At 45.9% G+C, this 288,358-nt stretch overlaps 2 protein-coding genes and 2 gene segments (V, D, J or C); 3 read left to right on the top strand and 1 right to left on the bottom strand.

The window, feature by feature from the left end:
* Window positions 1-60,827: 60,827 nt before the first annotated feature.
* LOC114663204 (immunoglobulin lambda variable 3-25-like) lies at window positions 60,828-62,308 on the top strand. The segment is given in 2 exon segments: window positions 60,828-60,997; window positions 61,752-62,308. Coding segments are annotated over 2 exon segments (393 nt in total).
* Window positions 62,309-67,990: 5,682 nt separating this feature from the next.
* Window positions 67,991-71,969, top strand: LOC114661592 (Ig lambda chain C region-like). The segment is given in 3 exon segments: window positions 67,991-68,244; window positions 70,897-70,955; window positions 71,562-71,969. Coding segments are annotated over 3 exon segments (450 nt in total).
* A 3,335-nt stretch (window positions 71,970-75,304) lies between these two features.
* dapk3 (death-associated protein kinase 3) lies at window positions 75,305-164,606 on the bottom strand. Its single transcript, XM_051935011.1, has 9 exons — window positions 164,504-164,606; window positions 144,829-144,961; window positions 100,976-101,336; window positions 98,873-99,002; window positions 98,333-98,381; window positions 93,780-93,806; window positions 89,212-89,364; window positions 79,530-79,575; window positions 75,305-76,748 (listed from the first exon to the last, which is right to left on the bottom strand). The coding sequence occupies exons 2-9, from the start codon at window positions 144,888-144,890 to the stop codon at window positions 76,218-76,220; spliced, it is 1,359 nt and encodes a 452-aa protein (XP_051790971.1). The 5' UTR covers window positions 144,891-144,961; window positions 164,504-164,606; the 3' UTR covers window positions 75,305-76,217.
* Window positions 164,607-172,485: 7,879 nt separating this feature from the next.
* On the top strand, window positions 172,486-251,154 carry wdr18 (WD repeat domain 18). Its single transcript, XM_028816656.2, has 10 exons — window positions 172,486-172,751; window positions 183,653-183,763; window positions 194,994-195,127; window positions 201,706-201,847; window positions 214,561-214,704; window positions 229,554-229,618; window positions 229,711-229,835; window positions 247,435-247,601; window positions 249,126-249,194; window positions 250,845-251,154. The coding sequence occupies exons 1-10, from the start codon at window positions 172,542-172,544 to the stop codon at window positions 250,971-250,973; spliced, it is 1,296 nt and encodes a 431-aa protein (XP_028672489.1). The 5' UTR covers window positions 172,486-172,541; the 3' UTR covers window positions 250,974-251,154.
* Window positions 251,155-288,358: the final 37,204 nt, after the last annotated feature.

The following is a 288,358-nucleotide window of genomic DNA, read 5'->3' as shown; positions in this document are numbered from 1 at the left end:
GCTATAGGAGGACAGTGTCTAGAGGACAAAAGGAGGCTCAGCTAAGTATTGATGTCATATCTCTGTTGGGGGGCCCACATTTATACACCTGTCTAATTTAGTTATGATGCATATTACATAGTTTATGTTAGTCCAATAAACTTCATGTCACTGCTGAAATCCTACTGTGTCCATAAGGCATGTCAGATATTAAAGGGAAGTTCAGCCAATGAGAAACAGAAATCCAAAGAATTCAGAGGGGGTGCCAAACTTCTTCATATGTCTGTAAATGCACACAGCAGCAGAAATACAAAGAAAACAAAGATACCGACTTGCAAGACAAATACTCCCATCAATCAATACACAGATAAATGAATAAATAATAAGTATATATTGTTCTCAAATAGCAAAATAAAAAGTATTCAGTTTGGGACATAGGAAGGAATTCCCTGAGAGTAGCGGGCAGAACGCGTCCCCACAGGCACGTCCTAGCACACCTTGGAGGAATGAGCCTGTAGCTAAATGTGCGCCAAGTCACATATTTAATATCCTTATTATTGAGTCCTATTGTAGACTCACAGGCCAGCCTTGTGCATGTCGATGGCACACTGTGGGGACACTGAACTGTCCTCTTGATCGTATGCTGCCAAGTTATGGCAACAGGGACTTCTACTCCCTACTATAAAATTTCATGACTTTGATTTGATCATATTACTATTTTTATATAATATGCAACATTTGCTTCTTAAGAGTATTTATTAAATATATGTTATATAGTAATTTATAAAACTAAATAAAATATTTGTTTGAAACTTAATGACATTCTACAACATGTAATTTCATTAAGAAAATTGCTTTACTTTCAATGTGATATAAAAAAGCAAAACAACTTCTTCTTCGTCTGTCAGCTTCTCCCGTTAGGGGTTGCCACAGCAGATCATCTTCTTCCATCTCTTCCTGTCCTCGTCATCTTGCTCTGTCACCTGCATGTCCCCTCTCACCACATCCGTAAACCTTCACTTAGGCCTCCCTCTTTCCTCTTGCCTGGCAGCTCTATCCTTACCACCCTTCTCCCAATATACCCAGCATCTCTCCTCTGCACATGTCCAAACCAACGCAATCTCACCTCTCTGACGCCGTCCAACCTGAGCTGACCCTCTAATGTCCTCATTTCTAATCCTGTCCATCCTCGTCACACGCAGTACAAACCTTCACACCTTTAACTCTGCCATCTCCATCTTTGTCTCCTGTGCCACCGTCTCCTGCCCATATAACACAGCTGGTCTCACTAGCGTCCTATAGACCTTCCCTGTCACTCTTGCTGATACCCGTCTGTCACCAGTCACTCCTGACACTCTTCTCCACCCACTCCACCCTCCCTGCACTCTCTTCTTCACTTCTCTTCCACAATCCCTATTACCCTGTATTGTTGATCCTAAGTATTTAAACTCTTCCACCTTCTCCAGCTCCACTCCCTGCATCCTCGCCATTCCACTGACCTCCCTATAAAAATCTAATTTTTTATTACTACTACAGTACATCCAGTATAATTTAATTTTGTCTTTCTCCCAAAACATCAGCTGTAACCTTAGAGAATGAGAGGGTGACGTTTAGAGGTTTAGCATGTAATAACTATGTGGGGAATGTGCTCCCTCTAGTGGTTAACACATGGAACTATAAATAACAAGATGGTTGGTTCATTCTGTTCTGCTGCCAGTCTAAACTGCTTCCTCTGCTGGTGTTCACATTTTAGAAACAAGGAACAAGCGAGCATGCCACCCACACCAGAATCAGGAATAACACAAATAATAATAATATTATTGTATAATAATTTCTTAGAGGGATGGAAAGTAAAATAAAGGTAATATGGTTTGTTACATTTTGGGGCTTCTACAAAAGCATAAGTGCCCAGTGGCAACTAAATAAGGGTAAAAATTCAACAGACCTCTGACAGATCTTTAATGGTAACAGGAGTGTCTCATTATGGTGCACAAACATTTACATCTCACTGTGAGGATTATTTTCTGATTTCTCCAGTGCATTCGTCCCTGTGGTAAATTCCGAGATATGCAGGTGGACGAGCCAATGGTGTCCTGTGCAGACCACAGTTTGTGAGGTTCAAGGAGTGTGTGAGCAACACAAGGGCACCACAAGAAACAGGCCTGTCACCTTATCGCTTCGCCCCGTACACTTCAGACTATAAAATCTTGTATAACAAGCAGGTCATCTCACTTGCAGAAATTCTCTTGATGATTCTGCACTAATGGGGTGTATCAACAGTAGGGATGAGACAAAGGAGAAGGGCCAGGTGGAGATCTTTTTAGAATTGTCTGTAACTTAATATCAGCAAAATGAAGAAACTGCTGCAACAAAGAGTCCCCTACGCCCAGTCAGTATTTAGGGAGTGGCTGTGGAGGTGGTCCATTGTTACAAGTACTTGGGGGTCCACATGAATGACATAATAAAACAGAGGAGCTGGAGAAGAAAGGGCAGAGGACTCTTTTTAGGAGACTACATTCCTTTTAATATGGGTGGTGACATCCTTTACATGTCTAATAACTCTGTGATGGCCAGTGTGATGTTCTTGGCTGGTCACACTGTTTCAAGAGAGGACCACCGATTCAACATGCTGATTAAGAAGGCAGGCTCAGTTATGGGATGCCTTCTGGATCTGCTGGAGGTAGCAGTGGAGGAGAAAATGAAGACATAACTGAGTGACATTAAAAACAATGCTACACATTCTCTGTGTGACACATGAGCATCACAAACTAAGTGATGGCTTATGTATGAGCCTCCTTTAATGCAGCACACCTAAACCATCACTGGTTATAAGTTCAATGTCGTTTAACAATAAAATGTGAAAACTAACAAAGACGTGAATACTTTTTATAGGCAGGGTATATAAACTGCTCAAAAAAAATGAAAGGCCCAGTTTGAAAACACATCAGATCTCAATGGGGAAAAAAATCCTGTTGGCTCTCTCTACTGCTATGGACTGATATGGTGATGTGTGAGGAACGAAAGGATGGAAATGAAAATGATCAACGACAGAGAGAGGGCTGAACTCAGACACCCCAAAAATCAAAAGGAACAAAATGATGTGGCAGGGAGGCAGGCATGCAAGTCCATTTGGCTGAAATTTCATTGCTGCAACTCCAAATTGCACTTAGTAGTTTGTTCCCCCTACAAACACGTGTTTATATGCATGCCTGGAAACGTAGGCGGGGGGGGGGGGGGGGGGGGGGGGGGGGTTTAATGTTCCTAATAAGACGGCAGATCTCCTCCCAGATCTGGACCAGGGCATCACTGAGCTCCTGGACAGTCAGAGGTGCAACCTGGCAGCGTCAGATGGACCGAAACATAATGTCCCAACGAGAGGTGTTCTGTTGGATTGAAGTCAGGCAAGTGAGCGTGGGGGCCAGTCAATAGTATCAATTCCTTCATCTTCTCGCCACATGAGACCGGGCATTGTCGTGCAACAGGAGGAACCAGCATAGGATCTGACAATGGGTGCAAGGATTTCATTCCGATACCTAATGGCAGTCCTGCGGTGCCGTTGTCTAGCCTGTAGAGGTCTGTCCCTCTGTTCCTCCATGGATATGCCTCCCCAGACCATCACTGACCCACCACCAGACCGGTCATGCTGAACGATGCGACAGGCAGCATAACGTTATCCACGGCTCCTCTAGACCCTTTCACGTGTGTCACATGTGCTCTCATCTGTGAAAAGCACAGGGTGCCAGTGGTGGACCTGCCAATTGTGGTATTCTATGGCAAATGCCAATCAAGCTCCACGGTGCCCACTAGAGGATGTCAGGCCCTCAGGCCACCCTCATGAAGTCTGTTTCTCATTGTTTGGTCAGAGACATTCACACCAGTGGCCTGCCTGCCTGCCTGCTGGAAGTCATTTTGTAGGCTCTGCCAGTGCTCATCCTGTTCCTCGTTGCCCAAAGGAGCAGAATACCGGTGGGTACTGCTGATGGGTTAAGGACCTTCCACGAGGGGCCCTGTCCAGCTCTCCTACAGGAACTGCCTGTCTGTCTCCTGGAATCTCCTCCATGACTTTGAGACTGTGCTGGGAGACACAGCAAACCTTCTGGCAATGCCATGTATTGATGGAGAAGATGGACTACCTGTGCCAGCTCTGTAGGGTCCAGGTATGGCCTGATGCTACCAGTAGTGACACTGACCACAGCCAAAATGCAAAACGAGTGACAAAACAGATGAGGAGGGAAAAATGTCAGTGGCCTCCTCCACCTGTTAAACCATTCATTCCTGTTTTGGGGGTCGTCTCAGTGTTGCCCCCCTAGTGCCCCAAAGCAGCTGAAACTGATGAACAAGCCCCTCTGCTACTTCACTGAGCAGATCAACAGCCCAGAAGTTCACTGACTTGATGCTCTACTCTCATTAGAAAGCGTTTCTTTCATTTTTTGAGCAGTGTAGTTTTAAATTTACAAACATTATGTGACGAAGACCCCTCATGCCTGTTCCTCCTTGATATTTTGCCTTTTTCAGGCTTTAGGTTGCTTCTTTGACTAAGTACATACATTGCACATGCCACTGCTATTCACATTACTTAAAGATTTGAAATGTGAGCTGAATTTCATTCTCCCAATAATATTAAAAATTCCATTATTTTCTAATTAAGTTTTGGGTTTTTTTGCCAGAAAGATGGCATTTATGTAAAATTAGGGTTCAGTGCAGGAGACAGAAGAGAGTCACGCAGACTTTTAACAAATACAAATGGTCATCTGAATTCAGCAGTTATTGTGTGTTTACCTTGAGGGCAAAGCATTTCAGGAAACCCTTCCTTGAAACACTGCGCTTTCTTCCTGAGGATGGCACGCAGACCTTCCTTGTGATTCAGCTCATCTCTGTTGTGCTGCTCTTGAAAAACTTTGAAACCGCCATCTGCAAAGGGAGAACACACAAGATGGACACTCAGCTCTGGTCAGGTTCATTGCTATTAAGCAGATTACGTCTTTTCAGTTGCTCCTCAATGAATACCAACATGGTGCCCTTCACAATCCTCCAGGCATTTTATGGATACTATGAGTATGGCATTAACTTTGAAGAAGAACAGTAGCTTGCTAGCACTTGGCTGTGTTGAGGAATTAGGGTTAGGGTTAGAACACACAGTATGTCAGGACCCTCTTCATTAACTCCACTCCTGCTGTGAACGCTGCTGTGTCATGTCTATATGATGCCACCCCTGGCTGGGGTTCACATTCATGTTTTAGCTCTCATTTTGCTCATTTTTGATGCTTTGATTTATGTTGTTGTTTATGTGCGTCAGTCTTCTATGGAAGAAGATGATCCGCTGTGGCAACCCCTAACGGGAGCAGCCGAAAGAAGAAGAAGACGTGCATCAGTCTTTAATTTTAGATTCGTCTGTGTATGTGAGCTGTCTTTAAGTTCCGTGTGTTTTGTGGGTGGTCCCCCAAGGGGCAGGCCCACCTGCCAGTCTTCGACAGGACTGCCCGCCACCCTTTAAATCCGGAGGCGGTTCATTTCAAATGTACCTGGGAGTGGCGAGTGTACTTTGTGTCTGTCTGTGGTTTTTGTGAATTAATAATGGATTTTCAACTGGTTTGCTCTTTTTTTTTTTTTTGGACCTTGTTCAGAATTTCACTTGGATTGCTTTTTGTTTTAGACAACTCCATTTTGCTTTTTGTGCTTTATGTAGCTTTATTCTCTTTACAAGTATTTTTGTGGAAATAAACCTTTTCATTTTTATAAAGATTCAGTCTTGCCCTTATATGTGCGGGTGGAGTGGTGGCTCTGAGGGTAAGGATCTGCACTGGCAATCGGAAGGTTGCCAGTTTGAATCCTGTAAATGCCAATAGGGACTCTGCTCTGTTGGGCCCTTGAGCAAGACCCTTAACCTGGGCATGACATTCCAATATCCTCCTCTAGTGTGCATGTTGTTAGAGCTTACTGGAAGTCTCCTACTCCACAGCAGTTCTTCCTCTTAAATTTTTTAGGCATGGCTACCAATCACTTCTTGTGGTTTTTTTTTTTGCTGTGGGATTTTCTTTTTGGGGCCGCACTTCCCGGGTCCTCCCTGCATGGAGTTTGCATGTTCTCACTGCGTCTGCGTGGGTTTCCTCCAGGCGCTCCGGTTTCCTCCCACAGTCCAAAGACATGCAGGTTAGGTGGATTGGTGATTCTAAATTGGCCCTAGTGTGTGCTTGGTGTGTGCGTGTGTCCTGCGGTGGGTTGGCACCCTGCCCGGGATTGGTTCCTGCCTTGTGCCCTGTGTTGGCTGGGATTGGCTCCAGCAGACCCCCGTGACCCTGTGTTCGGATTCAGCGGGTTGGAAAATGGATGGATGGGTCTTGCTCAAGGGCCCAGCAGAGTAGGATCTCTTTTGGCAGTGACGGGGATTCAAACCAGCAACCTTCTGGATACCAGCTCAGATCCTTAGCCTCACAGCCACCACTCCACTCTTTTTGTAGGCCACTTTGGAACACCTCACTCTTTTTGTTATTTTTTGGTGCAAGAGATTCATAATTATGGCAGTAGGAGAGAAAACGAGCCCAATTCAGGACTGAGTGGTCCAGAGCCATGAAGAGAGATTGAGATTAAGAACTGGAGTGTTATGAAGGGGACTATGCAGGGCATCCCAGCTGTTGTCTTCTTCAGCAAGAACATGGGCACATGGTTTGAATCTTAAGTGTAGGTTTCACAGAAATGTTAGTCTGTTTCATGCAGAGAACCACAGGCATATGGTAAGGTGGTGGACAACTGTGGGACTTTAGAGACCTGCAGATCTCGATTTGATGTTTTCTGGACAATCGAGGTGAAGAGGACTGGTGAGCTGCTTAGGCTGTTTGGCCTGATTGTGAAAGAATTGTCTAATGTCATCGAGATTTCATCAACATATCAAAAGTATGCTTTGTGTTAAATTTATTGGTTGTGGGTTATCAGAGAATGGTTTATTTTTTTATTATTTGTATGAACATTACCAGAACTGGAGATTCTAAATTGGCCCTAGTGTGTGTGTGTGTGTGTGTGTGTGTGTGTTTGTGTGTGTCCTGCGGTGGGTTGGCACCCTGCCCGGTATTGGTTCCTGCCTTGTGCCCTGTGTTGGCTGGGATTGGCTCCAGCAGACCCCCGTGACCCTGTGTTTGGATTCAGCGGGTTGGAAAATGGATGGATGGACATTACCAGAACAGAGTCCAGGTCGTTGATCTGGTTATAGTGATAAGTTGAATTATATTTCAAAAGAACATAAATAAGGAGGAATTCACTGTTAAATTACATTAGATGATGTGTGTATGTCTGCATGCTGTAATAATAATAATAATAATAATAATAATAATAACTAGGAGGCTCCGCCCCCCTGCTCACTTTGCTCCCCCACCCCCAGGTTTAGTTTACCGGATATCCAACTTAAAGAGATTTGTTATTTTCATGGGAATTATTACATATGCATTATTTTCACTTTTACTTTAAACCTTCAGTAAAAACAATATTTACAATTAACTTTTCTTCAAGATCACACTGAATTTTGATTCCGTGTTTGGATGTACATCATGACAACATAACGTATAACTGCCTGTGAGTGAGTATTGTTTCTTTCTCTCTAATAAATAAAACAAATTTTTCAAATGTCTGTCCCTGCTTTTTCTTCTTCACTTTGTCGTTGACGTGTCATCCAGAACGTATAAAATTATTGTCCTGATAAACTTTATAAGAGCTGAGAGCGCAGGAAGTGTGTCTGCCAGAGGCATTCACACGACTGAGAGTTTAGATGACGGCGGTGTTGTTTGACAATAGTTGTAAGTAGGCCGTGACTTGACAGAATCTCATGTTCAAAGTCTCCGTCTCATAGGGCTTCATACTGCAACAACGTTTTTGGAATCTTTTAATTCTCGCTGGCAACACGAATTAGACGATCTACAAGTTTCTGACTTAAAGTTTAAATCCGAACAATATTTTCGATCTCTTTTCGCTATTCCGTTATTTCACTGTTAGCACTAATGTGATCTTTACTATCATTTTTTTGAGACTTTCGAATTTTCGTACTTCCATTATATCTGTCACACACGTGCGATTAGGAGGCAGTCTAAAAGCCTAAAGGTGAGTGAAACATCGCGAGATGAAGGGTTGTCACGTGGTACTTACCGGAATCTCTTCTCTCCACAGAAAAACCGAAGAAAAATAATTTCCAACCTTTCTGAATTTCAAAATGGCCGCCATGACGTCACTTCCGACGCTTCCCCAATGACACCACTTCTGGTTTTCATCAAACGACGTTGTTTACGCTTCCTGTTACAACGTCACTTCCTGCCAACCATTTCCTGTTCCCACAATTCAATACTGTATATAAACGCCATTTTGTCAGATAAAGATTGTCAAATGTTACCGTTTTGGTTTGCTTTTGATCATTTATTTTGCTACTTTGTCCGCAGGACAATATACGGGGACAGTCCCCAACACTTTGTTTTGTGAACCTCTAATTCTTTAATTGAAGACTTTCCACACTCTAACCTGCTCAGCATGTGTATGGCACCAACATTTTTTAATTCTTTACAACGTTCTACTTTGTCATCTACTCTTTGTCCTTTATTTCCAGCCCAGGTTGTGGACTCGTTTCACAAGATATGTGTCTCTGAGAAAATCACATCTCGTCTCCTTCCAGAGGACTATTTCATTTATGTTAGGTAGAATGTCCAGAGGGGACTGGGTGGTCTTGTGGCCTGGAACCCCTGCAGATTTTGTTTTTTTCTCCAGCCGTCTGGAGTTTTTTTTTTGGTTTTTCTGTCCCCCCTGGCCATCGGACCTTACTCTTTTTCTATGTTAACTAATGTTGCCTTATTTTAATTTCTTATTTTGTCTTTTATTTTTCTTTTCTACATTATATAAAGCACTTTGAGCTACTTTTTTTGTATGAAAATGTGCTATAGAAATAAATGTTGTTGTTGTTCCAAGATTTGTTTTTATAATAGAGAGATAAATTTTATTTATTCGTAGGCACCTTTTTAAACACTCAAGGACACTGAACAATTGATAAAACACACATTAGAAGCAAAACTAAAAAAATACAGAAATTAAAATCAGACAGAGAATTGTAATCAAAGAGAAAAAGGCGTCTTAAACAGAAGAGTTTTAAGTTTAGATTTGAAGAGTGAGAGTGAATCGATATTTCTAAGCTCGGTTCATAGTGAGTTCCAGAACATTCAGTTGCTCTGCTCCCCGTGGTGGTAAGACGGGCGAAGGGGACAGTCAAGTGGATGGAGGAAGAGGATCTAAGGGTACAGGAGGGAATGGCAACACAGAGGATGTCAGACAGATATGGAGTGCGAGGTTGTGGAGAGCATTAAAAGTTAACAGGAGAATTTGAAATTGAACGCGGAACTGAACTGGAAACCAATGAAGCTGCTGCAAGACGCGAGTGAAATGGTGAGTAGAGGGGGTTCTAGTAATGATGAGGGTGGGCAGCTGAATTCTGGACCAGTTGAAGCTTATAAAGAGACTTGTGAGAAAGACCAAAGAAAAGGGAATTGCAATAATCGCGACGAGAAGTGAGAAGGCTATGAATGAGGATAGCAGTGGTGTGGGGCGAATACGATTAACGTTACACAAGTGGAAATACGCAGACTGGGAGATGTGGGACTGAAAAGATAAAGTACTGTCAGGGATGACACCTGTGGGTAAGGGGACATAGAGGATTTTAAATAACAAAGGACAAATCATCAGTTTTGGATAATGTTGACTTTGTACCAATGAGGAGAACCTCAGTGTTGTCACTTGTTATTTAATTTAAGAAAATTTAAAGAAAACCAGGATTTGATTTCTGCTATGCAATCAATAAGTGAGGAGGGTGGAAAGGAAACAGCAGGTTTGCTAGTGAGATAGAGCTGAGTGTCATCAGAGTAACAGTGGAAGTTAATGTTATATTTACGAAAGGGGAAGGAGGTAAATAACGAAAAGGAGAGTCCCAGGACAGAGCCCACCTGAAGTAACAGCGGTGGGTTGGGATGTGAAAGTCTTAAGCTGAATGAACTGAGTGCGGCTTGAGAGGTGGGATCTGATCCAGTCTAGTGGAGTGTGGGTAATGCCAATGGAAGATGATCTATTGAGAAGAGTCGTGTGACAAATAGTGTCAAATGCCACCCTCAGATCAAGGAGGATGAGAATAGGAATTAAACCAGAATCAGCTGCCATCAGGAGGTCGTTAGTCATTTTGATAAGTGCCGTTTCTGTACTGTGGAGGGGATGAACACCAGACTGGAACTGTTCATACAGATTACTTTGAGATAAATGAGAGTGAAGTTGAATGGATATCTCCTCCAGTGCACCTGGAAACAAGTGGATCATTTTACTGACGGGGCCGTGTGGTGACATTAAAGGGTGATGTAAAAGAGAAAATGGCAGTCATTATGGTGGCACTGGTTCGTTACGGCGCTAATTGAGAAAGGCATCAAGTTGTTGAATATAACTAAATAAACTGCAAGCTTACAGAAAAGTGACCTTAAAGAAATTCTGCTCGATTATTCACAAAAACAAAATCTTAATGAGTACCTTCTGTCACAGTGGGCTGCAGTGCAGCATGTTGGGCGCTTCTCCTGAGGTACGAGCGGAGGCTGTCCTGGTCTTTTGGAGTTTCCATTAATTTCTGATCCTGCTGACCATCTCTGGAAATCTCTGCACGGGATGACAGACGGACACACGGGCAGGTGAACATAAACCATATGATAAAGAGCCTTGGCTCCAGAGCTGTTTTTGAACTTTAGTCGCAAAGAAAGACGACTTCTAATAATCACCTTTGGGGCAGGACCATTCCTGCATTGTTGGTCAAGGCAAGGACAAAGATCATCGTACTGCACAGGTGACAATAAACTCAAATGTGAACTCAATAAAACACACCGAAGACTAAATGAGGATCCTTTTGCAGAATCGTCATGAACCATACGGTGTCTGCTACAGGCAGCTGAGGAGGCTCCTGCTTCACTGACTGATATGGGCTCAGTTCTCAGCAGTTTTAGAGACACTTTCAGATGATTAAAAATTAAACCTTTACACCAAAGCTGAACGACCAAGTTAAGGCCATAATAGTGTAACTTTGAACGTTTTCCTGACCAACCAAATACTGTATGTACTTAGAAATCCATAAATGAAGAGTATACATAGATGGAGATCACCAAAGCAGCAGGCATACTGCTCTTCATGGACTGCAGGTATTAAGGTTATAAAAATTATTTCTGTAAGGGGGCGGCACGGTGGTGCAGTGGTAGCGCTGCTGCCTCGCAGTAAGGAGACCTGGGTTTGCTTGGAGTTTGCATGTTCTCTCCGTGTCTGCGTGGGTTTCCTCCCACAGTCCAAAGACATGCAGGTTAGGTGCATTGGCGATCCTAAATTGTTCCTAATGTGTGCTTGGTGTGTGCCCTGCCCGGGGCTTGTCTCCTGCCTTGCGCCCTGTGTTGGCTGGGATTGGCTCCAGCAGACCCCCGTGACCCTGTGTTAGGATATAGCGGGTTGGATGATGACTGACTGACTGACTGATTTCTGTAATGTGTGCAGCTTAATAGATTATAATAATAACATTTTACAATAAAAACCTGACCAAAAACAAAAAATTAAATATTTGAAATCAACTCCATCTATTATGTTTATAATAATAAATCCAGTCAATTTTATTTATAGCACTCATTTAAAACAGCAGTTCACCAAAGTGTTTTACAATTCCGATAAATACCCCAATAAATATCTACATACAGTAAATAAATGAAACAAAATATATATCCCTCTGTTATATTAAAAAATCCTGTGACAAGACGAGACATTTTGGAAGATTTTTTCAAGTCCCGCGAGACGAGACTTTGGCCGTGAGATTTTATCAAGTCCCGCCCTCCTCTCAGCCATAGAAAACCACGCCCACAGTCCTCTCACCTCTCATTGGTGTGAATGTTTTTGTCAGACACACTCAGTTCCTGCTCTCTCAGCTCTTATACATTTTTACATTTTCCTCACTTTCATTTCCCAATAAAAGACGACGTATTCTGTCTAAATCTTATTGAAGAATTTCACCCTGAAGGGTTATCAACAGAAGAAATGAGTACACGGGCAATCCTAGCACAGAGAAACGATGAAGTCAAACAAATTAACACGACACTTGTCAATCAGTTACACGGCAAATTGGTAGTACTAGGGTGTTGTACCGTGTTAGCCATTATGAATGTAGAGAAAAGCCAAGCAAAATGACACCTTTTATTGGCTAACTAAAAAGATTACAATATACAAGCTTTCGAGACAACTCAGGCCCCTTCTTCAGGCGAGATGTAAACGGCAAATTGGTTAAATGCGCATCAGTAGACTATGATGGAACAGTTGGTAGTGATGGTGCAGAAGATGTAGACATCAACTTATAATATCATGAAGAATATTTACAACCGCTAACACTGTCTGGACTTCCACTGCACGAATTACTGTTGAAAGAAGGATGTGTCGTAATGTCATTGTGTAATTTATGTAATTAACAAATCACAGGGACAAACATTCAAAAAAGTCCGTTAATTTATTAGAGAGCAAGAAACGATATTCAATCACCAGCAGTTATACGCTGCATTGTCACGATGTAACTCTAAGCAAAGAATCAAAATTCAATGAGATATTGACGAAAAGTTAATTCCAAATATTGTTTTTACTGAAGGTTTACAGCAAAAGTTTAAAAAGTATTTGTGTGTTCATTTCAAAGCCGGGCGGCACGGTGGCGCAGTGGGTAGCGCTGCTGCCTCGCAGTTAGAAGACCTGGGGACCTGGGTTCGCTTCCCGGGTCCTCTCTGCGTGGAGTTTGCATGTTCTCCCCGTGTCTGCGTGGGTTTCCTCCCACAGTCCAAAGACATGCAGGTTAGGTGGATTGGCGATTCTAAATTGGCCCTGGTGTGTGTGCTTGGTGTGTGTGTGTGTGTTTGTGTATGTCCTGCGGTGGGTTGGCACCCTGCCCAGGATTGGTTCCCTGCCTTGTGCCCTGTGTTGGCTGGGATTGGCTCCAGCAGACCCCCGTGACCCTCTGTTCGGATTCAGCGGGTTGGACAATGGATGGATGGATGGATGGATTTCAAAGCCAAACAGAACAAAAATGTATAACACAACGAATACGTCAAACGCAACATGAAACATCAATTTCTTTCAATTTATTACGTTTGACTATATTTTTCTACGGTTAATTACTCGCTGTAATGTAAAGTAGTTAGATCTATTAGGCGCGCATGTAACAATTCCCATGAAAATAACAATCTGTTTAAATTGTATATCTCTGCTTCCCATATGTGAGTGGCAAAGACGCGAAGTGGCTAGCAGGTAGCGCCCACATGGAGGTTGGCGAGCAGGGGGCAGAGCTCCCTAGTTCTTCTAAAATAACATCACGTTGAGTTTTGAATGTCCCTCAAGTCCTCTTGTCTACCACACTACATAGTCACTTATTCCAGATGTTTATGGTTCTCTCTCTCTCTCTCTCTCTGTGTGGAGAAAAACTTCCTAATGTTTGTGTGAAATTTCCCCTTCATAAGTTTCCAACTGTGTCCCCATGTTCTTGATGAATTCATTTTAAAGTCACCGTCTCGATGCACTGTGCTAATGCCCTTCATCATTTTAAACACTTCACTCAGGTCTCCTCTTAATCTCCTTTTGCTTAAACTGTGAAGGCTCAGCTATTTAATTTTTTGTCATAACTCAACCCCTGTAGCTCTGGAATCTGCCTAGTCACTCTTCTCTGGACCTTTTCTAGTGCTGCTATGTCCTTTTTTTGTACTTGGGTGACCAATTGTGCACCCAGGACTCCAGATGAGGCCTCACCAGTGTGTTATAAAGCCTGAGCAGAACCTCCTGTGACTTGCACTCCACACATCAAGGCGCTATATAACCTGACATTCTGTGAGCCTTCTTAATGGCTTCTGAACACTGTCAGGAAGTTGATAGCTTAGAGTCCACTGTGACTTCTCAATCCTTCTCATGAGGTGGACTTTTGATTTTCTGACCACCCATTGTGTATTTAAACCTCATATATTTACTTCCTATGTGTAATTCTTTACATTTACTGACATTAAATTTCATTGTCCACAGATCTGCCCAAGCCTGTCTGCTGTCCAATTCCCTCTGTGTTGATTCAAAGGATTCAAGATTATTTGCCAATCCACCTATCTTGGTATCATCTGTAAACTTAACCAGCTTGTTACTTCTATTCCTGTCCAAATCATTTATGCATATTAAAAATAACAGCAATCCTAGCACTGCCCCCTGGTGGTCACCACTCCTAACTTCAACCAATTCTGATGAGGTTCCTCACACCATCACCCTCTGCTTCCTGTGTCTGAGCCAATTCTGCACCCACCTAAAAACATCACCCTGAACTGCCACTTCATTTAGTTTGATGCCCACCCTCTCATGTGGCACCTCATCAAATGCTTTCTGACAATCATGATAAATAATAGCAGATTCTTCACTTTGATCATAGCCTTTTGTTCCTAATAGAAATCCAGCATGTTAGTGAAACACGACCTCCCTCTTCTGACCCCACGCTGACTGTTCCTAATAACTCCTGTCCGTGCTATGTGTTGCTCAATCTTATCTTTAATAATTCCTTCAATTAATTTTCTTATGATGCACATCATGATGCAAGATCCAGGCCTTTAATGACCTCTTGGGCACGGCCATCAGCAGTGTGTCTGTTTGCGAAGAGAGCGTTGACCTCGTTGAGAGGTTTACTTACCTTGGCAGTGACATTCATGACTCTGGTGACTCTTCCTGTAAAATCAGTAGACGGATTGGAAGAGCATGGGGGGGGGTCATGAGGTTGCTGTAAAGGGTGTGTGGTGCTCCCAATATCTATGCAAAAGGACGAAGGTCCAAGTCTTTAGAGTCCTGGTGCGTCCTGTCTTGCTATATGGCTGCGAGACATGGACGCTATCCAGTAACCTGTGACGAAGACTGGACTCCTTTGCTACTGTGTCTCTCCGGAAAATCCTTGGGTACCGTTGGTTTGACTTTGTGTCGAATGAGTGGTTGCTCAAGGAGTCCCGAATGAGGCACATGACCTATATTGTGAGGGAGCGTCAGTTACGGCACTACAGCCATGTGGCGCGATTCCCCGAGGGTGATCCAGCTCGTAAGATCCTCATTGTTGGGGACCTGAGTGGCTGGACCAGACCAAGGGGTTACCCACGTAACACCTGGCTGCGGCAGATAGTGGGTCATTTCCAGAGGGTGGGACTGGACCGCGTGTCTGCCTGGGGGGTTGCAAACCAGGATCCCGAGTTTTTTTATCGTGTAGTGGGTGTGGCAACACGCTGTACCAGTGCATGCTCCCCAACATGACTTGACGCATGTTAATCTTACTGGCCTATAGTTGCTTGGATCTGTCCTGTCACCCCTTTTATATAACAGGAAATATTTCCCATTTTCCAAACCTTCTGAATTTCTCCAGTGCACAGTGACATCCTAAAATTATGCGTCATGGGTTTGTCTCTGTACTCGCCAGCCTCCTTAAGAACTCGATGATAAATATGATCTGGTCCTGGTGATTTGTTTGATTTCAGCCTATTTAATCAGAGCAGCACTTCTCTCTCTAAAATTTCCCAATCCCTCAGTACCTCCTTAGTAGTCCCTGTTACCGCCGGGAGGTTATCCACTTCCTCACAATTCAACGCGACTCATGTTAATAACTCATAACTCATGTTATTGCCACAGCGTTTGTGCTGTAAATTATTTACGTGAGCGCAAAGCAGATTGGTGAGTGAGGTGGAGTACGTATACAGTACACATGCATGAAAATGCTGTGCATGCGTGGCATAAATCAGGCATGTAATGCAATCGGGTAGTGACGGCCTCATTCACCAAGGCTGTTACAGCTCTGTGATGTCACACTGGCCTTGAAACACATCATCGGGTGATGATCTAAGCTGGCAAATGTCCGCAAACAAGTTCACTGGCAAAAACAGCAAATTTGCTGTAAAAAGAAAACACCACTAATGAGTCCTCAGTTGGGACTTAAGTCCGCACCCAATCCATCAGAAGGGGGTTTGCCCCATGACATCTGCATCTTTTCTAGACGACAAACTCAAGGCCATAAACTTTCACTTTGCTCAATTAAGGAGGTGATAGATGGTAAGATGTTAATTGTCTTCTGAGTTGAGAGTGGTCTGCATTTGAAAATCCTTTGAAAATGGTAAAGGTGTCGATAAGGTAAGAGTTGTAGGAAGAAGCAAGACTTCACCAGTTCTCATTATTTCCGATTCCACTGCTTTGACGTCTTCTCCAGATGGGGATGGACAGTCAGTTTCCACACTAAAACAAAACATGAACCGGTTGTCTCCAACAGGTTTAGAAAATCCAAAGCAAAAATATAGGACAGCTTCTACAGATGATCATCATCATCATCATCATCATCCTCGAAAGCAAACCAGGGAACTTCCACATGTTTTGCTGCTGCAGTCATCCTATAAGACTTGAGATTCATGAGACTTCTCAAAAAATAAAAAATAAAATCTCAGTGATTCCTTGCTACCTTCACTTCCGCAGCTGGCATCAACTTCTTACCTTCCTGTGAATCTGGCTCAGGGAATTCCGATTCTGAATATTCAGAGGCAGACTGTAAACTTTCACCTCCTATTAAGAGAGTGCTGCTTTCCTTCTGCCCTAACCACATGGAGCGATAATCTGGAAGGGATGCAGCACACAAACACCAATCAGATCGGCCCACTTGGTTGTGTCACCACTCTTGCCCCAGATTTAATATGTCAAGTTGTTAAGAGGACTGGAGGCTGGACATTGACAGAGGAGATGGCACCTAAAGCCTGACCTACAGACCCTGTGAGACTGGAGATGGGAGGGTGGAAGGTACATGAAGCCTCGAGTTCTGCCGGACCAGGAACTCGTTTGTGAGGGGCAAGAAGGAGCCGTCTGCTAGTGAGCTTTAACTCGCAAGATGAAGTGGCATTTGACAGGGAAATCTGCACTGTCCAGATAGTACTATTGGACCGCCATGCTGACCAAGGCCACCAGCCAGCTAAACCGCTAAAAGGAATTTTTTCCTTACCTAACAGTATACACATAGCGTCAAACGTTAGCAACAATAAAATGCTAAGTAATGAATTGTATAAAAAAACGAATGTTGTCCAGAAAATAGAAACTCCACAGTCCATGATGTCTCTTTTGGTCTTCCATTGTGAAGCTAGACGGAGTCGGAGCACATGTGCAGTCACATAGGTCAGGTCAGGTCAGGTTGGAGAGCATGAACCATTACAGCGTGTCGCAGAACCTACCACATGACGACACAGATCAGGATCCTGGGTGGCAACCCCACAGGCAGACATGCGGTCCAGTCCCACCCTCCGGAAATGACGCTCTATCAGCCTCAGGCAGGTGTTAAGTGGGCATCCCCTTGGCCTGGTTCAGCCACTGGGGTCCTCAACAATGACCCAGATCACCCTCGGGTAATCACACCACATGGCTGTAGTGCCGTAACTGACAGTCCCTCACAATGCAGGTCATTTACCTCATTGGGGACTCCATGAGTAACACAAAGTCAGACCAGCGGAGCCCAAGGATTCTCCAGGGACACACACATGGAGGAGTCCAGTCTTCGTCTCGGGTCACTGGATGGCGTCCATGTCTCACAAACAGGGAGCACCACGACTCTAAAGACTTGGACCTTCGTCCTTTTGTGCCACACTCCCCAGTCCAGAGACCTCATGACCCCCCATGCTCTCCTAATCTGTCTGACTTCATAGGAAGAGTCACCAGAGACATGAATGTCACTGCCGGGGTAAGTAAACCTCATCGCAGTCACACACATATGGAAAAAGTCACATAAGTAGTGTGGAGGACAGCAGGACTTCAGGGACCTTCAAAAGTTGTTCTTCGCAGGCACTGGTGGAGATTCACACACCGAAGGAGAACGCTGGTGTCGTCATTTATCTCTGCTGAACAACGGGGTAAACTCTATTGGTGGCTTGACAAAGACGTCAAGAGTCTGCAAAATGGTGAGCAGCTAAACGTGCTCAGGGCTTTTTTATTTTATTGAATTTCTAGCATTTTTTTTTTTTATTTTAGCCTTAAAAGCTGGAAATACAATAAAGAGGAGCACCCTCTGGGAATGGTGCCACATGGCCGTAGTGCCGTAACTGACGCTCCCTCACAATGCGGGTCATGCGCCTCATTCGGGACTCTGTGAACAACACAAAGTCACACCAGCAGGACCCGAGGAACCTCTGCAGAGACACACATGAAGGAGTCCAGTCTTCATCTCCTGTCACTGGATAGCGTCCATGTTTCACAAATAGGACTTACGCCACACACCCCTCAGTGACCTCATGACCCCCTATGGTCTCCCAATCCATCTACTGACATCATAGGAAGAGTCACCACAGACATGAATGTCACTGATGAGGTCGACACTCTCTCCACAGACAGACACACTGCTGATGGCCATGCGCAAGACCTCCTTAGATGCCTGGCTGTTGGTTTTTATCAGGACCCTCACCAGCCCAGACACTCAGACTCTTGAGAGCCCCGATCAAAGCCTCCATTGAAGATCACAGCATCGTCAGCAAAGTCAAGATCAGTGAATCTCTCTTCACCAACAGATGTCCCAAAGCCACCGGACCCCACGTACGTATCCAACACCCAGTCCATACAAACACTGAACAGAGTAGGAGCAGAACAGGCCACTGATGGACCCCAGAATCAACTGAGAAAACACAGAGGGTCTGCCTCCACTCTGCACAGCACTCACAGTACCAGTGGACAGGCCGGCCATGATATCCAGCAACCTCGAGGGGATCCCACAAAGTTTCAGAATGTCCCACAGGGCAGCTCGATCAACAAAGTCGAATGCTTTAGGAAAATCGACAAAGGCAGCAAAGAAATATCATTTATGTATCATTATGAAAAATGATTTATGAATATTTCTAGAATAGCCTGCTCTAGTTTTTGCACCCAGGACATGCGATGTGCTGCCTGGACGCTGTTTTGAGAATCAAGTCTGCTGGCATCATTGATGTGACGGCTTTTAAAGCAGCAGCAGGAGGCACTTGTGGTCCAAGTATTGACCTTCCGAGTGTTTCACTTTCAACAGAAAGCTTTGGTTGAACAGCAGTGCTTTCTGACTACGTGTTTGGCTTGCATTCTGGTTAAGACAAACGATGGAGCCGATTTCTCAGTTTTAACATCATAGCAGCTTTGTGTCTTTCTTCTAAATCATCGATAATTGCCCTGCCACTAATCCGTCTTGGCAGTTTGCCCCCTAAACCTGCACATGTTCACTACTCCGCTGTGTTTTGAGTGTTTGCCAGTCGCAGGCAGAGGTGGGTAGAGTAGCCAAAAATTGTACTCAAGTAAGAGTAGCGTTACTTCAAAATAATAATACTCAAGTAGAAGTAAAAAGTAGTCATCCAAAAAATTACTCAAGTAAGAATAAAAAAGTATTTGGTGAAAAGACTACTCAAGTACTGAGTAACTGTTTGATCATAATAAATTATTTATTTTTTAGATATGTTGCAATAAGACAGTGACAAATATAAAATAATGTGCAAATTCTGCTATTCCAAATAACAAAATAAAAAATGAGTAAAAGTAAATAACATCTTTACAAAATAAAGATGCATAAATAATAGAATGTTCCAAATCTCAGTTTTTCACAACAAAGCTTTTCAAGTCAATACCTACAGTAGGTAACATATATGTTTGAACAGTGCAAACTACTTACAGTGACAAGATATCCTGTACACTGACAGTACAATACTGCATATTCACTTGCCCTCATAATAGCAGAGCTGATAGAAAATAACATTAGCATAAGGCAGCTTCTGCGCGTCCAAGAAGTCTCACTTTACCTTGACTGTTTGTGTCTGTGCATGTTTGGTTAAAACGTGCTTGTTCTTCAATCAGTGAAGTGATGTTTAAGCTTCAGCAGGAGTTGGCTCTCAGGGTTCCTGCAGTGAAGCTGTGACCGTTTAGCAGTGATCAGAAGCCCTGTATGAGTAAAAAGTCTCTCGCAGGCTGCAGAATCAGGAAGTTTGTGTGTGGTCATGTGACTGCATGGCCACGTCTGATTAGTGAAACGGAGTCATGTGATTATTTTTGCTACGTCTGATTGGTGAAACGGAGTGACGTTGATTATTGTTGCTACGTCCAGTTTGGTGGAAACAGAGTCATGTGATTATTGTTGCCACGTCTGATTGGTGAAACGGAGTCATGTGATTATTGTTGCCACGTCTGATTGGTGAAACGGAGTCATGTGATTATTGTTGCTACGTCTGATTGGTGTAACTGTCATTCAGTAGCTCCACTGGCAATATTTCTCTCCGACTAAAATATAGCGTATATGAATATGTAAATGCAAAAAAGTAACGAGTCGAGTGTTGGCCAATGTAGCGGAATAAGAGTAGCGTTTCTTCTTCACAAATGTACTCAAGTAAAAGTAAAAATTATGGTGCAGTAAAACTACTCGCAGAAGTATATTTTTTTTAAAAAGTTACTCAAGTAAATGTAACGCGTTACTACCCACCTCTGGTCGCAGGTGGTGAGTGATGATGGAAGCAATCAGATCTCAAAGACTGCGCACGAGCCCCTAAGAGATGAATTCCTAAGTGAAGGGTCTGTGGCCTCGTCTCTCTCTGTATCTTTGCCTCACTGACATGTCCTCCCACCAGGTGGACTCCTTCGTCTCATATTCTCCCAGTTCCAGCCTCAGTGGGTTTGAGGAGAAAGGAGCCATTAGCCAGCATGTGGCTTTGTTCATTCTCTGCCTCATGATATTGGGGGGTTGATGGTGGAGAAAAAAGTACCCCTGGTCATTTACTGTACATCTGGGCATTGGTGGCTCAGCCAGTCTGCACACGTAACTCCCAGGTGGGCATACCTCTGCCTTTTAACATTCAGCAGCTCTTTTGCTCTCGGACAAGCACATTGTCTTCATCTGGAATGGATTCAGAACAGAGAGACATCAGGCAGGGGTCCGCTGACCTTTCATCTCAAGCCCTGTGGGCGGGTGGGTGGCTATTCATGTGAGTTAACAACTGGCTTGTTGCTGCATTTGAAATCACACCGGCCTTTATGTCTACTGTTAGTTTCACGTCTCCAGTCTTCTACTGCGGTCACTCTGTCAGCTGTTTGCACTGAAACGTCAAAAATGGGCTGCAGAGCTGATCCTTAGTGCTCCCTGCATGATGGAAGCCTACAGTGGAGCACATCAACATGCAGTCTCTCTTCTGTTCTTGTCGGTATTCCTACCTAAACCCGTCTGAATGGCCTCAAGACACCCAGATTGTAAGAGATTATAAGAGGCATCTGGAACCCCTGATACTTTTGGCTTAATGACGTCGAAGCTTGGAACAGAAACCGTGTGACTGTCTTCATATGGACACTGCTGATGTCACTCAGTAATACAACACCAGCCTACCCCAAGGAATCCAAGTCAAGTCAGGTTGGGGCACCTGCACTGGTACAGAGCATCCCCTCACCCACTATATGACGAAACAACTCGGGATCCTGGTTGGCAACCCCCCAGGCAGACACGTGGTCTAGTCCTACCCTCCAGAAATGACCCTCTATCTGCCTCAGTCAGGTGATATGTGGGTGACCCCTTGGCCTGGTCATTTGGGTCTCCAACAATGAGGATCTTACGAGCCGGATAACCCTTGGGGAAACGTGCCACATGGCCGTAGTGCCGTAACTGTCACTCCTTCACAAGGCAGGTCATGTGCTTCATTCAGGACTCTGTGACCAACCACTCATTTGACACAAAGTCAGACCAGCAGCACCCAAGGATTTTCTGGAGAGACACAATACTGAAGGAGTCCAGTCTTCATCTCAGGTCACTGGATAGCATCCATGCCTCACAACCATATAGCAAGACAGAAAGCACCAGGACTCTGAAGACTTGGAACTTCGTCCTTTTGTGTCACATACCCCTTTCCAGCGACCTCATGACCCCCCATGCTCTCCCAATCCGTCTACTGACTTCATAGGAAGAGTCACCAGAGTCACATGAATATCACCGCCGAGGTCAGTAAATTTCTCAATGATGAGGTCAACCCTCTCTCCGCAGACAGACACCGCGGCTGATGGTCGTGCCCAAGAGGTCATTAAAGGCCTGGCTCTTGGTTTTTATCAGGACCCTCACAAGCCCAGACCCTCAGACTCCTCACTCAGTCTCTCGAGCGCCTCGATCAGAGCCTCCATTGACTCCACAAAAATCACAGCAAAGTCGAGATCCGTGAATCTTTCTTCACCAACAGATGCCCCACAGCCGCTGGACCCCACGACCTTGCCCAACACCCAGTCCATACAAGCATTGAACAGAGCAGGAGCAGAAAACACCGCTGACGGACCCCAGAATCAACTGGGAAAAATGCAGAGGTCCTGCCTCCACTCTGCACAGCACTCACAGTACCAGTGTACAGGCCGGCCATGATATCCAGCAACCTCGGGGGGGATCCCACGAACCCTCAGGATGTCCCACAGGGCAGCTCGATCAACTGAGTCAAACGCTTTATGAAAATCGACAAAGGCTGCAAAGAAACTCGACCAATATTCATGTTTGTGCTCCATGAGAACCCTCAGTGCCAGGATGTGGTCGATGGTAGACTTCTTAGACTTGCTCACGTACTAGTGACCAGAACAGTCTGCTTTTACGCCTAAGAAGTCTACCATCGACCAAGGAATCCGCAGGATTTTAATTGTAAAAAGCAAAACCATACTAATAACGCCTGACTATTACAGAGCGGCCTCAGCACAACAAACCCTGCAACACCTCAGTGCACCTCTGCCATCTCCCTGCCACCTTCTGCTCTTCCTTCTACCCTAATCCATCTCACGCCACACTCACCTGACACAGTCAGTCAAACTTCACAGGCACGTTGGACCCTCTGCGGACAACTGATGGACGGTTTTACTCTCCGGGCTAACACACACACAGTAAATTGGGCACATTGAAATTCATTGCACTCCCACCACCCAATAGTCCCCAGGTGGGCTTCTAGAGACAAAGCCTACGCTTGCAGTCACCAAGCTCAAAATTGGGAGAAAATAAGGAGACCAGCGCCGGTCTATGGTGTCCCTACCTCTAGTGCAGGGGTCCCCAACTCCGCTCCTGGAGGACCACCGTGGCTGCAGGTTTTCATTCTGACCCTTTTCTGAATGAGTGTCCTGTTTTTGCTGCTAATTAACTTGTTTTGAATTCATTTGAATTGACCTGCTGTTTAAGACTCAGACCCCTTAAATGTTTCTTTTCCCTTAATTAGCAGCCAAACAAGAATGAGATACAAAATTAACTAAAACATGACCAACATTGTTGATCATAAAATATCTGAAAATAAAGAAAAGGTGAAGGTCTCAGGAATGCTGATCTGCTCGGGTCCACAAAACATTTGAACAGGGCTGCTCTTAGACAAGAGAAAATCCACAATTTCGGACATGTCTGCTATCGCACAAAGAGAGCAGCGACAAGACCATGGAATTAAAGAACGGGTCTAATGAACGACAAGAATCGACGCCTAATTAAGCGACTGCTTGGAGTGAAGTAACTTGGAGTTTGAGGCCCTGACTTAGTTGGTCTTCACTCACTTCACATGTCATTTCTGTTTGGGTGCCACTTAAGGAAAGAAATGAAGCCACTCAGAGGAACAGATCTTCAAAAAGAAGTCAATTAAAATGAACTAGCCAACCCGCGGCGTACCATACGCCGCATAATCAGGCCGCTTTTTTAATGATTTTTAAGCACAGGGAAAAAATTAACATTTGAAAAATCCGGAGGAGAGGGGAAGGACGCCCATTACGCCCCATCCGTCATGCTAGTCTGCTGATTTCTCGTTCAATAACCTGTGAGTAGTGATGGGCGGACTGAAGCCTCACGAAGCATCAACACGTTTGAAGCAATTGTGTCGGAAATCGTATCGAATCTTCTAAGCATTTGACACTCAGCTCTCTAGTGACACCTCCTGGCCATTTTCATTAATGTTACAGAAACTTATGATACACTTCAATGACGTCTGTTAAAAGTCGTATTGCTTTTATTTTTTCGTAGCTACAGACTGACAACGAAGAGAAGGATTCATCAGCAGCTTGTAGTGTGTGATGTCTAAAAAATATAAATATAACTAATGCCGACAGGCAGAATGCACTATACGATAGCAAGAGTTAAACAAAATAAGACGCCTCACCTCATGGATTCCCGGCTCTTTCAATTAGTATTTACTTTTGCACTGTATCGTTATAATCGCTCCTGTTATTAGTATTATAATTAACCCTGATCTTTTCTTGAGATCACATTTAATAGCCTTAAATGTTTTCTTTGGTCTGACTTAATTAAAACGGAGTAGACAGAAAATAAAGGTTTATCCCTGTACTTTGCCATGATTTAGGTAAGCACATTTGAGAAAGAAAATGTGAAATCCTTAAATCACAGATGTCATTATTCGATCAAGTATTAAAATCTGCAGTGCTTGGAAAGCTCGACACAGTGTCGAAACCTGAGTATCGAGCGGCCCATCACTACCTGTGAGTCACGTAGAGTTTTCATTGTTGTTTGCGATTCTGGCCGCTTTTCGCGTACTGAGTTGTTCCGGAGTCACAGTTGAGAAACAGTTTTTTAATGTCTTTTAAGCACAGGGGAAAAAATGAACATGTGGCCCGCTGCATTCTTTAACTGCCTTGTGGCGCTGTAGGAGTACGGCTGCTTTGCAGTAAGGAGACAGTGGAAGATTGTGGGTTCGCTTCCCGGTTCCTCCCTGTGTGGATAGCAAATTATCTGCGACAAACAAACTGTTTTACACGCTGCAAACCAATCAGCGCCGCTTTTTCAATGTTTTTTAAGCAGAGGGAAAAAAATGAACATTTGGAAAATCCGTAACGCTGCTTTCAGTAAGTACAATGCACATGCGTTTAATTTGTCAGCCACTTTTTGCCAGCTGTGTTTTCTGGTTTGGGCCGCTTTTGCAGTGTTACCTCTTGTGTATATTATATCTTGAAATCCTTCGAGTTGCTAATTAACTAACTAACACCCACCCACTAAGCTTGTGTGAAAAAAATGCACCCGTTCTTTCATCATTTTGTTGCAGCCTATCAAAGACTTGCTGATCATGTTTTGTGACAGTAGTGGAGTCAGGCACAGAGAAGGTCAGCTGCAGAGAGAGCGTCTCGACTGTTGCAGGGCCTGAAGCAGGTGAGACGCTAATGAAAAAGAGGCACAGGACTTATTGGTTTTTAAAGACTGCTTCCTTCATTGTGTTTTAACTTCAGTTTTAAAGGATTGCGCGGCTCTCTCTCGCGCGCTGCCTGTGTGTGATCCAAGGTTCCACTGAGGTTGACTAATGAAAAGTCAACGTGGCTCATAGCTGCAAGTGGACTGTGGCACAGACAAACAGAAATGATGACATGTTTTTCGAGGCATCGTGTCCGAGTTGGTGGGCGTGGCTGTGATTTTTTCGTCGTATCCAATGGTCTAAGAGTTGGTGGGTGTGGCTCCTTCCTGCGTGCGCCATTGGCGTCTTACTTGTCGGCGGTTTAGTGAATCCACGTCCCTTCCGGCGTGCTTTCCATGGTCAGCTACTTGTCTTCTGGCTCAGTGAATTATCCATATTACTAACTGAGAATGCTAAACCGGATGGACGCAGGGACATCCGGCCATGGGCCGTAGCCGCAAAAAGACGTACTGCGCAGGCGCACCAAGAAATGAGGCTCCGCGAGAGGCGGACGCGACCACAGAAAAAAGGAGTCAAACGCAGGCGCCGCACAAAACCCATTGCACACGAAACTAGCACACAAAAAAAAGAAGCCGCTCGCGCCCACCTGCAAGCCCCCCCCCCCCAATTGGCATTGTGTTGATGAAAAATAATATTCCCTTTGGAGTAAAGGTACTTTTATTAGGAGTAGATTTTAGACAGTGCTTACCAATTGCTCCACATACCGTGCGCTCAGCTATTATTCAGTCCACCTTAAAATACGCGACGACGTCATATAAACAACACGAGACCGAACTACAATACATATACAGGCGCGAGACCTGATTGGTGATAATACGAAGAAACGAACAGTCCACATAGTAACAATGAGTTCGATCCTACTTATTACTTATCCATATTCCTCACGATAAAGATCAAACAAGTCATCAATTCACGATCACAGATACAAAACTAGACGGCTCGAGTAACGGAACCACAAACACGAACCCGCATCAAACAAAAAAATTCACCTCGGCGCGCTTCTAAAACCGCGGAACAAAAAATGTTACGCGAACAATTAGCTTGGCTTTCTAAAGATACACTTGGTACAAAACATGCGATTTCCAGATCACGAATATAACAATTGGTTATTACAACTAGAACATTGTACCCTCACCAATACAGATGGACTTCACCCAGACATTATTACAATTCCTCAACCCAAAATCTGCGACGACTTACGGAGATATTTGGAACAGCGGTCTCATTAGACAAAATGCCCCTTTTAACACAACGCACTATATTATGTCCAAAAAAAAACAGGGTTTATCCAATGGCACACGTTTAGTCGTCAACACCATGACACACAATGTTATTCAAGCAACAGTTCTTACAGAATCACATGCTAACAATACTGTTCTCATTCCTAGAATTGACCTTACGAGTTCTGACCTAGAATTACCTTTTACATTGAAACGCAGACAGTTCCCCATTAAACCTGCATTTGCCATGACCATCAACAAATCACAAGGACAAGCCATGGACAAGGTTGGCATCTACCTCTCTGAACCCGTTTTTGGACATTTGTTGCCTTCTCACGTGTTCGACGTTCATCTGACGTTAAAGTTAAAGTTATAAATGACCATCTTTACTACTAATGTTGTGTACAAAGAAATATTCCACTAAACCATTACTCTGTGCCAAACACTGTATTTTTGGCTTTCTTTAGGCATCATCCACACCTGCACACTATTCTATATCTAATTCATACATCTCACTCTTTGTCATGCCCCAACGCCAGGGGTTGGCGAGCGAAGCGAGCAGGGGGCGGAGCCCCCTAGTATATATAGATTCTAAAGAAGTTCATTAGCAGTGAAAACAGTGTATTAATTAAGAAAAGGGGTTGAATGAAAGCCACTGGGGAGTTGGGGACCCCCTGCTCTAGTGGATTAAATGTCTGTGAATCGAGTAAGCAAGTAAAAATGTATTTATAGAGTACCCTTCACAGACAAAAGTCACAAAGTGCTGAATAATAAAACAAAATTAAAGGAAGTATCAAAAAGCAGAATAGAAAGCAAGGCTTCCCAAATGCCCTTCTGAACAGCTGACACTTAAAACAGTTCAGTGGATTCTGCTGATCTCAACCACAGTTGCCTTGGAGCAATGAACTGAAATGTGTGACCCCGGAGGAAGAAAAAAAACGTTATTAACTGTAATGATTATAAGTATTTGCGGTGGGTGGGTTGGCACCCTGCCCGGGGTTTGTTTCCTGCCTTGTGCCCTGTGTTGACTGGGATTGGCTCCAGCAGACCCCCGTGACCCTGTGTTTGGATTCAGCGGGTTGGAAAATGGATGGATGGATGGATACGGTAAAATCAAGGCCTGACTTATCCACAGGAGAACTTAAACGTGAGCATATACGCTATTTCAATACAAGTCATCAACATTTGCCTCACCTCTTCAAGCTGAGCAGCAAGTTTTCCGACTCTGCTCTCTAACTTACTCATATTTATTTTCCTGTATTTTTTCGTCAATGTAGTAAACATAGCACTTAAACGTGTCTCCAGGTCATTTATATCCTGAAGCTGTTTCTCATTTTTCTCGTTTAGGACCCTTATTTCTTTCTTTCTTTATTTCCATTTTGTCCTTTTTCTATGTCGCTTTTTATCATTTATGTCCCCCCACCCCCCGAGCGAGGCAATCATTAACACTTTAATTCTTGCTAGTTATATTTTATTTCCTTATAGGTCCTTCCTTTTCTTCAACTAGGGGGTTTTGCCCCCTTCTCACTTCACTCTCCGACTCCCTCCCCTTCCATCCTGCACTACATGCCAGTCACTTCATGTCTCTGCTGCTCACGTTGTGAAGAGGGGGGGGGGCGGGGGGAACGCACCCCAAGGAGACGCGGCCGCTCCTCCGAAAACCCCCTCTTAAATGGTGACACAATGGGAAACAAATGCAGTTTTGTTTTGTTCCCTCCTCTTTGCTCAATCATCTTGCTGCTGCTGCTGCCGCCGCCATGCTGTGTGATCTGCATTTCGCTTGGCGCACTTCTGTCATATCACCTATGTCCATATATTTGATCTCTTTTCGCTTTTACCTTGTCGTCAATGTCGCATTGAATTTTGATTCCGTGTCTGGAATTACTTCGTGACAATCTGCCCGTGAGTGAATGTCGTTTCTTTCTCTGTACACGAACTGTGTCTGACAATAGCATTCACACAAATGAGAAATGATTTCTCTCGCGGGATTTCACTTTCACCAAACCACAAGTCTTTTAATTCTCGCGGATACGCCTCTTCAATGGGAAGAAACACTACTATCTTTTTTTTCCCTGATGGCAACATGAATTAGACCAGCGGTTCTCAAACTGTGGGGCGTGCCCCCCTAGGGTAACAAAAATGCTGCCATATGTGGCATAATTTCGCTATTCGTAGGAAAATTTTAAACTTGTAGCAGTGTATCAGCAGCAAAAAATATAAGAATAAATTTTATTAGGGTTTCAAAAAAACATTAGGGGGGGCGTGATTAAAACTGTTATGAAAACTCGGGTCCCAAATACGTAAAGGTTGAGAAACGCTGGATTAGACGACTACAAGTCTCCGACTGAAAGTTTAAATCTGAACAATATATTCAATTTCTTTTCGCTGTTCCGTTATTTCACCAAGTAATAATTTCCAGTTGTTTGCGCTAATGCGATCTTTCCTATCCTTTTTTTGAGACTTTAGAATTTTCGTACTTCCTTCATCTCTAACCTGCTCTGCGCCAATGTTTTTGAATTCTTTATGACTTTCTACTCTTTGTCTTTTATTTCCGTGGTTAAATCTCTTGGCACAAAGTCTCGTCTTGTGAGACATGAAAGGGTCTCTCTGAGAAAGTCACGTCTCGTCTCCTTCCAAGATTTTTTAATAGAGAGATTACTATTCTGATATCTCGTTCATTTATCCATCCATCCATCCATCCTCTTCCGCTTATCCGAGGTCAGGTCGCAGGGGCAGCAGCTTGAGCAGAGATGCCCAGACTTCCCTCTCCCCGGCCACTTCTTCTAGCTCTTCTGGGACAATCCCGAGGCGTTCCCAGGCCAGTCGAGAGACATAGTCCCTCCAGCGTGTCCTGGGTCTTCCCCGGGGCCTCCTCCCGGTTAGACGTGCCCGGAACACCTCACCAGGGAGGCGTCCAGGAGGCATCCTGATCAGATGCCCGAGCCACCTCATCTGACTCCTCTCGATGCGGAGGAGCAGCGGCTCTACTCTGAGCCCCTCCCGGATGACTGAGCTTCTCACCCTGTCTTTAAGGGAGAGCCCAGACACCCTGTGGAGGAAACTCATTTCAGCTGCTTGTATTCGCGATCTCGTTCTTTCAGTCACTACCCATAGCTCATGACCATAGGTGAGGGTAGGAACATAGATCGACTGGTAAATTGAGATCTTTGCCTTATGGCTCAGCTCCTTTTTCACCACGACAGACCGATGCAGAGCCTGCATTACTGTGGACGCCGCACCGATCCGCCTGTCGATCTCACGCTCCATTCTTCCCTCACTCGTGAACAAGACCCCGAGATACTTGAACTCCTCCACTTGGGGCAGGATCTCGCTACCAACCCTGAGAGGGCACTCCACCCTTTTCCGGCTGAGGACCATGGTCTCGGATTTGGAGGTGCTGATTCTCATCCCAGCCGCTTCACACTCGGCTGCGAACTGATCCAGGGAGAGCTGAAGATCACAGCCTGATGAAGCAAACAGGACAACATCATCTGCAAAAAGCAGTGACCCAATCCTGAGCCCACCAAACCGGACCCTCTCAACGCCCTGGCTGCGCCTAGAAATTCTGTCCATAAAAGTTATGAACAGAATCGGTGACAAAGGGCAGCCCTGGCGGAGTCCAACTCTCACTGGAAACGGGTTCGACTTACTGCCGGCAATGCGGACCAGGCTCTGGCACCGATCGTACAGGGACTGAACAGCCCTTATCAGGGGGGCCGGTACCCCATACTCTCAGAGTACCCCCCACAGGATTCCCCGAGGGACACGGTCGAACGCCTTTTCCAAGTCCACAAAACACATGTAGACTGGTTGGGCGAACTCCCATGCAGTCCTGTTCATTTATTACGTGTACATTTTGACTACTCGTGGCTCATGGGTACATTTTGACTAATTGGTTACCAAAAATAAACGGCTATGGACAGTTTTTTGTTGTAAGCTTCAGTTATCACATTGAAATTTCTTCCATTGATTACGTGTACACTTTGGCTGCCACTAAGTAACCAGCTGACTTTTTGTTAAACTTTAAGCTTTAGTTATTTTATTGAGATGTCTTCCATCAATAACGCTCTACCAAAGTGACTCCACAAAGTGTGGTTTGCTTCACTTGTAGAGGCCAAATCGAGTGGGGGTGGGGGTGGGGGGGGGGGGGGGGTTAAATAAAAACAACAACTGAGACCCCTGACCTGTGCATTAAAACTCAAAGACTGATCAGACATGACACCTAAATGACGTACGGATGCATGAGAAGCATACATTGAGGACACCGCATGCAACCTAACAATCATTTTCATATCTAAATACACAACATATTGTATAAATATATATATAGAGACAGAGAGAGAGAGAGACCACCACCTCTAGAGACCCCCAATTCCACTGAGTTGCATTTTAAGGAGTGCCAACAACACACACACAGCAAGTCTCAAGTTACCTCTAGGCAGGTCCGGTTTGGGAAATGGAGACACAAAGCGTGACGCCTTTCTCCTAAGGTTGAAGCTGACTGTCTTTTTAGCTGGCAGGGGGTCCGTGTCATTGTCACCTCTAGCAAATGTAGCACCTGGATCTGGAAGGGAGGCAGAACACAGACATGGGTTAGATTGAGGTGGCGCGTGGGCTGGCATCGGTGTCATCAGTCAGTGTTTTAAGGCCTCTCATTGAGCTCTGAGCTTTTTCTGTTTGTACTGTGGAGGGTCAAACGCAATTATAGAAAACATCCGAGCAGCCACATGGGTAGAAGCAGGAATCGCTCCATCACACAGACACCAACTGGAAGGAGACAGCTGAGAACTCAGTGCAGCTTGGCATGCAATGAAAGGAAGAATTCTGGTGAAACGAAGTGAGTAGGATTGACGAGCTTGTTGGGTAGAATGGCTGGAGATCGTCACCATTGTCCTAATGTACTAATGTCAAGGGTCTCCCTATTAAGATTTGACAACAGCATTTGGACTCTCAGTAAAGCTGTGAATCTGCCACAGCCTTGCCTTCCATGTGACTTACGCATTGTTTGTTTGATTACAGACATCTCACCTCCTGGAAGGTCAGGTGTGGCGAATCTGGACGCCTTTCTCCTGAGGTAAGAGCGGATGCTTTCTTTTTCTTTCCGAGGCTCCTGTTTCTCCTCCTCCCATACAAAAACGTCCCCTTGATCTAAAAAAAGAGGCATTAACAATGTCATTTAGTCATAGGGTCACATCGTGAACGTTCGTTTGGCCAAGCCGACCGTCTCTTTATGTGGAATGAGTGCAGACTCACAGAGAGATGTTCAGATGGCGGTAACGAACGACTCTGCAAACATTTTATCATCCGAGTTTATTGACTTGCTTGTCTCCTCAGAACAGTAACAAAAAACACAAGGCATGTACAGTAATCCATCCATCCATCCATTATCCAACCCGCTACATCCTAACTACAGGGTCATGGGGGTCTGCTGGAGCCAATCCCAGTCAGCACAGAGCACAAGGCAGGAAACAAACCCCGGGCAGGGCACCAGCCCACCGCAGGCATGTACAGTAAAATAGACGTAATAAATACAGTTACATCCTCTGTGTGCTGTATGTGTGACTGTGTACAGAGGACTTACAGTAGAAAGCATTCAGACCTCTTCAATGACTGCACCTTTATTGTGCTGACCATCAGTCCACACTCAATAACCAAAGTGAGCACAGGTTTGCTTTATTAAAGACCTCAACTCAAGTCCTTCCTTCCTAGAAGTATTCAGACCCTTTGCTGTGTGGTGTTCACTTTCATTCTTCTGGAGATGTTTCTAGGAATTGACCAGAGTCCTCCAGGGGCAAACTGAACTGACTGGACATCACACATGGACCCATTTATAGAAGGTCCCACAATTCACACTGGACCAAAACCAAACCAAGGGACTCTCAGTAGACCTCCACACCAATCACATTGTGCCAAGGCATAGATCAGGGCAAGGGGATCAAAGCATTTCTAAAGATTTCAGAACTGCCAGGAGCACAGAGGCCTCAGTAACTTATGAAACGGAAGAAGTTTGGGACTGCTGTCTGGTCAGACTTGAGTAACCAGGCAAGAAAGGTGTCCACAAACTCGATGTATCACTCTAACAAACCTTCAGAAGTCCTCTGCTGAGATGGGGGAGCCTGTTGGAAGGAGAACCAAGTCAGCAGCACTTCAATCAGACGTTTATGGTACAGTGGCTAGACGGAAGCTATTCTTAAATAAGAATGATGTACAAGACTCTGAGAGAATGAGGAGAAAGATCCTCAGACACTCAGAACACCACAGACTCTATCTGACAGTCCATGCTGTGCTTATCACCTGCCTAATACCATCCCTACAATGAAGCGTTGTGGTGGTAGCATCATGCAATGTCAGTGGCAGATACATGGAAACTGAGCGTGATGGGTGAAGCCAAATACAGAGAGGTCTTCAAATTAAACCTCCTCGAGAGTGCAAGTCACCTCAGACTGAAGCATACAATCAGGCCAACGCTGGGGGGCTTCAGGACAAGACTTGAAATGCCCATATAACTCGAGTGGAGAAACCTGAAGATGGCAGTTCACAGATGCTTGCCGTACAGACAAACAGAGGTGGAGAGGATCTGCTGGAAAGAATGGAGTAAACGGCCCAAATCCAGGGGTGCCAAGCTCATAGACAATTTGCCAATAAGACCGACAAAGAAGCTTCTACAAAGTACAGAATTAAGAGTCTGAATACTTAGATGAATAAAGGAGTTCACTTTTTGATTCTTATTACATTTACAAACCTTTCTGAAGACATTCTCATTTTGTCATTTTGGGTTATTGAGTGTAGACCGTCTACAACACGATTAATTGAGCAGAAAGTTGAGGGGTCTGAATACTTTCTGAATCCTCTCTCTATAAATATAGTCATACATACCACACACACACACACATTATATTTAGCATGTTTTTATATTTCAATATTTGTTGTTATTGGCTGTTCAGTATCTTAGGATTTGTGGATAGAAATTTCCCCCAACAAATGGTCAGAGAGGAGGATTGAAGAAGCAGGAAAGATAATAATAATAATAATAATAATAATAATAATAATAATAATAATAATAATAATAATACTGCGGTGGGTTGGCACCCTGCCTGGGATTTGTTCCTGCCTTGTGCCCTGTGTTGGCTGGGATTGGCTCCAGCAGACCCCGGTGACCCTGTGTTCGGATTCAGTGGATTGGAAAATGGATGGATGGATGGATAATAATATTATTATTATTATTAATTTCTTACATCCTGTATTTTATTTATTTATTTATTTGTTTGTTTTTATTGAATTTATTAAGGGGCGGCACGGTGGCACAGTGGTAGCGCTGCTGCCTCGCAGTAAGGAGACCCATCTGGGTTTGCTTCTCGGGTGTGTACAGTTTGCGTGTTCTCCCCGTGTCTGCGTGGGTTTCCTTCCACAGTCCAAAGACATGCAGGTGAGGTGTATTGGTGGTCCTAAATGTGTGTGCTTGGTGTGTGAGTGTGCGTGTGCCAATGCAGTGGTCTGGCGCCCTGCCTGGAGGTTTGTTTCCTGCCTTGCGCCCCTGTGTTGACTGGGATTGGCTCCAGCAGACCCCCGTGATCCTGTAGTTAGGATATAGCAGGTTGGATAATGGATGGATAGATGGATGATAAGTATTTAACTCACAAATACCAAGGACTGTATTTTGTATTAATCATGCTGCAGAGAGCTATATGATTTTTACTTCTATATGACTTGTTCTTCATTTAGGTAGAGAAAAGCCAAGCAAAATGACCCCTTTTATTGGCTAACTAAAAAGATTACAATATGCAAGCTTTCGAGGCAACTCAGGCCCCTTCTTCAGGCAAGATGTAAATTTAGGTAGAAACGGAATTAAGCTTGTGCACAGAATATGAGACTGGGTTGCATTCTTTTATGAGAAAATGCTGACCTCTTGAGACTAACAGAACACCCTGTCCTAACACAGGGATATAGCAGGTTGGACAATGACTGACTGACTGACTGACTGAATTTATTTATTAAAAGCATATAACATTCAAGAGCCACCCATGAGAAAGAGAGGAAGGCCAACAATCCTGGCAAAACTCTTTAGAGTAGTAAAGAGAGAGGAGTCTCACCCCCCCCCCCCCCCCCCCCAATTTAAATTCTTATTTTAAAACGTCATTGATGAGGTCCTGCCAGGTTTTTAAAACATTATGCACAGAACCTCTAAGTGAGAATTTGATTTGTCTCCAATTTCACATAATAAATAACATCAGGACGGCACGGTGGCACAGTGGGTAGCGCTGCTGCCTCGCAGTTGGGAGACCTGGGTACTTGGGTTCATTTCCCGGGTCCTTCCTGCGTGGAGTTTGCATGTTCTCCCCGTGTCTGCGTGGGTTTCCTCCCACAATCCAAAGACATGCAGGTTAGGTGGATTGGCGATTCTAAATTGGCCCTAGTGTGTGCTTGGTGTGTGGGTGTGTTTGTGTGTGTCCTGCGGTGGGTTGGCACCCTGCCAGGGATTGGTTCCTGCCTTGTGCCCTGTGTTGGCTGGGATTGGCTCCAGCAGAACTCCGTGACCCTGTGTTTGGATTCAGTGGGTTGGAAAATGGATGGATGGATGGAAATAACATCAGTGACCCACAGACTTAACAGAGGTGAGTTAGGATTCTTCCAATTGAGCAAGACAAGCTTATGTGCCAATAGTGAAGTAAAGGCCAGGACAGTTTGTTTGCCCTGCTCCATTTTAAGCCCCTCTGGTAGCCCACCACACACAGCAGTTAGTGGGTTAGGAGGGACTGTGACCCCAAGGCTGTCTGATTGGCATTTAAACATTTCTGCTCAGAATGATGTTCATTTGTTTCCAAGCACTGCACAAAGAAGTCCTAATTATGTGTGAATTTAAAAAATAATAATAAAAATGCGAATTTCCCCTTGGGATTAATAAAGTATCTATCTATCTATCTATCTATCTATCTATCTATCTATCTATCTATCTATCTATCTATCTATCTATCTATCTATCTATCTATCTATTATATAGTGCCTTTCAGGTCTATCTATCTATCTATCTATCTATCTATCTATCTATCTATCTATCTATCTATCTATCTATCTATCTATCTATCTATCTATCTATCTATCTATCTATCTATCTATCTATCTATCTATCTATCTATCTATTTCACCAAGACAACAAGCTTCCTGCCCTTTCTACCTTCCAGAGATGCCACTCTTGTTCCACCTTAGCGCTTATTCCATTAAGGTGTATGCAGACTCCCCCACCTCACACATGTTGTCCTACAATCAGAGGTGCTCAGCGATGACAGGCTGGCATTTGCTCCTTACCTTTAGGCAGGTCTGACTTGTCAAGTCTGGATGTGTAGCTCCTCAGGTTATGGCCCACTTTTCTTTTCTCAGTCCCACTTTCCTTCCCCTGTCCTTCTTTGTCTTGACCTGTAAGGGGTGCAGGAGACACACAGTCAAGAGTTCAGTGTGGGCACACGCTGTGCCAGCCTCACTGGCGGATTGATTTTTTTTGAGACAAGCCCTCCTGCCTTGGACACACACAATGATGTCTTCTCTCATATTATCTTTAGTCGTTTATTCCTTTTCTGACCTTGTAAATGGTCAAAGGAGTTTAGGCCTTTCCTGGCCACCTTAGACATTGAAGAACCAGCCTTGGACAGGACATTACTCCATAAGAGGACAGACAAAGACACAGCCAATACACACCGTTACCGTATTTCTATAATTCTAAATTGTATTATTCTGTTTCTTAAAATGAGTTGGCGTCAGTTACCTTGATATAAATCTAATGTCCAAAGACCACCTCCTGCTACAGAGAAAGGTAAGGAAGATAAAGTGGGAGTCTTCACAAATATTTAATAAATTACTGGTATTGTGGCAGTGGAGTTTGTCACCAGATTGTTTAATGGAATCTTGGAAAGTTAGAGGGTGACTGAGGAGTGGAGAAGAAGTGGACTGGTGGGCCGATATTTAAGAATAAGGGGGATGTGTAGGACGGCAGTAACTACAGGGGATAAAACTGATGCGCCGCAGCATGAAGTTATGGGAGAGAGCAGTGGAAGCTCAGTTAAGAATTGAGGTGATAATTAGTGAGCAGCAGGAAGGTTTCATGTCAAGAAAGAGCACCACAGATGAGATGTTTGCTCTGAGGGTGTTGATGGAGAAGTTTAGAGAAGGCCAGAAGGAGTTGCATTGCATCTTTGTGGACCTGAAAAAACAAATGACAGGGTGACTGAGAGGAGCTGTGATATTGTAGGAGGAAGTCAGGAGTGGCAGAGAAGTACGTAAGAGTTGTACAGGATATGTACGAGGGAAGTGTGACCGTGGTGAGGTCTGCGGTGGGAGTGACGGAGGTGGGATGACATCAGGGATCGGCTCTGAGCCCTTTCTTATTTGCAATGGTGATGGACAGACAAGATTAGACAGGAGTCCCCATGGACTGTGAAGTTTGCTGGTGACATTGTGATCTGCAGGTTGAGGAGACCTTGGAGAGATGGAGATATGAGAGGAGAGGAATGAAGGTCAGTAGGACCACCAAGACAGAATACATGTGTGTGAATGAGAGGGAGGTCAGAGGAATGGTGAGGAGTAGAGCTGGCAAAGGTGGAGGAGTTTAAATACTTGGGATCAACAGTCCGAAGTAATGGGGAGTGTGGAAGAGAAGTGAAAAAGAGAGTGCAGGCAGGGTGGAGTGGGTGGAGAAGACTGACAAGAGTGATTTGTGACAGTCGGGTATCATCAAGAGTGAAAGGGAAGGTCTACAGGATGGTAGTGAGACCAGCTGTGTTATATGGGCTGGAGACGGTGGCACAGGAGACAGAGCTGGAGGTGGCAGAGTTAAAGATGCTAAGATTGGCATTGTGTGTGACGAGGATGGACAGAATTAGAAATGAGGACATTAGAGGGTCAGCTCAGGTTGGACAGTTGGTAGACAAAGTCAGAGATGGTGTTGGTTTGGACATGTGCAGATGAGAGATGAGGGGTATATTGGGAGAAGGGTACTAAGGATAGAGCTACCAGATAAGAGGAGAAGAGGAAGGCCTAAGAGAAGGTTTATGGATGTGGTGAGGGAGGACATGCAGGTGATGGGTGTGACAGAACAAGATGACGAGGACAGGAAGATATGGAAGAAGATGATCCACTGTGGCAACCCCTAACGGGAGCAGCCAAAAGAAGAAGAAGAAGAAGACTGGTGTTGTCTAAGGCCAAAATGATAATTAACTGCTTGATTGATGACTTGTTTTGTTTTCTCACATTCCTACACCATTTCCTACATTTATTTGGTGTCCCTGGGTGAACACAAAACAGAAATCCATCCATCCATATATCCATTTTCTAACCCGCTGAATCCGAACACAGGGTCACGGGGGTCTGCTGGAGCCAATCCCAGCCAACACAGGGCACAAGGCAGGAAACAATCCTGGGCAGGGTGCCAACCAACCGCAGGACACACAAAACAGAAATCCTTCATGCCATATGAAGAACATGCGCGTCATGTACTCTTCCACTTGAACTAGCAGAGGTAAGAGACAACCTCAAAATAGCTAGCGGTGGAGATACCATTATTAACTCCAGAGAGTGCAGACCCTCAAATCTGAGGAGTTGTGTTTGTTAACACGCCGCGTGCCTCGCCATACTCCCTCATACAGCTCACCTTCAGGCAGGTCTGGCTCGGCGAATCTCGACACTGCATGCTGGACGTTCTTCCTGAGGCAGGAGCGGATGCTTTCGTCCTTGTCCTCCTCCCACATGTACACATCGCCTTGATCTGGAGGGTAGAGTGTGCCATTAGAAACAGAGCAGAGCCGGCTGGCATAGGACTCACCTCACACTCGGGGTCTCTACTCACTAAAAACCTCTGAGAGGAGCACAGCTGAAATGACTCAAAGCAGCTAATGAGCCCCTCTGCAGTATTTGCTTTGTTGTCAGTGTGCCATACGGATGGCCAGCCTGCTGCAAACAAACCCACAGGTCTCCGTCACACATGGGGGCATCTTCAGTCATTTTAGTCACTTGTTCATTTTCTGACCCATACTTGTAATTCCAGAATAAGGTCACAGACGTTTGGGCCCATCCTGGCCGCATTAAGAATTCAGGAGCCCGCCTTGGGCAGGGCATCACTCCGTGACAGGAGACACACAGGCACAGCCAAATAGACACACCAGGTAATCTCCAGTACTGATCTGTGGCATACCAACAGATGAAGATGTCCTCTGCCTAACGCAGCCAGGACAATGGGCACCAGCTAGTCCTGAGACAACAGGCAGAGGGACTTAAACTTGGCGTGCAGACCCAGGGAGACATCTAGCTACACCTGGGATTACTACGGTGGGTGTGTTGCTGCTAATCATAACAGACCACCTTGTCAGGCCTTTGCGGTATTCTGTTGGAATGTCATTTGGTTGCACTGTGCCTGACGATGACAGCTAAAGCAATAAAAGCTTGCAGGTCCTGAGGTAACACACCATGGCCATGGTCATGGCAGAGCCAGCCCTAGACAATTTCTGTGATACCGAGGACCCCTGCAGCTAGGGGGTCCGGGGCAGAGCGCAGTGGGCCCCCTCCAGCTGTGGGCCCGAAGCGGTCGCTTTGTTCGCTTCACCCTAAGGTCGGCTCTGGTCATGGATGCCAGAACTCTTAACAGCTGAAGGTGGCCTCCTTATAAAAGGTATGAGACAAACAGGGAAAAAAACAGCAACTGGTTCAACTAGAAGTCAAGGAGAGGTCGCCCTCTAGTGGCAAGCCCAGAATTTCCAGTGTCTCTGCGGTGCAAACATTGGTGGTACAAAGAGCCCACCACAGCGCAGTCAAGTGCAGCTTTTCACCTGTAGGACTGCAGCCCATAAGGCAGAGGGGGGTGAGAACAGCGCCTCACACTGGGCACTTCAACAAATTCACACAGGACTCCACAAGGTTAACCAGCTGTCCCTCTCTACATTCGCATTGCACTCAAACACTTGAGAAAGAGGAAGTGGGGGGTGCATGTAAAGGCGCTATATATAATAACTCAAGTGACCTTTAGCATGAACGAGACTTGACATACTGGGACTGCTTGTAAACCCAACATTTGTGGTTCTTTATACGCATTCCCTGACATTCCTGCTCTTGATGTCATTTTTTTAATGGTACCTTTAATGACCAAGAAGTCACCAATGTTACAAATGCCCGTTACTTCTTGAAATGGCCGACTTGTAATTTATTGTTCACACAGGGACTGCAAAGCCCCATTTTCAGCCGCCATTACTCCAATGTCTTAATGGCAAACTCCGCTAACTCATCTCCGGTTAGTCAGGTGTTTAACTGCTCATTGGTTATTAGAGAAACCTGACGTTCTGTTCCCTCGAGCAGGTCAATGGTCTTTCCTTGGGCTGCACAGTACTGGCACTCCCAAAGATTATGTTCTGGGTCCTAAAATGGCCAGGATGAAGCTGCTTCCTCAAGAATCAGGTTGGTCAGGTGTTGGCTTGTATGGTTTAAGTAAGCAGCCACCTGAGGACACGGAAGGCGTCTGTTTGTCAGACTGATGTTCTCGTCCTCGTGACATTTCTTAAACAAAAGTATCAGTTTCTATCAAAAACATGAACATTTCGGAGGGATTCCAAACTTTTGAATGCCAGTGAATTGAGAAAGTATTGAGATTTGTTGTGTTGTACCTTTAATTTAAAATGGATATTTTGTCATTTTTGCCTGTCATGATGAGAAAGAAAGGTTTGCAAATTTACTAAAAATCCAAAATGAAATCTCATTCATTGAAGTATTCAGACCCCTGATTCAGAACTTTAAAGAAACCCCTTTGGCCACAATTCCTGCAGAGCCTTCATGGTCTCTACAAGCTTTGCACACTTGGATGTGAGCAGACGATCTCATCTTCCTCGGCAAATCCTGTCCAGATCTGTCAGACTGGATAGCAAGTGCCACCTTCTGGACTTTGGCTGGGCCACTCAAGGACAATCAGAGATTTGTCCCAAAGCCACTCCAGCGTTGTCTTTTCTGTATGCTTTGGGCCATTGAATGACTTGGGTGACACTCAGTCTGAGGTGCAGGTTTTCTTCAAGGTCCTCTCTGGATTTGGCCGCCCTCATCCTTCCCTCCTCCTTTCTGTCCCTAATGCTGCCACCTCCATGCTTCACTGTAGGGATGACGTTAGGCAGGTAGTGAGCCGGGTCTGGTTTTTGCCAGTTCTTTCCAAAAAGGTCATTTTTTGTCTCAAAAGATTAGATGTTGTCCTCAGAACTCCAGAGTGGTTTCCACTTTACCATCAATACCTGCCTGAAGGGGTGCTGCTCAGGTACAGCCACAGGATCTCTTATCTCAGCGGAGGACCTCTGACACTCTGTTAGAGTGAACTTTGGGTTGGTGGCCACCTCCTGGACCAAGACTCTTCTTTCTCTTTTCCTCAGTTTGGCTAGATGGCCTACTCTAAGGAAGAGTCCAGGTGGTTACAAATTTCTTCCATTTCACGATTCTCGAGGACATTGTGTTACTGAGAACGTTCAAGGCTTTACAAATGGCTTGATCCTGTTGTCCTGATTTCTGTCTCACCGCAATTTCATGAAGGTCTGAAGAGAGTTCCTTGGACTTCATGGCTTGGTTTTTGTCATGCAGTGTGAACTTTCTACACACAGGTACATGTGAGCCTTTCTAAATGATGTCCATTCAATTCAGTTTACCACAGAAGCACCATCTACTGCATGTTGCTACCACCACCTTGCTTCATGGTATTAGGCAGGTGATGAGCACTGTGAGGACTTTGTCAGATAGAGTGAGTGGACTTCTGGGCGTCTTTCTCCTCATGCTTTCAGAGTCCGTTACATACGTTTCACTCAAGGGTGGCTTCCGTCCAGCCATTCTCCCATAAACGTCTGATTGAAGTATTTCTGGGTTCAGCAGGTTCTCCCATCTGAGCAGAGGACTTTTGAGGGTTTGTTAGAGTGAGCATCAGGTTTGTGGACACCTCCCTGACTAAGGCCCTTCTTACCTGGTTACTCAATTTGGCCAGACAGCCATCTCTAGAAGATGTCTTGGTGGTTCCACGCCTCTTCCATTTCACAAGTATTGAGGTCTCTGTGCTCCTGGGAGCTCTCAAAGCTTCACAAATGGTTTGAACCCTTTGCCCTGATCTATTCCTTGGCACAATTTGATCCCCATCCATCTCAGCAGAGGACTTCTGAGGGTTTGTTAAGAGTGACCAACGAGTTTGTGGACACCTTCTTGACCAAAGCCTTTCTTGTCTGGTTTCTCAAGTTTGGCCAGACAGGCAGCTCGAGTCCCGGTGGTCCAAAATGTCCTCCATTTCTCAAGAATTGAGGCCTCTGTGCTCCTGGGAGCTCTCAAAGCTTCACAAATGGTTTGATCCCCTTGCTCTGATCTGTGCCTCACCACAGTATGATCTCTGTGGAGGTCTACCAAGAGATCCTTGAACTTCATGACTTGGCTTTTGACATGTAGTGTGAATTGTGGGACCTTCTAACCACAGGTGCTTTTCTCAATGTTGTCCTGTCCATTCAGTTCACCACAGAAGGACTCCAGTCAAGTTCTAAAATCATCTCAAGGGAGAAGTGAAGCACCTGAGCACCAGCTGGAGTGTCACAGCAGAGGGTCTGAACACTTTGATGAATGAGAGATGTCAGTGTGTGATTTTGAAGAAACGTGCAAACCTTTCTGCCAGCGGGTCTTCACTTTGTCATTAAGGGTCATTGAAAGTAGACTGACGGGCAAAACTAGCAAATTAAGTCGACAACAAGAGAAAGCGTGCAGAGAGTGAAGCGTCTCAGAACGTTCAACATCCACTGCGTGTTCTTCATCGACTGGGCCTGTGTGTCGTACATTACAATCACATTTTGTTTAAAAACACAAATCAACTGCCGCACAAGCAGAGTTTACTTCTCTTTCCATGATCCACCAAGCTTGGCTTCACAGTCTCTGGTCCGGCCACTTTGTGCTCCTCTTTGTTCTGAAAGAAATGCATGTAAAAAAAATGTCAATCAGCGGTCAGTCATTAGAGTTCACGAGCAGCACTCACTAAAGACTCGGGTCACTCAGTCCATCAAAGCACCTAAAGCATCAGGTGCCAGGCAGAAGCCAACCTGCTAGCCCACCGCAGGGACCACTCCTGCACCCTCAGAATGGCCACTTGGGCTAACCTGCACATCAATGAAGAGTACAGACGAGGGGGAGAACATGCAAGCGTCACATGAGCAATGCCGTTTGAACCCAGGATGCACCAGTGTGGTGGTCCTTTTACAAAACCCAGGAGCTTTTTCAATTTAAAAGCATGTTACAGCCAGTCAGGTCAAAACCAATCCTGGCCATCCACCTGAACTTTCAGAGTCCGTGTGTGCCGTCGTGTCAGCACACATCCCTGTGTTTGGTCAACTGGGGTATCTCCTTCAGTTCCATAAGTGATCCTCTCTCAAAATATAACTGCTAAGCCTTTATTTACTACATCAGATGTTTCCATACAACAAGTCGAGTGTCTGGTTCTACAGCCTGGAAGATTCCTGAAATTGATGTCATGCCTTTTAGAAGATTTAGATTCTATTGTCTGTTGTGTGTCTGTTTAAATGTCTGCCCGCTGGAAACAAAGGGGGAAGGAGAACACTGGAAAGTTGTGATCTATCTATCATATAGTGTCTTTCACTCCATCTATCTATCTATCTATCTATCTATCTATCTATCTATCTATCTATCTATCTATCTATCTATCTATCTATCTATCTATCTATCTATCTATCTATCTATTATATAGTGCCTTTCACTCTATCTATCTATCTATTATATAGTGCCTTTCTCTCTATCTATCTATCTATCTATCTATCTATCTATCTATCTATCTATCTATCTATCTATCTATCTATCTATCTATCTATTACTGTATATAGTGTCTTTCACTCTATCTATCTATCTATCTATCTATCTATCTATCTATCTATCTATCTATCTATCTATCTATCTATCTATTATATAGTGCCTTTCACTCTATCTATCTATCTATTATATAGTGCCTTTCTCTCTATCTATCTATCTATCTATCTATCTATCTATCTATCTATCTATTACTGTATATAGTGTCTTTCACTCTATCTATCTATCTATCTATCTATCTATCTATCTATCTATCTATCTATCTATCTATTACTGTATATAGTGTCTTTCACTCTATCTATCTATCTATCTATCTATCTATCTATCTATCTATCTATTACTGTATATAGTGTCTTTCACTCTATCTATCTATCTATCTATCTATCTATCTATCTATCTATCTATCTATCTATCTATCTATCATATAGTGTCTATCTATCTATCTATCTATCTATCTATCTATCTATCTATCTATCTATGTATTATATAGTGCCTTTCACTCTATCTATTATATAGTGCCTTTCACATCTATCTATCTATCTATCTATCTATCTATCTATCTATCTATCTATCTATCTATCTATCTATGTATTATATAGTGCCTTTCACTCTATCTATTATATAGTGCCTTTCACATCTATCTATCTATCTATCTATCTATCTATCTATCTATCTATCTATCTATCTATCTATCTATCTATCTATCTATGTATTATATAGTGCCTTTCACTCTATCTATTATATAGTGCCTTTCACATCTATCTATCTATCTATCTATCTATCTATCTATCTATCTATCTATCTATCTATCTATCTATCTATCTATCTATCTATGTATTATATAGTGCCTTTCACTCTATCTATTATATAGTGCCTTTCACATCCATCTATCTATCTATCTATCTATCTATCTATCTATCTATCTATCTATCTATCTATCTATCTATCTATCTAGTTTTCCTGTCCACCCATTAATTTCCATATAAGAAAACAGGGGGATGAGTGGCAGTCTGGACACTTCACTGTAAATTGAAGAAAGACGCCAATACAGAATTGAGATCTTTTTCTCGTTTGCTACTTGCCGACGCCGGACATTCAACTGCTTCACCATCGCTGTGCTAACCCCGGGGTTCAGGATCATCTCGACACGCCGAGGAGAGCACAGTGAGACTGGGGAAGGAGCAGAGCACCATCACATCATGTGATTTTCACCGTAGGACATCTCCAGCCGGACCAGGTTCACTCTCATTACTCATCTTCTGTTTACTCTTTTGGACTTTTGTGTGTGTGTCTTCTCTGTTTCGTGGCTCAGTGTAGGTTTTTGTCTTTGTGTATTTCTTATTCTATTCTGTGTGTTATTTCGGGGCAGCTTGGGTGGTGAGATATAAATACATTGTTTGGAGTTTGTTTCGTTTCTTTATTTTCAGTATTTATTCACTTTCTTATTTTACATGCTGTTTGACGTTGGGCTTATTTTTCATTGTTGATTTGAGGAAGTGTTTTTGGAAGAAGTACGGCTTGTCTACTTTAACGTTCCCACAGGTTGCCCGGAGGTCATGGGTCCTGGCGGTGTAGTTGCCAGTCAGCCGTTACACACTGAAAATCAATGCCCACATTTATCAGGGGTCTCTGAGTAGGACAGCAGTCCTCGTCGGCTCACAAATCTCAGAGTGACACAAATTTGGACCTACTTTAGTTGGACGAGTAACAGCATGGGATCAATGAGACAAAGTCAGAGAGGCGAGATGGCGTTGGTTTGGACCTGTGCAGAGGAGAGATGAGGAGTATAATGAGAGAAGGGTGCTAAGGATAGAGCTGCCAAGTAAGAGGAGAAGAGGAAGACCTAAGAGGATGTGGTGAGAGAGGACATGCAGGTGATGGGGGTGACAGATGACAAGGACAAGAGGATATGGAAGAAGATGATCCACTGTGGCAACTCCTAACGGGAGCAGCTGAAAGAAGAAGAAGGAAACGAATTAGGAGAACATGTGAGCTGTCCTGACTCTCCAGGAGCTGCCAGAAGATGGCGTACAGGCGGAGATAGGCAAGAAGATTCTGGGAAAGGTGGAATGTTATGGAGACGCAGGACAACAATGAACTCGTAAAAAGAGAATCAATCTGACAGAGAGATCAGAGAATAATATTAGTAACACATCTCGTACGTCACGCGATTGATCAATTAACGTGGAGAAGCCGTGTGTTGTCAGCCAAAAACGACAGCCTTGGTAACGTTACGTGTAAAATACAACTTGGCAATTGGCTTTGTCACAACCAACGGTTATCTCAAATTTTTCACCAAACTGGACTCCCTTACAACGCAGATTCACACATCTGCCCAGCACTCCACGGGAGGTCATGTTAAAGCCAGCTGCATTCGTGCAAATCGTCACGCAGATGAAGACCACTGACCTCGGTGTGGATAAACCCACACACTGTGAGCAAATCAGAAACACACTGGTGGTCAAACTGGATTATTCTTCAGGTTTCTCCAAAGGGGTGCAATTTCCTGCATTATTATATTTTCTTTCTCTTTCTTCTTCATCCTCTTCTTCTTCTACTACTACTTTAAATCATATTATTATCTTCATAGTGAAGCCGTAGCATTAGCATATGAAAACTACCAATCGTTGTCATTATTTTCAAGGCAACAATACACCTTCATGAGGGCCGTTTTGCAGCTCAGGCTGCCATAAAATCGAGATATCAAACCCCCTCTTCCTCGCTGGCATGGAGTGTAGGGTGTCAGGGGTGCCATAAAATGGTGACATCATTCCTTTTTCAAAGGTGGCCCTCCTACTCCGCACTGTGAATTTCTGAAGGACGTTTCATAAATGTTTATCATGTCCTACTTCAGGGCGGGACAAAGTCGTATCTTCAGAGTCATTCTGAGACGCTTGTTAACTATGGGGCCTGGTATGATGGGCAACGAAGCCTGAAATGAACCGCTCTCTTAGTTATTACCGTGACAAGACCTATAGACAATGTCATCAGTCAGTCGGTCATTATCCAACCCGTTATATCTTAACACAAGGTCATGGGGGGGTCTGCTGGAGCCAATCCCAGGCAGCACAGGGCGCAAGGCAGGAACAAATTCTGGGCAGTGCGCCAGCCCACCGCAGGGCACCCACACACCAAGCACACACTAGGGACAATTTAGGATCACCAATGCACTTAACCTCCATCCATCCATCCATTTTCCAACCCGCTGAATCCGAACACAGGGTCATGGGGGTCTGCTGGAGCCAATCCCAGCCAACACAGGGCACAAGGCAGGAAACAATCCTGGGCAGGGTGCCAACCCACCGCAGGACACACACAAACACACCCACACACCAAGCACACACTAGGGACAATTTAGGATCACCAATGCACCTAACCTGTGGGAGGAAACCCATGCAGACACGGGGAGAACATTCAAACTCCACGCACCCGGGAAGCGAACCCCAGTCTCTCATACTGCGAGGCAGCAGCACTACCCACTGCGCCACCATGCCGCCCCCTATAGAAAATGGTATTCTTAAAATCGGTTATTTCTATGTATTAGCAAAGTATTATAACTACATAAGGAAAGCAGACACTATGTCTCTCTATCTATAAGACGAGACGATTGACAAGAGATGTTCTCAAGTCCCGCCCTCCTCTCAGACCCCGCCCTCTCGCGGTCCTCTCACCTCTCATTGGTGTGAATGTTTTTGTCAGACGCACTCCGTTCCTGCTCTCTCAGCTCTTATACATTTTTATGTTTTCCTCACTTTAAGTTCCCAATAAAAGATTATTATTCTGTATAAATCTTATTGAAGAATTTTATCCTGAAGGGCCATCAACAGGAGAAATGAGCACACGGGCAATCCTAGCACCGAGAAACAATGAAGTCAAACGAATTAATGTGAAAATTGTCAATCAGTTACACAGCAAATCGTTTAAATGAGAGTCAGTAGACTCTGCTGAGAGAGTTGGTGGTGATGGTGAGGAAGATGAAAACATCAACTTAGAATATCATGAAGAAGATCGACAACCGCTAACACCGTCTGGTCCTCCACCGGCCGAATTACTGTAGAAAGAAGGACGACTCGTAATGTAATTGTGTAATTGATGGCTGAGTAATGGGCTATGCAAGAGGACAGGATTGGTTGGATTCAAAATTGGTGAAACAATTCAGACGTATAAAATTTGAACAGACGACAAGAAAGATAATGCAGTCCATCTAACATGAGAGAGACACCAAAGGAGATCTTGATATGCCAGTCGTATTAAAACGTTTACAGTTTCCCATCAGAACAGCTTTAGCAAAGACAATTAACAAATCACAGGGACAAAGATTTGAAAAAGTCGATTTACTTATTAGGGCGGCACGGTGGCACAGTGAGTAGCGCTGCTGCCTCGCAGTTGGGAGACCTGGGGACCTGGGTTCAATTCCCGGGCCCTCCCTGCGTGGAGTTTGCATGTTCTCCCCGTGTCTGCGTGGATTTCCTCCCACAGTCCAAAGACATGCAGGTCAGGTGGATTGGCGATTCTAAAGTGTGTGCTTGGTGTTTGTGTGTGCCCTGTGGTGGGTTGGCACCCTGCCCAGGATTGTTTCCTGCCTTGTGCCCTGTGTTGGCTGGGATTGGCTCCAGCAGACCCCCGTGACCCTGTGTTCGTTTTCAGCGGGTTGGAAAATGGATGGATGGAATGAAATTCACTCACCGGCAGTTATACGCGGCATTGTCACAATGAAAGTCCAAACACGGAATCAAAATTCAATGTGATATTGACGAAAAGTTCCATTTCAAATATTATTCTTACTGAGGTTTTACACTAAACGTGTAAGTTTAAAAAGTATTTGTGTGTTCATTTCAAAGCCAAACAGAACAAAAACGTATAACACAACGAATACCTCAAACACAATATGAAACATCATCCATCCATCCATTTTCTAACCAGCTGAATCCGAACACAGGGTCACGGGGGTCTGCTGGAGCCAATCCCAGCCAACACCGGGCACAAGGCAGGAACCAATACTGGTAGGGTGCCAACCCACCGCAGGACACACACAAACACACCCACACACCAAGCACACACATTTACATTTACATTTACATCATTTAGCAGACGCTCTTATCCAGAGCGACTTACAACAGTGTTTGTTATTTTTTTTTTTTTTCGCATACCCCCTTGGGGTCAGAGCGCAGGGTCAGCCATTGTACAGCGCCCCCTGGAGCAATTACAGGTTAAGGGCCTTGCTCAAGGGCCCAGCAGAGTAGGATCTCTTTTGGCAGTGATGGGGATTCGAACTGGCAACCTTCGGGATACCAGCGCAGATCCTTAGCCTCAGAGCCACCACTCCGCCCAATTTAGGATCGCTAATGGACCTCACCTGCATGTCTTTGGACTGTGGGAGGAAACCGGAGCGCCCGGAGGAAACCCACGCAGACACGGGGAGAACATGCAAACTCCACGCACCTGGGAAGCGAACCCAGGTCTCCAGGTCTCCCAACTGCGAGGCACCAGCGCTACCCACTGCGCCACCCTATGAAACATCATTTTCTTTCAATTTGTTACGTTTTACAATTTTTTACTACAGTTAACTACTCGCTGTAATGTCATCTAGTTAGGTCTATTATGCATATGTAACAATTCCCATGAAAAGATCAATCTGTTTAAATTGTACATCGCCTTCCTCACACACGAGTGGCAGAGCCGTGAAGTCGCCAGTGCGTGGCACTCTAAGAGCTGAATTTGGACCCTGGTCCAATGTGCACCTGGCCTGTGTCCGAGTCTCATATCCTTCTGAGCTTATGCTTAAAAGCTGATGCTGTTATTTTATTATTCCTATGATAAATGTATTTCTTGTTATTTTATTTGACCCCTTAAGAGAAACCTTTCTTCTATAATACTGTTTCCTGTTTTTATAATAATAATAATAATAATTCATTACATTTATATAGCGCTTTTCTCAGTACTCAAAGCGCTATCCACACAGGGAGGAACCGGGAAGTGAACCCACAATCTTCCACAGTCTCCTTACTGCAAAGCAGCAGCATTACCACTTTGTATATATAGGCCATTGTTCTTTTCTCTTCTTTGTGAAATCCACACATCTTCTAAAATAGGAATAGAAATAATACATTTAAAATGTTATGTGCATCCTAAACAAACAGGACTATCAATCAAGTTGTGGTCATCTAAGGTATCAACATCTGCCTTGTGCTGTTAGCAACTACGTGTAACCGTCCATCCATCCATTTTCCATCCATCCATCCATCCATTTTCCAACCCGCTGAATCCGAACACAGGGTCACGGGGGTCTGCTGGAGCCAATCCCAGCCAACACAGGGTGCAAGGCAGGAACCAATCCCGGGCAGGGCGCCAACCAACCGCAGACTACGTGTAACCAATCATGTTAAAGGATTTCTGAATTTGTAATGAACTCCTTTTAAAGAAGAGAGCGCACCTAATCAATGGACTGTATAAATAGAGCGCAGAGGACACTGATCTGATGCTTTTTGCCTCTTCGGAGATTGAGATAAAGAATAACGATTGACGATTTCTCCTGCATGGGTTTTATTGTTTACATCTGGACATTCCGGGGGGGGGGGGGGGGTGTAATTTTCTTCTACAGGTGCAGCATTGGGCTTGGCAAGCGAGGCGATCGGACGCAGAGCCCCCTTGTTTTATTAAGTACTGTACTAGACAAAGAGCCCGTCTCGACAACGTAAGATGAAACAGGCGCGAGTGGAATAGTAATAAGTCTAAGCACCACAAACCTGATATACAGTAGGTGTATTGAATCACAACGCGTAATCAGGCCTCTAGAGCTTTAATCGAAGTCGCCTTTCTCTTTGAATTTTCGCGGCCGTAAATCCGCCGCCTGCCACGATGTCGGTCTCGTAAGGTTTTTCGGGCAGCTGCGCAGAAGGCGACTGCGCATTCGGCTTCGGACAGACATGAGTGACAGAGTGAGTGAGGAGGCTGGCGAGTTATGTATTAAGATTAAGATGAAGGAGTTCGGAGTTCAGAAGCCCGTGCCTGGATATTTGTATTACCCCGTATAAGCCGCAGACCACCATCATCTCTCAAGTTGAAGAAGAGATGGACCCCCTTGATAAGGAGGGGAGTGTAAATAATGGGAAAGAAGTTTGCAGGTAGGGGCTGTCAGACAGATCTGAAGAGTCAGACACCCACCCGGCCGAGAGATCGCGGGACATTAATTAGTGGCGGGACTGGAGCAGTGACATATCGAGAAGTCAGACGAGGACGAGTGACGACTTGTGTGACACGAATTGTGATAAAGGCTTACTAAGAGTGGCTTTCAGTTGTTTGCTCCATCTTAAGTGAGCCCACATGAGCGCCACACCATAAAGCTCAGTTCTGCTATCTGTGCCCCTTCATCGTGAGGGTGCCATGCCAGCCAACTCCAACAGACCCTAAGTGACAGAGGCGTAGTTAGGGTTTTCAGCGCCCGGGGACAACTGAAGATTTTGCAACCCCCCCCTCCTGTTTGCCAAAATGCAATGGGGAACATCAATTCGGCGCCCCCTGGATGCTGCGCCCGGGGACAGATGTCCCCGCCTTGCCAAAGCTACGCCACTGCTAAGTGACTAACACAGAGGTCTGGTTAGATGATGATGACATGTGTGGAGTCTGAAGGTCTTTAGTGGAGTGACAGGTGTACTGACCATCGACAAAGCCCTTTGAGTTTGAGTCGCCCACCTTCTCGTAAAGCTCCTTTTCTTGAAACCCCTAACATTTACAGAGGGGCAGTGGAGCTCAAGAACTTTATCAGCAAAAGCATACAAAGCTGAGAAGCCGCTGGCCACTTTAGAGTTGCCTTTTAGCCTTCAATGGTCATCTGCGGTGGGAGACATTGACCCTCTCCAGACCAAAGCTCAAAGCTGAACCAGGGTCCCAGGAGCGGTGAGGTCAGAGTGGCTGTCCCTCATATTGAAGGTTTGTAGGGCCATCACTGTCATTCCCCTCATATCAGTTCATAAGTACAAAGCCATCAGAGGTCGGACATCCATCGTGTATCTTGCATGGTGCCGTTTGGGGGGCTTACAGCCCATAGTCACTTGGTATTTACAGTGAAGGTGCAGACTACGATAGGACACAGGAACTGGAGGGGGTCAGCCCCCCAAGTGTAGCGTATTGATCCACAGATTGAAGAATATCATCAGATCGATTATTGAGGACCCCCATATTGCTGTGGTCAGTGTACCCACAGGTCTCCATGTGACTGAAGTCAGGCCGCTCACTAGAGGATTCATTTCTGTTTCTACTTTTTAAAACACTCTGTGAAGTGAAGTGGCCAGCGCTGGGGCTCATTCTAGAAGACACCATCTAAAACGACTCTGAGGATAACGTGTGGCCAACAGGACTGCAGCTCTCGGCCGGGACCACTTAAACTCCCAAATGGGCTTGAGATGTCAGCAGTAAACCATAAGTAGGAGTAACGGGTCACCTCACGTGGCAGTGTCCCCAAAGGAGTTAGGGTCTGCAAAGCAGTGGAGGGCATGGAGAGCCCACCCAGCAGTTAACAGTAGAGGAGGTAACGTCATTCATAGCCGATTCATAGTATTATTATTATTATTATTAATCATGATATTCATATTTCATTTATTTAGCTCCTTTCCAATGCTCAAGGACTCACAGTGTAGTCCCAGGAGCTCAGGGTGTGTGGTGGCCTCGCTTAGGGCCAGGCTTTAGGTGACACCAGGGATGACATCAAAGAATAGATAAAGAGGCTATACTGGTTGAGGGTCACTTTGGTTTTGGGGTATCTTGGCCCTCTCTCCACTTGTCAGTTCATCAAGTCTCTGAAGTGAGGACTGCTTAGGGAGGTCTCCAAACTCTGAGATACCCAGAGGAGTGGGACGAGTAAAGACCACGTCACCTTAGATGACACTCACAGCAATTTCAGTCACAGTCTTCTGTTACACAAACTCAGTGAACTGGAGGCAGTTGGCAGTGCCCCACCTTGAAGCGCCTCATGTAACGTGGCATTCCCTGTGACTCGGACCAGTTAGCCCACACCTCAGCCCCTCAAGCAGGCCTTTAGTCTTAGCGGTGGGCTCTGTGAGGTCATTGAATGAATAAGAACCTCACAAACTGAAGAGATGCTGCAAGTTTGATGGACCACCACGGAATGGGAAAACGAAACAAAAGGCAGAGAACTCGCCGAGCCTGTTAACCCTTCGTACAGCACGAAAAGAGGCAAGTGCGCAGCTGGCAGCCCATAATTTGACATGCCCAGCAGTTTTCAGTGGTGACCACGGGACTGGAGCGTATAAGGCCATGTCACCATGTTAGATGACTACTCCAGTGGTTTTACAGTCATAGCCCTCACTTACGTAACCCTCAGTCATGTGATGTGACACATTCGTGTAAACTGGCAAGGCCTGACATCACTGTCAGTAGACATGTCTGACATACCCAATGTCCTGAAGTCACACCTTGTGACATTGGCTTGGTCAGAGAGCTGGTTAGTGGAGTACAGGACTGCTGCTGCTGCTGCTGGTTAGGGACATCTGCAGTTCTAGTGCTGATCTGAGGTAACTAATAGAATGAAGACAGCTGGAGGATCTGCTGTGGTTAGGGGACTGGAGGACAGGTGACACTTAGGAACATCCAAGACATTAGCACTAGTCTGAGATGAAACATCTACCAGATTAGGGCTGGGTGGACTGGCACCAGTAAAAGACCTCAGCAAGATGACAGGCTGGTCTAGAAGGACTACAGGAGGGGACAGCTTAGTGACAGTTGTGTTTTACAGAGATGTTGGGAGATGTTTGAAAGAGCAGGACTGGCTTGAGATAACCACAACTGCAGGACTCTCTGTTGATATCTGATGGGCTGGTTGGGGTGTCAAGGTGACGTTTGTCATCGTTTGGCCATGTGTGTGTGTGTGTGTGACAGAATAATGAACGACTAAGTAAAGCAGAAAGTGTCCAGTCAGAAGCACTCATTGAGCTCCAGCATGCGTTACCATTGTCATCATCATCATCATCGTCATCTTTAGTCTGCACTGCTAACGTGTGGCACCGAGGGAGCGTGATGAATTTGACGGAGCTCCTCTCCAGTTTGCCCGCACCTTCAGTCATGCTTTGCGAGTTATGAGCCGACCACCCCTCGTTTGTATAGCGCCTTACAATGGTGTAAAGGTTCATTGTGCAGGGTCACAGCTACAACTGAACCAGCATCCCTGTAACCGAGAGTTCATCTCCTTAAGCCACTGGGCCGCTGGTTTCAAAAATCCCAAACAGACCAAAGCCTCCCCCCCTCACCCTACCTGCTGGCCCCCATCCACGTCTCCCCCACTGACCGTGTCATCCCAGCTTACTTCTGAATCAGGGATTGGATTTTTGTCCTGACCTGATCCACTAAGGCCTGACCTGGAGGAACCCCAACCCGGTTTAATGCAAACAGCAGAAGCCATCAGGATGCCATCACATCAGCCTACCACACCTTCCATGCTGGACACTCTCCACACCCCTCGGCAGTGAGCGGGGTCTCCATCACTGAATGCCACGGCGTCAGATCTCCTCACTATGCCTGCCACAGCTCCACGACGCTCCGGTCTTGGCAGACGACACCCGTGTGTATTCATTTATACAGTCTGGGCCATACCATCCTCTAGGACTGTGCCATCTTCTAAGGTGGGGGGGCTCTTCATGTGGGATCGGGCATGTGAATGGCAGTGTGAACACAAGAAGAAGCAATGTGAGCTAAAATGATGCCAATAACTGCCATGTGCTATGGGCACAACCAGGGCACACCATACGCTCTCCCTGTGAAAAGGGCAGCAAAATGCAAACAAGAAGAAAAAAAGGAGCAGGAAGAAAATGCATGGAGATACCCGCAGGCAGGAGGCTTCTACATGAATTGTGTGAGTGTCACTGCAGTGGGCACTGCCCACAAGGTGCCATGCAGATGAGTGAGGAGACTTTCAACACCAGGGTGCAAGGTGGTAGAAGGTGAAAAGGCCGGTGACAAATAGAAAGGCGCAGCGATGCCATGAATGATTGATGAGTTGGGTTTTCAATTTCTGTTTAAACAAAACATTCAGAGATGGAGAGTCCTGGGCAGCCTGAGCCGAGCCGAGCAGCATCAGCAGAGACACGAGGGGGGCGCACCTGGGACTGGACCCCAGTCTGTCTAAGGACACTTTCACATGAAGCAGGCAGTCTGACTACACAAACACTTCTGTGTGGAACAGTGCCGTGAGAAAGTATTTGCCCCCTTCCTGCTTTCTGAGCGTTCATAACGTTTCATTGTTCCTGATCTCTGAAGAAATTTAGTTTAACACAGAAAGCACCCTGAGACACACCAGCGCACTGCTTTTAAAAAATAATTTGATTTATAGAATGGAAGAAAGCTCACCAACACTTATTTCACCCGTGTGAAAAAGTAATTGCCCCCTAAATTCAGCGTGGAACCTTAAGCAGCAACAACTTAAGTGAAATACTTCTAGTTAACAAAAGATCAGTGGAGAAATGTTGACCCACTTTTCTCTACAGAAGTGATGAATTCAGCCACATTGGTGGCTTTTGGACTATGGACTGCCCATTGAAGGACACACCACAATAATGCAATATTGTCCAAGTTAGGAGTTTGACTTGGCCACTCCGAACTCCACCATTCTGAGGTGGACTTCCTCTTGAGCTTCCGATCATTGTCCTGCCGCATAGCCCAACTGTGCCTGACCTGCAGATCACAGACCACATCTTCTCCTTCTGTACTTTCCCTCTGCTTCCCTCAGTTACAGCAAGTCACGCACGCCCTGAAGCAGCAAAGCATCCCCACGTCATCCCATGGCTGCCACCATGTTTGACTGTGGGCATGATGTTCTTATCGCAGAAAGCTGTGCAATGAGACCCACGTCTTCCAGAAAGTTCCACTTTTGACACATCGGTCCACAGAACACTATCTCAAACGGGGTAATCAAGGTGATTTTGGGGCCTTTCGGTTCTTCTTGTTTAGCAGTGGTCTTTTCCCTTGCAACTCTCCAGTGGAAGCCATTTTTGCTTAAAGTCTTTTTTAATGGTGGAATCCAGAAGGCTGATGTGAACTGAGCTGAGAGAGGCCTGCAGGTCCTTAGATGTTCATCTGGGTTCTTCTAAGTGAGTTTTCCATGCATTTAGAGCTGATAGCTCTCACGGTGGGTTGTTGGGGGTCTCAGGATTCTAGAGATTGCTTTGTAAGCCCTTCCTGACTGATGTATTTCACTAACTCTGTTTCTCAGGTCCTCTGGAGTTTCTTTTGATTGAGGCCCGGTGTGCAGCTTGTTGAGACCTTTTAGCCAACTTCACGTTACTGGAAAGGCTCATCTGAAGAGATGTTGTGATTCAATATGGTTGGCAGCCATCAAGTTTGAGTGTGTCTGCTCTCATTTAACCCTGCATTACTTAAGCTGGTTTACTGGTTGATTGGGTGACTAAGGGGGCAGTTACTTTTTCACATGGATGATATGGGTGTTGGTGAACTTTTCCCCTTTAATAAGTCAAATGACCATTTAAAAACTGTGTATTGTGGATATCTTTTATATTATTTTACCAAATTTGTTTGGAAATCAGAAATAATGAACTGTTACGAATAAGCAAAAATGAAGGAAGTCAGAATGGGGGCAAATACTTTTTCACAGCACAGTTTTTGGGACACATTCAGAGTGATGGAAAAATGGAAAGCATGTCAAGACAGTGCAGACAGTGAAATGAACTCGGGTCACCGGAGGACTGCGGCAGCAATGCTGTGCCAAGCAGGCACTGGAGGACCAATTCTGCATGTGCCTAGTCAGTCTGTTGGCACTGCCAGGCTGTTTGACAGAACAACATGAGAAGAGCAGATGCCAACAGACTCAAATCAATCAAAAAGAAAGCCGGCTGGAGTCTGTGGGGGCCGAACAGAGAGAGTGATGTTGGCTAAGCTGTAGGATACGATGAGTAGCGCCAGCCAGCCTGTAGAGGGCGCTCACCACAAGGGTCATTCAACCATGAAGCTGAAGAGGGCGCTGCAGCGGGGCCTTTTAACTAAGTGCCTTTAAACCTTACAGCATGACTGCTGTCTGGGCTGCTATGCTTCAAAACATTTTAACAGCCTGTGGACATAGTTTGAAATATTTTTATAAAAAGTATGCAGTGACTGCAGTGGGTTGGCACCCTGCCCGGGATTGGTTCCTGCCTTGTGCCCTGTGTTGGCTGGTATTGGCTCCAGCAGACCCCCGTGACCCTGTGTTTGGATTCAGTGGGTTGGAAAATGGGTGGATGGATGGTATGCAGTGAATAAAGAAAGGAAAATGGCGAGTGCAGTCAACAGGGGAGTTCTTCAAAGGGGCTGCACGACTCAAAGGAGTTTCCATTCTCCTGTCTTTGCCCGCCTCTGCTGCCACTGGAGGTTTCACTTCTGAGATGCCATGCATCAGAGGATCAACTGCCCCCTAGTGGTCTTCTCTTTCATAATGCACAGCTGTTCTTTGTCTTCTGTAGGGGTTTTCTGCAGGACTTTATAATGCCCTGGTGGTGCCCACCCCCTTGGCATCGTGACTTACCAAATCTCTTGAAAATAAAAAGACTGTTAGGGGGAGATTTTCTTTATGTTGGGTGGGGGGGGGGGGGAGCCTGTTTTCATTACTTGAGAACCACTCATCCATGGCATCACCGTTGTGGGTTCAGCTGGTGTTTGTTAAAAATGATACGGTACGTCAAACTTAAAAAAAGAAAGGAGATAAATTGAACACAAAATAAACCTGGATGGGAATGATGGGCCGCCGTGTGAAATAAAAACAGCTTTGTAAAATTCACCTAAAAAGAGGACATTTCCAGTGTGGACCACCAGGGGGCACACCAGCCACCCCAACCCCAACACAGACAGACATGGGACACAAGTGCAACACGTTTCCCATTGGTACAGCACAGCAAACACAGTCCTCCTCCTCCTCGTCCTTCTTCTTTGTCGTCTTCGTCTTCTTCGACTCCCGTCAAGCTTTGTCCTCCTCCACCCGACTCTGGCTCCCTGAATGGAGTGAGGCGACTCCTTTTTATGTTGGCCCTAGGAGTGTCACAGGTGGCTCATTAATCGAACCTGGAATCACTGCCAGGTGTGGTGAAAGCCCAAAGCTCCCCCTGGCAGCCCCCACGGAACCCAACAGGGCTGTGCCACACTCCGACTCCCAGCATGCCCTGTGGGAATCCATGGTGCTGCAGCCGCCCAGGAGGGCTGCCCTCTAGAGTCCCAGGGGAGGTAATGCCCATGCAGTTGACGTCCCAGCCAGGTAATGGCGGTGTCACACCAGGCACATGGTAACCGTAATCGTGACATTGTACAACACATTGAGAAAAGTTTTCAGAGCCCTCACTTTCTGCATTCTTTAGTGTGCTGGAGATTTCACTTTATTTGGATCAATTTGCCATTTTTGCCTCTCAGTCTACACTCGGTAACCCATCATGAAAAAAGTGAAAACGAGTTTACAGGAAGGTTTGCAAATTTATTAAAAATCAGAACTTGAAATTTCTCATTCATAGAAGTACTGAGACCCTTCATCCAGTAGTTTGTCGAAGCCCCTTTGGCAGCATTTGCAGCTTTGAGTCTTCTTGGGTGAGTCTCTACAAGCTTGACACCCCTCGAGTTGGCCAGTTCACCCCATCCTTCCTGGCAGATCCTCTCAAGCTCCGTTGGATTAAGTGGGAAACGTCTGCCATCTCCAGGTCTCCCCACACATCTTCTATGGGGTTCAAGTCTGGGCTTTGACCAGTGATGCCCAGGGCACATACAGCCCCCCCTAACCCTGACACAAGCAGGCAGGACAGCACACAAGGGGCACACAAAGAAGCACAATGCAGTCCCAATCGCCGCCATCGAGCCGTGGTCACTGGTGAATGACATTTATGGGGCACCCAGAAGGACTCCAGGTGCCCAATGAGCTTCTTCCAGCACCACTTTTGGGGGTGGCAGATGTGCTGTCAAACAGGGCCCTGTAAAAGTCCAGGCATCCCCAGCAGGGCTGAGCTTCCATTCTCATAACCCGTGGTCCCGCTACAAGCCAAGGGGGCTGCCCTCTGTCGGTCCCAGGGGAGAAACGGTCTTGCAAATGCTCTCTCCACCAGTCCTTGTATAATCAGGGCATCCCGGCCACTCGATGACACTCAGAGACCCGTGTTGAAGCCACCCCAGCATTGTCTTGGCTGTAGGGCCTCAGGTCATTGAACCGTCGCCCCAGTCTGTGGTGCTGTGCTCTCTGGTTTTTCTCCAAGGACCTCTCTGGGTTTGGCTGCCCTCATCCCGTCCTCCTGCATTCTGACCGGTGTGCCCATCCCTAATGCTGCCACCTCCATGTGTCACTGTCAGGAGGGTGTTAGGCGGTCGTGAGCCGTGCCAGTTCTTTCCAAACAGATCAGATGTTCTCCTCATTCTCTCCAATGTTTTTACTCCAGAGTGGTTTCCACTTTAGCATCAATGCCTGCTTGAAGGGGGGGCTGCTCAGGTACAGTTGTTGTCCTCTCATCTCACCAGAGGACCTCTGACGCTCCGTCAGAGTGAACATTGGCTTTGTGGTCACCTCCTGGAGTGACAGGTTTAGTAGGGACGTGCTGAGCGGAATGAATGTGAGGGCCATGAGGGGCCGCTGCCTGCTCTGGGACCTTCTATCTGGGGGCACACACATCCTGTCCTGGCAGCGGCGGCCCACTCCGAAAAGGAAGAGCTTGGCAGAAGCAGAGACAGAGACATGCCAAAGGGGATGAGGACGACCGATTAGAGACCATGAGGACCCCAGGGGCACTGCCAGCCCCTCCTGAAGCTCTTCGCAGTTAGAGGATCACAAACAAATGGAGGAGTTAGCTGAAACATAAAAAGTACAGAGAGGAGCGCAATCATCTGAGTCAGGCACAGTCCGCTTGTGTATGAGGAGTCACAGATGTGCCTTTGAAATGAGAAGAAAAAACAAACAGCATCTGAAATGGGCATGCGAGGTGGGCAGAGGGCATATCTGTGCTGGCACGGCGTGTTCACCCTATAAATATACGAAATACGTAAGTGGGGTGACCTCCAGTTGGCCAAGAAGACAAGTCTCGACTGACACCGTGATCTTAGTTTGGCTGCCATTGTGCTCATCCCGGGGCACAGGGTGGCGAGAGGCGATGATATTGTTGTGTCCAGCAGGGGGCAGCATGGGGGCCACTGGGCTAATTATTTGAATTTAATTAAAAAGCAGGCTGCTTACTTTAACAGGACCTCCCTCACCTGCTTTAGCAGAAAAGTTGAAATGACCATCACAGAAGTGGGCAGACATGTGGGTGATGCAGGACTGTGTAGGGCAGACTGGCATTACCCAGTGTTCTGTGCTTTGGCTAAAATGCAATCGAGACGTGTGGGCTCCATTCATTGGGGTCTCCGAATCGAGGGGGGCCGGTGGTGGTCTGTCCCTGTCCAGCTCCTACTTCATGTGTGGTACGGCCGGGTGGTTGAGAGGTCCCAGTGACCCTGTGCTGAAGAAGGTGGATCAGGACGGTGGCTGGTTTTATGTACTCCTGGTGCCAAACTAGTTGAGAGGTTTGAAACCCCCAGCCATGTCTTGATTTTCTAGAAGTTTCTGTTCCAACCGGCAGGAAATCATGGAGAATGCCCCTTGGTGTGAAGGAAACGTGGAAATCCTGCCAACCACTGCCACTTTTCTTGATTCTTCCGTGTTTGATTTCCATGGTGGCTTGTAGGTAGTCCACTGACCCCTGTGGTTCAACAGAGGGCTTCCAGAGCTTGGTAAGGGCGCTGGCACTCTCTGGACAGAAATGGCATCTCAATGCCTGCAGATGAGGGCAGATGTGGAGAAATGGAGGGTCCTCCAAGCCCCACTCACACCTTCACCCAACCTCTTGGGGTCTTTAATGAGGCAGCAGTGCCCAGTTCTGAGATGGAAAATGGGGGTCTGCTCAGCGTATTGAGGGGGTCCTGCTGTGCCAGGTTAAAGTCATGCCACTCTGCTTTTTACTGCATACAGGTCACCAGCTGCTCAGGTGTGCCCATCAGTGGACCACATTACATAATCAATTTGGAAAATGAACAAGCGTATCAGATGGCTTTACTTGTCATAAATATGAGACGAATCACACGCCATGGACCTCAAACTGCCAGGGTGAGTCTGCAGTGCTGCCACCCAGAGGAAGGAGACAACATAACAGTCAGCCCAGGAAGTGAAAACGGAAGACCGGATGCCACTCCACCAACACTGCAGTGGCGCCCCCTAGTGGACCTTTACAGGTCATTTCTCATAGAATACTGCCAATCAGGTGATCAGCTGAGTGGGCCAACCCTGGGCATAGATGTTGTTGTCCTTCTAGTGGTGGGTGGCACCAATTCTCCTCATGCAGAAAAATGAAGCATGTGATGATAAATGTTTATCTTTATTCATGTCCTACAATAATATTTCTACCTGTCATCCAGTATGGGCAACACGTTACTTAGAAAATAAAAATGAAAAAGTCACCTTTAATTTGGAGAGCGCAGGCTCAACCTGATAAAATAAAACTGGAGACACACAAAGAAAAGTAAAGATGGGGCGGAGCTGTCCTCCAGGGCCCACCTCTTCATTCGCATCTCATCACATATTCATGGCCTGCTGCTCACCTCCCTATTTGCATCTCATTGCATATTCATGAGCCACCCCACTGCTCTCCTCCTCTTCCTCATTGTTCTCATTTGTTCTCCTTTTTCAGCACCCGCGTTCGACAAGAAGGATGCCAAAGACGTTCTGGTGCCTCCTGCTCTCCCTGAACGGTGAGTAGCATTGCCAGTCTTCTTTGAATACCCGCGACGTGCAGAGTGAGGGGCTTGTGACCCAAAATCCTGCCTCACTTCACAGGCCAGGCTCATAGTACCATGCATGGCAAAATTGTGGGCAACCTTACACCTTGCCTGCCCACCCTGGGGTGTACTCACCATGCCTCTATTCTTGGGGGGGGGGGGTCACATTTAGTCATAGCCCGGCAAACCAGGGGCACGAAGGGTCTGTGGGGCAAACCAGAAGTACAGACAAGGTGACAGGCGAACTGGCAGTAGCAGGGTCAGGTTTTGTGGAGTGGCAGCAGAGACGGGCTGCTGTCCTGTGGCTTTTATGCTCCCTTTACTCATCCCTTCTTGCTGAATGTCCAAGAGAAGATTTCAGGTGGGCACTTCTGCCCAGAATAAGCCGAGGGTTCGTTGAGGGAGCTCTATGCCTAACGAGGCCTACAAGTCACAAGTGAGGTCTGGTCCTGTAAATGATACACTGTCCCAGCCTGCTGCCCTTCATGTGGGCACTGAAAGGACTGGCCATCTGCTCAGCTTGCACCTAATATGTCCTAAAAGAGAGGGATGCCAACCTGGCACTCTAATATTAGGACATGCCAGTCTGCTGCCTCCCTGCCTGTCAATTGAGTGCTTTACTGACTAATTTTGTGCTTGGCACCTTAACATCAAGGGATGGCAGCAAGTAGTGTGATGAAGCTGCCCAGCCTGTGCCCGCACACCTGACGCTGTTGTCCTTCTGCAGGTCTTTGTTGTGAGGTGTCCCTCCGCCAGCCTGCCAGCGTATCCGTCACCCAAGGTCAGACGGCCGAGCTGGACTGCATCATCGACTCGGACAATGGGCTGATCATCAGCTGGTACAAGCAGATCCCCGGAGAGGCGCCCCAGTTTATCCTGAGTGCCTACCCTGCCCGCTGCATGCCACACCAGTATGGCACAGGATTCTCCTCCCCGCGCTTCACCTTCAAAGCCAAAGGCCTGCGGAATCACCAGCTGCTCATCCGTGACGTGGAGGCCAGCGACTCGGCCATCTACTACTGTGCCAGGTCTGATGAGACAAAGGGCCCTGCAGTGACAGCGGGCAGCAGCAACATGTGAGGGCATGCACATCAAGTGCCACACGCTGTGCCAGTGCTCTGCTTCTTTGATGTACAGAAAGACAGTGAGATGTTTCTGCCTCCTTCATGTTTTACCAGTTTAGTGTAGTTGGTAGCAGTGCTTGCCCATCATCAGCCCTGTGCCTATTTGAGTCTTCTGTGAGCCCTGTGCCCGCTTGATTAAATAAAAGCCAACCTGCTTGAATGTAAATGACTCATTTGTGTTTGTCCCATTCTGATGACCGACATACTGGACGTAGTGAACTCATTGTTCTTCAGTAGGTGGGCACCTGATTTTCTATGCAAGGAGCTCAGTCTAAAAGGCGCTATACAGTAAAGGGCACCTGACCCATCAGATAACATCTGTAATTATGGTGGGTCTGGGGGGCACTGAAATGTCACAGGTGTTTAACTGGGCCTTTAAGTGTCACCAGTCACCCCGCCATGTCAGTCAGTGGAACAGCAAGTGTTTAGACTCATGGGGGCACAGTGTGCCACCTCCCCACAAAAGCGGAGAAGGTGACTGCTATGCCCAGCCCAATGGCCTCTTTCCTTCTGGAGCCCCCCATTCCATGGGAGCCTTCCTGACTGCCAGCTTACCACCATACAGCTGCTGCCTCGCCACCTTCTTTTTTGAGCCACTCTTTTTTTATATAGTGCCCTTCACAAAGCCCAGTAGAGCAAAGGTGGGGCATTGAGGAGAGCACAAGGTTTTAGCTGGCACTGCTCGTAGTCTGCCCCCTGGTGGTAGAGACAGCCATTGATGCACTGACCTCAATACCCAATGCAGCCATTGACCTGCCCCATGTGCCCACTGAACATTTACCCACATCCAGTTGTCTTCTTCTAGTGGGTGAATTGTTGGCACCCTGTTAACTCTTGAACTTGTGGCCTTTAACCAATGGTGGGGGCTTGGGGGTCAGGGGTCATCCTAAACAGCCAAGCAGAGCTGACCATGAAGAGGACCCCAAACTAACCCTCCAAAACTCTGTGACATCACGAGAGCAGTTCTGAGGCACCCAAAGTCCTCCAGCGGGCACTCATGACTCAATCAACCAAACATAACAAAACTATAAAATTCTGCAAATGAACCCCTTAGTGAGTAGCGGGCCAGTCGTCAATTAAGATCCCTCCTCACACATCGCTGAAGGCTGCTGCGGTGCCACCGCCCCTCACACTTGTACCTACACTGGCTGGGCAGTCATGTCTGACCTGGCACAAATAAAGCCTGGCTGAGCCCTCTGTGTTTACCAAGCTGAGATCCTGCCGACTACGCCAATCCTGTTTGTGCTCTGGGCTGAACCTCTGCTGTATGCCTTGGATGCCCATCCTGTCACCTCCTTCCTGAGTCGGCACCCTGCACATCCATCCTGACCACCGACGTCTGTTGTTTTAGTTACAGCTGATCAGGAGGTCATCGAAAAACGAGAAGAGCGTGTGAAGTGTCCCCCTACCCCACCCCCCAGGCTCAAGGACGGCTCCGAAAGTGACAATCACACCTTGAGAGGCCACAAGTTCTAGAAGGCGGGGCCCTCAGGACCATGATGTGTATTTAATTCCGATGATGTCTCCAAGGTGATGCCAACCTGTGCCTCAGAGGCACCGACATCCTCAGCAAGGGGGGCACCAACCCAGCAGAGGGTACCCCGGGCTGTCACAATGGTTTTGCTTTAGCGTGAGGTTCAAAGATAAACAATCAAAAGACAGGATGGCAAACTTCAGCTGAGCTGCCAGTCTTAGAGCCCAATGGTCAAGGTGCCCCTAAGTGCCCGTCATCAGGATTCCAGTGGCCATGCCGCCCGTAAAGAGGAAGCTCCTGGTCTGCCATTGGCTGAACTTTCTACACAGTGCTGGCCTTTGGCCATGCCAGTTGAAATATCAGTCATGGGATGGGAGGAACTGTGGATGGTCTGAGGACCCTCCTGGGAGCTGGTGGTCCGACATTATTGACAGAGCAGCAAATGGAGACACACACACATGACCCTCAGAACCCCCAGGATGTCTAATCCTCTGCATGGTGGTCCACCTTGTTTCAGCTGTGTGGCGCCCCCTGTCTGTCCCTTTAATGACAGCAGACTCACCCTGCACCCTAGGGGGTCTTCTTTTCTTTTGGTAGTCCACCAAGTTCTCCATCAGTGATGACCACTCTGTGTTCTCCAAGACATATGGTCATCCACTCTCTCCAGATGTTTATTTTGAACCACCCTAGCCTGGTACCCACTGAGTGGATGGTTATTGAGAGCAGGAGCCCATTGTGGACATCGGGCACCTGCACAACTGTCCTCACCACACATCTCTGGGAATCCTGCCATGAAGACAGGGAGAACAAGCAAACTCCATCATGCAGAAGGCACCTCAGGCAGGAGGAGAGCCAGGGTTCAAGCCAAAAGAGACAACGTGCCACCCCCCCAGACCCCCACAGATGATGTCCAGCGATGTCCCCATATCCAACAATGAAGGAAGGAATAGAATGAAGAAGCCAAATGTGGCTTTGCTGTGCCCAAAATGACAAGAAGTACCCGGGCAAGTGGGTACAACACATCACAGAAGATGGCTTTATAGCGCCTGCCCGTTACACCCAAATGTCAGGGGCCTTGTGGTCAGTCAGGAGGTCAGCAGGGAACAGAAGAGCAGAAGAGCGGCGAGTTCTGGCCACTGCCAAACATCACATGCCATCCATGCTGAGGGGAGGAATCCTCAAAAGATGACCAGGCTGGCAGAAGGCTGGCAGGGGATCAAGGATGAGACAAGAGGCCAGGGGCAAAAGAAACACTGGAAAGAGCTGCACCCACTGCTGACACCAGTTTGTGCCTTGGACGTCTCATGTCCAGGCCCCTGTGTGTGTCCTAAACACAGTAAGGTGGCACTGGGCACTTAGGACTTATGGGTTGACTGGGCAAGCTGGAGAGCCTTCATCCACCTGATGAACGCCTTCATGTTGGGTGTGCGGACCACTCAAGTGACCACCCAAAATCAGTGCATGGCCAGCTCCTGACGTCATTAGCAGCCACCTGATATAGCGCCTTGCATGGTGTCTGAAGATTCTGTGACAGGACATATGGCCCTCCACGCCTGCCACCTCCTCGAACTTCATCTGAACATCCGAGGCTGCAGGGGACAGCAGGCAGGGGAAAGGCGCCATATAACAAGTGGGGGTCCTCCCTGACTGCTTCTTATTTTTGCTGTTAGCTTGTATCTGAGTTGGACAGACAGATGTTAGCCCCCCCCCTTGTCCGGGTGCAGCTGTCCCGGCCGGTTAGACGGTTAGCCGGTCCTTCCTGTTTTGGCACTCGCATAGGAAACGCGTCGCGGGCCGCTGACTCCTAACGGCTGCTGGGGGGCTCCTCGTTTACTACGCCAGTTTGTGGTCTCGCCGAGTGAAGGCGGCATGGAGGGGGGTGGGATGGGGATGGGGGGGGCACCTCTTTCATGGACACCCAGCGTGGTGTGTTTATTTATGGAAGATGTTTGTTGTGCTGCCCACTCACCTTGTGTTGCCTTGTTCTGAGGAGTTTGTGAAAGGCACCATAAAAATACAAAGTGGTCACCTGGAGACTTTAGAATTATTGCTGGCTTTCCTGCTGTGGTCAGTGGCCGGTCAGGACAGAGCTGACCCTCCCGTTACTGTCCGGCCCCCTCTCACCGCACGTCAGGCTGGTGCTTTAATCTCTGATAGGGAGACCCCTTTGCTCTGAGCCGCACCCTGCTGGGGGCTCACCTTTACAATTGGGCCTTGAAATACCCCTGGGAACAAATCAAGTGCCAGCTGTCTATTATATGGTGCCTTTCACTGTGCTGTCTGTTATCAAGTGCCCTTCACATCTACTTATCTAACATATAGTGCCTTTCACATCCATCTATCCATCTATCTATCTATCTATCTATCATATAGTGCCTTTCACATCCATCAATCTATCTATCATATAGTGCCTTTCATTATATCTATCTATCTATCTATCATATAGTGCCTTTCATTATATCTATCTATCTATCATATAGTGCCTTTCATTCTATCTATCTATCTATCTATCATATAGTGCCTTTCATTATATCTATCTATCTATCATATAGTGCCTTTCATTCTATCTATCTATCTATCTATCTATCTATCTATCTATCTATCTATCATATAGTGCCTTTCATTCTATCTATCTATCTATCTATCTATCTATCATATAGTGCCTTTCATTCTATCTATCTATCTATCTATCTATCTATCTATCTATCATATAGTGCCTTTCATTCTATCTATCTATCTATCTATCTATCATATAGTGCCTTTCATTCTATCTATCTATCTATCTATCTATCTCTTATGTAGTGCCTTTCACATCCATCTATCTATCATATAGTGCATTTCATTCTATCTATCTATCTATCTATCTATCTATCTCTTATGTAGTGCCTTTCACAGCCATCATCTATCTATTATATAGTGCCTTTCATTATATCTATCTATCTATCTATCTATCTATCTATCTATCATATAGTGCCTTTCACATCCATCCATCTATCTATCATATAGTGCATTTCATTCTATCTATCTCTTATGTAGTGCCTTTCACATCCATCCATCCATCTATCTATCATATAGTGCCTTTCTATTATATGGTGCCTTTCACATCCCTTAATGATTCATACAGTGGCTTTCACTCAGTCTGCCTATTATATAGTGCCATTCACCTCTATCAATCCATCTCTGTAGTATATAGTGCCTTTCACACCTACCTATCACTTATATAGCGCCTTTCAAGCAGACGCTTTGTGAGCCGCCTCTGAAGAGGCAGGGGACGCTTGTACTGAACACGCGAGTGTGTCCCCAGATGCGTGGTGACACTTTGTGTCCTCGCGCTTGCGTCACCATAGAGTCTTCCTCGTACTCAGATGGAGAGAGGCGTTCCGTTATATAGCGCCGTGCACTGCTCCTTCCCTTCGCCCGTGTCCTCTTCAGTCACGCACGTGGCCGGAGCGGTGCGGCGTGCGAAGCGGAGGGTCCGTGTAGGGCGAGGCGCGAGGGGGTCTTCGGCCCATAGCGTTCAGGCAGAGTTCGCGACCCCCGGAGATTCAAAATGACTAAAATGCAGGGACGCACAGGGTCGCCCCCGTCAGACTAGCTGGCCGCTCAGCGAAGGTCACGTCTCGAAGAAATGGCCGGAATCCGCAGAGCTCCTTGGCGCAGCACTTACTGGGTTACAGCATTTCAAACCAAGCTGGGCTGATGTAGCGCCTCACACCCCAGCCCTGAATGATCGTGTCACCTTCCTAAGAGGTTAGGCCGCCGCTGTGATGCGCCAGGTGACCCTGAGGGGGTCACTTCAGCTGCCACTTTTGTCCGCGCCCTCCGTTTCCAAATCCTGCTCGGGGACGCGGGTGGCGTATGTATCGAGGGTTGCTGCTTATCCTTAAAGTTTCTGCTGTGAAATGAAGCGGGACTGATATAGCGCCTTACATCTTGACATATACCTTGCTGGAAAGATGCCCCCCTAAACACACACACACACCCCGCCCCAACCCCCCTGATGACTTCGGATTTCAAAGCACAAAGCGGCTGGCAGTTCGGTGTCCGCTTTGGCTGGCACTTCGCCCTTCAGTACAGAGAAGACAGCGAGTGACTGCCCTGGGGGTGAATGTAAAGGCGCTATATACATCAATAAAGGCAGCTGGCATCTCAATCTTCTTTAAAGTGCATTCCCGCTTGCCCATTAAGCACCTCGTCATTGTACAATTGATAAAAGCGAGACACGCGCAGGCCTCCAGGGGGAGCTGCTCCCGGCACTCGTCTCGATGACCCTCATCATTCACGTGGGCCGCACTGAGCCACAAAGTCGGAATGCCATCCTCGATAAAATGAAATCGCCCGTCCGCCCTTCCATCCTCTGATGGGGTCACCCGTGTCACTGCTGTGCTGCACTGCGCCCCCGTCTGGTGTTGTTGGTGTGTTGCTTTCTGTTCGTTTTCGGCCCGCGAGTGCAGGAACTCGGAGCTCATTGGCCAGAGTGTTGCTTCATTTGCATACTGGTCAGCAGCCCCTGCTATAACCGCCGCGGCCGGAGGCGCCTGCGTAGAGCGAAGACGACGTCTGCCCGCCATGAGGACGCCGCTGCTGCTCGCCTTCTACGGGGTACTCTGGGTCAGCTGTGTGTGAGTATTGACGGCCAGTGGCCGGCAGGGGGCAGCAGCGCGTCCTGTGCCCGGGAGGGGATTAGTGAGCGGGTGTTCGGACGTGACCGCCGGGCTTGACTCAAGTAGGGGCAGGGAGGCTGAAGTGGGAGTCACGTGGCTATATAGTGCCTTTCCTGTCGGCGCAGAACAGTGACGCAGGGGGACAAGAATCTGTGCCAGCCTCAGCCGCTGACTGTGCCAAAGCCAACTGAGATGCCCAGCTTTTCAATACATCCTGAATAGACAGCTGATAATATATAGCGCCTTTCTCGTTGGGCGCTCGTTAGAAATACAGAAAACAGTGAAGCCCACTTCCTCATACTGGCATACAGGGAGGAGAGGGCAACTAGGGTCTATGCCAAGGTGATTAGCTGGTGGTGACCAGGACTGATATATAGCACCTTTCCTAATGGGTGCACCTCAGAAACAGAGAAGAGTGATGCCAGCACACAGAGAGGAGAGGGCAGCAAGAGTCTATGCCAAGCAGACCAGCTGTCCCTATATATTCTGAATGGACAGCGCTGGATATATAGCGCCTTTCCTAATGGGTGCAGTTTAGATGAGCTTCACAACCCTTTGTTTATAACATGCCAGTATACAGGGGGGGGGGGGGATAAGGGTCTGTGCCAACTGATCAGCTGACTGTGCCAAAGCAAACTGAGGTGACCAGCTTTTCAATACATCCTGAATGGACAGCTGATAATATAACTTCTCAGTGGGCGCATGTTAGAAATACAGACAACAGTGAAGCCCACTTCCTGTACTGGCATACAGGGAGGAGAGGGCAACGAGGGTCTATGCCAAGGTGATTAGCTGGTGATGACAAGGAACTGATATGTAGCGCCTTTCCTAATGGGTGCACCTCAGAAACAGAGACGAGTGATGCCAGCACACAGAGAGAAGAGGGCAGCAAGAGTCTATGCCAACCAGATCAGCTGACTGTGCCAAAGCAAACTTTTGTGATTAACTCTTCTTTTGTACCAAAATGGACAGCAGCTCCTATATAGCGCCTTTCCTAATGGGTACAGGACAGAAATATGGAAAGCAGTGAAGCAGGTTTCAGGAAGGAGAGGGCAAGGAGAATCAATGCCAAGCTGAACAGCTGGCTATGCCAGTGCTAACTGTGGTGACCAGCAACTGACATATACTGTATATAGCGCCCTTCCTGACAGGTGGACCCGATAAACAGATAAGGGTGAAAGATATTTAAGATGCCACTGCACAGAGAGCAGAGGGCGACAGGCATCTGTGCCATGCTGATTAGCTGACGGTGCCAATGTTAAGTATGATGACCAGTTGTCCCCATGTACCCTAAATGGACAGTAAATTACATATAGCGCCTTTGTGAAGGGGTGCACTTTAAGAGTGCTTCACTGCCCTCGTTTAGCATGTGCCAACATTCAAGGAGAAGAAAGTGACAAGAGTTCATGCCAAGCCGATCAGCTGACTGTGCCAAATGCACTCGAGGTGACCGTCTGTCTTTATGTACCAAAGCGGCTCTTGCTGTTTATAGCGCCCTTCCTGCTTATAGACAGAGAAGAGCAAAGCACTTTCAGGATGCCAGGAGCCTATGCCAAGCAGATTAGCTGATGGCACCAATGCTGAGGTGCCCAGCTGTCCTTATGCACTTTGTATGGACAGCAGCTGTCATATGCCCCTCTGATGAGTAAAGCAGACCACCAATGGTGGCACCTGCCCTTGGCACATTTAGGTGCCCCCTGCTCTAATATAAACACAGTCCTCACCTTCACTGCAGCCCACCTGGGTTTGGCCCCATTTATAGCGCCTCTCACAACTTGTCCAGGTCGCACTGTGAAGTCATTTGTCATAGGGTGTGTCGTGAAAGGCACTATATAAATAAAATTCACAAATTGAGTGGCTTTGGAGTCAAACTGCAGCTCTCAGTGACGCATGGTGGCACACAAGTTTAAGGAGTTCTGTGGTGGGCACTCAGATATGCCAAGCTGAAGGCACAATTGAGAACAATGTCACAACAAGGTGGCCAGCATCCTAAGGCCACCGTACCACAGCAAATGCCTACAATGACTGCCATGAAGTCAGACCGTCAGGTGATTAAAGGCGCTATATAAAATAAGGAACTGAAGGGGCTCAGCAAAGCAACCAGAGATCTGATAGAAAAGCCGACGACAAATGAGTGACCAGATGGCAGTGCCAGGGAGAGTGGAGACGTTAGGATGAAGTGTGCTGTGTGCTCCGTGTCCTCCCTTTGAAAATCCACTTCATTTTATATAGCGCCTTCAAGGCACTCCACAGGGCGATTATCATCGCACAACAACGTCAAAGGTCAGCCAGGTGACTGGCACAAGAAGACTGGGCACAGCAGTTATTAGTGCCATATAGCGCCTTTGATAAGTCAGATTAACACACGCCACTCAGAACAGGCAGTGGTGCCGCCAACATTGTCACCTGCCAGTTGCCCAGCTGGCTCGGGTGGTCATCAACTTGCACTTCACACAGGCAATGCAAACCCGGTGTGGTTTTAGACCTCAGCCCACTTGTAGCGTCTCTCACAGTGAACTCTTTTCGGGTGGGCGCCCCCGTTCAGGGGTTGCAATGACACGCAGTGGCCAGCAGATGGCAGCTTCACCTCATTTTTTTTCTTTTATCCAGGTGTGTCCATCCTGACTCCGTAACCTTGTTTGGGACGGGCACGCAGCTCATGGTGGCAGGTAAGAAGGAGCGATGGGGAGGGGACACAGGTGACATCACCGCAGTGACATATTGTGAGCATGCCGACTTAAGGAGGTGCTCAATCCCCAGCCGGCCAGGCAGATTCTCAAATGAAGGTTTCGTATGCGGAGTGAAGTCCCTGCTCAAGGCGCTATATAAGCCCATCTATATAAGCCTATCATCATGGCAGTAATGGAAACTCGGCCGAACTTAAGGCCATATGCGCTGGTGCTTGAAGTTCATCACTTTGGCCAACAGAGGGCAGCGGTGGCACAGCTCAGCAGATGGCAGACATCAGTGGCACAGCCCTATGCCAGCACAGGTGTAGCACCTGCCTCAGGGGTTGTAAAGAGTGCACTGCCTGCTGGGTAATGAGCACTTCTGCAGGGTGCCACCTGAGATGCCCAGCGCACGACTGGGATGGCCTCTCTGCCACAAGGTTTGCCGAGTGGGAGTTACTCTTCAATGAACGATCAGCAATATAGCGCCTTTCCCACCATTAAACTTTCTCCAGGCAGATTGTGATCAGGCACCAGGAACAGGCGCCATATTCCTAAGAGCACACGCCAGCGCTCACTGCTGTCTCTCCGTCTTTCTCCTCGCAGGCCCTCAACAGCCTACCCTCCTGATTTTCCAGCCCTCGGCCGAGGAGATGACCACCCGCGGAACGGCCACCTTGCTGTGTGTGGTCAGCGACCTGTCAACACCTTTTGCCCCAGTGAGCTGGACGGCCGAGGGCTGCAGCCCGAGCCTCATGGGGAGAAGCAGCGCCCCCTTCAGACAGCCTGATGGCACCTTCGCCATGAGCAGCAGCCTCACCGTGCCGGCCGCCCACTGGAGGGAGGGCTGCGTCTTCGCTTGCACCGTCCAGCAGGGAGAGCGGAGGGTCCAAGTCCGCCTACGACGGTCCGAGTGCTGGGTGTCCGTCCAGAAAGAAAAGTGAGGTCTTCATATCCTACGACCACTCTGGGCAGCTGCCTTCGAAGGCGCTTTGACCGGCACTATAGCGCCTTGCACCTGCCAACCCCCTACTGGAAGTAGATGTCAACTGCACCCCATTCACGGAGGTCGCCATCCAAGGAGCGCACTTGTCTTTAGTCATTAAGTGTGTCTTCACCATGTGATCAAGTAAAGATTTGGAAACTTTTGTCTTTTGTTGTCACTAATACGCCATGTTCTCGCCCAAAGCCTTTTTATAACTTTAAATGGCAAATCTTTGATCGGGGGCCGCTGCTTTGTCTAAATCGCCAGAGGTTTAGTATTTTGCCTTTCTGTCACATAAATGCTGCACCTCGCTGCAGGTTTACATGACAGAATTCATCAGGGTCACCACGGTGGTCCAGACAGACGGTGGCTTACTATCCCCAGTCAATGTGTGACGACCACTTCACGTTGGGAGCACTGGCGCCATACTTGACGTGCGGCTCCGTCTCAGTTTGTTCCAATGCTGCAGTTCAGCTTCTCGTGCCATTGTGTGTTTAACATGAAGGCTCCGCCCCTTCATGAATATTGATGAGCTACAGCATCAAAACAAATATTTGTGATTTTTTTAATCCACTAGATGGCAGCACAGAGCTGTCAAGAGAGCTAATCAGGCGTAACACAGTGGGGCGTTGTTGTACCCGGTGGGCCATAATGGGGGCAGTGAGAAATTAAGCAAAAGGACCCCTCTGATTGGCTAACTGAACAGATCACAACATGCAGGCCTTCAAGGGCCCCCCCAAACTTCAAGTGTTGGCATAAATCAAGTTAGAAATTGTGGGCTTGTAAAGGCTGACATTCTGTGACCAACTGCCAAACACGACCCTTGTCACGTTTGGACCAGCGCTGGCAAAGGGGGGCATTGTGAAATAAAGCTTTCATGATTGGAGAGCCAAAAGAGGGTGGAAGAAGCAGAGCTGGGCTACCTTCAGATCTCACATCCTGGCAAATGGCAGAAATGGAACATTCCAGAAGACGTGTCTGAACAAGAAGGACAAAGGTGAACTTTATTTTAAATGATTATTTATAATAAAGGGACAGGAATGGCACACCGGGAAGTCACAACATGCGCTTGGCACAGGTGGGGTGAAGGAGGAAGAGTCACAGTGGGGCCCCAAAAGGACTGTGCCCACCTTAAGAGAAAAGCACATCTTGTAAGGGTCTGATCAGCTCCCATGGGCATTTTACCCTGAAGGAATGAATGAATGGGTGTGGGGGGGGGGGGGGGGGGGGGGGGGGCGCACCTGGAAGCCAAAACCCGATGATTTTGTCTTTCTCTGCACATGCACACAACGGACCCTGCGACATCAGCATACCTGGTGAGGACAACCGTAGTTGTGACGTGTGACGTCTCTGCTCCGCTTCAGTCCTTTCTATCAGTAGATTGGGTTTCTGAATTGCAGCCTTTGTACAAAACGACAACACAACGACAGCACTGACAGCTCAAGTAGTTAATGACAGCGCTGGTGACAGACGGCCATTGGCTTTACAAGTCTCCTCATTACTTCAGTGGAGGTCCCCAGTCTGATTGGACCTGGAAGACCCAACTTGTGTCGAGTCCAGTATGGCGGCCTCACCTGAACAAAGACGACCAAGAAACACAACAAGCAACTCCAAGAAAAACGAAACAAGTCAGGGGATGGAGAGGAGAAAACCTGCAAGTCACCGAACATCAAGACCGTGGCAGAGCTGGACGTCCACAAAAACTGAACACAACAAGAGACCCCCCCAAGAAAGCTGAAGGAGCGACAAGCTACAGTGGACAGCAATGGACACAATGGCCACGTCCAGTGGCTTCTCCAGTCAGAGGGCTCCTTGGCAGAAGAGACACAGGAGGCGCTCACGTCAGCTGGAGGAAGAAAACGCTTCTGTGGTCCATAAGACCAAACCCGGGGTCACACTGCACGCCAGCATCATGGAAGCATACTTAAGCTGGGTTGGGGGTTTGGGTCACTTCTCTGCAGCAGACCCCAGACAGCTTGCAAGGGCAGAATCAAGAAAAAGGAAGGAGAGCCTGCAAGAAGCCAACTACACAGGAATGGCTGTGAACGTCCCGGAGGAGCCGAGTCAGCGTCATCCACATCTCAGTCCCGTTGAGAGTCCAACCGTTGCGGTCACCTGACCGAGCAAAGGAGGCCAGTAATGGCAGAGCCGAGGTCTGTGCACTCACTTGTCTGATCCCACTTTGTGTTTTGTAGTTGTCATTATTTTAAATTTCCCCTTACGATTAATACACTTGATCTAATTTAGACTCTTTGCAGAGTTCAGTTTCCTCTTTGATGTTAACGGGTCTTCTGTTGCTCAGTGTCAAAAAACCAATGAAACTCGCTGGGATTGAGCATCCACCTTAAAAATGACAAGCGCCTGTGTGTCTGTCATTCCAACAGATGGCGCATCAAACATTTGTAGTAATAAAATGTCATGCATTTGTCATTCCAACTGATGGCACAAAGGTATGTGCATCCAGCGCCCCACAGCACTCTGATTGGTCAGTTTGGCTTTGGTTATGCGACTGAGTGAGGAAGCACAACAGACGCCTTGAAAATAACAGCAGAGTCTGAGAAGCAGGCTTTATGGGAGCAACGCTGAAAAGATGTCACCACGACAGAGTTAAAGGTACACGTAGGGCAAGAGGGGGCACGCAATTTAAAACCATTCTGGGATTATTTCATTAGTTAGGTACCAAGTGTGTGTGTTTGTGTGTCCATCCAGTTGCTCTGTGTCTGTCATCCCAAAAGATGGCCCATCAAACATTTTCAGCAATGGAATGACACATGCAACGCATTGCAACAGATGGCACATCACAAACATTTTCAGCAATACAATGCATTGCATGTGTCCTTCCAACAGGTGGCGCACCACAAACATTAACACCTCTTTACAAATCCTTTACACCAAATGGCATAAAACAAAGATTCACACTGTGTGCCGCGCTACAAACGTTAACGTGGAGGTCTTCCTGATTATTTAGATTGTAACCCGTCTCCGACGGGTGGCACAGAAGGTTGAATAACTAAAATGTGTGAAGACTTTCCAGACATGCTGAACAAAATGCTCGTTTGGCTATGGCAATGGCTGCCGCTCTGACAATCACGTTTCTGACACTGGCCATCAGGTGGCGCCGCTCAAACCAAATGCTGGATGTCTTGTCATCTGCACACTACGGCGCCAGTGTGATTTGGGCTAAAATCAATGAAGTGACCCTCAACTGGGCACCCAAGCCCATACATTCTGAGTCTGTCATTTATTTGCCACGCCATCTGCAGAAAAGCAGCCATTACAGTAACCTGGTAAAGGAAGAAAGCAACTCGCACGCCAACCTTTAAAGACAAGAATGAACCCAATGAGCCTAGTGGGAGTCCACAAGTTTTATAAAAAGCCGTCATTTAATGAATAAATAGTCCGTTCCTTTACGTAGGCATACATAACGCATAAAAAGACATTCAGAAGCAGAGGTCAAAGGTCAGGCAAGTAAAACTGTGCAGAACAACAACAATAAAGGAATGGCATGAGACAGACATATGCAAGACGACAAGAAGATACCAAACCACAATTATCTGCAGACAACGAAGCGTGCGGGCACAGCCAAGACTGGCGCCCACACGGCTCACAAAGAACGAATCGGCGCAGGTCACTGCTGGGAATGCAAACCTCTCTGGACACGCCAGCCCGCTGTGCCAACCAATGGGTCCAAAGTGGGAAGTGCACTTCGGTTTGGCGTCAAGGGCACTCAGGCCTATCTGACATTTTCTTTTTAAGGTGCAATATTCCTGGCAACGTGGCACTTCAAATGCTTTAGAGCGACTTATCTTGACCCCATCTGTGTGCAGGTGGTAGCCCTGGTTTCTTGTCACCTTAAGTCTGGTCCTTCAGCTACTTAACTCTGTCAACTTGTCAAACGCATCAGTGGCACCTACAGCTTAAACAGCCTGGTCTTTAACAGAGATGGCAGGACTGAAACACTGCAAACGGGCAGTGCAATACCAGACTGTGGGGGGCTTGGCGTCCGCCGAAGGATTTGCTCAAACAAGATGACTGCTGTGCATCTTTAGAAGATGAGCGCATGGAGGGAGCTACTGAATACTTTCAAAGCCCTCCGATGAAAAGGAAAAACAGCCACAGAAAATGATAAAAATGGTCAAACGAGGGCAACAGGATGTTACGGATCTGCACTTTGAAATAAACGGTTAGGCTGGCAGAGTGGGCACCAGAGACATGCCCAGAGTTTCTTACACATGCACTCTACTCTGCCTTAATTCACGGCCATAGGCACTTCACCTTCAGCGCAGGATGACATTCGGCGGCTTCTCCTGCTCGATGGTGCGCACGAGTTCTTCCACCCACTTCATCTCTGAGGCCACCTGCTCCGCCAGGGCCTCAAAGCGGTTCTCCAGGCGACCAAAGCGCCGCTTCAGAACATTCGCCGAATGCAGAGCTGAACGGATCTCCTCCTGGTTCTGCCGGCGCTGAGCCTCGGTACGCTGGAGCTCGAGGCGGATCTGGCTGAGGTCGCCCTCGATGCTCTCATTCTCCTCTTTGTACCAGCACTCCTTCTCCTCGTAGATGGACAGCAAGGCCGCAATGTCCTCCTGGCAGGAGCGCTTGTTGCGTTCCAGCTCGCACAGTCCCTCTTCGGCCGCCGTGATCTCCTCCATTACTTTGGAGAAACGCTCAAAGTTGACGTAGGTGTTGTTGGGTGGCATGCTGGAATGCGACTTGATGGTGTACTCCTTCAGCCGGGTGGTCTTCAGCCTGCGCCGCTCGGGCTTGTTGCCGCTGTCCTCCTGCCGGACATTCCGCCTCTTGATCACCTGCAAATGCACAGTAAGAGAGGAGCTCAGGGGAAGGAGAATGGATGGGAGATCACCAAATGTCCACAACGTGACCCCCTCACGGCGAGATACCGATTTTGTAAAGTAAATGACTGTTAACGGAGATATCAGCAAAAATGTACAATGCCTTAAAAGTGACAATAATAATTTAAATCGCAAAATGCAAACAAGCTAAAACGAACACGATGTACAGTTGTGTTCAAAATATTAGCAGTCCGCCATCACTAACAGAAAACCAACAGAGCCGACAGTCACGACATGCGTGCAAGTGAATCATTCAGAACAGCAGCAGTGTGGAGTTCAATTAGCGACGTCATTCATTCAGCGTCAATTACCGCCATCACTTAAGGAAGGACAGCAGCAAACGTCGTACACGCTGGTCACACACAGTGCATCTCTCTGAACATCGGAGTAAAACAGGTCGCTCCAGACATTGTTCAGAAGAGCAGCGTACTTGGATTAAAAACTTAATTGGAGAGAGGAACACAGAGAAAAGCTGCTCAGCTAAAATGATCACAAATGCTTTAAAATGGCAACCAAAACCTGAAAGACGTGGGAGAAAATGAAAAACTGCCATTGGAATGGCTAGAAGAAGAGCCAAAATGGCAAACAGTCTGCCAAGCATCAGCTCCAGGAAGATCAAAGGAGGTTTAAAGTTACCCGAGTTACAATCAGAAGACGCCTGTGTGAAGCCAAGTGAGCAGCAAGAGGCCCCCACAAAGCCCCATTGTTGAAACTAAGAGACGTGTGCTGAAGAGGTGACTAGTGGCCAAAGAACATGTCGACTTGGACTGATGAAATCAAGATTGCCCTTTTTGGCTCTAGGGGCCACAGATGACCCCCAAACACTGAATCCAAGCTGGAAGACAGTGAAGTACCATCATGACATGGGGACGGGCCTATTCATTGCATACCAGGGATCATAGATCAGTTTGAAGAGGTCATTGCTGCCTTATGCACTTGAAATGGGGGCTTCAACAAGACAAGGACGTCAAACACACCAGTAAACGAGCAAAAGACCAACAAGATTGATGTTCTGGGGTGGCCAGCCCAATCCCCGGCCCTTAATCCAATCACAAATGCTGTTTCTGAGGCAAAAACCAAGAAATGAGAAGAATTGTGGAATGGAGTTCAGTCATCCTGAGCTGGCATAAGAAGTCAGTCGACTCCATGCAACACAGACGGGCAGCAGGTCTCAGTAATAGCGGCTACACAACGAAATATTAGCTCAAAGGAAAGCAAAATAATGAAACATTTGTCAGTTTGTACAGTGAATGTTCGAGTTTGTAAAGAAGAATGCCGACACTGATATTTTTTGAACAGCCTAATATTCCCTTTTCTTCACTTTCTGTAAAAGACTAACACAAATTTGACAGTTTTCTTCAGGTTTTGATTTGGAGTAGAATGTCCCAATGTATTTGTGTGTATGGAAATAAAAAGCTAAGATAAGGATTGGGAGCTTGATTCACTTATTTATTTTAAACACACGGCTATTATTCTGAACACAACTCTATGTACAGTCCTGCCAACCTTATGATGAACATCCAGCACTTTCTAACGATGTCACGAGACCCCTTAGAGTCAGAAATGGTACAATGATGGCACAAAAGCCACCACTAACCTGCCGACTGATCCCGCAGGGGATGTGCGTTCTTTACTGAGGCTTTTTTTTTTTTTTGTTCTTTATTTCGCCTTATACAATTTCTTGTATTAGACATTTGGTAGTTTTCGCATACCCCTTGGGGTCAAAGCGCAGGGTCAGCCATTGTACAGCGCCCCTGGAGCAATTACAGGTTAAGGGTCTTGCTCAAGGGCCCAGCAGAGTAGGATCTCTTTTGGCAGTGATGGGGATTTGAACTGGCAACCTTCTGGATACCAGCGCAGATCCTTAGCCTCAGAGCCACCACACTTCGCTCCAAGTGTAACTTCCTGCTGCTGGCAGCTGCACCCCAGCAGACAGTCCAGCGGTGAGGCGCACTTAGGATGTTGGGGACAACAAGCATCAGGTTGAGCCTCACCTCAGGCTGGTGGACAGCTGTCTACAAGTAGCTGCTAAGCTGTTACAGAGCTTACTGCCATCGGAGGCACGTGCCACATCTGCTTAGGAATCACCAAGAGTCTCGGTACCCTTTCCCAGCAGCCATAGCAGCTAAAGCAGGACAACTGGAACGTGTGCTTGTGACACAGAGCTACAAGCAGCGGTTTCTACTGCTCAGATAAACAGACAGCTGTCAATCAAACCGCTTACTGTGTGGGCTGCCGGTCCTAAATCCATGGACATGCACACACAATGACAGGAGGTGGTGACCAAGCCCACCCTGTATGTCAGTGGTTCTCAACCTCTTTGGTATCACATGCCATTTTTTCCCCCTGTTTAAGTGAATCCCAAACCCACGTGCAGGGGGGAGTCCCATTTGATGACACTAGCATGATCGTCACTAGCGCAGAGTCTTAGTGAGTTGAGTGTCATTGTCACAGCGACCCGCTGCCATCCAGCACTGTTTAAAACGCTAACAACTCTCGACCCACCGAGCTGTAGAGAGCTACTCTTCACCATTAGTAACGGCCTCGACGTATTCAAAGGTCAAACAAGTGGACTTCAATTGTAAATAAAAAATGGAACTTGTTAGATGTAAATTAATTCAAATTGAGGTGGAAACAATTTTAGTTTGTTTGTATCTGTGGACATAGTGTAACCCCGAGACCAGCCTGTAGTTTAAGAGCACTGCAGAAAACATTACAGAACATTGCAGTACGTACCTTAATCCAGGGATGCTGCAGGCTGCCTTCAATTGTCATTCGCTTTCTGAAATTGAAGAAAGACATTTATTTTAAATAAAACTGACACAAGAAATAAGACTTTTTTGGTTCACTTCTTTTTGGCATCTTCACTGGCAGACTACTAGCCAGACAGAGAGCTACAGAGGAGGCCACCAAGGCTGAAGACTTTCAAACACGCGGTCAACTCCACACACATTATTACGTCGCCATACATTCCCTGTTATAATAATGAGTGAGGGTATCTGCTTTATCATTGGATTTATTTCAGCCTTTACTTGCTGTATCATATTTTTAGTGGGTCAAAGGTTTACACGCAAGATGACAGTCTGTTTAAATGGCCAGGGAGAAATGGATGCAACGATTTTTCAAAGCCTCCGATTGGCCAATTGTCTTAATGGAGTTCGAGAGTGGACCTGTGGGGCTTTTCAAGGGCCTAATACAGGCAGACACACTGCCAAAGTGTTTCCAGCGCCGCATTATATGCCTTTAATAGGCCTACCAGTGCTATGACCCAAACATTATGGTGCCCTGAAATGAGGGGCACATGTAGAAAAAGTGTTGTGTGCCCAAAGTGTATGCAAAATCCCCTTAAACCAAAGTCTGAAATGTGCACTTTAACCCTTATCAACACATCCTGGTGTAGTTTATACACCAATCACAGTTGTTTTTGTCCAACATCCTTTGACTTGAACCTACCAGCAACATCTGCCATCTCTGCTCAGCTTGATTCACTACCAGTCCAGTGTCACAATGGTGACCTTGTGCAGGGTTTCCCTGACCTCGGTCCTGGGGACCCCCTGGGGCTGCAGGTTTTTCTTCCAACCAGATTCCTAATATCAGTGACAACACTTGATAGCACTCATCTCATTTAATTAGCTGGGATTATTTTTCTACATTCAGAAAAGCACAGCAGCCTGATTTTTACATTTATAAGACATTTAGAAATATTTCTGCTTTCGCTATCGATTTAAATACTTAACTCGCTTTTGTTGATTTAATTCAATTTTGCCCGTTCTCTGTGCAGTTTTTTCCCCTTCGTTGTATCTTATTAATGACAATTAAAAATAAGCAGACCAGACACGCTGGCAAACAACACAAAATAATCAAAGGCTGCAAAGTACTTGAGCATCAGACCCGCTAATTAGTAAATTAGGGATTAATTAAACAATTAGAACACCTAGAAAAGTAGAATGAAAAAGAAAATAAATCAAGATGTAAATATTGTTAAAAAGAAAAAAAAAAAAAACCACATTATTCCCATATAACTGCTTGGTACATTTTATTTATTTATTTATTTATTTTTTTTTACCAAACTTCGTTTTCTAATTCCTTTACTGTTCCCAAAACACAGAACTTGGGAAATAACTGTGGTATAGCCGGGTCTGCAGCTTAAAAAAAAAAAAGGGCCGGGTTTTAAATCCGTATAGCCGTGTTGTTTTCCGTGGGCGTGATTGCACGACTGCAGGGAGTTAATGTGGTAGTTGGAGCGAGTCATACCTGCATGTGTGGGTGCGTTCGTTCTCAATTGCTTCATTGGCTTCCTACGGCATGTGATTAAGGTGCTGCGGCCACTGAGGCACGGGGCTATATATACGGGTCGACATCAGGAAAGGGAAAAAGATAGATGAATAGATGTATAGAGGAAGAAAAAGGAGGTTAAAGGATGTGAAAGAGCCGTCTTAGCAACTACCATCTGGCCGCCTGTAAGGAGGAGACAGCACGAGCTGGGGTCCCGCGAAAGACCGTTAGGTTGTGGCGCTCTAGGCGCTAGTTTGCCCCACTGAATGTTCTATTGGAGTGGGGTGAGCAAGGCAGGTGACCTCCTGAGGGATCTGAGGAGCGACTGCGTGAGCACGAAGGATAAAGGGAGGAGAACCGACCTTGGACAGTCTGGCAAGTGATGTCCTTAAAGGAAGCCAAGATGGAGGTCGTGGCTGTTGGGTCTACGCCGGCTGCAGGAGCAATGGGTGGGCTGGGGAGAAGGAAAGACGGAGGTGGGCTGTGATCATAATAAGTGATTGCATTTTAACCTCGGATTTTAATGATTTATTGAAACCAGATGCACTGCTCTTTTTGTTTGGACACTGATTATTGTTTTAATAAAAGCACTTTGGCACTTTTTGGAAATATCCCCTGGCTTCATTTGAGAAGTGTCCTCATTTGTCAGCTCATCTCGGTGATATTACCGACAGTGTTGGGTTCAGGGCTCCTGTAAAGAAGATGGGAGCGTGGAGTGGACCTGCAACATCACAACACCACATCACTTCATTAGCCCAGGAGTCCAAATTAAAAACAGAAGCTGGTGGGAACAAAAACCTGCAGCCACAGTGTGCCCCCCAGGACCGAGTTTGGGAAACACTGAGCTAGTGTGCCCCCTTCCAGTTTTAGGAGTGGCTGCTCAGTCACAAGATATATATGGTGCATTTGGTACACCAATGCAGGAACTTCTGGATGTACGACAACAATGAGATGTTCTTCTTGCAATGACTTTGTCTGCAAAGAACATTTAAGAAATGAAGTGAAATGTGACACACTTTGATCCACTGCAGGATTTGCACTTGTGACTGGTGACAAACTTGATCTGATTCTCCAGCGCTCATTCATTTCCAGAAAGTCCTCGAAGATTCAGTAATATGGTATTACATTAAAAACCATGAACAATTATTACAATATCTGATATTACAACTTCACAGTGTGCATATAAATAGCCATTTTAACACTGGTGCATAAAGTCCACCACACGAGTACTTGTGAGAGGAGAAATGGTGCGAGTAGTTCACGTTCATCTTGTTTGATTTGTAACTTTAAAACTGTGGAGCAGAAGAGGAAATCAAGAAAAATATGTCTTTGTCCCAAACAGTATGGAGGGCACCGTATAAGGACCATCAGTTTGGTCTTCACTCTCTCCTCCACTATTACATGCAGCGGGTTCAAGAGGGTGTCTCACCACCACCACTATCATCATCATCATCATCTTTTTAATCACCTTGTAGATTTGGTGGGCCTCTCTTAAGGTGAATTTATAGAATACAATAAAATTTATTTTTGTGTAGCCCAAAATCACACAAGTAGTGTCGCAGTGAGCTTTAACAGGCCCTGCCTCTTGACAGCCCCAAGCCTCGACTCTCTAAGACGACAAGGAAAAACTCCCCCCAAAAAAAACCTTGCAAGGGAAAAATAGAATAAATCTTGGGAAAGGAAATTCAAAGAGACCCCTTTGCAGTTAGGCTGGGCGTGCAGTGGGTGTCAATACAACACAAGTCATCCTCAGTACAATATAATAAACAGTGCAATAGAAATATTACAAGTACAGAACAGAAGGCTGAACTTATCAGCCCAGCACACCACCCTGGCCATCACAACATTATAGGGCATGTGAAGGAGGTCACCGTCCCCTTTCTTCCCTAGTTCCAGTGTGTTACTAGATCGGCCCAGCCTGCCATTGATGTGGACGTCCAAGTCGCTGTGTCAGAGCACCACCTCCATATGCTGAGTAATAACCGGGCAGAGAGGAGATCCTGATTAATGCACAAAGTAATTGAGCAGAGTGAACTCCGACCTGCACTAATGAACACATGACAGGAATATGGCTGGCGCACGGGGAGAGGGTAAAAAAAAAAAAGGCAGCAGGTCTCAATTAAAACCAAAAGCAATTATGAGGCAAGAAAAACAAATAGCCAAGACTACGACAAATGCAATACAAAACACCCCCAAATTCAAGACATGTCTGAAAAGGGAGAAAACGCCTCGAGACGGAGTTGAGCGCAACAATCCTATCAATTTATCTTATTAAATAGAAGAAGCCACCAAACAGAACAGGAAAAAAAAACCTGAGGAGTTGCTCTCTTATTCATTATTAAGCCCGAGACACACACTGTCGCTCAGAATCTCAATTTAACTCGGTGAAGCCTGCAGATGACAGAGCCACTTACAAGCAGACACAAGAAGTGACTGAGCAGCAGAAAGGCCAGTAATGCCGACTGATTGATAGTGCAGATGCCTGGATAATGGAGTCTTTGGTCGCAACTCAAGCAGATGAGTTTATCAGAGCTGACCGGCTTAATGGGCCTGCCGGTGCGATTTTAAACGCTACAGAAAGTGCTGGCTGGATAACAGAATGTCTGCTGCTAGGGGTTGGGAGTCTGACTTGACAGAGAGTACCTTCCTCAGTTATCTGTGGTCAAACAAGCCTTAAATGAATGTGAATTCATCCTTAGTGCCATATTGACTTGCTGTAAGACTTTGAACTCTGCCACTTTGGAGCTGGCATGCCATACTGTGGGTCAGCTAGTTAGCCTACACTCCCCCCTAGGAGCACAGTGAAGATTCAGGGAAGCCTCCTCAAACACTGGACACACTGCTGTCATCAAGTCATTCTGAATTTCTCCGTGGGATTAATAAAGTTTATCTAATCTAAGTAAAACACTAAGCTTCCTCCCAGTTGGCTCCTCCATCATTGCTGATTATTCCACATTTATAAGTCAAATTATCAGCAAATGTGACAACATAATGGAATAAACTCTGACAGCAGCAGCGGACCGAGCACACAGCCCTGGAGTGCCCTGGTGTTAAGATGGCTTACCAGTCATGAAGTCCAGAATTCAGTTATACTGGCTGTTTAGGCCAAGGGCCCACAGTTCCTGATTAGCCTCTGGGGCATCAATGGTCAGCATTCTTACATGATGCTTCTTTTATCAAGATGTGTTAAGGGTGTAGAGGTGGCTGTCAAAATTGCAGTTCCCACAGATCTGTTTGTGGGTTGTAAGAGTTGAATTTGAACCCTTGTCCAATGTGCTCCTGGCATGTGTCTGAGTCTCATATCCTTCTGAGCTTATGCTTCAAAGCTGACGCTGTTATTTTTATTCACTGATAAAATGTTTCCTGTTTTGAACCAAGCTGGATCATAAAATTATATTTTATTTATTATCTGTCTATATGTATATATATCTCTATATCTACCCTGTAAATATATTATATTACAGTGGTGTGAAAAACTATTTGCCCCCTTCCTGATTTCTTATTCTTTTGCATGTTTGTCACACAAAATGTTTCTGATCATCAAACACATTTAACCATTAGTCAAATATAACACAAGTAAACACAAAATGCAGTTTGTAAATGGTGGTTTTTATTATTTAGGGAGAAAAAAAAATCCAAACCTACATGGCCCTGTGTGAAAAAGTAATTGCCCCCTGAACCTAATAACTGGTTGGGCCACCCTTAGCAGCAATAACTGCAATCAAGCGTTTGCGATAACTTGCAATGAGTCTTTTACAGCGCTCTGGAGGAATTTTGGCCCACTCATCTTTGCAAAATTGTTGTAATTCAGCTTTATTTGAGGGTTTTCTAGCATGAACCGCCTTTTTAAGGTCATGCCATAGCATCTCAATTGGATTCAGGTCAGGACTTTGACTAGGCCACTCCAAAGTCTTCATTTTGTTTTTCTTCAGCCATTCAGAGGTGGATTTGCTGGTGTGTTTTGGGTCATTGTCCTGTTGCAGCACCCAAGATCGCTTCAGCTTGAGTTGACGAACAGATGGCCGGACATTCTCCTTCAGGATTTTTTGGTAGACAGTAGAATTCATGGTTCCATCTATCACAGCAAGCCTTCCAGGTCCTGAAGCAGCAAAACAACCCCAGACCATCACACTACCACCACCATATTTTAATGTTGGTATGATGTTCTTTTTCTGAAATGCTGTGTTCCTTTTACGCCAGATGTAACGGGACATTTGCCTTCCAAAAAGTTCAACTTTTGTCTCATCAGTCCACAAGGTATTTTCCCAAAAGTCTTGGCAATCATTGAGAGGTTTCTTAAGCAAAAAGAACATTAGGGCTCGTCTCAATTTTGCTAACAGTGGTTTGCGTCTTGGAAATCTGCCATGCAGGCCGTTTTTGCCCAGTCTCTTTCTTATGGTGGAGTCGTGAACACTGACCTTAATTGAGGCAAGTGAGGCCTGCAGTTCTTTAGACGTTGTCCTGGGGTCTTTTGTGACCTCTCGGATGAGTCGTCTCTGCGCTCTTGGGGTAATTTTGGTCGGCCGGCCACTCCTGGGAAGGTTCACCACTGTTCCATGTTTTTACCATTTGTGGATAATGGCTCTCACTGTGGTTCGCTGGAGTCCCAAAGCTTTAGAAATGGCTTTATAACCTTTACCAGACTGATAGATCTCAATTACTTCTGTTCTCATTTGTTCCTGAATTTCTTTGGATCTTGGCATGATGTCTAGCTTTTGAGGTGCTTTTGGTCTACTTCTCTGTGTCAGGCAGCTCCTATTTAAGTGATTTCTTGATTGAAACAGGTGTGGCAGTAATCAGGCCTGGGGGTGGCTACGGAAATTGAACTCAGGTGTGATACACCACAGTTAGGTTATTTTTTAACAAGGGGGCAATTACTTTTTCACACAGGGCCATGTAGGTTTGGATTTTTTTTCTCCCTAAATAATAAAAACCATCATTTAAAAACTGCATTTTGTGTTTACTTGTGTTATATTTGACTAATGGTTAAATGTGTTTGATGATCAGAAACATTTTGTGTGACAAACATGCAAAAGAATAAGAAATCAGGAAGGGGGCAAATAGTTTTTCACACCACTGTATGTATGTATATATATATATAGCATTCGTAGTCTGTGTCACAATCTGATTGTATGGGTGGTTACCTACCAGGTAACGCTTATATATATATATAAGCCATTGTTCTTTTTCCTTCTTCTTAAAGTTCACACAGCTCATAATTTTTTCAACCATAAATCATCTTCTCAAACCTCCTTTACCTGCCCATTCTGAGACCACTGATGACAGATGCAACATGTATATCAACTTTTTTAAACAAAAAGTTGATAATATCCGTTTACACCTCTCTACCAAGGATATTTTGCCCTTCCCAACTGTTGACTCATTGTCTGAGACCGTCCATCCTCTTTGCTCTTTCTCTGTTGCCACACGGGAAGAGGTGGAGGATGTCATCAGGAAAATGAAACCGTCTACTAGTTCCCTGGACCCTTTCCCCTCACCCTTGCTGAGGGCCAACATTTCTGCCATCTCTCCACTTATCACCAGGATAATAAATCAGTCCCTCCTGGCTGGCCATATTCCTTCTGCACTAAAAACTGCTGTCATCAGACCTCTACTGAAAAAATCCACCTTGGATCCTGAAGTTCTCTCCAATTATAGGCCCATCTCCAATCTTCCATTTCTCTCCAAAGTTCTGGAAAAAATAGTTGCAGCACAACTTCACGATCATCTCAAACTGAACAATCTGTTTGAAAAGTTTCAGTCTGGTTTTCGCCCTGGCCATAGCACCGAAACAGCCCTGGTCAGGGTCACCAATGATCTTCTGATGACGGCAGATACTGGTTCACCTTCACTACTTATCCTCATTGACCTGACAGCTGCTTTTGACACAATAGACCATAGCATCCTTCTTCACCGCCTGCAATACACTATTGGACTCTCAGGAATTGTTCTAAATTGGTTTACATCATACCTGACTGGCAGAACTGAGCATGTCGCCCTTGGCAGCGCAAAGTCCCACACCCACAACGTCACCTGTGGTGTTCCACAGGGCTCTGTGCTGGGCCCTATCCTTTTTACTATCTACATGCTCCCCCTTGGAACTGTCATTGGCAGACATGGTTTATCGTTCCATTGCTATGCCGATGACACTCAGCTTTACCTCAGGACTACTCCCACCTCCTCTACTGCTCCTCTGCCAACATCTACATTGTCTACCTGCCTGGAGGAGATAGAGACATGGATGAGGCTCAATTTTCTTCAGTTGAACAGATCCAAAACAGAAGCCATCTTAGTTGGTACATCACATCATCTTCGCTCTTCTACCATCACCAGTATTACTTTCTCTGGCCAAAATATTCCTCTTTCCACATCTGTTACTAATTTGGGTGTTAGAATGGACTCCCAACTTACTTTTGACACCCACATCAAATATCTCTAAGTCATCTTTTTTCCACCTCAAGAACATCGCCAAACTCCGCCCATTACTCACCCTGGCAGATGCACAGAAACTCGTCCATGCCTTTGTCTCTTCCAGGCTGGATTACTGTAATGCACTCCTCATTGGGATTCCTGGCAAGAGTATCCAGAGACTCCAGTATATTCAGAACAGCGCTGCCAGGATCCTGATGAGGGTGCGAAAGTATGATCACATCACCCCAATCCTGAAAACCCTTCACTGGCTCCCTGTTTCATTCAGAATAGAGTACAAGGTCTCCCTTCTTACCCATCAGTGCATTTATGGACATGCCCCTCTTTATCTACAGGAACTCCTTACCCCTCATAACTCCTTACGTTCCCTCCGCTCTGTACACACTAACACTCTTCAAGTCCCCAGAACTAAGCTCAGCAGCATGGGTGACAGGGCGTTCTCATCGGTGGCGCCGAGGCTGTGGAATGCCCTCCCTGATTACCTGAGAGCCCCACAGTCGACTGAGGCCTTTAAGCGAAACCTAAAAACTCATCTTTTTAGAAAGTCATTTTGTTAAAGTATTTTATAGACTTCTCTCCTTTTTTTTATTTTTTATTATTCTATTTTTACTCTGTAGCACTTTGGGATTGCTAAAATATAAAGTGCAATATAAATAAAATTTATTATTATTATTATTATAATAAAAATGTAAAATATACATTTCCAAAAAGTCACGTACATCATAAACAAACAGGACTACCAATCAAATTGTGGTCATCTGAGGTATCAAAATCTGCCCTGTCCTGTTAGCAACTAGGTGTAACCAATCATGTTAAAAGTTTTCTGAATTTGTAATGAATTACTTTTAAAGAATAGTCACCTAATCAATGAACTGTTTAAATATTTCACAGAGGACACTTTTTCCTTTGCAAAATCACTGATATGATGCTTTTTGCCTCTTCGAAGATTTAGATAAAGAATAACGATTGACACTTTCTCCTGCCTGTGTTTTATTGCTTAAATCAGGGCATTCCAGTGGGGGGGTCTGTATTCATACATTTTCTTTCACAGGGGCAGGCACACCAATGCAACATCCACAGTGGATCATCTTACATCTCTTTCTGTCATCATCTTGTTTCTGTCACACCCGTCACCTGCATGTCCTCTCTCAGCACATCCATAAACCTTCGCTGAGGCCTTCCTCTTTTCCTCTTCCCTGGCAGCTCTATCTTTAGCATCCTTCTCTCATTATACTCATCTATCCTCTGCACAGGTCCAAACCAACGCAATCTCGCCTCTCTGACTGTCTCCCAACCGTCCCACCCGAGCTGACCCTCTAATGTCCTCATTTCTAATCCTGTCCATCCTCGTCACACCCAATGCAAATCTTATCATGTTCAACTCTGCTACCTTCAATGTGTCTAATTAGCCAGACTTGACATGTCCCGGGACATGTGGCTGGACTGTACGTTTTGGAGTACAAGACCAGCACACTCCAACTAGCACCATATATCTAATACATAAAACAAAGGTTTAGGCCTAAAACATTATTATTATAGAGTATGTATGGACACAATGAGACCAACAGTCAAATCACAGAAGAGACCCCAAAGTGTCAGGATTCCATTGTCTCAGCTGCCAGGAGTTGGACAGAGGCTACAATGCAGTGTGACAATTTGACAAGGCTTCATTTCACTTCTTTACAAATAAGGTTTCTATGTGCCAAGCACTTACTTAGGGTCTTTGACCAACAACCTGCGGATGAAGTCTTTGGCCAGCTCACTCGTGTTGCTGAAGTACTCTTCGTCAAAATCGTAGTTCACAGCCGAGATGTTCGTCAGAGTCTCCTGCTTGGTCTCACCAAGGAAGGGTGAAGCACCACTGAGGCTAAAAAGAAAAAAAAGTTCATTAATTTATATCCACCGGCCAAGCAGGCAAAATTCTTTACATCCATAAATCTCTTGTTCTGAACAGGACCCCTTTCATTCCAAAAAACAGATTGCTTTGTGAACAGCTGGGAAAATGTTTTCTAATTTACATCACAACCACAATTCATCTTTTGTGTTTTTGGGGATGACATGAATTCCTTGATTAAATGGCTTCAAAAACTGAAAACACCACAAATAAGCAAAAGTCCACAAAATAAATGAAAAAATAAAAAAAACAAAACACCCTGCCTCTCGATAAAGGCTCATACAACCCGGCCTTGAATATAAATGAAGCGATTAGGCTGTACTGGCAATAGTGGCATTAAAAGAAGAAAGCAGCACTTGCCTCAGGTTGTCGTACAGGAGCGAGCAGACACACTATGGCCAGATTTGGGTTAGCTTCACCTATTAAGTACACCTGCCTTAACCTCGTTCTTTTTAAAAGATACGCAAATAGAGTTTACGGCAACTGCTGCGGTTTGTTCACTGCTTCAAATACCATTACACTTGGTACGAGGAGGCACTTACTTTCTCGCACTTTTTTAAAAACATATCGTTAATCATTGGTTTGTAACAAACTAAAAGAAAATATGCACTTTTTCTCCCTCGATAGACTGGCACCCTAAGGGATCGAGTTATACATCACTAGCCGTCCCCGGAGGTTCCGCCCATGTAGTAGTGAAACAGGACAAAGATTAAAAAGCAACAAACAAAAAGGTAACACTAGCTAAGCAGAGGCAAGGTACACTCCAAAACGTGGCCAGAGATAGGGCGAATCGAACGGAGGCTGGCGCGTGAGTGAGGAGGGTCCTCCTGCCCAGTTCCCCACTCCTGACGTCCCTCCCCTCGGCCCGTAGCCTCTGTCTCTCATCGCACCATGTATCATAGTTCACTTGCAGAAGCGAAGTCGCAAAATCAACCGGAATGTTCACGCAAATTATAAGAAAAAAAAAAAACCTGGATCTGTTAAATAGTTCTCTTGCAAAAAGCAGAGATTATAAATGGCTCAAAAAAAAATTAAAGGAACACTTTGAAAACACAACATCAGATCTCAATGGGGAAAAAAAATCCTACTGGCTACCTCTACTGATCTGGACTGATATGGCGATGTGTGAGGAACGAAAGGATTGAAATGAAAAGGATCAACCGACAGGGGGCTGAATTCCAAGACACCTCAAAAATCAAATGGAACAAAATGATGGGAGCAGGCAGGCTCATCCATTTTGACGAAATTTCATTACAGCAACTCCAAATCATACTCAGTAGTTTGTATTAGTGCCTGGCAACGTCCTAATGAGACGATGGATGGTGTCCTGGGGGATCTCCTTCCAGATCTGGACCAGGGCATCACTGAGCTCCTGAGCAGGCGGAGACGTCGGATGGAACTGAAAAATAATGCCCCACCCAGAAGTGTTCTACTGGATTGAGGTCAGGTGAGTGAGCATGGGGGGGCGGGGGGTGGTTGTTAGTTGGGCAGTTACTGGTATCAGTTCCTTCATCCTCTTGCCACGTAGGGCCGGAGGAACCAGCATAGGGTCTGACAATGGGTGCAAGGATTTCATCCTGATACCTAATGGCAGTCCTGTGGTGCCATTGTCCAGCCTGTAGAGGTCTGTGTGTCCGTCCATGGATATGCCTTCCCAGACCATCACTGACCCACCACCAAACCGGTCATGCTGAACGATATTACAGGCAGCATAACGTTTTCCACGGCTTCTCCAGACCCTTTCACGTCCGTCACATGCGCTCAGGTTAAACCTGCTCTCATATCTGAAAAGCACAGGACCTGCCAAATCTGGTATTCTATGGGAAATGCCAATTGAGCTCCACGGTGCCCACTAGAGGACGTCAGGCCCTCAGGCCACCCTCATGAAGTCTGTTTCTGATTGTTTGGTCAGAGACATTCACACCAGTGGCCTGCCTGCTGGAAGTCATTTTGTAGGCTCTGACAGTGCTCATCTTGTTCCTCTTTGCCCAAAGGAGCAGATACTGGCGAGTCCTGCTAATGGGTTAAGGACCTTCTACAAGAGGCCCTGTCCAGGTCTCCTAAAGTAGCTGCCTGTGTCTCCTGGAATCTCCTCCATGCCCTTGAGACTGTGCTGGGAGACACAGCAAACCTTCTAGAAATGACACGTGGTATTGATGTGCCTGCCATCCTGGAGAAGTTGGGACTACCTGTGCCACCAAACTCTGCAGGGTCCAGGTATCACCTCATGCAGCCAGTAGTGACTCTGACCGGAGCTAAATGCAAAATGAGTGACAAAACAGATGGGGAGGGAAAAATGTCAGTGGCCTCTCTCCACCTGTTAAACCATTCATTCCTGTTTTGGGGGTCGTCGCATTGTTGCCCCTCTAGTGCCCCAAAGCAACTGAAACTGATTAACAACCCCTTCTGCTATTTAACTGACCAGATCAATAGCCCAGAGATGCTATACTCTGATTTAAAAGTGTTCAATTTATTTGAGCAGTAATATTATATTTTATATGACAGAACTGGTGAGGATCTGCAAGGAGGAATGGCAGAGGATCCCCAAATCCAGGTGTGAAAATCTTGTTGCATCTTTCCCAAGAAGACTCATGGCTGTATTAGCTCAAAAGGGTGCTTCTACTAAATACTGAGCAAAGGGTCTGAATACTTAGGACCATGTGATATTTCAGTTTTTCTTTTTTTAATAAATCTGCAACAATTTCAAAAATTCTTTTTTTTGTCTGTCAATATGGGGTGCTGTGTGTACATTAATGAGGGAAAAAATTAATTTAAATGATTTTAACAAATGGCTGCAATATGACAAAGAGTGAAAAATTGAAGGGGGTCTGAATACTTTCCGTACCCACTGTATATACACACACACAGTATATGCAGACAGCCCTTGCGATTCGCAGGGGTTAAGGGTGCTGGACCCCCACAAATATGTCCAGCAACACTATCACATGATGGTACTGTATTTAGATTACAGGAAAACACCAAACTCCAGGTTGTTCTGCATGCCCAGGCCTACCTGTATATTGAAACATTACTCTCCACTTTCCCCACTGAAGTAGCTGCTGCAATGGCTTCATGGACTTCCTGCTCTCTTTTCTTGATATACAAGTAAGCCCGCGATTTGCTAGCGAATCGGAAATCCAAGAATGGCAATCAGTTTCTGTTCTGTCCAATATTTGGATGGATGACATATCATGGAGGGTGGGTGCGTCTGGGGAAATGTCATTTAATTAAATAAGCATATCTGTACTAAAGCGGTTTCGTTTTGTGGAGACGTGATTCCGTTGCCTTTGCTGACACCGACTGCTGGCAGAGTGGAGCACAGCAAGTTAAGTTTACAGGTTGTGGTGTTCGTGTGCCAGCCACTGAGTCAGGGAAGCCCGTGGGTTTGAGTCTGTGACTGTTATGTGATCTATATTACTGGCACAGTGGATTAGCGTTTGACTCTGGGGCGTGCGCCACCTCGGTGGGAAGCCGCTGCGTGATGAAATATCATGGAGGGTATATGCGGTGGTGTGGGCGGTCACGTCCGGGCGGCTGTACAACCTGGCGTGCATGCTTCACCTCAGGTTTAGTTCACAGGTCGTAGGCATGGTAAAGTTTCCATTTAATTCAATAACCCTATTTGAACTAAAGCGGTTTCTTTGTGTGGGCGCCTTCGTTCATTGTTTGTATCCATGACTGTACAGGTTGTTTTGTTTGGGCGTCACCTACTGACTCTGGGAAGCTGCTGCGTTTGACTCTGGGGCAGGCGCCATGGCGCAGTACGTTGTATTATTTGGGCGCCACCTACCGACTCCGGGAAGCCGCTGCGTTTGACTCTGGGGCAGGCGCCGCCGCGTTTTGGGAAGCCACTGCGTTTGACTCTGGGGCGGGCGCCAAGGCCGCAGTGCACATGCGCCTCAGTGTGTCCGCCACGCATAAATTAACTGTGGTTTCGTAATATAGATCTTACTGGTGAACAACTGCAGGAGCCGAGTTCACTGAATGAAACTTATCCAAAAATACAACCTGTTCTTATAGGATCATCACTTTCGTTGGTCTCCTGTGAGCACTTTCAGAAGCACTATGTTTTGAACACATGATTATATTTTAAGTTGATTTCAATAAATAACAAGCAAAAGGATATGGGAAATGCCTTGTGCCGTAAACACGAATTGCCTTAACATTGTCGGCGATAAATTGGCATGTGACTAATTAGATGTGAACTCATAAATATTAAATAAAAAGCTATGATTCTAAGTAGCATGTGGAATCTGAATGCTGCTTTAGTCACCTGAACAAAGACACTGAACTACAATGAACTTTAATTAAAAGCTCGGCTATGCTACTTCCAACTTAACAGGGTACATGGAACAAACAGCTCACACATAAACATACGGAGTACTTACAGAATATAAGTAATGACGCCAATGCTCCTGGGAAAAAGAAAAAGAACAAAGTAAGAAATTTTACAGCCAGACTTCTTCCACTGGCTCTTGCTTAAAGCATCAAAGCCAGAGATCTGCTTAACAAACTAAAATAAATTCATGCACAGCAGAAGGTTTTTTTTTTTTGTCTTTTTATAAAAAGCTATTATTATTATGATGCAGTGCTTGACTTTCCTCCACTTGCAAATCTTTTTGGCATACAATGCTTTGTTACTTGCTATTCAACATAACTATTTCTGTAGTATATGTGATTATCCTCACAAACTCACTTTGGTACGAGGGTGTTGTACCATGTCAGCCATTATGGATGTAGTGAGAAGTTAAGCAAAATGACCCCTTTAATTGGTTAACTAAAAAGATTACAATATTCAAGCTTTCGAAGCAACTCGGGCCCCTTCTTGCACCGCTTTCTGAAGAAGGGGCCCGAGTTGCTTGCCTATTGTAGTCTTTCTAGTTAGCTAATAGAAGGTGCCATTTTGCTTAACTTCTCACTACAAGGTTAGGTTAGGTTTCTTTATTTAGTCATGTTTACACAGGAAAACATGAAATTTGCCTTCTCAGTTGCATCTAATAACAAGTAACAGACAGAATGAAATAAAACATACAAATAGAAATAAGAAAGGTTAAGGTAAGGCAGTTAGATAAAACATATCTATACCAAAAAAAAAAAAAGGTAACAGGATATATATCAAAACCTTAAACATTATCTCCGATATTTCTTATTGAAAAGTCGTATGGCACTAGGAAGAAAGGAGTTTCTGGAGCGATTTGTGTGGGTTTTCAAAGCAACTATCCTTCCTGATTTACTGAAGTTTAGTTCTACATGTAATGGATGTCTGTCATCAGTTGAGATGATTTCCAGTTTCTTTAGCATTGCCCTCTGACACACACTAGTCAAATCATCTACATCAGCCCCAATAACTTTAGCTGCATACTTCGTAATCTGCTGGAGCTTTTTTGAGTTTTGGTTTGTCAGACTATTAAACCAGGCAATGAAACTGAAAGTGATCATGGACTGGATCATACTACGATAGAAGGACAACATGAGGTCCTTGTCTACTTTAAATAGTTTGAGTTTATGGAGGAGAAATAAGCGCTGGTTGCACTTAGAAAATAATTTTTTTGTATTTGTATTCCAGTTAAGATTGTTATCTAAGTAAGTTCCTAAGTATTTATATTCATTCACTATTTCTACCTCCTCTCCCAGAACTACAATAGGTGAACATACAGATTTCTGTCTCTTAAAATCAAATATCATTTCTTTGGTCTTTGTTACATTCAGACAGAGTTTTTATTGCACCAGATTACCATACAGTCCACTTGATTTAGATAGTGGCTTTCATCCTCCCCAGATATGCATCCTATGATCATGGTGTCATCGGCATACTTAATAATGGAGCAGTGGTCATTGTTCTGTCTCAGGTCACTTGTGTACAGAGTAAACAGTAATGGTGATAAGACACACCCTTGTGGACTTCCTGTGTTTGAATGAAGAGCTTTTGAAAAAGTGTCCTCAACTTTAACTGTCTGTGAACGATTTAAAAGAAAGTTCTGAATCCATAGTGTGATAAATGGGTTTACATTCATACTGTTTAATTTCCCAATCAGTATATGAGGCTGTATAGTATTGAACGCTGAAGAAAAATCCAAAAATAGTTCTCTGACATATGAACCAGGCTGATCAAGAAAGGTATAGATTTGATGTAAGATAACAAGCAGAGCATCTTCCACACTTCTGTTTGCACAATAAGCAAATTGTTGTCTTGAAAAGACTTTGTCTCTGTCATTAAAATGTTTTTCACCAAGTGTTCAAAGCATTTCATTGGAATAGATGTAAGTGCCACTGGTCTGTAATCATTTAAACAGCTTGGCCTAGAAACCTTAGATACAGGGGTGATGATTGATTGTTTCCACAGATTTGGTACAATACCACAGGTCAGAGACCAGTTAAAAAGCAAATGAAAAACTGGGGAGAGCTGCTTAGAGCAAGACTTTAAGAGCCGGCCTGATATGCCGTCTGGTCCCACTGCACTGTTTGTTTTGGCCTTCCGCAAGCCTTTTTCCACTTCAGTTAAACTGAACCCAATCACAGCAGAATACCTGGTGTTTTTATAAAGCATCTCCTTTATTTCTGTATTTTGGGTGCTGAAATCACTTTTTTCAAATCTGGCATAAAAGTTATTCAGTTCATCAGCTAAAAGCTTGTGGTCTTTGTCAGCTGGAAAATCCACATTCATTTTAGGGCCCAGTCCTGTAATTGTTTTTAGTCCCTTCCAGACCTGCTTTGGATTGTTATCATTGAACCACCTCTTGATTTTTTCCCCATACATCTTTTTATTTTGTTTAATTAACTTGTTAATCCTTTGCTGTAAAATTCGCTTATCTTCTAACTTATTTTCTTGATGTGCATGTTGCTTTTGCAATAGTAATGCTTTAACCTCTTTAGTGATCCATGGCTTACTGTTTGGGTACACCTTGACAGATTTTTTCTTAATGATCATAGACTCACAGAATTGAATATATTCACTGACAGTATAGGTGGCCTCATTCAGTGACTGTGAGGATGTCAGCAGATCCCAATTTGTACTGGAGAAGCATTCCTGCAGTTCCTCTACACTTTCCTTGCACCAGTTTTGTGTTGTTCGTATGGCTGGTTTTTCTTGTTTCAGTTTCTGTTTGTACTTCGGGAGAAGATGAACAACGACGTGGTCAGATGCACCCAGGGCTGCTCTGTGATGCGATATGTAGGCATTAGGGACATTTCCATAGCACTTGTCCAGAGTTTTGTCCCCTCTAGTGTTAATATTCACATATTGATGATAATTTGGTAATACCGACTCCAGACTGCATAAATTAAAATCACCCATCACAAGCTTAAAAGAACCAGGTGATTCGGTTTCTAGTTTATGAGCAGTTTCAAGAATTGATTCAGCTGCAGCTCCCACATCAGCATGCGGCGGAATGTAAACGACTGTCACAAATAACTGATTAAACTCCCGTGGTAGATAGTATGGGCGAAGTCCGACGGTGAGTAATTCAATATTTGGCATGCAGATGCGCTCTTTTTCAGTGATATTCCTGCACCACCTTTTGTTAATGTAAAGGCAGACCCCACCACCCGTCTGCTTACCAGAAGCTGGATTTCTGTCTTGCCGTACGCAAACAAATCCATCTACTTCGACTGCTGTATCCGAGTCTGTATTCTTAAACCAGGTCTCCGTAAAGCACATCAGACAGCTTTCACGGTACTCGTGGAGGTATCGCGCAGATGCTCTCAGCTCGTCCAGTTTATTTCGCAAGGACTGTGCGTTGCTCATGATGATGGTTGGCAAAGGTGTTTTAAAACTTCTCCGTCTCAGACGTACACGTAGTCCACCTCTTTTTCCTCGCTTTCTGGGTTTCAAAGATTTTAATTCGTCCGGTATAGTACACGAGGAGTAACCGGTAGCTGGTCTCATAGATAGCAACGCGTCCCGGCTGTAAATGAACAGCGCCGGCCACACACCTGGGATTTCCTGCGCAGGTAGTGCGTTAGTGTCCCGTTGGATTCCAAAGGCGATAACGATCAAAAATAAGAAACTTTCGCAAATGTTAAGCATTTAATAGAAATAACTACTTGCAGACTAGTAAAAAGAAAAAGAAAATAAAAAGAAAACAATTTTACACGATTTTAGAACAAAAAAACAGGTACAAAACACGGAGAGATGCACTGAGAGGTCTGCTACAGAGCAGCGACCGGAAAGCAAGGTGGACAGCCCCCCGGCTTTTCTATCAGTTCATTAAAGTCACTTTGGTTAAAAGAATGCAGTTTTTTTTGTTGCTGTGACAGATGATAATGAGGTGAGTCAAGTAAAACTACACAAGTGTCAGTTAAATAAACCTCAAAGCAAATGTTTGTGTACCCCCAGCCATTCTCTTGTGGAACCTTCCGGTCCCTCTGATCTGCAGTGGTGCTCATAGCAGACAACGAATGACTGAAGGAGGAGGGAATGAAGAAAGCACAGCCAAAGGAACAAAGGCTGCAATCTGTGAACTTCTATACTGCTGTAAGGTGCAGGTGGAATCCTCTTTGTGAGGAATTAAGCAGAGCAAGTGCACCATTGTAATAATAACAATTTTTTGCATTAATATAGCGCTTTTCTCACTACTCAAAGCGCTCAGCAATTGCAGGTTAAGGGCCTTCCTTGCTCAAGGGCCCAACAGAGCAGAGTCCCTACTGGCATTTAGGGGATTGTACCTCCGAGTGGACCTGAAGGCACTCACTGCCATGAAGGGTACAGGAACACATCTGTAGCGGTTAACAGTGTGCACATGCCACCAGTCTGTTGGGTAACCTGAGCTTAACAAAGAACACAGGGCAGCCAACAAGAGCCATTTGTGAAGCTGCTCTGCTTACTAAAAATAGGATGAAAGTCTGAATCTTATTAAATCTGCCTTGTGTGCCCAAAGCTTTAATGCACTGGAAAACAAACAGGAGCTTATAACGAATTTATGATATCAGCTTCATCTCTTACCACATGTCTGCCTCCAAGCCCAGTGGCTCATAATTCACAATTTCAGGAGCTGTAATAAAAATGGGAACACTTTGATTAGAGCAGAAATCCTGCTAATATATAACAGTAACAGACCTAAATCAGTCGCAAGATGCCCTGGTTAAAGACATTTCAGATTTTCCCTGTACAACGTGCAGCTCAGTACTTTTAGAACAAATTCTACTTGACATTCTCAGCACATAAACTTGTTGGCTTCTTCATCAATCTGCCAGTAATCGGCTTTAAAATTATTCAGCGAAAAGTCACTAGAAACAGAATTTTCAAATATTTTGAGTCATGGGGGCAGTGAGGGTTACCTTATTGATTTGTTTTACAAATTAGCAGCCACAGCTCAAGGCACATTTTAAATATTCGCCCTGAGAGGGATGGGGGAAGCTGTGAAAGGAGCATTTGCACACAATGGAGGCCGAACACATCTGCCAGATCAACACGTCTGATTGAAATACATTTGATAAGAAGAATCTTGGAGAAAAAAAAAAAAAAAAACATTCCAATGCTAACCAACAAATTCTGGAGTTCCAAAAATGTTCTTGAATTCATTGTTATCCAAGATCTGATGAGCAATTCCAAAGTCGATCAGCTTGATTCTAGGATTGGGGACGTTTTTATCCAGTAACATGATGTTTTCAGGCTGGAGTGAAATATGGAGAAAGGAGTCAGGGTGATGAATAAAATCATACCATAATATGCATTTCAAAATTCTACTCAACTCTTCATCATTACAATAAGACTTGATCTAAGGTTCTGAGTTCAAACTTTATTTCATTAAGTGGATGCTCTAAAACTGTGGTGTCCAACTCTGATCCTGGAGGGCCACAGTGGCTGCTGGTTTTCTTTCCTACCACTTTCTTCATCAGGGACCAATTTCTGCTGTTAACTGAGTTATAGTCCCTTTATTTTAATTGCTGTGTTTTTAACACTAGAATTACCAAAGCCTATGAAAAAAAACTCAAACCCAGCTCACCTTAAATCCCTTTGCATCTCTCCGTCAGCATCTTTTGTCTTTTAAATGTGTCGATCAGCACAAGCAGCCTGCTATCACATCCCCCCACTGCTGCACAGTTTTTTCAGCTCAAGTCTGTTTACCTGCGTGTCAGTTGCTTAGAGTTGTAGAGTAAATACTAGATCGTTATTTGGAACATATGCATTTCACGTGTGTTCCGTGTCTACAACAATCTATGTAAACACATCGTTAAAACAAACGTTTTTCATGTTTTAGCAATAATTGACAAAATGTAGACATGAAGCGTAAAATGTGTGAAGCCTGAAGTCCAAATATCAAATAAACACTTGCACAAAAGGTACAAGTATAACAAAACAAGTGTGCTTTTATTCAAGAAAATAACTGTAGAAAAAGAACCTGCGTTAGGGTGCGACATTGACACGTCTTTAATACGACCACATTGGGGGCACAGTAGTAAGAACTGATGACTGATAATCTAAAGGTCACAAGTTCGACTCCGATTTGAGAAGTGCGACGTGTATTCTTTATCTGATGTTGAACCCTCATCATCATCTCAGTTCAATTCTGTTATAGCGCGTCTTTATGTGAAAACAGCAGTGTCACATCAGGGGGAGCATGAACATGACAGAGAACTGAATAAAAAAAAAAAAAAAACTAACCTTTACAAGTACCATACATTTGCAGCAGCTGTTACAGACTCGAATCAAATGTATGTTTTTATTCTAAAATAGTAAGAATAAGAGCAGCGTTCTGCTCAAAACGGAGTCGAACCTGTGACCATTACCAGTCAGCAGTTCTTACCGTTACGCCACCAAAGCGGTCGTATTAAAGACGTGTCAATGTCGCACCCTAACGCGGGTTCTTTTTCTGCAGTTATATTCTTGAATAAAAGTGCACTTGTCTTGTTATACCTATACCTTTTGTGAAAGTGTTTGATATTTTGACTTCAGGCTTTAAACATTATACACTTCAAGACTACATTTTGCCAATTATCACTAAAACATGAAAAACATTTCTGTTTTAACGATGTGTTTACATAGATTGTTGTCGACACGGAACACACATGAAATGCATGTATTCCAAATAACGATATAGTATTTATAAAAGGTGTCATTTTGCTTGACTTCTCACTCTATACAACTCCAAGTAACTGACACGCAGGTAAACAGACTTGAGCTGAGAAAACTTTGTGCGGCGGTGGGAGGATGGGATAGCAGGTGGCTTGCTGCTTATCAACATATTTACAAGACAAAAGACGCTGACGGAGAGGTGCGAAGATATTTAAGGTGGGCCGGGTTTACATGTTTTTTTGTAGGCTTTGGTAATTCTAGTGTTAAAGACCTCTGAATTGATTTTTTTTTTCCTTAAATAGCAAGTCAATTACAAAGAAGTTAAAAGAAGTTAATTAGCAGCAGAAACTGGTCACTAATTAAGAAAATGGCTACAATGAAAGCCGACAGCCAGAGTGGCCCTCCAGAATCAGAGATGGACAGCCCTATGCTAAGAAGTGCTGAAAGGCCGACAAGTGCACCAAATGTGAGAATGGAACCTTCTGTGTTTCTTGCATCAGCGCTTCTCACACTCCTGTCCTTCTACGCACTCTCTTAGGAGACATCCTGCCCACTGTGTCAACAACTCACCTTGAGATCAAAGTGAGCAATCTTTTTAGAATGCAGATAGTGGACACCATCGAGGATCTGTTTGAGGAACTGCGTGGCCTCCTCCTCCGTGAGGGACTCCTTTTCAGCCAGGAAGTCAAACAGCTCTCCGCCAGACACCAGCTCCAGTATGAGGATGACGTCAGTCTTGTTCTCAAAGATGTCATGCAGAGTGATGATGTTGGGGTGCTGAATCTCACGCAAGATGTTCACCTCCCGCTCGATTTCTTCCCGGCTCACACCCCGCCGGCTTGAAGAGAGGCGCCTCTTTTTGATAAACTTTGCCGCATATTCAACCCCGGTGCTTTTCTCCCGACACTTCCGCACAATGGCAAACTGGCCGCTGTAAACGTGATTGAAAAATAAAGAAAATGGGGTTATTAGTGCAAAGTTTTACTCATCAGGCAGATAACATAGCATACATTTTAAGGGGCTTCCAGTAAAACAACAACTGCTGTTATGACTCAGGTACCAAAGATGGCTTCTCATTATTAGCTCTCTTCCGCAGGTCAGGAAGATTTCTGCGACTCCGTCATTGAGATACAAACCTATACAAAATGTTTTGCACTGAACTGCTACCCATGATGCCGAACAAGGTGTATAAAATCCACTATGCATTCCCACACCCTTTAAGTTAAGCTGTTGCCATATTACACGACTTGAGGTAGAAGGAGATGTCAAACTTGATGACTGCAGTTGCTGATCTCATCACCCGAGGATGTCAAAATACACGAGTAGGAATCACACAGGATGACACGCAACATGACCCCAAGTCCAGTTTCACAGTTCCAAAGTATTGCCAATATTTCTGACAACCAATGACATGCTGCCTACTGATGCTCTATGGAGCGATACTGGGTATACTGGGAGGACAACGCTAGGAATGGAGCTGCCAGGCAAAAGGAAAAGACGGCCTAAGAGGAGGTTTATGGATGTGGTGGAGTGACGGAGAAAGACGCAGAGGACAGGAAGATAATAATAATAATTCATTACATTTATATAGCGCTTTTCTCAGTACTCAAAGCGCTATCCACACAGGGAGGAACCGGGAAGCGAACCCGCAATCTTCCACAGTCTCCTTACTGCAAAGCAGCAGCACTACCACTGCGCCACCTGTGAGATATGGAGACAGATGACCACTGTGGCAACCAAAAAGCTGCCAAAAGACCAAGAAGATGAATTAGAATAAATAAATCGGGAAGCCTTATTCTGATCTACTATAAAATGCTACTGTAAGTCTGTGCAACACTTAAAACTTGTTAAATTCAACATAAACATACCCAAAATTAGCAGCTTTACAGGACGGTTCTATACATATTAACAAAAAAGACCACTCATTACAGTCAGCAAGACTTTGGAGCACACAAACCCAAAGCCCATCTGGGAAATAAATTACAGTCCGATGGCTGCCAGGCTGTGACACTAAGGGGTACAACTGGCGGCTGTGAATCCATCAACCTGTGTTTGATGCCTGCTGCTGGGGCACACAGAGAGGGGCATCACCTTGAGGAAATTACCCCCTCGTTGACAAAGAACAACAACTTCTATGTCGTGTGTTGCCTTTCTGCGACCAACTTGTACAAGAAAACCTTTGTTTATAACACTTAGCCTATTAAGCTTTTCAGTTACATTGCCTTTTGTAGGATGAGATCATGCAGACCCCCAAGGTAGCCCTTGAAGGTAAAGCATCGTGCATCTTTTCATGTAACCTAAGATAGGATGATGTTTATCTTAGATTAACAAGTCATCACCTATAAGTTAAAGATGCTTTTGTATATTTAAAGTCTGAACAAAGAATTGTTAGCACAACTACGATTACAATGCAAGAGTAACTTTTTGTCTGCCCTTTTAATCACTTTGTTGATTGGGTGGGTCTCTCCTAAAGGGATGTTATCAGCCCAGCACACCACACTGGCCATCACGGAGTTGTAGAACACTCATTAACAGAGCAAGGTCTCCTAATGTAAAACAGACTGCTCTACTCTTTATTCTCTAGTTCCTGTGTGTTCCAAGACCAGTCCGGCATGTCACTGATGTGGACCCCCAAGCACTCGTAGCAGTGCACCACCTCTACAATCCACTCCTTGAATTGTGACTGGGCGTTGAGGCTCTTTGGTGCAGCAAACATCAAGAACCAGTTTTTTGCTGATGTTAAGTTGAAGACAATTCCCTAAGTTCTCCCCCTCTTCAGCTTCACCCCCTCTTGTCAATGCACCCCCATAAGTGCAGAATCACCCAAGAATTTCGGCAAGTGACCTGACCTGCTGTTATATTTCTAGCTGGAGGTGTACAGTGTGAATGAGGAGTAAAGCAGATGGGCCTGTTCCTTGTGGTGCTCCAGTGTTGCTCACACCATCAGACGACTGTGGTCTGCCTGACTGGCAGAGAGTCCATCATGAGGACACCACAGGCTCACCCACCTGCATAGCTCCGAGCTTACTGCTTAACATGGATGGCTGAATGGCACTGAAAGCACTGGAGAAATCATAAGAGAATCCTCACAGAGCAGCCAGCTTTGTCCAGATAAGAATATCTTTCTTGTGGAACAGATCAATACAGTGATCCCTCCTTGATTCAGGTTCCAGAACCCCCTGCGAAAGGTGAAAATCCACGAAGTAAAAACTATTTGTTTATATGGTTATTTTTTAGATATTTTAAGCCCTTATAAACTCTCCCACACTCTTATAAACATTTCCCGCACAGTTATACAGCATAAACCCTTTATATTTTCTTAGATATTATTAGGTAGGATTTGTTGAAATTATGAATGTAAACGCACTGTTTATATACTTGAGGAGTTTTATTTAATACGTAACACAGTTTAAAACAAAACAGTAATACATATTTTAACAAATTTTATATTTACTGTATATACAGTAATGCACTCTTTTACTTACCCAGTTATATTAGATACATTATGATTATTCGTTTAGTATTAGTATCATTTCTAAAATACGAACACTGCAGTCATGCGCCATTTGCATTCTGGTAATGTTTACATTCTCCGCTGATTTCGGCTGGCAACACCGCCAATTGTTGCCAGTTGTAAAATGGTACAGTTCATTCAGAACATAATTTATTACTGGTATTATAAAGAAAAATTTTGTTTATTGATTAGGTAATATAAAAATAAATAAAAAATCTACAACATGTAAATATAAAGAAAACCTAAATGTTAAAAGATATCGAGCGTCTTCAATATCACATATGTTACAGCCATTATGATAGACAGGCCACCAGCAATAAATACGTACAATGTAAGAAAAATTGTATAAAATGTGTGTACAGTTACACTAAACGTATGTACATGTACCAAGTACGTAAAAAATTAGTTATGGGTACTCGGCAGCAGTGAAACACGTTGATGCTGAATGAGCGAGACAAGATGCTGGCTAACGCAAAGTGGAATCGAATGCTGTTCTCCGATTGGGTAGCTTCTCTGCCATCCGCCAATAGCGTCCCTTGTATGAAATCAACTGGGCAAACCAACTGAGGAAGCATGTACCAGAAATAAAAAGACCCATTGTCCGCAGAAATCCGCGAACCAGCGAAAAATCTGCGCTATATATTTAGATATGTGCCTCACAGTAAGGAGACCCGGGTTCGCTTCCCGGGTCCTCCCTGCGTGGAGTTTGCATGTTCTCCCCGTGTCTGCGTGGGTTTCCTCCGGGCACTCCGGTTTCCTCCCACAGTCCAAAGACATGCAGGTTAGGTGGATTGGCGATTCTAAATTGGCCCTAGTGTGTGCTTGGTGTGTGGGTGTGTTTGTGTGTGTCCTGCGGTGGGTTGGCACCCTGCCCGGGATTGGTTCCCTGCGTTGTGCCCTGTGTTGGCTGGGATTGGCTCCAGCAGACCCCCGCGACCCTGTGTTCGGATTCAGCGGGATGGAAAATGGATGGATGGATATTTAGATATGCTTACATATAAAATTCGCGATAGAGTGAAGCCGCGAAAGTCGAAGCACGATATAGCAAGGGATTACTATTTGCATTCTCCACTCCAATCCAGATGGTCTACCACTAGAAGACTCCTACAGACCAGGACCAGCCTTCTCAGAAGGTCTTCATGATTTGGTACTTGAAGGCCACTGGTCTGGAGTCATTAGGTGAAGAGGCGCCTGCTTTACAATGCAGGATGTTTACCACAGCAGCAGCAACAGCAACAGTTTCTGCAGCCAGAGGGACAAATTGAACAGGTGACAGAAGACACCACAATGTTGGTCAATACAGGCCTGAAGAACAAGAGGACAAACTCCATCTCATCACACGGCTGTTCCTGTGTGTATCCTTCTCAGCTGTCTCCTCACTTCCGTTATGGACAGTCCTTACTGATGGCCAGAGGTGGAGCCATTAATGGCAATTCCAATCGATGTGGTAGGAGTTGCTGATGTAGTAGGGAAGGTGGCAGTAGGAGGGGAGAAAAAAAATGGTTTAGGGCATTACCATCACCATCCTCTTCGAATTGCTCGAGTCCAGTAATGATGCCCGGTCCATTCCAGACATTCTTCATGTTATCCTGAGTGAATCAGTTTTTGATTTTAGATTTATAAACTTCCTTCCTTTCATTCTTTCTCTTCAGCTCTCACTGGGTGCCCTTTAGAACCTTTTTGTCACTGGTTTTGAATGCCAAGTGTATGCCATAAATGCACAAATTGGCTTTCAAATACCACAAGTCTGCTACGGTTAATTCAAGATTTGCACACTTTTGAGTCAATCATTGGATTTTTAATGTACACAGAGAAGCAGCAGTGGGGACTGAAGAGACAACTTTATGGTTTCCAGTCTTTTAGCGACTAAGAGAGGACGCTGCCTGTATAACTCATTGACTACAATTAAGTAAATATATATGTGGACATCATCGTCCGGGATTTACCTGGCACAGAGCTGGGGTTTGATTCACCCGATGCGGACAGTGGATTCAGAAAATGAACAAACATCACTTTACAGTGCATTTCATGAGTCCAACTGTAAAGCACCAGTCTATCTGCCAAGTCTGCTGCCATTCCATACTCATCGGGAATGCCCATCCCAACTGGTCATTTAAACTGCCAGTAGTGCAAACGCACACAATGAAAACTGGGGAAAGGATTATAAAGAGAACGCTTAGGGAAGCAGAGAGTGGGGTTTTCGTGTCAGGGACATTAACAAGTGACACAGGAATTGAAACAGCAGGAAGAGAAGCATCCAGAAAAACAAAGGTCTGCATATGGTGGCCATTGATTTGAAGAAGAGTGACTTGAGACAGTCTGGTGGTGCACGAGAGAGAAAGGAGGAACAGAGAAGTGTGTGAGGAGTGTCCAGGAAATGTATGAGGGACTAAAGACTCGGGTTAAAAGCGGTGTTGGGGTAACAGACGAGATCCCAGTCTGCCCTGGGGGTCTTCTTGAATTCTTTAACTATTTGATCTCATTAGGGATGCGCTGAGTCATGGGAAATAAGACTAATTTCCCCGGTGAAGGCTGATGACACGGTGTTGTGTAGCACCAGAAAAGAGGAAGTGGTGAGGAAGTTAGAAGGCCAAGGATTAAAGATAAAGAAGAAGCAGCCAGAAAATTTGAGGTTTAGTGAGGATCAGGATTCAGAAAGCTGGCCTGCAGGGAGAGGGACTGAAAAGAGTGGAAACATTTAAATAGCTAGGAGCAGAGGTGCCCGTAAATGGAAAGAAAATCAGATGCAGAGATCACCCACAGAGTACAGTGTGGATGGAAGAATTGGAAGAATGGATCAGGAGTATTGTGAGATCAAAGAAATAAGGCAAAGGCCAAAAGGTAAGGTTTAAGTAATGCCAATAAATGCTGAAAGGAGCAGAGACACGTCCAGTAAAAGCAAGAGAAGAAGTTGGATGTGGAAGAAAGGAGAATGTGGAGATTACACAAAAATAAAAAAAGAACAGAAGAAGAAATGAGACAATCAGAGGTACAACAAAAGTGGAAGAGACATCTAAGAAAGTACAGGAAAGTAGGCTGAAGTGGTATGGACATGTGATGAGGAGAGACAGACAATGTGGGCAAAAGTGTGAAGGGAATGGAAATACAGAAGAAGAGGAAGCAAAGGAGGCCAAAGACCACCTGAAGGAAAAGGGCGGAGGAGGAGCTGACCAAGCTGTAGGGAGAAGGCTGGTCAAGCACATTGACCCCCATTACAAGTGGGAAGAGGAGAAGAAGAGCAGAAACAGGACATCACATCGGTCTGAAAAAGCTGTGCTCTACATAAAAAGCTCTTTTGGGAGATGCATATGGTGATATGCAAGACAAAAAAAACAATTTTGTTCATTTTAATTTTAGGCAGTGCAAGAAAAATGTGATTAGTGCATAAAGCGAGGCTTTATTACAAAAGTAATACTAAAATCCCCAGAGGCCTGAAGACAGAAAGAAAATAGCAAGCGTTTGCAATTTGCTCACCGACAAGAAGCTCCAGATGGTCTGCAAGAAGCCAATTTAAAAATAAAATGATGGCATCTGGAGGGAACGTAACGACACTTTACACAAAGTTCAAGCAAAAGGCAACAGGTTTGTATAAAAACCTTAAAACCGGTCTGTTCATGTGCTGTCCGACAGGCAGGTCAAAAGCAGAGTCTCCTCCATGAGAGATGAAGACTTTAGCTGCAGGGAAGAACTCGTGCTGTTAAAATATCCTTTTTGGGTGGAGTATTCCTTTATTACACATAGTCGTCGTCCCCCACGGCTTCATCCTCGTATTAGTGAAACAGGACAGCGAGGTGGACCCCGCCCGGCTCCCTATACCGGACGTTACTCATCCCCTCGGCCCGCAGCCTCTCTCTCGGATTAGCGAAAATATATCACTCCTGCAAACGAACTAGGACTCTTAACACAATGAGAGAAGTCACAAAATCAACCGGAATGTTCAAGCAAATTATTGAAAATAATATACACAGTACTGTGCAAAAGTTTTAGGTAGGTGTGAAAAAATGCTGTAAACAAAGAATGCTTTCCAAAATGGAAGTGTTAATCAATTATTTTCATCAATCAACAAAATGCAGTGAATGAACAAAAGAGAACTCAGAATCAGAATCAGAATCAGCTTTATTGGCCAAGTATATGTACACATACAAGGAATTGGACTCCGGTTTTACCTAGTATTGTCCCTGATGCTGTGAGATTGACTTAAGTGTTCATGAGAGTGATGGCCTGAGGAAAGAAACTGTTCACATGTCTGGTAGTTTTGGCGTACAGTGCTCTGTAGCGCCTACCAGAGGGAAGAAGTTGAAAAAGGTTGTAACCAGGGTGTGATGGGTCTGCAATGATGTTTTCTGCCCGTTTCCTGACTCGAGATCTGTATAAGTCTTGAATGGAGGGCAGATCAACACCAATGATTTTTTCTGCAATCCTGACTGTCCGTTGAAGTCTGTTCCTGTCCTGTTTTGTGGCTGAGCCAAACCAGACTGTGATAGATGAACAGAGAACAGACTGGATTACTGCAGAGTAAAATTGGATGAGCAGCTCCTGAGGCAGGTTGAACTTTCTGAGCTGGCGCAGGAAGTACAACCTCTGCTGGGCCTTTTTAACAATTGTGTTTATGTTTAGTTCCCACTTTAGGTCCTGGGAAATTGTGGATCCCAGAAACCTAAAGTTTTCCACAGCGGACACAATGCTGTTGAGTAGTGTGAGAGGGGGCAGCACTGGGGGGCTCCTCCTGAAGTCCACTGTCAACTCCACAGTTTTAAGCTTGTTCAGCTCCAGGTTGTTTTGACCGCACCAGAGGGCCAGCTGTTCGACCTCTCGTCTGTATACAGACTCATCACTGTCCTTGATGAGGCCAATGACTGTCATATCATCTGCGAACTTCAGGATTTTAACAGACGGGTCTCTTGAGGTGCAGTCATTTGTGTAGAGGGAGAAGAGCAGAGGAGAGAGGACACATCCCTGGGGGGCGCCAGTGCTGACTGTTCGTGTGCTGGATGTGATTTTTCCCAGTCTCACTTGCTGCTTCCTATCTGTCAGGAAGTTTTTGATCCACTGGGAGATGGGAGCTGGTACAGTGAGCCAAGTGAGTTTGGTGTGGAGGACTTCTGGAATGATAGTGTTGAACGCCGAGCTGAAGTCCACAAACAGGATCCTAGCATATGTCCCTGGAGAGTCGAGATGTTGCAGGATGTAGTGCAGTCCCATGTTGATTGCATCATCCACTGACCTGTTTGCTCGGTAAGCAAACTGTAGGGGGTCAAGCAGGGGGTCTGTAATGTCCTTCAGGTAGGTCAACACCAGTCTTTCAAAGGATTTCATGACCACAGACGTCAGGGCGACTGGCCTGTAGTCATTTAACCCTGCAATGGAGGTTTTCTTTGGAACCGGGATAATTGTGGAACGTTTAAGGCAGGAGGGAACTTCACATAGCTCCAGGGATCTGTTGAAGATCTGTGTAAATATGGGGGCCAGCTGATCAGCACAGACTTTAAGACAGGAGGGTGACACACCATCTGGACCTGGTGCCTTCCTGATCTTCTGTCTCCTGAAGAGCTGACTCACGTCCCCTTCACAGATCCTGAGTGCAGGTATGGTGTCAGTGGGGAGGGGCAGGGGCTTGGTAGTGAGTGCTGGGACTGTATTTAGATTGGCGTGGGTGAGAGGTGTGAAAGAGGGATTATCAAACCTGCAGTAGAACAAATTCAGCTCGTTGGCTAGTTGATGGTTCTCTTCAGTATGGGGGGATGGTTTCCTGTAGTTGGTGATGTCTTTCAAACCTCTCCACACTGATGCAGGGTCGTTGGCTGTAAACCTATTTTCCAGCTTTTCAGTGTAGCACCTCTTTGCTACTCTGATCTCCTTTGTCAATGTGTTTCTGGCTTGATTATACAGGATTCTGTCCCCACTTCTGTAGGCCTTCTCCTTAGCCTTACGAAGCTGCCTGAGTTTTGTAGTAAACCAGGGTTTGTTGTTGTTGTATGTGCGAAAAGTTTTCATGGGCACACACATATCCTCACAAAAACTGACGTAGGATGTCACAGTGTCAGTAAGCTCATCCAGGTCTGTCGCTGCAGACTCAAAAACACTCCAATCAGTACAGTCAAAGCAGGCTTGTAGTTCCAGCTTTGCCTCGTTGGTCCATCTCTTCACCGTTTTCACCACAGGCTTTGCAGATCTTAAGTTCTGCCTGTAAGTCGGGAGAAGATGAACCAAACAGTGGTCAGAGAGTCCCAGGGCAGCACGAGGGACAGAGCGATAAGCATCCTTTAATGTAGTGTAGCAGTGGTCCAGTGTGTTTTTGTCCCTGGTAGGACACTTAATATGCTGACTGAATTTTGGCAGTTCTTGCCTGAGGTTTGCTCTGTTAAAATCACCAAGAACAATGAGCAGGGAGTCCGGGTGTTTGTGCTCCATGTTAGTTATCTGGTCAGCCAGGTGTTGTAATGCTTCACTAACACAGGCCTGAGGTGGGATGTAAACACCAACCAGAATAAACGAGGAAAACTCCCGCGGTGAATAGAACGGTTTACAGTCAATGAAAAAAGACTCTAAGTGAGGGCTGCATGTTTTGATTAGTACTGTGACATCTGTACACCAACCTTCGTTTATGTAGAAACAGATTCCGCCTCCTTTCGTTTTCCCCGAGAGCTCCATGACGCGGTCCGCACGGAGAAGTTGGAAGCTCGGCAGGTATAATGCGCTATCGGGGATGTGCTCACCAAGCCAGGTTTCAGTGAAGCACAGGACAGCAGATCTGGAAAAGTCCGTGTTTATTCTGTTTAACAGAAGCAGTTCGTCCATCTTGTTGGCCAAAGAGCGGACGTTCGCCAGGTGAATTGAAGGGAGCGCAGTTCGAAATCCCCGGTGGCGCAGTTTAACAAGCGCTCCGGCTCGCTTCCCTCGTCGGCGTCTCCTTCTAATTCCGTAAAGGGCAGCTGCTCCTCCGACTAAAAGTTCTGTAAAGTATTCCGTCTGAGTGAAAGACGGTGAAAAAATTTCACCAGCGAATTGACCGATGTGTAAGAGTTCCTCTCTGCTGTATGTGATCAGAGGTGGACAGCTTATCACGGAACAAACAAACAAAAACAGAGAAAGCACCAAGGAACGAGGCACCGAGGCTGCCATCTGCGGCGCCATGATGTTGTTTCTAAATCAAATCAATATTTGGTGTGACCCTTTGCCTTCAAAACAGCATCAGTTCTTCTAGGTACACTTGCACACAGTTTTTGAAGGAACTCGGCTGGTAGGTCGTTCCAAACATCTTCGAGAACTAACCCCAGATCTTCTGTGGATGTCGGCTTCCTCACATCCTTCTGTCTCTTCATGTAATCCCAGACACACTCGATGTTGAGATCAGGGCTCTGTGGGGGCCATACCATCACTTCCAGGACTTCTTGTTCTTCTTTACGCTGAAGATAGTTCTTAATGACTTTGGCTGTATGTTTGGGGTCGTTGTCCTGCTGCAGAATAAATTTGGGGCCAATCATACACCTTCCCTATTGGTATTGCATGATGGATAAGTATCTGCCTGTATTTCTCAGCATTGAGAACACCATTAATCCTGACCAAATTTCCAACTCCATTTACAGAAATGCAGCCCCAAACATTCAAGGAACCTCCACCATGCTTCACTGTTGCCTGCAGACACTCATTATTGTACCGCTCTCCAGCCCTTCGACGAACAAGCTGCCTTCTGCTATAGCCAAATATTCAAATTTTGATTCATCAGTCCAGAGCAGCTGCTGCCATTTTTCTGCATCCCAGTTCCTATGTTTTCGTGCATACTTGAGTCGCTTGGCCTTGTTTCCACGTTGGAGGTATGGCTTTTTGGCTGCAACTCTTCCATGAAGACCACTTCTGGCCAGACTTCTCCGGACAGTAGATGGGTGTACCTGGGTCCCACTGGTTTCCGCCAGTTCTGAGCTGATGGCACTGCTGGACATCTTCCGATTTCGAAGGGTAATAAGCTTGATGTGTCTTTCATCTGCTGCACTAAGTTTCCTTGGCTGACCACTGCCTCTACGATCCTCAACGTTGCCTGTTTCTTTGTGCTTCTTCAAAAGAGCTTGAACAGCACATCTTGAAACCCCAGTCTGCTTTGAAATCTGTGTCTGGGAGAGACCTTGCTGATGCAGTAGAACTACCTGGTGTCTTGTTGCTGTGCTCAATCTTGCCATGACATGAAACTGTCTTCACAACCTCACCTTGGTAGCAGAGTTTGGCTGTTCCTCACCCAGTTTGAAGCTGTTTCTGTTTCAACCTACGTGTGACATTGATGATCATTAGCACCTGTTTGGTAGAATTGGTTGATCAAACACCTGACTAGAATCCTACAAAATTCCTGACTTTGTGCAAGTGGACCTGTAAGAATTGATGCTGGTTTGAAGGCAAAAGTTAGGAACACCAAATATTGATTTGATTTAGATCTTTATTTTGTTCACTCACTTTGCATTTTGTAAATTGATAACAATTACCGTATTTTTCGTACCATAAGACGCACTTTTTTTTCCTCAAAAGTGGGGGGAAAATGAGGGTGCGTCTAATAGTCTGAATGCTGTCCAGTAAGGCTGTTGTAAATGGATACAGTGGACGCTTGACTTATGAACTCAATTCGTTCGCGAGGGCTGGTTGTAAGTCAAGTTGGTTGTAAGTCAAGACTATTTTTCCCTTAAGAAATAATGGAAATACCCATAATGTGTTCCGAACCTCCCACAGCAACACTTACTTAACCTTTTCATAGTAAAAAAGGGTTGTATAATGTGCATAATTTACCAAAACACCAATAATTTTTCTAATGTACTAACCAAAACGTTATAAAGAAGTGCCTAGCCTACCAGAAACAACAATTTCATACTGTACTCACCATTTAATTTGACATGTTTGGGCTGCAGGAAGGGAGGAGGAGGAGAATGAAATGGAAGGTGGTTATTGTTTGGAAGGAGCCTCCTTATACAAATCTTTTCTTTGTAAAATTGTCAAGATGGTGGATTGCGACATGCTGTACATATTAGCGAGATCGGTCACACGAACACCACTCTCATATTTCCGCACAATGTCCTTCGTTTCAATTGTGATCGCTTTCTTTACCTTCATTACCTTCTCTTCCTTTCTTAGCAAATAGCGAAATAAATGATATAAATCACTGCACTGACCGAAATTATGACGGACGCTTACGAACGCTCTCGGCTGTTTGTTTACAATCGCGCAAGCGGATACACGTGACCGCATGTCAGGCCAGTCGTATATCAAGGGTCGACTGTATTTGTTTGCCCATGGTGTCCTATGCGCTGTCGCCCGCTGCTGCGTTTGCTTACTATCGCTTACGGTACTTACAATTTACAGTTCAGGTGCTGGAGGTGATGTGAGCCCTCCCCGCCCCTCATAGCTACAGCTGCTCAATCAGCAATGCCATACGGACGGACGCCGAGGGAACGCCCGCCCAAGGGAACGCCTGCCCACCACTCTTGGACACACCAAACCAATCGGGTGCTGGAAGTGATGTCAGACCTCCCCGCCCCTCGTAGCCAGAGTTGCTCAATCAGCGATGGCGTACGGACAGGCGCCGAGGCAATGCCCGCCCACCGCTCTCAGACACGCCACACACCCTGCATCAAATGATGTGAAAGGAGGCGGGATAGCATCCACCAACAGTAGGAGTCGGATGACTCGATGGCGATGACGGCGCGAAGTGGGGAGGGGGAAGGACTTAATGTACCGGTACCTGAGAAAATAAAAGATTATTAAAACCATGACAGCCTGTGACAGTCGTCTCCCTTTCTCCCTCTGCCTGCTTCTTACTGTGCTGGTACTAATGTGCTGCTCCATGTCCAGCTTGTTGCAGCTGTGTCCGTGAGAGCACTGCATTTCCCGCCTCCTGGAGTCTCAATGGTCAGTCAGTCATTCAAATGACATGATCAGCACAGCTCACGCCTCCCCTGTGTGTGTGTGTGTGACACTGATTGACTGACTGACAGGATCAGATCATCAAGGACAGGTCCAGACAGGAGGATTCAACTCCATCACCAGAGTTGTTCTAGGTACCGTACTTCTACAACAAAATGTGTTTAAACAAAAAACAAATGTACAGTGGTATATTAAAAAAAAAATACAAATAAAAAAAGCCCTGCCTAGGTGCTTTTTTAAAGGGCACTAACCAGCAGCACTTACAAAACAAAATAAAGGCATGATCAGCATCTATGCACTGCATAGTTACTACTTTTTCTACTCACCCATCCGTGGAGCCGCTGTTCGCCCTGTCACCTGCTCCATTTGGCGGAGCACGGGTTCGTCCAGTTGGCTTCTTGATTGGCCGGCCGGGACTATGTGATGCCGCTCAGTGCCCTGACAGACAGGGTATCCTTCAATAAGGGCGCGCACAAAAAGGCGAGCTTCAAAAGGGCAACCTCAATTGAGCACGGCATTTTAATTTTCTTGCTTTCGCCTTTTTATACGTTCAGTCATTGCCTTTATCTAATAAATTTTCTGTAATAATTTTGTTGCGTTTGCCTTTATTCGCTGCGCCCAATTGAGGTTGCCCTTTTGAAGCTCGCCTTTATTTACGCGCGCCTTTATTCGCCGTGCCCAATTGAGGTTGCTCTTTTGAAGCTCGACTTTTTGTGCGCGCCCTTATTGAATAGAACCCCCTGACAAGCAGGCAAGGAGCCCGTCATGGCAGAAGAGACACACATAGTCTCTCCTGCCATGCAAAGCCCTGCCTGTCGGGCTGGTTGGTGCCCTTTAATAGTAATACGGCTTAGTGATGCATGGATTAAGACTTACAGTAACCCATGTGCATCGCCAAGCGGTATGAGTCAAATTATTGATGTGTACGGTAATATGTATCATAACAACTGACAGTTCTTTCATTACTGTATTTTCCTCAGAAAAACACCAATTCTCTAACGGTACAAAATGTCAAAAACGAGAAGATTAACATATAAAATTCCGTTTAAACTGGAGGTAGTAAAATATGCAAAAGAACATGGAAATAGAGCAGCGGAGAGACATTTTGGGTGACCTCCAACTGAAAAAATGATGAGAGTGGAGGAAACAGGAGGATCAGCTGCAAAAACTTGATAAAACTACTGGTAAGCACACTTTTCGTGGGCATGTTGCAAAATGGCCACAGTTAGAAATTGACATGAAAGAATGGATCACACGTCACCGGAATATGGGCTTCTCAGTTTCTACAAAAATGATCATCTATGAAGCCAAACGCATTGCTGCAGAGAAAGGCATTAAGGATTTTACTGGCTCACCATCATGGTGCTACAGATTTATGAAGAGAAGCGGTCTTGCTATGCGCACCAAAACAAGAATTGCACAAAAAATGCCACAAGAATATGAACCGAAGATTCTGTCTTTTCATAAATTTGTAATTAATGCTAGGAAAAAAAATGATTTTCCAATGGACCAGATTGGGAATATGGATGAAGTCCCGCTAACCTTTGATGTGCCATCTAATAAGACGGTTGACCTCAAAGGTGCCAAAACAATAACTGTGAAAACCTCAGGACATGAGAAAACACATTACACTGCTGTGTTGTCCTGATGTGCTGACGGCACCAAATTGCCACCGATGCTAATTTTCAAAAGGAAAACTTTTCCAAAAGATGTTATTCCACGAGGAGTTGTTGTGCATGTTCATGAAAAAGGATGGATGGATGAAAATGGAATGAAAGTATGGATTGAAAAAGTGTGGTCCAAACGTCCTGGAGGGCTTCTGAAAAAATCTGCTTTATTAGTGCTTGACCAGTTCAGAGCACATATTAGCGAAACAACAAAAAACAGATTTAAAGAGGTGAAGACTCATCTAGCTGTAATTCCTGGGGGTCTTACCAGCCAGTTGCAACCTCTCAACGTTTCAATCAACAAACCATTTAAAGTCTTTATGAGAGAAGAGTGGAACAAATGGATGGCTGCTGGGAATCATGATCTGACTCCTACTGGATGAATGAAGAGGCCCACTATCACTCAAGTTTGTGAATGGGTTAAAACATCGTGGCAGTCAGTGAAGGAGGATATCATTGCACGATCATTCAAAAAATGTGGCATTAGCAATGTCTTAGATGGAACTGAAGATAATATCATATATGAAGATAGTGAAGAAAGTGATATAAGTGATTGTGAGCAACTGAGTTTTATAAATTCTGACACTAGCGATGATGAGTTTTTGGGGTTTCCAGAAAACTAGAAAAGTGCTTGAGCCTCTTAAGTCTTTTCTCATTTGTTAATGGAAGTGATGATGGTTCTTAACACCACTGTTGAGTTTACGCTGTTAAATATTACCATATTTTGTTATATTCTAATAAATATTTTAGTATATCGGTACTATTTGGTTCAGAATATTTTTTTCTTGTTTTCCTGCTCTAAAAACTGGGCGCGTCTTATGGTCAGGTGCGTCTTATGGTCCGAAAAATACGGTATATTTCTGAAAGCATTCTTTGTTTACAGCATTTTTTCACACCTGTCTAAAACTTTTGCACAGTTTTGTATATATAAAAAAATATACTTTTTAAAAACCACACTTAAGTTAAAAAGTATACTAAAAAGTAAAAAATAAGTCTCGCATACGTGGACGCTTTTCATCAATCAAAATCTTAACAAAAGCGCCCACACTTATTTTACGAGTGATGTATGAGACTTTTTTTTTTTTTTTTTTTTTTTTTTTTTTTTAAAAAGTACACTTAACTTAATAAGCGTGTGGTTTTTAAAAAGTGTTATATATATATATTTATTATTTTCAACTTTTTTGTCTTGGGTTTGTTTTTTTGTAATCAATATTTTAACACTTCCTTTAATATTTCTATCTATTGGTGAAATCTATTCTTCATATGAAAATTTCATTTAATTAATATTAATCAATTTAGTGAAACTGATTATTGAGTCATGTATTGTCATTGGAAGTGAGTAAGTGTGCAAAATTTCAAGTCATTTGAACAATAAGAAGTGGGTTAAATATCGATGACAAGACAACAGGTGAAGTTAAAAGAAGCACGATAATAAAAAAAGATCTAAATCCGTTAATTAGTTCTGTCATTTGCTAACTAAGCGGAGTGAAGGTTACACCCTGAGGCTGACACGCAAGTGAAGAGTGGCACCGCCACCGCCACGCAGCCCGATGAGTTTCTCTCGGATTCGCGCTAATAAATTTTGAAAACTTCAACTCCCAGCAGTCCCTGCAGTGGCTCTGATTGGTCGTCTGCTGAGGGTGCAGAGGCTGCTGGGGACAAGGAGGCCGTCGTGACATTTAAAAGGAGGCCAGTTCTAAAGAGGAGTTTGTTGTTGTTTCATGTCACATGTCATGTATCTGTGGATTCTTGTTCAGTCCTGGATTGTCTCCAGTTTTGGTATATGGACTGTCTGGGGTCTTCCTGGTGCGGGAGGACTGGATTAGGATTGGTTGTTGACCTGTGAAAAGAGGAAAGAGCGCTCCTGATCCCATCACACGTCTGGAAGGTCTGTTCTTTACATTCACATACAGCGAGCTGATCTCTGGACTTCACTGTGTGTGCTTTGCTATTATGGAATTTGTGTTTATTGTATAATTTGCCGTAAAGGGAACTGGGGTGGGATTGTTGTAGTTTGGGTAGCTTATTATTGTTTATTACATTCTTCAATTTCTGTTTTATTGCCGTTTGCTTTTTGTATGAGAGTCGGGCCAAGGCCGGGTGCGTTCCTGGGATCCACACCGAAAAATTAAATAAATCAGCGTCATCAGGCGGTATGGATCTTAGCTGGGTTTTAAACTGCTGCAGAGTGATTTCCTGCATTATCACTCAAGTGACATTCTTGTTCATTTTGAATATGTACAGTACATTTCTACGTTATCTAGTAACTAAATTCTTATCTCTCCCTGCTGGACTGCTCTACACATCGTGCCTTCTCTACTGAGCCTCTCACTCCATAAAGCAGTGCCCTTTGCAGACTCCAATCCTCTTTTTTTTTTTCTGTAATTTAATTTCCTTAAAAACACTCCTTCTCTAGCCTAACTGCCTCCATTTCTGATCTCTCTCAGCGCCATTCCCATCTTGTTGGCCGCTCTAACCCAGCATCCTTCGCTCAGCTTTACATGTCTCCTTTACTGTTTGGCTCTGTGGTTTAATTTCACTCTGTGATCTATGAAAGCAGCTGACGGATGCCTTGAGAGACTGTGGCGTTAAGCCTACCCTCACTGTGTGTGCCCGGGACTTCACTGACCACCAAAGGGCTTACAGAGATATGCTAATCACAGCCAAGGGCAGAGTAACTGAGAGGCCATGATAGATTTTCCACCCTCCTCTGTGATTTGAGAGTTATTTCAGTTTGCATGCTGTTCAATTAAATTCTTTAACTTTTAAACAAAAATGTCATTAATGCAAGTTGTCCATCCCGCTTGTTTTATTTCTCCTCACTCACCTTCCCTGTCCGTCAAGTTCCTTTACCAGACTTGGCTTAATTTTTAATTATCGGCCATCCAAGTCCTGTTCTATCAAATGTACAGCAGATCCCATCCCCAGCACACTCATCAAATCCCACCTTCATCGAATGGTCCCAGCTGTCATACACATTGATAATCCCACCGCCAGACACTGGATCTGTGACAGCTGACTTGAACGTGGCTTCTGCATCCCCAAACTTAGACTGAAGAGAGAACGGAGAGAGCAGTTAGCATCAAGAATGGACTCGAACGCTCTCGAGTGTCAGTAGTCACTAATGACTTGACTAATAACCTGACCACATGAAGACATTTCAGCCCGTCTTTGGGGTGCACAACAGCTGAGAAACTGACCGTCTCAGAGGCACCAACGATTTACTTAGGCCAGCAGACTGTGAATGTCGTCAGACTTCAGGACGGCAGCACCACACTGTTCTACTGTGCAGAATGGACGCCACTGCGGATATCTCGGACACGACTCTAACAGTTTGTGTCGGTCATTGTGACAGCAGGTCCAGCCTAACAAGGAGATCCTCAGGGTCCGAGGCTCAGTCCTCTGCTTGTCTGTATCTACCTGCTCTCACTTGTCCATAATGTTAGCAGCGATGGGTTGGGTTAGAATTTTTACACAGGTGACAGATTTACTGCCGTATCAAAAAATGGATGTTAAAGGATCTTGCCTGGAAGAAATTAAAAGCTGGACTATGCACAACTCTTTACAATTAAACAGCAAAACAGAATTATTTCTAGTTGCTACTAAAGCTCAATATAAGGAAATAAACTCCATTTCCCTTCTTGTAGGTGACGACGCCTGGCAAACCTCCATCTTGTGCAACGGAATAGTGTAAAACAGGGGGTCCCCAAACTCGGCCTGGGACCTCCTGTGGCTGCGGGTTTTTGTTCCAACCACCTTCTGTTTTTAATTGGACTCCTGGGCTGATTAACCCTTTAACCGCCAACTCCCTAAATATTCCCACGCCAGGCGAAATCTGAACAATTTTCGTTTTTTTACTTTTTTTACATTTATTCAAGCAGTATTGACCACTAAATGTTGTGCAAGTTCTAGAAATGGGCAAACACATACAACTGGAGTACCAGTTATCCATCCAAATGGTGTACCCATTGTCCAATAGTGGTAGGGCAAGGTACACAACAATTTTCTCTGAAAGACCAAAGTCCTTACATTCATCTGGCAACACTGCTGAAATACTACTCTTAGGATCCTCTTTGCCAGTGTATACACGAAATCTATAAATGTAACCTGAATTCTCAGCTAAGCAAAACATCTTGATACCAAACCGTGCCCTTTTCAATGGTAGATACTGTCGAAACTGTAAGCGGCCCTTCCACAACAATAAACTTTCATCAACTGCAACTGACGGTCCTGGCATGTAGGGCAACTGAAATGTTTCAAATAAATGGTCAATTAAAGGACGTAGCTTGAACAAGCGGTCGCGGTTTGGATCTTTCTTATCTGGCTCATTTCTGTTGTCATTCAAATGAAAGAATTTCAGCAGCAAAGAGAATCGGTTACGTTTCATGATAGCTGCAAAAATAGGTGTTGCATACATAGGATCTGTAGACCAGTACATCTCAATATCTGGTTTTCTGATTATTCCCATCAACATCAAAATCCCAATGAATTTTTTCATTTCGTTTTCATCAGTGTCTACCCAAGCACGAACACGGGAATGTGGAGGTAAATTGGAATTTTTCTCAATAAACTGTGCTGCATACAGATTTGTCTGATGAACAAAATGTCTGATCAAATCAGGTGACACAAACAGCTCCTAAAACTGCTCAGCAGTGTAATTGTTTACATCAACAGTAAAGCCACACGTTGCCTCAAACGGATGCAGAAAAGGTAGTTCACCTCGGGCAGCAGTCCAGTTGAGATGCTGGGGATACACCCACTCATCGGCGTCATCCGATGCGCCGTCATTCACAGTATCATGCAGCGCACGTTGCTGCTCATCATTGTCGCTAAAATCTTCTTCAGAACTGCTACAATCATGATCAGAATTGTCCAAAATCGCCTGCAAAGCCTCACTTGAAGTCAGTTTACGTTTCGCCATATTCACAGCTGTCACTTCCGAATCACATCACATAACCGGCCAAAACAACCACAGAGTTGTCGAAATACAATGTAGTAATAATACCCACGCCAAACCGTCAGTTATACTATACGACAGGCATTCATATAATAATAGGCAAATGTGCCGGATAATTCCGGCAGTATGGCGTTAGCAATAAAACGATGCCGGATATATCCGGCAGAGGGCGATTAAGGGGTTAAGTGAACTGTTATTTCAAGCAATTATATGGGAATAATGTATTTTCTTTTCTAACAATATTTTCATCTTGATGCTCATTCTTCTTTCCCCTAATTGTTTAATTAATCCATTATTTACTAATTAGTGGGTCTGATGCTAAAGTAGTTGCAGCCTCCTCTCATGATTCAGTGTTGTTTGCCTGGCTGGGTGTCTGCTCGGCTCATTTTTTTAAATTGTCATTATTAAGAAACAATGAAGGGAGCGAACTGCACAGAGAGGGCAAAATAGAATGAAAGCAACAAGAGTGAGTTAAGCATTTAAATCTCTAGCAAAAATGGAAAGGTTTCTAAATGTCTTATAAATGTAAAAATCAGACTGCTGGGCTTTCTTAATATAGAAGAGAGAAAAAAAAAAAAAACACCAGCTAATTAACTGAGATGAGGGTATCAGCTGGCACCGATGATGAATCTGCTTGAAACAAAAACCTGAAGCCACAGTGGACCCCCAGGACTGATTACACTGGCCAACAAGCATTTTACTACTGGGAGTCTTTCACCTTTACCTTGGTGACTCCAAACCTGAAAACCGTTTTCTTCCAGCAGCACATCCCGTTTTTTAGTTATGATGTTCCAGGTCCTGGACAACTACGGTGACTGGACAGTAAAGACAGATAACCATTTTAATAAATACCAGTAATTCCACTTGGGATGCCATTGAGATAAGAATTTGCCACACGTTACTAACAGCTGTGAGTTGTTTACCTTGTCATTATTAATTTTATTTAAAAATTATAAATTTTTTAATTAGCAGAAAAAAATATTTGTTACTGATTACCAGGTCTTATACGTTTCTAAAGCATAATGACACAATTCAGACATGACGGTGCAGTAGGTCAAGGTTTTACTGTGAAACATTTGAGGACATTTTGTTTGTTAGATTCACCGTTACTTTGAAAGTTTTGTCAAGGCGATGGACAGAAATGCCGGTGCTTTTCAGCATTTAAGAAATAAGTTTGGTCTCGAGAAAAGTGAAGCCAAAATGAAGGAAGGTGTTTTTGTTGTTCTAGAAATCCGTTTACCGATGCTTGATGAGGAGTTCAAAAGGAAACTGAAGTCCACTGCATCAGCAGCATGGGAAGCATTCGTGCGGGTTTGTCCAGAATTTGTTTGGCAGTCAAAGAGCAGAGAATAACGCTGAGCTTGTGGAGAACCTGCTGAAAGAGGACTGGCTTATGGGAGCCCGAATGTCACTGAAGATGCATTTTTGACATTCTCATCTCGACTTTTTTCCTCACCAAATGTGGACGATGTCAGCGATGAGAATAGGGAAAGATTTCATCAAGATATAAAGGGGATGGAAAACTGATACAGTGGAACCTTTGGTCACGACCGTAATTCATTCCAAAACTCTGGTCGCAACCCATTTTGGTCACGACCCAAACTAATTGCCCCCATAAGATTGCATGTAAATACAATTAATCCATTACAGGCTATACAAACTGTATGTAAATATATATATTTTTTTTAAAGATTTTTAAGCACAAAAATAATTATACCATAGAATACACCATAATTATACCATAGAATAGTAAACTAAATGAACAACAGAGAAAACTAACATTGCAAGAGATCACGCTACAGCCTTACGAACTGATCGCTGTAAACACTTTAATGAGTTTTAAGCACAGGGAAAAAAATGAACATTTGAAAAATCCTTAATTTATACAAAAACTAACCATAAACAACCAAGAAATCTAACCTTGCATGAGGTTAATAATTTCTCTCTTTAACACTAGAATTACCAGAGCCTACGAAAAAACTCGTAGATCCGGCCCACCTTAAATCTCTTCTTAAAAGCGTTCTCACCTCTCCGCCAGCATCTTTTGTCATCTAAATGTACTGATAAAGACAAGCTGCCAGCAGCCGGCTATTTCATCCCCCCAACGACTTAGAACGTAAACGAGCTTTTCCCAGCTCATGCCTTGATTGATTATCTGGGAGTGAAGTGGAGTTTTAGAGAAGAAATAATAGATTGTTATTTGGAACACACGCATTTCATATGTGTTGCATTTCTACAGTAATCTGTGTAAACACATTGTTAAAACAGAAACGTTTTACAATATTCTAGTAGCAAATGACAAAATGTAGGCATAAACTATATAATGTATGAAGCCTGAAGTCCAAATATCAAAGAAACACTTTCACAAAAGGTACAAAAAAAAAAAAAGCCACCACCAAAAAAAGCCGCCTTAGTGTGCGACTTTGACACAAATTAGCTATCATTGCTTCCGTGGCGCAACAGTATCAGTCGCTGACTGGGAATCCGAAGGTCATGAGTTCGATCCTGCACAACTCCATTTTGAGAAGTGTTCTTATTTTCACTATTTTAGAATAAAAAGATACATTTGATTTCAGTCTGTAACAGCCGGTGTAATTTATATTTGTAAAGGTTAGCTTTATTTTTTTTTTTTTTTTTAAATTCACTTTTCATTGTCTCAGTCGCGTTCAGGATCCTTCCCTACCGCCCCCCAACTGACACTGCTGTTTTCACATAAAGACGCGCTATAGTTCTGCAGTGTATCACGATACATACAACCGCGTGTTTTTTTCCCCCAATATTGCCAGTCCCCACATGTTGCTGTATGCTGTTTCTTTTGTACTCCAGAACATGCAGAGGAAAGCATAGTAAAGAGCAGTAACTTCAGCGCTATATGCAATCATCAGACACTCCCCATCTGACACTGCTGTTTTCACATAAAGACGCGCTAAAGCTCTGCAGTGTACTTGTGACTGCATTGTCGTACCAATGCTTGCGAACTGAAGTGTCTGCATGCACTTTTTTGTGGCATTATACGTGTATTTTTTGAGCATGCCCATGTAGCTCAAACACAGGAACATATGTTGATGTAAAAGTATAACAAAACAAGTGCACATTTATTCAAGACTATAACCGAAGAAAACAGAAAGCAAGTTACAGTAGGCGGTTGATATGACAGCTTGCGTGGTGGAATGCTAAGAACTGCTGATTTCCATTCTGTGCTATATAACTGTTAACATTTGAATCTGATGATTGCATATAGCGCTGTCTTATTCAGTGTGCGCAAGAACATGCAGGTGGCCAGTTGCTGAGTGCTACAACGCACATTTTAAAAAAAGAAAGACAAATATATGTGACGTTTTGAAGAAATCATTTTATGACGCGAATAGTACCAATCAGAAAACATCGAAGTAATGCAATATTATTTGAAAACGAACAGCGTCAGATCAGGTGTGAAGTTATACTGGCGCTGTTTGAGTCAGATCAGAAGCTGAATAAGCTGAAAAAGCTCCTGTTCTGACTTCTAAGTAAAAAAGCATGAATTAATCAACAGAAATAACCGCGATTGACATTTTAAAGATAACAATTTACAGTGCATACCAATTTATAAATTCAATGTCCGTTTGAGGAAAAAAAAAAAAAAAAAACACTTTCTTCAAAGCTGAGAATCGAACTCACGTCTCTGTAGCATGGCAGGGCAGCTGTGCTCCAAGTCAGCAAACCGTAGCGTTAAGCCACGGAAGCTGTTGTATCATCCTTGAACCTTTTGTGAAAATGTTTATTTGATGTTTGGACTTCAGGCTTCACAGATTCTACAGTATAGTTTATGCCTACATCTTGTAACATTTATTAATAAAATATGAAAAAGTTTCTGTTTTAGCAATGTGTTTACACAGATTGCTGTAGAAATGGAACACGCATGAAATGCATGTATTCCAAATAGCGATCTATTATTTCCATTCTAAAACTCCAGCAGTTCAGTCACTCCCAGATAATCAAACAAGGCATGAGCTGGGAAAACTTAGTGAACGTTCTGCGACGGTGGGGGATGGAATAGCCGGCTGCTCGCTGCTCCTCTTAATCGGCACATTTAGAAGACAAAAGAGAGGTGAGAACGGTTTTAAGGTGGGCCGGATCTACGAGTTTTTTCGTAGACTCTGGTAATTCTAGTGTTAATTCGATTTCAAATTTCTTCGAACCTTTCTTCTCACCCCACTCTTCACTTGCTTAGAGGCCGTGGTTAATTGCAAAATGCACATGAAATAGAGCACCGAGTTCACAGCGAATGCACGCACATCTGACCGAGAACGATGTACGTGTGGAAATCATCGGCGCGTGCAAACCGGAAGGGAAACTGGCTGGCTGCCAGTGGTTTTGTTCGCCACCCGAGTGTGTGGTCGTGAACAGATGCAAAAGTTTGGCAAACTTTTTTGATCGTAACCCGATCTGTACGTGTTCTGAAATGTTTGTTTATTGTTGAAAATTCACTCCGAGCATGATGGGTGACTACTGTTGGTTCTTGCAAAGAGAGACGCAGTACAAGCGCAAAAGCGAGTGCCTCCAAAATTTTTGGGCACGCTGACCTCACTTTTAAATTGAGGTAAATTGACATAAATATACTTTAAAGTGTCTCTGGTATCGTCTTCTGGTTTGTTTTCAGAATAAACACATCAAAACAATTTTGGTGAGTCCAAACTCCAGATATTGTGTTGATATATGTGAATTTCCCCTTGGGATTAATAAGGCGGAGTGGTGGCTCTGAGGCTAGGGATCTGCACTGACAATCGGAAGGTTGCCGGTTCGAATCCCATAAATGCCAAAGGAGACTCTGCTCTGTTGGGCCCTTCAGCAAGGCCCTTAAACTGCAATTGCTGAGCGCTTCGAGTAGTGAGAAAAGCACTATATAAATGCAAAGAATTATTATTATTATTATAAAGGATCTATTGATATTCAAAAGTATCAAAACGTCAATGATGTGTATTTCAAAAACCTGACATATATGAAATCAGTGTAAAAAGCTTAATAAAGAGCTGCTCTAAAGTTCCCAGTAGCAAACAAAAGATATTTTTTTTTTTGACCAGTGTTATTTAAGAACCCCGGGTGTAGATTGGCCGTCAGACCAAACGTCACTCTTCAAATGTAATTCAGATTTATTTAAAAAGGGTCTTATTCAACGGCTAAGGCAAACACTCGATTGTAAAGGTGCTGATTCTGGCATCGGGTTACTCCAGATGTGCTACACAAAGCCACTCTATTTTGCACTTCACTTCCACAACCAGCCACTTCATAATTGTTATGTTTATTAAACATTCAGCCGGACCCCTTGACAATGCACTTGTGTAACCCGATCTCGCGCCCAATCCCCACAAGTGATATTATTGCAATTTTTTCTAAATGCTTTTCTGGTGCCCTGAAAGTCTCATTTTGCATCCGATTCTGTCCCATTCACTCTTAAACCCGAGACCCCCAGCTGCTGGTCAATGTACAGACTTTCTCATCAAAGCAAATGGAAAACTCCTAGTTCTGATTTTGCTTTTATTACAACAATTTAAAATCTCTGCTTTAAAGACCCAACACACCGTGTCCTACCATTGGTCTCCGTCTTACGCGGCTGCTGGTTTGACACACAAGGCCTAAAGCAATGAGGTGTCATTAAAAATATTCAGGCCACTGGTATTTAAAACACAGTACTGCTACATCTGTAAATGAGGGAAACACAAGAAGTAGGCACCCGGTGCAGACCCTGACTTGACAGGATAATCCTGTAAGCCACACAGCAGCCGCTTTTCCAGGCGAGTCCACAGGCGCTGACAGGCCTTTTATTCCGAATGCCACGGTATTAACTGTACCCCGACACCTCCAAAATAATAAAACAGGTCGGCCTTTGAACCGACTGCCTCTTACCTCCTCTTTAATGTCTCTCTTTATTCTACCGTGTCACGGTATGAAACTGACCTGTGTTCCTTGTGAAGACATAAAACAGGAGCTTAAACCCTTATGAGGCCCACATTCTGCTGCAACACTCTTATTAATACGCTAGCGGTGTAACCCTGTGTTCTAAAAAGCCCGGGGTCCAAGAAAAAAAAAAAAAAAAATTGAAATGTAGAGATGTCAGGTAATTGAAAGGAACGACTGGGCGTCTCTCTCTCTCCTCGGAGGATTTGTTTTGCCGATGTGCTCGCCTCACTTGTGTATTAGCGGCCAAGCGACTTTGTTTCTTCGGAGGCGGAGCTCTTACCCTGACTCCACCTCTCACTTTGACGGACGGACAGACAGAACCACGCCTAGACCTTTATATACAAGATACCAGCAAACCCGCGATTCTCGAAAGAATCGCAAATCCAAGAATGGCAATCACTTTCTGTTCCCTTCGATATTTGGAGGGAAGAAAAATCATGGAGGGTGGGTGTGTCCTGGGAAAGTTTTCATTTAATTAAACAAACATATTTGTACTAAAGCGGTTTCTTTTCTGGTGGTTCTGGGTTTCAGAAGCGCGTGTAGACGCCTTTGTTCATTGTTTTTAGCGGTCTCATTTTTGTTTTTCTATGGTTGTGTCGTTAGCCGACGGCGGCGGACCTGGGCTTGGAGGGGTACATTACTAAATGAAGGTGGTATATGCGGTGGTGCGGGCGGCGGTGGTAGTGTGTATGGCTTGCTTGTGGCCTCTGGCATACGTGCATATATACAACCTGGCGTGCACGCTTTTCCTCAAGTTTAGTTTACAAGTCGTGTTGTGCTGTTTGGGCGCCACCTACTGACTCTGGGAAGGCACGGGGTTTGACTCTGGGGCGCTTTCGGTGCTTCTTCATTGCATATTATATATATATATATATATATATATATACAAACATCACTAAACGAAGGTTGTATATGCGGTGGTGTTCACGTTCGGGCGGCGGTTGTATTGTGATGTGAAGTTTAGTTTACAGGTCGTGTTGTGTTGTTTGGGCGCCACCTACTGACTCTGGGAAGCTGCTGGGTTTGACCCTAGGGCGCAGTGCGCATGCACTTCGGTGCATCTGGCATCCGTGCATATATACAACCTTCGTTTAGTAATAGATATATTTTTTACTTTCCCCCTACTCACAGTGCCTCTGCAAATCACAAAGTGCTTGCAGTGTGTAATCTTCATTATCTAAATCCTACAGTCCATCCTCTTCACTGCCGAAGAAATGACACCACCAGGCTGCACCTTATGTGGACGTTAGCTGTGACAACACCACCAAAAACTGACAAGAATTTACAACCATCAAGTACAAATCCTCTGAAAAGGTCTCAGAGTTAAATTTTTTGTTTTAGTTTTCAATTGCGGCTGTTACTGTATGGACTAAAGGCCAGATGTCCATGTGAACATCATCAAATTCTTTCACGTGAAGCCTGAAAACCATGAAGACTGATTGAGATTATCTATGTTAGGTAGAATGCCCCTGGTGGTGGGGGTTTGTTGGGTGGTCTCGTGGCCTCGGAACCCCTGCACATTTTTCATTGTTCCTCCAGCCCTCTGGAGGTTTGGTTTGGTTTGTTTTTTCTGTCCTCCTGACCATTAGACCTTATTTTGTTCTTTGTTTAGTTTTGCCCAATCTCTGTTTTTCATAAACTTTTGTCTTTCTTAATCCAATCACAGCAACGATGATTTATAGGATGAAGTCTGGCATTTCCTATTCTGTGCTTATCATCATCAAGGACTTTGTTAAATGGTGCGACTCAAACCACCTACACCTGAACACCAGCAAAACCAAAGGAGTTGGTGGTGGATTTTAGGAGGCCCAGACCCCTCATGGACCCCGTGATCATCAGAGGCGACTGTGTGCAGAGGGTGCAGATCTATAAATACCTGGGAGTGCAGCTGGATGATAAATTGGACTGGACTACCAATACAAGAGAGGGCAGAGCCGACTATACTTCCTTAGAAGGCTGCCGTCCTTCAACATCTGCAAGAAGATGCTGCAGATGTTCTATCAGACGGTTGTGGTGAGCGCCCTCTTCTGCGCGGTGGTGTGCTGGGGAGGCAGCATAAAGAAGAGGGACGTCTCACGCCTGGACAAACTGGTGAGGAAGGCAGGTTCTATTGTAGGCATGGAGCTGGACAGGTTGACATCCGTGGCGGAGCGACGGGCGCTGAGCAGACTCCTGTTAATCATAGAGAATCCACTGCATCCACTGAACAGGATCATCTCCAGACAGAGGAGCAGCTTCAGTGACAGACTGCTGTCACCGTCCTGCTCCACTCACAGACTGAGGAGATCGTTCCTCCCCCACACTATGCGAGACTTCAATTCCATCTGGGGGGTAAACGTTATTATACAAAGTTATTGTCTGTTTTTACCTGCATTTTTATTACTCTTTAATATTGTTTTTTGTATCAGTAAGCTGCTGCTGGGGTATGTGAATATCCCCTAGGGATTAATAAAGTATCTATCTATCTTGAGTGCCTTATAAAGAGCCACATTGCTAACGGTGCCATATATAAAGTAGGACTGCCTGCACCAGTAGTCACTTAATAGCAAAAAGCTTCATGTTAAAAACACAAACACAAAATGGCACAACTGTCATTGACCCCACTAACTTCGAGAGAGGCCCACCGATTCAACACACCAATGAAGGCGGCAGGACTGGTTATGGAGCAGCCTCTGGACCATCAGAATGCGGTGGAGGAAGAGAGAAGACAAGACAAAAAGTGAGTGGCATTGTAGCGGGGCCACATAGTGTTTAAATGTCAGTTCTGAGTGCGTCTCGTTTCATTGTCCCGTTTACTGTTTATGTGCATCAGTTAATGCCGTCCCCGATGATGGAAGGAGACCACAGCCGCCAACCTGGAAAACACCGGTTTACAATCAATTAATCCCAGCCGTTAGAGGACTATATAAGCCAGCAGGAGGAGAAGGAAGAGAGAAGGAGATTTTTTATTCACGACCACGAACCAACGGTACCAGTTATTGTCCACATCGCGCTTGCCAATCTAGTTTGTTTTTCCATCTGCCGGATTTATTTCAAGGACCTCACCACGAAAGACCCCGGGGTAGGACTTAATCATCCACCATACACACGAGGATTCACAGTGAGGCTGTTCCATTTTTTCCGGGGAGATTCAAACAACTCAATATCACTAATTCAGTCATCCGCTTTCAGGACAGTTTCATTATTACCGGACTCACGTTCTCATTCATTTTCAGTTTATCATTCATTGTTGTTTTCGTGTTGTGTGTTTATTTGTTACAGGGACAAGGGAGGGTTTTTGTTGTATATATTTATATATATTTGGTGGTGTCTTATTGCTGGGGTGGAGGGATATTTATATTTGTTTCTATTTTGATATTTCATTTAATACATATAATCTGTTTAATTTTACATCCTGTTTGTGTGTGTTTATATTTTTCACCGTCGATTGTGGGGAAAAATTCAATTGGTAAGAAGTACGGCTTGATAGTTAGATTATCTCTCAGTAAATTATCCAGGCCACTGGTCTTGGAGGTGTAGCTGCCGGCTGGGTAAAAGGGGTCGGCCGTTACAGCATTATGAATGATGCTGAGCATACTCACTGGGACACATGTGGAGGAAGTGAAATCTCGTCGTTACTAGATAGGAAACTTTGTGCGTCTTCATTATCTCTTCATGAAGAGGGAGCGTTCACCATAGCAGTCTGTTACAGAGTCGTCAGGGGGGGGGGGTCCAAGTCAAAGGCGGAGGTCTATTTTATAAACGGAATTTACATAACAGTGCTGATTAACGCATACATTCACTTGGACTGCTTGGTTGGTTAGGGTGGGAATAAAAGTCTTTTCTGCCAACTCCTGTTGCCATCTCTGTATGTGACAACTGTCCACATTTACTGCCCATCACCGATTAGTACACAGGTGTCGAACTCCAGGCCTGGAGGGCCGCAGTGGCTGCAGGTTTTCATTCTAATCATCTTCTTCGTTAGTGACTAGTTTTTTGCTGCTAATTAACTTCTTTTGCCTTAATTTTAATTAACTTGACTCCGCCCCTTTGTTGTTTTTTTCCTTAATTAGCAGCAAAACAATAATGAGACAAAACGAGCCGCCCACACCACCAGCTATCCACAATATCTGAAAATAAAGGTGAAGGTCTCAGTAAGACTGATCTCTCAGATCACCCAAACATCTTGATGGTGTTCTTAGAAAAAAACAGAAAATCAACAGTTTTGGAAATGTCTGCTGTGGCAGAATGAGAGCAGCAACAAGCCATGGAATTAAAGAATGAGTTTAATTAACAGCAAGAATCAGCTTCTCATTAAGAAACTGGATGGAGTGAAATTGGTTGGAGTTTGAAGACCCAGTTTAGCTGGTCATCTGGTGGCTCGTTTCACGCCTCATTTCTGTTTGGCTGTCATTTAATGAAGAAATGAATCAAGTCAGAGCACTGAATCCTTAAAAACAGGGCTATTAAAACAAAGGGCAAACGAGTTAATTAGCAGTGAAAACTGGTCACTGATTAGGAGAAAGGGTTAGAATGAAAACCTGTAGCCCAGAGTTCGACACCCCTGTCTTTGTACTTTCTGTTTTGGACATCAAACTTCATTCCAGTACATTATTTTTACTTTAACCATTTTAGTAGTTCTCTTCATGACAATTGTAAAACTAATGCTTACATATTTCATTGTGCTCTGCAAACGAATTTTAACTCTGAATTATTGTTTCACACACACACAGCAGCAGCAGCGTTGAGGTCTTTTATCCAACAAATCTTCAGGATGTCTAGACACACCACATGGGCTCCTTTACACCTGCCTTTATAATGTCTGACTAGAACATTCCCTGCTCTTTCCATCTTTAGACAAGTCAGACATTTTTTTCCTTTTAAGCAATTCTATTGTGTATTTATTATTTATTGATTTCTTGAGCTTCTGTCGGTCTAGTCGCCCTCATATTTCATACTGCTTGTCATCTCAAGTCCAGCAGTGCGTTGCGTTCAGGTCAGCTCAGCTTTAGACGGTCCCGAGTTTTAATGTTTCATCACACTCTGCCTGCATGACTCAAATTTCCTTTTCATTTCTGGTAATTTAGATTTCTTAATCCTTCATGGAAAGAACAAGCACAAAATAGAAAGCAACCTTTAGCAATAACAATGGATACTATGTGGTACTGAAGTTAGAATTTGAATTCCAATTCTTTAAAAATGTATTGAGAAAAAAAAAAAAGCTTAACCATATTTAAATATCCCGGACTCCGAGGTGCCAACTTGTCTTCTTTCTGCAGGCCTCAGGAGGGCCCTTTCATTTGGGACCTGGTGATCACGGCAAGGAGCAAACCAAACTAAATATCTGAGACGACGACAGACGTTCTAACACTACATCTGTGCCCGATTAGTGACAAATGTAAAGGTCGGCTTACTTGCTCCACCTGTGATATTTGCATTTATGTTTATTTAAATTCTACAACAGACAAAATAGAAATGTCACATGATGCTTGTAATATTGTTAACTATAGATGCTGTTTAAGTGAAGAGGAGATCTTGAGAGGTCCATATATATATAAAAAAGTGGGGTGTACAGAATATCACATGATTATATAAACATTACTTTAACATGTTTGTACAGTATCTCACAAAAGTGCGTACACCCTTCACATTTTTGTAAATATTTGATTATATCTTTTCATGGGACAACACTGAAGATATGACACTTTGACACAATGTCAAGTAGTCAGCTTGTATCACAGTGTGAATTTGCTGTCCCCTCAAAGTAACTAAAACACAGCCATTAATGTCTAAACCGCTGGCAACAAAAGTGAGTACACCCCTCAGTCAAAAATGTCCAAATTGTGCCCAATTAGCCCTTTTCCCTCCCCGGTGTCATGGGACTCAATGTTACAAGGTCTCACGTGTGTTAAATTTGGTGTTCTCGCTCTCACACGCTCTCCTACTGGTCACTGGAAGTTCAACATGGCACCTCATGGCAAAGAACTCTGGGGATCTGAAAACAAGAATTGTTTCTCTACATAAAGATGGCGTAGGCTATAAGAAGATTGGCAACACCCTGAAACTGAGCTGCAGCACGCTGGTCAAGACCATACAGCGGTTTAACACTCGGAACAGGCCTCGCCATGGTCGACCAAAGAAGTTGAGTGCCTGTGCTCAGCGTCGTATCCAGAGGTTGTCTTTTGAAAATATAGACATATGAGTGCTGCCAGTGGTCAGCCTGTCAGTGCTCAGACCATATGCCCACCGCACACTGCATCAAATTGGTCTGCATGGCTGCCGTCCCAGAAGGAAGCTTCTTCTAAAGATGATGCACAGTTTGCTGAAGACAAGCAGACCAAGGACATGGATTACTGGAACCACGTCCTGTGGTTTGATGAGACCAAGATCAACTTATTTGGTTCAGATGGTGTCAAACATGTGTGGTGGCAACCAGGTGAGGAGTACAAAGACAAGTGTTTCTTGCCTACAGTCAAGCATGATGGTGGGAGTGTCATGGTTTGGGGCTGCATGAGTGCTGCTGGCGCTGGGGAGCTACAGTTTATTGAGGGAACCATGAATGCCAACATGTACCGAAGCAGAGCATGATCCCCCTCCCTTCAGAAACTGAACATGATAACGACACCAAACACACCTCCAAGACCTGCCTTGCTAAAGAAATGGAGGGTAAAGGTGCTGGGCTGGCCAAGCATGTCTCCAGACCTAAACCCTATTGAGCATCTGTGGGGAAGGTGGAGGAGCACAAGGTCTCTAACATCCACCAGCTCTGTGATGTTGTCATGGAGGAGTGGAAGAGGATTCCAGTGGCAACCTGTGAGAAGCTCGTGTGAACTCCATGCCCAAGAGAGTTAAGGCAGTGCTGGAAAATAATAGTGGGCACACAAAAGTTTGACACTTTGGGCACAATTTGGACATTTTTCACTTAGGGGTGTACTCACTTTTGTTGTCAGCGGTTTAGACATTAATGGATGTGTGGGGAGTTATTTTGAGTGGACAGCAAATTTACACCGTTACAAGGACTACTTTACATTGGATCAAAGTGTCATATCTTCAGTGTTGTCCATGAAAAGATATAAAATATTTACAAAAATGTGAGGGGTGTACTCACTTTTGCGAGATACCGTATACTAAAGTTGTGCAGAACAAGCACATCCATCTTATAAACTCCAATGTGTGGAAGTGTCTGTCTGGAAGAGAGAGGCAGAGTCAGGGTTAGGGCTCCGCCTCCGAGGAAACAGAAAACTCGCTTAGCCGCCACCACCACAAGCGGGGTGAGCACATCAGGAAAACGAAACCGCAGAAGACAGACAAAAAAATCTCTTAGCCACTAACATCAGCAACACGGGGTCCCTTTTCCTCCCACCGTTAATACACAAGCGAGGAGAGCGCGTCAGCAAAATGAATCGTCCTTGGACAGACACGCCCAGAGTCGTTCCTTTCAATTACCCGACATCTCTACATTTTCAATTTTTTTTTTCCTGATGTCAATAGTTTCTAGGACCTCAGGCTTTTACACAGCTAGTTCTAATATACGAAAGACTGTTGTTGCTGTATTGTACAGTACGTGTATAAAGAAACTACACCCAGTGACAGTTCTTCACCGTCAACAATTTGGCTCAGGCTTGAAAGAAGCACAAGTGAACAAGAATCACACAGCAGACTGGCGGTGCTTCAAACAACTACCTGAAAAAGGAAGAGACGCACACTGCAGCGCTCATCCATTTGTATGACTCACTACAGACATCAGTCCAAAAATGGTCAATTTCCTATCACTATTTAGGAAGACAGAGGACCCCTAAACAGCAAAACCTCAAAACATTCAATCAATCCTGAACATGCAGAGCACATGAAAACTGCACACCTGTCACAAAATGGAAAGGAGTTCCAAAAGACGCAAGGAAGTACAGCCACTTAGTTTGGCACTCATTTGTAAGACGATGGTCCTCAGTAACCCAACACTGAAGTCCTCCTGGGTCTCTTTCCATTGAGCCCACAGTCACTCAAAAAGCAGCAAATGGTGCAATCAGACCCCAATGGACCTTGAACCCCAGAGTTCAGCTTGTCTCTTTGGAAGTTGTCCTTTGTCTGCCACTCTGGGGTCAATTCCAGGGAGGTTGCCTACAGTCCCAGGACCTTCAGCTTCTTCATAATACTTGCAGCTGTCATCACAGGCACATCAAAAGCTGCTTGGAGGTGGTGGTCTTCTAGCCTTTGCCTTTCACGTGCCTGTTTATTCATTTTCTTTCCGATCTTCTCAGATGACTCTTTGCTTTGCCTTCTATGGTCCCTGTTCAGCGTGGGACACACGATGACATCACACAGTAGAGTGAGGATATTTGTCCATTTGAATTGGTTAACCCCTTAACCGCCCTCTGCCGGATATATCCGGCACCGTTGTTTTATTGCTAACGCCATACTGCCGGAATTATCCGGCACATTTGCCTGTGGTTATATGAATGCCTGGCAAGTAGTATAACTGACGGTTTGGCGTGGGTATTATTACTACGTTGTATTTCGACAAGTCTGTGGTTGTTTTGGCCGGTCATGTGACGTGATTCGCATGTAACAGCTGTGAATATGGCGAAATGTAAACTGACTTCAAGTGAGGCTTTGCAGGCGATTTTGGACAGTTCTGATCATGATTGTAGCAGTTCTGAAGAAGATTTTAGCTACAGTGATGAGCAGCAACGTGCGCTGCATGATACTGTGAATGAAGACGCATCGGATGACGGCGCTGAGTGGGTGTATCCCCAGCATCTCAGCTGGGCTGCTGCCCGTGGTGAACTACCTTTTCTGCATTCGTTTGAGGGAACGTGTGGCTTTATTGTTGATGTAAACAATTACACTGCTGAGCAGTTTTATGAGCTGTTTGTGTCAGACATTTTGTTCATCAGACAAATCTGTATGCAGCACAGTTTATTGAGAAAAATCCCAATTTACCTCCACATTCCCGTGTTTGTGCTTGGTTTGACACTGATGAAAACGAAATGAAAAAATTCATTGGGATTTTGATGTTGATGGGAATAATCAGAAAACCAGATATTGAGATGTACTGGTCTACAGATCCTATGTATGCAACACCTATTTTTGCAGCTGTCATGACACGTAACCGATTCTCTTTGCTGCTGAAATTCTTTCATTTGAATGACAACAGAAACGAGCCAGATAAGAAAGATCCAAACCGCGACCACTTGTTCAAGCTACGTCCTTTGATTGATCATTTATTTGAAGCATTTCAGTTGCCCTACATGCCAGGACCGTCAGTTGCAGTTGATGAAAGTTTATTGTCGTGGAAGGGCCGCTTACAGTTTCGACAGTATCTACCATTGAAAAGGGCACGGTTTGGTATCAAGATGTTTTGCTTAGCTGAGAATTCAGGTTACATTTATAGATTTCGTGTATACACTGGCAACTTGCACAACATTTAGTGGTCAATACTGCTTGAATAAATGTAAAAAATGTAAAAAAAATGTAAAAAAGTAAAAAAACGAAAATTGTTCAGATTTCGCCTGGCGTGGGGAATATTTAGGGAGTTGGCGGTTAAAGGGTTAAATGACTGAATGCACGATCGGAGACGTGTGTGATACAAAGTAAAAGCAAATAGCAAGTTGGGGGGGAGTATTATATAATGATTTAGGGTCTTTTCTAGGGGTCCCAACATTTGAGTCCGGGTCATTTTAGAACATATTTGTATTTCCAGATGGGCTTAAAGTGGAGGAAGACAAACTGTCATGGGCTTTATTACACTACTGGCACGTCGACTTGTCTCGCTCAACTGCAAGAATCCTAACTCGGCTCTTAAGTCAGTGGGTCACAGATGTTCTATTTTATCTGAAATTGGGAAAAACAAAAATCAAATTCTCACTTAGAGGCAAAACTTTTTCAAAACCTGGCAGGATCTGATCAATGACATCATAGAATAAGCCTTTAAAATTGAGGAAGCGGGTTATATTTCCTTTTTTTATTCTATTTATTAATTTTTCCTACTATTAAAGTTTTACTCTGTTGGCCTGGCACTCTCCCTCATGGGTGGTGGTTGATTTGTTTCAAATCTAGTTTTGTAAAATTTGACTTACTTCTATGGAATGTTATTTGATTTTAATAAATTCAATAAACTGTTACAAAAAAAAAAAAAACACGCATTTGTAGAATGCGCAAAACGTCCTCTCTTTTCGCTGACATACTGATGGCATGCAAGGGCAGAGGGGACAACTGCTTTTCATGAGGCCTGCAGCACTTTTCTCCCCCAATAAGCTGTAAGGGGACTAACAAATCTGTCCACATCTGGATACACTGCTTAGAATTTCTTTAAAGAGCCAAATCCCCAGACACACACACACGGTCACTGATGGTGCTCCCAGAATGAAGGTAAAAGGACGCAGCTGTTCTGCGATTATTGCCAAGTGCACTTTAAATAAACCATTTAAATAACTTGTGGCCGGGCTATGCTAGACATGCAGTATTAACTCGACTCTCGCTAAGCCTTCATCTTCATAATGGCTCTTCCTACTGCACCACATCCAGACACAAAGCGGGACTACAAGACAGGAGCATTTCAGGGGAAGCCCTAAGAGTCCGCAGCCACCACAGTCCTTTATGTTGGTGTACAACACTCTTAGACACCAACACAAACATCAATCCATGGGGTCAGCCGGTGATCGGTTTAATTGGCTCAGACACAGGAAGCAGGGGGTGATGGTGCAAGTGAGGAACCTTCTCAGAATTGGCCGATGTTAAGAGTGATGACCAGCAGGGGTCAGTGTTGTGGCTGCTGCTATTTTTAAATATCTATAAATGACTAGCCACTGTAGTGGGCTGGCGCCCTGCCCGGGGATGTGTTCCTGCCTTGCACCCTGTGTTGGCTGGGACTGGCTCCAGCAGACCCCTGTGTTGGATACAGCGGGTCGGATAATGACTGACTAGCCATCCCCTGCGGCTTCGCCCTCGTATTAGTGGGCCGGCTCTCTACTCCTGACGTCACTCTTCCCCCTCTCCATGGCCCGCAGCCTCTGTCTCAGATTGTTGTGAATGTATCGCTCCTGCAAGTGAACTATGATTCTTAGTGCAATTAGAGAAGTCGCAACATCAACTGGAATGTTCAAGCAAATTCTAGAAAAAAAAAAAAAAGATCTAAATCCGTTAAGTAGTTTTCTCGTGAAATGCGGACAGACATACAAACGGGTGTAAAAAACTAAAATTTCGCACTTGGACCACAACATTTTAAAAACCGTCTCTTAGCGAGCACCTATGAGCCAAGGGTAACCTACATTCCAAATTTCAAGTCCCAAGTCCACATGATTAGGAAGAGTTTCTGATGAGTGAGTCAGTGGGATTTGGCTTTTATATATAAATGATTTAGATAGGAATAGAAGTAACAAGCTGGTTAAGTTTGCAGATATTACCAAAATAGGTGGATTAGCAGATCATTTGGAATCGGTTACATCATCACAGAAGGACTTGGGCACATCTGTGACAGATGAAATTTCATGTCAGTAAATGTAAAGAATGACACATAGGAAGTAAAAATGTGAGGTTTGAATACACAATGGGGGGTCTGAAAATCGAGAGTCCAGAAGGATTTAGGAGTCATAGTGGACTCTAAGCTATCAACTGCCAGACAGTATTCAGAAGCCAGTAAGAAGGCTCACAGCAATGTCAGGTTATATAGTGCCTTGATGTGTGGAGTACAAGTCACAGGAGGTTCTGCTCAAGCTTTATAACACACTGGTGAGGCCTCATCTGGAGTCCTGGGTGAAGTTTTAGTCTCCATAAAGACATAGCAGCACTACAGATGGTCCAGAGAAGAGCGACTGGGCTGATTACAGGGCTACAGGGGATGAGATATGAGGAAAGATTAAAGGAGCTGAGCCTTTACAGGAGATGAAGAGGAGACCTGACTGAAGTGTTTAAAATGATAAAGGGCATCAGTCCAGTGGATCGAGACGGGGACTTTAAAATGAGTTCATCGAGAACACACAAACATTAGGAAGTTTTTCTTCACACAAAGAACAATAGACACTTGGAATAAGCGACCAAGTAGTGTGGTGGACAGTAAGACTTTAGGGACTTTCAAAACTCAACTTGATGTTTTTTTTTTTTTGGAAGAAATAAGTGGAGAAGACTGGCGAGCTTTGATGGGCTGAATGGCCTGCTCTCGTCCAGAGTGTTCTCATGCACAGGGTGTGCAGTCTGCATAGCCAACTACAAGACTCTTAAAGCTTAAGGTGATTTTGGATGCCTTCTCGATCATCAGTGCTACGAGACACACCATCAGCAGGGATTTTGCATGTCATCGGATTATATAAAATTTCAATAAATGTTAGGATTCCATCAAAAGTTGTCAACCTTTCTACAAACTACTTCAAAAAGTAAATATCAAACCCATTCATACTTTCTGAACCAAACTTGTAAGCTGCAGAGTCCTGAAAGGCTTAAAGTAAATAATTCTTTAAAGGGTGATCTCCTGTAGAATGAGCCAGAATGCAGTTATTGTGCAGCCTGATCCTTTCGAAATCATTTCTTGTGATTCGCTGCCAAGTGCATTCCATGGAGGCAGACGAAACACATAGTCAAAGAATGAGGTCACCCTTTGCAAGCAGCTGGCTGCCAGGATGGTTTTCCATATAAAGGTACTAATCTGGCCTTTTGTTTGCAAAAGCAGTGACTCAACTTACGGACGCAGTGGAGCCAAAACGCAGCTTTAAGAAAACCACTTCAGTCATCACTGGAGTGAAGTAATTCAACCCGTCACTGAAAGAGATTTTAGATTTACAGCCTTTGACAAAACCTACAATTTCCACCTGGACATTTGCTGGTGACTACGTATTTAATTGCCCAAAGACTACAGCTCAGTTGGGAATTAGCAGAACAGATGCTTATGGGTAAAACAAAGACGTCATGGAAACTGCTCAGGGCATTCACTAAAACAATCTCAGTGTATGCTTTTAATACGTGAAACCCGATATGGCGTGTAATGCTCTGAAAACCATTAGCGCACTGTGGTCATTCCTGAGCCCTCTTCAGTCCTTGCAGATCCGAACACGCAGAGCTTCATTAGTTCTGCTCTTTCAAAAGACGTGGAGAGTTCTTAAATTCATTCCACTGCTCTGGGAAAAAATACGCAGGAATGGAAATGGGACAATGCATCATCAGATTTTAGCAGCTGGGGTTCCACCTCATGCTGCCAGGCAAGAGGAGAAGAGGAAGGCCTAAGAGAAGGTTTATGGATGTGGCGAGAGAAGACATGCAGGTGATGGGTGTGACGGAGCAAGTTGACGAGGACAGGGAGAGATAATAATACTACATTTATATAGCGACTTTCCCATGCTCAAGGCACTTCACAGAGTTTAAGAACGAACAGCAGGGTATACAGTATATAGCATTGTACTGGGACAAGATGATCAGCTGTGGTGACCCCTAACAGGAGCAGCCGAAAGACGACGACAACTACCACCATATATACTCGCGTTTAAGTTCTCCCGCCGATAAGTCGGGGCTTGATTCTAATTTCTGGTCTTTATATATAATAATACTGTGGCTGTCCGTTTGCCTGTCCAGGATTTCAAATCACCTGTAGCTCTCAAACGGTTTGACCTACTGACCTGAAATTTGGTACACATGTACTACGTGACGTCTACTGTCCGCTTTTGGGGTGATGACTGACCTCCAAGGTTGTTTCTCTTTTTATTTCATTTTGGAAGAGAGGTGAAAAAGTGCAGGCAGGGTGGAATGGGTGGAGAAGAGTCAGGAGTGATTTGTGACAGACGGGGATCAGCAAGAGTGAAAGGGAAGGTCTACACGACGGTAGTGAGACCAGCTGTGTTATATGGGCTGGAGACGGTGGCACAGGAGACAGAGCTGGAGGTGGCAGAGTTAAAGATGTGAAGATTTGCACTGGGTGTGACAAGGATGGACAGGAATAGAAATGAGGACATTAGAGGGTCAGCTCAGGTGGGACGGTTGGGAGACAAAGTCAGAAAGGCGAGACTGCGTTGGTTTGGAGAGATACTGGGTATATTGGGAGAAGGGTGCTAAGGATAGAGCTGCCAAGGAAGAGGAAAAGAGGAAGACCTAAGAGGAGGTTTATGGATGTGGTGAGAGGGGACATGCAGGTGATGGGTGTAACAGAACAAGATGACGAGGACAGAAAGTTATGGAAGAAGATGATCAGCTGTGGCGACCCCTAACAGGAGCAGCTGAAAGAAGAAGTATTGTAGAGTCAACTCTCAGCAGCGGCATCCCTACCACCTTCACCGTTCTCAGCCCTACCTCTTCATATCTTAAGTCTTCAATCTGCCTCAAGAATGATTTAAGTGCCAGCTTAAGTGAAAAATTAAAGAAAATGTACAAAGTAATTGCAACACAAACACTGACTTCATCAGTTTTAACGCAAAAAGATGCCGACGAAAGAAGAGAAGAAGCGGGCCGCTAGGGTGAAGTAAAGAAGAAGTGCTCAGGAAGCAACAAGCGCATCAACCTCTGAGCAAACGAATGGTAAATGTACAGAGAAACAGAGGATGAGAACTAGGAATGTCAAGTCAAGTGGATTCACTGCACGTTATCGTTACAGCAGTGCACCGTTACTGGTATTTTATAATGTCGGTCGTACAAGTTGAACACAGAAAACTCACACTATTGGTCCAAGAGATTATGATATGCTAACGCCTACCTGACAGAGTAACCATGGAGCACACGGCCGTTCTCTTCTATGTATTGGGCCTACGTGACCACACGGTATTTAATACCCAAACTATTATGAAGCGACGTTTGCACTGATTTGTGTATCGCACATCCTCATTCACCTTTATCGTAAGAGCATCCCTCATCTATGATGGAGCGTTCGATCAGAAAAAAATATGAAGCTGGTTTTAAATTAAAAGTCGAAGTGGTGAAAGAATTTGTTAACTGTGCGGCTGCAACAAAATTCAATGCGTCTGAGAAAACTGGTGTGAGACTGGAGGAGATATGATTTTCCATTGCCGGCCATCTTCCTATCATCGACACCTTTACCTACAACCATTCTAAAAATTGAAGTGTCGTATTTTTGAACAGGCGTATAAATCGGGGTCTGATTTTACAACCGACTTTTATACACGAGTATATACGGTACTTCTAAACAGGCAGCCACCCTCTCTCAAAAGGCACACGAGGCATCAGGGACAATGAAGTAGCAAACAAGAGTGGCAATGCCAATCGCGACTTCCTTGGAATTGAGCAGCTGTTTAAAACACTTGTGCAAATCTCACTTTATTTCAGTTGCTACTGAGCGTCTGCTGTAGTTTTCTTTTGTTCTTCCTGCCATCTCTGTGACGGCAACCGAGTGTCAGTGGATCGACTTCAATGTGTGATGTGAAACGATCGAAGTGCAAGGACATGAAAACCAGGGCTGTGGAGTCTGCAGATAAATCCTTCGACTCCTTAAGTTTCCAGTACTTCCAACTCCTCTGTATTTAATATGCTAATGTGTTTACCATGTTAACTAAAGGAAAGCAACATATATGTCATCATTTAACCACAGAATTACTGGGCAGTACGCCAACTCTCTACCGTATTGGCCAGTTTAAACCCCATAGCACACACTGCCACCTACATCATTACACTCAAATGAACTTGTTAAAAATATTATATCTGAAATCAAATGAAAACCCATAATTCAGATTACAGTATGTGAACGTCAGGTTGTATAAATCGCTCAGCTGAACTTCACACTAGTAGTAACACAACTACGCACTGGGCTTTATTCTTACATCACAGAAGGACTTCATTAGGACTATTGTTTGTGAAATGGGACATTTGAACTTGCTGTATTTTCTTTCATTACAATATAAATTCATTAGGAGGAGTCGGAGTCGGTACATTTTTGCCGACTCCAGGTACCCAAAATTGTCTCTGACTCCACAGCCCAGGTGAAAACATTGGACTTGAAAGAATTTCTTGTTACTACAGTGTGTGGTGTAGCAGGTCCACAGCTCATGTCAAAAGGCCACTTTTTAAATAAATCATCGCTGCACTTGCGGCTTAGCGAGGGGGTGTGGTGATGTGTGGCCGAACGCCTCTCGAGGAATTCGTGGTGCGGGCGATTCTCACTTAAGTGCACAGGTGAGGAGTCGTCCGCACCCGTAAGTGTTCCCGGGAGCTGTCCGATTGCCACAGGTGAATCACGTCCCCTCATCATAAATAGAAGCGCGAGGCGGCTAGTGAGGGGAGAGAAAGTCAAAGAAAGACGGAGGTTGCAGAGTGAAAGAAAGCAGGAAGCAGTGTGGAGAAAGAGACAGCACAGCCTCTCAGGCAGCTGGACAGTGAGCCCTAGCGGGGTGTTTGCCCAACACCTTGGGCAGTTGGTAGTGATCGCTCCCGCTGAACAGTTTGTGAGGAGCAGGAGTGACCAGCGAGAAGGATGAGTCGCCGTGGAAGACAGCGGGAGTCGGGAGGCTTGGGAGATGGACTCCCCAGCGTGAGAGTCCTGGCTGTTGGGGAACCTAAGTTTCAGTCTGGAGAGTGCAGAACCGAAGCCAGAGATCGGGAAGCCTCCAGATCAGGAGAAGGAGAAGAGAAAGAGAAGGTCACCTGCTGGTAGGGCGACACTCCTGTTGTGGGGCCCTGATGGGAGAAGCAGGGGAACCGCCAAGTAAAAGACGATACTGGGCTTTGTGTTTTTTAAAGGGATTGCTTCCAGCCATTGTTTTCACTTCTTTTTAAAAGGATTTATTTATTGTTTTAACCTCCACTTCACAACTGTTTTATTGGGATTATTTATCTATTGAAGAAACTGATGCCCTGCACCCTATTTATTTGGACATTATTGTTTTTAATAAAAGCACATTGGCACTTTTTTACACCATCTCCTTGCTCCATTTGTTGTGCCTCACTGCCAAGCTCATCGGTGACATTACCGACGGTGTTGGGTTCAAGGGCTCCCAAAAGCAAGAAGGGAGCATGGCGCAGAACCCGCATCGTCACACAGTGTAGGACACAACAGGACAAGCAGGAGTAACAACATTGACTGCCATACTCGTAACCCGTGGTACGCCGTCTGCAATCGGATGTTACATACACCTTACTTCCCTCGAAATGAGTCCACTGAGCTTACCTGCCATGTGTGTGTAAAAAAAAAAAAAAAAAAAAAAAAAAAAAAAAAAAAAAATACAAAAGTCAGAAAAGCAAACACCGATTAAGAGAATCTGTTCACAGCAGACCCAGTCGCCACACCAAACAGATTTCAGTTCAACCGAGGAGCACTCCAAGGGGCTTCTAAGTGGGCCCACCCGGGCAGTTGCCTTCATGGACGTTTCTAAACCACACCACAGACGGTAAGCAGCTGCCAAAATGAAGCCACCGTTTGTCAGAAACATAGAAAAAGACACACAGGGGTTAAGAAACAAAGCCTCCCAACTGTCAGCGTGCCACACAGTGAGACGTAAAAGGCAATGAGCTTGCAGTTGGCATCCATTACAAGTGTACATTACCCAATCACAGAGACAAAAGGCTCACCTACCTGTGAGGTACAAGTGTGTTTAACCCTTGCTGGTGGGTCTCACTTCAACCACTAATAAGGAAGAGTCCTGCATTTACTCCCCCCCACCACCATGTAAAACAATCCGTGGAAGAACATTATTCTCCTTAACTGCACATCTACTGGGAGGACAACAGATGCTTAAGAGGATGCTATAAAAAGTTCAGGCATCAGCCTGCGTTGGAAAGGAGACGTGACAGAGGCAAAGTGACATGCGGTATGTTGGCCTCGAAGGAGAAAAGAAAGCAAATGATATGAGAAGGAGTAAAGAAATCTACCAGCCTACCAGTCCCTACGTTCAAAGTCTCAATAATGAAAGAAGAAAACGAAAATCAAAAAACGGACCCCAGCACTTTTATGAATGGCTCTGCCAGAAGTAACATTTAAATAACTGCCCAGAAATTGCATACCAATTAATAAGTAACATAACCTACTTACTGTGTTGGGTTGGCGCCCTGCCCAGGATTGGTTTCTGCCTTGTGCCCTGTGTTGGCTCCAGCAGACACCCTGTGACCCTGTGTTCAGATTCAGCGGGTTGGAAAATGGATGGATGGATGGGTAACCTACTTACTCCAGTTCAGGGAGCCAATCCTGGCAGCACTGTGATATTAGGACCCAGGCAGCCATCTGAATCGGCTGTCTTAACATGAGAGACGTTCAAAAAGTTTCCGCATTTTATTTTTATTTAAACTATACTATTAAGAGTTTCAAATTTCCTACATGGTCACCTTCCTTTTGCGATGCCATTTTCCCAGTGACATGACACTCTCAGACATGGCCAACTACTGCTCTCCTCCCGCCTTCACCATTTTTCCAATGAAAAAGATAAGAGTGTGAAACTTTTTGAATGTCCCTTGTACATCAAACACACACAGACAAAAACCAGCAAAGCCAAATTATGAGGAACTGTGACCCCCTGAAAGAAACAAAATGTGAAATCCGAGGTCCGAGTCTCACCTTCCAAGCTCTTCTCCCATCTCATAGTAATCTTCCACATTTTCTTGTCTGAATCCCGCCATCGTTCAGCTCACTCCACAGACCACGACTGCGAGCCTGACTCCACACTCGCTGCTCGCTTGCTCTCCCTGCTCTGTAAGAAATTATGCAACAGGCGTCACACACTATACTTAGCCTCTGATAGCCGCGCTCGAGGAGACGGAGCTTCTTCCAATCCTGGATCACTTCCCAGCAGAAACACAGAATGCAATTAAAATGAGGGGCCGGCTTGCCAAGAAAACAAAGCCGAGGCTTGGGGGTGATAAACTCCCACCCCGTGTGCTGTACGTACGCCGTGTTCACGTCGGAGAACAGACAGTGGAATGCTGTGGTGTGTAAACTTGTCACCTACAGTGGGTACGGAAAGTATTCAGACCCCCTTCAATTTTTCACTCTGTCATATTGCAGCCATTTGCTAAAATCATTTAAATTAATTTTTTTCCTCCTTAATGTACACACAGCACCCCATATTGACAGACAAAAAAAGAATTTTTGAAATTGTTGCAGATTAAAAAAGAAAAACTGAAATATCACATGGTCCTAAGTATTCAGACCCTTTGCTCAGTATTTAGTAGAAGCACCCTTTTGAGCTAATACAGCCATGAGTCTTCTTGGGAAAGATGCAACAAGTTTTTCACACCTGGATTTGGGGATCCTCTGCCATTCCTCCTTGCAGATCCTCTCCAGTTCTGTCAGGTTGGATGGTAAACGTTGGTGGACAGACATTTTTAGGTCTCTCCAGAGATGCTCAATTGGGTTTAAGTCAGGGCTCTGGCTGGGCCATTCAAGAACAGTCACAGAGTTGTTGTGAAGCCACTCCTTCGTTATTTTAGCTGTGTGCTTAGGGTCATTGTCTTGTTGGAAGGTAAACCTTCGGCCCAGTCTGAGGTCCTTAGCACTCTGGAGAAGGTTTATGTCCAGGATATCCCTGTACTTGGCTGCATTCATCTTTCCCTCGATTGCAACCAGTCGTCCTGTCCCTGCAGCTGAAAAACACCCCCCCAGCATGATGCTGCCACCACCATGCTTCACTGTGGGGACTGTATTGGACAAGTGATGAGCAGTGCCTGGTTGTCTCCACACATACCTCAGTGCAAGACACATGACAGCCCGCGTGGAGTTTGCTAAAAGACACCTGAAGGACTATGAGATGGTGAGAAATAAGATTATTAATCCCCAAGGGGAAATTCCCCATACTCCAGCAGCAGCATACGAATAAAAAAAAAAAACAATATTAAATTAAAGATTGATAATAATGCAGGTATACAGACAGACAATAACTTTGTATAATGTTAACGTTTACCCCCCCCGGTGGAATTGAAGAGTCGCATAGTGTGGGGGAGGAACGATCTCCTCAGTCTGTCTGTGGAGCAGGATGGTGACAGCAGTCTGTCGCTGAAGCTGCTCCTCTGTCTGGAGATGATCCTGTTCTGTCAATCATGGAGAATCCACTGCATCCACTGGAGTCTGCTCAGTGCCCGTCGCTCTGCCACGGATGTCAAACTGCCCAGCTCCATGCCTACAATAGAGCCTGCCTTCCTCACCAGTTTGTCCAGGCGTGAGGCGTCCCTCTTCTTTATGCTACCTCCCCAGCACACCACCGCGTAGAAGAGGGCGCTCGCCACAACCGTCTGATAGAACATCTGCAATATCTTATTGCAGATGTTGAAGGATGCCAGCCTTCTAAGGAAGTATAGTCGGCTCTGTCCTCTCTTGTATTGGCAGTCCAGTCTAATTTATCATCCAGCTGCACTCCCAGATATTTATAGGTCTGCACAATCACCTCTGATGATCACGGGGTCCATGAGGGGCCTAGTCTTCCTAAAATCCACCACCAGCACCTTGGTTTTGCTGGTGTTCAGGTGTAGGTGGTTTGAGTCGCACCATTTAACAAAGTCCTTGATGAGGTTCCTATACTCCTCCTCCTGCCCACTCCTGATGCAACCCACGATAGTGTCGTCAGTGAACATTTGCACGTGGCATGACTCAGAGTTGTATTGGAAGTCTGATGTATGATGGCTGAACAGGACCGGAGAAAGTACAGTCCCCTGCGGCGCTCCTGTGTTGCTGACCACAATGTCAGACGTGCAGTTCCCGAGATGCACATACTGAGGTCTGTTTATTAGATAGTTCACAATCCATGTATGAATCTACTCCCATCTCTTTCAGCTTGTCCCTAAGGATGGTGTTGAAGGTGCTAGAGAAGTCCAGAAACATAATTCTTACAGCACCACTGCCTCTGTCCAAGTGGGAGAGGGATCAGCGTAGCATGTAGATGATGGCATCCTCCGCTCCCACCTTCTCTTGGTATGTGAACTGCAGAGGGTTGAGGGCATGGCGGACCTGTGGTCTCAGGTGGTGAAGCAGCAGCTGCTCCATGGTCTTCATCACGTGATGTCAGAGCAACAGGCCTGAAGTCATTCAGCTCACCAGGACGTGATATCTCTGGGACTGGGGTGATGCAAGATGTTTTCCAAAGTCTGCGGACTCTCCCCTGTTCCAGGCTCAGGTTGAAGATGCGCTGTAGAGGACTCCCCAGCTCCAATGTACAGGCCTTCAGCAGTCGTGGCGATACTCCATCTGGTTCCGCTGCTTTGCTGGCACGAAGTCTCCTCAGCTCTTTGCTCACCTGCGCTGCTGTAATTGTGGGTGGGGATGTCTCTCCTATGCTGGCACCAGTAGAAGGATGGATGGAGGGTGCAGTCTTCCGAGGCGAGAATGGGTCAAGGTGGTCAAACCTGTTAAAGAAGTTGTTCATCTGGTTTGCGCTCTCCACGTCTCTCGATGGTGGCACCCCACTTTGCAGTAATCTAGACGAGAGATGTTATAAAAGCAGGTGTCACTGTTTCTAGGGTGCGTTTAGACAAAACAGGCTTGATTTGTGACAGCCGCCTCAACTGGAAAAAGCGAGAGTTTACCACTGCGTCCACACAGCTTTTAAAGTGGAATCCACTTTCACAACTAAATTTGTGATCCTGGATTTCTCAACTTAAGTCACAGTGGAAAGGTCGATGCAGGGGGTCCCGCTGGTGCCACTGGGTCTAAATATAAATAGCACGACTTCGGTCTTGTTCTCATTAAAATGTAATGCCATCCAACTCCTTATGTCAATAAGGCCATCAAGCAGGGGCTGGTCAGAACATGGAGCAGGGCGCTTCACAGGGAAATAAACCTGACAGTCATCTGCATAAAGATTAAAGGAAATATGGCGTTTCTGGAAAATAGCGCCGAGTGGCAGCAGGAGAACAGAAGAGGTCCCAGGATGGAGCCCTGTGGTACCCCTCAGGGGAGGGCAACAGAGGTGGAAGTAAAATCATCAGTGCGGACACAAAAATCTCTATTTGAGAGATAAGACCTAAAGCCGTGATGCCCACCCACTGCTCTAGCCTGGAGATCAGGATCTCATCTTTAGTTGTTGCCGTTGTAACACAAGGATACTTAACAAGGTGCAAGCATCAAAAGCAATGGAGAACAAGAGAAAAATCGGGAGTGGACTCCCCTCGACTTTCTTGTATACTCAGATAAGGGGATGGATATCTGAGGAGTAAACTGCCAGCCAAGGATTAGATTTGATATTATGTACATTAAAGAACCATCAACGACAAATCAATAATATATTGAACATCAGAAAAGTAAAATGAGATAGAAATCTTCAATCAGTACCTAATCCTTATATATAATTTGATAGTATGGTGTTTGCGTCAATACCTCGACTCAATACAAGTTACAACCATGCAATGGGACTCTGCCTCTGTAGTTAGAACATAACGTGGCAAATGTGGACGCAGTATTGCATGATTGGCTAAGAATGTTCGAATGCTGCAGTGACGCCGCTGGACAGCCAAGTATATTAAGTCGGTGTTGGTTCAACTGAGTGTGGTACAGAAAGTCGAGCTGCAGATGAGGATCTGAGTGAGCGAGAGGAGTGTCAGTCTGGAGGAGATCAGTGAGGTTGTGCAGAGCTTTAAATGTTAAGAGCGGTATTTAGTATTGTAATCGGTAGTTAACAGGGAGCCAGTGAAGATGAGAGAGAATCGGTGTAATATGTTCAGTGGATTTAGAACAGCAGGTTATTATCCTGGCAGCAGAATTTTGAAGAAGTTGTAAGCGATGGATAAGTTTTTGTGTGATGCCAGATACAATAGCATTACAGTAATCTATACGTGAGGTGACTCGGGTATTAATCAATAATTCAGTACTGTGTTGCGTAAGAACAGGACAAAGTCTAGAAATGTTTCAGAGATGGAAGAAGGCAGTCCACGAAATGTTACTTATATGGGAGGAATCATTTAATAATAATAATAATTAGTAATAGTATTATTTAATAATTGCCTTTATTGGTGTATAAATGGATATACATAATTACATTTAAACGATTCGCCAAAATCTGTTGTACGTAAACGATACTGTTTTAAACGTTATTGTTTTCTCATCAGAAAACCCAGTTTTCATGTCTACGTGTATTAGTTTAAATGGCACTTTTACCACTCGCAATAGGGCGGATGCGCTGACGTATCGTGTCGACTGGCAACACAGTGAATGTGGCATCTATCTATATATGTCTATGATTTGTTCACTTTCCAACGTAGTGTAAATAAAGTAAATTCATCTCACTGTGGTGCATATTCCGTACGCAATACCATGTAACATTAGAATTCTCCTGCTTTACACAAATATACCCATGCCACCGAAAAAAAAGACCTACAATTCCACGGTCCACTTCAGATGCCAGAGAAAAGTTTATTTCAAGGGCATCTCAAATGCCACAGCAGACACAATCCAAAATGGACAAACTTACAACAAAATGTGAATCAGAAAAACCGTTTGTTCTATTTCTATGTTCTGTTTCTTTCATTTGGGAAATTCACCAGTTATAGATTCCCGGGCAACGCCGGGTACTCCTGCTAGTACTTGTAAGTAAAATTTGGTTGACTAAAGTGGAAGCGTCCTCAAGTTACTGCGTTTGCAAACAGACAATTCCAAAAATGGTATTTTCAGACTCAGGGAGGTCTAAAAGCATCGCCATCCAGCAAAATCTCAAAATGGAAATTTTGGAGGACTCCAATACTTGGTATACGAGAAAGTCAGGGAGGTGAAAAATGTCGAGACCTTAATGCCATTGAGAACTTGTGGTCAAGAGGTGGGTGGACAAACAAAAACCCACCAAATCGGATTATGCAAGAATGGGCAGCTGCCATTAGTCTGGATTGGGCCCAGAAGTTGATTGGCAAGACAGCCTGCCAGGGCGAATGGCAGAGGCCTTGAAAAAGAAAGAAGGGACAACGCTGCAAATATGGACTCTTTGCGTAAAACTTCATGTCATTGTCACTAAAAGCCTTTGAAACCTTCTAAACTGCTCGTCATTCTACTTCAGTGAACCAGAGAAACATCTGACACAAAGATCTCCAAACACTAAAGCAGCAGAATGTGAAAACCAACACTTTGGTCCTCCTCAGAACTTTGGGCCACGACTGTCGATGTTTGTGCTTCTGTGCGTTGGCGTGAATCTGTAGGCCGGCGAGTTTGTTTCTGTTGGTCCCGCTATGCTGTATGTGCCTTTTCATTTTAATCGAGAGGCTTACGTTGAAGTGAAGAATGAAGCAGGTGTGCAATGGTGGTGTCATAATGCAGTTTCAGTCAGTCACAAAGTGTCCACCGAATAAACAGCCAAACACCACAGTCGATAATTGGTCACACCGAAGAATTGAGGACTTGAGCCTGAGAGCAAAACTCTGCCAGGATCTCAGACTCCTCGCTATTGTTGTGAAGGGATAGAATAGTCGTGGCAACCGTTGTTTATATCGAGCACAGACGGACACAAGCGACATAATATAAGGATATGCCAGATTGTGGCCATCTTTAAAAGGTATTTTTCAAGTCAAAGTTATTTCTTCATAAACTTGCTATACTTTCATTTTCCTTGTGAAATTGTACTCTAAAGTTAAGTGGTTTCTATAAAATTACCAATAAAAGTGTCTTGGTGCTTTACAATGGAGAGCAGGGGGCACGGAGGTAAAGTTATAAAGCTTACCCAGTGTGCCCATTATTCAAGCCAAGTCGAGTAGTGATCTGGGTGGACAAACAACAACCCACCAATTGTGACCAACTCCAAGCATTGATTATGCAAGAATGGGCGGCGGCCATCAGTCAGGATTGGGCCCAGAAGTTAATTGGCAATCTGCCAGGGCGAATGGCAGAGGTCGTGAAAAAAAGAAAAGGGCCAACCCTGCAAATATGAACTCTGTGCATAAACTTCATGTCATTGTCACTAAAAGCCTTTGAAACTTCTGAACTGCTCGTAATTCTACTTCAGTGCACCAGAGAAACATCTGACACAAAGATCTCAAAACACTGAAGCAGCAGATTGTGAAAACCAACACTTGGGTCAGTCTCAAAACTTTTGGCTCTGAGGCTAAGGATCTGCGCTGGTATCCAGAAGGTTGCCGGTTCGAATCCCCGTCACTGCCAAAAGAGATCCTACTCTGCTAGGCCCATGGGCAAGACCCTTAACCTGTAATTGCTCCAAGGGCGCTGTATAATGGCTGACCCTGCGCTCTGACCCCAAGGGGTGTGCGAAAACTAACAAATTCCTAATACAGAAATTGTATAAGGTGAAATAAAGAACAAAAAAAAAAAAAAAAAAAAACTACGAATCCAACAGTCTGCTCAAACTGATTGGCCTGACAGAATCTCCGCCCCCCCATAAGACCAAGCTAGCGGTTATTTAGAGTGGAATTTCTTAGACACTGCATTTCTTTAATGTGACATCCTTTACATGTCCCAGAACTCCGACAGCCAGTGTGGTGTGCTGGACTGGCCACATCACTTCAAGAGAGGACCACCAATTCAACAAGTGTACTAAAACGGCAGGTTCAGTTATGGGAAGCCTCCTGGACCTGCTGGAGGTGCTTGTGGAGGAGTAAATGAAGACAGAACCGAGGACCCATTGTGAAAAATGCTACATGTCCCCTTCTCACACTTAAGGCCTTTGAGCCAATGAAATATTAAACAGACTGCTACAGAACCTCGGCTCCTTCATACCGACACCGAAACACCGTATGGCCCACTGTGGCTGCTTTCTCATCTTTAGCCAAGCCACAAGGTCTTTTTTTTTTTGTAATTCTGGTGCCAGAATCAGCAAGTTGATCGAGAAGGCAGACTCAGTTACAAAATACACACTTGACGCTTACCGTTATATAAAAAGGTGACCGGGCAGATCCAAGCAGCTGTAGGCCAGTAAGATTAATGAGCATCACAGGGGAATCAATGAAAGGAATGATTAAGGAGTTGAGTGAACAACACCCGGCAAGGACAGGAGTTATTAGGAACAGTCAGCGTGGGCTCAGAAGAGGGAGGTCGTGTTTGACTTACAGGCTGGAATTCTATGAGGAGGCAACAAAAGGATACGACCAGAATGGAGCAGATGAGATTATTTATCTGGACTTTCAGAAAGTATTTGAGAAGGTGCCAAACCTGAGAACATCAGAACACTCTGGACGAAAACTGGCCATTCAGCCCAACAAAGCTCGCCAGTCCTATCCACTTATTTCTTCCAAAAAAACATCAAGTCGAGTTTTGAAAGTCCCTAAAGTCTTACTGTCCACCACACTACTTGGTCGCTTATTCCAACTGTCTTATCGTTCTGTGTGTAAAGAAAGACTTCCTAATGTTTGTGCGACATTTCCTCTTAACAAGTCTCCAATTGTGCTCCCATGTTCTTGATGAACTCATTTTAAAGTCACCGTCTCGATCCACTGGACTGATTCCCTTCATCACTTTAAACACTTCACACAGGTCTCCTCTTCATCACTGTGAAGGCTCAGCTCTTTTAGTCTTCATAACTTATCCCCTGTAGCCCTGAATCAGTGGAGTTGCTCATCTCTGGACCTTCTCTAGTGCTGCTATGTCTTTATGGAGACCCAAACTGCACAAAGGACTCCAGATGAGGCCTCACCAGTGTGTTACAAAGCTTGAGCAGAACCTCCTGTGACTTGTGCTCCACACGTCAAGGCGCTATATAACCTGACATTCTGTTAGCCTTCTTAATGGCTTCTCAACACTGTCTGAACATTGACAGGACCCGGGGTCTGACACACGGCAGAGCAAACACACAGACATGGCTTCACTTATCACTACACCAGGTACAGTATTCAAATCAAACAATGAGTTTATTAATCTTTAGGAGTAAAGCCAACTGTAAAAAAAAAAAAAAAAAAAAATCAAACTCCAGGAAAAGATGGCCTACTCTAAATATATGCAGGCATTGAAGACAGCCATGAAAAAGGCCCACCAATAGTGTAGTGTGCTTACCGAGAACACCACTAGTGCACTGAATCTGATGACATGGACATCACAACTGGACAATAAGAGTGCAGGCAGACGAGCAAACACAGGAAATTCATTTTCTTGTAAAAGGGGCGAGTGCGGCCCACACATCTAACATCAAACAGGGAGAAACGCAGTCAGAGAGATCAGGGTTCGACAACTCCGAGCCACACCACGGCATCAGCCCGATCCAACTGGATACAGTGATGAGGAGTTGGCCTCTTCCATTTTACGTGGGAGGCAGGGAGAGGGCATAACCACCATGCCAAACACAGGCGACCTCACATACAAAGGCGAGCCTCGCAAATGGCCACACAAGCTAAACAAAGCATTTACAGAGGACATCTTCTCAACTTTCAGAAAACTAACAACATACCGACAGCAAGCTGGTCCTGCTGCCCAAAGCGCCGACAAGCTGAGCCACTGAACAGACTACTGTGTGTTGTCATACCTGAGACAAGGGCCCTCGACCGACCGCCTTCATGAGAGTCCACCATTCAGCAACGTTCGCCTCGCTTCTAAAATGGGACACACTGAGGTGCGGCTCTCAACGCATGACAAAAATATTAATGAAAAGGTCGCATTTCACAGATGCATGGCAGTTGCAGGGCGGCACGGTGGCGCAGTGGGTAGCGCTGCTGCCTTGCAGTTGGTAGACCTGGGTTCGATTCCCAGGTCCTCCCTGCGTGGAGTTTGCATGTTCTCCCCGTGTCTGCGTGGGTTTCCTCCGAGCGCTCCGGTTTCCACCCACAGTCCACAGACATGCAGGTTAGGTGGATTGGCCCGTGGGTGTGCTTGGTGTATGTGCGTGTCCTGCAGTGGGTTGGCACCCTGCCCGGGATTGGTTCCTGCCTTGTGCCCTGTGTTGACTGGGATTGGCTCCAGCAGACCCCCGTGACCCTGTGTTCGGATTCAGAGGGTTGGAAAATGGATGGCAGTTGCAACCCAGTAGTCCGAAGTGCCACAAAGAGAATTGTACCTACTGAGCCAAATCAACCGGCACATCCGAGACTTAAAATGGCTCTCTTCTGGAACATCCATATTACTAACCGAGAATGCTAAACCGGATGATGGACGCAGGCACATCCGGCCATGGGCCGTAGCTGCAAAAAGACGTACTGCGCAGGCGCAAAAAGAGTCCGCGAGAGTCGGCTGAGGAGCCGAGAGAGGCGGATCAGGGTCCGCGAGAGGCACAGGCGCAAAAAGAGTCCGCGAGAGTCGGAGAAAGGCGGACAAAAGAGGGCGACAAAGGCGGATGAGGGGGCGCGAGAGGCGTACAAGACCACAGAAAAAAGGAGTGAGCACATACAAAAAGGAGTCACAGAAATGAGGCGCAACAAGCACCGAAAAAAGGAAAAGGCACATAAAGAAGTAGTCAAACGCGGGCAAAGCACGAAACACATTGCACACGAAACTAAACACAGCAAAAAAAAAAGAACAGACGAGCGCACAACAGCAAGGCACGACCACACACCCCCCCCCCCCCCCCCCCAACCTACAGGCACGGGACGGGACGGGACACACACCAAGAGGGGGATTCAAGAAGCCCACGGAAGACAAAAAAAAAGAACACAAAACCACCCCACAGACCCTACAAGCAAGGGACGGGACACACACAAAGAGGGGGATTCAAACAAGACACAGGAACACAAAAAGAAAGAAGACGCTCGCGCAACAACAATCCCCCCCCCACACATCCATAAGAAGTGACACCCAAAGCCACATATTCTAAAGTGAACGTCGACACCTTCACACTAGGCAGCATAGGTGGATGTCCTTTCAATAAAGCACTATTAACCGTTCAACTGCAGAAAAGGATACATATTAACAGTGAGTGCGATCCTCCTTATTACTTATCCATATTTCACATGCTGAGAAAGAAACAAGTCATGAATACACGGTCACGGGTACAAAACGATTCGGAAAGGATAACGGGAACAAACACACGTACACGAAAGAAACAAGAAAATAGACGACGGCGCATAAAACGCGCTTCTGAAACACCGGGAGAAAAAATGTCTCGGATCAAAAAACGCAAAGCACAAGTGACACCGTTACAGAGACGTACCCAAATGGACAGACACAATGAACGTAGACGCATTCAGCGCGCGTGTCAAAGTGCTGCATCGAAAGAAGCACGATTTCAAACCGAAAGAGCTCGTGTATCAGACATACAAAAAAGGGAGCGAAGAGACAGAATAAATGAACGGAGACGTGTACAACGCGCAAATGAACTGACAGAAAAAAAAAAGCAAGACGCGAAAAGCACAAAGCTCAAATGACCGACATACAAAAACGGACAAGGCTCGATACAAACAATGCACGGCGTAGACTGAAACGGATTTTGCGCAAAGCGGAGGCGAATAAAAAAAAAAGAAAAAAAATAGCGCGTCACAAATAATGGACATGCAACAAAAAGGCAATCAAACGCAAAAAGCAAAACATGCCCGTCGCGGACATCAACGCCACACACCTGTTAAACGCTTACGCCAAATGGCTGAAAACGCCTTCAATAAGGAATCCACTATTCAGGAAAATTCATTGGGATTAATGAATGTCATTTGCAATCATTGTCATTCAGTTCACTTCCCTGAACAAACAACTGGCAATACAAGTAATACATTTACACGTTGTTGTCAAAAGGGTCAAATTAGACTGCCTCCTTTACATTCATATCCTGAATATCTACAGAAGCTTCTAACTAACGATGTGCCTGAAAGTAAAAACTTTATGAACTGCATTAAATCCTACAATAGTTCATTTGCTTTTACATCTACCGGAGTACATATCAGGCCACCAAAAGGCAATGGACCATACTGCTTTCGCATATGTGGACAAATATTGCATCGCATTGGAACAGTGCACCCTGAAATCTCATTACAATGAGGCACTATTAACCGTTCAACCGCAGAAAAGGCTCCATATTAACAGTGAGTGCGATCCTCCTTATTACTTATCCATATTTCTCACACTCAAGAACAAACAAGTCATGAATTCACGATCACGGGTACAAAACGATACCGCTCGGATAACGGGACCAAACACAATTCACACTATGCAGCATAGGTGGATCTCCTTACAATAAGGCACTATTAACCGTTCAACTGCAGAAAAGGCTCCATATTAACAGTGAGTGCAATACTCCTTATTACTTATCCATATTTCTAGAAGAAAAAATGTCTCGGCTCCAAAAACGCAAAGCTCAACTAAAGCTTATAACTAACGATGTACCTAAAAGTAAAAACTTTATGAACTGCATTAGATCCTACAATAGTTCATTTGCTTTTGCATCTACCGGAGTAAATATCAGGCCACCAAAAGGCAATGGCCCATACTGCTTTCGCATATGTGCACAAATACTGCATCGCATTGGAACAGTGAACCCTGAAACAAATCAACAACGCAAATATGCACAAATCTACATCCTAGATCCACATGACGCAATCTATCAATCAAAGTGCTGCATCGCAACAGGCACGGATTCAAAACGAAACACCTCCCGTCTCAGACATACGTTAACGGCAAGGAAGGCTACAACGGGCTTCTTACACAGCACAGGCAAATCGATTACAGCTCCAAAACAACACGTCCCAAATACTACACATGCAACAACGCGCCTCTCAAACGGCACAAGCAAAACATACACCAGGAAAATTCATTCGGATTAATGAATGTCATTTGCAATCATTGTCATTCAGTTCACTTCCCTGAAGAAACAACTGGCAATACAAGTAATACATTTACACGTTGTTGTCAAAAGGGTCAAATTAGACTGCCTCCTTTACATTCATATCCTGAATATCTACAGAACCTTCTAACTAGCGATGTACCTGAAAGTGAAATCTTTATCAACTGCATTAGATCCTACAAATCGGTATCCACTATGAACATTAACAGTAGCACTGCACGTGACATCCGTCTTGCAAAAATGTTAATTATTGATGAATGTACAATGGCATCCAGTCACTTACTCAACACCATTCATAAACTTCTACAAACGTTTATGAATAATAATATTCGATTTGGAGGAAAGGTACTTTTATGAGGAGGAGATTTTAGACAGTGCTTAGCTATTCTTCCACATGCCATGCGCTCAGCTATTGTTCTGTGCACCTTAAAATATGCAGACAATTGGCATTGCTTTCAAAAGATACAGTTAGTAAAAAAGATACGATGTCCAGAACCAGATCATAACAATTGCTTATTACAACTGGGAGATGGTACACTCACCAATACAGATGGACTTCACCCACATATTATTACAATTCCTCAAGCCTTTATCTGCAATGACTTAGTTACAGAGAGATTTGGAACAGCAATCTCATTAGACCAAATGCCCCTTTTAACACAACGCACTATATTATGTCCAAAAAATATTCATGTGGAAAACATAAATACCCAAGTCATTCCATTACTTCCTGGAGAGACACAACTCTTTCTAAGCTCTGACAAACTTGACTCTAATCACAACAATAAACATCTTCATTGACCTTACAAGTTCTGAGCTGGAATTACCTTTTACACTTAAACGGCGTGTACAAAGAAATTTTCAAATAAACCTTTACACTGTGCCACACACTTTATTGTTTGCTTTCTATTTGCATCATCTACACCGTCACACTATTCTATATCTCATTCATACATCACGCTCTTTGTCATTCCCAACACCAGGGGTTGGCGAGCGAAGCGAGCAGGGGGCGGAGCCCCCTAGTTACAAAGAAACATCAGGTAGGGGTCTCCCCTCGACTTTCACGTATACTCAGATATGCAGATGGATATTTGAGGAGTAAACCACAGATGATTTTTATATTATGGACATTAAAGAACCATCAACAACAAATCTTCATATATAAATACGCCACCGTGGCTGTCCAAGTGTCAGTCCAGGATTTTAAATCGCCTGTAGCTCACAAACTGTTTCAACTGTTGACCTGAAATTTGGTACACGTATACTACGTGACGTCTACTATCAGCTTTTGGGTTTGGGGTGATGATTGACCTCCAAGGTTATCCATCCATCCATTTTCCAACCCGCTGAATCTGAACACAGGGTCACGGGGGTCTGCCGGAGCCAATCCCAGCCAACACAGGGCACAAGGCAGGAACCAATCCTGAGCAGGGTGCCAACCCACCGCAGGACACACACAAACACACCCACACACCAAGCACACACTAGGGCCAATTTAGAATTGCCAATCCACCTAACCAGCATGTCTTTGGACTGTGGGAGGAAACCGGAGCGCCCGGAGGAAACCCACGCAGACACGGGGAGAACATGCAAACTCCACGCAGGGAGGACCCGGGAAGTGAACCCGGGTCCCCAGGTCTCCCAACTGCGAGGCAGCAGCGCTACCCACTGTGCCACCGTGCCGCCCCCTCCAAGGTTATTCCTCTTTTAATTTTATTTTATTGTAGGATCAATTCTCGACAGTGGCCAGCACATACAGGCGCCGTTCTCATCCCTACCACCTTCGTCGTCACTTCCCCTACCTCTTCATATCTTAAATCATTCTTGAGGCAGATTGAAGACTTAAGTGCCAGTTTAAGTGAAACTTTAAAAACATCCTAAGTAATTGCAACACAAACACTGAACAAATCAGTTTTAACGTGAAGAGATGCCAACAAAAGAAGAGAAGAAGCGGGCTGCTAGGGTGGAGAGAAGACGAGCAAAGCGCATCAACCTCTGAGCAAACGAATGATAAACGTACAGAGAAAGGAGGAAAACTAGGAACGATCAAGTCAAGTGGATTCACTGCATGTTCTCGTTATAGCAGTGCGCCGTTACTGGTCAAATACAGTTAGGTCCATAAATATTTGGACAGACACAACTTTTTTCTCATTTTGGTTCTGTACATTACCACAATGAATTTGAAATAAAACAACTCCGATGCAGTTGAGGTGCAGACTTTCAGCTTTAATTCAGTGGGGTGAACAAAACGATTGCATAAAAATGTGAGGGAACTAAAGCATTTTTTGAACACAATCCCTTCATTTCAGGGGCTCAAAAGTAATTGGACAAATTAAATAACAGGAAATAAAATGTTCATTTCTAATACTTGGTTGAAAACCCTTTGCTGGCAATGACAGCCTGAAGTCTTGGTTTGCTTTTTTTAAGATTTGTTCCCGTGATTTGGTTCATTTCTTTCCTTAAATGGCACACAAACAGAAATGAAACGTGAAGTGAGGGAGCCAACAGAAGACCAGCTAAGTCTGGGCCACATACTCCAACCAGTTTCACTCCAACCAGCTCCTTAATGAGGTGCAGATTCTTGTTGTTAATTAAACTCGTTCTTTAATTCTGTGGCTTGTTGCTGCTCTCGTGGTCCATTAGCAGACATTTCTGAAATTGCTGATTTTCTCTTTTCTAAGAGTGCCAACAAAACTAGTAAAAAGTGCAATGGATGTTCTTGCAGCGCCTATCCTAAACATTATCAATAGTTCATTATTGCATGGCACAGTACCTGATACACTAAAAGTGTCAGTCATTAAACCATTACTTAAAAAGTCAGACCTTGACCCACATATACTAAATAATTATAGGCCTATTTCAAATTTACCGTTTCTCTCTAAAATACTAGAAAAAGTAGTCGCCAGTCAGCTTCAGACACACCTTACGCATTACAATTTATTTGAGAAATTCCAGTCTGGTTTTCGCACTGGTCATAGTACAGAAACGGCACTAACACGGGTTGTAAATGACATTCTGATATCCTCTGATGAAGGAAACTCAACTGTAATTATGTTGTTGGACTTAAGTGCAGCATTTGACACCATCGACCATTCTGTTTTACTGCACAGGCTAGAAAATGATGTTGGGCTTACAGGCACCGTGCTCGCTTGGTTTAGTTCTTACTTATCAAATTGATTCCAATATGTACAGAAATGTGCTGACAGTACTCCATCATTATACACAGAAGTTCAATTTGGTGTCCCGCAGGGCTCAGTACTGGGACTTTTACTGTTTTCACTTTACATGCTTCCACTGGGATCTATCATTAGGAAACATAATGTTAATTTTCACTCGTATGCAGATGACACCCAGTTATACCTTTCATTTAAATCAAATGAAGTTTCTCCAATGTTGTCTTTAATTAGTTGTGTTAGTGAATTAAAGGAGTGGATGAATAAGAACTACTTGTCTTTAAATACAGATAAAACAGAGATGTTAATTGTTGGAGGGAATGACGCTGATCACAATAATATTTTGTCATCATTTAACTCAATGGGAATCCCAGTCAATTTTACTGAATCAGCCCGCAATCTCGGAGTTATCTTTGACTCTAGCATGTCATTTAAAGCGCATATTACAAAGTTGTCCAAAACATGTTTCTTCCATCTTAAAAATGTTAGGAAATTAAGGCGCTTTTTAAATAAACAGGATTCTGAGAAACTAATTCATGCATTTATCTCTAGTAGGATTGACTACTGCAATGCGGTGTTCACTGGATGTTCAAACTGTTCTTTATACAGCCTCCAGTTAATCCAAAATGCGGCTGCGAGAAGTATTACAAGAACAAGAAAATACGAACACATAACTCCAGTTCTTAAATCCTTACACTGGCTCCCGGTTAAGTTTAGGGCAGATTTCAAAATCCTTCTTTTAACATATAAAGCATTAAATGGTCGAGATCCAGCTTACTTGTCTGAACTTATCATGACTTACAAACCTGAGCGCACATTAAGATCTCAAGATGCCAGTCCGCTTATGATTCCAAGGATTAATAAAATAACAGTGGGGGGTCGAGCTTTTAGTTACAGGGCCCCTAAACTGTGGAATGGTCTGCCTGCTACTATAAGAGATGCCCCTTCGGTCTCAGCTTTTAAATCCCGGCTGAAGACTCACTACTTCAGTTTAGCATATCCTGACTAGAGCTGCTGATTAACTGTACAGACTGCATCTCTGTTGTTAGTCATTAGCACTTAAACATAAGTAACATGACAGTGATAATTGTATACTAACCCTCACTTATTCTGTTTTTCTTCTCGGTACTCAAATGTGGCACTTGGTGCCACGGCCCACCTGCCAAGTTATTTTGCCTGCCTAAGGAAAAGTCATCCCTGATGGAGGATCGCAGGAATCGTGGGGTCCTTTCATCGGATTGGCTGGCCCAGCACTGACTCAGCTGTGGAATGGCCAAATGGGGGAGGCAGCTTGAAGGATGAGGTCTCCAGGACTCTAAACAAATACAAATCTTATTATGGGATATATCATCTACTGTTAAATTCTGCTCTGTACTTCTAAAATTTATATTTTTTATTTCTTACTATATTGAGAAATTGTTCTGTGTACTGTACTGTATTGTATTGTATTGACCCCCTTCTTTTGACACCCACTGCACGCCCAATCTACCTGGAAAGGGGTCTCTCTCTGAACTGCCTTTCCCAAGGTTTCTTCCATTTTTCCCTACTAGGTTTTTTTGGGAGTTTTTCCTCGTCTCCTTAGAGAGTCAAGGCTGGGGGGCTGTCAAGAGGCAGGGCCTGTTAAAGCCCATTGCGGCACTTCCTGTGTGATTTTGGGCTATACAAAAATAAACTGCATTGTATTGTAAGAGCACTGGGGTCCTGAGCAGATCAACATTCCTGAGACCTTCACCTTTCTTTATGTTCAGATATTGTATGATGGACACCAGTTGTTTTGGCTCATTTTGTATCTCATTATTGTTTGGCTGCTAATTAAGGAAAAAAACAATTAAGGGATCCGAGTCTTCAAGAGCAGGTCAAAGAAAATGAATTCAAAAGAAGTTAATTAGCAGCAAAAACATTAAGAAAAGGGTTAGAATGAAAACCTGCAGCCACGGTGGTCCTCCAGGACCAGAGTTGGGGACCCCTGAAGGGAACCCACACAGGGACAGGAGAACATGTAAACTCCACACAGGGTGCCAGTCTTTTGATAAACAAAACGCAGTGACTATCGCAATTGGATTTTGACAGCAAGCCGCATACAGACATGTTACAGAGTAACGGGTAATGCTTATCTGTGTGGCACACCATAGGGCTACTGGGACTCGCCCAGCTTTCATTCACATACTGGACTATGTGGTTGAATTATAGACAGATGCATAAATGATTGTGTGCAGCGCAGCAACAGTTGGCACTGTAAGCATTTCTGACCATCATCACTGCAGAGACCAAAATGTCAAATTACGGACGACTGATTTCATTTTGGTACTAAATTAGTTCTGCCCTTAATGAGCTGGCTATGTTTAGAACGATCACGCTCTTCAATAAACCTGCAATCTTCGTTTTTTACTTTCTGGTTCCACTGTGGTGACTTTTTGCACCACCTGATCAAAGTCCTGTGCAGCCCCCTGGGATATCCGAATGTTGGAATGAAAGCAGATACCCCAACCTGCCACAAGACAAAGCCTAAAAACCAGAGAATGACTACACACCACTTACGTTCGGTAGAACGCCCCGTTGAGGTTGGTGGTCTGTTGGCCTGAAACCCCTCAGCTTCACTGCAGGGCCTTTTCTTTGTTCTCTGTCCACACTGGCCAACTGACCTCATCATCGCACCGTCATTTAAAGATTTAAAAATCCAATTCTGTTTTTAAGGATTCTATTTCTCTTCATTGCATCTGTAACTTTTGTTAAGTGTGCATTATCTATCTATCTAAATGGTATTTTTGTATAGATAGATAGATAGATAGATTAATCCCAAGGGGAAATTCACATACTCCAGCAGCAGCATACTGATACAAAAAACAAATTTATGAATTACTCTAATTTTAATTTGCTTTTCTTTCCATGTAACTACTTTGACATGAAGCATTTTGAGCTTCATCATTTGTATGAAAATGTGCTAATGAAATAAAAGTTGTTGTAAAATGTTTAAAGTGTGCACCACTTGTTGGAAGTTTACAGGGCACTTGAGAAGAGAAGGGGACAAGTCCAGGGCACAATGGAGGGCTTATACAGGGTGGGCCTTCAAAAAAAAAAAAGAGTACATGAAAATGGTGAAACGGGCACAGAGCTGTATGGAGATCACTTTCAGCATCTTCTGTAAATGCGAGTACCAAATTTGATCATTTTCTTTTTCTCTTCACCAAGTAATGCAGTCGTCTCTGTGGAAGTGGACCACCCTGTACCCCTCTGCTAGCCTGGGAGTGTTTGGGTATTCCACAATGACGACTGGAGAAAGTCACCGTTTTGTGGGTGGGGTTGGTCTGTTCAGACCAGCTTGGCATTTGAGGACTCTTCAGAATGTCAAGCAGTGACTTAAGGCCGTGCCAGCCATATTACACGATTATCCCAGAGATTCTTTTTTTTTTTTTTTGTCGTGGACTACATTTCCATCACTTTATTGAATAAGAGACACTCGTTGCACACTCCCATGGCCATCGCTCATGTAGTCTGGCATACCCGGTGACTCCAGTGTCTTGAGTCGTTGGTTCAGATCGTGTTTGCGTGGGATGGAGGGCGACCAATGGACACCCACCCGAGTAACCATTAAGCAAATAAGGACGTGCTTAGGTCATTAAGGGATGGGGGGGCACTACAGAAGTTTCCATTGCCAGACTTACCATGGAAAACTCCAAAAGGTAAAAATAAAGTAGAACAAAAATGAAAGCTGCTTTCAATCCTACTGTAAGTTGTTTCATTTCAAAAAATAATTTTATTTTCCAATTTGTTATTGTTTGCATTTTGAATTAGACAGATATGGGGGGGCAACAATACCTTTTAAATGCTTGGGCCTCTAAAGGTGTTAACCTGGCCCAGCCTGGGCGGTAACAACACATACACGTATAGATGTCATACTGGGCTCCAATGGGCCCGGAGATACCACTGTGGCGTGCGCCCTACGCCAAATACGACCGGGATAAGCTCCGGCCCTCCATGACCCTTAATTAGATTAGCTGGACTGACAATGTTACCTTTTCACTTTTTTAAACTGCTAATTGCATTTCACTTAAAATCTCTGCGCATCTGCAAATAGGAAGTCAACACGTAAACCGGGAAGACATTCCCATTGTTTTAAGGTTAAATGGTAGCAGCGACGCCGGGCTAAATCCTCGACTTCGGCTCCTGTCAAAGGCAACCGCCGGCAGACTCGTAACCGAACTTCCAACTCGAACGGACCGAAGTCAGAATGTCCTCCCATCACATCACAACCAGGAATTTTTTTTAAGGAGACCGAGCTGTCTGCAAAAGCACCGCGTCACCATTCTGGGAACCCAAACTTCCTAAACACAAGCCAGACGTCGCTGAACACTTAAAAAAGGCCACGTCAGGTGTTATAAATATTTTTTCGAGACAAACTTAACTAAAGAAAACAAAATAAACGGAGACGTCTGCTCATAAAGATTCTTACCGGTACGCTGAGCCGCTCCTCGGTGACGTTCCTCTCTAAACCCAAACTCAGTCTCAATAGCGCCCGGGATACTTTCTGGATCAACGTCACTTCCTCTCACTGCACCAATAGCTCCCACCCCGGAAGTGATGTTCTCCATTTTTCTACTTTTTGATTGGACACTGAAGTTGCTTTGGCGGAATCTTGAACGCTGGCTATTCACTCTCGTGTCAAACGTACAAATTGCATCAATTAAGGAGAAAGCAAAGGTGTTAATTAAAGATCTGTCCATGGACTTTGGCAGACGCCGTGAGGTACACGAATAAAGGGAAGACATTTACATGGGATCTAGAAAATCGTTAAAGCGCTTTGGATGGGAGACGAGGCAGAAGTTGACTACTTTTTCTTCAGCCACTTACTGGGGTTTTCCGTTCCACGTTAAAAGCTGCCTTATTGCGCGGATTTAGAGGGCGAGGCCACAGGGTCGTCTTCCCAGCATCATAGCCCCCCGGGCAAAGTAGTGCGCTGGGGCCCCAGTTCTGATAGCAAAACCGAAACATGCATAGCCATCTGAAACATCGTGAGCCCCAACGCTCCTGGGCCCTCCCCAGCCAGTGCCCATATATTAAGACAGCCCTGAGCGAGGGGGGTCCGGGTGGGAGGAGGTCATGAAAACCCGAATCAGAACTGGACATACTGGTCTAACTGCAACGTTATTTAAAATGGGCAAGCAGGTATCAGGGAAATCCAGATTTCCAGAGACAGTATTGACATGGATTATTGGAATGTAACTCTTAGGAAAAGGAGAGAAAGCAGACTATGAGCAATAAACAGGCAACAATGGATACTTTGGTAGGATTTGGTCAAGGATCCCATAAAGATATTGAAGATCTTGACGCTTATTTGGCTATTTAACACTATTTAATTTAGAACAGTTGGGTGGTAATTGTGTAGGATGTGCATGGTGGGTATTGGGCTCATCTCCTGACTGCTCTTCACACTCCAGTTCACTAGGTGGCAGTGTAGCCATTAAAAAAAAAAGAACAAGAAGAGCCCCCGTGTCACTCACCCCACCTATGCACAGCAGAAAATAAACCAACTGAAAAGCTTTACTGAAGCTTCATGTAAAGAAATAATCGAACTTAATACCAGATAAGAATGATGACATGAACAACAAAGGTCACTTGTGTTATTTTTTTATCCCTAGCAGGTCCTGCTCTGGCTACATTGCCATTTCCATGTATTTTCTCGACCTACAAAAGACGTCAGCATGACTGAGTAATCCATCAGTCTCGGGGACTGCTTGGGAACAAGTGTTACGGTACAAGGTGTCACACATGTCCATCAGAGGATCTCCTTCTGGACTCATCTAAGGTTGGCAATACCCCGCCAGGGCAAGAGGGGGTGTCGTCACTAACGGGATCGTCTCTTCTGTTCGCCCACAGCAGTGAGAACATGCCCATTGAGGTCAACTGACCCCGCCCCTTCTGGTCAGACACCAATAAGAACCCGATGTCCCCAAATGGTGGCGTCTCAGTTGGACTCGGACTTACAAGAGAACGGAGCTCCGTGTTTCAGACTGTGAGGGATGGCCAGGATTATTACCCGGCTGGGATGCCTCCTTAATGGAAGGACAAGGGAAGATGACTTTGTGAAGCTGCTGTTTGACAAAAGTGCCTCAGATTCCCACAGGACAATATGGGACTTTTGGGTATTTTGTCGGGTCAGCCCGGTTGGGTTCTGCCTGTGCCAGCAGGAGGTGCCGCAGAGTCCTATTTTGTCAGGCAACTGCCACACCTGGGGTGACGTCCGGATCTCACTAATGAGCCACCTGAAGTGCTTCCAGCTGCAGCATAAAATGAGCCACCCGCCTTCATTCCAAGGCCGGAGTCAGGAGGAAGAGGGTCGAAGCTTACCAGTGGAGGAGTGAAAGTGGAAGGACAAGAGAGAAGAACAGAAAAGGCGTTGTGTGATAATATATTGTACTTCTTGTACTGTGCTATGGTGGGTACGAGGGGTAAGTGTGTCCCCCCGTGTAAATAAACCGTGCGTGTGGCTGCACAGGAGACTTGTGTCTGGTGTGTTTGGGGAGCTGTGCGCCCCCCGGTGGCCACAAGACTCAACGATAGCTTTTGAAGTAGAGGAGGCTACCATTCTGTTAATCTATTACTTGTGCTTTGTTCCCCCCTGCGTTCGTTTTGTGTGATGTGCCAAAAGGATTAAAAGGGACGGCCTGCCTGGCACCCCAGCACTTCTATGGACTGACTCTGCAATTCCTCCACCCGCCCACAAAGGGTTCAAAATTCACAACCACACGAACTCAGAAAAAAATGCCAGCGACTTCCACTTCCTTAGTCACAAGAACCTAAATGAGCCCTCACCAATTAGACAGAAATTCAACGAACAAGAGAGACTGCAAAGACTTTAAGCACATTAAGGAGGTCAAAGTGTTCAGCGGAGGTGGGCAGCTTATTCCACCAGCCAGGATCTATAATAATAATAATCATCATCATCATCATTCTTTTACATTTATATGGCACTTTACATAAGGAGGGTGGAGCCACTTCAAGCACCACCAATGTGCAGCAGCCACCTGGATGATGTGATGGCAGCCATTTTGTGCAGGTACACTCACCACACATTAGCTATTGGGTGGTGAGAGAGATAGCCAGTCAGGGACAGGGGATGATTAGGGGGCCAGAATGACTAGACCACAGGGGGCAATTTAGTCAGGACATCGGGATACACCCTGCTCTTTACGAAGGATGCCCAGGGATCTTTTATGACCACAAGGAGTCAGAAACTTGCTTTTACGTCTCATCTAAAGGATGGCACCACATTTACAGCACAGTGTCCCCGTCACCGCACTGGGGTATTGGGATCCACACAAAGACCACTGGGTAAGTGCCCCCTGCTGGCCTCTTCCAGGAGCTACACATGAAAAGAGTGCATTAAGATTTGACAACACACAGAGGTATTGTCACGAGACACTGTTTATCAGCAGACCTATATGGGCAAGAAGGTCCCAAGGACCGCACCAGTGTCTCCATGTGCACTGTAACACTAGATGGCGCTATACCAGAGCTTAACCCGACACACAGACACTGACAACACGTTTTTAAAACACCAAGAAGCTGTTTAATTTCTTTACTTCAAGTAAATAGTGTGCATGTGTGTGTGTGTGTGCCCTGTGGTGGGCTGGCGCCCTGCCCGAGTTTGCTTCCTGCCTTGTGCCCTGTGTTGGCTGGGATTGGCTCCAGCAGACCCCTGTGACCCTGTAGTTAGGATATAGCGGGTTGGATAATGGATGGATGGAATATTTAAATCTCCAAATCTCTCCTCCACACCTCCCAGCAAGCCAACTCCGGCTCGCTTGCTGGGTCTCCACCAGTCCTTTATATTCCTTGACCCGGAAGTGCTTCTGTTCTTCCACTCACGTGACTTGCTAGCACTTCCGGGTCAGATGGAGATTTGGATTTTCTTCAGCCTGGAAGTACTTTGGGACTCCCGTCTTCGTGACCTGGGAGTACTTCTGGGCTATAAATATGGCACGAGTCCTTCTGTTCCTTTACAGCGCCCCCTAGCGGCACCCACGTTACCCAACAGGGCTGCGCAACCGAACTCCAAGTTCCAGGATGCCTTACGGGAATCCAGGGTACCACCAGATCCCAGGGAAGCTGTCATTTAGCATTTTGGGGGTGGCAGTGACCTGGAACAGCTGCCTTCTCCCATCCTTTCATCACAGGGACATCCCGGGCTGGGATGAGCTGCCGGCCGTCCACCACAACACGTACACTCGGTGCTCACCCATTGATTACTCTGCAGGTGAGCATCCAGGATTTGAACTTATCGTGTGCTGCTACAGGGAGCCAAAGTCGTGATCATGACACGTGCCCACCTTGGCGGGTTGAACACTAGATGTGCCTCTGCAGTTTGAATCAGTTATCTGCAGTGGCCTGGTGACACCTGTCAGCAAAGAGTCATGACATCTAGCTGTGACAAGACCAAAGCCCGGAGCGGAAGGTGTGCTGCAAACTCTGTCAGATACTGATGGTCCGATCTTGTGGATGTTGTATACCGTCAGTCAGACAGCCACATGGCAGAGCTTTCATTGCACTGTACTGGACATTATTGGGGTTCAATTAAGATTGCTTTCCAGATGGGGGGGATCAGGATATGCTGAGAACTTTGATTAAGGATCAATATGCTTTATTATTAGTTTGAGTGCTTTTAGCTATGAAAAGCCTTAGGCCCGGAGCAACTTTAAAAAGACCCCATTTACTTTGTCAGAGAGGCTGCTTGTCCTTCTCACTTGCTTTGTTTGGAGTTTCTGTGAGCCGAGGTCATCATCTTCACTGAGGAAGCAAGCAGGCAGATTTTGTTTTAAGAATGCAGGTGTAGGACCTTTACCTGTGTGAGTGAGGAGGCCAGCGCATAAGATATATAGGCACTCTATAGGGGCTCTTCAATACCTTATAGTATGATATTCATGAGCATATTCATATTCATTTGGTGTTCACTGGATCTTCAAACTGTTCATTATAAAGCCTCCGGTTAATCCCAAATGCGGCTGCAAGAATTATTACAAGAACAAGAAAATACGAACACATAACTCCAGTTCTTAAATCCTTACACTGACTCCCGGTTAAGTTTAGGGCAGATTTCAAAATCCTCCTTTTAACATATAAAGCATTAAATGGCCGAGGTCCGGCTTACTTGTCTGAACTTCTCATGACTTACAAACCTGAGCGCACATTAAGATCTCAAGATGCTGGTCTGCTTAGGATTCCAAGGATTAATAAAATAACAGTGGGAGGTCGAGCTTTTAGTTACAGGGCCCATAAACTGTGGAATGGTCTGTCTGCTACTATAAGAGATGCCCCTTCGGTCTCAGCTTTTAAATCCCGGCTGAAGACTCACTACTTCAGTTTAGCACACCCTGACTAGAGCTGCTGATTAACTGTACAGACTGCATCTCTGTTGTTAGTCATTAGCACTAAAACAGAAGTCACATGATAGTTAGAATTTGTTACTAACCCTCACCAATTCTGTTTCTCTTCTCGGTACTCAAATGTGGCACTTGGTGCCATGGCCCACCTGCCAAGTTGTTTTGCCTGCCTAAGGTAAAGTCATCCCAGATGGAGGATCGCAGGAATCGTGGGAAAGAGGGATCCTTTCATCGGATTGGCTGGCCCAACACTGTTTCAGCCGTGGAATGACCAAATGGGGGAGGCAGTTTGATGGATGAGGTCTCCAGGACTCTAAACAAATCCAAATCTTATTATATGATATCATCTACTGTTAAATTTTGATCCGTAATTCTAAAATTTTTATTTTTATACTGTATTGAGGATTTGTTCTGGTCTGTGTATTGTATTGTATTGTATTGTATATGAGTTAGTTTGAGCACTATAGGGGCTTAAGAGTTGATTGTCGAAAGTTAGGGGGCTTTTTCCTGAACATGTGCCCATGACGTAAGCAGTAGCTTGGCCCCCGTCAGACCACCGTGCAGCTGCATGCCATGACGTAACAGTGCTGGGCTCTTACATTAATGTGCACAAGTATATTTCATTCAGCCAGCATTTAAGTTTATATGCCTTGCTATTGGTTTTAGAACTATAGATTATTAAAAGGAGTTGCTTGACATCTTTTAAGTGGCATAGTGAGGCACTGTTAATTACGGGCCATTGCTTTTTTTAATAATGTGGCCTGTTTGCTTGCTTTTCACCTGCCTTGTTTTTTTAAGGACATTGTGTTTTTGATAAGTTTCAGTCGGGTTTCAGAACAAATCACAGTACAGAAACTGCACTCGTTAAAGTAGTAAATGACTTGCGGGTAAATGTAGACAGAGGCCGTCTATCTGTACTCATCCTCTTAGATCTGAGGGCCACATTTGACACCATTGATCACAATATTCTTAGAAAGCGCTGTAGTCAGTGTGTGGGCCTCTCTGGCAGCGTCTTAAATTGGTTTGAATCCTACCTGGCAGGTAGAAAATTCTTTGTTAGTTGTGGTAATGACAACTCAAAGACACATGATATTCTACTGTGCATCTGGGAAATATTCCCAGCGCTTCATCACTTTTTCACATTTTGTTATGTTACAGCCTTATTCCAAAATGGATTAAATTCATTTTTTTCCTCAGAATTCTACACACAACACCCCATAATGACAACGTGAAAAAAGTTTACTTGAGGTTTTTGCAAATTTATTAAAAATAAAAAAATTGAGAAATCCCATGTCCATAAGTATTCACAGCCTTTGCCATGAAGCTCAGAATTGAGCTCCGGTGCCTCCTGTTTCCCCTGATCATCCTTGAGATGTTTCTGCAGCTTCATTGAAGTCCACCTGTGGTAAATTCAGTTGACTGGACCTGATTTGGAAAGGCACACACCTGTCTATAGAAGGTCCCACAGTTGACAGTTCATGGCAGAGCACAAACCAAGCATGAAGTCAAAGGAGTTGTCTGTAGACCTCTGAGACAGGATTGTCTCGAGGCACAAATCTGGGGAAGGTTACAGAAACAGTTCTGCTGCTTTGAAGGTCCCAATGAGCACAGTGGCCTCCATCATCCATAAGTGGAAGAAGTTCAAAACCACCAGGACTCTTCCTAGAGCTGGCCGGCCATCTAAACTGAGCGATCAGGGGAGAAGGGCCTCAGTCAGGGAGGTGACCAAGAACCCGATGGTCACTCTGTCAGAGCTCCAGAGGTCCTCTGTGGAGAGAGGAGAACCTTCCAGAAGGACAACCATCTCTGCAGCAATCCACCAATCAGGCCTGTATGGTAGAGTGGACAGACGGAAGCCACTCCTTAGTAAAAGGCACATGGCAGCCCGCCTGGAGTTTGCCAAAAGGCACCTGAAGGACTCTCAGACCATGAGAAAGAAAATTCTATGGTCTGATGAGACAAAGATTGAACTCTTTGGTGTGAATGCCAGGCGTCACGTTTGGAGGAAACCAGGCACCATCCCTACAGTGAAGCATGGTGGTAGCAGCATCATGCTGTGGGGATGTTTTTCAGCAGCAGGGACTGGGAGACTAGTCAGGATAAAGGGAAAGATGACTGCAGCAATGTACAGAGACATCCTGGATGAAAACCTGCTCCAGAGCGCTCTTGACCTCAGACTGGGGCGACGGTTCATCTTTCAGCAGGACAACGACCCTAAGCACACAGCCAAGATATCAAAGGAGTGGCTTCAGGACAACTCTGTGAATGTCCTTGAGTGGCCCAGCCAGAGCCCAAACTTGAATCCGATTGACCATATCTGGAGAGATCTTAAAATGGCTGTGCACCGACGCTTCCCATCCAACCTGTTGGAGCTTGAGAGGTGCTGCAAAGAGGAATGGGCGAAACTGGCCAAGGATAGGTGTGCCAAGCTTGTGGCATCATATTCAACAAGACTTGAGGCTGGAATTGCTGCCAAAGGTGCATCGACAAAGTATTGAGCAAAGGCCGTGAATACTTATGGACATGGGATTTCTCAGTTTTTTATTTTTAATAAATTTGCAGATTCGCAGTTAGGAGACCTGGGTTCGCTTCCCGGGTCCTCCCTGCGTGGAGTTTGCATGTTCTCCTCATGTTTGCGTGGGTTTCCTCCAGATACTCCGGTTTCCTCCCATAGTCCAAAGACATGCAGGTTAGGTGCATTGGCGATCCTAAATTGTCCCTAGTGTGTGCTTGGTGTGTGTGTGCGCGTACCCTGCAGTCGGCTGGCACCCTGCCCGGGGTTTGTTTCCTGCCTTGCGCCCGGTGTTGGCTGGGATTGGCTCCAGCAGACCCCCGTGACCCTGTGTTCGGATTCAGCGGGTTAGAAAATGGATGGATGGTTCAGCAGCCAGGTCTCCATACGTGCCTGGGAGTTTACAAGTGGATTTGGACCTCACCAACATGGCGGCCGCATAGACGTATCGCGGTCAATTCGGCTTCCGAGTATGGAAGTTAATAGTGCGCGCGTTCCTTTAGACCTGCAGCTGCGCAAACGCTCAGCCCGCCCTCCCGCCCAATACTATCCGTCGCCCCTAGCGGCGGCACGCGATTCCGGCGGCGGATTCAACAAACATGTCAGCGCCCATGGAGGTGGTCGTGTGCACGGATTCGGCCAGCCAGCAGTTGAATTGCGCCGTGTACGACCTGCACTCGGGGACCAACTTGCTGTCCTACCGCGGGGGCAGCACGTCGGCTCACTGCCTGGCCATCCTCAACGGGGAGTACCTGCTGGGAGCCCAGCTGGGCAAGAACTTCATCAACGTGTGGGAGATTCAGAGGAAGGTAAGAGGGAAAGAGCCGCCGCCAACGAGCACAAAGGGACCCCCAGCCGGCGGAGAAAGCAGGCTGAAGAGGGGAATGCGGCCGGGGAGCATGCGGAACGAGAAGATAAAATAAAATGTAGGCTTCTTAGAGTAAACGGAGCTGACAGCCGTGCGGAGAGGGGCTGGCATCATGGAGGACGCGGTGGTCTTCACCGAGGCTTTAATGAATATAGCGCTTGACATGTTGTGCTCGTGTTAAAAAAAATAGAAACAGTGAGCATCCGGGGACCTGAGAACGTTTTCCCAATCCCTGTGTGATATAGCGCCTTTCAAAGCGAGCACCTGCGGTCCGGCGTGTCTCTCCTCAGTGGCGAACTGGCACAAGGTAATCGATGGGCAGCTGCTGATGGCTTTCTGTTTATGGAAATGCGTTTCTACTTCGTGTCCAGTGTTTTGTTCTTTAATAACAAATCTGACTTTATGTGTACGAATTGACTTTGACAGTGAGCACCTGAGGTCCACTGTGTCATTGTGTGTCAGTCAGTCTGTGAGATATAGCGCCTTTCACAGAGAGGAGTAGCCACATATGCTACTGTATGGAAGACAGTTGGTGATATAGCACCTGAGACCCAGCGTGTCTTTTTGTAAGTCAGTCTGTGATATTGCGAAGAATTTGAGGTCCAGTGGATCTTTTCGTAAATCATTCAACTTGATATAGCGCCTTTCACCTTGAGACCGTAAGCCCAGTGTGTGTCTTTGTGTAAATCGGTCCATGTGATGCAGTGATTTGTGCAGAAGGGCAGCCACAGATGGTACTGTGTGCAAAACAGTTGTGAAGAATTTGAGGTCCACTTTGTGTGTAAATCAGTCTGTGATATCGTGTCTTTCATAGTGAAGAATTTGAGGTCTAGCGTATCTTTCTGTAAATCAATTCATTCAACTTGATATAGTGCCTTTCACCTTGAGCCCGTAAGCCCAGAGTGTGTCTTTGTAAATCATTCCACGTGATATAGCGCCTTTCACAGTGAGCACCTAAGGAGACGCGTGTCTTTGTGTTTAAATCAGTCTGTGATATTTCATAGTGAAGAATTTGTGGTTCAGTGTGTCTTTTTGTAAATCATTCAACTTGATATAGCGCCTTTCACAGTTAGCACCTGAGATCTAGCGTGTTACTGTGTAAATCAGTCTGCGTGATATAGCGCCTTTCACCTTGAGCCTGTAAGCCCAGTGTGTGTGTTTTTGTGTAAATCGGTCCTTGTGATGCTGTGATTTGCGCAGAAGGGCAGCCACAGATGGTACTGTGTGCAGAACGGTTGGTCATATAGCGCCTTTAACAGGGAGCCCCCAGAGATGTGTGGCTTTCTGTTTGTAAACTGGTCAGTCACTTTGTGATGTAGCGCCTTTCACAGTAAGCATGTGATTTGGCTCCTTGTTCACAGATGTGTGCCTGGCTGTCATTTTGCCGTATTGCACCTTTCGCAGGGTCCTCTGAGGTCCAGTTGGTATCAAATGGTGTCCAAATGTAGCATCTTCTCTTTCATGGTGCGCACCTGAGGGCCATTGTGTCCTTGTGTAAAGCAGTCTGTCATATAGTGCCTTTCATGGTGAGCATCTGAGGTGCAAGTCTATCTACATCCACACACGGAAGCCGGATCGACCAGGCCGCCATATTGGAGAGGTCCAGAGTCACTCGTAAACTCCCAGTTGTGCGTGGAGACCTGGCTGCTGACTTCTTAGGTTAAGGTTAAGGGCGGAGTGGTGGCTCTGAGGCTAAGGATCTGCACTGGCAATCGGAAGGTTGCCGGTTCTAATCCCGTAAATGCCAATAGGGACTCTGCTCTGTTGGGCCCTTAACCTGCAATTGCTGAGCGCTTTGAGTAGTGAGAAAAGCGCTATATAAATGCAAAGAATTATTAAGGTGTTGTAACGTTATTACTTCTCAACTGATTTTTGTTTTGTTATAATACGTAATAATAATAACTTATAAACCTGAACATAAGCTACTTGTTATCTTGTTTTAATATTTTAACACAGAAAAATAACCAAAAATACTTAAAATGTAAAGAAAGAAATTCACCAAAAGGAACTGGATAGCAGGGATGGAGTGGAGCCACGGCAAACTGAAGCGGGGGTTTTCCGAGCTGCGGCCGCTTCCCCGAAATATCAACGGTTTATAGAACTAAAATATCGTTAAACGTGAAGTCCGTTCAGATATCCCTCGACGAAGGGCCCACATACCAATACACAAACGTCACTCAGACGCACCGCGGTCAGAATGTACTCCGGCGCCGCTGCTGCCATTTTGATATTCGAATATCAGAAATGTTTTCTGCCCACCAGTGCTCGCCAGTCCACTCCACTTAATCCTTCTGAAATAACAACGTCACATTGAGTTCTGAGGGTCCCTAAAGTCCTCCTGGTCACTTACTCTGTGTGAAGAAAACTTCCAAATGTTTCTGTGAAATTATCCCTCTACAAGTTTCCAGCCGTGTCCCAGCGTTCTTAATGCTGAATTTATTTTGAAGTAACTGCTGGGATCCGCTGCACCTTCAGAATTGCAAACCCTTCAGCCGTGTTGGCTTGAACTGAGGAGGTTCGACTCCTTCTGTGTCTCCTCGGCACTCGGACCTCTCAGTCCAGACTTTCTGCATGTCCACCACCACGTTTTCTTTTATAAATCCCGATGTTTGTGGGTGTGCAAATTTCAAGGCCCGGGTGAGGACTTGCCGGGATGTTACGTCACGTCACGTCACATCAGGCTGTATGCTAACATCCCGCTAGCTTTGTTGAGGGCTGCTGTCCACTGTCTTGGTGTCGCTGGTCACCAGTCCACTCTGACTCCCTGCCAGGGCTACTTTCACATGTCGGACCTCCCGCTCTGTGTTCAAATCCCCTTGGGATTAATAAAGTATCTATCTATCTATCTATCTATCTATCTATCTATCTATCTATCTATCTATCTATCTATCTATCTATCTATCTATCTATCTATCTATCTATCTATCTATCTAAATCACACGTTTTCACTTCCTACGTGTCTTTCTTTATATCCCACCCTTTCTCTCTCTCTCTCTCTCTCTCTCTCTCTCTCTCTTCCCCCCCCCCAACCCCAAGTGCAAGACATGATGCAGACGCTGGTGGTCTTGGTTTCCCACCTGCCTCTTTCCCTTCATCTCATTGCCACTCCTGTTGTCCGTGAAGCACCGCCCAGCATTTCCACTGATGGTGCTTTCCTGTCGTCCTCTTGCTCTCCGTCCATTGATTTTTACCCAGCAACCCTCAGGGATTAACAAAGTACATCAAAATCAACAAAAAAAAAAAAAAAAAAATCGGTGACCCTTTCAGTGCCTTCAGCTCAGGTGACATCTCGCTCCCCGATTGTCTTCTCACTGTGTGTTCCCTGCAGTGCTCCTCCATGTGTTGCTTCATCTGTTCGCCTTCTCCTCACATCCCACCGTCCATTGCCCTGCTCCCAGTCCACGTTTCACAGCAGACGTACAGACGGACCAATCGGAACCCCCCTGAATGGTCGTCTTTGGTTTTAATGTGGTGTGTCAGTTCAAACGTTTGTGTTTTAACTTCATAAAAATCGTTTTTTTTGTCATCGCTAACCCTTCTGCTGACTCCCTGGTCACTTCTGCGTGACACACAAAGTGACCCACTTGCTTGGCACTTTCAGAGTTTACTGTTAACTGGCATACTTTGTCTTTTGCTTTCAATTCAGTGTTCGTCGAGTCCAGTTTCTCCTGTTCATCCTCGACTCCCACGTTTTAACATTTCCCTGAAGTTCTTCACTTTCTGCAGTAAACACGGTGTCCTCTCGTCGGTAACGCTGACACTTCGCTCATTGCTTTCATTTCTTCAGCACCTCTTTGAATCATTTCGCTGCCGAAGGATGAGGGATTCACAGACGCTTTGTCGAGAGTCGTTCACATAAACATGCGGCCTGGCTGGGGTTCACATTCCTCTTTTGTGTCTCTTTTGATTCTTTATGTCGCTCGTGTGCATCGTTCTTTGCTTTTGGTTTTAAGTATGTGAGGTGCCTGTGTTATCTTCCATGTGTTTTGTGGGCGGTCCTCCCACCAGCTATTCACTACCAGGAACTGCCCCCCCTATAAATCTGGAGGGTACCCGCAGTCCCCAGTGGTTCATTGTGAATGCGCTTCAGAGTTGGTGACTGTTCTTGTGTTTATTGTGAATTCGCGGACATTTTGATTTCCTGTTTGGTTTTTGCCCTCTCTTTTGGAGTCTGTACAGTACTGGGACTTGTTTGATTGGGACCACCTTTATGTTTCAGGAAATTCCATTTTGCCTTTTAATTTAACAGTAGATGATATCCCATAATATGATTTGGATTTGTTTAGAGTCCAGGGGCCTCATGCATAATGGCGTGCGTAGAATTCTCACTATAACATGACGTAAGCACAAAAGCCAAAATGTGCTTGCAGGAATCTGTGCGTTCGCCAACTTCCGCGTTCTTCCGCTACATAAATCCCACTCGGCATGGAAATTAACACACGTGCACGCGCCTGCTGTCCCGCCCCAACTCTTCCCAGAATTACGCCTCTTTGAATATGCAAATCAATATAAATAGTAGGGATGCACCGATACCGAAACGGGTATCTGGTATCGGCCTCGATACCACATTTTCTAAAGTACTCGTACTCGTTAAAAGTCCCCCGATACTGGGGACCGATACCACGGTCTGAGAAATGTCTATGTTTGAGCGGCGTTTTAGGGGTTAATCACAGGCGCCGAGTGCCCGCCCCCAGGCCCCGGCTGCAGCTCAGAGCGGGGAGAAGGCGAGGCGAGACATGTCAGCCATGTGGAACTGTTTCAAAGTGAATGAAGACGACAAAACAAAGGCGGACTGCAAATTGTGCTCAGCGGAATTGTCCAGAGGAGGCTCAAAAGGTAGCGCATTTAACACAAGTAATTTAATCAAGCACCTAAAATCCCAACACGACAACGAGTACAAAGAGTTTACCCACGCTTCTAAACCAACACATCCCACGCTGCAGCAAACTCTTGCAAGACGAGAGAAAATGTCCAGAGACAATCCACGTGCTGTGAAAATAACACAGGCAATTATCGAGTACATTGCATTGAGTGACCAGCCACTCTCGGAGGTAGAAAATGTGGGATTCCTGCGTCTCCTCCATGTTCTGGAGCCCAGATATGATGTCCCAAGCCGCCGCTACATGACTGACACGGAGCTGCCTAAACTACACGACTCCGTGAAAAAACATATCCACAGCCTACTGCAAGCCTCCTCTGCGTTTAGTTTCACCACGGATATTTGGACAAGCAGTGTTAGCCCCGTGTCGCTAATTAGCCTAACCTCCCAGTGGATAGACGAGAGTTTCTTGTTTTTTTTGTTAAATTATATGACTAAAGCTGTTACCTGTAAATTTAAATCATGTTTTTATTAAGTACTCGGTATCGGCAAGTACTCGGTATCGGCGAGTACTGAAATGCAAGTACTCGTACTCGTTTTCCAAAAAAGTGGTATCGGTGCATCCCTAATAAATAGCCCTTAAGCCCAGAACTCTGTGAAAAGGCAATGGCAAAAGTACGAGGAAAAATAGAAGAATTTCAGCGAATACCAAATGGAGGCAAAGAAAAACGTACTATTTGTTGGTTTAAAAAGTTATATAAGCAACAAAAGGAAGTTGATCGAGTGACATAGCGTGTCGGAGAAACTCGAAAGCTCAAGTTCACAAAGTCGCACAGTGCTCGAAATAAAAAAGAAGTTGTCACATATCAAAGTCGGCATGAAAAGGCGACTCGTAGCCCACCGTCTGAGTGTCATATGAAAGCTTATTAGGGTACAGTGGGAAAAAAAAGGCACACTGTGTGAAAAAAGCACGAAATGTCAACTTTAATCTCGAAATTTCCACTTTAATCACGTAGTTTATTTTGTCATTAAAGTAGAATATCATAAACTTCATCTTAAAATTGTTTAATTTACTAATTTCTCAATCCTATCATAACTAAAGTAGCACGTTAAATGCTTTGTTGTGTATTTGATCTTCTATGTGCTCTTCCTCCGACAGGACACAGAATCCATTACATTCGTAATATTACAGCTCTCTGAATAATTAAAATACTGCGATGTATACGTGATATAATTTTCATGATGATATGAGTTAAAGCATGTTATTAAACGTGGGAACACGGTGGCGCAGTGCTTGTTCATATCTCACGCAAGATGCTTGCTGCGCCATGCACGACCTTCAATGAAATGCTTTATTACAGAAGTACTGTCTTTTTCAAACGTACTAACTCCTAATTCCAGATTTTACTTTTCTTTCTCCAAATACCCAATCGCCACACAATCAGCTCTGTAATAGACGTTAAGCCATCTGTAAGCTTAGAACTCTGATTCTTCAAAACGTTTAAGGAACATTGAAATATCTTCGTAATGTTTAATTATTCTATCCATCTATCCTTCCAGTGTCGCGCCAGTCACAGCATGAATACAGCGCAAGGCAGGAACAATCAGTGAACAAAGCTCAAGCTCGCTAGCGCTGCGGCACCGTGTAGTAAAAGTTTTATCTGTATAATATAATCAACATATTTTGCATTTCATCTTAAAAATATCATCATCATCATCTGTAAATACATGCTTTATAAAGTGGCTCAGGTTGTGTAATATTGTAACTATCATAAGTACAATTACCTCACGGTAACTTGCAAGTACAAACAGTTCTACAAGGAGCACTTGATGGACTGATTGAGTGCGTTTAGAGTTCTTGGGATGAAACTGTTTGTGAACCGTGAGGTCCGTACAGGAAAGGCTGTGAAGCGTTTGTCATATGGGAGCAGTTCAAATAGACAGCATGGCTGAGGCAGCGAGTGCTTGATGCTGTACAGTAATCCCTCGCTATATCGTGCTTCGCCTTTCGCGGCTTCACTCCATCGCAGATTTTATATGTAAGCATATTTAAATATATATCGCAGATTTTTTGCTGGTTTGCGGATTTCTGCGGACAATGGGTCTTTTAATTTCTGGTACATGCTTCCTCAGTTGGTTTGCCCAGTTGATTTCATACAAGGGACGCTATTGGCAGATGGCTGAGAAGCTACCCAGCTTACTTTTCTCTCTCTCTCTCTCTTGCGCTGACTTTCTCTGATCCTGATGTAGGGGGATTGAGCAGGGGGGCTGTTCGCACACCTAGACGATACGGACGCTCGTCTAAAAATGCTGAAAGATTATCTTCACGTTGCTACCTTCTGTGCAGCTGCTTCCTGAAGCGACATGCTGCACGGTGCTTCGCATACTTAAAAGCTCAAAGGGCACGTATTGATTTTTGACTGTTTTTCTCTGTCTCTCTCTCTCTCACCCTGCTCCTGACGGAGGGGGTGTGAGCCGCCGCCTTCAACAGCTTTGTGCCGTGGTGCTTCGCATACTTAAAAGCCAAACAGCCCTATTGATTTGTTTGGTCTCCTCTGTCTTTATGACAGTCTCTGCTCCTGATGCACACTCCTTTGAAGAGGAAGATATGTTTGCATTCTTTTAATTGTGAGACAGAACTGTCATCTCTGTCTTGTCATGGAGCACAGTTTAAACTTTTGAAAAAGAGACAAATGTTTGTTTGCAGTGTTTGAATAACGTTCCTGTCTCTCTACAACCTCCTGTGTTTCTGCGCAAATCTGTGACCCAAGCATGACAATAGAAAAATAACCATATAAACATATGGTTTCTACTTCACGGATTTCCTTATTTCGCGGGTGGCTCTGGAACGCAACCCCCGCGATGGAGGAGGGATACTGCATACTGATTAATTCTCTTTCCAATTGCTGTAGATCTGTGATTCCCCACTCAGATACAGTGATATAAATACTCCGAGTGGTGCAGTGAGAGTAATATGGAAAAAGATGATCTGCTGTGGCAACACCTAACGGGAGCAACTGAAAGAAGAAGAAGAAGAAGAATGTACAGTGAGAGTAACAACGCTAAAGCAGTTATGGTACAGTAGAGTCTCGCTTATCCAACATTCTGTATTATCCAACGTACGACCGCAAAAAAAAAAAAACGCATCAATCGGCAACAAGGACTGCAAGTTGCAAGCGTGAGTGTAGACTATTTTTTGTTGCTAAATTTATTTTTTCAGTTAAATTTTTCTGTTGTTTTGTTGTAAAACATGATTACAGTGGATTATGTGGCCAGCACTCTGTGGCGTGTGTGTGCGTATGTCTCTCTTTCTCTCATGCGTGTGTGTGTGTATCTCTCTCTCTCACCTGTGTATATGCGTGTGTGTGTCTCTCTCGCGTGTATGTGCGTGTGTCTCTGTCACGCGCGTGTATATGCGTGCGTGTGTCTCTCTCTTGCGCGTGTATGTGCGTGTGGGTGTGTGCGTGTCTCTCTCTCTCTCTCTCGCGCACTCGCGTGTGTGTGTGTGTGCGCGTGCATGTGTCTCTCTCACGCTCTCTCTCTGTCTGCACAGGGAGAGACTGAACATGTGCGGAAATCATCGGCACACACAAACCGAAAGGGAAACTGGCTTGTTTGTATACCGAGTGTGTGGTTGTGAATAGAACTTTTTGGTCATAACCCGATTTGTACGTGTTCAGAGACATTCGTGAACCAAGGTTCCACTGTATTAGGTTCGCAATGTGTAAAATTATAACATAGTTTAATGCTTAATAGGCTTTTTCTTAACACCTCCCATTATCCGACATTTTCGCTTATCCGATGTTCTGCCGGCCCGTTTATGTCGGATAAGCGAGACTCTACTGTATTTAGAATAGTTTGACCATTCTGTGGACCATTATACTGTAACAGGTTAATTACAATCAAATTCATTAAATTTATGAACGATATGCGGTTAATTTCAGTGTATTTGATAAAGCCGCCGTCGTGGATGTGGATCTAAGAAAGGGTAACCACACAGGAACAGTAGCACTGCTTTGACGCTGGGTGCCGCCAGTCTGCAAAACCGAGCGGAGAACTTGCATACATCAGGGTATGAGGTACCGTGGAAAAGTGCGTGGCTTTACGCCAAGTGTAGGTTTTATACATCGCGATTTGAACATGGAAACGTTTTTACGCATCATTTCTGTGTGTACGCACCGTTTATACATGAGGCCCCTGGAGACCTCGGCCATCAAGCTGCCCTCCCCCATTTGGCCATTCCACAGCTGAGACAGCGCTGGGCCAGCCAATCCAATGAAAGGACCCCTCTTTCCCACGATTCCTGCGATCCTCCATCAGGGTTGACTTTACCTTAGGTAGGCAAAACAACTTGGCATGTGCCCAGCCCCCCCTTACCCCCCCCCCCCCCCCCCAACATCAATGATCTCAATCAGTCCTCATGATTTTCAAACGTCACATAGAAGAATTAGATGATGATGATGGTCATGTGGACCTCTGGCCTTCAATCCATCAATGTAAGGACAGCATGGCACCCTGATCAGGTGGTGGGAATGCAGATCGGCACCACAGGAACCAGAAAAGGAACAGCAGAGAAATTAGGTAGGGGTGAGTACGGAGTGTGGAGATATGATAAAAATGATAATTCAGTGCAATGCATTACTGTTTACTGTGCAGATAAGTTACCTGAAACAGAACGCTGACCACTGCTCCACTATCGGCTATGCTGGTGACACTGTGCTGGGCTCAGGGAGGACCATTTAATGAACCCGTGGACTGTGTGGATTTATTCTGTTTTTTTATTGTTGGATAACTCCTTGAATTTGAATTTTGCAGAAGGGCCCTGCACTGTTTTGTACTTTGGTTGTTTTGAATAAAAGCACAAAGCCCCTGGTACCACCTCTTGCTGGCTCTGTTTGTGTGTGTGTGTTATCAGCTGTTCCTGGGTTTAACCTGCCAGCATCTGTGGAGTCAACGTAGACCATCATGCTGGTGCAATAAGAAATGTTTTACTGTGAATGTCAGGTTAAAAAATAAATGAGATTTGACGTCAAGTCCGTGTGTGTCTGAGGTCCGCGGTGAAGAAACTGGAAATCATCAAATCTGAGCCTTGACGCAATGCTGTCCTTAAGCTCTGCAGACAGTTCTGCCGTCCTCGTGGCTCGGCCATTGTCACCTAGTGGTCCTTCTATAGGAGGGTGGGTGCTTTTCATTCATTGGTCCAATCCATTGAATTGACCACCGGTGGACTCCAAACATCTCCATGATGATCAATAGAATGTGAGTCAAAGTTAAAGCTCAGGACGCTGGCATTCATTTCAGTTTTATTTTTAATAAAAATGGGCAAAAAAAATCCTAATATCCTGTTTTTGTTTTGTCATTTTGAGGTTTTGAATGTTGCCTGATGTGGGGGGAAATAAAAAAGAATTGAAATGATTTTAGAATGAGGCTGCAAGTTAGAAAAATGTGAAAAGTGAGTGGGCCTGAAGGCACCGTGGAGTCCTAAAGTTTGTGCACAGTGCGAGTGTCTGGAGCTCAGACCGTACGTCATCCATCCTGCACGATTTGTCCGTCTTATGTTCCAAACTGCACCTCCAGATCACAAGACTATGATGAAAAGAAACCAGTTGTTATCCAAGGCCCCCCACTCCGTGGCACACTGGGGGCTCTGTAAATATTCCCCCAAGTCGCTTGGCTTGATTATCAGTCTTTCAATTTAACATCCATCAACATTTATCTCTCATGGTATTCTCTTGATGGCCTCAACATTCTCCTTTTTTTTTTTTTTAACGGAACATCCTGGTGGTCTCCATGATACTCGTATCTTGGCCGCTGGATCTCCTCCTCTTGGCTGTTCTCTTCACACCAGGGTTTAAATCTTTCCAGACGTTGCCCCAAATTATGAGGTGTCCTCCATTAAGAGAATGCATAGTACTGAACAAATGACAGCGCAGATAATAAAACAGGAATTCTATCACGGAAGTACATTCAGGGATATCCCGTCCCTCTTCCTTGTCGCTCACCTCTCTGCTTTCTCTTTGTAGGATCAGCTGCAGCAGAAGATCATCTGCCCTGGAGTGGTCACCTGCTTGACTGCGTCCCCCAATGGCTTGTATCTGCTGGCCGGCATCGTGGAGAGCATCTACGTGTGGGAGGTGAGGCCAGCAGCTTGTTTTGATAATGAGGGGGTCCTTACACTGCCTTGATAAAGTGTTCAGCCTGATCAGGGTTTCTCAACCACTGGCTCGTGACCCACTTTTGGTAGCCTCCCCACCACCATTCTGCAGATTGTTCTCGATTCACTATGGGGCCAATTCACTGCCAACCCTCCTGGCTCTGACATGCGGGGGGTGGGGTTCCTTGGTGGGTTGAGAAGGCAATTATAAGGGGAAACGGTGGGTCACAACACCAAACATGGCAGAGAAACTCTGACGTAAATGATTGTCACAAGCAGGGATTTTGATCCATTTGACTGGAAAGTTTTATTTGTAAATCGAATCTTCTTTTTCAAATGATTACCCCCTCCAATCCCCGAGTTATCTTGTTTCATCCTGAGATGTGGCTGTGGACAGAAAGTTTGAGAACTGGCCAGAGATTTGTGGTGGGTTTACCGGACCCCGAGTGTCTGATGTCCGTAGTCCAGTGATACTGTCACTTTGTGTGTGCTAATTGACAACCGACATGGTGCTACTGATGGCATCTCTGACTGCTTTGCCCTCTGGTGTCTAAACTCTATAACTGATGACACACCTGGTCAGCGGCCACACCGCCCCCTAGTGTCTGAACACTGTTATATGGTTTATAAGGGCCTGATTTGTGTTGAAATTCTCACTTGCAAGTGCCAATCAACATGGAGCACATCCCCACTCACGGCACCATCATTAGTGAGTAGAGCTACCTGACCTTAAAATGTTGGCTTTCCTTACCTGAAAACTCTCAGAGCGCCGTTTATCATTAGGAAGTGTACTGTGAAGTCAAATGTAATTTGAATGGTCAAAATAAAGAAAACTTATCACCTAAAGCACATGACCAAAAGCTTGTGGACAACCTGACCATCACATCTTGTTGGACAAACCCAAAATGGGCATTAATATGGAGTCGCCCTCTGTACCCACCCTTTGGACTGTGACCATTTAGTCCAAAGAGCATTTGGAAGATCAGGTGCTGACGGTGGCCGAGAGGCCCTGGATCCCAATCGGTGTTCCAGTACATCCTGTTGTACAAATCAACATCTTCATTAAATAAAGAAATGTATCGTCTAACAGGACAAGTCTGGTGAAACCTCTTGAGTCCCAAGTCAGGCAGGAGGAGAGCTCGTCCGTCTGCCTCATTTATTCTCTTGCAGGCCCACGGTGAAGAGGGTGCGTCCATCACAGCAGTCTGCCACAGAATGAGCTGAGAATAAAAGCAGAAGCTCCCTGCGTACTGATAACGGAGTTTACATACCAGTGCTGATTAAAGCACACATGGCATGTTCTGATTGGTTAAAAGACATGAGGTGTTTAGCATAGAACACAGCCTGCCTAAATAAAACTCCTTCTCCATGATGTCCTCGTTCTTCTGTATCTCTCAGTTTAGACATTAGCCTTGAAATCTCTGTGTAGGTGACAACGGTGTGGTTTGCAAAGACTGTCGGTCCGGAGTTTAGGGCTTTTTCTTAACCAGAGTGAGGATGCTTCTTTCTTCAACGGTGGAGGTCTTCCTTAGCCTGCCAGCCCCTTTGTGATTACTGAGCCCGCCAGTGTGTTCTTTCTTCTTCATGATATTCCAGACAGTTGATTTTAGGTCATCTTAAGGTTTCACCGACGTCTCCAATGGTTTGATTCTTGTGTTTCATTCAGCCTCATGATAGCTTCTTTGACTTTCACTGGCACAGCTCTTGCCCTCATGTTGAACAATGGCAGCTACAGACTGCGAAGGGTAGAGGCCCGCCGAGGGGTCTTATGAAGTCTTGCGAGGAATCAAACACGTGTTATGTCAATTGTCCTAAACCTTATGGTGCCCTGAAATGGAGGGCCACGTAGAAAAAGTGTTGTGTGACCAAAATGAAAGCCTGAAATGTGCACTTTATTCGTGATGTCTGAAGTGTTTGATGTGTCATTTTAAACTGTGGTGCAGAGGGGGAAGTCAAAGACAAATAGGCCTTTGTCTCCAGTATTATAGAGGGCAGTCTATATTGTTATGGAGAAATCTTCAGAAAGGCAGTCAGAATTTTAGACTCTATTGCACAGCATTGGAAACAATTGCAGAGCACAGAAAGCCTGTCTCAGTTCATGAAGTGAGCCCGGTGGGTTGGGTGCAGTTCATTTTTATTTCAGCTCTTATCACAGAATATCCCAATTTCGTACATGTTGTCTTCACAATAATGACCTCGTTCTGTACCAGTTTTCATAACAATTCCCTCGTCTTTCCCCTCATAGTAATCAATCTTTTCATTGCAATCATTTGGACTTGAAGGTCACGCTTGTCTCTTGGCCCGGAGATGACCATCATCTGATCCTGTTACATTCCTCACATTCCCAATCTTGAGCTAATAAAAATTGGAGGCCTTTTAATTGATCAGCCCTCTTCATTAAATTCGATCCCAGAAGACCCACATATGAAAAACTGAACTGTCCAATGAATACTTGCTTGTTGCACCAGTATCCAGTAAGACTAAAATCAGAGGCAGCTGTACTGGTAGGCGCAGCACGCAGCTTCACTGATAAGAGCTAAGCTGCTGGAGCTGGAAGCAGATAATCAGCTCTTAAACAGTCTTAACTAACACAATGCAGCTTGCTTTTAACTTGATCATCTAGAATATCCATAAGCCTTAATAGATAAAATGCTAAAATGTTTTTATGTATAAAGCGTTTATGCGCTAACATGCAAGTTTACTTTGTTTCCTTTAAGTTTGGGGGCATTGAAGGTTTTTCCAAAACCTTGTTTAGATTTTGGCAGGTCAAAAGGCCCAGCAGAGTCTCCATGTCCCAAAATAAAAACTTGTTCCCTCAAAAACACTGCGTCCTTGCTCCTTAAACCACCGGAAGCGGCTATAGTTGGTTCCCAGTGCAATTTACGAGCACGCCGGAGCTGTCAGTACATTCGTTGAGCAGCCCGCTCAGGACCACTGCTGCTGCCCTAGACTGGTCTGCCAGCGTTGGCCTCTGTGTGCTCGTGTGCAACCAGTTCAAGCAATGGCTCAGTGATTACTGAATTTCATCAATGGCGTCACTTGCACCTTGTACATATTGTTCCAGTAGTTTCTTTTATATTTTTTACAGTTCACTGGCAGTGTGTAAAATGATCCATGTTGCAGTAATTGTGATGCTCTATGCATGGAAAAATGTGTTCCATTAAAATTTCACTTTTTCTTGGTGAATTATCACGTTTACTTAAAAAGTGCAGCAAAAAAGTATTTGGCTTCCGGGGGTGCATTAAAACCCCCCCCCCCCCCACCCCCCCCAAGTATGTGGCAGTTTAAGGGTTAATAAACAAGGCAAGTAAAAAGGAAGCAGGCCACACTAAAAATAAAAGCAGCGACATAAATAATAGTGCCTGTCCAAGCCACTTAAGAAAGATGTCGAGCAACTCCTTTTAATAGTCAAGAGTTCTAACACCAATAACAAGGCATATTGATCCTTGATCTAAACTTCAACAGTGTCAAGGAAAAATTGCCCACGACCGGGGTGATTGAACAGTGGCCAGACTCATCCTTCAGCTATGAGAGACAGAATGGCATTTGAACCTTAGACTTGAGGCGGTGCTATGGGTACAATACGAGTGCTATTTTCAAAACCCAAATAAATTTAATGCAGTAAATACATAAATATCAGTGGGATTCAATATGGCTGCACAAACAGCATGTCAAGTTGACTAAACGTCACTTGTCACCCAAGAACAGTAGTTAAAGCAATAATTTCACCTTTCTTAAGCATAAAATCACATTGTTGAAGTTAGCAAGTAGGTGGCACTGCTAGTACAAAACCACGAGATGCCACACACGTGAGTACAAACAAGCAGGCAAAAGACAGTGCTGTGAAAAAGTATTTGCCCCCTTCCTGTTATCATCCTAAACTCACACGCTGCCAATGGGAAGTTGTCACATTTTCATGTTGTGTGACATTTCATTTGACTTTTTTGACAGAGTACATCAACAGAACTAGACTCACTGATAAAAAAGTAAAAACGGATCTCTGCAAATTGCTTTAAATTAATGACAAACATAAAACTGAACCCATAAATCTTCAGGTCAGTATGTAGTAGATAGCAGCCTTGACAGATATGTGTCTGTGTGCTCTCAGGTCTCTGTCCATCAGCTCTGCCATTTCTCCCCATTCAGAACCGCTTGAGCCTCTGTCGCATCAGTGTAGACCCTTTGGCAAGCGCAGCCATGCAATTGTTCAGTCTGGACAAGAACTGGCCATTCAGCCCACCCAAAAAGCTTGCCGGTCCCATCCACTTAATTCTTCTAAAGTACCATCAAGTTGAGTTTTGAAAGTCCCTAAAGTCCAACTGTCCACCACACTACTTGGTCACGTATTCCAAGTGTCTATCATTCTTTGTGTAAAGAAAAACTTCCTAATGTTTGTGTGAAGTTTCCCCTTAACACGTTTCCAACTGTGTCCCCGTGTTCTTGATGAACTCATTTTAAAGTCACCGTCTCGATCCACTGGACTAATTCACTTCATTATGTTAAACACTTCATTCAGGTCTCCTCTTCATCACTGTGAAAGCTCAGCTCTTTTCATCTTTCCTCCTAACTCATCCCCTGTTTTCCTGAATCAGCCCTGTTGCTCTCCTCTGGACCTTCTCCAGTGCTGTTATGTCTTTATGGAGTCTTAACTGTACACAGAACCAGTGTGGCCTCACCAATGTGTTATAAAGCTTGAGCAGAACCTCCTGTGACTTGTACTCCACACGTCAAGGCGCTATATAACCTGACATTCTGTGAACCTTCTTAATGGCTTCTGAACACTGTCTGTCTGTCTGGCAGTTGATAATGATTAGTCCACTATGACTGTTAAAACCTTGTGTATTCATACCTCACATTTTTGCTTCCTATCTGTAATTCGTTACATTTACTGACATTAAACTTCATTGTCCACAAATCTGCCCAAGCTTGCCTGCTGTCCAAGTCCCTCTGTGATGATTGAGCAGATTCGAGATGATCTGCCAGTCCTCCTTTCTCGATATCATCTGCAGACTTCACCAGTGTGTTATTTATATTCCTATCCAAATCTCTCTCTCTATGTAATCCAACGTCTGTCTGTCAGCTTTTCACAAGAGAACTTCTTAACGGATTTAGATCGGGTTTTTTTCTAGAATTTTCTTGATCATTCTGGTTGATTTTGCAACTTCTCTCATTGTGCTAAGTATCAGAGTTCACTTGCAGGAGTGACATATTCGCACTACTCCAAGACAGAGGCTGTGGGCCAAGGGGAGGGGGATGCGTGACATCAGGAGTGGGGAGTCGCTCTACCTGTAGCCACATGTTGGAGCGCACCTTGTGTCCACTTAGCTAGCGATACCTGTTTGTTTATTGATGTTTAAAGTTTGTCCTGTTTCACTACTACGCGGGGCGGAGCTGTGGGGGACAGCCAGTCATTTATAAATATTAACAGTCACTGAAGCCCCAGCACTGGTCACCACACTTAACTTTACCAGATTCAGACGTTAAGAGACCTGAGACCTGGACTCTCACTCAGCCACTCCCGTGTCTCTTTGTCTTTATGCACGTCCTCGTCGTCTTCTCCCAAGGCGCAGGTTTCTTGCAGACTCCCCCAGGTTCTCCTCCAGGATTTCCTTGTGTTTTGCTGCCTTTGTTTTCCCCTCATCTGTCCTTCCTGGGGCCTGCTGCAGAGACGCAGGCTGATGCCGTGCAGTGTGACGTGATGTTTTGTCTGGTGACCAGGAAGCTCGGTTTTAGTTTCATCAGACTGTAGACCCTTCTTTCACACGCTGCATGCCTTTTGCCGAGATGTCCCACACGTTTTATCTCTTTATTTTTTTATTTATTTATTTATTTTTTCTTAAGTAAAGCAAGTCGTGATTTCTCTTTCCATTTATTTGCTTAGCAGACACTTTTATTCAAAGGGTGTCAACATAATCGAGTAATGTCAATCCAGGGACAGTTCTGAGCAGGTGTTGCAGGACAAGGGGACAGGTGACAGATTTCACGACCACACTGAGTGTCCCCTCCAGCTTCCCTTTCTCTGATATTTCATTTTGTCTGTCAGTCTCAGGCATTCATTGTAGAAAAGACCAGGAAGTCGGGAGGGCAAACACGCCCAAGGCCAATGGGTAGCCTGGTATAGAGCAAGTTGGTGTCACTGGTGCCACGTCCATTATGTTAATGGCTGCATGTGACGCCTCTGTTCGTTTATCAGGGCCGTGTATGGAGGAGCCATTAGCCAGAATTACAGCTCCCCCCTGATTAGTCACTGTCATCGGCTGGGAGTCCTGTGGTCTCATTTCTCATCACTTCTATAGTGGGATATAAATGGCAGTAATGAAAACCTTAATTGGTTTGGAAGACAGTTGGATTTTCCTGCTTTATTAAATTTAAACCCTGCTGGATTTATAAGTAATAGATGGGACCGCCCAATCCAGAAGTGGTTTATTTAACAACTCGCTGTGTTAAAATTCCTAAGACAGTGGGCCTCTCTTGGAGTGCCGTCGGTTAATCGGGTCTCTCAGGAGTGCAGTGGAACTAACGGAGTGCTTTTAGTCGTTTTTGTTTTTAGTTCTGGGCTGTGATGTTACTGTCGGACAGTGTGGCATTGTGGTCATGACTCTCAGGTTGTGGGCTCAAATCCCACTACTGACACCACCATGTGGCCATGAGCAGCAGCTCCTTTAACCTGCCTGTGCTCCAATTTGAAAAGCAAAAGAACCGATTGTATCTCAAATATTGGAAGACAAAAGGCCTTGGAGAAAGTCGTCAGTCAAATAATAATAAAAATCATAATCATATTCTGAGCTCTCTGGAGCTGCTCAAGCAATTTTCCATTTCCTGCATCAGATCCATTCCTGTTTTTCCTAGTGACGGATTTGGCTTTTGCTGGTCGTTGCAAGGTTCCATTCTACAGGGCTGTGTGTTCTTATGAACTGAAGCAGTCCTGTGGAATTGGAGTTTATTTAGCTGTTTATGTCGTCCACTCAAGTACAGGATTTCTTTTTGTGTGTTCCGTCAGTTGTATGAGGTCCCCCTTTAAAGTCCACAGATGACATCAACGGCATTTATTTATATATATATATATATATATATATATATATATATAAACAGTAGAGTCTCGCTTATTCGACATTTCGTATTATCCGACGTCCCACCACAAAAAAAAAAAAAAATAAATCAATCGGCAACAAGAACTGCAAGTTGCGAGCGTGAGTGTAGTCTATGTTTTGTTGCTAAGTTCATTTTTTCAGTTCATTTTTTCTGTTGTTTTGTTGTAAAACATGATTATTAGGTTCGTAATGTGTAAAATTATAACTTAGTTTGACATTTAATAAGCTTTTTCTTAATACCTCCCATTATCCAACATTTTCGATTATCCGACGTTCTGCCAGCCCGTTTATAATAATAATAATAATAATTCTTTGCATTTATATTGCGCTTTTCTCACTACTCAAAGCGCTCAGCAATTGCAGGTTAAGGGCCTTGCTTAAGGGCCCAACAGAGCAGAGTCCCTTTTGGCATTTATGGGATTCGAACCAGCAACCTTCCAATTGCCAGTGCAGATCCCTAGCCTCAGAGCCACCACTCCGCCTTATTTCGGATAAGCACGACTCTACTGTATGTGTATGTATATGTGTATATATATATATATATATATATATATAAAATTATTATTTTTTTTTAAATTTTATGATACTTTATTAATCCCGAAGGGAATTACTTGGTTTTTCGCATACCCCTTGGGGTCAGCCATTGTACAGCCAGCGCCCCTGAAGCAATTGAAGGTTAAGGGCTTTGCTCAAGGGCCCAGCAGAGTAGCATCTCTTTTGGCAGTGACAGGGATTCAAACCGGCAACCTTCGGGATACCAGCTAACTTTAGGGCGGAGTGGTGGCTCTGAGGTAGGGATCTGCACTGGCAATCGGAAGGTTGCTGGTTCAAGTCCCATAAACACCCTAAGTGACTCTACTCTGTTGGGCCCCTGAGCAAGGCCCTTAACCTGCAATTGCTCCATCCTGGGTATGACGTTAATCTGCACCCAGCCCTGCATGTGGCCCTCCAACCTGCAGGGAAAAACCTGGGGGCTGGTGGCAGAATTGGCACGCTAGCCACCATAACAAACCTCTCACTGTTCCATTCCATCTGAACTGGTGTGGTGCTGAGGTGTCACCTATTGCATGGCTGCACTCAGGGCCTAACCTGGGGATCCTAAATTGATTTGTCATGTGGTGGGTGCAGCAATGTGCTGTATCAGCGTGTGCTACTAACCTCTAACTTGCATGTGCTGTGGTGTCAGTGTGCGTTATGTAAATGAAGGACAGGCCACGTGAGCAGCACCAGTAACCAATAGGGTGGATGGATGACTGAAGATGGGGCGGTGTCCTGGACACAAAAAGACAGACACCATCACGGAAAGATGGTGAAGCTCAAGGAAGATAGCTATCAGCACTGTTACGTGTGTCCACATCCATTCAGCTCCATCGTCCTCCAGCCCCCAAGCCAGTGCACTCTTTGATTGTCTGTCTGTCCTGCCGAGTTTAGCGCCACACGTTCAGATCAGCAACATAAAGTGAGTGATTTCTGAAACACTGACTGGGATTAACTTCACACTGCGATCACCTGAACATCTGCCTCTGGACAGCAAAAGTGTGTGTGAAACAAACTCATGCGCAGGCTACAAAATGTTAAAGAGTAACCCAGTTAAGGGTTTACATGGCCTCATAATTAGTATCCCATCGTTATTACGAGGGACGTTCAAAAAGGTTCCACACTTTTTTTTGTTAAGTCTATTTCTAAAGAATTTCAAAAACAGTTTCTGTATAGTCACCTTCCTTTGCGATGCAGTTTTCCCAGTCACGTGACACTCTCAGACACGACCGATTATTCCTCCTCTCTCCCGCCTTCACCATTTCCAAGAAAATATAAATGTGCGGAAATGTTTGGAACGTCCCTCGTATTATATTTATTATTAGGTGCTTTGAGGCCTAGCGACTTGATCAATTGAAGATCTTAGGTCGGTTTGTGTCTCGTCTGGTGAGATCCTCCAGCGTGACCCCCGTGGTTGTCATCAGTGTGTCCCACCGTCCGATTGCAGGCTGCTTCCTTCGATCTTCCCAAACATGAACTCCGTCCCCAGTGATCTCTCTCTTCTGACGGTGTGACCAAAATACATCTGTTGTGACTTCATCATTTGACCTCAGAGTGGCACAGCCTCATTTTGATCTCATCCAAAATGTATTTCTTAATTTCTTAGTCCTCGCGGTGGTCCACAGCACGCACTGTATCCTCCCAGACGAGTCACTCTTGTTTGTCTCTTTAATGTTCAGCTCTCACGTCCGTAATTAATCCCTCAGAAACTGAGCACGTTGGACGAGCCTGAGCTTCGTCTCGAGTGCCATTCCCTCGGTGTGGTGGATTTCTCCACTGCTAGTTCCTTCCATGCTAACAGAAGACCCCAGGAGATTACAAGTCTTCACAGTCTGTGGCCTTCCAGCTCAAGTCTTCGTCATTTTCTGTCCTCATGGTCTTCGTCGTGTTTGCGTTCCTTTCTAATCCCACGTGAAGACTTCCAGCTTTGACGTCTCTCAGTAGACCTTGTAAGAGCTGCGCTCACACCAAGTGTTGGAGCCAAGTCCACACTCGTTCACCGTCCTGACCCCTTTGTTCCTTACCCGCCCTCCACTTAAGCCCCCCTCGTCAACCGTGAAAGCAAACTGTCAACAAAGTTGGCCATCGTTTAAGGGTTCAGTATGGTAGAAAAAAAACGAATGAATATGTTGGAAAAAGAGCGAAGTGTCACAGAGAAATCCCCGTATTCCTGAACCCGTTGCAGGCCAGGTGTACCCAGTGTTAGAGAAACCCGACACGGCCCTGGCCACCCTCGCCCTCTTGTCTTAACCTGAACACGTGTAGAACATTCATATTTACAAAAAAGTCCACTGAATTCACGGAAACCGCGGAGATGAGAGGTGGATGAAAGTGGCCGAGTCCCAAATAACGAAGACGATAGAAATCCTGAATTCAAATGGTGTGATTTCAAAGTATGAGTCGCCAATGCCTTGTGATCGATTAGCCCTGGGCAGAGGATGATGATGATGATGATGATGATGATGGTGTCCTAAGTGGCGCACTGCCACGTGTAACGGGATACGCGGTGATGATCTTGGATGCCTTTGATGAAGGAGCAGCAGGGCGTGACGTGCCGGTCATCTTAGGCTTCCTTTTCTTCTTCTTCCTCCTCCTCCTTCCTTTTTTGAAATGCGTGGTTGGTCTTTGCTAAAAAGCGATGCGCCTGATGTTTTACGGTGCCTGCTGCTGCCCAGCATGTCATCTTTGCTGCTGCCGCTGAGTGTCGTGTCTTCTGCACCGCGCGGGTCGTTAGTGTTTCGGACGCCAACTTTGAGTCCGACGCTCTCCTCTTCCTAATTTGCTTTTGTGAAGGCGGATTCGCCGTAAAGGTTGAGCAGGTGAGGTGGTGAGGCGCGTCCTGTCCTGACTTCATGTTTTACTGGAAACCAATCCATGATGCCATATTCGGCCCTCAGTGTGGCTTCTTGATTTTCATAGCGGTAGAGTTGTGTGTTTTTGGGTGTTGCCATTAGCGCTCGAGTCTCGTGATCCACGCAGTCGAAAGCTTTGCTGTAGTCGATTAAACCTTCTCAATATCCGTCTCTTATTCCGCAGTCTGTAAATCGGGACCCTCTGAGGCCAGTAACCCGATTTCTTTAACTGGATTAAGTGTTTACATGGCATTTTAGAAATCGGGTGTCTGTGAATAACCGGGTGAGTGAAAATCGGATGAAGTGTTTACATGGTGTGTCAGGTGTCTGTGAAGCGCGGGCAGAGTGGCAAAGTGCTTACGGCTTTGGACTTCACGCCCTGCTACTGACACTGAGCAAGTCACATCACCCGCCTGTGCTCCAGTTGTACCCGAGATGTGGCAAGTGGCCACAATGTCCAGCAAGGCTTCGTTGACGAGCGTTTCTAGTGCCAGGTCAGCCTTCTTTGAGGGCACAGTGTGACCTGCCACCCGCTTAGCCGCCGTAAGTATTTCTGTAGACATTGTGGGCACACAAGGGGCTCGTCCACGAAAATGAAGCCACAAGAGGGCAGGGCAGGGCAGGGCAGGGCAGAGGAGCCATTAGGACAGTGAAGTCTGCCCCCCATTGGCCTGCACGGTTTGCCTTTCCTCATCCTTGTGTTGTGATGCCACTCTCTTGTGTTTTTCAGGTTTCAAGTGGTAAGTTGTTGGCGCTGCTGAGCCGACATTATCAGGATGTCACCTGCATCCGCTTCACCGATGACAGCAGCCACTTCATCTCTGGAGGCAAAGACAATCTGGCGCTGGTGTGGAGCCTCAACAGGTATGGCATGGTAGCGAGTGGGCTGGTGGGCGGGCATTGCACATATTCACAGGGAGCTGCTTTTAGACCACCTTCCATTTACATTTCTTTATTTGGCTGACGCCTTACGACATTTCAGATGCAGTTGCTTCCGTTTCTTCTGGTTTCCTCAGACAGGCGGGTGAAGCGCCTCACTCGGGGTCTCACTAGCGGGATTTGAACCCTCAACCTCAGGAATTGAAGTCCGGAGCCTTAACCACTGCGCCACTCTGCCTCCATTCTTGACACTTTGATATTAGGCCGGTCATCCTACAAGTTTGTGAAAGGTGCTATATAACGAAGGTCTGAGGAAGACAACGCAAGCGCGGACCACGGGACTGCACCCCTCGGTGAAGAGGCTGCCCTGGGGGCGCTTTTATTGTGTCAGACCTCCGTGCCAAGCTGTACGCTAAGCACATTTTGGGAGCTGAAGATTAATTTGCTGACATTTACAGCCGTGCAGAACAAATCCTGGCAGATTAAGGGATGTCTTCCGAGGAGAGGTGGAGGCCGCCGAATATCGTGCCCGCTGGATTTATGTTTGCTGGGGCAGCGTTGCGTGAAATTTCACACAATGGCAAACGTTCGTCGCTGACACGGGTACTGCTGAAGCAAAACAAAAAGAAGAACATTGGCGTTCCATCAAAGCTTATCGGGCTGCAGGCTGAATAAGATGGCAGCGTACCAGTGAGGGGGAAGCTCCTTGTGAATTCGGAATCCATTACTCAAGAGGGTGGTTGTGCTGCCATTACGCCAATTAATTATCTGAAGGGCAAATTAGTCGTTGACAGGAGCGTGACGGGCACCTCTTGACGGCCTGGCGGTGGCTGTCATCTATTTTGCTGACCACGTGGGCAGACTGCTTGCCTTGGTGCCCGCTGTCCTTTGGTATCTTATGTCCGACACGTCGAGATTTGATAAATCCCTGGGGGGCACTGCCCTCATCGGCACCAGTTGGCAGGCTTCTCCCGGTCTTTAACGTTTGTGCCCCCTTTAAGACGGGCTGGCATTTGGCAAGTGAAAACGTATGTGTCACATCGGCCCCTAAGAATGCCACATGAATTACTGATGGCTTGGATTCTTTAAAGTATGAGATTAGGGACGCCCACCCGGACCAGGGGTTGGCAGCGTAAGCCAGAGAACGTCAGGCTGCCAGCCGTAGATAAACAGGCGGTTTGATACCGTATTTTGTGTGTGTGTGCGTCTGATCTCATCTTCAGGTTTGTGTGTGAAGAGGATTCAGTTTTGGTTTGATGTCCTTCTCTAATATAGCGCCTTTCAGATCCATCGCATTCAGATGGTAATCGGACCCCCTTCACTTTCTCTCTCCGTTTGTGTCTTGAGTTGGGAAGCTGGAGCCGACCCCAGCAGGCATTAAGGGGAAGGCAGGAGCCACCACTGGACATGGTGTGGGGTGAACCCCGACACGGACCCTTAAGACCACCTTGGCATTGTCGCAGTTCACTTTGTTGTAGACGTCATTTGAAGGGGGTGAATGCGCCATTTTTAACCCATCAATCTACACTCATTAACTCCAAGGTCTGCAAATTTAGTGAAAAATCACCGACTTGAGTGTTCAGCCCCTCTGCTGTGGCCCCCCACAGTGTGCTCGGGTGCCTCCTGGTGGCTTGAATTCTCCTTCAGATGTTTCTAGAACTTGATTGGCGCCCACCTTGTGGCCAACCGAATCACCTGGTCCCTGCTTAGAAGGCACCTGTGTCCCTGTGTAAGGAGGGTCTCACAATTTGCACTGCATGGCAGGACACAAACTAAACTATCAAGTCCAAGGCACCCTCAGTAGACCCCTGTGGAAGTCCAGGGTGCCCCGACACAAACGTTGCGAAGCGTCTCCCACTTGCACAGCACAAACACGGCACCAAAGCACACTACTCCTTACCCCCTGATTCTGGCCCCTGAGTAATGACGACTGGCCCCCTTGTATAGGACACCCATAAGGGCTCCAGGTGCCCAATGACCTTCTTCTGGCAGCACTTCCTGGTGTGGCCCAAGTGCTGCCAAACAGGGCCCAGTAAACGTCCAGGTGCCCCCTGGTGGTGGCCACGGGCCCAGCAGGCTTGAGCTCCAATGCTCTAAACCCGTAGCCCCAATGTATGCCAAGGGGGCTGCCCTCTGAGTATCCGGAATAAGCCCTCTCCCTTGGGCCTTCTGTGCCATAAGTGTCCCGGCTGGGTAAGGACCCTGGTGGTCTGCCACAACATCCATGATCAAATACAGTGAGGCACAGATCTGGCCAAGGGAATCAAACCACTTGTAAAGCTTTCAGTGTTCCTACAGTCGGGGCACAGGGGTCTCAAGAATCGTGAAATGGAAGAAGTTTGGAACCAGTGGGACCCTTCATAGATTTGGCCAAACTGAGTAACTGGGCAAGAAGGGGCTCGGTCAGGGAGGTGACCACCGACCCACTGGTCACTCTAAGTGAGCTTCAGAAGACCTCTGCTGAGGTGGGAAAAAATGTCAGAAAGAAGACCACCTTTATGGTGGTGCAGCTGGATGGCAGCCACTTCTGAGTAAAAGGTGTTTAAAGGACTCGGGGAAGATTCTCTGGTCTGACGTGACAAAAATGGAGCTCTTTGGGTCGAACTCCTGGCATGGTGTTGTCTGGCGGAGACCACCAACTGTTCCTCTCCTGCCCTGCTTAATATGGTGGCAGCATCAGGGACAGGCGCCCATCACTGAGTGGTCTTTGAAGAAAACCTGAGACCACTGACTGGGGAGACACAACAAAGCCCTAAAGCACACGGCCAGTTTAGACGAGTCTGTGGTGGTCCTTGTGTGGCCCTGTGTGGAGAGACCTGAAGGTGACCGTGTGCAGACCCTTCCTATCCAGTCTAGTGGAGTCTGAGGGGGCGTCCGCTGGTAAGAATGGGATAAGCTGCCCAGATCCCGGGGTGCCAAGCTTGTAGAGGCTGAACAAGAAGACTTGAAGCAGGAAGTGCTGCCAGAGGGGCTTCCAAAAAGTGCTTCAAGGCGGGAGAGATGTTGGTCTGGATTTTTAATGACCGAAATCACGTTGTCACTTTGTCATTGTGGGTTATTGAGTGTTGATTGGTGGGCAGAAATGTCAGGTTCATCCATTTAAAGTGAAATTAACAACACAATAAAGTGTGCAGAAAGTGAAGGGGGTCTGACTTGCACCTTACGGCTTGTGGCTCGAAAATGTGCCGGTGGGGTGGACGGAGACAAGAGGCAGTGAGGTGCCCGTCGTATTCTGTGCCACCTTCACCACCCTCTGCCGTGCCCGGTTGCCATACCAGTGTTCCTGTAGAGTGTAATGATCGAGGTGTGTGAGGTCCCCCCAGATATCTGAGCTGGTGGCATGTCACCATCAGCATGTCACATGTCCTTTTTGTGATACCCCCCCCCTTCTCATTGGAGGTGGCGGTGTCAAATGCATGCCCGCTGATTGGCCGTCTCCATTACTTTATTTCCTAATTCGTGTTGTCTGTACCTGCTGCTCTGCTCCTGCTTGTATTGAGTTGTCACCTAGGACCCTCACCACACATCAGCTGACTTTCTCCAATTCTTTGTCGGCTCTGCTGGCACAGACTAACCCACCAACCCTTCCTCTCCAGCCGAGTGCCTTGACTTGGATGGCGACAGCATCCTGGGTTCAAATCTCCGCTCAGCTGCTCTCTGTGTGCCCCTTCTGTTCATTTCCCTATTCCTGCCACATCCACAAAGACGTGGCAGGTGGTGGCCATTGTTGGTGTGAGTGGGCCCTGTGATGTACTGGCACGCTCTATTGGTCTGCTACATGCCTTGTGCCCGATAGCTCTGGATCTCTGAGACCCCCACTTGGATGGGTCCTGCTTTCTGGGTTCAGATCTGTGAGCTCTTTGTTTGTTTCCCCCACGTCGTTGTGTGAGTTTTTCTCCACGTAGTCTGCTTTTCTTCTCACACCCCCAGAGAGAGACGTTCTAACAGCGCAGCCTAGTGGTCACGACATATTAATACCCTGAGTTCAAAGGCTCTCAAGTTTGTTTCTTTCAGTTTTCACAACAGCACCCTCTAGTTTTCACTATAAATTTATGCCTTAGTGATAAAAGTGCCTGATGATGTTACTTTCAGCCTTACCCCAAATTTGGCAGGCTTCACCATAGCGCCCTCTAGTGACCAGAATATATTAGCACCTTGTGTGATAAAGACACGCCTTTTTATTACTTTTAACCTTTTTTTCTGGGGAGTTGTCACCACAGCGATCACAACATAATGCCTTTAGTGATAAAGGTATGTAAAGTTATTCCTTTCAGCCTTTCCCCAAATTTGAGTAGGTTTCACTTTAGCGCCCTCTACTGATCACAACATAGTAATGCCCTGAGTTGTAAGGCACATCAATTCATTACTTTCAGATTTCACAACAGCACCCTCTAGTGATCCCAGCATATGAATGCCCTCAGTGGTAAATTTTTATTTTCCTCCTTTTATTATTTTTAGCTTTATCTCTGGTTTGAGAACTTGTCTCAAGAGCACCCTCTAGTGATCACAATATATTAACACCCTGAGTAATAAGCTGATGCTGTTTCATTACTTTCAGCTTTCACGACAGCGCCCTCTAGTGATCACAGTATATTGATGCTTGAGTGGTAAAAGTGCATAATATCTTTACTTTCAGCCTTACCCCAAACAGCTCCCTCTAGTGACCATAATATATTAGCACCCTGTGTGATGAAGACACACCTTTTTATTACTTTTAACATTTTTTTTCAGGGTTTGGGTGAGGTCACTATAGCCATCACAACATAACGCCTTGAGTGACAAAGGCACACAAATTCGATACTTTCAGCCTTATCCTAAGTTTAGGTGGGTTTCACCATAGCGCCCCCTAGTGATCACAACATGTTAATGCCTTGAGTTGTAAGGCACACAAATTCATTACTTTTGGCTTTGACAATAGCGCCCTCTAGTGATCGCAGTTTATGAATGTCTTCCATGATAGAAGTGCACCCTTTTATTATTTTCAGGTTTATCTCGGGTCACAACGGAACACCCTGAGTAATAGACGGATGCAGTTTCATTTCTTTCAGATTTCATGACAACGCCCTCTAGTGATTACAATATGTTAATGCCCTACATGATAAAGGCACATCTTTTTTTTCATTATTTTTTAGCTTTATCTCAGGTTGGAGAGCTGTCACAACAGCGCTCTCTAGTGATTCCAACATATTAATGCCCCGAGTTGTAAGGCACTCAAATTCATTCCTTTCGGCTTTCACAACAGCGCCCTCTAGTGATGACAGTTTATTAATGCTCTGTGTGATAAGGCACACCCTTTTATTCTTTTTAGGTTTACCTTGGGCTTTGTCACAACAGCGCCCTCTAGTGATCAGTTCATTAATTAGGTTGTGACCCTGACCAGCGAGATGTGGGTGTAATGCAGGTGTAAATGTCCGTGTCCTGTGTGTATGAGTGATCGTTTTGACCCGGTGATCCTCTGAGGCTGGGTGACATTGTAGTGACAAAGCCAAGCATGTAGTTGGTGACCTCATAGCAGTGAAGGCTCTGCTTCCTCCCTTCTTCTCATCCCTCACATTTTTACATCCTCTTGGGTGTTTTGAAGTTTTGGTCCTGGGGTCCCCATTCAGGGTGATTCTTGCCATGCCCCCCAGCATAGCCGGGATTGGCTGAGGCCTCGCTGTAACCCTGAGTTGGATCAGACAGCTTCAAGGAGGTGCCATGGTGTCACTTGAGAGGAGTCGAGTCCTGTCAGCCTGAAACGGGGGAAAAAATCAAACAGAGCAGCAGAAGCCGCTGTCTGGGCGATGAGCAGGCGTCTCGACTTTATGAAGGGCCGCCACTCCGTGATCGCTCGTGCCAAGTTTGGAGAGGAATTGTCAAGCGTGAGATGCAGGGGGCATAGTGCCACTCGTGAAGTCAGACAGGAACACTTAGGGCGGTGCGACAGACCACGTGAAACGGTCACACACAAGTGGCACATGGCTGACGTCGTCTAGCTGGAGCCGTCTTTGCACCAAGCGGTCGGGCTCTGTAATTCATGGGTTTTGACGTCTTTAATGGTGAGCATCATGAGGACCTTTGACGAAAGGAAACGGCAATAAGCAGAGCAGCATATGACCAGCGAAGACGTATATAGCGCCTTCCTCATCAAACTCCATCAGAAGGCATTTTACAAAAGAAAATGGCATGGAATGTACAATTGGTTACAGTTTTATATAGCACCTTTCACATTTATTAGCATTGGAAAACAATTTAAAACATAATATGACAAACAGGGTACAATTGGTTAATATTTGCTGTATATAGCGCCTTACTCTCCTAACACTGCCAAAGGCGACGCACCTGATCAGTTAATCTTTATGTAGCGTCCATTCTCATTTGACAGCAACACGACGTCCACTGAAGCAGAGAGACGCACACGTGGACCTCTCCTTACACATCGGCTCGGTCACTTTGGTGACAGTGTGGCCCACCCAGGGGGTCCTTTAACAAGTCCAGTAAACTGTGGCTTCACCACCACTAGGGGGCCTCCCACTAAGTGCTGATTCTCACGTCCATCTCCTTTGTCTTTCTTTCTCCCTCAGTGTTCTACAGACGGAGCCGACGCGCAACCCGGAGCCCCGACACGTCTGGACGCGCCACTCTCTGCCCGTCACAGACATCCATTGTGGCCTGATGGGTCCTCAGGCGCGTGTGGCCACGGCGTCCCTCGATCAGACGGTTAAGGTAAGGCCAATGGGGATACTCTTGTGTGTAGACGGGGGCAGCTTGTGGGGTCCCGGAGTGCAGCCGCTCCATGCGAGACCCCCTTCATGATCCAATTGCTCTCCCACAATCACTGGAGCCTTCATCGTCGTCCTCCTCCTCTCGTCATGACTGTGCGATGGGGTGACCTCTTTACAATTGATAAGGTAGGGGACCATTTTTAAGAGCTCCCTCTAGTGGCTCTGTGGGATTCCAAGCCGAAACATTAGCTGAGGTTTATGGCCATCTAGTGCCCCTTAGGGACATCTTGCCCCAGCTAACAGGACTTCCACTGCCCCTCAATTATCCTGTAAAGGTGCCTCCAATGTCCCCATCCAAGTGGCCATGCCAGTTAGTCACATGCGTCTCTGTGGGCTTTCAGCAGAGATCTCTACCTGTGCACAATGCTGGGTCGGAAACCGGGAATACGCGGCTGTTAAGGACACGCAGAGTGCTGGAGGAGGACCAGGAGATGATCAACAAGTGGAGGGTCAAATACCAGGGGACAAAATGAGAACCGGGAGTCGGGTCAAGAGGACCAAAAAAAAAGAGAGGCAGTCGCTAAAGTGTGCCTAACGTAGAAGACACACACACACACACAGGGGGCGTCCTCCCGAGACAGCAATAAGTAACGGCCATCAATGAGGAATTCCACAGAGTTGGAATTTAAACAAATGGGACATTTCTGGGAATTAATAACCGAAAATAGACTCTCCGCTGCAATTAGCGGCCCACCTTCAGCCCTTCTCTGGAGACCCTCGCCCTTTAAGGAAACCCCTCTGGAGACTCCAGTGGCTGCCTATTCCTGATTTACTTGTTGGCGCCGTTCTGTCGTCGAGTCTTCGGCGTTGTAATTCAGTTCACTCGGCTGATGGTTTTTTACGAGTGAAACCCAAATCTGCTTCTCCTGGTCTGGGCACCGACATCCACTCTTAAAATATTATGAGGCGCCTCACACAGAATTACAAATATCTGGGGGTCTCGGCTTTGAGCTTACTGTTCAAAGAGTGGACCCCATTTCAGATTTGTACTGAATGTCTTTGCTATCTTTTGGCTGGTGTTCACCGGATGGTGTGGGGGTCCGGTGATTGTTATCGCTCAACGTAACGCCTCAGACACCTCCATGTGTGCTGAACACTGAGCGCCGGGGGTCTTGCGCTTTTTTGCTATCATTAATATTGCAGTATCAGAATACAATGCTAGCTTGAGGGCAGGTAGCGTTTCCAGTAGCGTTTTCTCATCGGGGGGCCCCTTTTGGCAACAGCTGAGCACACGACGTGTAGACAGATTTCAGCGAGTCCATCTGCCACTGGTGCTCCTCCACACCTTCTCCATTTCCTCAGCAGCTGCTGCCATTCATGCCGATTGTCCTCGGCCACTGCCACCAGCATGAGGGTCATTCCCTCCGTTTCTCAGACTTGTAGTCTGTGGTTGATCAGCTGCTCGGTGCTCGACTCGTCAGGGCTTGTATGCTTCGTCCTGAACGCACGTTAATCTGGATGGACTTCTCTGGGATTGTGTGAGCTGATTGAAGTCTGGTGCTCAGGAACGGACTAATCCGCTAGTGTCAAGTCTCGCTCTGTCAAGCCGGCGTTTGTTCTGAGCTCTTGGGATTAACTAATCTGCCTTTCTGGAGTAGACCCCTGGAGTGCTGTGTGCAGATTTGATCCTCCTTATTACACAAAAGACAAAGTAGCAATAGAGAAAGTCCAGAGGAGGGTGGTCTCAGCTACGTGATTCACTAGCGAAGCTCCCACTGGACAGTTGTGGCCTCCATATTACAAAATCCAAATGTGGATTCTCATTTGTCTGGGACAACCCGTTAAAAAGTGTGTGACGAAGTCGGTGGATCCTACGGTGCAGAGGCTCCACCCACTGGGCTTCTTCACAAGTTCACCTGATTTAGGGTTTCATTAGGTGACTTTTCGACCATTCATCATGAACTGAAGTTTACTGTCTGCTGGACCAGGATAATGAGAGCACCTCTGATCTTCACAGTTCAAAATGGCCGCTTCGCCTTCATGAGCCCATTGGGTTTGACATTCGGGGAGCCGTCCAGTTGTCCCCACCCAGTTTTAAATTCACTTGTGGCCGTCTCCAAATGTGTGTGTGTGTATATGTATAATACATCTGTCTCCAGTGAAAGTGAGTGGAGACAAGCTAGGCTGATTCAGGACTTGGGGGGGGGGGGGGGGGGGGGGGGGGCCATTGAGGGGACCCGGGCTTGTGGGGGGAAAAGCCTGAAGGATCTGAAGCTTCAAAGTTTAAACAAATGGAAATCATGAAGTGTCATGTAATGTGATTTATTAACCTGCTTAATCCAGACCTTGGGGTTTGGAGACCATCACAGCTAGCATAGGCCACAAGGCAAGACTCAACCCTGGACAGGGCGCCAGGACGTGTTCACACCAAACACACACTTGGGCCAACTTGGCATTGCCGATGCACCTAACATGCATGTCTTTGGAAAGAGGGAGGACATGGAGGGCAACCTGCAAAATCCATGCATGGTGGACCCAGGATGTGAACCCTGCTCTCCTTACTGCAGGATGGTGGCGCTACCCACATTATCAAGTGAGATGTTTAAAGTGTTTTAATAAGATGTGAGTCTACACAGAGTACAACTCTACTTGAGCTACGTGATTCACTAGTGAAGCTCCTGCTGGACTGATGTGGCCTCCATTTTACTAAAAAAAAAAAAAATCAAAGTGGCACTGGAGAAAGTCCAGAGAAGAAGAACAGGGCTCATGCAGGACCTCGAGGAGCACGTGAAGAGGTAAAGCCAACGCTTTACAGCAGGAGTGTCAAACTCAAGTGCTGGGGGGCCACAGTGGCTGCAGGTTTTCATTCTAAATCATCTGTTTTTGCTGCTAATTAACTTGACTCAGGCCCCTTAGTTGTTTTTTTTTTCCTTAATTAGTAGCCAAATAAAAAAAAGCTGCTCACCTGTGCCCATCACACAATATTTGAAAATAAAGAAAGGTGAAGGTCTCAGTAATGTTGATCTCTCGGGTCACCAAAGCATTTCAATGATGTTCTTAATCAACAGTTTTGAAAATGTCTGCTGTGGCAGAATGAAAGCAGCAAGAAGCCATGGAATTAAATAACAGGTTTAATTAACAGAAAGAATCCTCTTCTCTCATTAAGAAACTGGTTGGAATGAAATTGGTTGGAGTTTGAAGCCCCAGTGTAGCTGGTCATCTGTTGGCTCGTTTCACGTCTCATTTCTGTTTGGCTGCCATTTAATGAAGAAAAAGAAAAAAAATCAATTCAGAGGACTGATTCCTTAAAAGCAAGGCAATTAAAATGAAGGAAAAAGAAGTTGATTAGCAGTGAAAACTCATCACTGATTAGGAAAAGGGTTAGAATGAAAACCTGCAGCTACTAAGGCCTGAGGTTTGACACCCCTGCTTTACAGTTTAAGACAATGGAGATTAAGAGGTGGCAAGACTGAGGTGTTTTAATGAGATGTGAGGGTTATATAGCGCCCTGATGTGTGGAGTACAAGTTGGGAGAAGTTGTGTATAACTCACTAGTGAAGCCCACTCTGGAGTAGTGTGTGTGATGTTTTAGTGTCCACATTACAATGAAGGGTAAAGCAGCAGAAGAGAAAATCCACAGAAGAGCAACTGGGCTGATTCAGCACCATGGAGAGCGACAGTGGAGGAAAGATTGAAGGAGTCAATGCTTTACCCTATGGAAATTAAGAGGGGATAAGACTGAGACATTTTAATGAGATGTGAGGATTATATAGCGCCCTGATGTGTGGAATACGAGTTAGGGGCAGTTGTGTCTGACTCACTAGTGAAGCTCCCTATGTGTGCAGTTTTGGTTTCCATATTACAGAAATGGCAAAGCAGCACAAGAGCAAGTCCAGAGAAGGGCATCTGGGCTGATTCAGCACCATGGAGAGTGACAGAGGACCAAAGGAAGAAACTGGTTGGAGTAAAGTTGGCTGGAGTTTGAAATCCCAGTTTAGCTGGTCATCTGTTGGCTCGTTTCACATCTCATTTCTGTTTGGCTGCCATTTAATGAAGAAATTAATCAATTCAGAGAACCGAATCTTTAAAAACAGGACTATTAAAATGAAGGGAAAAGGAGTTAATTAGCACTGAAAACCGGTCACTGATTAGGAAAAGAGTCAGAATGAAAACCTGCAGCCACTGCGGCCCTCCAGGCCCAGAGTTCGACACCCCTGGTTTAAGCCAACGGAGAGGAGTACGTGACACAGCTAAAGTTATCTAGTTATTTTAAGTCGAACTCTTCATCAAGTAGTATGTGCCGTTTTGGTGTCCATATTACAAAAATGGCACAGCAGCACAAGAGCAAGTCCCAAGAAGTGCAACTGGGCTGATTCAGCACCATGGAGAGTGACAGAGGAGCCCCTTTGCTTATTCAGCACCATGGAGAGCAGGTGAGGAGGAACGACTGAAGGAGCTAATGCTTTGTGGTTTAAGCCAATGGAAATTAAGAGTTGGCAAGACTGAGGTGTTTTAATGAGATGTGGGAGTAATATAGCGCCCTGATGTGTGGAGTACAAGTCAGTAGTTTGTGTGCAGTTTTAGTGTCCATATTACAGTAAATGGTAAAGCAGCATGAGAGAGAGAGAGAGTCCAGAGAAGTGTTACTGGGCTGATTCAGCACCATGGAGAGCAGCTGAGGACCAAAGGCTGAATGAAGGTGCTAACGCACGCTTTATGGTTTAAGCCAATGGAGAGGAGTAGGTGACCCGGCTAAAGTTATCTAGTTATTTTAAGTCAAACTCTTCATCAAGTAGTATGTGCCGTTTTGGTGTCCATATTACAAAAATGGCACAGCAGCACAAGAGCAAGTCCCAAGAAGTGCAACTGGGCTGATTCAGCACCATGGAGAGTGACAGAGGAGCCCCTTTGCTTATTCAGCACCATGGAGAGCAGGTGAGGAGGAACGACTGAAGGAGCTAATGTATGTGCCGTTTTGGTGTCCATATTACGTAAAAGGCAAAGCGGCACACAGAAGAGCAGAAGTAAGGAGGAGGAACGACTGGAGGAGCCGAGCCTTTAAAATGAAAGCAAACGGAGATGAAGAGACGACGTGACTAAATATTTCAAGATGTTTTAAATCAAACTCCTTAGCAAGAACACAGGGCAGCGCCAGAGGGAAACACGTCAAGTGTAGATTTTATACAAACCTTAAAACATTTTCTTCACACAGAGACACATGGAAGTGAGTGAGCAGGTAGCACAGACTTTAGTGGGGGAGGCGGTGGGGGGACCTTCAAAACTTGACTTGTGTTTTGGAGTGATAAGGTGCGGGGGATTGACGAGCTTTTAGGCCTGAATGGCTTGTTTTTTTTCTTAATCTTCCTGATGAAACCTGACAGCAGCTCCGTGCCCACCGCTGCACCTTCAGCCTACATAAAGCACACGACCCTGCGGTGTTCTCCTTTGTCGAGCAGCCATGTGAACACAGCATATTAAAGTGACTTGCTTGAACCTGTGTCAGAGCAGTTTAGCCCAGCAAAGCTGAGACGCCCACAGCAGCCGGCAGGATGGACACAACGCCCTGGCGCTGAAGAGCGGTGCTGTTATCGGGTGGCATCACGTGGAGCCTGAGGCGCTGGTCACTTAGCCTCGTCCGCTTCTCCTTGGCTGCCCTCACGCTGCCACGTAACTTGCATCTGACTTTCCTGATGTTTCATCTTTTCCTCCTCCTCCTCCTCCTCCTCGCTCCCTTGGGATCCGCGGTTTGACAAACTGCATCAGGCGCTCGGGCCCAAGTGACTCCACTCCCGAAAAGCCATCTTTAATATTTAAAAGTACATCTGACCGTTTTTATCGAAATAAAAAATGTAGGAGCAGCCTGATAACTCAGAGAGGGCCGTTTCAGAGTCTGAGATGTTGAGAGAGGCAGCCGTGAAGTCACCCGGTAAATCGGCTTTGTTACGGTTCAGCCGGGGTTCTGTGCCGGGGGTCCGTTGGCTTTGACTTTGCTGCTTTCTATTTCCGTCATTTTCCTTTCATGTGTTTTTGGGATTCTAATTGTTGTATTATTTGGTTGTGTGGCAGTTCTGAAAAATCTCCTGCAAGTATCCCTTGTTTTGTTACAGTACTGTGAAAAAGTGTGTGCCCCCCTTCTGCATTAGCATATTTGACATAATGAGCCCTTTAGATGATGTGATATTAGAGAGGGAGCCTGAGTGGGGGGGGGGGGGGGGGGGACACACACTTTCAGATTCTGACCACCTTGGCGTCGTGTTTACCCCCAGAAACACAAACCATAAAGTGTTGCATTTCTTTGCATCTTTTAACAGAAACGTGTGAATACCAAAAACTCAATATACTGTAATGGCAGTGAGAGGCATGTCTAGTGTCCACCTGATGTAGAATTGTCATACGCGCTTCGTGTGACACGTTTTAAAGCGGTCACCGACACACACAGGCACCCCACGTTTGTGTCCACGACTGCCTTCCCCTGTCCTCACTGAGACTTTCGTCAATGCTTGTGTCACATTTGTTGGATGACAGTCTGATTCTCATCCCACAGTTTCTGTGGTTTCAGTGCTGGGTGGTGGGCTTCATCGTTATCAGTGAAGTGTGGAAAAACGACACTCGGTCATAACTTCAACGAAAACGAGTGCCTGCTACGGGGGCTTTGTGGACCACTAGCACCTCTGGACTGGATTACCCATCAGGCCCTACAGTATCAGGAGCCAGAAAACCTCCCCGCATGTCATCTGCAGCAACAGGCTGTCAGTGACTGTGACAAGCAAATGGCTCACGGTGACATTCCTGTCACTCATTTCATTGGTGAAGTTCTGCAGGGCTGGAAAAATAGCAAATAGGATCCCATTATACAGAAGTGGTGAGCAGGAAAATCCAGGGAGCTACAGGCCAGGGAGCTTAACGTGCGTCACAGGGACATCGATGGAAGGAATCGTTAAGGAGAAGATGGAGCAGGAAGAGGGGTCTGAGGGGGCAGTCGGCACGGTAAAGCCGCTCCATGTCTGCTGCTCTCCTAAAAGCTTCAGACAGTCCACCAAAAGTAACTTCAGCTGCTTCATTTGTGAGCAAAACCCACTGGGGGGTCCAATTCCCCCGATCTGTCCTGATCATTACAACATACCAAGTCCAGACGGACTGTCCCCGGCATTGGTGGTCTCTGGTTATGTCCACAAACATCAGCTCTTGGGTTCTGCTTTTGTAAGGTTAGTGTTTGAGTTGTTGAGGCCCCCCATGACTCCTTGCTTCATATCCCCCTCTCAGCTTGCCTGTTTGATATCATTTAACAACACTCTTATTATGAGACCCTCATCTCTGACGCCGTTCAGTCAACACGTCCTGAGCCGAGGCTCACCTTCTGACCGATGAAGCCTTGCACTTCAATCATGGGTCATGTTAACGGCTATTTCCCCCCAGTGTTTTGGTTTGGCCGTGTTTCCTAATGCGGCCCCCCCGGTCTCTCTTATTCCTGCTATGTTGATGTTCTGTGAGGCTCTGCGGAGTTCCAGCTCCTTTATTTACTCTCAATAGTCCTGGCGTCAGAGAAGACCACCTCACTCTTTACATGTGGCTGGTGGGGCTCTCACTCTCTCTCCCACACACCCACTTGCTTGCTCACTCTCCATTGTTCTCCTTTACTCTCTCTCTCTCTCTCTCACTGCTGTTCACTCTCTCTCACTCTTGATCCCACGTGCTCACTCTCTTTCTGTTTCGCTCACTCGTTTGTTTGTTTGGTTCTTTCTTGTTCATTTTCATTCACTCTCTCTCACTCTGTTGCTTTCTGTCTCTTTTACACTCCCTCTCATTCTCTCGTTTGCTCGCCCGCACACTCTCCTTCACTCTCTCTCTTTTTCCCACCCTGTATCCACCAGCCCCCCTCCATCACTCTGATTCCTTGCCTCTGCTAAGGACTTGTTGCCCCCGAGTTGATAGTTCACTAGTGACCACCATAATGTAACAAAGACTAAAGCCCAGCCATGCTGACCAGACCACCACAAACTCGTTCCCTTACCATTTGCTGGCTGCCTGTTTGTCACCCCCGTTTGTCACCTCTACTTCTGGGGTCCCTAAGTGCTTCATAAATGACAGCCTGAGCACCACACCACACCACAGGCCCCCCAATGTTCTCCCATGGGCAGGTGAGGGCCGATGTGTTCCCTTAAATGGTGCTGAGCTATTTAGCGCCTCCTGGTGGCGGGTCGAACTCCACCCAGAAGCACTGGAATGCTGAGGTGCCCATTGGGCATTGGCAATCTCTGCTGACAGCAGATGGCAGTGCCACCTGGCACAGCTGTCTTGTTTTCTGTACAGACTGAGCACTTTCTAAAAGGCTCTTCACGTTCCTCCACATGTGCCCCAGCCCCCTGTTCCATGGTGGTCTTTGGCTCCTTCTGCCTCAGCGTGCCGTCACAGGTCGATGTGCCCCTCGTTTTCGTTGAGGTTCGCTGGCTCCTGTGGCCTGCCAGGCAGGTAACGAGACGTGAAGACGAGTCTCGGATGAGGAAGCTGGAGTGGGGCTACAGGGGGCTGCAGGGTCAGCTGCTCAGACTCGTTTTTCAAGGACGTGACAGCAGTGACAACCTGACGCTCGGGGTGGAAAAGAAAACGGACACAGTTGGAAAGTGAGATTGACTCTGTCATTGTCCTGTGTCACTCTTGTCACATAACCGGTTACCTGACTGCCTCAGTCTGATAATGTGACATAGCTGTGCGCTCTCAGACCCCCTGTCCTCCTTGGGCTCATCCCATGTCACTGTTGTCACCCTCGCTTCGTCCAATCACATGACCTATGCCCCTTCTCCAATCTCTGCCCCACCAATATGGCGGTCTGCCACCAGCCCCCCAGCTTGTCCTTTAAAGGGACATTACAATTTCTCAAGCGTTGCGTCATTCCCATAAATCTCTCGTCGCTTTAATGCGGAGTCCTGATAAATTCCATAAAATTGAGTCATAAAATCAATAACATCTAAAAGGCTGTAAAACGCTTCCTGCCCACAGAGGTTTAAGGGGGCGGGGGAGGTCTGGTAATTTGTCTGAGCCCCCCACACTCAAAGGACACTGGTGTGAGGGAAGGTTGTGACATAAAAGCAAATGACAATTCATCTAAATGTTTGCTGGCCTCTCAGTTTTTCATTATTGTCCCCTCATTGTCTTTAATAATCCCTGGGCACCCACCGTGGAGTGGGCTGGGTGGGGGTCTTGTGCGCAGTGAGATATTCAGTCCCCAGTCACCTCTAGGGGGGCATTTGGGGGAGACCAATAGAGCTGAGGCTGCGTGCCGTGCTGACGTCGTGCAACCTGAAAACTGGCAACGTTTGAGTTCTGTGAAGGCTGTTCTGGAGTTAACGAAAGGCGCTATATAATGTGGGAGTACTGGCCGTTTTTGGGACCCTGTGGTTCACCTGCCAGCTTGTGTGTTGTAGGACCGCCATAGACACCTGGGAGTCATGTGACACTTTTATTCATTGTGGGTTTGGCCCACGTGGCTTTGTAAGTGGTCATCGTCATGTACACTGGGGGGGTTCAGGCAGGGCGGGGCTTCTCAATTAGTCTAGCAGTCAGCGACACAGTAAACGTGGGGATAGGTGGACCCTGGTCCTTGTCACCACATCTTTCTTAATCTTCACCTCCCCAGTACTGGCTCCTCTTCTCAATGTTTCAGACTGTCGTAAGGGTGGGGTGGGGATGCAAGTGGGGGGGGTTGGTCGGTCTTGATGTTATTTTCCTCGTATCTTTATACATTTCTTATTATTTAATATTTACTACTGACGCTTTTCTTACCAAATTTCATTCAATATTTGGTCCCCAAAAAATGTTTGTTTTTTCTGTAGTACCTCTTGACACCCCCAGGTGGCAGCAGTAGACACCACAGTTAAGGCTGTAGGAGAGCAGAGCTGCTGCTGGCAGTGTGTTGGCCACTAGAGGGCACTGTGGCTGGGGTGGTCCCTGTGCCCAAGAGTTCAGCGCTATGAAAGGCACTATATTAGGTAAAGAGTGATTGATTGTATTCGGGCCCCTTCTGCACAGAGGTGAATGAAAATAGTCACCCACCATCCACTGTTAAACCCCCCCCCCCCACCCAACCCAATCTGGATCAGGCCATGTTACATTAATGGAGCACACCAAATGATTTACTAATAACATGAGATTTGCCAAATTGTTAAAACACACAATTCATTCGTCACGTTCTTATTCAGACTGTGTCACAGATTTTGTCCAAATCATCTCCTGTTGTCACAACTTCAGTTGCCTGTTAAATATGGGGGGCTGTCACTTTGACCGTGCCTCTGTGACATGCTGCTGCCAGGTTGACTTCCCCCATCGTGACCCTGACTCATCAGCCATCATGGACGAAGCCTCTGCCTGTCAAAGGCAGCACAGGGTGCCACTTTACAGACCATGCGCTGTGTGGGTCTTCACCTCCTTCACGCCCCGGGTAGACCAGTGGTGTGCAGGGCCGAGGAGGTGACGCCCGCTGCTGCCTTGCCTTGCGTGTCCGATTTGGAGGAGGCTGAAGGAAGTGGTCCGGGGGGAGGGACAGGCTGATTGATGCGCCATTTGAGGTGTCCACGCATCATTGGATACACACCTGACTGATGGGAGGTCCCCCATGTGACTCGCTGGGCAGCAGGTGCAGGAATTTGCTTCTTCTCAGATTTGCTGATTTTATTTCCTCAAAGTGGAGCTTTACCACGTGCACCGGAACTGTAGGTGGGCACGATTCTTATTGGTGGCCTTCACTGCTCTCCACTCTTGGCACTGCAGGAGAGTTCATCCCACAACAACAGGATGTCTTCAGTATAGCGCCTTTCTATAGCCATGAAGACCCCTACTGGTGACTAAGGGGTACTGCACTTAACATGGACCTTGATTAATGTTACCCTGGCAGTCCAAAACCTGCCTAATCCAATACAGGGTCCTGGAGTGGGGGGGTGGTGGGCGCTCAAGTCAAGTGACTTCATTGTCACACCATCCATACAGGGTCTTACTTCAATTCTAAGTCAGTCAATCTTCACATTATATAGCGCCTTTCACAACACAGTATGACAAGAAGACGTTCCCAGCCACAGGGCCCTCTAGTGGTTGATCACACACAGCCGTCAGTTCTGATTAAGTGTAGTGTATGCAGCTGTCACCTGGTGGTTATCAACAGGAATTACAGTCAAACCATCACACTCTGTGCAGTGATAAAGCACACACTCTTTATGGGTGACACACCCTGGGGGCAGGAGGCTCGACCCAAACAGTCAGTCCCGGGGATGAGAAGATCAAGAAGGAGAGCAGAGGTGAGAGTCACAGCGGTAATGAGTTAATTGGCTTTTGGACGGCAGAACTGCTGGTGCTCCAACAGAGGGAGCCGACATTCACTGGTTATTGGACTGCACTGCTAATTATGTTTCAGCAGGTGGAGCCCATGCTCACTAGAGAGCTGCAATACTTCTGGCTGTCCAACAGATGGAGCTGGCGGTCACTGGTTATTAGACAGGCTACTAGATTGCACTAGTACTGGTGTTCCTATAAGTGGTGTCGATGATGACTGAAAATTTAGTTGGCTTTTGGACTGCAAGACGATTGGAGCTCTGACAGGTGGAGCCTACGCTTACTCATAATTTAATCAGCTAATGGACTGTAAGATTACTATTTCTCTAACAGGTGGTGCTGACGCGCACCGGTTATTGGATAGGCTGTTGGACAGCATTACTACTGGTGTTCCAGTAGGCTTTGCTAGTGCTTAGTGATAATTTAATTTATTGATCTTCAAAACTCCTGGTGTTCCAACAGGTGGAAGCCAGTGCTCACTGGTCATTGGCCTGCCTTATGACTGGTGTTCCAGTAATTGGAGTGAATCATCACTGATAATTGGTTATTGGATTGCAGGATGGTTAGTGCTCCAACAGGTGGAGCCAAAGCACACTGATAATTTAATCAGCTAGTGGACTGTGAGACTGCTACTTCTCCAACAGGTGGTGCTGACACTCATTGGTTATTGAACAGGCAATTGGAGTGCCAGATGATTGGCGCTCCAACAGGTGGAGCTGATGTGCACTTGTTATTGGACTGAGCAGTGACTGGTAGATTTTTCGTCCCTTGTCTCCATGTAACCAGCTAGGTGCTATCATATCACAATGCCAATCTACAACACATCCTTGTATGTGCTGAGTTACCATGTCACACAAACTTTGATTTCACGTACATTAAGCAGCCACTATTGTGGAATTTTGAGGACTTGGACTCCGTCTCACATGATCATAGGATCTGTCAGTACAAATGGAGACCTGTGGCTTCTTCAGTCCTCGATGTCTCCATGTTACGATTATATCTGTCGTTGTGGGCATGGTGTTGGCACATCTACAATAACCACAGTGGGGGTAAGCAGACTGGCACACGGGAGTAACTTTGTGTATATGAAGACGTGCATTGGCGGCTTCACCTGACGCTCCTCTGACCCCATGTGGTGGCAGTGGCCTTGTCCCGTGTGTCCCATTGCTGTGCTGTACCCGGAGATCAGGTGCCCAGAATGAGCTCTTAGTGTGGGGTGGGGAAAGGTGGGCAAAGTCCGGCTTGTCACATGTCCTACTGGTATAGAAGCTGGCAGTGAGTCACTCGTGATGGAGCAGGACACACTCACACTGTGGGGTCCAAAGTGGCCTCTGTAGTCCAGCGCTCTTGTGGGCTTCATTGCCTCTAAACTTCTCCTGTATGTTCTCTCTGCAGCTGTGGGAGATCTCCTCTGGCGAGCTGCTTCTCTCGGTCCTCTTTGACGTGGGCATCATGTCAGTGACCTCTGACCCCTGCGAGCATTACCTTTTCTGTGGAGGCAGCGACGGCAACATCTTCCAGGTGACACTGTGCAGTCAGGTATGTCATCGGGCTTGGGTTCAGCGGGCCGATAGCAGAAAGTCAGTGGTGTGTGTCTGGTGAAGAGCAGAGGGATTGTGGGCAGGAAACTGGCGAGGTCCGTCACGGGTCACTTGTAATACTCCAGCAGAGAGAAAGCAACAGAGAAGTGTCATGACTGTCACACCTTTGAGGTGGCCAGTGTCACTTTCTCAAGGACTATTGCATGGTGGAGTGGCCTTAGTGTGAGGACTTTGTGTTCTCAGGGGTTTGCTTTATATTATTGGTGTGTTGTCTCACTCATCTGGTCTGTAATGCCATTCATATCTATCTATCTATCTATCTATCTATCTATCTATCTATCTATCTATCTATCTATCTATCTATTATATAGTATCTATCAGTTATATAGTGCCTTTTCAATCTCTCTATCTATCTATTATACAGTGTAGACCATATAGTGCCTTTTCTATATATTTTTATGTATAAGCTCATCTCTTGAGTCGTGGTGCGTGGACTGAATGCACAGATGAGCGTCCTTTGGATTCTCCGTTTTGTGTCTCACCCTTTCTGGCCTGTAGGGGTCTCTCTTGAGTAACCTCGAGGAAGGCCAGTACACTGAAGGAGGTTTTCTTAACAGCACTAAATATGTGAGGACATCTGAACAGTGAAGGAGTAACAGAAAGACTTCAAAATGTAAACCTCTGTGCCAAACAAGTGCCCCACATCACCTGTCTGCCAGCAGCTCCTACCCGCTCTTCCTCTCAAATGCACACCAGCAGCCTCTCTTTTTAATCCTTTCCTCTTGCTGTATGTATAGTTATATAGTGCCTTTCCTGCGTAGTTGTGTCTAAGCAATATATCACTTTTCATATTCGTCTGTCATATAGCGCCTTTCACTTGTGCTGTTAGATTGATGAGGCGACTTTTTCGGTAGAGCTGAGCTGCTCTGCTGCCTTTTGTGTCTCGTGTTCTTCTCGATGTTTTCAGTTTTTTTTTGTTTTTTCTGTACTTTATCGCTCCCCTCCTTTGATCAGCCACGTATGTTGTAACTCAGGACTGCTGGCTCGTCGTTCGTTTTATGCAGAACTATCCCTGACAGAGGGTGTAGATGTGTAACGAATGCTCCACTGCTTACAAGAATACAATTGGGCAGTTATGCCGTCAATCTGAATTATATAGTGCCTTTCACAACTTTTGGAGTCAAAGGAAAGTGACCTGTAGTTGAGTGACACATTAATCTGAATGTCAGGTGCGGTTGATTGATGAATCAGCGGGGTCCTTGTCGGTTTGCCGAGTACAACAGCAGAACCCAAGATTGATGAGCAGCTTGGCGTCAGGCTTGATTTGACAGTTACACTCCATGTGGCTGCTGACCACTGAGCTGTAGGGCTTTGGCGACTCGGAGAAGAAGATCGATGTGAGAAAAGCTAAAGTGTCCGACAGGTTTATAGGGATTAATCCGTGACCATCTGGACTTTACACCCATTTGAGGGAAGAGAAGAAAATCTAAGAGAAATTGATAAGGGCGAGTCAGTGGAGGACCAGTGCAGTCGACAGGATCTTAGATTACCTGTAACTGGTGGAGGACTGATGTGGACTTTGTGTTGGGTGGGATTTGTTATGCAAAGAAGTCAGAAGCCTGCTGAAAAGGTACTGAAGGCCTCCAAAATGAGCAGGCCAGGATCTTCATCGGCCCGCCCAGAGGAGGCTCACCACAAGCCTGCCAGTTCCCCAACTGCTACCCAAGACTGAAATGGAGGACTGGATTGAAATGTGCAAAATACAAATGCAGTGGCATCTGTGGTAGGTGTAGTCGGCAGGATCTGAGATTGGGTGTAATCAGTGGGGCACTGGTGGTCCGTGTGGTGAGGAGGTCTGGCGTAGTTGGCAGGATCTGATGTTGCATGTAATCAGTAAGACAAGACTGATGTGGATACTGTGTTGGGTGGGACTGGTGTAGTCATCAGGGGTGGAGATTATGTGTAATCAGTCGAGGACCAATGTGTCCTGGATGGGTCTAGTGATACGGGGGACTGGCGTAGTCAACACAAACTGAGATTGCACGTATCCAGTAGGGGATTGATGTGTAACATGTTGGGGGGTGTCTAGTGTGGTGGGCAAAGTCTGGGATTATGTCTAATCAATGAAAGGCTGATGTAGACCATGTATTGAGGTGGTCTGGTGTAGTCGGCAAGATTTGCAATTGTGTATAATCAGTGGAGGACTCATGGACACTGTGTTTGGTAGGTCTGGTGATAGGAGAGGACTGGCGTAGTCAGCAGGATCTGAGATTGTCTGTAATCAGTGGAACACTGAAGTGAACTGGCATAGTTGGCAGGACCTGAGAGTGTGTGTAACCAGTGAAGGACTGATGGGGTCAGAGGGACAGATTGGTGTAGTCGGCAGGATCTGAGTTTGTGAAGGACTGATGTGGATTGTGTGCTGGGAAGGACTGACCTAGTTGCCAGAATCTGAGATGGTGTGTAGTCCGTCGAGGACTCATGTGACCACTGACTTGGGTGGATCTGGTGATAGGGGAGGACTGGTGTTGTCAGCAGGATCTGGAATTGTGTGTAACCAGTACAGAGGTGATGTGGACTGTGTTTCTGGGAAGACTGGTATATTAGCCAGGATCTGAGATGGTGTGTGTGTGTAATCAGTCAAGGATTAATGGCGGAGACTGTCTTGGGTCAGTCTGGTGATAGGGGAGGACTGGTGTAGTCGGCACGATCTGAGATTGCCTGTAACCAGTGGAATACTAATGTGGATCATATGTTGGGGGAGGACTAGCAAAGTGGACAGAATCCAAGATTGCGTGTAATTAATGCAGAACTGATGTAGACTGTGTATTGAGGTGGCGTAGTCGGCAGGATCTGAGATTGTTTATAATCAGTGGAGAACTCACGTGGACACTGTGTGTTTGGTTGGTCTGGTGATAGGAGAGGACTGGCGTAGTCAGCAGAATCTGAGAGTGTCTGTAGCCAACAACAACATGTATTTATATAGATAGCACGTTTTCAGTGCAATGCTAATGCGGACCACATGTTAGGGAGGACTAGCAGAATGGACAGGATCTGAGATTGCGTGTAATTAATGCAGAACTGATGTGGACTGTGTATTTGGGGTGGTCTGGTGTAGTCAGCAAGATCTGAGATTGTGTATAATCAGTGGAGGACTCACATGGACCCTGTGTTTGGTTGGTCTGGTGATGGGGGAGGACTGGAGTAGTCAGCAGGATCTGAGATTGCTTGTAATCAGTGGAACACTGAAGTGAACTGTTTGTTGTGGAGAACTGGCGTAGTTGGCAGGACCTGAGAGTGTGTGTAACCAGTGAAGAACTGATGGGGTCAGAGGGACAGATAGGTGTAGTCGGCAGGATCTGAGATTGCTTGTAATCAGTGGAACACTGAAGTGAACTGTTTGTTGCAGAGAACTGGCAGGACCTGAGAGTGTGTGTAACCAGTGAAGAACTGATGTGGACACTGTGTTGGCTGGGAATTGTGACTGAGTAGGACTGGTGTGGTCGGCAAGATCTAAGAGAGAAGCTAACGCAAACTAGATGGCCACCCAGGGAGTCACTGTCAACCTCGTGCTTTGTTGTCCATTGTCATGGTCACTTAGGGGACCGCCCTGTTCATTTTTAGCTCTGAGCCATGGGATGCTGGCAGGCCTCCAGTCAGTGATTCCTTTAGGGGCGGCAGTGTCTGCCCACTGCTGGCGCTAAGGGAGTCGTCAGACCTTTCAGGGAGTCTGAGAACTTCCTTCAGAACTTCACTGCAAGTTTGAAAATATTTTTAGATGCCTCAGTGTGACCGACTTAAGTACGTTATGCAAATTCACCATGGAGCATCAAAGAAGCGAGCGTGTCTGCTGGGTAATGAACGGCGTGTAAAACGGCGGATGAGATCATTTCATAAAGGCAGCCTAAGAAAAGTACCGTGCCTGAAATAAATCGGGAACCTGGGGGGGGGGGACCAAACAGAAGTGGAGCGCCTTTGGTCGCCGCCTCATGTGAATCTTAGCCCCGCAGGCACCGGCGCAGAGCAAAATAAATAAGTCAGTACGTTCACGAGCGCGCTGCAGTGACTCATCCACTGAAATCGTTTTACAAATTGGTCACGGCATCCAAATGACACACACGGAATGGGCTTTGGGCTCCCTGTGGATTTCACCGACGGCCGCCCTCTCAGGGGGGTCACCCAGGCTTTGAGAGGCGAGTGGCGACACAATGGGTGGACCAGCTGTGCCTCTTTGTCTGAGGGTCCGCCCGATCGGTTCTGCAGGCGGCAGGCTGCGTCTAATGCTTGTGTGCCATTTGACAGGCCGTCACTGCCGTGTACTCTTTGTGTCGGCCGTGCCCACGTGTTGTCTGTTTGCATGCCTCTGTGCTCTTGATGGTGGACATGTCGCCTTCTTGTTTGGATCCTCCTTGACTAAATTCAAAGGCCTTCCAACTTGGACGTTGAAGGGACAAAGACCTGCAGGCTGGTGACACTTTGGGGTGAGCGCATATCCATGACAATCATCTCCTCCTCCTCCTCCCCTGCAGCCCCTAGTGGCTGGCCTCCATTTTAGAAAGTTAACGATGAGGCTTCTTATTGGTTGGCAACATGTCAAATGCAAATGAGCCACGCCACCCCATAAGCACACACTTGTCTTGGTCATTGTGCCACACCCCAGTTTTGAGTTTTTGGTGCCCCCTTGAGGTTATCTAGAAAATCCTGCCTGCAGTGGCAGTGCCCGTCTGCTTACAGATAAAGAAATGAGGACAAATGTAAAGTGTAAGGAGCAGGCCGCTGATGGCCAGTTCTGGAGGACCAGCGTCCTGTGCGTTCTGTTCATACCACTGGCACGGTGCCCGCTTGTCCATAGCTATTTCACAAAGCGCAAGGCATTTTTGGATTTGTGAGGGGCCGCTGAGCTCCTGCGGTTAGTGCCGACCATTATGATCCTCTTTACTGATTTGATTCTTTCGAAGCCCCCGTTTAAGTGAAGCCATTAGTTTGATTCATGTGATTCACTGGTAGTGCCCAGGGCTGCGGTCACCAGAGAATCTCTTAGGCAGCTCTTTGGAGGGATTACAGAGTAACTTGGCTGCCATAGCTAACGGTTAGTCATAACTTACACCTACTTTGATGGGCGTTTGTAAAGAAATGAGGGGCCGACGCTCTCTCCGAGAATCGAGTGGATGAGAATCATGAAGTCAACTTGCTGTTGGGTTAAGGACTGGAACTGAGCTCAGTGGGCAAGGGCATCGAGCGGCTCATCGGTGGGGTGGGATCTGCTTTGAGAGCCACGTGATTGAGGCACGTGATGATTCACTTTGAAAATCAGTTGAGCAGGACAAGTGAGCTGAGGTGAGCGGTGAGGCGCGACACTAAAAGTCACGAAAAACAAAAACAAACTCATTTTAAAATGGCGCAGGACCAGCAATTAGGGAATTCATTAGTGGAGGTGAACATCAGAACTGCACTCACCAAAAACAAAAACGTCTGTCCTGTGGAGTCAAATCTGCACACCTCGGTGTGATTAGACCTTCACGGGGGGCCGTCCAGTCGCCACCCCACTAATTACATTAGATGTATTTGGAGCTTCACGGGGGTCTGTCGAAACGTGCCCCCCCCCACTAATTACATTGGATGTGATTGGAATGTCATAGGTGTCTGTCCAAAGGCCCCCCCCCCCCCGTTACATTGGATGTATTTGGAGCTTCACGGGGGTCTGTCCAAATGACCCCCCCCCCCGCCATTACATTGGATGTGATTGGAACTTCATGGGGGTCTGTCCAAATGCGCCCCCCCAACTAATTACATTAGATGTATTTGGAGCTTCACGGGGGTCTGTCGAAACGTGCCCCCCCCCCACTAATTACATTGGATGTGATTGGAATGTCATAGGTGTCTGTCCAAAGGCCCCCCCCCCCCCCGTTACATTGGATGTGATTGGAACTTCACGGGGGTCTGTCCAAATGCAACCCCCGGTTACATTGGATGTGATTGGAACTTCACGGGGGTCCGTCCAAACACGCCCCCCCCCCCACTAATTACATTGGATGTGATTGGAATGTCACGGGGTCTGTCCAAATGCCCCCCCCCCCCCACTAATTACATTGGATGTGATTGGAATGTCATGGGTGTCTGTCCAAATGCCCCCCACCCCATTACATTGGATGTGATTGGAACTTCATGGGGGTCTGTCCAGACGTGACCCCCCACTAATTACTTTGGATGTGATTGGAGCTTCACGGGGGACTCCCAAACCCTCAGTGCTGTGACACAAACAGGATTTCCATCTGGTGCCCCCCCGAGGTGGTGTGATCAGACGGCTCATGAGGGATGTTGGAGTAAAATGAGGGGTTTTGGTGTAAATCCGTTACTTGCTTTGGAACAGTTCTGGTACGACGGTCTGAACGTTGGCATCAGCACTAAAGTCACAGTCGTCGTGCCAGTCCAGCACTAGTTGGGAGGCGTGTCCTTGTCAAATAAATGCGTTTGAGAATAAAGTTAATGAGACTCGTGTTGCGAAGTGCTGATACAATTAGTGATTCACTTAACTGAGAATTGTGCAGCTCGTTTTTGGGGAACGACTCGACTCAAAAAATCAGCTGAATGAGAATTGTGGGACTCGTCCTTGGGTAATGACGCAGCTCAGGGAGTCGTGGGACCGAGAGTCACGAGGCTGTTTGTTTGTAATGATTTGCTTTACGCTCCAGTGAGTCAGGGCCGAGAGGATCATGGGACTTCAGTTTGAGAGCCAAATGAAGGAGAATTGCACAAGTCGTTTGGTTCAGACTTATGAGAATCGTGCAACACGCTCCCAGTTAATAATTCAATTAAGAATCAGCTGGACGAGAATCACGCGGCTTGTTCTCTGGTAACAAGTCACATTGAGTGGACGAGGAGGATGATGGTGGTAATTTGGATCAAACACACAAGAATCCATGAACAAGACAATCGTGCAACTTGTGAGCATCACGTGAACGAGGATTGTGCTGTTCACACACAGCTAGTGATTTGGTCTGAGGATCACGCGCCTCGCGAGGTTGCTGTTAACGATTCAATTCAGACTTGAGAGAGTCGGTGAACGGGAAGATCATCCAACTCATTCTTGGGTAATGAATCGGTTTGAGAATCGAGTGAACGGAAATTCACGAGTAAAGACCCGGTTCAAAGTTGAAGGAATCCGTAAACGAGAAAGTCATCTGACTCATTCCTGGCTAAGAACCAGAAGTGGGAATCGTGATTCTGTTTCAGAAGCAACTGATTGGGCACTGGTGTGTTTTTTAACGAGTAACGATTCGGTTCAAACTCGTCAGTCTTGTTTACGGATTCTTAGAAGTTTGAGAGTTGTGTTAGTGGTTCAGATGAAGGGTCCAGTGAGTGAGAGATGTGTTTGCAATTAACAATTTGGCGCAAACTTGTAAGAATCCATCAACGAGAAAGTTGTCTGACTCATTCTTGGGTAATGACGCGAACTCAAGAACTCAGGGAATGAACGCCGGGCCGCTTTATCTTTGGTAACCGTTCAGTTGAAGAATCGAGTGAGTGAGAATATGATGACGTCCATCCACAAGCAATGATTTGGTTTAAACTGGTGAGAACTGGTGAATGCCGGAGTGACGCCACATGTTAGCAGGTCACGTCTGAGAATGAAGTGAATGGCAATTGGGAGGCTTGTTGGTGAGTAAGGATTCAGGTCAGACTTGAAGGAATCCTTAAACGAGAAAGTCATTCACGAGTAAGGATTCCATAAATGAGAAAGTCATCCGACTCGTTCCTGGCTAATGATTCGGTCCCGGAACCAGAAATGGGAATCATGAGGCTTATTGTCTGGTGATGATTCAGTTTGAGAACCAAGTGAGTGAGAAACGATTTGGTCCAAACTCGTAAGACTCCCAGAACTGTTGTGTTTACGGATTCTGACAAGTTTGAGAATTGCGTTACGTCTTCTCAGGCAGTGACTCGCTTGCTGGTAACGATTTGGTTCAGACTCGTAAGATTCCAGGAACGAGAGGATTGCACCGCCTGTCAACAGCAGGTAAAGGTTCAGTCTGAGGTTCAAGTGGACGTCAGCTGTGCTGTTCACCCGCAGGTAGTGACTGAGGTCGAGAATCGTGTGCGCCGTTTTCCTGTTAAACAATAAACTTGTCAGACTCCTTCTTGGGTAATGATTCGGTTTGAGATGCAAGTGAATGAGAATGAGGTGACTTGTTGGCGAGGAATAATTTGTGTAAGACTCGGTAAACGAGAAAGAATCAGTAGAGATTCAAGAAGCAAGTGCGATAGAACCGTGCAGCCTGAAACGGTTCAGTTTGAGGATCAAGTGCATGAGAATGATGCCATTTGTCCCCAAGTAATAATTTGGTTTAAACTTGTATGAATGACAGAGTGACGCCACTTGTTAGCAGGTGATGTTTGTGAGTAATGATTCAGTTCAGACTTGAAGGAATCCTTAAACGAGAAAGTCGTCCGACTCGTTCCTAGCTAATGGTTCAGTCCTGGAACCAGGAATGGGAATCATGAGACTTAATGTCTGCTGATGATTCAGTTTGAGGACCAAGTGAACGAGAAACTCGAGTTACAATTCAGTCCAAACTCGGAAGAATCCGTGAACGGTCTTGCTTACGGCTTCTTAGAAGTTTGAGAATTGGGTTACGTGTTCCCCTGTGGTGGGCTGGCGCCCTGCCCAGGGTTTGTTTCCTGCCTTGCACCCTGTGCTGGCTGGGTTTAGCTCCAGCAGACCCCCGTGACCCTGTAGTTAGGATATAGCGGGTTTGGATAATGGATGGATGGATGGGTTTACGTGTTCCCGGATGACGATTCAGTGCAAGAACAAAGTGAATGAGAACTGTGTGACTCGCTTGCTGGGAACAATTTGGTTCAAGAATCCAAAGAGAGGACAATCTCGTGCCTCGTTTAGTGATTTAGTTCAAGCTCATAAGAAGCAGTGCAACTCATTCTCAGGTGATGATTCACATCGAGAAGGAGACTCGTGTGGCTTTTTCTTTAGTAGTGGTTCAGTTGGAGATTCAGGGCCAATGAGAATTAGGCTGTTTGTCCACAAGTGATGATTTGGTTTAAACTTGCGAGAATCCGTGTGCACGAGCGCCCTGTCCTCGGGTAATGACTCAGTCTGAGGACCAAGTGAGTGGGAGTTGTGTGACTTGTCCTCGGGTAATGATTCAGTTTCCAACAATCGGTGAACGGCATCTGCCAGGTGTAGTCAGCGAGCCTTTAAAAAAGAGTCGTGTGAGCGGTGTGAACCTGAACGTCATGAAGGATTGTTAGAAATTAAAGTCATATTTTTTGCTGAGGTTCACTTTTACAGGATTGTATTTTAATGTACACGAAGGGACCTAAATTGGACGACTCCTTGCTGTTGTCTTTCTGTCCAGAAGCCTCCCCAGAGTGAGCTGCGCTAAAGTCCAGTTCCTGTAATCCTTTTTAACGTAAACCTGCTGAGAGTCTCCTGAGGTTCATGAATCAGGCCGGCGATATTTGCACTGCTAAACGAAAAACGCCGCCGACGTGGCACCCTGATGGTAGAGTTGCATTCAGCGGAGTGGATTTTCCCCTCAAACTGATTCGTCTGACTCACTTGGAAGGGGTGCCCAGAAAGACCGAGTGACTCCTAATGATGCCAAAGTAGTGCAGAAGGTAAATCAGATGCCAGCAAAATGCCAAGGGCCCGAGGAGCAGCTAAGGTGTTAGTAGAGCTTTGAGTACTGAGAAAAGCGCTATATAAATGTAATGAATTATTAGAGCTTGTGACACGCCGGGCCCATCATGGTGCTGAATCACAAACACTTCACTTGTGGGCAGATCACCCCGTCAAAAATCAACATTGCAACATTAAGAGGGTCTTAAAGAAAAAAAAAAACCCAAGGGTCTTAATTGAGAGCTAACACTGCCAAGTAGCCATCAGTTATACTGCAGTGGCATTAACTGACCTGCAGGGTGCACTACAGAGGCATTGAGGGCTGTCTTCTGTCCACTAGGTGGAGCACCAGTGCCAACCAATAGGGGGAGCTTGTCCTCCTGAAGCTGGGGGCTCCCAGAATACATGAGAGAGATAAGTCAGAAGGTGGCGCACCAGTGCAGGTCATTGAGAATGGGGGAGCCAGTCAGTCCCCCTGAACTGGGGGTACTTGTGAGAAGGGAGCTGGGAAAGCCAGTGAGGCCATTCAGCATGTGCAGTGTGGCACTGAGGTAATGGAGACCGTAAACTTCACATGCGTCATGGCTTAATTTATGGAAGCAATTATTATGGAAAAGATGGAGCATCACATGTCAAGAAAAGATGAATAGTCGGCATGGGCTCAGAAGGACAAGTCGTGTGACACAAATACGCTGGAATTGTACAACAAAAGCATGAAGATGATGAGTGAGGTGCAGTTTGACAAAGCCTTAGATCAGAGGGGCCGGTGATCAAATGAAAAAAGTGGGCACTGAGGGCACTGGGTGTAGATGAGTGCAGCATTGGCATAAATTACTGGGAGCAAAGAGTTATGGGGAGCAACCATTTCAGATTTAGGTGATTTTAACAGTGGTGTCCAGTAGGGGGCAGTGCTGAGCTACTGCTCATTTTAATGTGCAAAAACGATCTGACAAAAATATAAAAAACAAAACAGTAAATTAAACGAGGCTTCTAAAATGGAGGGAATGTCAGAAAACCGGTGTAATCATTAATGAAGGACCAGGACAACATACAGGCGCGGGCAGACACTTGGAATAAGAGATTCAGTGCTGGTAAATGTAAAGAATTACATGTGATATGTAGAAATGTCAGATTTGATTACACAATGGGGGGGGGGGGGGGGGGGGGAATGGGGTTGGGTGTTGAGGGGTATCTGAAACTTGAAAGTAGCCCCTAAGAGATGGACCTGGGAGTTACAGTGGGCTCATCACTGTCTACATCCAGACAGAGTGTGTGTTAGGTTATAAAGCGTCCACCAGGTGTGGAGTTGAAGTCAAAGGAGTTTCACCTTCAGCTGTGCATCACTAGAGAAGACTCGCCTGGAGGGCTCTGTGCAGGTTTGGTCTCCATATTAGAAAAAGACAAAGCAGGGCTGGAGAGAGAAAGAGGAGAGCAGCCAGGCAGATTCAGCACCACGGACAGCAACCGAGGGGGGAACGACTGAAGGAGCGGAGCCTTTGAGAGGGACACATGCCTCTGAAGTGTTTCAAATTATGAAAAGAATTAGGATGGTGGACAGCGACTGTGATGTGTTAATATTGCAAGCCATAATGGAGTTTATGCTTCAGTTGTATAACACGAGGGGCGCCTCACCCGGAATGTTGTACAAAGGTTTGGTTTCCATGTTCCTAAAAAAAAAAAAAAGATAACACAGCACTAGAGAAAGTCCAAGAGGGGAGCAGCCAGGCTGATTCAGCACCATGGAGAGTGACTGAGTGGGAAAGGCTGAAGAAGATGAACTCTAAAGTTTGAAGACATGGAGATTAACATTTGCCCCCATCTGGGTAATAGACAGAAGTGATTAAATAGGATGTTAGGTTATATAGCACCCTGATGTCTGGAGCTCAAGTCAAAGGAGGTTATGCTTAAGTTTTATAATGGTAGGGAGGACTCAGTTGGAGTTCTGTGTTTTGAGCTCCATATTAAATATATAAATAAAGACACAGCAGCACAAGAGAAAGTCCAAGAGGAGAGCAGCCTCACTGATTCAGGACCATGGAGAGTGACTGAGAAGAACAGCTTTGGTGTTTCAGCAAATGGCCATTAAGATGTGACCATATCCAGACCTTGTACAGAAATTAAGGAATTTAGGTTATATAGCACCTTTGATGTTTACAGTACAAGTCAAGGGAAGTTGTACACAAGTGATAAAACACACTTGTGGGACCTCATCTGCAGTGCCGTGTGCCGGTTTGGTCTCCATATTACAAAAAAGACAAAAGGAGATCAACCAGGCTGATTCAGCATCATGGGAGGTGACTGAGGGGGAAGAGGTGAAATGAAATGGAAATTAAAAGGTGACAGGATTGGAGGGAAGGCTTTGAAAAGGCATGTCAGGTTATATACTGTAGTAGTCTGATGTGTGGGATACAAGGCAGGGGAGGTTAAACATAAGCTGTGCAACGCACTAGTGAGGCCTCACCTGCAGTACTGCGAGCATTCTGTTCTCCATATTACAAAAAAAAAAGACCAAACAGCACAGGAGAAAGTCCAAGAGGAGAGCAGCCAGGCTGAGTCAGGACCATGGAGAGCAACTGAGTGGGAAAGGCTGAAGAAGATGAACTTCTGAAGTTTGAAGACATGGAGATTAACATTTGCCCCCATCTGGGTATTATACAGAAGTGATTAAATAGGATGTTAGGTTATATAGCGCCCTGATGTCTGGAGCACAAGTAAAGGGAGGTTATGCTTAAGCTTTATAACGGTAGGGAGGACTCAGTTGGAGTTCTTTGGTTTGAGCTCCATATTAAATAAATAAAGACACAGCAGCACAAGACAAAGTCCAAGAGGAGAGCAGCCTCACTGATTCAGGACCATGGAAAGTGACTGAGAAGAACAGCTTTGGAGTTTCAGCAAATGGCCATTAAGATGTAACCACATCCAGACCTTGGACAGAAATTAAGAGATCAACTGGAAGTTAGGTTATATAGCGCCTTTGATGTGTAGAGTATAAGTCAAGGGAAGTTGTGTTTTGAGCTCCATAGTAAAAAATAAATAAAATAAAGAGACAGCAACACAAGAGAAAGTCCAGAGAAGAGCAGCCAGCTGTGGACCAAAAAGGGTCCTCCATGGATTCAGGACCATGGAGAGCGAGTGAGGAAGAAAGACTGAAGAAGCTGAACCCTTTTAGTAAATAGATGGACATTCACAAGGGACACGTCTGAAGTGTTTAAAATTACTAAAGGAGTTAACATTGACAGTGAATGACAGTAAAAAGTACAAAGCGTAAATGAGCATGAAAGTGCCAGACGACCCAAAGTGAAGATGATGATGATGATAATAATAATGAAATCTTGTCCCTGTGCCGGTGTTTCTGTTTTAACTGACCAGAGTAAAAGTGGGCACAATAGGGTAAAGCTTTGTACAGTCTGGCAGTAGACTGACCATATATGAAAGGTGCAGTGTTATAGAAAGATCAATATGACATGTGCTGATTACTGAGACAGGTAGATAGGAAAGGCGCCATATAATACTGAGGTAGATGTCAAAGGCGCTATATAGGAGATAAACAGTTGGCAACAACAAAGAATGTGAGCCACTGTGCAAAACATTAAAAAGTGCAACTGGTCAAGTTGGTGCCAGACCACCCCACATAATAACTAATATTAAATATTCTCCCTGTGCCAGAGCATCTATGGGCATGGTGGCACAATGCTTTATGCAGTCTGATGGTGGTAGACATGCCATTCATCTAAGTGGGTACTGAGATGGCCCAGCATGTGCCCCCACATGGCCAGAGTTCATTTGGGTCCCACTCTTCCATTTCCTTATGCCACTGCCAGCCACCCTTATATTCCTGAGCTGTGCCAGCGGACTGAGCAGAGTTAATAAAGAATCAGTGATGACCACCAGAGACTCGAAGCAATGTGGCGTGAAGCTGCAGTTGCTGATCCGTTTGGTGGGCGCGCGGGCACTCGGCCGGTAATCAGCTAATGAGCGCCTGTTTGCTCATTAATTGGCGTGACGTGCGCTTGGTAAAGGGCAGTTTGAGTTGGGTTTTGTTTCAGCGAAGGTGCCATGCTAATGAGTCCTCGCCACTCGAGATGATGTCCGCCGGGTTGCTCCTCGCTGCCTGTTGCGGGGGGTCTCGTTTGCCCGAGTGCATCTCTGCTTTCGCATGCTTTTTGGGAAACAGGCAGAGAGGTCAGCCCAGACCCCTGAAACCCCCCCCCCCCAACCACTGCTATCTCTGTAATAAATGAGTCTGAGGAATCTTCAAAGCCGGACTCGGAAGTCTCAGGACTCCCATGTTTGATGCCAGCTCTGTGGTTTCAGATAAGTTCTTAGCAGCACATCCCGGCTTTGATGAGATCCAAAGACTAACGCCAAGTACGCCGAGCGCTTCGTCCAGGGAATCGTTTTCTGCTGCCCACCGCTCCACACGTCACGCTTGGATCGGGAGAAAAGAGAATCGGCTTTAAAAATGCAGAGCACAGCGAGAATGAAAGCAAAGTCGACGCCTCACGGGTGGCTACTCTGCTCCTGCCATGTTGGCTTGGCGTCCTTATATGGCGCCTTTCACTCCGTGTGCCATCACTTTATCAAGAGGAATCCAAAGCAAAACACAAAACTGGCCCACCTGTCTTTATATAGTGCCTTTCACCCCTTGGCACCTTATAAACAAGCCTTTGTATATAGTGCCTTTCATTGAGACCCCCATTCTCAGGATGGCTACAGTCAGTCTGTTCTCAAGAAGCCCCTTCTTACTGAACTCCATTCATTAGGTGCTTACAGAGAGGGCTTGTGTATATAGCGCCTTGCACTGTCAATAGCATTCTCCAGTTTTCCTACAGCCAGTCCTTTTATATAGCACCTTGCATCATGAACACATTCCCCAGGCTGGTTGTGTGCATAGCCCACCTTGTTTGGTGAGCGCAGCCTTTCTATAAAGTGCCTTCTAGTGGTTCAGTCCGCGTTTGTGTATAGCGCCTTGCACTTTGAACTCCAGTCTCTTCCAGGCAGTCATTGAATCTTCTTCGCCCCGTTGCCCATCTCCTGCTGTCAGCTGACTGCCACCTTTGCGCTTTGTCTAACCACTTTCTGGAGTTTTCTTCAGGATGCCCGGCTTGGCAGTGAGCTGAACTCCTCACCCTGGCACCAGTGCCCACGTTTTCTTAGGGTAACTCTTAGTGCCTTAAATCACATCCTTTGTGTCCTCTTTTCATTTCTAGGGCATCCAAAGAGACGAGACGTTCCAGGCCGACAGGGAAGGAAATCAGGTGTTCAAGGGTCACAGGTGGGTCCGCGTTGGGTGGGCTCACGTCTGAAGAGGGGGAGGGGTCGGGAGCATCCTGTGGTGTTGCTCATCCTATGTTGTCACTTTGGCAGGAACCTGGTGACGTGTCTTTCTGTGTCCATGGACGGGTCGTTGCTGCTGTCGGGGTCCCACGATGAAACGGTGAACCTGTGGGACATCCAGAGCAAGCAGTGCCTGCAGACCATGAACCACAAAGGTAAGAGTGCCCGGTGGGCTGCAGAATAGGCCCTCCAGGCCACTAGGAGGCATGCATGTGCCTGTTGTGCTCCGTACTTGTGAGCTGCAGAGAAGCAGATTTGTGGGCACAGCAGCCATCATGCGTAACTGAGTCGCTGGTTGCTGCTGTCCTGATGCCCAGTCAGCCATGCTGCCCATCAGCTCCTACTGTAAACCACTTTAGTTTGTCATAGGCAGTCAGGTTGACAGACCCCTTACTGGTGGGGTGTGGAACTTGTACCTACGGTGGGTGTCCCCACCTTTGACTCCTTGTGTGACCCTGACCTGCCAGTCTGGAGATATTAAGCAGCTGGCCTTGGCATGGCATGCTCTATGGATTGGTGCTCTAAAAGATGGCACAAGAATCTGCCAGCTTCCTTCTGACTTGTGTTTGAAGTGTCTTGTGAATTAACATCCGGGTTGTCACAGCCTTGTGGTGGGGCTGACCGGTAAGGCGCTATATAAAAATGAAGGGTATGAACAATAAAAGGATATAAATAGTAAATACGACTCTGAAATGAGACAAAGATTGGGGGGCACCAAAGTGACCCCATTTAATGTCCAGGAAAAGGGGAAGAAAAAACTGTCAAAAAAAAGTAATGTCATGAAATCTGGCAGCTCGTTGGCAGGTGTCCGTCTGTCTGTCCGTCTGTCTGTCACGAGCTCCAGGTCACCGCCAAGCACTTCCTGTCAGCTCAGGTGGCTGCACACTGTCACCGCCTTTATAAAGCGCCTTTCACAGTTTTGTGTTTCTGTCATTCAGGCTCTTTTTGCATTTACTGCCCCCCCCCCCCCACATTCCCCTTCATGTGTTTTTCTTCATTCTCCTGATTTTTGCCCCCGTCGGCCCCCCTTCTTCACCGCCTTGCCTCGTCTTTGCTCTTCCTCTGTCCGTGTTCTGACCGTTAGCAGTCGATGATCATGGTGGACTCCTCTCTGCATTTATTGCTCGTTTTTTTTTTTTTCTAGCGTTTTCTTATTTTATTGGAATTTGGTTTATGGGACAAGATGTCATTTTGTGTCATTTTGTCACTAGCAGCCCCCCCCACTGGCCACTTCCCCTGACTGGAGGTGGCACAGTGTGATGTCAAATATCAAAGCAACAAGACAGGAGCCCACCGGCGTAAGAGAGCAAAGATGTGGGGGGTCAGCACAGGACAACGAGGGACCCCATACTGCAGAGATGTGAAAGGCGCTATATAGAGGGGGGGCCACTATATGAGTAATAGAGAGATGTGAAAGATGCTGTATAACACAGCAGTAGCATGAAAGACACTATATAGCAGGGTTTCTCAGCCACATTTGGGCTCCGGGGGGCAGCTGGTGGGCTGTGAGTCGCTATTGTTTATAGTGGTAGCGGTGATCATCAATACAGAAATCATCCAAAACGCTTCAAATCACAAGCCTTCGTGTTTCCTTCTAAAGCGCCCTGGTGGTCCACTCCTGGCCAAGTGCAGTCATCCCTCAAAGCCACCTCATGTTCCCACCGCCATCCCAATGCCCACTTAGAGCGTTTGGTCACTCCTGCTCCTTGGGCACTTGCCAGGCCTGCCCCTGCCTCATGGGTGCCATCTGCTCGTCCCTCTCTGCCCTCTTCACGACTGCTTACCTGCACACTATGGCACCAGCCCGCCCACCATCCTGCCTCTTCATTTTTCCTTTACCCATCTCCGTCTCTTTGCTTGTCCCGGTCTCTCCCGTCTCGGGCTCCTTTTATGCTGCAGTGGGCACAGGTGCCCAGTTACTCACCCCAGTGTGCTAATAATGAAATTGGCTGAACTGCACGTGAAGGTGGGGGTCCACCAGTTTCCCCCATCAACACCCCAGGCCCTGAGCGGAGTGCACTGATTTTACTAAAAACCTGTACACTGCCATAGACCCCAAACTGGCATCACCACCCCACCATTTTCAGATTGGTGGCCATGTTGTTGATAGCAGCACTTCCTCCCTGCTGCCACATGACACCCGTACAGTAAGTCGTGCGTCGTAACGTCACTTCCAGGAGTAGACAAGGTGGCAGCACACTCCTGCTTGGGGTCCGGGAGTTGGGATTCTTGAGCAAAACTCCAAGAAGGTCTTGGGCTCATTACGGGTGTCGTGAAATAAGAACATGGGTGAGGGCCTCTAAAAGACCCCTAAACCAGGCCAGGGGGCTTCCTTAACCTAGCTCTCCCACCAGGAAGCCTGATCCCCAAACTCCACAGGCAGGCCTCAGCTCACATGGACCTAAACGGGAATTAGCTTTTAAAGTTCAAGGGAAAGGATACCATAAACCCCAGGCTAGGGAGATCAATCTAACAATCTAAGTTTATAAATGAAGACTTTATATTCAATCAAAAAGAAATGCCTAAAAAAGCAAAACCCACCAAACAAGTCCAACTCCACAATTCAGAAATCATAAACCAAATAAATAAATAAAATAATAAAGTAGTAAATGCAGAACCAGAAAAGCAAAACTCACAAATGGGCAAATCTACCCTTGAATGTCAATGAGCCCTTGAAGGATGTCAGCTGCAGTATATAAAGACTGTGGGCGGTCCTTCGGCAGTGACGTCATGGTGCCCCGCCCTGTAGGGCTCCACCCACAAAATGCAAGGAATGCACTCAGAGTGAAGCTCACAGTCCATACATTGAACCCACCTCAAGTAAGAGCAGGGGGCACAAGGGTGGGAAATGAGGGCGGAAAAGGGTCAGGAGGTCGCAGTTCCAACCCTGTCATCCACACATCTCTGAGGTCAGATGTAGTCATCAGGTCAGAACAAGCAAGGAGAGGGTCATCCTGGTCAAATTCATTGTGTCATGAGAATAAGTGTGTGGTATGGAGATGCCAGGACTTGGTCCAAGAAAGCAGGGATAGAAGTTGGGAGGCCTTGCTGTTCCCAGAGAATTCCCAGCATAAGTCACATGGAATTTTCTTACGGCCGTGGGATCCTCGGGAATGGAGAGGAAGATGGGGCTGAGTGAGGCAGCAGAGGAGCTGAAGGTCAGGAACTGATGGGCAGTGATTGGACCACCGCTGCCAACCCACCAACAGGAGGGGGTTACAGTTGGAACATCCGAAGAATGTTGGGCACCATCTAATGACATCGGCTCCTACCCAAAAGCCACAGTCACCCTTTAAAGAGGACCATGTGTCCTGTGACGTATGTTAGAAACAACATGTAAGTAAAGTGACATAAAAACAACACAAATACCAAATCAACGTAAGCCACGGCTGAGCCATAACAGCGGGCCATGGGATGCCCGTCTTGTGAGTTTTGGGGTTTGTTATATAGGTGCAGCCCCCCTGCCTGCATGGTGGGACACGAGATACTGCAGCAGATTCAGGACACTGGAGGCTCCGCTCCTGGCACTCAGTTTGACTCCACTTTGTTTCGGCGCGTGTTCACACTCGTGTGTGTGTGTGTGAAGATTCTGAATTGTAATCACCTGTGAACTGAGCCTGCGCTTGACAGAAGTAAACTGACCTGAAAGCTTACCAGAGCTGTGGATTCAGAGGACATAAATAGGAAACACAAATGTCACCTGCACTGGGGGGATTAAGGAGACTGTGCGGAACGGAAAGCCTGGATGTGGGAGGCTCATCAAGGAATCCCTTCCTCTATTGGTGGCTTCCCATTCCTCTCTACGCCAACGTCTGCGGCAGTGAGTGGACTCTTATCCCCCCCATCTCCTCCTCCTCCTCTCTCCCCCCCCCCCCGTGTCTTTTTAGCATTCCTTACAAAAGCACCTTGACATGGGGAGGGTGGGCTGCGTCTCTGTTAATGTAAGAACAGCATCACATGCATTATGGATGAGCTGCGAAGAGGATGAGAGGAATGGGAGAGCGAAGAATATGAGAGCCGAATCTCGAGGAGAGGAATGGAGAAGATGAGAGTGTGCTGTGAAGCCCGGACACAAGCCCGTCGTCTTGCCCACTTTGACCTGTCCGGGAGGCTTGGTCTTTTTCTTTGTCGTAGGTTGCTGTCTGATTGCTTTTCTTTGTGACTCTGTTAGGACGAAGGTGACGAGGACAAACTAATTCAGCCCAACAAGCTCGTCAAACCTGTCGGCCTCAATTCTCCAAAGTGACGTTGAGTGTGATGAGAAGGTCGCTAAATTCCTACTCTGATTTCTACATATGCTTGGGTGTCACTGATGGCAGAGTGGCACAGTGGGTAAAGCATTGGGCTGTTATGCCCAATGACGCTGATTCAGCCTGTGAGCCCCAAAGGTAAAAATTACATGTAAATGAATGGACTGCCCTTGTGAAGCACACTGGGCGGTCTGCACTATAGAAATGCGCTATATAAATTAAAAGTTGATTGATCTGTGGCCCAAAACCTTCCTCCACTTGCAGCTTGGTTTATTAGAGAAGGTCAATGGGCCTAAGCTTAGCATGACGCTTACGGGGTAACCTCCATTGACTTGTACGTCACACGTGATGGGCACCCCCTTAAGTACAATTCAAATACTTCCATCACATCTTCTCTCAGTCTGCTTGTAAAGCCTCGGGCCCCGTCCATCATTCCTCTTTGCTTGTCCTCCATTGTCCTGAGTCATTACACTTGCTGTCCATGGTGCTGAATCAGTCTAGTGGCTCTCCCCTGGACTTTCTCTCATAAGGCCTCACTATTGTGTTGTAAAGTTTGTTCATAACCTCCATTGACTTGTACGCCACACGTGATGGGCGCTGTCGAACCTCACATCAGTGACATCTTCTCTTAATAATAACCATTAGTTACATTTATATAGCACATTTCTCACTACTTGAAGCACTTTACATAGACAGAAGAGAACTCCCACCAATGTGCAGCACCCACCTGGATCATGCAGTGGCAGCCATTTTTGTGCCACACATTAGCTCTTAGGTGGTGAAGTGGTGAGAGAGACCGCCAGTTAGAGACGTGGATTGATTAGGAGGCCGTGATGATCAAGCGGTAGCGGGCACTTTAGCCAGGACATCGTGATACACCCTACTGTTTCTGAAGAACGCCCAGTGGTCTTTATGACTACAGAGAGTCAGAACCTCAGGTTTTACATGTAACCAGAAGAACGACGCCATCGTCACTGAACTGTGGCATTGGGATCCACACACACACACCACAAAGTAAGCGCCCCCTGCTGGCCTCACCAACACCTCTTCCTACAGCAAACCCAAGCTTTTTGCAGATGGTCTCCCATCCAAATACTGACTGGGGCTGAACAGACCTCTGGTGGCACATCACAGAAGCAGCCGCAGAGGACGCTCACTAAGGGCCCGGCATCCACTTTACGAGTAAAGGTGAAGACGACTCCGTGTGCTGGTGCAGCACGACCCAAGAAAGGCACTATATGGGGCACAAGGCCTCCTAGTTTCAAGTCGGCAGCATTGCGGAGAGCTGAGCACACTTCACTGACGGAGCAGCACAGGTGGGATGGCTGCTGGCTGTTTGTTTGAACTTTAAGGGTTCGGCTCCTTCAGTTGTCCTCTGCTTGCCCTCCATGAGACCTGATTCATTACAGTTGCTGTCCATGATGGTGAGTCAGTCCCGTCATTCTTCTATGGACTTTGTCTAATAAGGCCTCACTATTGTGTTATAAAGCTTATTCATAATCTCCGTTGACTTGTCCTCCACACATCAGGCGCTATGTAACCTCACATCTTATTCGCCTCCTTAATGACTTCCGCCCTCGTCAATCCTGTCAACCTCTTAATCCCCATTTGCTTTAACTTTAAATGTTCAGGTCCTTCAGTCGTTCCTCCTCAGTTGCTCTCCATGGTGCTGAATCAGCCCGGCTCCTCATCTCTGCACTTTCACTGGTGGTGTTTTTGTCTTTTTTATATGAAGACCAAAACGGTTGACAGATCTGCAGGTGAGGCCTCACTAGTAAGGTTGATAACTTAAAGATAATGTCCATGGACGTCCGGGGCACTAGATAACCTGACATCACATTAAAGCACTTCCAGTTAGGCTTGCATGGTTTCCAGAAAAGTCCAAATTTTAAAACAGTACCAATAAATTATGGGTTTTTGATACCTGAAGTAAAGGTCACCATTCCTCTCAATCCACTGACTCCCCCCAAACCCGCTATTGCAGTTGTGTAAAAATGTTCATTTCATAGTCTTCACGAAACGAAAGCATGAGCTTCATCAACAACCGGAAGTTCATGGAGAGGCCAACATCCGCCATATTTGGGACTTCATGGATTTAAGAGGGAAACGATGCAGCAAAGCAGTGTGATGCATCAGGGAGGCTGGAATAAGATGGGCAGTTATGGAGTTTTCCGTGATTTACTTCAGAACTGTTTTGGTACCTGGTATCAGCACCAAAGTCGATCCAACACAACTTAACCTCATATCTTCTCTTAATCTCTCTTTGTTTGAACTATTAAACCCTTGTGTCCTTCATTCTTTCCTCCTTGGTTGCCCTCCATAGTGCTGAATCAGTCTTGTTGCTAACCTCTGAACCTTCTCCAGTGCTGCTTTGTCTTTTTTATATATGGAGAACCAAACTGCACCCCACACACCAGGTGAGTCCTCACTAGTGTGTGTGATGGCTTAGGTGTAATCTCCATTGACTTGTAGTCCACACATCATGGGTGCCATATAATCTCACATCTTATTAGCATTCTAAATGGCTTCCATCTCCTTCAGTCCTGAATTCACCTCATAGTCTCCAGTTGCATTAAATTTCAGTCTTTCCTCTCCACCTGCTCTCCATGGTCCTCAATCAGCTCCCCTGTGTTTGTTCTCCAGTGCTGAATTGTCTTTTTTGTAATATGGAGACCGGAACTGCACACAATATGACTTGTGGTCCACATATCAGGGCGCTATATAACCTCATGTCCTGTTTGCCTTCTTAATGGCTTCAGCACATTGTCTTTTGATGTAGAGAATGACCAGTCCTTCTCCTGAGGTGTCCTATCACGTGTCAGATCTCCCAGTGTGTATTTCAACCTAACGTGTTACTTTCTCCGTGTAATTCTCCACAGTCACTTACATGAAGTTTCTTCTACTGCTACACTGCCTAAGCCTGCATGCTGTCCAGCTAAACTGATTCTGGAAGATCTGCTTGTCCACCTGGCTTGGTGTCCTCCTCAGACCTGGCCAGCTAGTTCTTTCTGTTCTTGTCAGGTGGTTTATGTTTGTTAAAGAGAGCAGCAGCCCCAGCTCTGACCCCTGCTGGACACCACTGTAAACATCTCATAATTCTCACCAGGTTCCTCTCCCCCATAACCCTTTGTTGTGTGGGTATGAAAGCTAATTTTGTACCCACCTACACACCATGCCCTGAATGCCCACTTTCTGTAGTTTGATCACCTTTTCCATCTGCACCCCTCAGATCACTCGATTTTGTTGCTATCTCCTAGGATGTTAGTGACCCAGGACCTCTTTGTCTTGTCTGATGCCAGGCTGACGGCTCCCTAACTCTCCACTTCTGGACATGTGCTGCCCAGTCTTTTCCTTTATGATCCCTTCCATCATTTTCTTCATTATGTTACACTCCTGGTCTGTGGCCCTTTTGGTAGAGCAGATTTGCTGTCCTAATCTGAAGAGTCGTCGGCCGTTACGTAGGAGGTGAGGCTTTGCCAGGGCATCTTGCTAGGCCGGGGTCTCCTTGTAAATGACCCTCAGCTGGACCGTATTTAATCTCATTGCTCCTTATTGATTAGCTTCATAAATACTGTGAGCGACTGTTTCCTGACCTGAATTCTGGAGCCAATCAAAGAGTGAATTCGTAATCCAGAAGTCGATGAGCGGCTGGGGCCCAATCAGCCCATTGGCAGAGTGACGTGGCGGAATGTGCCGGAGCAGGTGGCGCTCACCGCCACAGACGTGTGAGTAGGTGGCTGTGGCTGGCAAGGACGTGACTGCGCTGCTCTTCTTTGCTTCACTGGGGGCTGAGGGGTCTCCTGGAAGGAAGTGGGAACTTGCTTTTGGGTGAGGGTGCCCTGTGGTGGACTGGCGTCCTGGCCGGGTCTGCTTCATCTGTTTATGTGAATCAAAATGGCGTGTGGCTGTTCTAACTGCTGTTCTTTCTATAATTTTGTTTTAGACCTACAGATCTTTTAGATTTGCTTAATGAGTCAAATATTCAGAAAATATTATTATATACCATTTAAATAAGATATTTTGTTTTCTTAATTGAATCTATTTAACTGCCACAAAGCCAATGTAGGAGTTGGCATTTTGCGATGGCCATTGCTAGGATGCAGTTTATCACAAACATTTGTAGTAATGAAGCGCATTGCATTTTTCATTCCAACAGGTGGCACATTGGAAACATTAACACTGCTTTTATGATTCCTCACCAAATGGCTTAGAACAGAGACATATGCATTGCATTTGTAATTCCAACAGAGGGTGCATCAAAACATGTGTACTAATGCATTACTACAAATAAGTTGTCTGTGTGTCTATCCAGTAGTTATGTCTGTCATTCCAACAGATGGCACATCACAAACATTAACACTGCTTTTCAGAATCCCATACCAAATGGCACATAACAGAGACATACACATTACGTTTGTCATTCCAACAGATGGAGCATCACAACATATCATGGAGAACCATAAACACTTGGAGTAATCTACCAAGTAGTGTGGAAGACCGTGTAAGACTTTAGAGACGTTAAAACTCAACTTGATATTTTTTTTTAGAAGTTTTAAGTGGATAGGACTGATGTCCTTTTTTTGGGCTGAATGGCCTGTTCTTGTCTCAATTGTTCAAATGTTCTAATTAACACGCTTTCACGAATCCACAACAAATGGCATTTAACAGAGACCTATGCATTGCATTTGTCATTCCAACAGATGGTGCATCAAAACATTTGTAGTGATGCACTTTATTACTACAAATAAGTGTCTGTTTATTCATCCAGTTGTTATGTCTGTCATTCCAACAGATGGCACGTCAGAAACATTAACCCTGCTTTTATGAATGCCATACCAAATAGCATGTACTAGAGACTCATGCAGTGCATGGCGCTACAAACATTAATGCCGAGGTCTTAGACGGGTAGCATAGCTAGTGAATGTTTTAAATGAAATGCGTTCTTTCTCTTGGCGGTTACTCTGCTGTTACTAGGTAAGGTCAATTGTACTTGTGTGATGGTGTGGCCCCCTAGTGGCTAAGAGGTGGAATGACAAGGTTCCAGTGCCAGGTTGCATCTCCAACAGCCATCCTCGGTGTAAGTGGCGCTGACTGCCAGGCTGTAACGTCAGCTGAGATGGCGTTCATTGTGGAAAGGCGCTAAATGAGATTGAGTGCTTAAAGGCGGACGGCCATCGCTGAGCCACGTCGGCACTTCTGTGCAAGTCGATCCGACTGCCCCCGCGGCCTCCTTTTAGTGTCTGCCTCTGTCGCTCGCCTGCTCCCGTCTTATCTTCCTCCCTTGAAACATGAAGTTAACAGCCCGCTCACGGCGGGTGACACGTCTTTTGCCAGCCCTTCAAGTTTGATTTATTTCCTTGCCACGGTTATCTCTCCGCGACCAAGCAGCAAATGTAAGACCCCATCCATCAGATGTCAGCGTTCCCGTTCGCGTGGCTGCCCACTCTGAGTGGGGCGGACAGAGATGGTCCCGTCGATTGCGAGGGCTTGCTAGGAAAGTGCCGACCCGGGTGTCTGTGATGCCAGTCATGGGCGTCAGTCAGTGAAGTGTGCTCAGCTCTCCGCAATGCTGTCGACTTGAAACTAGGAGGCCTTGTGCCCCATATAGTGCCTTTCTTGGGTCGTGCTGCACCAGCACACTGAGTCGCCTTCACCTTTACTCGTAAAGTGGCTGCCAGGCCCTTGGTGAGCGTCCTCTGTGGCTGCTTCTGTGATGTGCCACCAGAGGTGTGCTTGTCCGTTTGAAGGACGCGATGGACAGTCGCAGTGAGAGCTTTGGGTCGCATCTGGCAGCCAACATGTTAGGTGCTAGTGCAGTGCCACTGGGGGGCCAGCAGGTGGCAGTGTCGAGGCATGCCATTCAGGAGTTGGAATTGCACCCAGCTGACTTGGCATCCGCTGACGTCCAAGAAATTCCATGTGGCAAATCCACCATCTGGGGTCCCATAAAAGACGTCCTGTTTGTGTGTGTTAAGCAGGGTCAGCTGCCCGTCATTTCTGTTTTATCTGTTTGTGTGCTGCCCACTCTGAGCAGGGCAGACAGAGATGGTCCTGTCAATTACGAATGTCTGCTAGAGAATGGGGGTCTCGGGTGTCGCTCATTGGCTCATCAGTTCAGCTCTCGGGTGTTCTGCTGAGTTGATAAGTAGGATGCTGTGTGTCTCTGTGGACTGTAGGGGGCGCACAACAGACACCGAGCCCAAGTCCAGCACAAAACACACGTTTATTAAGTGGGAAACTTTTCATCCCCTCATTTCCCACCACTCCAGCAGAGTACCAACGAGCACTAAATACACCAGTCTCTCTCTCTCTCTCTTTCTTTCTTTATCTGTTGTCCACCTCCACTCCTCCTTCCACAAGTCGTGTCCTCCACCTCTCAACTGGCTCTCTGAATGCAGTGAGGCGGCCCCAGGTGTCCCGTCTACCAGAACACTTGGTTCTCAAGCTTTTGGTCTTCAGGTCTCCAATTAGTCCATTTTTGGGGTCATGTGGTCCACAATCGAAAGTGGAGGGGAGCTGTCCTCAGAGTCCCTTTTTGAGACCCTTCTCTGTAAACCCCATAGATAGTTGTGTGTGAAAATCCCAGTAGATCAACAGTTGCCCACCTGGCAGCAACACCCAGGGCACCACATTCAAAGTCACTTCAGTCCCCTTTCTTCTCCATTCTGGTGTTTGGTTTGAACTTCAGCAGGTGGTCTTGACGACGTCTACAAGCTGAAGTGCATTGAGTGGCTGCCGTGTGATTGGCTGATCAGAGATTTGCGTTAACATGCAGTTGAGCAGGTGTACCTAATAAAGTGGCCAGTGAGTGTGGAACACTGAGAGCCAGCAGGTGGCAGTGCTGAGGAGGTGGGCTTTCAGGAATTGAATTGGGAATTGCAGTTTTGGAGTTGCTCTTTAGAGAATCAACATTAGGAATCTCATAAAAGATGTCCAGTTTGGGTTCTGGAGGGTCAGCACATTCCTGGTTAGTCACATGTCAGTGCCCCCCTGGTCGTCTGGCTGCCCACCCATGGTGACCTTACTCAGCAGCAGCATCTGTGATGTGCATCAGGAGCTGAAGCCGTCTTGAGAAGTCGATGGGTAGCCGAGCCGAGAGCCTCTGGTCAAGTCGGGCAGTCGAGAGATCAGAGTGGAGATCTGCCAGTGCAGCACCACTGAGACCCAGCAGGTGGCAGTGCTGAGGTGCAGAACATTCAAGAATTGCACATCATAATAATACATTTTATTTATATAGCACCTTTCCCATGCTCAAGGCACTTACAGAATATAAGAAAGAATGGCAGGGTATACAGTATATAGCTTTATATCCCACTTTAAAGGATGGGAATTGGGAATCTCGTAAAAGTTGGCGTTATGCAGGGTCCGCTCTGCACTCGCTCCTCTTTAATCGGAGGTCAGCATGTCTGTTGGTGTGGCCACCCGCTCTGAGACGGTCCTGTTGATTTTGGGTGCTTTTTAGAAATGTGCTGTCACAGCTGTCAGGGACCCCAAGTACCGGTGTCTTCTGAGCACATGCAGTGGTGAACCCCACTTGATTCTTAGGAATTCTGCTAGTTTGGAAGTTGAGCAGCTTCCCTTTCATATAGTGCCTTTCACGGCCAGTGCTCTACCAGAACACTTGAGGGTGCAACGCAATGCAATGGCAGCCTTCCTGTGCTGAGCTCACTCTGCAGCTGCTCTTGTGATGTGCATCAGGCGCTCGGGCCGCCTGAGAACTCGATGGGCAGCCAGCAGGTCAGGTGCCAGTGTGGTCCCACTGGGGGCCAGCAGGTGGCAGTGCTGAGTGCGGTGGGCCCCTCAGGAGTTGAGTTGGGCTGCCCGCCATCCATAAATGGCACTGGAAATGTTAATAATGCACCTATCAAAGATGGGGGCCACCTGTCGGTTTAATTAGCATGTCCGTGTTTTATTTTTGTCGCTCGTTCTGCATTTTGATTTCCCAGGGAACATCTGTTGTTTGAAGATGTAATGGCGAGTTGATGCAATAAAACGCCTGAGATGTGCGAATACGAGAACGTGACTGTAGAGTGTCACCCGAGGTTTTCATGACTGGAAGTGAATTGGCCGGCTTGTTTCTTTGTCACCGTCACGTTTACCTTTGTGTACTCGTCTCGTGACTCTTGTGATTTTGTTATGATTTGTGCGTGTTTTCTGCTTTCAGCACAGGAAAGGCGCTATATAAATAACCTGTATGATTATTTTCATTTTTTTACTACTGTAAGGTTTGTTTACCATTTATTCTGTCTCAGGTGGGTGGGGCCTCAGGAGGCGGGGCCACTCTGACATCACTGCTGCAGGCTCCTCCCTCTGCCTTTATACCAAGGTGGGGACAGGCAGAGAGACGGACCCTGCAGTGGTTCATTGAGCTTCATTGTGCTTTTCGACTGCTGGTGATTTAAGATTTGCTCACCTTGGATTGCCTTTCAGGGAGACCCCCATTGCCCTTTTTGTGCCCCCTTTCTTTGTTTTTCTGTTTTTATTCACAAATTCCCAATTTGTGAAGTTTACCCTTCCATTTATTGACTTAGCAGAGGCTCTTATCCAGAGTGACTTAGAAATGAAGGTCAACATAATGAAGTGAACATCAGTCTGGGGGACAGGATATGACAGGACAAGGTGACAAAGCCACCAGTGAAGAGTTTCAAACAAAATGGCAGCGAGTTACAAGTCCCAATTATAAAAACCCAAGAGCGTCGGTCAGACAGAAGTTCGTCAAATCAGAGGGTCTTCAAGTGGCTCTTCAACACGTCGACAGACTCGGAATCCCGAATGGAGGTGGGCAGCCCGTTCAACACATGAGATTTAATAACACTGCAGGTGGCATCAGCAGGCACCATTAATCAGTGGGTGACCCGCTGACTACACATCGCAATATGTGAGCTCTCCCTCCCGATCTCCTGTTCTCATATGCCAGAGTTTTAGGGGTCTTCTCTCCCTTAATTAACTGTTTAAAGCCCCCCTTTTCCCCTTTTGGGTCTGAGCAGGCCGAAGCTCACATGGTGTAGTTGGGGACAGGCCACCGAGGGTTGAGGATTCAGCTGCAGTTGCAAGACAAAGAAAGGTGGACCTCTTGGGAATTCCCTGAATTTCCAAGGCTGTATCTCTGCAGCCCGCAGCCATCGACCCGAAGCTCCAAGTAGGTGGAGTTGAATGCCCAAGCGTCAGGATCACCACACACATCACGGGCAGCAGATGCCATCAGTCTGTGTCTTCCTTGCTGCTGGTGAGCACGATAAGAGTGGATGGCGCACTCGTGGCATTGGAATCAACACACTTGACTCTCTTTGAAACATTCATAGCTATTATTTTATATAGCGCCTTTCTGTGTGTGGAGGACTTCAGCCTCTCCCTGCCTTGCTTCACTTCCTGAGCATCAGCTGACCCGAATGGAATGATGGGGTGGACTGATGCCAATGATGCCTCAGATTCTGCAGTGCCCTGGCACCGACCCGGCATCGACAGAGAGAGCGAGCGAGTGCTCATCTCCACACCGTGCCAGCCCAAGCAGCCTCAGGATTTATGGGGCTTCTCAATAGCGGCACTCTGCAGTGGATACTGGGGGGTCCTGGCACACCACCACGCGGCCACTTCATGTGAGGTGTCAGAAAGATTATGAAAGGTGCCATATGACACTCATGAAAGTGTTTGTAAGATTAACAGATGATGAAAGGCGCTATATAGCAGTGGTACAACAGATTGGTCAGTAATAATAAGGCACTGTATAATAGGTGTGAAATGTGTTAGAAAACTATAAATTAGGAAAGGCACCATATAGTGTTACATAAGGTTGGTAGATGAGGAAAGGTGCCATAAAATAACTTTGAAAAGATTCCTTTAAATTAGCAATGGCGCTAAATAGTAGTTGGGAATCAGGCTAACAGTAGACATCAGCGCTGTGCTGCAGAATAGCTGGGAACATCGATTAAAAATTAACAAATACTATAGAGGGTGAAAGGCGCTATATAGTAGATAGATAGATAGATAGATAGATAGATAGATAGATAGATAGATAGATACTTTATTAATCCCAGGGGGAAATTCACAAAGTCACGCAAGGTCCTGTAACATTAACAGGCACATAAGTTAAGGAGCCATGTGACAGTCATGAAAGGTCAGCAGACGACAGGTAATGAAAGGCGCTGTATAATAGTTGTGCAGGGTCTTATAAGGGTAGCAGATAGATAATGAAAGGCGCTATATATAGTTGCACAAGATCTTGTAAAGTTAACTGGTTGTTAGGTAGTGAAAGGCACCATATGGAGGTTGTTTAAGGACTTATGAAGTTCAGTGATAGATTAAGGAGCAGTATAATAGTTGTGGGCGATGCTATCTGATTGGCAGAGGACAGGTAATGAGGGGCACCATATGGAGGTTGCATAAGCTCTTATATGATTGACAGGCACTATATGATGGTCATACGAGGTCTTATAAGGTTAACAGACAGGTAGATAATACAAGACCCCATGCCATCAGTCTACGTGCTGGTGCTCACGTGGCATTGGTTTCAGTGCAGCGGTGCCATAGCTGTCAAGTGTCTTCACTTAGTTGCGGTACACCTTTACGGCAGCCAGCAGGGGGCGATGTCTCCTGTGAATTTCCCAGTTGTAACTTGAGTTTGCTCAAACAGAGCAGCCACATCAGTTGCCCTAATGCTTGGCACTCGATCCCGCCGGCCTGCTGCCCTTTTGGCCCATGTGAGAGAGGCTGGCACCGCCAGCGGGTATAACAGCTTTTGGTGCGGATCGCCAGTTCTACACATTGATGTGCCCCTGGTCCCTCGGCTGAAACTTGGACATCTTCAACATTCCGCCCTGCACTAATCGCCGTGCCCACTCACTTATGGAAATCGATCGGCGCTTTGCTGTCCAGAGAACATCCGCCTGACTGTCAAATTACACTAATGGCTGCCGCCGCTGTTGAGAAGCCCCATAAATCCTGAAGCTGCTTGGGCTGGCACGGTGTGGAGATGAGCACTCGCTCTCGCGCTCTCTCTCTCTCTCTCTATGCCGGGTCAGTGCCAGGGCACTGCAGATACCGAGGCATAGTTGGCGTTGGTCCAGCCCATCATTCCATGCGAGTTCAGACCGGGTCAGCTGATGCTCAGGAAGTGAGGCAAGGAAGGGGAGTGGCTGAAGTCCTCCACACCCGCAAAGGCACTATATAAAATAATAGCTTTGAATGTTTTAAAGAGAGTCAAGGGTGTTGATTACAATGCCATGAGTACGCCATCAACTCTTATCATGCCCACCAGCAGATGCTGCATCCCAAGGAAGCCAGAGACTGGTGGTATTTGCTGCCCGTGGTATGTGTGGTGATCCTGACTCGTGAACTCTGAACAGCGCCACCTATAGCACCTGCCCAGCAGTGGGATCTACGACTCATGAGTGAGATGCACTAAGAGGGCATACTGATGCTGTCTCGCCAGTTTGGGCCAACATCCAACAGGCCATAAATGTCAGTGTGAGGAAAATGAAAAAGAAGGAAACGAGAGGGGCTGGCTGATGTGTTCAGGTTGTCAATGCTGCCCACTCATCTCAATGAATGCCAGCCTCCCTTTGACGTCCTCACTAGGAGGCGACATGATGGCTTCACCTTAGTGGATGTTAATGGCCAGGCAAAGACCACAAGTGCACTCTACAGGGGGGCACTGAAGGGCACAGAAAAGTGCCATTTGACAGGCATGAGACACATCATCAGATGCTTAACTGTTTTTGAGGGGTGAGCAGAGGTGGGGGTCTGAGAATCGTGCTGCATGATCCCTGGCACTGGGGTGGGGGGTACACTCTGCTAAGAAATACACCCAGCAGTGTGGTCAGCCAGCATGCTAAGTCCCTGATGCCTACTCTTAGTGTTCTGTGCCCATGGTCATCCCCACTCTTGGTGGTCTGTGCCCATGGCCAGCAGGAATGATGAGTCCCAGTGCCCAGTCTTGGTGGTCTGTGCCTATAGCCGGTGGGACCCAATGCCCACTGTTGATGGTCTGTGCCCATGGTCAGCAAGCATGAAGGGTCCTGATTCTCACTTTTGGTGTTCTCTGGCCATGGTAAGTGGGCATGATGTGCCCAGTGCCTCTTGGTGGTCAGTAGACATGGTGGGTCTTGATGCCCACTCTTAGTGTTCTGTGCTCATGGCCACTGGGCATGGTGGGTCCCAATGCTCACTCTTGATGGTCTGTGCCCATGGTCAGTGTGGCGTGATAGGTATTGATGCCTCTTGGCGGTCAGTGGGCTTGATGTGTCCCAGTGCCTCTTGGTGGTCAGCAGACATGGTGGGTCTTGATGCCCATTCTTAGCGTTCTGTGCCCATGGCCACTGGGCATGGTGGGTCCCAATGCCCACTCTTGATGTTCTGTGCCCAACTTGTCATGCACCCGACTTGTCGGTCACTCAGTTGAAGCCTCTGTGATGTCATCACTGGAGGTGGGTCCTGTTGCATGGCCTGATGGGTAATTCCTGAATTTTCTTTCCCATCCTCTGCTGCTTGCCAGTGCTGGGAGTAGACGGCCATTCGGCTAGCTGTCCAAGTTCAGTTGCCACCATTTTGCTTTAACTGACCCCAGTGACCTTTTTGGTTGGCCCCTCGTGATGAACGCCCAGGCAGTTTTGCTTCATTTGTCAGCTCTTCACACACATCTTTGAGTGCTGGTCATTATGGCAGGGGCATCGGGGTGGCACTACCTGTTTGTATTGTGTGGCCTGGCAGGGACCAGAAGTGCAGGCAACTGGAGGCGCTAGTGGACACAGAAAAGTTTAGTCATTTTAGAAAGTATGGAAGAGTACCACCAGGGGGCAGTCAAACGCTGGTGTCCAGTTGTTGGGGGTCTGACATCTGTATGTATGTTGTACTGTCCGGCCACTGGGGGGCGCACACTCTGGGGAGAATTTGGACTGAGACACCAAGACAACACGGCCAGAAGGGTACAGTTCAGGCCATCCTCTCGGGCTTGGGGTCCTCCTTGGTGACCGAGGGGCAAGTCCTGGGTATCTGGCCACGTTGTCGTGAGTCTGCGGGTTATGGCGCCAGTCACGCCTGATAATTTTCTTGCTTGGCATGATATATCTGTGTGACTTTTTCCAGCCTTCACATGCTTGATGTTCTGATTTTCTCACGGATGTATTGATTTTTTTTGGTGGGGGTTATACTGGGTGGGCTTGTCACACAGTGGTGGCTTCATGAAGACAGAAAAGTCACCTGTAGGATGGTGGATTAAAAGTAAAGCCCACTATGTGTGCCACGCACACTCATCAGCGCCTCTTTATTAGCCCTTGTCTGGGGGGTCGAGCCCCTCATGTCTGCTACACCTTAACAGCCTTTAGCTGTTATAATAATAATAATAATAATTCATTACATTTATATAGCGCTTTTCTTATATAGTGCCTTTCACCACAAGCTGGAAGTGGGCGTGTCACTGCCTCTGTCAGCCTGTTATTTTATATAGCGCCTTTCATCTGTGATGTTGGTCGGTGGTCTGATGGTCTCTTCCCCGTCTTGTTTCTCACAGGCCCAGTCACCAACGCCTTCATCATGCCCGCCCCGGCCAACATGTTCTATCCGGACAGCCGGCCCAGCATCAGTCTGCCACTCTTTTCTCGTCACCTGAATCCCTCGGACCCCGGAGAGGGCGGCTTAGCGGAGGGGGTGAACCTGCGGCTGGGCCTGAACACACAGGTGAGGAGAAGGGGGTGTTAGGGGTGCGATGGGGCCGAAGGGCCAGCGGACCACCGCAGCCAGCTTTTATGTTTTTGTTTTGTCAATGTCACTTCCGTTGACTGCCTAGAGGGGGCACTGCCGAGCTGACTTGAACCCAGGGCGCTAAGTCATTGCGCCGTCACTGTGCATCAAGGTGTATGCCCGTTCTGTGTGCCCACCAGCAGTGTAAGTGGGTCTGCCGATGCCAACTCTTCATGTTCTGTGCTTGTGGTCAGCAAGCAGGTGTGGCAGGCAGCATGCCAGTGGTCTCTCACATGTCACTTCCATTTACCACCTTGAGGGGGCACTGCTGAGCTGACTTGAACGCAGAGCTTGGAGCCGCTGGTCATTTGCTTGAGAGTCCGACTGGGGCGTTCCTGCTGCTCCTTTACTGCCTTTTTATCTTTTGGATCAGGGGGCACCAAAAGTAGCACAGTGGGCATTGCTGCTGCCTCACAACATTTGAACCCTGCTTCAGTTCTTGGCTGGGGAATTTTCAGCAAAGTTATCCTGCTGTTTCATGATGGGCTGGCTCTCTCTCTGTGCCCCCTTTTACTGCTGGTGCCCACTCCCTTCAGCTGACCAGGTGAACGTGGGTGGTGTAGTGCAGTGGTGAGCAGCGCCCCCCAGAGCCCACTCATCTGCATTACCCCATTCAGACAAAGACTGGGCAGTATTGACATCCTAAGCTCTAAGTCACCCAGTTGGTCCTGGAGGTCTTGCCACCTGGTCCTGGCCTTCTGCAATAGTGCGCCATCCTTCTGGAAGTCGTCTGTCAGGGTATATGCCTGGTCAGCAGCTGTGCCAGTTGCCCACTATGGAGAGTTCATTTGTGCCCAACCAGAAGGTATGGCAGCTCCCTGTGCCCACTCTTGGTGATTTGTGGTCATGGTGGGTCCCGATGCTCACTCTTGGTGTTCTGTGCCAGTGGGCATGATGGTTTCCCGATGCCCACTGTTGTCATGTACTCATATCAGACAGCCAAAGGGTCACTAAACTGCTGGGCCTTCTGTTTGTTTTGTGAGTTGAGGCCTGTGTGACGTCATCACTGAAGGCGGGGCCTGTTGCACTACCTGATGGGTAATTTTTCTTTCCATCTTCTCCTGCTGGCCGGTGCCAGGAGCCAATGGCCATTCGACCTGCCGTCCAGGTTTGGTGGTCACCGTTGACCTTTAACTGACTCCTGGTGACTCTTTGAAGACCCTGACAGCAATGTGGGTGGGCTGAAGTGTGCGTGGGGGTCTTATTGCAGATCTGCGCTGATCCCACTGTGCGTGCTGTGAATTCTGATGTTGATTGATTTATTTCCTAATTTTTCTTCCCAGGAGTTGGATGCGTCCTGCCGGCTGAACTTCATTAATCTTCCTTACCTCCCTTGTCATCCTCACACTTTTCTGCTTTTTAAGTTTTGCCCTCATCCTTGAACCACGTGCCGCCATCTATGTGTGGTATGAGCTGCTGTATATAGCGCCCGCTGACCACCATCTCGACTTTGATTTGCAGGGCATGGAGGACTCGTATCTGGACAAGGCTGAGGAGCTGCTCACCCTGATGAGTGCGGCCACCAACAAGGTACGCTGTCCCCGCTGTCACAGTGCCAGGGCAATGCCAGCCCTTTTTAGGGAAGCTTGATTGGCACACACCATTTCAGGTCACATGACTATTTCTAGGTCAGTAATGGCCACTTGTTTCATATAGCGCAGCGCCCGTAAAGGACACAGGTGCAAGTGGTGGGAGCAGCAGGACACGGTCAGCAACATCAGAGATGGGGGGGGGGGTGTGGGAGCCCACCAAAAAACAAAAAGAGCAGTGTCGGAAAAGGCACTATATGAACAGAAAGGGGGCTGAAAAAGGGAGGTGGAGCCAAAATATAGGAGGGGCCTTCAGAAAGGCGCTATATAATAGAGAAAGACGGGAAGAGCCACAGGTGAAAGGTGCTCATAAAAAGAGGGTATTGTAGGTGGGCTTGAATGGTCACTTGGAAAAGCAAGCGAGGGGTCAGAAAGGCGCTATATAAGAGAGGGTGATATAATTCACTACAGGAAAGTGATATGAAAGATGAGAGGAGGGAGGAAGGGATATGATGAAGAGCAAACGAGGAGATGCCACAGACAGCTTTGAAAGGAGAGAGGGCCTGCTCTGAAAGGCACTATATAAAAGAGGGGGGGAAATTGTCTGGGTGTGTGGCAGTGTAAGGAATGCTGAAGGACATGGAGGAGCCAAAGAAATGGTCCAGCGGCGCCTTGGTGGTCAGTGGGTATGTGGGGGCTGGCATCGAGGGCGAGGGGTTAGCTGGCAACGTGTTAATAAGGTCTGCAGGGAGATTTGAGAGGAGAAAGGCGCTATAATGGAGGTGTGTTTGGTAGGAAGGTTAAGATGCAAAAATGAAGAGAGCTGATGGGGGACTTGAGTGTCGATGCCCTGGAGTGCCAAGGCGGTGGGTAGGAGAGACGGTTTACAGTATAAGGCTGGGGATGGCATCTCCTGAGGTGAGACATGAAAAAAAACGAGGTAGGAAAGGCGCTATATAGGAGAGACGGGTGGGAAGAGCAAAAGATGACATTAAGGAAGGAAAGGGAAAGGTGACAGGGTACAAATGAGAAATGAGTGTCTGCTGCTCCTCTTCCTCCTTGGCCAGGTGTCACTGCCAACCTGAACTTGACGGCCAGTCCTGGGTTCAAATCTCCTTCTAGACTGAATGGAATGCTGTAATGAGGAATTGACTTTTTCACACCGGGCTTCTGCATGTTGGCTTGCTTTGTTGTTGAGTGAAATGCATCTTCATCCTCCTCTTCATCATCATTATTTTATAATATAGGGTCACTATGTCGCCTGTACACAGTACAGAGAAGGTCTGACTTGCCAGTGCTAATGAACAGTGTTAGTGAGTAGAACTACCTTAGAGAGATGTGAAAGGCACAATATAAAAGGTGAATATAAAGATAGACGTGAAAGGCACTATATAACAAATCGATCACTAAAGCATTTTATATGGTAGAGAAATCAGTGGGGTCGATTGGGTTCTGCGCCATTCTGGGCAACGAATGAATCTGAGGATGTGAAGAGAATGAAATGATTGTTAGTGACCTTAAAGGACACAGCTGAAGGAGGGTGCACTTACGTTTTCACACCACTGTCGATACTAAGTGAGAGAAGCGCAGCAGCTGGCTTTAGGTAGTGATGGGTGGCTCGGGTGACACTTGTCTCTCGTGTCCTCTGCAGAACGTCTTTGGAGACGGTGAGCACACCAGGATGCGGGTGGCCGAGCTGGAAGATGAGGTGAGGACACTGAAGAAGGTCAACAAGGAGCTCTACGAGTTTGCTGCTCAGATTCTCACCAAGCCCAACTAGCAACACTGGAAAGAGGAAGAGGATGAGGATAGGTGGGTGGATGAATTGAGATTGGGGGTGGGGTTGGGTTGATGGCTAGTTAAATAAAAGTAGAGGGGGTTGAGGGCTGTTCTGTTCACACGGTTGGGGGACCTGGGGTCCTACACTTTGCTGTTTGTGTCTTTTGTACAATAAAATGTTCCACGTATATCACGTCCTCTCTCCTCTGTCCTGCTTCAGCCTCAGACTTGAACTACAAGCCCACCGTGCGCTCCTTCATCCTCTCCACCAAGGTCTCTAACTGGGCTGATGGCAAGAACTTGTGTGCACTTCATTGTGATGTTGGGGTGGGGGGCTCAGCTTAGTGTGTACCACCGGCCAGGAATCACTCAGGACATTTTAAGACGTTCGCAGTCCATTCGCCCCCCACGCTGGCCACCAGTCCTATTGAGATACTTTGTCCAAAATAACATGAAGTTAAGTTTGGCGAGTCCATCAAGTCCTGCAGTCCTCCTCACTACTTGGTCTTCTATTCCATGTGTCTGTGGAACTTTGTGTCCTGAAAATCTTTCTAAAATCCCTCAGAAGTTAGCCGGTAGCAAATCTGTGTTCTTGTTAGTGAATGTGTTGTAAGGTAACAGTGGGGGTCCACTTCACTAAGCCCCTTACAGCTTTTAAACACGTCAGTCAAGTCGCCGCCTCAGCCGCTCTCCATGGTGCTGAATCACCCAGCTGCTGCTCTCCTCTGTAACTCGGCACTCCGCTCCAGGTGACGTCTCTCACACGTGTGTGTGTGTGTGTGTGTGTTGTAGCGCTGAAGTGTGACCCCTGCTGACTGGCGCTGTAAATGTCAGGGCGCTATATAACCTAACACCATCGTCTGTCCTCTTCAGTCATGTCACTGCCTCGACTGCAGTCAGCTCCTTCAGTTCTCCTGCTCTGTTTCTCTCCATGGTGCTGAATCAGTGCAGCTGCTGTCCCTGGTCCTGAATCGGCCTAGTTGGTCCTCTCTGGACTTTCTCTAGCGCCACTTGGTCTGTTTTCATAATATGGAGACCCGAACTGAACACACAACTCCAGGTGACGCCTCACTAGTGGGTTATAGTGCACAAGTGGTCCTCTATTGACTTGTACGCCACACGTCAAGGCACTATATACAGTGCTCTACAGTCCCCTTCACATTTTGTGATGTTGCATCCTTGTGCTAAAATCAATTCATTTCTTTGCTCATCAAACAACACTCGACACCCCAGGATGACCAACAGGAGTTTAGTGATTTTTTTGGTGATTTATTATTCAGAGCCTTTCCTCAGTACTGAGTTGAAGTCCCTTTGGCAGCCATTCCAGCCCGGAGTCCTCCTGGTTTGACGTGACAAGCTTCACCCACCCGGATCAGGGGATTTCCTGCTGTTCTTCTCTGCAGATCCTCTCAAGCTCAGTCCAGTGTGGATGGAGACCATCAGTAGATGGCCATTGTCAGGGATCTCCAGGGATGTTCGAGTGGGTTCAACCCCCTGCTCTAGCTGGCCACTCGAGGACATTCCCAGAGTTGTCCCTAAAGCCAGTCTTGCGTTTTGTTTGTTTTGTCCCTCTGGAAGGTGAACATCAGGCCAGTCGGAGGTCCAGAGCACTCTGAGCAGGTCTCCATTAAGGAGGTCTCTGTACTTTTCCCCATTTAGCTTTCACTGATCCCTGCCTGGTCTTCCAGTCCTGATTCCACCACCACCACCATACCTCACTGTTGTGATGGCACTGCCCAGGTGATGAGTGGTTTCCTCCAGACATGACGCTACTCTTGGTTTCATCAGATCACAGAGTCTTGTTCATCCCAGTCTCGGAGTCCTTTAGGTGTCTTTTTACAAACTCCAAGTGAGCTTTAGTGTGTCTATTCCTGAGGACCACCTCCAGACAGCCACTCATCATGAACTCCAGATCAGTGGGGAGATGGTTGCCATTCTAGAAGTTTCTCCACTTTCCACTCAGGTTCTCTAGAGCTCTGTCAGAACACCCCCTGGGTTCCTGATCGCCTCTCTTACTGAGTTCCTTCACCCCTACTTGGCTCAGTTTGTCTGGATGGCCAGCTCTATGAAGAATCAGTTTTCAACGTGAGGATTATGGAGGCCGCTGTGCTCTTGGGAACCTCCAATGCTGCAGCCTTCTGCAGATCTGAGTGTCAACACAATCCTGTCTCTGAACTCTGCCAGCTTCACCACTTCAACGTGATGGCTTGGTCATTGTCACCTTGGGGACCTTCTATAGGTTGATGTGCCCTAATCAGTCCAGCCAATTAAATTCCTGTCAGGTGGGCTCTACATAAGGTGTAGAAACATCTCAGTGATGATGAGTAGAGGTTGATGTGCCTGAGCCAAAGGAAAGACTCCAGCTGCTCGTTTTTTTTGGGGTGGGGGGGTGAGTATTTCAGTTTTTTACTTTTAATAAATTACCAAAAATCCCAAAACTCCTGTTCTCGCTTGGTCATTCTGGGATGTTCAGTGTTGCCAGATGAGGAAAAAATTAACTTGGACGATTTTAGTAGAAGAAAACTCAAAGTGAAAAGTGAAGGGGGCTGGAGACTTTCTGAAGATGACATAACCCACATGTCCTTCTTGATGGCTTCTGTCCACTGACCAGTCCACTACGACCCCCAGGTCCTTCTCATGAGGTGGACTTTCCAGTTTCAGACCTCCCACTTCTCTGCTTCCTACATGTAATTCTTCACATTAAATCTCGTTGTCCACAAATCTGCTGTCCAAGTCCCTCGGTGACAATGCTGCCATTCCTGCCAGTTTGGTCTCCTCCTCGGACTTGGCCAGCTGCTTCTTTGTACTTCTGTCAGGTCGTTTATGTACATTGAAGGAGTAGTGGCCCCTGGCACTGCCCCCTGCTGGACACCACTGTTAATGCCACCCATTTCTGATAAGGTCCCTCTTCCCATGATCCTTTGTCCCTAATGGTTAAGACAGTTTTGTCCCTTCCACTGCACAGTACCCTTGTTGCCCCCCTCTTCTAGTTTCTAGAATGACTTCTGATCAATCATCTCATTGGCACGTCCCTGACCTCCCCATTTGAACCCACACCACTTGCCCACCAACCCTCATTTTAGGATGCCCTGTGTGTCTTGCAGACAGATTTTAGTGCTTCAGTCCCACAGCTTGACGGACTCGGGTTCAAGTCACCAGGCAGTCATGTCGGTAGAAGTCTGCATGTTCTTCCTGTCACCGCACAACTTTCCTTCAACGTATTCCGATGTCCTGAGGACATTCTGGTAGGGTCACCTGGCATCAGTGAGCCGCGCCAGTCCTGTCCTGCAGCCACCGTTCCCAGGTTAAGCTGAAATGGAATAAGTGGGTCAGGATCTGGAGATGTAAAGACGGAATATCCAAAGGCATTGTGTGCCAGAAGGGGGGCACAAAGGAACGCTCTGCCCACTCTTGACAGCCGTAGGGAGGACTTGAATCACCTTGAGGAGATTAGAAGATCAAAGTGAGCGGCCGGATTAGCAGAAGGTACTCACAGTACGGGCTCAGGGAGTGTGATGGACTCCACATGTGCAATGGCTGCCTCCCCCTTTACCAGGGGTCATTACCATGACCACACCGTCAGAGATAACAGTGGTGTGCAAAAGTGTAGGCACCCCTGGTCAAAATGGCGGCCAATAGGAATAGCTGAGCCAGTAGAAGATGACACAATCCTTCAATACTGAAAACAATGAAGTCCAACGCTTAGAGTCTGAAAATAACAAAAAGGGAAAAGGGCCCCTTGAAAAAGTGTGGGTATGAGAAAATGGAAACAAATGGGTGTGACATTCTGTGAGGGGTCAACACATGAAAACGGGGGTCTGCCACATGGTCCTTTTCTTTATTGGATGACATTATGATGACTGCATTGTCACAAGAACTTGGGGAGAGTAAGAGCTGAGTGTGCATCCGTGTGGTGGGTACAGAATGATCCGAAGTGCGGTGACATTAGGAGAGCCCACCTCAAAAAGAAGCTGCCCTCGTAGTTAGAAGCCCCCCTGGTCACTAGATAGGAGGAAGTCCCCCTTTAGCTCACTTGCTCAAGGCATTGGGACTCTAAATCTAGTGACCCGAGTGAGGGGACATAACCAAGGTGGGCTCCCCCCAAGTGAAGGTGACATTGGTGACAGGATGGATTCTTGATTTTGTACCCTAAGTCCAATGGTTCAAATTGACATCTAGCAGCTCAGAGTGAAGACACACAACCGAGGTGGGCACCGCCCGAGCCAAGTGGCTGACGTGTGGTGACCCTTTGATGAGGTGAACAAGAGAAGATGTAAAGGAATGGGCTGGACTGTCCTCAAGTACCAGAGATGGGCTATGAAGTCACATCAGGGGTCTGGGAATGGCAACCTGAGGCCTTCCAAACAATCCTGCTCTTTACTGGGAGCCATTGTTGTGGCCGTGTTGTCAGCGTAAGAAAAAATCGAATGTCCATGGCTGAAGAACGAGAGCACAGCAGCCATGAGGGCATTGGCACTGCCAGTGTGGCCAAGTTGATCAGTGAGCGGATGAAATGGAGGGAGCTGACTTCAGAAAGGAGACGTCCTCCTAGTCAGAGACTTGCATGGTCACAACACTCGCTCAGTGATGGCTGTCCCAGTTTGTGTGCAGAGTGAAGATTCCCAGATAAACGCCACACCATCCAGCTGCATTTCTTGAAGAGCCCTTAATGAGAGAAATAAGAGGTGGGCAGGCTGCCCCAAGTTACCTGGGATAGGTGAGGAGACATAGGAGGGCTTTATAAATGAACAGGTGGGCCTTTCCCTCAATCCTCTTCTTTATTCTTGTGTTGTTTCAAATGCTGGTATCTGAGAACGTGGGGGTCTGTTGGTGAGGAACATCACAAAGCTAAGAGGTCTATGGGACAAGGAGATCCAGAGAGGTGACCTGGGGATTCAATGAAAAGAGTAAGGCCCTGCAAACGGCCTGGTGGTCTCCTGGAGAACGAGAGACCAACTGGGGGATTTGCTATCTGCTGTCATAAAAGCAGTGAGAGATGAGGTGAGACCTTGTAGGGCTTCCTGCATGTGAAAATGTCACTGGCGCCCATACACAGGACATGAAGGACCATGGAAACTGATAAGTGAAACGCCGGGCCCCCCACACAATCCTCTCCTTCACTCAGAGCCATCGTAATGGCTGTGCTGTCACAGTCACTTCATCCTGAGCTGCTGGAAAATACAAGTGACAGCAACAAAGCAGAAAAGCTGCAAGAGAAGATCATCCACAGAGATAAGGGACGGAGACGGAGACACAGCCAAAGATCCAATAAAAGCAAACGTGAACTGAATGGCCATGAGAAACGAACGAGAGGAAGAGAAAGCAAAACGCAAACTGATTGGAATCATCGGGGGACTCGAAGCCCCTCAGTGAGATAAGCAGCGGAAGAAGTAAGAGAGGGATGGAGTGGGCGGCCAGAGCAGGCTCAGCTACGAGTCGGCAGGCGTTAATCATCTGCTGGCCTCCAGCGTGTCCTTTCTTGGTGCTCTCTGGTTGTTCTGATCTCTGGGTCCGTGTTGTTCTCGGTGGACTTTCTGTTTTGCAGCAACGCGTCCCAGTCAGGGTGGGTGGAGCCTGCAGGAGGCGGGGCCAGCCTGACATCACTGCTGCTGGCTCCTCCCAGGGAGTGAGGCCCACCGGTGGACTGTTGAGTTGGCGGAGGGCTGAGCGCTCAGTTCATCTGCTTCTTCATCATCTCGTTTATTAGTTTGATTTGATTTTGTGACTGTCTTTGGATTGCGGCCTGCAATGACGTCACCTTGGGTTGTGTTTTTAAGGAAAACCCGTTTGCTTTTTTTTAATTGATTCCAATGAATGCCTTCATTTATAAAGATTCTTGGGGAGACCTGCCTCCACAGGCCAGAGGTTTAAGGTTTCCCACTCCCGTGTGAGAGGAGGAGGCTGATAGCCAACACACGATGAGCCCCCCTGGATTGGGACCTGAGTGAAGCGGGGGACACCTCAGTACCACACTGGAGCAGTGGGAGGTTTTTACAGTGGCTGGAGTGCCACCCCTGCCACCAACGCTGAGTGTTCCCTGCACATTGGAGGACCTGCCTGCAGGGCTGGGTGCACATTAACGTCATACTGAGGAAGGTTAAGGGTCTGCCTCGCTCAGGGGTCCGACGGAGTGGAGTCACTCCTGGCTTTTCAAACTGGCAACCTTCCGATTACCAGCTCAGGTCCCAGTCCTCAGAGCCACCACTCCGACTAAACAATATCAAAATGTGAGACATTCTGGGGCTACAGTGGACCCCCTACACTTTCTGCAGGCCTTTATAATTGTAGATTTATATTTTAAATGGATACATTTGTCACTTCTGGGTTGGTAACCTGACTTAGCAGGAGTCCAGACATCTCCAGAGGAGCTTCTGAAGTCACCGGGGCTCACCTTCCACAGCGTCATGGACATATCTGAGGAGATGACGGCCCACCAGCTCATCGCTGGATTATACTTCTGGGAGGGAGGCCACACCACTCGCTCCACCCAGACGGCTTATGGACCCCCAGTCGCCTGAGCCCACCGGCCCTGAGCCCTGAGCTGTGTGCTGAGCCCCCCTGCTGGTCGGTCTATCTATCTATCTATCTATCTATCTATCTATCTATCTATCTATCTATCTATCTATCTATCTATCTATCTATCTATCTATCTATCTATCTATCTATCTATCTATCTATCTATAATGACGATGGTGGCACGTGAATTCCACAGAGCTGTCGCAGTGAATGTGACTGTAAAGATCTCGAATCTCAAATCACTCAATAGCCCATCATGACAAAGTGAAGACAAAAAGGTTTGTAAATTTACTAAAAGTGAAAAACTGAAATAGCTCGGGGCACAAAAAGATTCACGATATGAAAAGCAGACCTCAGAATCCCTTTAAGCAGAACAGAAAACAAAACCAAGAAAACCGAAAATTTCAACACAAGAACCACGAGACGCATAGAAACTCCAAAGCATGAATGACTCCCGACTCCTGAGCCTTCTCAGCCAGTTTAAAGAGCCAGAGGGTGGGCTCAGGGATTATGATGTCAGAGTGGCTCCACCCACTAAGCACAAGGAAGAGAACTTCATTTAAAGACCCCGTTATAAAATCACGGATGAATAATAACGACTCCAGATTAACAAAAGCAACAATAAACATAAAACACACAAAACTTCAAACCGACACCTTCCTGCGGTGCTGAGCTCCACCTCAAACATCCAGCCCCACCTACCAATTGTTGAGCCCCACCCCATCCCACAGGCTGTGACTGTGAAGATGGCTGGGTGTTTGTACCTGCTGTCATCGGTCATCGTCACGGCAGACATGAAGGTGTGAAGCCAATTTGTTGTCAAGCTGCGGTTTGTAATTTGGTGGAATCCCCGATTCCTGACTGTAGGCTGGCAGGTTGAGGGTCCTCAGCTCATGTCAAACAGGAGGGCAGCTCTTGATGCTTCACTCTGAAGGCTCCGCGATTTCTAAACTGACTCCATTATCATTCGAGTCCATCTGCTGAAGCGTGAAAGGCGCTATATACAGCAATCAGTTCCTATACGCAGTGCCAGGTGATGAAGCTTCTGTCAAAGCCACACACGGTTTGGTGCATTTCCCTGAAGTGAAAATCCATCCCACCCTCTGCACCCCCCCAGTCCAGTGGTGTGTCTCTAGTGGGTCAGGACCCCTGGAGAAGACGTCAGCTGACCCCTATTATTAATTCCCTACTCACTGATTACTACTCAGCACATCCATCACCTGGCGTGCCCACCAGCTCACATACCTCAATGTGCCCCCCCCAAATTGTGAAGTAATTGATGCTCTCCTTAGATTGGATGAGAGTGGGGGGGGGGGGCTGTCTGACCTCTAATTGTCACAAAACTGCAGACCTCAAATCAATAAGCCGTCCTGCAGATGAAGAAACAATTGAGAGATCAAAAACCTCCACTGGTGCCCTGAGGAAGGTCGGCCTTTAGTTTCCTCCAATTAGTTTCACATTGCAGGCGTCTCGGCCTTTGCTCCGCGTCTGCTCGTCACTCCTCAACGGAGGGTCCGATGAAGCACAGGGACCGCCCCCCCCTCGTCTGACATCTCTCAGGTGACTGAAGTTTCAGACTGAGCTTCTGTGGCTCAAATTCAAGCAGGGGACACAGAGACACTTAAACTGGGATTGCTGGGCCCATGCAGACTCAACGAGGTGGGCTACATACTGTGTGAGTGGAGAGGGTACCAAGCACACTTCCCTAATCATGGTCCATATAGTGCCTTTCATGAGACCTAACACCCCACTAAGTGCCTCACTCGGGGTCACCTCAGAGCCCAGCTGCTCAGACACATCACTTTTGTCAGGTCACTGGCTTTTTTGTCCTTTTGTATGAGTTCCATGTGCCAGGTGGGTGCCACGCTGGGTAGTTCAGTCGTACTGTCAAGGCTGTAGAAGTGGGTGTCAGGTCAGCCCCTTGCGATTGTGGTCTTGAGACACTTTTTTTATATAGTGCCTTTCATTGCATACGTGACCAGGAGATGAGATCCAAGACATAAAGAGCCACGTCTGCCCATGCCAGGGGTCCATTGGCGTTGTCTCCCACTGAGTTGTTTGTCAGTACCCCCCTCCTGTCCATCTTGGACTCATTCAGTGTACTGCTGCTTATTTGATATAGCGCCTTACATGGCAGCCAAGTCAACAGCATTCTAAGGGGCAGAGAGCCAAGCCTGCGTCACTTGGCCTATTTGAGATGAGGTGATGTGCTCAGTCGGACACTTCACGGCCCATATAGCGCCTTTCACAGAGGGGTTTTAAAGCAGATGATGTAGAAACTCCCCCAGTGCCACCATTAGTTCTCTGTGATGGACTGGCATCCCATCTGGGGTTGGCTCTGGCCTCACATTCAATGATGGAGGGATGGGTGATGACCCCCTTTTAAGTTAATATGTTCTGTTGAATTATATAGTGCCTTTCACAGGACAGGATGGTGTATACAATAAAAATGAAACTAGAGGAGGCCATCTTGTCCATGCAGGTCATATGGGTCACTCGCCCTGTCCCACCAGCTGTCATACCACCACCCCTGGCATCCCAGTGTCCATCATAAAGATGTGGCCAAGGCCTCCATGAGTTGACTTTGTATTGCGCTCCTCCCTGATTGCAGCCTCAGGCTCTTCCATTCCCCTCCTGATGCCCATCATCTCTCAATTTCAAGGCTTCCATGACTGCCCCCTTTTTCTGCTCGCACCACCACGTTATGTGGCTGTCCTCTTGGGGTGGCACAATCTCAGATCTCAGGCTGAATAGACTTTGCACGTTCTTCCTGTGTCCGTGTGGGTACCTCCTGGTATTCCTGTTTGCCTCTCAACATTCTTCTTATTCAGTCCTCTCCTTATGGGTAGTGATGAGCGATGAGCGAGTGATTTGCTCGAAATTGAACTTACAGCGAAGGTCAGTAAAAAAAAATCTGAAAACGAGTCCCATCTCACTTCCAGCAACACGTGTGCCACTGACACAAGAAGTGCCTGTCACTTGGTGTTTAAAGACGCGAGGGGCATGTGAGCCATCAGACATGTGCTGTGTGTGTGCGATGGATGAGAAAGAAGATTTGTGGAGTGAGTTGGATGAGGTGGTGGAGAGAGAATGGGGATTGGAGCGGTGAAGGGAAGAGAGGAGATGAGGAGGTGATGGGTAGGTATGGTGTCAAGGAGAGGAATGAAGAAGGTCAGAGGGTAGTGGATTTTACCAAAAGGGTGGACATGGCTGTGGTGAATAAGAAGAGGGAGGAGCACAGGGTGACGTACAAGAGTGGAGGACAATGCCCACAGGTAGATGAGGGTCAATCTGATGGAGATTGAAGACTGCAAAGTGGTGGCAGGGGGAAGTGTAGTTAAGGGGTGGTGGTCTGTAGGATGATGTTGGATATCAAGAAAAGGAAGAGAGTGAGGGCAGAGCCAAGGATCAAATGGTGGAAGTTGAAAAAGGAAGACAACAAGGTGGAGTTTAGGGAGGAGGTGAGACTGGCACTGGGTAGCAGTGAAGAGTCACCAGACAGCTGGGCAACTACTGCAGATGTAGTAAGGGGGACAGCAAGAAGGGTGCTTGGTGTGACATCTGGAAAGAGGAAGGAGGAAAAGGAAACCTGGTGGTGGAATGAGGAAGTACAGGAGAACATACAGAGGAAGAGGATGGTGAAGAAGAAGTGGGATAGTCAGAGAGATGCAGAAAGTAGACGAGTACAAGGAGATAAGGCGCAAGGTGAAGAGAGAGGTGGCGAAGGTAAAGAAAAGGCGTATGATGAGTTGTATGAGAGGTTGGACATTAAGGAGGGAGAAAAGGACCATTGGGCAACAGAGAGGGGCAAAGCTGGGAAAGATGAGCAGCAGGTTAGGGTGATAAAGGATGTGATGAGCAGATGGAAAGAAAGGACAGCGATGAAGAGGATGAAGAATGGAAAAGCTGTTGGTCCAGATGACATACCTCAGGAAGCATGGAGGTGTTTAGGAGAGATGGCAGTGGAGTTTTTAACCAGATTTTTTAATGGAATCTTGGAAAGTGAGAGGATGTCTGAGGAGTGGAGAAGAAGTGTACTGGTGGGCCGATATTTAAGAATAAGGAGGATGTGCAGGATTGCAGTAACTAATGGGGAAGTTATGAGAAAGAGTAGTGGAAGCTCGGTTAAGAAGTGAGGTGATGATCAGTGAACAGCAGCAGGATGGTTTCATGCCAAGAAAGAGCACCACAGATGTGATGTTTGCTCTGAGGATGTTGATGGAGAAGTTTAGAGAAGGCCAGAAGGAGTTGCATTGTGTCTTTGTGGACCTGAAAAAGCAAATGACAGGGGGCCTCAAGAGGAGCTGTGTTATTGTATGAGGAAGTCGGGAATGGCAGAGAAGTACGTAAGAGTTGTACAAGATATGTACGAGGAAAGTGTGACAGTGGTGAGGTCTGTGGTGGGAGTGACGGAGGTGGGATGACATCAGGGATCTGCTCTCAGCCCTTTCTTATTTGCAGTGGTGATGGACAGGTTGATAGGCGAGATTAGACAGGAGTCCCCGTGGACTGTGATGTCTGCTGATGACATTGTGATTTGCAGGATGATGAGACCCTGGAGAGGTGAAGATATGAGAGGAGAGGAATGAAGGTCAGTAGGACCACCAAGACAGAATACATGTGTGTGAATGACAAGGAGGTCAGTGGAATGGTGAGGATGAGGGGAGTAGAGTTGGAGAAGGTGGATGAGTTTAAATACTTGGGATCAACAGTACAGAGTAATGGGGATTGTGGAAGAGAAGTGAAGAAGAGAGTGCAGGTAGGGTAGAGTGGGTGGAGAAGAGTGTCAGGAGTGATTTGTGACAGACGAGTATCAGCAAGAGTGAAAGGGAAGGTCTACAGGACGGTAGTGAGACCAGCTATGTTATATGGGCTGGAGACGGTGGCAAAGGAGACAGAGCTGGAGGTGACAGAGTTAAAGACGCTAAGATTTGCATTGGGTGTGACGAGGATGGACGGGATTAGAAATGAGGACATCAGAGGGTCAGCTCAAGTGGGACGGTTGGGAGACAAAGTCAGAGAAGCGACATAGCGTTGGTTTGGAGATGTGCAGAGGAGAGATGAGGGGTATATTGGGAGAAGGGTACTAAGGATAGAGCTGCCAGGCCAGAGGAGAAGAGGAAGGCCTAAGTGAAGGTTTATGGATGTGGTGAGAGAGGACATGCAGGTGATGGATGTGACAGAGCAAGATGACGAGGACAGGAAGAGATGGAAGAAGATGATCTGCTGTGGTGACCCCTAATGGGAGCGGCCAAAAGGACAAGAAGAAGTTCTGCTAGTTTGATGTCCACTTCGCTGTTTCTGACGACAGTGCTGGAGATTGCAGTCCTAAAGATGCATCAGAGACAGAAGTGAAACATGGAAGTCCATGGCTCAGGAGTCAAGGAACGAGAAATGTAGGTTGCTAAGTAACAATAAGGGGGCGGGTTTTCCAGGTGCTGAGTTTTCCTGTGGAGAAAACCTGATGCATGATGGGATGTTTTCAAGTGTCTTAGCATGGAAAATAAGCGACTTTGAAGAGTGTGCTCCTCTGTAACGTGAAGGAGAGACATAAACAGAACTGGTTTGACTGGTGTGCTGACGATTATCTGTGGGAACAAAGAAACCCAACGTGGCCTGAGGCTTTGGGGCACAAGACACCCTTTAGAGCCACCAAAAAGGTCCGTTTAGGGAGTTTTATATTTGATCGCCAGCATGAATTTTAGTGCAAATTCACAAATCTGAAGACAAATCGAGACTTTTGCTCATCACTTCTTCTGGGGGTTTTCAGGGCACATTGGGGTGGGCTCTGTGTCCTGACTGAGCCACCAGCTTCATTCCGCCTCTCCACGTGGACCTCTGAGGGTCTGCTCTTGGACCCTTGAATGTCATTCACCGCACGTGTCTACCACTCCTAGAAGCCGATGATTTGTGTCCAGTTGCTGCCCCCTCCATGCATTTGCTTTGCTTGACCCAGCGAGTGCCCATCTTCACTGGCACTCTTATGTATGAGGCCCATTACATTACACCCACAAAAACGGGGGCAGACGTGGGCAGATTGTAAAGACTAAACTTTACTGGCCGAGAGCACACGCTCACTCACACACACAGACGTGTGAAAAAGTAAGTGCACCCCATTGGAAATGGTTGCCTTTCTCGACATATCTGGCCCAGCAGACATGACCAGCAGATAAAGGAGGTCTACTTGAACAAATGACACATCAGCATGACATGGTGTCTTCAGTCTCATGATCTAAATGAACAGAAAAACAGATTTGTCACATGGAGAAAGTAAGTGCCCCCCTACATGTATCACCACTTCACCTCCAGGTGAGGTTCCAATAATGAGGACCTCCAGAGGGAGTCTGCAGGTGGACTCTGCTGCAGGTATCTCCGGTCCGATGTTCTCTTTGCTGTTGATGATTGTGATGTCATTGTGCCAAGAACAACAGAGCCAAGACCCTCAAGATGAAGGTTGTGGATGGCAAGGCATTTCAAAAAGATCTCCAAATTATTTGGACTCTGTCCTTCCACTGTGAAGAAAATCATCTACAAGTGGTGTTGATTTCAAATTACTGTAATTTGTCCAGGAATGACTGGCCTAGCAAATTCAACCCAACAGCTGAGCGTTTGATACTAAAAGACGTCTTCAAGAGCCACAAAATTTCATGATGGAATCTGCAGATAACTCTTACAAGTGTTGGTGTCTACAATGAGAAAGAGATGGGAGACATGTGACCGGCATGTGAGGTGTGACATCCATAAAGAACACCAGAGCAAGATGACAGTCTGGCATTGAACATCTGGGCGATGACCAGGACGTCTGGAACAAAGGGCTCTGGACAGACGACTCAAAGATAGAGTTGACTGAACACAGTAGACATGCATTTCAGGAGGAGAACCTCAAACCAGCTGAGAAGCCTGGTGGTGGACATGTTCTGGTTTGGGGTTACTTGGCTGCTTCAAGGCCTGTGGAGCTGATTGACCCTAATTGAGTCAGCCATCAAAGTCTGCTTGAGGAGAATGAGAGGCCATCTGTCCAAAAGCCAAGCCTGAAATGGACATTTCAGAGCCATAATGATCTGAAGCACACTGGCAAATCCACCAAGGGAGTGGCTCAACAAGAAGAAATGGAGGGATACGGACAGACCGAGTCAAAGCCATAACTGGAAGTGTTGAAATGGGGAGGACCTGCTGGAAAACCCAGAGGTGTCTGCAACGAATGGGATCTTATATGGTGGAGTGGACCAGAGTGTCACTGAGTCAATACTCCTACCAGAAGTCATTTGTGCTTTAGGGGGCACTGCCAGCTTCTGAGGCCAAGAGTGGGCCTTCAGACTTACTGATATTTTTGTTGGACTGATGATTGAAATGGCGGTTTGTCGTTGTGTTGTTATGCAGATCTATAACCTTCATCTGTAGGCCCTGTCTGCATGAACATCTGTTCTTTGTCTGGTCAACAATTTCACGGGGTGCACTTACTTTTTCACATGGCTGCACGTGTTCCAGTCTTCTCTTGTTGGTTCCCCAGTTCCCGTGTTTCCTTATCATTGTGGACCCCCCATCAGCTCTGTTTCAGTTGTCTGAGGCCCTGGTGGCTTCTCCCCAGATATTCTCTGACCCTGCAGGCCCTGTTGGCAGCTGTCACCTCAGCAATGACACATGACGCTCATTCATCTGCGGTCCCCCTCAGGACAGACATGAACAATCGACGCCCCTCGTTTGTCTTCCTTTAATCCCTAATGTTTATTGACTCCATTGAGTCTCCGCTGGCCCCTAATTCATCACATGCTAATTATCGGCCGCCCGGCCCTCTCGCAGGACCTCATCAAGTTGTCACAATTCATTGTTTCTCACTGATGGCTCGAGAGAATTCACAAAGAGCGAGGACTCGCACCGTCAGGTGTCGGCCCAGCACTAGGGGTGGGGGGGGACGGTGAGCTGAAGTCGCGGTGGTCCTTAAAGACAGGGGTGGAGTGGATGGAGTCATGTGACAGGTCTTCTATGGGACGCCATAGTCTATCAGTGGTCTACTTGCAGCCGGGCAGGCAGACAGGACATGAGGGGCTGGGGGGGCCCACGGTGACCACATGGTGGTTGTCCCACAAGGCTTTAATATGAACACGCTGGTCTAGCAAACACCAGGATGAAAAGATTAACGGCCTCCTCATCCTGCTGACCTTTCACCTCACACTCTGTGCTTCTCGTATCCCCCCGATGGAGGTCATTTGTAATTGGATTTCCTTGAATTTCACAAGAGAGGGGCTTCAAATGTTCACCCACTGGACCCCATTAACTTGTCACTACACCGTAGCAGTTTGGTGGCAATTGACGTGTAACAGAAGTTCAGCCAGGGAAGCATTTTAACAAAGCAGGAGGTCCGCGTGAAGAGCTGAGGAGGGCACTCAGTCCAACCGCTCCGTTACTAAAGGGGGGCTTCAGGTGAGTCCAGATACAGAGGGGGTGCAGGGCATGACCCGCGTGAAGATATGTGCAGGCAAGGGGGCCATACTGGTTAGAGCTCTGGACCTCCAGCAAGAAGGACTCGGGTTCAACCGCACGGCTCTGGCTGCTCTGCTAAGACCGCCGTTGGTTTTTGGGTGACTAACATCAGGGATGACCAAAACCAACCTACGGTCAAGAAGCAGAAAGTGAAACTAATGAGCTGAAGGCGAAGTTACAATAACAGCAGGAATATGTGGCCCTGATGGGCTTGTTGCATTTCTCTTGACCCCCTAATACCATTAAAGGTGGATTTATAAGGAAGAATCCAAAATCTGCTGAGCCAGGAGGGCCGCGTCGCTCTCGTGCAACTTCAGGTGTCTCATGATGGCAGAAGAACTCAGGGATTATCACAAAATGGCTGCCCGAGCCAAAGTCAAGCAACAAAATGGCAGCAGCGGTGCCAAACAAAAATGAATAAAACAAATGAGTCCTAAGAATTGTCACAATGTGGACACTTGGTGGCGCTGCTGCTCACCTTTACCCCAACAGACAAACACAGGACACAAGTTTCCATCCATCCATCCATTTTCCAACCCGCTGAATCCAAACACAGGGTCACAGGGGTCTGCTGGAGCCAATCCCAGCCAACACAGGGCACAAGGCAGGAACCAATACCAGGCAGGGTGCCAACCCACCACAGGACACACACACACACACACACACACCAAGCACACACTAAGGACAATTTAGGATCGGCAATGCACCTAACCTGCATGTCTTTGGACTGTGGGAGGAAACCCACGCAGACACGGGGAGAACATGCAAACTCCACACAGGGAGAACCTGGGAAGCAAACCCGGACGGGTCTCCTAACTGCGAGGCAGCAGCGCTACCCACTGCGCCACCGTGCCGCCCAGACACAAGTTTAAAGCGCTAAGAATATTTTTTACTTTCTTCTCAATAGGACCCCAAAGCACCTCCAGCACAACAAACAGGCAATCACTACAATAATAATCTGAGACGTCACACACACACACACACACACACCCGGACCACCCAAACCCCCTCCCCTCCCCCAATGGTCTCTTCAGGTCAGGTACACAAAGCATTGAGAAAGATCAAACCCCATAAAGCAGCAGGACCAGAAGTAATAAAAAAGGGGGCGCAAATGTTGCCATATGTGGCCTAATTTATGGGGCGCACCTCCCAGGGGAAACAAAAGGGGTGCGAATGTTGCCGTATGTGGCCTAATTTCGCTATTCGTAGGAAAATTTTAAACTTGTAGCGGTGTATCGGCAGCAAAAAGGAATAAATTTTATCAAGGTTTCAAAAAAACGTTAGGGGGGTGCGATTAAAACTGTGGGTTGCAAATACTTAAAGGTTGAGAAACGCTGTAATATAAGACCATAGGAGTCAAATATCATATTAGTCAATGCTGCGGCGTACATGAAGAGAGAGCCCCACCCAGGCAGACAGACCACAGGCAAGCCACAGAGACCATCTTAAGGGTACATCAGAGCTGCAGTCGTGGCGGAGGCGACTGATTGTTCACACGGTTTGCATTTCCCACTATGGGACAGATGAACACCAATAGGGAGAGGGCTGACATTATTTAGGCTCCACCCATTCTGGACAGGAAGATAAAAGCCCCGCCCCTTTGCCAGACATCATCCTCTAGTGAGAAGAGGCAGTATGGCAGTTTCAATGCTGCTACACAAGAGGGCGCCGCAGTGCTACTGATTACTGGCACATTAATGGGACAGCCTGGCTGGAGCTCCACCTGTCGTTCAGGTCTCTGCGTGTCCTTCGGTCAGAGTGCCGGGCGTAAATAACAGAAACAGCAAAGCTGGGCAACAAAACAGCTCCGTCTCCATAACCCTGAAAAAAGAAAGAGTCATTGTCATTGTTTTTTGTTTTTTTTATTCTCATTCACATGTCCTCCTATTATTTCCTGCCAAATTGTCATTGTCCTTCTGTGGCTGCCTGCAGTTCTTCCACTGCAATATCAGACTGGGGCACAGAAACCCCACCAGTCTCATCTCTAATTAAAGTAGCAGGGGGCTCAAATTCAGCCACATTCTAATATTTCTAATGTGCTACTGTCTGCTTTGTAATTATCAATCATCTACATTACAGATTTGAATGTGTGCTCAAGCTGTAGCCTAAGGTGGGCATGAAATGTAATCATAGTCACTAGAGCGCTGCCCGTCAATCAAATATATATTTATAATTTTATACAAAACAGTATTGTTTTCTCATTAAAAACCATTAATGGATGGGCCTAGCAGTGTGATTGGGTGGACATGGTGCCCAGAGGCCCGCCCACAAGGACTTGTCTGCCGCTATTTGACTCCACCTAGTCATTTGCATATGGTGGCCTGCCCACTCCCTCCATGATCTGCTTGTGGCCCCGCCCTCACGCATTACCTGCCCATCTCTTTTATCTGCCTGCGGCCCCCCCCCTCAATGGTTCAGATTGTCTCTGGCTTCTCCTTCACCTTTTCTGTTTGTCTGTGGCCCCCCAGTCCTTATATTTGTCTGTGATTTCCCTCTCATTTGTATCTGCCTGTGACCCCACCCTCACTTATGTTATCTGACTGTGGCCCTGCCCTTGCTGCTTTGATTTGTCTGTCACTGCACCCTCCCTTTTTTTAATTTGTTTGTGGCCCCACCATCATTCTTTGTATCTGTCTTTGGCCCACTATTCCTATTATTTGCCAGTGTCCCCACCCTCATTGCTTTTATTTGCCTGAGGACCCATCTTCATTGGCTCAGCTAGTCAGTGGCTCCTCCTTCACTTTTTAATTTGTCTATGGCCACGCCCTCAGTCCTTATATCTGCCTGTGGCTCCGCCCTCACTGCTTTTACTTAATGGTGGTCCCATTGTCAATGTTTCTGTGGTCCCCACCACATGTCTTATATTTGCCTATGGCTCCACCCTCACCATTGTCACTTTCTTATTTTATCTGTCTGTGGCCCCACCCTCTATGCATGTATTTGTCTGTGCACCCCCCCCGATCCTCTTAACTGTTTGTGGCCCCACTCTGATTCCTTTTGTTTGTCTGTTGCTCCACCCTCACTGCTTTTATTTAATGGTGGTCCCATCATCCTATTTTATGTCTGTGGCCCCCACCCTCATTGCTTCTATTTGTCTTTTTCCCCAACATCAGTTCTTTTTTTTTGTCTCCGGCCCCACACTCACTTCTTCTAGCTGCTTGTGGCTCCACCGTCACTGCTTTTACTTGTTGGTGGCGCCTTGTTTGTGGCTCCGCCCTTATTCCTTTTGTGTGTCTGTGACCACACCCTCGCTCCTTTAATTTGCCAGTGGCTCCGCTCTCACTGATGTTGCTTGTTTGTGGCCCCGCCCTCCTTTTTGTCTGTCTGTGACCACACCCTCACTCCTTTATTTTGCATGCGGCCTCTCCCTCCCTTCTTTTATGGCTCCGCCCTCCCTTCTTTTATGGCCCCGCCCTCTGCTGCTCTCTTCCTCACACTGAAGTCCCGTCTGCTCTGCGTAAGCCCATTTTTTAGAGCCGAATTTCTTTTTAGATCAATAACAAAGAGATAAAGCTGAATTCTGCTTCAGGTGTAGTCGTGTAGCGCATTTGTGAACATCCTGACACAATGACAGCTCAGATTTATTTTCTTTCTATCTTTCATTTTTTTTTTTTACTTCAAGCAAAAACATGGCAAAGAGCCAAAAATGTTGACCTTTCATAAGAATGAAGCCCCCTCCTTAGAGACTAATAGGATTGTGCCGTCAGCCCCATCTCCACCTTCTCTTGTGACCTGGTGGATGCAGGCTATCTGGAGAAGAAGCAGATTATTATCCTTTTCAATTTCCTGCGTAAAATTAACTTCTCCTTTTATGCAAAATGTGTCATTTCGGCGGAGTGAAGCAATCTTCTTTAGGGCAACGCAGTCCCCTCTGGTTAATTATCCGTCTGCGCGGGCACTCGCGCTCCTGTTTCATTTTAGCAGGGGCACTTTCAACTTCTGCCCGAAAATATTAGCGGGTGTGGGAGCAGTAAAGAGTCGATGGTGTCGGGGATGGAAGAAAACACATCAAGACGACAGGCCTGGGGGCGACATCTGAAGAGACGAGGCTTTTAAATCAGAGGCGTCTGACGGACAAGGGGCCGACGGGCAGGTGCTGAAAGGATCACCAAGTGTGCCACGTTGTTATCTTGTCGATGTTCTTTAATGGAGTTCAAACTGCTTCTTTTTTCCATTACGGGGTCGCAGTTTGAACCAAAATATAAAGCACAAATACACTGCAAATACGGGCACACAGGCACGCCTATACTGGCAGGATCTGTGCCAACCCTAGCTGGGCACACACATACACACAGACTGGGGCAACCTGCATGTCTGTCTGTGGACACGGTGAGGACGTACAAATCCCACGTGACTGGAAACGTCCGTAAGCCACTTCGACGCCAAAGTCGGGATTTACATAAAGGTGAAGTTGGCGTGAAAGTTGGCATAACGTTACAGGTTCAGCCGTCGGTTAGTTCCGCGCAGACTTTCTTTGGTGTTGGCATTTTAGCGACTCCAGGCGGCCTGACAGTGAAGTGGACTGAAATTCTCTCCTCATAGCACACATGGATGACACGTCAGTGTTCTTGAACTGATGGTGTCCTGCAGGTAGCTGGCGTGTTCTGCCATCTTCAGCGTCGGTGTGCCCAATGCGCACACTTGATGTCAGTTGTCTTATTGTGCAGACTTTCAATTTTGTCCATAAAATAGAAGGACGTAAGTGGCGATGGCCACCTTAGACATCTTTTGGAGGGTCTCACCAATGTCAGGCTTTTCGGGATCACGATGACGTTTTGGCTCACAGAGTTAATTGGCAATAAACTGATTTAGACGTCCTGGAGGTGCCCTCTTGGTGTTGTGTGCTGATTACAGAGACCACCAGGCGGAAATCACCGATCCATGTTCAGTTCAAGTGCCGGCACTCTCAGTTATTATTGGCTTCTTGGCTCTCCTCGTTTGCAGAATGCCCCCCATTTTTTCATTGTAGTATGAGTTGGTTGGTCAACTTTACAGTTCCGCTTGGCATGACATTCAGACAGACAGCGGGGGCGGGACTGGTCCCCCTTAAAACCCACTTCAAGTGGCGCATGTCTTTTCACACCCATAGGGCATTTGGTGGCGGGAACTGTTTAGTGTTACCTGGAGGACCAATTGGGCATCTCGCCAAGGTCTTTGAGCTGTGCCACGCTCACATCACAGAGACCATCACGCAATGCCAGTTTCGTCGCAGGTTTTATGTGTTCTTTGGCAATGGGCACTTTTCAGTGTGAGCTGGCAAATCAGGCAGGAATCTCACAGTTTTCCCTGTGCCATGCCTTGCCATCTGTGTGGGATGGTATAATTATGGTGCTACACACAAACGGCAGCAAACTGAGATGAAATGGCAGTCTGCAGCCATTGCTAACGTCACTAATGTCACTTGTCGTTGTGACAAAGATGCCATCACAGAAAGGCTTTGCTTTGGTAAACAGAAAGCTCTTTCATTCAACTCATGCTCAGCGTCCCTGACGGGTGGTCCGGCTGAACCCACAATCCCTTCATTTTATGAAGTCGCACTGTGAACCACGTGTGATGGTAGCTTTATTGCAGTGACGTTTTGCACATCACAGACAATTTATAATTGGGTGACAGTGGGACCCCCTCAGAGCCAGACTTCCCACCAACCTCCAAACTCCACAAGCGAAGAAAGGGAATGAAAGGCGTCTTGATGGCAGAGCGGACCACCGGGTCATTAAATGGTAGATGGAGGTCTTTGGACTCGTCGGACCCCACGGAGGTCTGCCACATGGCGATGCCTGGCACAGGGCTGACAACTCAGCACTCTAATGTGGACGGCCTGTGCCACCTGAGATCAGTGAACTGCGTCAATGACCCTGACCCCCCGTCTCCCAGGACATCAATGCAATGGCAAGCAAGTCAAAGACGTTTGGATTTTGAACATCAAAAGTAAAAAAACTGAAACCTGACATTCACTTGGCGAGATGACTTTATGTTTTACAAGTTCAATAAGAGTCTCCTGAACATCCTACAGGGTACTGGCGGCCGTCTTGGCACTGCATGGTGGCACATTGCTGCTGCCCTCTCCACTTAGCTCCTCCCATTTTTAAAAATTTTTTTTATTTGTGACTCTTGCAAAAAGAATCTCCTTCAGTCCATCAGATCTCAAGTTCACCTTCACTGGAGTATTGCTGCTGTATCTGGAATGTTCTCTCAGTTTGTAGCAAAGACGTCACTCGAGAGCAGCGGCACAGGATATGGTGATTAGATTGAGCTTCTTAAGCCATATATGGTTAGTGATGGGCGGAGACAGGGGGGCGGCTGAAAGTGCGTGATTGGAGATTTCTGAAGGAACTTGGAGTGGCACGTCGTGTACGTACAGCTTTATAAATCCGAGTTTTTATTGTGTGTACGCAATTTGGGTGTAAGCAAAATTCAAGTATAAAATCTAAGAAAGCTTTTATACAAGAGACTTATGGACTTTGGATCTGCGAGGCAGCTGTGCCAACTGCTGCGCCACCCTGTATCTGGCATGTGTGGTATGTAGCAAATTCAGGAGGAGGAGGTTGGGAACAGGCACAGATTACAGCTCGTTACTGCACCCAGCACACGATGAACCACCTGGACTGGGACCACAGCAATATTTAATGTATGAAATAAACTCCAAAGTGACTGATAGATAGATATGAAAGGCACTATATAACGTGTAAATATGAAAGGAGATAGATAGATAGATAGATAGATAGATAGATAGATAGATAGATAGATAGATAGATAGATAGATAGAGTAGTTGGCAAGATCAGATAGATAGATAGATAGATAGATAGATAGATAGATAGATAGATAGATAGATAGATAGATAGATAGATAGATAGATAGATAGATAAAGAAAGGCACTATATAATAGATAGATAGATAGATAGATAGATAGATAGATAGATAGATAGATAGATAGATAGATAGATAGATAGAGTAGTTGGCAAGATCAGATAGATAGATAGATAGATAGATAGATAGATAGATAGATAGATAGATAGATAGATAGATAGATAGATAGATAGATAGATAGATAGATAGATAGATAAAGAAAGGCACTATATAATAGATAGATAGATAGATAGATAGATAGATAGATAGATAGATAGATAGATAGATAGAGTAGTTGGCAAGATCAGATAGATAGATAGATAGATAGATAGATAGATAGATAGATAGATAGATAGATAGATAGATAGATAGATAGATAGAGTGAAAGTCACTATATAATAGATAGATAGATAGATAGATAGATAGATAGATAGATAGATAGATAGATAGATAGATAGATAGATAGATAGATAGATAGAAAGGCACTATATAATAGATAGATAGATACAAAGGCACTATATAATAGATAGATAGATAGATAGATAGATAGATAGATAGATAGATAGATAGATAGATAGATAGATGTAAAAGGCATTATATAAAAAATAGATAGATAGATAGATAGATAGATAGATAGATAGATAGATAGATAGATAGAAAGGCACTATATAATAGATAGATAGATAGATAGATAGATAGATAGATAGATAGATAGATAGATAGATAGATAGATAGATAGATAGATAGATACAAAGGCACTATATAATAGATAGATAGATAGATAGATAGATAGATAGATAGATAGATAGATAGATAGATAGATAGATACAAAGGCACTATATAATAGATAGATAGATAGATAGATAGATAGATAGATAGATAGATAGATAGATAGATAGAAAGGCACTATATAATAGATAGATAGATAGATAGATAGATAGATAGATAGATAGATAGATAGATAGAAAGGCACTATATAATAGATAGATAGATAGATAGATAGATAGATAGATAGATAGATAGATAGATAGATAGATAGATAGATACAAAGGCACTATATAATAGATAGATAGATAGATAGATAGATAGATAGATAGATAGATAGATAGATAGATAGATAGATAGATAGATAGATACAAAGGCACTATATAATAGATAGATAGATAGATAGATAGATAGATAGATAGATAGATGTAAAAGGCACTATATAAAAGATAGATAGATAGATAGATAGATAGATAGATAGATAGATAGATAGATAGATAGAAAGGCGCTATATAACAGACAGAAGGATAGACGTGGCAGGCTGTGACAATGACAAGACCCTCTGCTATGTTGTAGTAGGTATGGTGCACTGTATACATCAACTGGGAATGCATGTATTGATTATTCATTTATTGATCATTTGATTGATTGCACTTCAGTTTCTTTTGGCCACTTATGATTTGATAGGCCACCTTGTCCCTGCCATCTCATATGCAATTGATGCCCCCATCTGGCCCCGCCATTCTTAATTTTTAAGTTGCCGAGATGACGGTCCCAGAGGTAATGAATCGAGTCACCGCCACGCGCTGATTTCTGTCGTTTACCCCCCCCCCCCCCCCCACACCGCCCCCCCATATACACACACGCACACCCACCTGCTTTACTTTAATTGAAATCACGGGATTTGACGGCTTAATCCCCTTAACGGTGCAGCCAGTGAGATGTCCATGAATTCCGTCCGTTTGTGAGCGCAGACCCCCGCGTTCCCTTTGTGTTTTCAGCCTCTTGTTCAGGCCTCTCCCAGATGTGATCAATAAGGAATTAGGCTTTCATCTTCTGCACTGCATGGGAATAAATCCCTTCGATGGATCAATAAAGACCACAAATTTTATGGAATTATTAGTAGGCGTGAGCTCGTTGAATGAGGCCTACAATAACAGCAGGGGCTTAAGTTGATCTACGAGGAGCTGAAACTGAAGTTCGGAAAAGACTGCGACACCCGCGACCCTCTAATGGAATACGCGTGTTTGGGAAATGGATGCACAAAAGGACGGAGAGCAAGACACTCCAGTCCGTCATTTGTCTGATTTACCGCACAATGCAAAAGACATCGGAGGTTCAGAGCCTGCATAGCAAGAAACAAAAGCTCGTTAATCGTTAAACGTGAGGCTCGTCGGAGGGAAGCGATGGAACTTACTGGAAAAATTGCAGGAGATGAAAGAATCCGCCGGCCCGCTCACCATTAAAAAAGAAAAAAGCCAAGAAGCCCCCACTCGTGCCGCCCCGAGGCGATCAGCACCAAATGATTCAGTGGGCAGACTGACGAGCGAGGGGCGCGTTTTGCTGGGCACCGCAGTGCTGCGTTCTTTCTTTGGTCCATTTGTTGCTTTTGTTATTATATGAAGATAATGAAGAAGACGAAAAGTCGAAAGAGGAGCTCCGTGACATTTAAACCAAAAGGCCGCGTGACATTAGACGACTTTCTTACAGATTTTAAGCCTTAAACTTCATTTCCATAATCTGTACAAGTCGGCGCCAATTGCGGCCACCCCAGTAGTGTGGTGTCACATAATGCGACTCAATCAGACCAGTGAATGACTCACAGGTGTGCTATAGTGCTTTAAGTAATGGAAAGGCGCTATATACAGATAATCTACTATTAATATCATCATTTTGTTTTGAGTCATAATGGCCAGCGTGTGTGTGTGTGTGTGTGTGTGTGCCGACAACCAATAAGCGCTCACCTTGAAGTACAATGCATACAATAAAATGACAAGGAATAAGCAATGCGGAAGTTTCGGTCCTCGTCTCACTGACGGTGCAATAGCTCACCTGATGAACTCAGACAGAATGGAAAAAGGAAAATCAAAGCTGCCGACATTAAGGCTGAGCTCCGACTACCTGAAAGCGTTCAGACAGCGGAGACTCCCACCATCAAACAGCACGTTAGTGGCTGTCAGAAAAAGGGGGGCGAACTCACCATAATTTGGAAATGCCAAACGATGTTGGAAAGTCGTCACGTAATCATCTAGCTTATCACTCCTGGCGATTTCTCGTCATGTAACTTGACATCCTCTACTAGCAAGATCAGCACTGCACCTCATTGAGTTTGACACACTGGCCTGATATTGTTGGTCGTGTAATCTGACATCCTCTAGTGATAAGATTTGAAACTACAGTCATCATCTTTGATATCCCCTCCATCTATCTATTATATAGTGCCTTTCATATCTATCGCTCATCCTGTCACTCACTTTGGAGCTTATTTCATACATTAAATTAATTTGCTACATACCACATATGCCAGATGCAGGGCGGTGCAGCAGTTAGCGCAGCTGACTTGCATCCCAAGAGAAGAAGGTCAGTGACTGCACTTGTCAGGTTTGACCCCCCCCCCCCCCCTGATTAACAGTCATTTCATGTCATTTTCTAACCTGCTTAATCCAGACCTGGGTTTGTGAAGGTGGGAGGTGATGCCGGAGCCTATCCTCGTTAGCATGGGGCACAAAGCAGGAACAAATCATGGACAGGGTGAACACACACACACAATTTGAGATGTCCTTAGAGTGTCCGACATTGTGTCCTCTTAAAGCATGTAAACCAACACACACCAGGGCCAGTTTTGCATGGCCAGTTCACCTTACCTGCATGTCTTTGGACAGAACGGCCACCATGTGATCATGTCCTCTAGTTGTGTCACCTGACATCTTCTAGTGATGAGATCAGTAAATGAAGTCATCGAGTGTGACTAGGAGTCGTGCATAGCTGGTCGTGTAATCTGATGTCCTCAGGTAATGAGTTCAGTAACTGCACTCGCCAAGTGTGACATCCCCTCCAACTAGAAGTCGTGTAACTTGACATCCTCAGCTGACGAGACCAACTGCCCCAGATTAACCATCAAGCCAAAGAAGCCTGAGTTTAGGGCAACAGGAGAAATAGGGGTCTCCAGAGTTTGTATCCCCTAGCTGTCATGCCTTTAACTCTTTGACTGCTGCACTTGACTTTGCTGTATTTTTTTTACATTTTTTTTAATTGTCCCTATCTGTCGTGTTCGACTTTGCACTGCACCATTAAAACATATTTCCCTCGACACAGTAAAGTTTGAAAATCACATTCGTTTCCATCTGATGGTGTAAGAGTGTCGCGTCTGTGGAGCTTACCTGGCGGGGTCTCGTTAGTATTGAAGTCATCACGTGACATGTGTAACGGACGCTTAGGCTCTTTATTTTTTTATTTCTTTTACTGATTTTTCACAAGTTTTATCTCTTTACTTCCCCTCCAGCACTAGTTGAGTCTTAATATCTTCTCCATGAATCTATTGAATGGCCAAGAGTCCGCCATCGTTGAGCTGCGTGGTTAATCCGACCCTGGACATCAACAACTTGGACGCCCCCTCCAAATTAAAGGCGCTTATCTCTCGTTGTGTAGTCTGACATCCTCAGCCAATGAGCGCAGTAAACGCACTCGTCAAGTTTGACACCCCCTCCGACCAGGAGTCGTGTATTGTGCCACCACATTCTCAGATCCGTCGAATTCACTCGGGCTTGCACCTGTAGCACTGGCACAAACCGCGGGCAGCTCGCCAGTCTTTGGCATCGCTCACTTCTGCCCGGGCCAGTTTGGGATTCTCAATTAACAAAATTTGCCGACGCTGCAGGAAAACTGCGGTAAGTGGCACCGAAAAAGGGAGAATGTGCGTGCAATGGGAGTGAAAGCCATGCAGGACCCTGGAGGCGTGAGCGCGACCCGCTGAGCTGCCATTCCGTGAACCCCCCCCCCCCCCCCCCCGTACCATTTAGACGGAAGATAACGAGGGAGTAAATAAGAATTAAAGAGACGCCCAGTCGGCTCCCGATTTATGACAGCGAGCTGCGGCGGCCAACTGGCACCCTGCCCACGTGTGCACTGGCACGTCCGGGTGGGTTTAACGTGAGATGGTCGGTACCCCCACTTAGCTAACCGGTTGGTGGCTACGGTCCACCACGGGGGGGTTTAAATGTCCAAACTCCCAAGGAGCAGCAATGCATCACTGGAGCTCATTATGATAAGTGTCTGCGCACCATGGAGCACTAAACGCTCGAGTCCATTTGCAATTCATTTCGAGTGATGATAATTAATTCCGTACTTGCACTTACTCAATCCTCCGTTAACATTAATTTATCATGAACGGGGCTCCGTGTCCCGAGTCAGAAGTGTTATGGATTAATGCATCACCTCATGTATTCTTCATGCTTATTCTATCAAAAATGAATGCAGATCATGGGGTCCGCACGAACACACTGAAGCCCCGGCTCGGCCGTCCGAGAATCTGCGCCATTAGCAAACATTTGTGACGCGTGCGCAGTCTCCTTCGTGCTTCTTCTTCTTCTTCTTCTTCTTCTTCTTCTTCTTCTTATTATTATTATTATTATTATAATTATTATTATTATTATTATTATTATTATTATAAATAAGACCCTCGGACTTCACTTTGTCACAAATGGGGTCTTTCACCTCAGGCTCGATGACTCGCAGTTTAACGAGCTGAGCGCCAGGCAGCTCAGTGCTTAGCATCTCACTGACCAGCAGCCACAAACGGCCGAGGTCACCCACAGGAGGAGTCAGGACTGAGCCCACCTGAAGGCGCCGGTCACCTGGAGGAGCGAGCGGCCAGTGCGTTGTGCACATGAAACGTTACATTATATGGCGCCTTTCACAGTCAACGCTGAGCGGCTGCTATAAATTTGCTGCCGTAAAAAGTCGAGATGTGAACAGCAAGTCGATTAACAAACAAAAATCCATCAAAATGAGCGCCGAGAGAGCGCGGGGGTCTCACTGAATCCCGCCGGTCTGGCTAGTAAGTCGCTATATTTCCTGTTTAATGAACGCGAATATTTTATTTTGCTTGAACTTAACAGGGGTTTACTTCACCTTGCTATTCTCTAAGCATTATTTCTCCAGCTGTTCCCAGATGTGCTCCGATCTGCAGTGTTTGGCGGGTCCCTTCATTTTATTAAATGGCTCGGGACGATCTGCTAGGTCGTCAGGTTTCCGCTGTTCCTGCACGAATCCTTCACTTTCAACCAATCAGTGTCAACTCAGGAATGCCAGGGCTTGGGTCGTCTTAACATTTGGGCACAATGGTCAGTGGCAGGGGGCCCACGATGTTTCTGTTTTGCTGTCAGTGAACTGCTTTGCCTGGGGGTCTATGATGCTATTAAGATGGACCTATGGGAGCAGAACCACATGTGTCAGCGGTGGCAGAGCAATGTCAAAGGCTCCTCTATTAGCCAATCAGCATTGACATGTCACGTGACCAATGAAGGATGACCTAAGAGGCCTGACCATTAGGACTCTGAAGGAACGGCTTCTGAGATCGAGGCTCTGTAGTCCTAATTGAATGAAATGTTAGAATCCCGTCACTAAGCAGTGACAGCCATTCGAAATGCTAGGAATGTCTTGGCTGTCACAGTGCTGTCCATCCCATCCATCCACTTTCTAGCCTTCCATTAAAGTTCAGGCTTCTGTGCCGTTGGTGCCCATTTGGCAGCATTGAACCTGTCCTGGGTGGCATACCAGTTCACCAGGGGGCGCAATCACCCAGTCACTCACTGTCACTGATATGGGGCCATTAAGAGTCAACAAGCTCAATATTCTAAAAATGTCACCACCGGTAGGCAGAATGGCTTATCTGGGGTCACACAGGGGATCGGTGGTGGTGGGGACTGAACCCGTGCCCATTTGTTTTTATGGAGGGCCTTTTTGTGGTGATCTTCATCTCAAAGAGTTTGAAGGTGCAGACTGTTTGCTTTAGGATCTCCACAACTGCATTGCCGTCACACTCATGTTACTTCAGTGGATTATATAGCGCCTTTCATAGTGAAGACTGTATGTCTGTGGAATGGACAAATCATTTTAAAAACGAGAATAACTGTCTGCACTTGCACTTCTTTCTTTCTTTCTTTCTTTCGTTCTTTCTTTCTTTCTTATCTGCTCTCTGTGGACCCGCTTGACCCCACGCCTGTTGGCCATTTCTCTTCAGGGCTTCACTCTGAGTGGTGTGGTGGGTAGCGACGGTGGTCTCCTCACACTACAGAGTCCTTCATTTCGCTGTTTCAATGCCAGGCCTCTCCATCAGATCAAGTTCAGGTGTGCAGTGGGAGAGCCACAGGCCTGGATATCCATTCATAGAGGTGCCATCTGAAATGTTTCCTTTAATTACATGCTGGAGTCCACTAGGGGGCAGTGAACCCTCTCAGTCTCAGTCAGTCAGTCATTTGCCAACCTGCTATATCCTAACTACAGGGTCACAGGGGTCTGCTGGAGCCAATCCCAGCCAGCACAGGGCACAAGGCAGGAAACAAACCCTGGGCAGGGCGCCAGCCTACCGCAGGGCACACACACAATTTAGGATTACCAATGCACCTAACCTGCATATCTTTGGACTGTGGGACGAATCTGACGCAGACACAGGGAGAACATGCAAACTCCACACAGGGAGGACCTGAGAAGTGAACCCTTACTGTGAGGCAGCAACGCTACCCACTGCACCACCGTGCCGCCCCCTCTCAGTGTCATGAAGTGTAATTCTAGGTTGACTTGGGTGATTGGGGTGGTGCAGAATATTCAGGAGAGCGGGCTGAAACCCCACTTTGAATGCTCTTCCCAGTTCTACCTGCACTTTTCTCAATTTTCCCTACCACTGACGTGCACGTTAAGTTAACTGGTCCAGTAATGGTTGGAGTTGGTGACCAAGCTTCAGTGTGGAGGTGCTGATGTGCGTCTGAGAAGAAGAGGTAAGGAAGTGGAGGGCATGGAGTGACTCCTCACATGGTGAGTGGGTTTCGATAGGCCATTGTAATGGAGGCTCTGTGTGAATGCCTGGCCAAGTCACCTGTGGTGTGCTCGGTAGAGTAGTATAGTAGAGGCATAAGGAGCGCGTAGATTATACTTTATTTATCTTCAAGGGGAAATTAAAAAAATATAAAAAAAACCAAACAACAACCTCCTGGAACTCCCAGAGGAACTTGTGGCTTGTGTACCAGAGAGCTGCAGCTGTCCATCCCAGGCCTGTAGGTGGCAGTATGACGAGGTCAGCCCTGCTCTGATTGGACCAGAGGTTCATGTCGGACCTCATTGGTATGCCAGTGGAGCTCTTGACTTGTTGTTTGAATAAAGGCCTCATGTCCCACTTAGGCTCATATTCCACACTGGTGGGCTTAAAATAAAAGGTGCCAGAGATGTTCTTCTGAGTGATGCCATAGGGGATCCATTTCTAGTTATGAAGGTTCCAGAAAGAGCCTTTAGATCCGTCAATAATCATGAGTGGACGCTAAAAGATTTGTAAAACTGAAATGGGCTTGTGATTTTAAAAGGAGAATAACGCAGGATGAGTTTATACGTTTTCATGATCTCTTGACATCCTGCACCACACATGAAAGACTTCTGGTTTGTCCACGTTATCATTATTACTTATTATTTTGGCTGGCATCATTTTCCAAGGTGACTTACAACATCAGAGACATAAGTTAGTTGCATTTCCAACTGGAGCACAGGCAGGCGAAGTGACCACAGTGGTGTCAGAAGTGGGATTTCAACCCACAACTTCAGAGATTTTTTTGTAGTCCAAAACCTTAACCACCACACCTGCCTAACAAATCAGCAACTTCTTCAAAGTTCAAAGACTCAGCTTCATGAACTGCAATGAACGCTTCCCAAAATGACCAGGCAATGGGTCAACCAGGAAGCACACGACCCAATAAAATGGCATTAAAGAGCCGTCATTTTATTTCTGACTGGGTTGACCTTCCACTGTCAGCTCACAGTCCGCGAGAGAACTAAATGCTCCAAAAATGAAATCTACTGCATCAGGCTGCAAAAGGGTAAAGAACAAAGACACTTGGTTTAGTGTCATATAGCGCCTTTCCATTTTTCTGCACTGTGAAAGGCTGCTAAAGGAGCTCAGTGAGGTTTCACACAAAGAGTCCGAGGTGCAGACAAACGGAAAGCTTTGTGGTTTTGTCGTTCCTGCCCCACATGTCGCCAGGTCGGTCCCTGCAGGTGGCTGCGTCAGCACATGAGCCCAAACAGCCATCTTTACTCGCTATAGCGCCTTTCACCCGTGCCCGATGCACTTCTTCATTCTTTTCTTTTTCCTCGCCGCAGGTCCTCGTTTTCCAGACGGGACTCGTTAGCTCGTCTTTTTTAAATTCCCGACTTGTTTCATTTTCTGCTCGCGTTGCTCCGATTTTCGCTCTTTTTATTTACCAATTTATTTTTTTTCTTTCTTTCTTTCTTTTTAATGCCCGTTAAACGAACACTGACGGCTTTTATTTTCGTCTTCCATTTCCATCCCGCCGCTCGTGTCTCCTGATTACGTCTCGGTGAATTCCCGCGGCCCACTTCAAGCGACGCCCTTCTGTTCCAAGTCACAATCCATTGAACACCTCGCCTCTTAAGTGACTCGCACGCGTTAAAAGCGTGTCGCATGTCACCTATCGACGAGGAGAAGAAAAAAAAAAAACATACTGCCGAGAGTCCAAACGGGAAAGACGTCTTCAAAAATTAACCGAGACAGATGGTCGCGTTACGCCTCGGCGGCCGCTTTCTTCCCTCGTCTCGGCGGCGACCCTGCGCCGGGTGAAGCCAAATCGCGAAGAGCGACGGAGCCGCGCCGAAGAACCCGAAATGGCGTCCCGGAGGATTTAAAGTCGCTGTGACATTAACGATACGCACACTGTATATAGCGCCACTGCTCTTTGGTGTCACAAAACGCTCGTCCACGCGGCTCCATTCATGGCGTTGAATCCTAACCCCGAATCGTAACATTCAATTGTTTAAATCTTGAGAAGTCAATGGCGACGTAAATACAAAATGTGGAAGAATAAAAGCTCCTGTGTGTCAAGAAGGAGGACCACTCAGTCTGGGGGTACAAGCTGCGCTCCTGAAAGTGACGCCCCTTTAATGGCACTTTATGGTTCTTTATGGAGAGCCACTCACCGTTTCATTCTCGGGGTCTTTGCATATGAAGTTGGTTATTTGGGCTTTGAATTGGTTTCTAAGAAGTGAAATCTTTACTGTATGGTGGGCAACCTACCAGGTCATGAACTTAGCCTGAGTTACTGGATGTGTGCAGCGAGGGTCCTTTAAAAATCAGGAGCCACTGCCACCTCTCAGACCTCCTACCATCTCTTCATGTCTATTAACACTTTGGAGCCTGTGACAGTTCTAAATAAGTAAAGATTCTTCTGGAACCTTCATGTGGAAACCAAGAATGGTTCACCTATGACATCGCCCTAATAGGACCACCCTGCCACCTTGATGTTTAAGAGTGCAGGACGTCCAGTTAGGGGACCGAGGACCGGTCATTGCAGACGGACGTACTGAAACTGTGCCCGCGGCTTGACAGATGTAAAGAAATGCGTTCATAAATACAGCTGGGTGCACATTTACAGTTTACCAGTATGTGAAAAAGTCAGTGCCCCCCTGTTCCATGGAGCAAATCAGGGCCTGGCTGACAGTTGTTATTGAGTCTTCATCGGGTGTTTGCCTCAATATTAAAACTCATAACATGCAGTCGCTGTGTGTGTGAAAAAATACGTCCAACCTCATGTGTCGTATGAATTGAGAAGCTCATTAAAGCCAACTGCTGCCAAGTCACGTCCTCTGATTGAATGGTGCCACCTCTGAGGTTGGCACAAACACAGAAGTTCCTGCCATAAACCTAAGAGACGTGGATTCAGCAGCATGTTCCCAGGACTGATGGTTCTTTAATGGCTGTGTGGAGAGCCACTGCTTGACGTTTCATGCCGGGACGGGGTCTTAACATATGAAATTGGTTCTTTGTGCTTTGAAGAATTTTGTAATGTGGGGAAATAAATCCATCCATCCATCCATCCATCCATTTACCAACCCGCTGAATCCGAACACAGGGTCACGGGGGTCTGCTGAAGCCAATCCCAGCCAGCACAGGGCACAAGGCAGGAACCAATCCCGGGCAGGGTGCCAACCCACCGCAGGACACACACAAACACACCCACCCACTAGGGCCAATTTAGAATCACCAATCCACCTAACCTGCACCTAACCTCTACAATCAGGACCCTCAAAATCGGCTACCATCTCCTCACGGTGACTCACTGCATGTTCTTTCTGGAACCTTCATGTGGATGGGTCTCTTGGGAACCACAAAGGGTACCTATGTAGGACCACCCTGGCCCTTTAATTTTTAAGAGTGTAACAAGCCAATATGGACCCCACCTGTGTGGAATATGAGCCAAAATACGAGCCCTAAGTGGGTCATGAGGCCTTTGTTCTGAATACTGGTGACTTCAAACATCAAGTCAAGGGCTCCATTGAGATGTCAATGAGGTCCAACATGAACCTGTGGTCCAATCAGAGCAGGGCTGACCTCGTCTTACTGCCACCTACAGGCCTGGGATGGACAGCTGCAGCTCTCTGGTACACAAGCCACAAGTTCTGATTGGTGTTCCAGAATATACAGTATTTATTTATTTATTCATTTCTTTTATTTTGGGATCTTCTGTATCCCCTTGGGGACAAATCAAGTATAATGTAATCTGATCTAATATGGAACCCGTGACACTGTGCTCCCAAGGGGTTCATATGGAACTCATATATCACAGTTGGGTGGGCTTGTGTGGGTTACTGTGCCACTACTGATGGTCTGGTGCTGGAAAAAACTGAAACAGTTTAGGGGGACAGCAATGGGAGCACCTGACCTAATTAACAGGCATCCATGCTAGTAGCAATCATATAAAATAATGAGAGATTTATTAACTGACATATTGGGCTGACATCTTTGTCTAACATGTGAGATGTATGCTGCTCCTGTTTCTTTTTTGTTTTTTTAAATTGGAGCCCAGGCAGGTGAAGTGACTTCCTTGTGGTCACTTGGTGTTAGTAGTGGGATTTCAACCCACAACCTCAGGGACTGAAGCCCAGAGTCCTAACCACTATGCCACACTTGAGCCGAGAATTTATTTAAAGAAAATCAAAACATTTTTACGTTTACATTTTGTCAAACTGTCAAAAGTGTCATTTAAGTGTCACTTACATTAAAAGTGTCATTTAAATTGCACCAAATTTTATATAAAAAGGCACTCAAGGCACTTGGTGTACGTGTGGCCTAGTGGTTACAGATCAACTGTCATTTAATACATTGGGGGGGTTCAACCCCCCCTTTAGTTCTGCCAATGAACAGCCATGGTGACCCCCAGCACCATCTTGCTGCCTTACTTCATAACGTGTCTGTAAAAATGACAACCAACCAGTGGCGCCACCTTGTGTTCTTGTTGTTAAAGTGACATTCGTTACGCACCCTGCTCTCTTTTTATTTTTTCCTTCTTTATCTTAAACACTTCAATCACATCACCTCATGGAATGAAATGTCTTGTCTCGTCACTCCGTCCTCACCATCCTGGAGACTTCACGTCTGATGTTTTGTATCTGTTCCAAGTTGTGTGTAATTTATGATCCATTGTTAATTTTGATATATTGCTCCCTATGCCTGTTTGTTATTTTGGTTGTTTCTTAAATGTAGTTATGTCCCTTGAACTCTGGGGGTGGAACCCCCAAGGAGGTGTGGCCACCTTGATGTCACCCATACTGAGCCTGCCCTCTCCTGGCGGTTTAAACGTGATGCCGGTCTGCTTCTGATTCTAAGGATTAATAAAATAACAGCGGGAGGTCGAGCTTTTAGTTACAGGACCCCCTAAACTGTGGAGTGGTCTGCCTGCTACTATAAGAGATGCCCCTTCGGTCTCAGGCTGAAGACTCACAACTTCAGTTTAGCACACCCTGACTAGAGCTGCTGATTAACTATACAGACTGCATCTCTGTTGTTAGTCATTAGCACTCAAACATAAGTCACATGACAGTTAGAATTTGTTACTCACCCTCACTTATTCTGTTTCTCTTCTCGGCACTCAAATGTGCCACTTGGTGCCACGGCCCACCTGCCAAGTTGTTTTGCCTGCCTAAGATAAAGTCATCCCTGATGGAGGATCGCAGGAATCGTGGGGTAGAGGGGTCCTGTCATCAGATTGGCTGTCTCAGCTGTGGAATGGCCAATAGGGGGAGGCAGCTTGATGGCTGAGGTCTCCAGGACTCTATACAAATCCAAATCATATTATGTGATGTCATCTGCTGTGAAATTCTGCTGCACACTTGTAATATTTTTATTTTTATATTTTATTGAGGATTACTTGTGTTCTGTTCTGTGTATTGTATTGTACTGACCCCCTTCTTTTTGACACCCTATCTGGTCTCTCTTTGAACTGTCTTTTCCAGGTTTCTTCCATTTTTTCCCTACAAGGTTTTTTTTGGGAGTTTTTCCTTGTCTTCTTAGAGAGTCAGGGCTGGGGGGCTGTCAAGAGGCAGGGGCTGTTAAAGCCCATTGCAGCACTTCTTGTGTGATTTGGGGCTATACAAAAAATAAATTGTATTGTATTGTATTGTTTTATATTATATTGTATTGTATTGTACTGTATTAAATTGTATTGTATTGTATTATATTATATTGTATTGTATTGTACTGTATTATATTGTATTGTATTGTACTGTATTGTATTGTATTGTATTATATTGTATTGAATTGTATTATATTGTATTGAATTGTATTATATTATATTGTAATGTATTGTACTGTATTATATTGTATTGTATTATATTATATTGTATTCTATTTTACTGTATTATATTGTATTGTATTATATTGTATTGTATTGTATTGTACTGTATTATATTGTATTGTATTGTATTGTATTTTATTGTATTGTATTATATTGTATTGTATTGTACTGTATTATATTGTACTGTATTATATTGTATTGTATTGTATTGTACTGTATTATATTGTATTATATTGTATTGTATTGTATTGTACTGTATTATATTGTATTGTATTATATTATATTGTATTGTATTGTACTGTATTATATTGTATTGTATTGTATTGTACTGTATTGTATTGTATTGTATTGTATTGTATTTTATTGTATTGTATTATATTGTATTGTATTGTACTGTATTATATTGTATTGTATTATATTATATTGTATTGTATTGTACTGTATTATATTGTATTGTATTATATTATATTGTATTGTATTGTACTGTATTTTATTGTATTGTATTGTACTGTATTGTATTGTATTATATTGTATTGTATTGTATTGTATTGTACTGTATTATATTGTATTGTATTGTACTGTATTTTATTGTATTGTATTGTATTATATTGTATTGTATTGTATTGTATTATATTATATTGTATTGTATTGTACTGTATTATATTGTATTGTATTATATTATATTGTATTATATTGTATTGTATTATATTATATTGTATTGTATTGTATTGTATTGTACTGTATTATATTGTATTGTATTATATTATATTGTATTGTATTGTATTGTATTAATCATTCAGCTTCAGGTACCTTGTGCTGCTGAGCTCCTGAATAGATACATAGATAGATAGATAGATAGATAGATAGATAGATAGATAGATAGATAATTTATTAATTCCAAGGTGAAATTCACAATACAGTATATAGATAACCGCAGTTTTAGCTTATTGTTTTCTTTCAGCGTCAAGTCTTTTAATTCTTTTTTTTTTTTTTTAACTCTTACCCTGCCACCTCCGACTGAACACATTGGGGCGGCAGTTTTAAAAACGAAGCCATGTGGGTGTGGCCTTTGCAGCGCCCCCCATTCACTGAGTGGCAGCAGAGTGTAACTGCAGACTGCAGTACCTGAGGTCAGGTCACGTGAGGTCAGTCACGAAACACCCGTCGCATTAGACTATGATTAACATTAGGGTCCCGTTAAATTCGGGTTATGGGTGGGTTATCCATTTGACCCTTCTCCTGCGTGGAGCTGTCTGTCCCTAGCTTCGTATTTTTGTTTGAGGAGCCCCTCTTGCTCCACCCCTATGGACCCCAGTAAGTTTGTGGATTGTGGGCGAGCTGACGTTACAAATTACTCGCCGAATCCGAAATGTTAGCGCCGTCTTCACTTTATTACATAAATGACAAGAGCCTTCCAGGCGCGCTTCGGCATTTGCACGGCGCAGTTCCAGTGACATTCACACAGCTGACCGCGGTGACAGTTTCTCGAGGACATAAAGAAATACAGAGATACAGATACGTGAGTTAAACTCCGATTAAAAGAGCAGTCTGGCGAAAGGCTTCACAGAGTAGCGAGGAGTCATGTTCAGGGATACCCGAGGCTCGTTATGGAAGGCGCTATATACTGTCACACTTGCTGAGACGTGAGTGGCACTGGAAAGTGACAGCGGAGAAACCCCCATAACAAGCCGACCACCGCGTCTCTTACATGCGCCACGTCCGTGAAGTTTGTGATGCGCCTTTGTGTCTCTTTCTATCTCACTTGACTATCTCGGAGTTTGACGAAGTGACAGGAGCAGAGCGGAGGCGGCGATCCCCTCGAGACCACCACAAAGGCGATCGACGGCGAGTTTCTCAAGTTAATAGACTGGCAAGTGCTTCAGGAGCCCCTCTCCGAGGTAAGACTTGCTCTTTAATCAATTCCCG

The sequence above is a fragment of the Erpetoichthys calabaricus genome, chromosome 12, assembly GCF_900747795.2.
Source record: "Erpetoichthys calabaricus chromosome 12, fErpCal1.3, whole genome shotgun sequence".
NCBI classification, from domain to species: domain Eukaryota; kingdom Metazoa; phylum Chordata; class Cladistia; order Polypteriformes; family Polypteridae; genus Erpetoichthys; species Erpetoichthys calabaricus.
The sequence above is the reverse complement of the archived record's forward strand: the minus strand, read 5'-3'. Positions and strand labels throughout refer to the sequence as shown.

Excerpts from the sequence above, each read along its gene's own strand:
- wdr18 (XM_028816656.2), top strand. The coding sequence starts at position 172,542 with ATGTCAGCGCCCATGGAGGTGGTCGTGTGCACGGATTCGGCCAGCCAG. Across the intron at positions 229,836-247,434 it reads GCAGACCATGAACCACAAAG|GCCCAGTCACCAACGCCTTC; the intron begins GTAAGAGTGCCC and ends TGTTTCTCACAG. Across the intron at positions 249,195-250,844 it reads TGAGTGCGGCCACCAACAAG|AACGTCTTTGGAGACGGTGA; the intron begins GTACGCTGTCCC and ends TGTCCTCTGCAG.
- dapk3 (XM_051935011.1), bottom strand. The coding sequence starts at position 144,890 with ATGGCGGGATTCAGACAAGAAAATGTGGAAGATTACTATGAGATGGGA. Across the intron at positions 99,003-100,975 it reads TTGCTCACTTTGATCTCAAG|CCTGAAAACATCATGTTACT; the intron begins GTGAGTTGTTGA and ends ATTTCACTCCAG. Across the intron at positions 76,749-79,529 it reads TGCAGCATCCCTGGATTAAG|GTGATCAAGAGGCGGAATGT; the intron begins GTACGTACTGCA and ends GTGCATTTGCAG.